At 41.3% G+C, this 234584-nt stretch overlaps 14 protein-coding genes across 27 annotated transcripts in view; 12 read left to right on the forward strand and 2 right to left on the reverse strand.

The window, feature by feature from the left end:
* The first annotated feature begins 4458 nt into the window (after window positions 1–4458).
* On the forward strand, window positions 4459–52699 carry sdc3 (syndecan 3). Its single transcript, XM_055017842.1, has 5 exons — window positions 4459–5010; window positions 40485–40578; window positions 44065–44933; window positions 46739–46928; window positions 49777–52699. The coding sequence occupies exons 1-5, from the start codon at window positions 4957–4959 to the stop codon at window positions 49941–49943; spliced, it is 1374 nt and encodes a 457-aa protein (XP_054873817.1). The 5' UTR covers window positions 4459–4956; the 3' UTR covers window positions 49944–52699.
* Window positions 52700–59134: 6435 nt separating this feature from the next.
* On the forward strand, window positions 59135–72713 carry LOC111567760 (uncharacterized). Its single transcript, XM_023269058.2, has 9 exons — window positions 59135–59281; window positions 62343–63094; window positions 64685–64847; window positions 64941–65047; window positions 65264–65397; window positions 65491–65624; window positions 67311–67572; window positions 68809–69125; window positions 69751–72713. The coding sequence occupies exons 1-9, from the start codon at window positions 59248–59250 to the stop codon at window positions 70200–70202; spliced, it is 2355 nt and encodes a 784-aa protein (XP_023124826.2). The 5' UTR covers window positions 59135–59247; the 3' UTR covers window positions 70203–72713.
* A 3116-nt stretch (window positions 72714–75829) lies between these two features.
* Window positions 75830–80867, forward strand: matn1 (matrilin 1). Of its 2 annotated transcripts, XM_023269055.3 has the most exons (10): window positions 75831–76062; window positions 77501–77685; window positions 77785–77949; window positions 78048–78270; window positions 79184–79306; window positions 79423–79595; window positions 79686–79917; window positions 80019–80171; window positions 80281–80361; window positions 80472–80867. In XM_023269055.3, exons 1-10 carry the CDS (start codon window positions 75975–75977, stop codon window positions 80519–80521), a joined length of 1473 nt encoding a protein of 490 aa, XP_023124823.1. In that variant the 5' UTR covers window positions 75831–75974; the 3' UTR covers window positions 80522–80867. The 2 variants fall into 2 exon arrangements, with proteins under 2 accessions (XP_054873611.1, XP_023124823.1); XM_055017636.1 differs by lacking the exon at window positions 79184–79306 and having other exon boundaries at window positions 75830–76062.
* Window positions 80868–82054: 1187 nt separating this feature from the next.
* Window positions 82055–92625, forward strand: sesn2 (sestrin 2). 2 transcript variants are annotated; one of them, XM_023269052.3, is made up of 11 exons: window positions 82055–82885; window positions 84200–84265; window positions 85242–85430; window positions 87728–87910; window positions 89263–89481; window positions 89674–89809; window positions 89894–90009; window positions 90119–90202; window positions 91493–91599; window positions 91694–91838; window positions 92083–92625. In XM_023269052.3, the coding sequence occupies exons 1-11, from the start codon at window positions 82559–82561 to the stop codon at window positions 92167–92169; spliced, it is 1659 nt and encodes a 552-aa protein (XP_023124820.2). In that variant the 5' UTR covers window positions 82055–82558; the 3' UTR covers window positions 92170–92625. The 2 variants fall into 2 exon arrangements, with proteins under 2 accessions (XP_023124820.2, XP_023124821.2); XM_023269053.3 differs by lacking the exon at window positions 82055–82885 and adding an exon at window positions 83259–83416.
* Window positions 92626–93677: 1052 nt separating this feature from the next.
* Window positions 93678–117251, forward strand: yrk (Yes-related kinase). Of its 3 annotated transcripts, none has more exons than XM_023269046.3 (13): window positions 93678–94068; window positions 107187–107230; window positions 108184–108435; window positions 108711–108813; window positions 109581–109679; window positions 109866–109969; window positions 110125–110274; window positions 112122–112277; window positions 112980–113159; window positions 114117–114193; window positions 114291–114444; window positions 114602–114733; window positions 115939–117251. In XM_023269046.3, the coding sequence occupies exons 3-13, from the start codon at window positions 108207–108209 to the stop codon at window positions 116145–116147; spliced, it is 1593 nt and encodes a 530-aa protein (XP_023124814.1). In that variant the 5' UTR covers window positions 93678–94068; window positions 107187–107230; window positions 108184–108206; the 3' UTR covers window positions 116148–117251. The 3 variants fall into 3 exon arrangements, with proteins under 3 accessions (XP_023124814.1, XP_023124812.1, XP_023124813.1); XM_023269044.3 differs by lacking the exon at window positions 112122–112277 and adding an exon at window positions 111382–111546 and having other exon boundaries at window positions 93695–94068; XM_023269045.3 differs by lacking the exons at window positions 93678–94068; window positions 112122–112277 and adding exons at window positions 94954–95947; window positions 111382–111546.
* A 1203-nt stretch (window positions 117252–118454) lies between these two features.
* On the forward strand, window positions 118455–137743 carry ahdc1 (AT hook, DNA binding motif, containing 1). 6 transcript variants are annotated; one of them, XM_023269063.3, is made up of 6 exons: window positions 118455–119041; window positions 129006–129200; window positions 130195–131509; window positions 131620–133313; window positions 133755–135501; window positions 136496–137743. In XM_023269063.3, exons 3-5 carry the CDS (start codon window positions 130316–130318, stop codon window positions 135493–135495), a joined length of 4629 nt encoding a protein of 1542 aa, XP_023124831.2. In that variant the 5' UTR covers window positions 118455–119041; window positions 129006–129200; window positions 130195–130315; the 3' UTR covers window positions 135496–135501; window positions 136496–137743. The 6 variants fall into 6 exon arrangements, with proteins under 6 accessions (XP_023124831.2, XP_023124832.2, XP_023124833.2 ...); XM_023269064.3 differs by having other exon boundaries at window positions 129006–129168; XM_023269065.3 differs by having other exon boundaries at window positions 129006–129046.
* A 2488-nt stretch (window positions 137744–140231) lies between these two features.
* On the forward strand, window positions 140232–144976 carry LOC111567763 (probable methyltransferase-like protein 24). Its single transcript, XM_023269062.3, has 5 exons — window positions 140232–140720; window positions 141562–141660; window positions 142902–143038; window positions 143219–143486; window positions 144023–144976. The coding sequence occupies exons 1-5, from the start codon at window positions 140376–140378 to the stop codon at window positions 144326–144328; spliced, it is 1155 nt and encodes a 384-aa protein (XP_023124830.1). The 5' UTR covers window positions 140232–140375; the 3' UTR covers window positions 144329–144976.
* A 2145-nt stretch (window positions 144977–147121) lies between these two features.
* On the forward strand, window positions 147122–157306 carry wasf2 (WASP family member 2). The gene is made up of 9 exons (XM_023269059.3): window positions 147122–147270; window positions 148964–149127; window positions 149344–149478; window positions 149675–149828; window positions 150815–150932; window positions 151047–151168; window positions 152385–152543; window positions 152860–153353; window positions 155834–157306. Exons 2-9 carry the CDS (start codon window positions 148995–148997, stop codon window positions 155989–155991), a joined length of 1473 nt encoding a protein of 490 aa, XP_023124827.2. The 5' UTR covers window positions 147122–147270; window positions 148964–148994; the 3' UTR covers window positions 155992–157306.
* Window positions 157307–157747: 441 nt separating this feature from the next.
* Window positions 157748–160598, reverse strand: gpr3 (G protein-coupled receptor 3). Its single transcript, XM_023269061.3, has 2 exons — window positions 160306–160598; window positions 157748–159401 (listed from the first exon to the last, which is right to left on the reverse strand). The coding sequence occupies exon 2, from the start codon at window positions 159378–159380 to the stop codon at window positions 158388–158390; it is 993 nt and encodes a 330-aa protein (XP_023124829.1). The 5' UTR covers window positions 159381–159401; window positions 160306–160598; the 3' UTR covers window positions 157748–158387.
* Window positions 160599–166308: 5710 nt separating this feature from the next.
* Window positions 166309–172611, forward strand: cd164l2 (CD164 sialomucin-like 2). Its single transcript, XM_035947593.2, has 9 exons — window positions 166309–166626; window positions 167037–167123; window positions 167318–167410; window positions 167520–167549; window positions 170526–170612; window positions 170861–170953; window positions 171041–171085; window positions 171268–171421; window positions 171647–172611. The coding sequence occupies exons 1-9, from the start codon at window positions 166548–166550 to the stop codon at window positions 171651–171653; spliced, it is 675 nt and encodes a 224-aa protein (XP_035803486.1). The 5' UTR covers window positions 166309–166547; the 3' UTR covers window positions 171654–172611.
* Window positions 172612–175029: 2418 nt separating this feature from the next.
* On the forward strand, window positions 175030–187017 carry sytl1 (synaptotagmin-like 1). Its single transcript, XM_023269051.3, has 15 exons — window positions 175030–175202; window positions 177062–177184; window positions 179665–179816; window positions 179926–180040; window positions 180126–180183; window positions 180275–180311; window positions 180392–180432; window positions 181942–182061; window positions 182190–182356; window positions 182458–182560; window positions 182803–182964; window positions 183339–183417; window positions 183517–183616; window positions 184093–184298; window positions 186534–187017. The coding sequence occupies exons 2-15, from the start codon at window positions 177063–177065 to the stop codon at window positions 186674–186676; spliced, it is 1605 nt and encodes a 534-aa protein (XP_023124819.2). The 5' UTR covers window positions 175030–175202; window position 177062; the 3' UTR covers window positions 186677–187017.
* A 3266-nt stretch (window positions 187018–190283) lies between these two features.
* Window positions 190284–200790, forward strand: LOC129347235 (calaxin-like). Of its 3 annotated transcripts, none has more exons than XM_055017801.1 (8): window positions 190284–190435; window positions 190963–191121; window positions 192020–192315; window positions 196793–199117; window positions 199322–199480; window positions 200051–200409; window positions 200530–200634; window positions 200718–200790. In XM_055017801.1, exons 4-8 carry the CDS (start codon window positions 199042–199044, stop codon window positions 200766–200768), a joined length of 750 nt encoding a protein of 249 aa, XP_054873776.1. In that variant the 5' UTR covers window positions 190284–190435; window positions 190963–191121; window positions 192020–192315; window positions 196793–199041; the 3' UTR covers window positions 200769–200790. The 3 variants fall into 3 exon arrangements, with proteins under 3 accessions (XP_054873776.1, XP_054873779.1, XP_054873778.1); XM_055017804.1 differs by having other exon boundaries at window positions 200258–200409; XM_055017803.1 differs by lacking the exons at window positions 190284–190435; window positions 190963–191121; window positions 192020–192315 and having other exon boundaries at window positions 198483–199117; window positions 200051–200155; window positions 200258–200409.
* On the reverse strand, window positions 200789–204016 carry rbm48 (RNA binding motif protein 48). Its single transcript, XM_023269056.3, has 5 exons — window positions 203858–204016; window positions 202317–202507; window positions 202070–202215; window positions 201116–201675; window positions 200789–201017 (listed from the first exon to the last, which is right to left on the reverse strand). Exons 1-5 carry the CDS (start codon window positions 203981–203983, stop codon window positions 200955–200957), a joined length of 1086 nt encoding a protein of 361 aa, XP_023124824.3. The 5' UTR covers window positions 203984–204016; the 3' UTR covers window positions 200789–200954.
* Window positions 204017–210228: 6212 nt separating this feature from the next.
* pex1 (peroxisomal biogenesis factor 1) overlaps window positions 210229–234584 on the forward strand; it is a 174569-nt gene continuing 150213 nt past the window's right edge. The window contains exons 1-24 of one of the 3 annotated variants that reach the window (XM_023269054.3): window positions 210229–210433; window positions 211315–211461; window positions 211634–211717; window positions 211886–212000; window positions 212307–212995; window positions 213121–213240; window positions 213387–213507; window positions 213711–213817; window positions 213993–214078; window positions 214179–214311; window positions 214608–214704; window positions 214803–214973; window positions 215070–215224; window positions 215319–215505; window positions 215707–215873; window positions 216887–217021; window positions 217123–217187; window positions 217341–217483; window positions 218635–218738; window positions 218914–219090; window positions 219487–219726; window positions 220267–220461; window positions 221469–221599; window positions 223077–224611. In XM_023269054.3, the coding sequence (XP_023124822.2) occupies window positions 210326–210433; window positions 211315–211461; window positions 211634–211717; window positions 211886–212000; window positions 212307–212995; window positions 213121–213240; window positions 213387–213507; window positions 213711–213817; window positions 213993–214078; window positions 214179–214311; window positions 214608–214704; window positions 214803–214973; window positions 215070–215224; window positions 215319–215505; window positions 215707–215873; window positions 216887–217021; window positions 217123–217187; window positions 217341–217483; window positions 218635–218738; window positions 218914–219090; window positions 219487–219726; window positions 220267–220461; window positions 221469–221599; window positions 223077–223161 (3762 nt within the window). In that variant the 5' untranslated portion in view covers window positions 210229–210325 and the 3' untranslated portion in view covers window positions 223162–224611. Of the gene's footprint in view, window positions 210434–211314; window positions 211462–211633; window positions 211718–211885; window positions 212001–212306; window positions 212996–213120; window positions 213241–213386; window positions 213508–213710; window positions 213818–213992; window positions 214079–214178; window positions 214312–214607; window positions 214705–214802; window positions 214974–215069; window positions 215225–215318; window positions 215506–215706; window positions 215874–216886; window positions 217022–217122; window positions 217188–217340; window positions 217484–218634; window positions 218739–218913; window positions 219091–219486; window positions 219727–220266; window positions 220462–221468; window positions 221600–223076; window positions 224612–234584 lie in introns of those variants that run through there. The other 2 variants (XR_008604188.1, XM_055018061.1) reach the window with 2 other exon arrangements.

Here is a 234584-nt window from a genome sequence, read left to right on the forward strand (position 1 = left end):
TTAACCCTCCTGTTGTCCTCATTTACGGGCACCAAAAAAATATTGTTTCCTTGTCTCGAAAAAATACAAAAATTCAGCAAAAAGAGTCCCCAAATTTCTGAAAATTTGCAAAAATTCAGGATGAAAATTCCAATAATTCCTTAAAAGTTTCCCTTAAAAGTTTTTTTTTTTTTTTTTAAATTTGGGGAATTAAAAAAAAAAAATCCACAAATTTGGCAAGAAAATTCTTGTGAATATTTTCAAAAAATGAGTAAAAATCTTCCAAAAAATCCTAAAAATATCTAAAATGATTCGATATATATCAGTGAAACTTCTAATATTTTCTTTAAGAACATTCACATAAAAATCAACCAAAATCCAGCGAAATTTGCTGGATTTTGGTTGATTTTTATGTGAATGTTCTGAAGAAACATTTTTAACATTCCTTTTTTTCCACCAAAAATTGTTCAAAGATTTCCCAAAAATGTTAAAAATGTGGACATCAGAAGTTTCGCTGTGAAAATATATATTTTTTCCCACATTTTCAAACTTTAAACCGGGTCAATTTGACCCAAGGGACGACACGAGGATTAATTTGTTGGTAAAGAAGTCAAAAGAGGCACCTCTGCTGTGATCTTTTCGCTTCCTTTAAACGGTGCCATCTAGACAGGACTCTGCTTTTTGACTCATATAAAACTAATTCACAACACTGAAGCCAGTGATCCTGTTGCCCTTATTTGGCTTTAAACAAAATAAGAAATTTCTTTTAAGTCTAATAAGACATCAAAGCCTGTCCTGATGCCCCCTTTTCTACACGTTGCCTCATGATTGCTGGAGAAACCGACCCTCAGTCCCACCTGCTCCTTCTACCGCAGCTCATCATCATCTGATTAATTACAATAAATCCAAAAATAATTACTCCTCACCTCATTAGGCAAATGAGAGGATTTACGTCACCTCAATAAATGATCAAATCATGAGAATATAATTTACAATCAGCGCAAAAATAGCTCTAATGTCATGTGCTTGCAATGGTTTTATAAAACAGCTGCACATATAACACAGACAGTCAATGTAAGGCTTTAAAAATGTTCTTTTAAATGTCTCGCAAGGCATCCTTGATCACGGATGTTGTATATATAACCTGCTAAATCACCTGATGTACAATTATAGATGAAACAGACAGTCATAAGTTCATTGTGCTGGGAAAATAAACACCCCAGTAGATACAAACCATGAGAAACTGTGCATAGTGATATGATAGCGACCTGTCAATCACAACATCCTAAAAGATGTTGCTTTTTTTGTCCGTTTCACTCTAAATGGAACCATAATTGACCAGTTAAACACCATGCTGCATTCAAAAAGTCTTGAAAGTAGACAACAAGATCACCAACTTATTAAGAAAATGCTTACTGAGGTAACAAATGAAGTAAGAAGCAGGCTAGTTTGCTTATAGTCTTATAGGCAGAGGTGTCGCCTCCTGCTGCTATTTTAAAGAATCAACATTTACAGTTCTTTGTGGTAGCTTCACTTTTCATCTGCTATTTTTTTTTTAATATACTGCCTATTGTCTCTTTTAGGTCAGGGTGATAAAATGACATTGTTACGGATTTGCAATAGACATTTCATCAACATGATAAAAACATTGTTTTACAGAATTTTAATAGTTTCTCTTAAATGCAACAGATACAAACTGTCAGGAAAATTCATAACAAAACCCCAAAGTTTGGTTGTATGAACAAATCCCAGGGGTGCTTCCTCCCTGATTCATGAACAGACATCATATTCCTTGATACTGGAGTCCCTTGGGCTCAGCCTTAGAGACAGAGTGAGAAGCGTGGACATCCGGAGGGAGCTCGGAGTAGAGTCGCTGCTCCTTTGTGTCGAAAGGAGTCAGTTGAGGTGATTTGGACACCTGATTCGGATGCCACCAGGGAGACTTCCTCTCGAGGTTTTCCAAGCACATCCGCCTGAAAAAAATGAAAATACATGCAACTTTCTTTCTCTTACTGGAGTGAGTGGTGAGCGATGTGTGGCTATAGTGGAGTGAAATTTGAGATGAGCTTTGACCGGTATCAAGCTGAGCGCCATGGACGGCCTATGACAGCCCTATTCAATTAGCGGCCCGCGGGCCACATGCGGCCCGAAAGCAACCCTCGAGTGGCCCTAAAGCAACTGCCGAGTGATTGGGACTTGGGTCCGAGAAAAACAGAAAAACATCTTTCAGTAACACTGACAAGTTCTTACAAAAATTCCAACATTATTGCAAACATTGAATGCAACACTTACCGTAACCTAGCAACTAACCCACAATGCATTGCGTTGAGGAGACGCGTTTGAAAAGTTAACATTAGCAGTTCTATACAGGCGAAAATAGCAGCATGTCTTTTTCTATCCTGAAACGACAAATCGGCGAGGAAAACCGTCGGTTTAATCCTGCGTGGACTGACAAGTATTTATTTATTTACCACCAAGTCCGAACGCCAAACCAATGCGTTTACTCTGCAACGAGTGCTTTGCAGCGCTGAAAGATTATCATGTCCGAAGACACCACGTTGGAAAAACATGCCGCGTTTCGGACAAACTTTCCCGAGGGATGTCATGAGAGAGCGGCTATAATTCAGAGTTTGACTGCATCTTACAACCGGAGCTGTACTACAATGAAGCGGACCTGCACAGCTCAGGAAAGGGCCACGAAAAAGAGGCCGTTCACAGACTCAGAAACTGTGAAGGACTGCATGTTGGCTGTCGTGGATGAAGTTTTAACGGACGGTAAAGTTAAGACGAGTGTGACATCTGCTATCAAACAGGTCTGACACGTCAAACATTCTCGCCACAGATGTCTTCGAGACATGGTAAGTGCAACAAAGCAGCGTGCTGTAGCAGACACTAAAGGTAGTTTTATGTATTTATGTGACTATTTTCTGTTCACTTATTAGAAGTTTAATATTTAAGAAAGACATTTTGTTTTGACAGTTATTTCACTTAGTTGCACTTTATTACGCACTTTGATGTCAGCTTTACTTCGTTTCAAAGGGATAGTAACTATCACTGTGCCTACTGTTTATTTTTTTGATTATATGCACTGAAGATGCGACTGTCTCAGATGAGACCAAATATGGACAGGGACAAACTCTGTTTTTTATTTCAAAAGAAGAAAAATGTCTCAAGTTCTGAAAAGTTACTGTTAAGCAAGTTACTTTTAATGCACTTTGAGATGTGACCAAAACAAAAGATGGTGTTTCTAATCTACACTTAGTTTTTATGTTCATATGCACCTTAACCTGTGCTTATATTTACCTATCAAAATGTGTTGAAGTTGTGTGTTTGAAATGTAAAATTTAAAGAAGCAGTATTTCAGCACAGGTTTAGACTAAGTACTGCTCTTCTATTGTGTTTATGTCCTGTTGGATGTGGCAATACGTTAATAAACATCCAGTGTGTTTGTTATCTTATCTGTTTGTGTTTATTTTAAATGGTTAACTTTGCTCACTGTCTGCTAAAAACATCCGGCCCAGCTCATGTTCTTAGTCTGAAAATCCGGCCCGTGTCAGTTTTTAATTGAATAGCCCTGGCCTATGAACTCTGACGGCTGATGGACTTCACGTTGAGGTCGAAATGAGGTTTTCCAGCTTGTGTGCAGCAGCTGGTTCTGGATTTGACTTGCTCTTTTTTTAATTGAAATCTTTACTTGTTTGTATTCATGCATGCAAAAGAAACGCAGTTGTTGCCAAGAAGGCTTTCACATATGAGGAAACTGACTTTTTATTTTCACTGCTGTGCTAAAATGTAATAAATAAAGTAGTTAAATTCATAATAAAGTGGCTAAATTCAAATTAAGCCCCTTCTCTGCTAGTCTTCATTAAAACAGCCCATTAAAAAATGATCATAATTATCGATATTGACTGAAATGAACACTTAATCGTGATAAGTTCTGTTCCTCTGCACATTTTGACATTTTGAACAGTGATTATTTTTCCAGCCTGGCTGCTGAGCAGGTAGCTACAGTGCAGGGTTGCTAGGCGACACAAGTAGGCTACAGACCCAGTATGGTGTGACATTACTGTTCTCGTTAGGTAGGCCCAGGTGTGAGGTCACCGTGACCCAGCCAATCACAGCGCAGCGCCGCAGCTGAGCGCTAAAGGTGTGTGTGTGAAGAAATGGCGCGCAGCCAAGCATGAGGCACCTGAGCGCCAAACAAAAGGCAACGCGACCGGAGAGCAGCAGCAGCCGTGACGGCCCGGTGTGTGTCCGTGTGTGTGTGTGTGTGTGTGTGTGTGCGCGTGTGTGCGTAAAGCTGGCTTTGAGGCTGCGGGTGTCTAACCGAGCTGCAGGGGGCATCCTCGCCCTTGCTCGCGTATTGGAGATCTCCCCCCTCCCATCCTAAACCAACCAATCTCTCTCTTTAACACACACATATATTCGCTCTCACACACCCCTCCTCCTGCCAAACTCCCAGGCCAGGCAGCGTCGCCATACGGAACATCCTGCCCTCAGCGGAGAGGGGGAGGAGAGAGAGAGAGAGAGAGAGAGAGAGTCTGAGAGTGTGTACAGAGAGAGAGAGAAGGGGGGAGAGAGCCCGAGAGTGTATTGGGAGCGAGGAGAGAGACGAGGTCTGGCGTCTCCCGGTAGTAAATTATCAGGTTTCGAGCACAAAAACTCGCAGAAAGAGCCAGAGAAGAAGGAGAGGAGGCCTCGTGGAAAGCTCACTGCTCCACTGGTGACCGGGACCAGCAGCAGCAGCAGCGCGTAAAGCCGTGGATTAAAAAAAAAAAAAAAAAACCCGACGAGAAGGACGGATGGTCGCGCAGACGGGCGGCGCGCTCTGAAGTTGGACAGACTACCGAGAGACACCGAGCAGCAGCAGCGGCGGCAGCAGCAGCTTTTGTCCGTCCACTTCCTCCCCCCTCCCAGAACCCTCCCGTTGAAGGCAGCAGCGGCGGCACCGGGAGGCTGTGCCCGCGCACCCCGATCATGAAGCTGCCGTGGCTCCTGGCGCTCACGGCGCTGCTTGCTCACGCCACCACGGTAAGCCTCGGATCCTTTGTTAACGCGCTCGGGTTGTGCGCACGGGGGGACATTTTTTCTTTTCTTTTTTAGCTTTATCTTTAATGGTAGGAAATCCTGCACTCGACCTACATATCAGCCGTTATTGGCCGTCCCCGACTCCCCGTGCACCCCACCCCCCGCCTTTACGCACACACACACCAGCCTTTGTGTCTCAGTGTCGGGGTTTATTGTGGCCTGTGTGTCCCCTCCACTCAGGAGGTGTGTGTGCGTGTGTCTGTGTGTGTCGGTAATTAGCGGGTTATCTCTAATTGAGCTTGATTACGGGTCTGTGGCGTCTGTGTCACCAGCTCACATCCTGCCGTTAATTTGGGGGGTCTCCAGTCATACTGCGGCTTTAACGACTTTATTACCGGGGGTCGGGACGGTGGATGTGAGTGTGAGTGTGTGTGTGTGTGTGTGTGTGTGTGTGAGAGAGAGAGAGAGAGATTGAGAGAAGAGGATGATGGAACCTGTGAGGCTCCTTTAATTGCCAGATAAACGGCGACCTCATTGTCCCGATGCCAGAATCCAACCGGGGGCATCCTCCCGTGTGTGTGCGGGTGCGCAGCGGCGTGTGGCGAGAAGTGGGTGGGGTAACGGGGGGAAGTTTAACGGCGATGCGGTGCGCGAACGAACGCCAGGATGGAATGATGTCATCGGGAATCGCGAGGAGGGAAGCTGATTGGGAATGCTAGAACCCCCCCCCCCCTCCATTCCACTTCCACCTCCACCTCTCCTCCCTCCGTGGCGCACACACACCTCTCCTCTCCGGAACCGTCCACGCCGAGATTCACGCGCCCCTAACAGCACGCCCACACCTTCCGCTACCGATTAATCCAGATTTATCCTATGAGCAGCAGGAGGAGGAGGTGGTGGTGGAGGAAGAGGAGGAGGGAGGAAGCTCGCTGAATCATTGAGAGAAAAGAGAGGAAGGGAAAAAAAAAATCAAGATGCAGATCTAATTTTGGACGTGAAAGCCCCAGGAGCGACATCTCCGTAGGCTAATATCCCCCCAGAGTGTTTTACTGCAGCTCTGTAGTGAGAGTGGAGTAATTTTTGGAGGGCTGCATATTGTTTTTATTTTGTCTTTATTTTTAATAAACGTTCATTCACGGCTGCATCACTCTGCTAGGGGCCCCTTCTGTCCCCTCATGCCCTCTGTTTAACCCTCATGTCGTCCTGCGGGTCAAAATTGACCCGTTTTAAAGTTTGAAATTGTGGAAAAAATTATATATTTCCACAGTGAAACTTCTGATGTCCACATTTTCAACATTTTTGGGAAATCTTTGAACATTTTTTGGTGGGAAAAAATGTGCAAAATGTTTCTTAAGAACATTCACATAATTTGGATTTTGGTTGATTTTTATGTGAACGTTCTTAAAGAAAATAGAAGTTTTACTGATATATTTGTAATCACTAGATATTTTTAGGATTTTTTGGGAAGATTTTTACTCATTTTTTGAAAATATTTACAAGAATTTTCTTGCCAAATTTGGGGTATTTTTTTAAAATAAAACTTTGAAGGGAAACTTTAAAGGAATTATTGGAATTTTCTTCCTGAAGGTTTTGCAAATTTTCAGAAATTTGGGGAATATTTTTGTGGAATTTTGGGATTTTTTTCAGACAAGGAAACAATATTTTTGTGCCTGTAAATGAGGACAGCAGGAGGGTTAACACACATGGAGGCACCAGGGGCCCATTAGGAGCAGAGCAACCATGGACATGTTCAGACAGAACTTGATGTGTCCCAACAATTTGGGTGCAGTTATCCATCATTCCATATCTGCATGTCTACATTTTTATCTCTACTTTTGTATTTTTCCTCCTCTTGTTCCTTAGTTTTTACGTAGCTGCAGTGATGTGTGAATTTCCCTGGTTTCTCTTATATAATACTCTCTCAGTAGCAGGCTATTTTGTATGCTTAATTAGTTTCCCCGCAAAACAATTCTTAATTTGTGGTACTTTAATTGAGCACAGCTTCATCCGGGCAGAAGTTTTTGAGTAGAACATTAAAGTAAATCTCTTTAAAAAACGCCTTTTATTTGAAAGCAGACATATCACGAGTAAAATAAGCAGTTGGTGCCATGGTGAAACTGCTCTCATAAACATAGGTTCAGACTTCTAGGCTTCCATGTAACAAATCTAAAGAACCGATCCTGTCAGTTGTGCTTGAGCAGAGGTGAGCTGGTGTGACTGAGTTGCAGTGACGTCTAAGGATCAGTGCAGAAAGAGGCCAAACTTCCTGGATCCGCATCCTCTAGAGGAAGTTTAGAGTTCCATCTGAGCCATTTTAAGGCATGAAGGGATTATGTTCACGGAAAAGCTTTTGAATCTGTAACTTTGATGCACAGCTATGAGTTTTTAGGGGTTTAACTAGCTATCAGAGATGGACTTTAAGCTGTTCTTCATTGCTTTTTAATGTGAAAAAAAAGGCTGCCTTTGCTGATACTGCATGTTAGTGTTGCACATCTTTAGCTAAATCACCAAAATCATGTTTGTGGGGCCTGCTGAGCACAGCAGCAACAATTATTCAATTAGTTGTCAACTATTTGTATATCATAAAGAATCAGTTTGAGTACTTTTTTTTAGGGAAAAAAGTCAAAATTCTCTCATTAAAAGCTTCTTAAATGTGAGTATTTTCTGGTTTATCTCCTCCTTTGTGACAGTACACTGAATATTTTTGAGTTGTGGACAAAACCAGAGATTTGTGGATGGCATCTTGGTGGTTTTTGGACACACTGGTTGACATTTTGCACCATTTTGTGACCTTTCATACATCAAACATATTAACTGGTTAGTGGACAGTGGAAATACTCTAGTTTTCGTCGGCATCGGGGACAGTTCAGTGCCTCGGGTTGCTTAATTCCAGCCTTTGCTTTCATTTCTTCACTTGGAAGCAATATTTGTATTGTCAACATCTTGGCATTCCGTTTCGCAGTTTCTGCTCTGATGTTGCACTGCTTTTGCCAGGGGTTGTCAACACTTCACACTCGCGCCGACCCTGATGACACTGATTACTACTGGGTCAGTCGGTTGCAGTCCTTGCCAGAGATCCTTGGCCTCTGACCGACCTAATCCGTCTTTAAGCGTACAGATGGAGACAGGTGTGACACACATATACACACACCTTTAAATATACGCTGAGCTTGCGGCACACAGAGGGATTGCAGGTGCCGCACGAAAGGTGACAGACACACATACGTCAACGGTTTGATAATTACAAGACTCACCTCAAGCAACCCAGCCCTTGAACACACACACAGACACACACACACACACACGACCAATGGCTGCAACCATTTGCTGACAAGATCTTTCTTCAGTTGCCTCTTGGCTTGAAACCAGCTGACTCTGTGTGTGTGTGATCCCTGGTGTTGCGTCTCTATGGGTATTTCCACTTATTGAGGCTGTGACATCATATCCGGGCGACTATAATTTACATGGGAGATTGGTTTTCCCACAGACATCTGCTGTGTCCCACGGATAGCTAGTATGTGTGTGTGTGCATCCGTTTGCCTTCATGAGAGCCCTGACTGTCCATCTGTCTGTGTGGGCTCAAAAATTGTGAATATGCACTGCCAAAAGCTTGTTCTCGCCAACCCTCTCTCTCTCTCTCTCTCCTTGACAAGTGTGTGTTACGGTGTGTGTGTGTGTCGCGGAAAAGCGTTGTGTTCTTGAGGATCATGTTTAACTCGTGGAATGAATCAGTGTTTTGTGCCCAGCAGACAAAGCCCCCTATAGAGAGAGAGACGAAAGAAAGAGAGAAGGATCAAGAAAGAGGAAAAAATAGCCCAAGCGAGGCGGATTGAGGGAGAGTGTGGAATGTGAGAGGCAATTTGACACAGGAAGTGGGTCCTTCTCGCTCTCCTGGAGGACAAAGTCCCCTCACACCCACATGCATGGCAGGTAGAAAACACTGGCAGGATGGTGGAAGTCTTTCAGGTGTGTGTGTGTGTGTGTGTGTGTGTGTGTGTGTGTGTGTGTGTGTGTGTGTGTGTGTGTGTGTGTGTGTGTGTGTGTGTGTGTGTGTGTGTGTGTGTGTGTGTGTGTGTGTGTGTGTGTGTGTGTGTGTGTGTGTGTGTGTGTGAGTGAGTGAGTGAGTGAGTGTGTGAAAGGATGGGTGAGGGTACGGGGGTCACCTTCCAGTCGATAGAGGAAATGAAAAGGATCAGGGTTCATATCCGGAGCTGTGTCTGCAGGTGAGCGTGGACACGGTGAGAGAACAGCCTCTCAGTAGGAAAAATATCTCCCCCCTCTCCCCCTCTTCCCACCCCGTCTCCTCCCTTTTCGGTGTGAACACACACAGCTCGCTCCTATCTGAAAGCAATTTCTTATCACATGGGGATGGACCGGCATTGGCAGATGTGCCGCATTTGACCGAAATTAGTTTTCCTTTCTCATGGAGGGAGTTTTAATGTTTGATTCGGCTCAGAAGGAATGGAATTTCCCATTAAAGTGATAACAGCATGTGGGGACGGAGAGAAACCTGCCTCCACAATACCTGTTATTTGGAGACGTCCTCCTCTGAGCTGAAAGAACAATGCGAGCTGGAAGTCTGCAGCCAAGTCTGGAGTTTTACTTGCTAACTGAATTTGCAAAAGTCGTCAGTTTCACTGAACAAGGACAGCCAGTACCGACACAGAGAGAGCTCCAGATTCCCTGCAGCAATATCCGAGACCTTTAACCTCTAACGTCAGACAGCAGACTAATAATTTAGATGTCACATTTGACCCACGTCTGGATTCATATTGAGAAATTTGTTCTTTTTCCAGTCACAAATACGCTTGTTACTCCAACAAAGGGGACACAGAGAGGCTGGGAGTCCTGAAGCAAAAGAAGAGCAAAGCTTTCACATACAACTAGAACAATTCCATTTCATAAATACTAGGGATGTCTGATAATATGGTCCTGATATCTGCATAAAAATGATAAAATAATGCCTGGATTTCGCCGGCATTTACCGACTCATAGAGGGAGAGTGTGAACTGTTGTTTGAGACAATTAAAAAATATATAAATATGGTATTTTTCCATAACTTAAGTTGAAGTAGTTTTCATATTCTGCACAGACAATGTTTACGTTTGGAAAGCCTTGTTGCATTTGGGAATGCATCCAATGGGGCATCACAATAAAATTAGGCATGATGTGCTAATTCCATGACAGGAGATATATGATGTTGCCTAAAATTAGTTAATACCTCACATATATCGGTATCGGTTGATACTGGAATCAGAAATTGAGAGTTGGACAATATCAGGATATCGATTATTGGCAAAAAAAAAAAGCTAGTATCGGACATCTCTAGTAAATACTAGAATATAGTTAGATTTGCTACTGTACTACTGTGATAACAGTGATACAACAGCCAAAAAAAAAAAAAAAAGTCATTTTTCATTCCTTGGTAAAATGAAAAAAAAAAAAGGATGAAAATCTGTCAGCAAGGGTGCCAAAAAAAACTTTAAATAACTGTGAAATGATATTTTTAGTAGATTTAACTACAGTAAAAATTAGAATCAGTTTATTTTTACATCTAAATGGCTACTTTTTTCTATAATTTAACATAGCAAGAAATACTTGTAAAATAACAGTAAATTGGTCAAAAAATGACAGAAACTCAGGACAAAAATAGTCCTTACTTCACTCATCGCTACTCTTAAAGTTGGGCATAGCAAAATTCTTTTGGTGTCATTTGGCAATGATTCCACACTAACCTTTCATCTAATTATAGTTTAATATGATCTAGTATGTCCCAAGACACAGTTGGTCAAATGTACAATGCAGAAAATGTCCTATGTCCAGTTGAATGTTGCAGCATTGAAGCTAGTGGCCAATCGGACCTTTAAAAGGTTTGGAGCAAATGCTCTCAACTGGGCAGTATGTACCGAGTCTTTGATGTCAGCTGGTTCTGACTGCGTGTCCTGAACTCCAGAGACAAAGAAAGAAACAACTGATGTGGCTTTAATGTTCGCTATGTCACAACTTAATCGAAAAGGGTGTTTCCATCTCCCTTGATGCGCATTAACTTAGACATAGAAGTGAAAAAGCACCTATACTGAGAGTAAAAACTTCTTAGTGAAATAGTTTTCTTTGCCTAAAACCATAACTGCAAATACACATAAAAATATAATATGGAAATATAGTTATTGTAAGTAGAATGTGGAGTCCCACTTCTGAGGTTTAGGACAGAGAAGGCAGAGCTGTATTTTTAAATGCTGTCTTTTCTCTTTTTTCAAATTCCTGCCTACCGCTGCTTTAACACTTAACCGCTTTGTGCTCTTGGTAACAAATGAAGGCGACTCAAATGAGTATTTGAGTTGAAAGTGCTGAGAAATAAATCCAGGCTTTTGTGTCTTCACGGCTAGATTATTGCAATTTATTGTACTCTTAACTCAGCCAGCGAAGCCGCTCGGCAGCTCATCTTCTAACAAAGACAAAATGAAGCCCCTGAGCATATGCCTGAACTGCTGCGCCGGTACAGTATCTTCAAGTCAGTCAGGTCGCTTAACCAGTCACTTGGCATGAAGGGAGACACAGAGCTTGCCATCTTTCCTTGAAGTCATGGATGGGTTAGTCCCTCGCTGTAAAGGCATTTTCTTGCGTTTTCATATTTATGGCCTTTTAGACATGTCACAATAACTTTACAATCGCAACCTTCTTCGAGAGGTTTGGGAAATGGGAGTTTATGTTGCAATGAAGTTCCAAACATACAATAATGTTACACAAATCATTTCGAGCAAGTGGTTCTGCACCTACATCCACACCGATGTAAAAAAGATCGTCATCGAGATGAGCGTTTTCGCACCATTTCAGAAATATTCTCTGTGAATACTAACACGTTTGAAAATGCATATCACATTAAAATTTGCATTCACTGAAGCTTGTGGATGCAAACGTGAAGCCGAGGGAGGTAGAAAATACTACAGAGAAAATAACACCAGAGGTTTCCTTAACTGCACAACAGTTGCCAGCATTGACGAGAAGGACAGCAACGCCTGTAATTCATTATCCGTGTTTAATAACCACGAGCCACCGAGGCTGACTTCTTCGTGTTCTTCTAGAAAAAGGTCACATGAGAAAAGCGTAGCGAATCAGGCAACAACATGTTGTGACAGTGCAGGAAGTAAACATTGGCGTCATCATTTTGTCAAAGTGTGAGAATTTACAATTCCTACATTTTCTGACTCAGCAGAACATCTGACTGAAGACACAAGTCAGGACAAGCAGAGTAGCAGGGTCAGCTGCTACTCATGAGGTCGGTGGTTCGAACTGTCCTTGAGCAAGACACTGAACCAAGTAAAAAGGTGCTATTTAAGTTTGAACCATAGCAGGGTTCCTAAAAGTCTCAGTTTTATGACACTTTTCCAGTAGCACCTACTCAGCTTGACTCTACTCAGTTTGTGAGGTTTTCCATGAGGACGTAGTATCTGGTATCAGGTACTATTTTAGTACCTACTCGGCCGGGATTCCAAGCGAACTGAGTCAAGCCGATAATGTGACGTCTACAGAGTGCAGGCCACTGATTGGACAGGGATGGACGACACACAAGAGCAACTCCTTCACGAAAACCAAACCTGCCATTGTTAAACAGCGACGGTGCTTTCTCTGACTCTCTTCTTTTACTTTGAATCTGACAAAAAAGCCATAGACAGAGCAGCAGGTATACTATCGTCTCGATGTCCTTCATTGTTGTGTTGTGATGGTATCGCACACAAATGACGTTAAGGGACTTTTGGGCCACTGTGTTATGACAACTCCACCCACGATGAGGTGATACTCAATTAGTTGGATTATGTTCACTTTGTAGTTTCTTATTATAGAATAGCATTACTTTTAACTGACAACTCAGTAAGGAAAGTATGGTTTTACCTTGCTGACATGTTTCGACTGCATCTGCGGTCTTCTTCAGAGCGTCATCCGACGTGATGACGTGTCCTTTTTTGTCATGTGACCAATCTGACAGATCTGTCAGATCGGCCACGCCCCCCGCCGTCCGGTGGTCTCTGGAGGATGGAATCCCAGGTATGCGAGAGGATGTTCATGGAACTGCTCAAACACTTCCTGATCTCGATGGCCTCCTTAATCCATCGTTTGGATCTCGCATACCTGGGATTCCATCCTCCTGAGACCACCAGACAGTGAGGGTGTGGCTGATCTGACAGATTCTGACAGATCCGTCAGATCGGCTACGTGATAAAAAAAAAAGGAACATCGTCATCACATGTCGGGTGACGCTCTGAAGAAGACTGCAGATGCAGTTGAATCATGTCAGCAAGGAAAAACCATACTTATTGAGTTGTTGGTTAAAAAATAATGCTATTCTGTGATAGTCAGTTGTAATGAAAACAACATAAGTCGAGTCGAGTCGAGCCGAGTAAGTGCTAGTGGAAAGCGCCTTTAGGATACTGAATCGGCAGAACAGTGTGGATGTAAATGTAGGGGACGTTCTGCCTCAGATTGTAGAGCAGGTTGTCCAAGTTCAAGGCAAATGTATGTACAATCACTGCTTAATGCCTAGCTTGACAATTCAATCCCCGACTCCTCCACATGCCGAAGTGTTCCTGGCAAGACACTGAAGTCAACGTTGCTCCTAATGGCAGGTCTTGCATGGCAGCTTCCCCACCACTGGTGTGTGTGTGTATGAATGGTAAAGCATTGGAGCAGAAAGGTAGAAAATCGGTGTATAAGTGCAGACCATTTATAATTTAAAGTGAAAACATATGGATGGATTCTTAATCTGTGTGGAAATAAACACGGAAAGCAGCCCCCAGCTATGAAAATACCAATATTTTAAGACTTACTTGATTTGTTCTTGTTTATGTTATTTCTTTTGAATCACATTGTGGCGTTATTTACGAAAATGCTGCATTCCACAACTAAATCTTGACTTATACGCAGCCTGATGAGCCACATTGTTGGACTGTTGTTGTATCACTGATATGAATCTCTGCTCGGTCGCAGTTTGGAAAGTAATCATTCGGCCCCACATTGTGCAACACTAAACGTTCCCCAGCGGAATGTGCTCAAGTCGTCCCATGTATTAGAAAGAATGCAGCTATAGCCTGAATTCATCCAGCTGGAAACTTTGGCTTCTCTTTTCGTTTCACGACCGGCGACACACATGCACAAGTGCAGACACGCTTGCTCACATACATGCGCCGATGCACATTAACGTCGATTATCTTATACACACTGCGTTCTCCCAGCGCACACGAATAGTCGTGGCGCCAGCAGTTGTGTTGATTCAGTGAGTCAGAGGGAGACGGAGAACGCTGGAGGTGTTTTAGGTAGGTCAAAACAGGCGAGAAACGCAGCTCATGTAGATCCTAAACACACACACACACACACACACACACACACACACACACAGACTCCCTTTGCAGTAATTGGGCAGCACTGCGCAGCCATATTCACATACATATTCTCTGGAGTGGGGGGTTAGATGAATATAGAGACAAGAGGAAGGGAGAGAGAGAGAGAGTGGAAAAAGGGAGGTGTACAGACCACGAGATAATGAGAAGGAGCGAATGAAGGGAGGGCATAAAATGGAGAGAGGTAAGGATGGAAAAAGAGTTAATGTAATGGCAAGGATGGGGATGTTGGATAGCAGGAGGAAGGAGAAGGGGGGAGAAAAGGGAAACGAATCGAGCGCCGAGCAATCGAAAGAAGATGAGAGTCAGGAAACAGAGGGGAAGTGAAAAGGAGCAGGAGTGGAAAGAAAGAAAGAGTGATGGAGGGAGAGAAAGAAAGAAAGAAGGACACCGAGGAGAGGAAGAATGAGGGCTGGATGAAGATGATGATGTGGAGGGGATGGAGCGAGGCCAGACCGACGGAGGGATGGAGATGGGATGGAGGGATGTCGGCAGAGAGGGTTGGGGGAGGGAGGCGTGTGCTGCTCATTCCCAGGAGACTGTGCTCTACCTGCTCTCCGTGGCCGTCGCCATGACAACCAGCATGGCTGCCGCTGTCACAGCTTTATCGCCCTCCTCTCCTCTCCAATCCGTCCCCTCTGTTCCCTCTTTCTTTTTCTTTCTTTCTTTCTTTCTTTCTTTCTTTCTTTCACTTTCTTCTCCTCCTCCTTCCTTTTCCATCTCCTCCACTACAATGAGTTAAAAACATGGAGATGGCAATTGTGTTTCACCTTTTACTGTGTGTGTGTGTGTGTGTGTGTGTGTGTGTGTGTGTTGCTGCTATTACAGGACTCTAAATTAGAGAGCATGAATGCAGCACCGTCTCCCAAAACCACAAAGCATTCTGGGATCTCTGTGTGTTGGAGCTTTCGCTATAAATAAAACCCCCAGAAACAGGGCGCCTCCTTCCCACTAACAAACCCTTGTGTGTGTGTGTGTGTGTGTGTGTGTGTGTGTGTGTGTGTGTGTGTGTGTGTGTGTGTGTGTGTGTGTGTGTGTGTGTGTGTGTGTGTGTGTGTGAGAATCATAAATGCCTTCCAGCAGCATGTTAACTATACGCTGAGATGGTTATTATCGCTTTTCGTTCTTAATATCTGTGTTTGTTTAGCACCACTCTCTTCCCACTTGCGTTTCCGTAACAACGAGGTAATTGCATTAACGAGTCGGCCGGATGGGTGGGGTCATGCGGGGCTGTCCAATGGAGCAGCTGGAATGTGCATTTCCTGGCAGGCGGCTGATAAGAGCGGGCTGATAAAGTCGGCCTTCACACTCCCGACCGGACCTCGGGTAACGTCTCCCAGAGGTTGGCCTCCGTCTGACCTCCGGCACACGACTCCCTCCATCTCCCTCTCCATCTGTCGGCCTGTTTGTCTGTCGGATGGCCCTTTTTGTCGACAGTTTAAAATTTTACAGCCAGCAAAAACTTCTCTGCAGTTGAGAGGGTTTATATCGGAAAACTTAGTCTGTTGCTGAAACAGTTTGGTGGTTAATTGGCGAAGAGGAATTCATCATTGTTTGACAAAGCGCCTCTTCTTCTGGACCTTTTCGTTGCATCACAAGGTCTTCATGAGTTCATTGCTCGCAGGTCGTGTAGATGAATCTAAACTTTCAAAACACGTCATTCTCAGCGCTGATGGTGATCCAACATCATCCGGTTTTTGCTTTTCTAAAATGAAAATATGATCTAATTGATTATGAAAGTAACCATTAGTTGCAGCCATAGACTGTAATTACCGATAATTTTGATAGATCATTAATTGTTCTAGTCGTTTGTCCAGAAATCAGCCAAACATATGGTTCACCCTGATGTTTGACTATTAAGGCACCAACTCTCGCAATGGGGAGCTTTCCTGCTTGCTGCCTCACTCCCATCATCTCCAGTCATCACTCTGCTGTCTGCTTGCTAATAGTCTGACTCACCGAGGGTAGACTCCAGGTATGAGCTCTCTGCTGCATATCTCACAGGGAGTACTCCTTCCCTTCTGCTACCCGCTGTCAAAATCCCCCCTTTGCTATGGAAACGACACCCTCCGAGCAGAAACTTGCACGCTGAAAATGGCAAGTTTTGAGGAAGATTTGAATCATGCAGTAAGGCAGAACGGGTGTTTTTTTTTTGTTGTTGCTTTAATTAGCCATTTTAATGCTCACCTCCCTGTGTGCTAATGTTCCATAAAAAGCAAATTTGCATCTGACATTATTTTGCAGAGACACCATCACTGTATCCTGGGCTTAGCACCACCCTAGATGATTGTGACTGGTTTAAAGAAATAGAAACAAACTGTAACAAATTACAATGAGGTGTAGCTAGACCATTCTCCAGGGCTTAAACACCATGGCTCTGCAAGTCTAGCTTCTTAATAAAACCATAAAATAACCAAAAAATGTCTTGAAAGTAGTCTAAATCTAATGATAAATGGCTTTTCTCTGATTCACATCTTTTTAAAGTCACATTTCTGTGGATTTTGTGAGACAAAAGTCACTTTAGGCCTCAGATCGATGTGATTTTTTGGATTAACCAATCCTCCACGGACATTGATTTGACTGTAAAATACCACTGCATATGATGACCTGTGCAATTTTACCATCATATACTAAAAAGGCAAATGAAAAAAGCCTTGAAGTGTCGCCTCCAGGCTGTAGCTCTCTCTTGCTTCACTTACTGATGACAGCTGTGTTGTGGTTGAAGAAATTACAGCCTGTCTTTTTCTTGACCGTGACGGAAGACGTCATTATGACTTCAAGGAAAGATGTGAAAGAGAGAATTCATGAGGTCATAGAAAACGATGGCAGATGTTGTTGACGTGGATCTGCTGAGGACAGTCCAGTGTTTCCTTTGCTAGAGGAGATAAAAAGAGGAAGCACCTTTCCTTAGCATTTAGAGGATTCAGACAGCTCTTATCTCCGCTGCCTCGTAAATACTAATAGGTCATTTCACTCAGTTAGGAACCTTTTTACCTGCATTTTAGATCTCATTTAATATGTTGCAAAGACTCTGTTTCCTTGGCTGCATGCTTTTGCTTTTTGACTTCCCCTGACTGGAAATGCTACCACTGCTCCTGTGGGAGTGCGTCTTTGAAAATAGCCACTACGGCCACTCAGATATAAGGTTGTTTGCACCGAATAGCGGTAGAGAGTGCATGTATATGAGGACTCGTTGGAAAATAGAGAACACGTCCTCCCGGGGGAATGTCTTCAAGGCGCTACAGGAAGAGATAAAGATCTCGTAAAATGAGAAAGACGTCAGATACGAATCGAAACGTGAGAGGTCTGTATTTGCATGAAAATTTGAACGACTTGTTGAGAAATACGGCAATTTGTGAAAGTTCTTTACGTTGTCTGACAGCTTTTTTTTATGGAGAGAAAGTGGCTCAGATCCAATGAGAAAAGTACAATGAAACACAGATTTTTCAAGATTCACGAGTGTCGCCCAATTTGTCATCACTTGATTTGTTTTTAATTAGTCAGCGTCACACTTGTTTCATTTCATCTTTTTTCTTTGATCACAAAGAGATTTTGTCAGTTTTAATCTACAGATACTCATTTCTGATCCACCAAATTAATCCCAGCGTTTTATTTTGATTAGTTTTATTAATTCAGTCTCATTCGTATTGATTGGGGGGTTTCTGACAGTCACGTTTCATCACAGCTTCATTAAAATTCATGCTGCAACAGGGATCTACAGATGTTTGCGTTTTAAGCGGCCATGAGGTTACAGCGTGGACACAGGAAGGGAGTATTTATAGATCCGGCCTTCAAGCTCCAAATCAAGAGGGAGCTTCCTGAGTGGTGCACAAAGGGGAGGGTGGGGGGTTTATATAGGTGTGTGTTTTTACGTCTGCGTGTGTGTTTACATGCTTTAAAGAGAGGCAGAGGAGCAGCACAGGGAGGCCGCTTGTGCGAAACGAGACCGAGAAAATACTGTGTGCGAAAGGCATGTGACTGTGTATGTGCGCGTTTGAATAATTCAGCCCAGCGTCCCGACAGAGGAGTGAACGAGGTCAGGAGCTCATCGCTGCAACGTTTTTTTTTTTTACCCCCTTCATCCATCCATCTCTACACCCACCAGCCCCCCATCATCATCCTCCTCCTCCTCCTCTGCTGCAGAGCTCCCTCGTTTATTCCGCCCGTCTCAATAAACAGGAACTTAGTAACAAAAGGCTTCCCACATGTTACTCACGTCCCCTCAATTATCGGCGAGCCATGAGGGAAGAGCATTGATCCAATTAAGCTCCAGCCACTGAAACTTGCTGTTTGTGTGTGTTTGCGTGTATGGACCCTCTGAAGTAAACCTTTGAACCCCTGGTTCTTTAAAAGACTCTTTCAAAGGCGTTTGGAGTTTGAACGAGCCACTGAAGCTAATGAGCTGTGTGTGTGTGTGTGTGTGTGTGCGTGTGCGTGTGCGTGTGCGTGTGCGTGCGGGACGGAAAAACGTGAGTGTGTGCATGCGGTTGGGAGGTTGGGGGATTCTGTAATATCGCTCCTCAGTTGCAGCAGGTTTCTTTCCCATAGGGCCTTTCTATAAACGCCTCCACATGCACAGACACACACACACACACACACACATATGTATTCACACACACACGTTTGCAGAAGCAGCAGCAGGTGATTCATTCTTAATCTTTCATTCCAACAGTTGCGGATTAGCCCTAATCTTAGCCAGCAGAGACTCAGGTCTGAAAGGCTGCCTGACACTGAGAGCAGACGTGCACGCGTGCGAGCATGTTTGTTTGTTTAGCTGCGTGTGACATGATAATTGTTTCCCTTGTCGGACCGAGTGGGGCGTCAGCGTGACAGGACATGATTCGACGGAGGCAGATACAGCAGACAGACTGACAGGTCGCACAACACAGAAACATTATACGCAGCAGGTGGAGGAGGAGAAAGAGGAGGAGGAGGCTCTCGTAGAGGAGGCGCATGACTTCTTCGTGACATTCATTCCCCTTTATGACATTTTTAAAATTAGCCCAGTCACCCCCTGATGTGAGTTGCATTTAGATGTAATTTAAGCCTCCGATGCTCATAAAAAAATGACTGTCACTCGTTCTCTTGTCTATGAAACACCAGTAATCAATGAAACTCAAATACTCAGGGTTAGTTGCAACATAAGAAGAAATTTCAGCTCTGCGAAGCAAAATTAGGTTCATGCATAGGCACAGATTTAAAGGGGGGTGAATCATAGTTTTAAAAAGGTGCATTTTCCCCCCGGTACAAGCATGAAAGAAGGATTTTATTATCAATGTCCCCAACAGCCTTGTTCTAAATGTGTTTTGAATATGAGCCGAAATCTCGCCGAAGCACATTCAAGTAAAGTCCAGGGGTTTATTTATTAATTACAATATATTAATGCACTTTTAAAGCGCTTACCGCCCCCCAAACAAAAGACCCAAAATAGGATAGAGGCGTAAATCCAGCCTATATATGCTTGTTGACTCAGCAGGGATAGTATTAAATGAGAAAAGTTGATCTACAGGACAATAAATATTTAAAAGCAAAGCAGAATGTCTGAGAGTCTTCCTGCTTTCTATTTCATTATATTTTGAATTGTCACCTGATGTTTGGATTTTGTGTTTTCTTTCCCATAAATAAAGACAATTCTGCCATAAACTGATGCAGGAAAGCCACTAATTGGTGGATAAAAAAATCACCAGAATGCACTAATGTGCCCTCCCAGTCTTCAAACAAACCCACACCCACGGGTTTATGTGTACCAGCTGTTGTCCAATCCTTTCTTTGTGTGGAGTTTTGGGAGCTGTGGTGGCTCTGTGGTTAAAAGGCAAACCTTACGATGACTAAAATGTCACCAGTTTCTATTCTTTTCACCCTCTCTGCTCTCATTTCTCGCCACCTTCAGTTGGATTTCCAATACGGAGCTGCGCTACCCAACACTAATTGTGACACAGAACATTTGGCCCAGCTATGACTGGGGATAAATCCGATCTTAACTCATTTAATAACAGATGGGAAATGTTGGCGGTTGAACATGCTGCCAAGGTGTGGCGACAGGAGTGATTAGATATTGTGTTGAGGTGGAGGGAGGGGAGATTTGAAGAAAATGAAAGGGGAATAAGGTCAGAGGCAATCACAGACAAAAGTGATATGAAAGGACAGGGTGGTGGCTTAAAGTGCAGCAGGAGGAGGGTAAAAAAAAAACAGTCGGTGAAGAGAACGAAACGAGGCAAGGGTGAAACTAGACAGAGGATGGAATTGGTTAATATGAAAAAGTGGCACAAAAAGGATATGAGGAGCTCATCAGAAAATAGAAGAAGAAAGAGGAGGGACCGGCTTTAGGTGGAGCGAAACGATAAAAGAGCAGAGAAGCTGACGAGGGAGAAAAACGAGAAAATGAAAAGGGAGATGGATGGGGTGGCTTGGTAGCAGCAAAGGGAGAGAGAGAGAGAGAGAGGGCCTGGTTGTTAACGCAGGCCTGTAAAGAGCTTATAGCAGCTGAGACGGATTGAATGGAGAGAACAACCTGGACAGGATTACAGCGAAGACGGAGGAGAGAGGAGGGCCTCGAGAGCAAGATGGTATCATAACCCATATATTTCCTTGTCCTGCGCTAACACATCTCCTCTGGTTTACACAGCCACTGACCACTTTGCCACTTTGCGAGCGGCACAATCACACTTTAATTAAGTAGGAGCCCACAGTACCGAGCAATTACTGATCACCAATTGTTATACCAAGCACTGCGCAGCTAATCTATGTGTTAGACAATCATTCTCGAGCCATTAGTTACTTAAACCCACCTCTTAATTAATTAGTCAGTGAGCAATGCTGCCTACTGGGAGATGAAGCTATCTTTAACCGCACAGAACAGCCAGAAATAAATGCTCACACCTGGAGCTTAAGATGATATTTATTTTGGATTCAACGAGGAACTCTTACCAGAATAAAGTTGAATACTGTGCTGCATATTTTACCTGTTGATCCTTATTATCTGTTTATTCACAGCTACCTGCAGCATGCATCTGTTAATGCTGTTTAATATGCCATGTCGCAGTGGTCCCCAGTCATTTAGGTCTTTTAAAGGATTAGTTCAACCTCTGGGGAGATACACTCGCTGCTTTGTACTCTGTGCATTAAAGTCTGTGTAAAGCCTTGAAAAATATGTCTTGCGAGTCTGTCGCATCACAGAAACCTATGTTCTTAACCACCCAGCCTACTTTGAATGAGCGAAAAAATCAGCAAGGGGATAAAATTAGGGCTCCAAATCAGACAAATGCTGTGTGCTAGACTGCTGAATGAGCTGGTGGCAACTTTAACACCAGCCCAGAATGTAATCAAACTGACCTGAGTTTGTTTTAACTGAATCAAACAGATTAGATGTGAAGTCTTTTTGTCATTTTGGAGCTATGGACAAAGTGTCCTACTAGAATAAACTAAACACAGAAGGAAACCTAAGCTTGATTTATACCTTTATGCTACATCTATGCTGTTGGGGACCTTCCCAAAAATATAACTGCACTTGATGTGACATGGACTACAACAGCTGTGATTGGTCCATTTGGTTAGATAATGCTTCAAAGGAAAAAAAAAATCGAATATCTACTTGGCTGTAATCGTATCTGATTTGCTCATAATTCAAACACAAAAGTCAGTCTTCTGTCAAAAGTAACTATGCAGTTTGTCTTGTTTTCATAGCTCTACCAATGTGTTCGTAAAGTTCAAAGATCTTCTCTTTTTTTTCTCTGTCATGGTATTTTTGGTAAAGGTAACTGTTGTTCAAGGTTTATTAGCTCAAAACCCAACATGATCTGTTCTGTTTCAGATCGAAACGCCACCGCAAACTAGTGTGTAGGTGGTGTCACTGCAGAGTGATTGCTAAGCCACTGGTGGAGGCTACGGTGAACTGCTTACATAGTATAAACCATGCTTTATACTCAATGGTGTGTATATGCTGCCATTGACAGCACCAGATGTACTCTAGATGAGAGGATGAAGGCCAGAGAGGGAGATGGTCGATCGAACCCCAATCCCCGGTAGTGGATTATCTGTAAAATTAAGTTGTCTCCAATGAAAATGTGTAGAACTCCCTGGTGTGAAATGGTAACAGCAGAGGCATTGGTGGTGATCCTCGGGTCTCCATCCATGTAGGTCTTCACAGAATCAATCAACCTCTCGAACCTGTCATCATTCCTTGGATATTTGAAAAAGGGGGCTTGGCTAGCTAGGATGCTGTAGTGGATGTAGTAGCTCACGATCAAGCAGAAGAACCACTAACTCTAAAATGGACTAGTTTCTGTAATGTTATAGCATTAGTAGGAGTACAGATGCATCAGTGAGCACCCTGAACACAAAAATGATGAACAGTTTTCAGGTAAGAATGTAGCCTAGCTTAGCAGAAAGACTGGGATTAGGAGGAAGCAGCTGGTCTGGCTGTGTCTTATTTACATAATATATCTTTAACTCATACATGTCATGTAAAACAGACAATAGACAATAAAACCTACTCAGTTAAAGTTTATTAAAAAGTGTTAAAAATCCTGAAAAACAATCTAATAAGAACCCCCACACACTGTTCTGCTTGCACAAGTACTACACAGACCCGAACAATGTACTGAGAATATCATGAACGGTCACATGTATGGGATCATATAATCCCTGCACTGATGGATTAAATCCTCTGTTTACACACACACCACGGAACGTAACCCCCTCGTATTTTAATCATTTGAATTGTCCATGAATCTATTTAACAGACTTCAAATTAATAAACTAATTGCTTTGTTTATAAATGGTCCGAAAACGCTAAAAATGCCTCCAGATTACATCTTCAACAATCTAAAACTCAACTATTTGGTACACTTGGTGTCGTTTCAAAACATGAACTCGGTTGTAAAAATGATCCAGGTAGTATTTCATAATGTACAACCCTGACAATAAGATGTCTTTGGTGACGTGTGATAGATAAGGTTGAACATTCAGTGACCCCCGTAGGCAGTAGAACCTGTTAAATACGATCATATCACATGATCCAACATTTAGATCTACTGAGGCAACACAAGAAGCTTTCATTGAAAAAAGAGAATCACGGACAAAGCAGATGTCTTCATCCCCCTGCTGGTGCTTGTTTCGTGGAAGTCTTCTGACATTGATTTGTCAGAGCTAATCAGTATCTCATGATAAATATCTGATTAGGTCACCAGCGTCCGGTCTGTGCGGCTCATTAAGGAGGAGACCATATGTTGGTCTCGCCTTATCTCAACTTCATTCCACCGCCAGACATCACAACCTGCATAATTAGTGTTCGATATCAAGGGCTGATATGATACATGAGGAATCAATCGACTATCTGGCTGCGCTGACAGTCACTTGGCCTGCAGTCGGTGGCTGGACGCCGCTCCGAGGCTCGAGATTGGCTGTCGGCTCGCCAGAGTCAGTCAACCAATGGGAAGGAGCCAGGAGAGCGTAGCAAGGTCAGCTGCTCGGGATGCCCCTGGAGCTGCAATTTGTTTACCTCCTGTGCGTGCGTGTGTGAGCGAAAACGATAGGTTTGGCCATGATAATAATACTCATCACGCCCTCTGTGCACACACACACTTGCACACACTCGCGAAGGTGCATCTTTCCATTCCAGATTGAATTACACAAGGCTGATTGGATTTTTCTCCCCTGCATCAAAGACAAAAACACTCCTCTCTCTGTTCTCCACCTCCTCTGCCTCTGGGTCCGTCCGTCCCATCATTCCTCAATGCTGTTTTTCTCTCCTCGAGTATTCTCAATTTGTGCCTTTCCTCTGTGAAACTCGTGCATCGATTTTTCCTCCTCCTCCCCTTCGTCGTTGCCGTCTCTGAGTTTGTATAGTTGCATGACAGTCATCAGCCTGATTACACAGGCTGCAATTACGTGAACACACACAAGCAGATGCTGCCTCGTGATTCCCATCACCGTACATCGGCAGGAATGTGATTCTCGTCATCGTCGTTTGTGTGTGTGTGTGTGCTGAAGTTTTTCGATTTGGGGCTGAGAAGAGCATTGATTAACGTTTCTGTGTGTACTCTGAGTGCCCTCTTTGCTCGTTCGCTGCTGCACAAAGGCATCATGGTCCGCGGGGCGCTCTCTCTCACGCAGCCACATTTCTGAGCCCTTTTGAAAAGTTCCTTAGAAACACGAGAAAAGTTCCAGCCACAGGCGCCACGCCCTCCCACTGGCCCTGCAGAAATAGGCCCATTGAGCTGGGCTATAATCACACACACACACACACACACACACACACACACACACACACACACACAAATCCGCATTCAGCCTCACTCTCTCTCCGGCACTTCATAGAAGCAGCCACAAAAACGCAGTCATTGACCCACCAGCCAACCAGCAGCATTCACTGCTCCCTGCAATGTTCCTCCAACCAAACATCAATACACTCGATACACTCGCCGAAACACACACACACACACACACACACACACACTCTCATTGGCACTCCCTGAAAAAAAAAACTAACACACACACACCATTGGAAACACAACAAAATACACTATTGTGGAGTGTGGGAGCAGCAGTTGTGTCAGAATCTCAAGGCATTTCTGGCAGCAGGACAGTGACACACACACGCACACACACACACACACACACACACACACACACACACACACACACACACACTCTCACTCGGAGATGCATGTTTCATAAGGTCATATATAATGGAGGAAGATTCCACACAGAGAGGCCTGTGTGTGTGTGTGTGTGTGTGTTAGCCTTGAGATGTGGTCTTTAATCCTGTTGGATTGTCAGATTATTGTAACAGCTGGGTCCTACATACAGTTATACATCTCCCTGCCTCAGAGTGTGTCACCCCTCCTCCCATCCTGCCGCCTCCCCCCTCGTGGATCTGTGCATTAGTGTTGGCCTGTGTGTGTGTGTGTGTGTGACAGTCTCACAGCTCCAGTCCATTACACGGTTACAGGCCAGCTGATGTGTCACCATCCAGTCATGTGACCCGTGCTGAGCCCGTGGCGAGCTTCAGTGTCAGCTGCTACTTTTGTCGGAGAAACTGAGACTTTACAGGTTAAACACACTCGGCCTCTGAGGGACCGAAGAGCTGCCCTTTAGCCCCGATCAGCTGATCAGGTTCAAAGCAGACACAAATAGAATAGCACTGTCCAAAATGCAAAGTATTTTGAAAAAAAGTTTTCTTATTTTTGGTAATTCGACCCCTCAGAATTAATATCAATAATTAAATCAACTTAATAAACTGAATAAATAAAAAAAAATCAAAGTCAAAATTATGATTAATAGTCAATTAATTGTGTCTTTTTAATATTTTTAATTAATTGTTGTTACTTTGTGAAATTTTATTTTTTTTTAAATTCTTGTCAAAAAAGCCAAATTCAATTGACTATGATTCGGTGTTGAAAAGCAATAACTTCCAAAGAGCACTTCCAAGACACCGCATGTTTACTATATATTTCCGACTGCGATATTGATGTTTAAATTGTGCTTCACTCATAAAAAAACTGCCCATGTGGATGAAATGACTTGTTTTCAAAAAGGCTGGACCCGAATATCCAAATATTAATTTTGAGATCCGAATACTCGGATCCATGTGAACAAAACCAGGAGTTCACTCTGTCCTGAAAATGCAGATATGCTGATCTTCCTGGCACATAACATGAAGAGAGTGTAGGTAGGCAACTGACATGTCCATTCTTATAAATATATGCCACTATTTTAAGATAAGATAAACTTTATTGATCCCACAGTGGGGAAAGTTCACCGTTACAGTAGCTCTAAAAGAAAAAGTATAAAGGCAGTAGAAGAATAAATAAGAAAAAACAGTGCAAAAATTGCAGAGAACGTTATATATAAATGATTGTTTTGCACTACTCGTCTTATTTATATGTTACATATATTAATATTGTTAATAAAATTCATTAGGTAAATGTGTCATTTTCCAAATTAGTATTTAATTTGTATTTCAGCTTGTTTAAATACCCTCTACTGGGTTAATAATTAAAGAAATGAATGAAATGAATAATATTCTGTCACTCTCCCCGAATATTTGGATATTTATCATCAGCCCAGAAATTGCTATTTGGACCAGCCCTAGTCTTCAACTTCAACAGCTCATTTCAGTCTTTTTTTTTGATCACATGGCTGTAAGGGCTGCTTGCAGTCACTCAGTGGAGACTAGAAGCTTCTCTGTGTACCATCGGCTAGCTTGCTTGTGAGACGTTTATGGAACATCTTTGGATTGTAGTGTCTACTGATAAGCAGATGTTTTATTTCCATTTTGCCTCTGAATGATGCAAACCTAATTTTCGATCTTGTTTTGACGTGGATTTATACGTTCCAGGGATGTAGCACAACATGGAAGTGAAAGTAGTGCTCTGTTCATTCACATGTGAACGTGTCAAAACAATATTTGGTTTATGTGGGTGTTGGTGGTGGTTAACAGAAAGTCTGGTCTACACACTTTGAAATCTACTTTATCAAAAATACAACAGAAAAGCAACTTGTGTGTTTAAAGAGCAGCCAACCAATCGTTAGTTGTTCCAAAGAACTGAATTGAGCAGTTTTCCACACAACGGGACACAGTGAAACTACTTGGTTACCCTGCTGAGGAGGCCACCTGCAGCTCTTCATCCTACAGCCGGCTCCTTGTTCTGTAACATTTAGAAATTACACTCTAACCCAAAAAAAAAACTATTGTTCAGTTTTGTAGACACATTTGAGCTTTGTTAGCACTCACCTCTTTAAAGAAGTTTCCTGCGACTGTTTAATACAAAAGCCAGCCGGAGATTAAAGCCGAATGTTTTTAATGTTGGTTTTACATTAGCAGTAACATGATCCGACGCTGTGGGAGAGTGAACGGCAAACAGTGGAGCTGATATCAATGAGATGAAGTTACGCAACTCGTGCATCATTTCCTTAGAATCCCTCATGCGCAGTCATCGGAAGCCTGCGTATGAATGGCACAACCTGCCATTAACAATGAAAACTACTGTACAGAGAAAAAACACTGCGCAAAAAAATCTATATGTTGTTGGCAAGAGGTCAGAATGTTTGCTTATGATGGAGATCAGCATCAAAGTTGTGGTGTAGGATTGATGCAGTGCAGCCAGATTGTTTTACTTTTTCTTTAAGTTAATATTTTAATGTGAACCGATGCTTTTCAATTTGAATTCCTCCTCAATCGATCGTATAAAATGGGGGCGGCAGGCCAGGCAGCCTTCCAACTAATGAGGATTAACTGTCAAGCCAACGATGAAAGTGTTTGAACACTGAGGTACACTGAGCGGTACAATAAATTGATTTGGCTCCATTGTTTTGTGACAGATATACGAGATAAATACTAAAAGTCTGCGCATGAAAATGGACTTAAATTGCCACTCAGTGATGCAGATTTATGATTTTTTCCTCCACTGTGCACCTGCTCTGTCCAGTCACTGTACCATATACCATATTTAGCAAATGCATGGCTTTCCATAGGGGGCATTCATCACTTAGATCATCTTTGTCCTTATAGCTCAGTGGAGAAAGATAATATTAGAAGGATAACATTAGCGCTCGGATGCTTTTCAGCTGTGGCTCCGTGCTGCACTGAGACGGCTTTAAGTCCCGAACAAGCTGGAATAACAAACTGGAGCCAATGTAACGCCATCCTCCCTCAGGTTTAGCACGAGGAATGAATACGGCCGCGATCCAGATCAGCCACAGTAGCGCTATCAGGAATTTGATCAGCAGAAAGGACTAAAAATAGTAGAGAGGAAAAGGGAAAAAAGTGTTTGAGTGGTTTCCTGGCTGTTGGACATGTTTATAGTTTTTGCTCTGTGGTTCACATTGATTGGTCACAGCGAGCGCTTGTGTGTGAAAAAACGGAGACAAACATGTAGGAAAAGATCACAAATGTGTTTGGCAAACGAAGGAATGTTTCTGCTTCCCACTCAGCGCTGCAGACAGAATCATGTCTGCAGCGCTTTTTAGATTATTACATATTTAAAACAGCGCTGACAGCTATAAAAGTCAGACTTGATTTTTATTTTCAAATTAGTCGAAATGGTGACATCTAATGTGCTTTCTGTAATAAACCCCATGCTGTCTGATTTTGCACAAGACTTCCCATCTTTTAAATGGCTAATAAGTGTAAAATTGCTCAGTGGGTTCCTTTTCACAAACAAAAAGTGATGCCTGCTCATAACCCCCTGCTGCAGCTGTTACTGTAAAGGATCTCTTGACACTAAATGATAATTTGACTTTTAAATTGGGAGCTGTTTTACTTAGCTTACTGCCAAAAGGACCCTGGGGGAGCACAGATTAGTGATTGTTTTGCAGGCAACATTTGTCACAGACACTAAAGCCACAACAGTAAATGTACATAGCAGCAACATAGTTGGGAAATTACTTTGATTGCAGCTGAATGGCTTCAACCCACAGGGTGAACTTTGCCGAAATCAGGCCTGACAGCACATACTGTGTAAAAACAATCCTGCGTAAAGGCGTGAAATACATTTTTAAAATGTTCCCCAGTAGCTTGTTAGTAGTTTTATTTGACCTGAGATGAAATAGGCTCAATGTTAATGTATTTCTCAACTGGCCTTATACAGTCTATACTCCAAAAGCATGAGCCTTGGTGACCTCAGTGAAAAATTCTGGTCACATTTTGTACATAAATCTTTCATTTCAAATACCACGTCTTATCTTATATTTTTAATTGACATTTTTGTTGTCTTTTCCCCTCATATCTGCACATTGTGTACCAAGTTCAGTAATGTTTGACAGCTGAATTGTCCTGCTTCAGGAAATATAACCTGCGTCAGAAGTTTCATTGATGGTTTGCTGTAATATTCAGGCCTCATCCTCTATAATATGGATATTCTTCTAGACAGATATAAGACAAAAAAGATTACAAAGACCCTAAAAACAATGCTTGATATATGTACATCAACTATGCTAACCATAAACCAGAGAAGACTGTCATTTCTGGCTGGTGTTGTAAACTTGGAACTGCGAGTCCCAAAACATAAAAAAAACTGTGTATATCCTCTATATATACCACTTAAAGATCTGCACTGTAGAAAAATCTCTGTTTGAGTGCCTCAGTTTGCAGGCTATAGCATTTTGTATGGCTTCTGTCGAGACGATTGAGCAGTTTGGATCTTCTTTTTGTAATGCACATTTTCAATTTGTGCCCCCCCCCCCAAAAAAACATGAATGGAAATTATGGAACAAAAAGCACTGCAAAAGTTTGTACTCCCAGCCGAGAGGGAAAAATCGTGTCTGCTGCAAAATGCAACAAAGTGTAATGATAGCATGGCTCACATTAATCATTTGTCAAACTTCCACTAAATAAAGAGCGCTGGCAATTTCTGTGGAATAAAGTAGTCGAAGTAAGACGCAGACAAAACAGGTCAGAGCGAGCTGAGTGCAGTGAGTGAAGAAGGAAAACAAAGAGGTTCTTTTTTACAGTCAAGGTTAGTGTGACACAAGTTATTCGTTGCACTTAGCTGATCACCAAAACAGCATCCTTGAAAACCCTCCTTATGTATCATAGTCTCGTCCTTGCTTGGAAATAGAGTAAATTTGACAGAAACACATTTAAGTGTTAGAGCAGTAAACTGAGGCTCCTTTGGGAAGATCAGTGTTTGTCACAGTTTGGATGTTACTTACATTATATGTGCACTGACGAAGCTTTCTGAACTGATTTTGATGAAAACATCAAGTTTGTATGGACAGATAAGGGGACTGCAGTTAATACGTGAAACAAAACATGATGACCACATTTCCAGTTTTACAGTTTTCCATTTACAGTTTTTGAACAATCCAGTATTCCATTTTTTTAAAGCATTTTTGCTGGTACCCTTGCTGCCAGATTTTCAGTTATTTTATGGATTTTTTGTGACAGTGCAGTGCACTACAGCAGCGCATAAAAATACACATAAATTTGAATTTTCATTTGCAGATTTTCTCAGTCTCTCCATTCAGATGAAAACCTGTCCGGTGGATCTACTTCAACAGGAAGGTCTAAGATGAATGAGACAGCCTTGCTTCATCTCAAGCATGATTAATTTAGTTTTTTCCGGCGCAGAAAGGTTTTCTTTAGCGTTAAAATTAACCTGCGCGACACCACAGAAAAACAGAGAAAAAACAACTGCGAGGAGGTGAGAAAGAGGTCACTTGTGTGTGTCTGTGCCCAGGGGCCTGTTGTGTGTCCGTGAATAAAGGAGCATATTTCAGGGTTTTAAATCACCTCGGTAGACTGAGACAAGATTTCTCTGCCCCCCTTGTCTTGTATCGCGCAGGTGTTAGCTGTTTTAGGTTCACGGGAGTACACCTGACGTCACCGCTACAAGATACTGTCTCGACATCCGACCGTCTGTGTGTCTGTCTGTGTGTGTGTGTTATAAGGTGTCACCAAGTGTGTGGCGAGCAGCATGATTGTGCAGAGGCTTTCTGTGCTAATCTCTGCTGAAGGTGGCAGGTGTCTTAACCAGGCCATCACCTGGTAACCTACTCATACACACTCGCACGCCGCCTGCCCTCTATCTCGCTCGCATCTTCTTGACTGACTCTAAGTGTGTTAGCGTCCACGTTGGCCGCCTGCCCAGCTGGTGGAGAAAGAGGAGGAGGAGGAGGGTGGAGAGTGAGGCGAGGCACAAAAGCAGGAGATGGAGGCAGAGATTAGAGGTCAACGCTGACAGGGTCGGGGATCCACTCCGGAAAGAAAAGATGGGCGTGGAACGATACAAACAGTAAACAGGCTGCAGTTTTTCCTGGAAGTTGTGAGCGGTTTGGAGGGCATGTGCCAAGCAGTTTGACCCCTTCCAGGTAGAGATACGGTCTCGTTCTGTCAGCGAACGGCGTGAGTCGAGCTCCCCGACTCTTATCGGTGCGGGTCAGACCGCTGTGGAGAGCAGGAGACTCGGAGAAGGCCGTGAATCAGCAGCTGCTTTACGAAGCATGGGCTCTCCACCTACAGCGAATTAAACTGCAGGGAGGTTTGAAATGTGGCCCATAACAATCACTTTGCTCCGTTTTTTAGGGCTGATCTGGGTCTCAAATTTCCGCGAGATGATTATTGCTCTTTTTAAAGCCAGACCTGTCATGTTGTGTGCAAGTGCCTGGTTGACAAGTTTGACGTCGTGCACTTGAGTTAAGTCAGGACACTCACATGGAGGTTTAAAACATTCATTGCAAGAATAATGCACATTTAGTTCTCTGCTCATGTAGACAGATATGCTCCTTACAGACTGTCTGGGCCTGAAGTACACATTATTATAAGACTGTATTATTATATAATATTAGGAGTTCCCATATGATTAAATGCAGAAATCAGAAGAGGAGGCTCGGGGTAGGTTGAGGGAGTGAAACTGCTGGAGGTTGCGAGGACACCGAGCCGAATGTTTGTTTGTTAGAGATATGTCATCAGCGTAAATGATTGGATGTTTCACTGAGCATATGATTACCTGAAGAACCACACGGCGCCATGAATCAGGACTGCCTTGTCTGTGTAAATAGGAGGGGCGGCAATATACGTAATGAATCGGGCAAACTGAACAAACATGAAACCCAGAGGCAATTTGTATTCTTTCTTCAGGTTGTTTTTCTACAGTTTTGCTCCTACGATGGAGCTTAATTTTACCTTTACTGATCTCTAACAAGCACGGCTGTCTACATCCGATTTTCTCTACATAAAACAGACTTTATGACTGATATTTTCAGAACATTTATAGAAAATTTAATAAAGTCTAAGTCAAATTCCTCTTTAAACACCTCGTCTGTTATAAAACTATTTTTCAAAAAATCTTGTTAGTCTGTCCATATGGTGTTTTTTATGTGCTAGAAAATGCATGATTCAGACTTCTGTGGTTTCATATGTAATAAAAATAACCAACCGATCCTGTGGACTTGCATCATTATGTTTGTTCAGAATCGGTTTCTAGTTGGAATGTGTACAGTGGAATCACTCCAGTTCTAAAATATTCCAGTAGTTTTGCAGGGTTTTAGCCGAGTTGTAGGTGAGCTGGTGTGCTCGAGTTGTGGGGAGAGTTATATTTCAAGCATTTTGAAGCAAGATGGGGTTATTTTCATGGAAGAACCCTCTAAATATGCAGCTTGGATACAGACAGATGAGTTTGTAGATGACTTGACATGTTTTTTCCTCTTTTTTAGCAAACGAACTACACTCACATCTGTATACTGTGTGTTGCTCCAGCGCTGGAATGTCAACCACATAGTTACTAATGGTGGATTATTTACAGTTATTAACATGGTATCTGAAGTTTGAGCATCTTTCACCTCAGAAATGTCCCATATTTTCCAGAGTATAGTTCCAAATAAATTTTAAACCAGACGTGATGCTTTCTTACAAAACTGAAAGCAACACAAAATCATGCAAAACAGCATTTTCTGCTACAACTGGGATGTATTAGTCAAGTCCTGGTGGGATCTCAGAGTAGAGCTGTTTGGAAATGTGTAAAACATCCGGAGGCAACTCTTTGCCTTGGTACAACAGCGGAGGTTCAGTCTGTAACGGATGTTCACACGAGGAGGCATTCTGTTTTATATCATGCTTAAGATTTCAAATTCAGGGTGATCCGGAATTAACATCGCAGTTCGAAAAGAGGACATGACCTCTGAGTCTTTCAATTGTGTTTCTGTCCCCCTGCTTTGCTTCCACACTGTGGCTGCAGTAAATGGAGGGACAGACTGTCTGTGGGACTCACAGATGGTGCCAGAAAGCAGAGGGAGTATTCAAATTATTCTTCACAGTTTGAGAACTCGGAGATGCTGCAGCAGTCGAGAACATTCGCTCTGATAAAAATCTCGCATATTAAAAAGCACAATTAACGATTATTTCTCCAAAGCAGAAGAGCGGCATTGCGTGTGTTGTATCAGGAGCTTAAAATGCTCGTGTGTGTGTGTGTCTAAGTGTGTGTGTGTGTGTGTGTGCCAGTCATTGCGCGGCAGCAGCAGCCTCTCGGGTTACTGAGGAATGCATTTGAAGTCAATCACAATGAAGCTCTCTATCTGCACAGTTAGCCTGAAGGGGATCTCCAAACCGAGCTGAACTGGACCAGCCGGAAAAACAACCCGGAAAAATCATCTTAGGGTCACAGTTAATCTTCATGTGGATTGTTTGTGCGAATTGGTGCACTTTGCAGCCACTGTAGCCCCATCTCCCATTGTTATCCAACTTCCTGCATCTTGACATCAGCCGAGCGGAGAACACTCATTGTTCCAACAGACAAAACACACAAAAACACACACACCTCAGTCTGTTTCTCCCCCATGTGCTGCCGGTATTAATCGCTCAACCTCCATACATGTTTCTTCTCATTATCAGGTTGCTCAGTTTATATCTGAAACACTTCTAATCTCATTCTTTACACTCCAAATCCGAATTAAAATGTGGAACATGTGGAATATTAATATCTGTGAAACCGCAGCATTGTCAGCTCAGGTTTAAAATCCAGCCTCTGTAGCTGTAAAAGAAGCTGACACACACACGCGCACACACACACACGCACACACACACACACACACACACACACACACACACACACACACACACACACACACACACACACTCTCGCCCGCAGAGAAGCTATAGGATCAGATTTATAGCAGATCAAGTTTCTACCTGAGTCACCGCAAATGTTGCAACACCTAACAGAGGACATACTTGTGTTTGCTTTGTGAAAACATCACATCACCCCCCTTACAAAAAACTGATTCCTTTTTCTGCCTTTCTGGTCTTTCTCTCCCTCAATTTTGGGTTTTTGCCCTTCTTTCTTTTTTCTTTTTCAACTGAAGTATACATAATTATATATTCCAAGCTCCCAGATCGTTTTAAAATGACTCCAACTGGCACCGCACGTCTTACAATGGCAGTGCTTCATACGTTGCCAAAAACCAGGATTGCATTCAGTCGGCGGATCCCGACCGAATGTGGCTGTCATCATACAGCTTCCTTTTAGAACGAATGGGAACAAAATGCAGTGGTGGAAGGAAATTGAGGGCAACATACAGATGATTCTGGCCCCGGGTGATGCGTGCGGTGGAGGAGAGCTCGTTGTGTCTCGTTGTGGTTAGCAAGCTATGTGGTGCAGGCTGAAAGTACAGCTGTTTATAGCTCCTGAAACAGAGGCAAAATGCAGAGCTGGCTCTGTTCGACTCCTCCGAAAATCACGTAAAAAACACACGCAGTCGCTCCCACACCGATGGGTCTGAGGGGCATTTGTGTCTGCATGTACACCGCAAACAAAACCTGTGATTATACCCATGCACACACACACACAGACACACACGCTGTAATTACGCAGAGTGACGCACAACGGCCCACCATACCGTGAATTCACACGTATAATACTGACTCATAAGTTAAACATGTCGAGGCACAGCGGGTGATTATATACTACTGTTGGGACAAACATAGATGATGCGGATTTAACACTCGTGTCGTCCTGCGGGTCAAAATTGACCCGTTTTAAAGTTTGAAATCGTGGGGGGGAAAAAAAATATATTTTCACAGTGAAACTTCTGATGTCCACATTTTCAACATTTTTGGGAAATCTCTGAATTTTTTTTGGCAAAAAAAAAATGTTAAAAATGTTTCTTAAAAACATTCACATAAAAATCAACCAAAATCCAGCGAAATTTGCTGGATTTTGGTTGATTTTTTATGTGAATGTTTTTAAGAGAATATGAGAAGTTTTACTGATATATATGTAATCACTTTAGATATTTTTAGGATTTTTTTTGGAAGATTTTTACTCATTTTTTGAAAATATTTACAAGAAATTTCTTGCCAAATTTGGGGGATTTTTTAAAAATAAAACTTAAGGAATTATTGGAATTTTCTTCCTAAAGGTTTTGCAAATTTTCAGAAATTTTGGGATTTTTTTTTTGCTGAATTTTTGGATTTTTTTTCAGACAAGGGAACAATATTTTTTGGTGCCCGTAAATGAGGACAACAGGAGGGTTAAACACACGCAGACCGACTCAGATGTGCAGATACAGTGAGTCCTGCAGGTTGTTGTTGTGTTGCGTGTCTGCATGCATGTGTGTGTGTGTGTGTGTGTGTGTGTGTGTGTGTGTGTGTGGTGGGGGACTTGTAAATGGGACCCCTGGGGTGGGCCCTCGGGGGTGGGGTGTGTTGATTTAAACATGCATGTGTGTGTTTTTTGGGAGTCACGCTGAATTTGGGGGGGGGGGACTCGAGATAAGAAATGGAGTTTAAGATGAAAGGAAAACAGGGCGAGGACAGGGAGACACTGGCACGGAGTTTGTGGAACCAGAGGGGAGGCGAAGGGAGGAACAGATAGAGAGGAGGGGAGGGTGGGGAGATGGGGGAGAGAGCCGGAGGAGCAGACTGTTTTGATGTTGTTTTTTGGGTTGTTTATTTGACGTTACGTAACACCTTTTGCTTATGTAGTTAGAGCTCTTACATGTGTGTGCGCTGATGGACTTATGGGTGTGTGTGTGTGTTTGGTAGCTTCTCACTGGGAGACGGGAATTTCTGTGGAAGGCAAAGGTTGCCCATAGCAACGGCCTTCATTGTAAAACCGTTCCTTGGAATACAGCACACACACACATACACACCATGCTCGCACTGACACGTCTTTTCAGTATTTTTCGGCACTTTCAGGGTTTTAAAAACGGCAGGCCTTCACACACACACTTTTCTCTCTTGAAGCTCTCTCTCACACACACACACACACACACACACACACACACACACACACACACACTCTCAGGCAAGCCTCCTGCTTTGTGAGGCCCAGTATCCTCGGTACGTTCGGGCTCCAAACAACTTCAAGTCAATTTCATTTTCAGGAGGTACATATAGCGTTTCAGCTCCGCCTCATGCTGTGATGTGATGGACTGAGATGCTCGGGTTTCTAGATTCCATTATGCTTTTATTGGCTTTTAAAGGCATCAGGTTTCCTCTGTCTGGAGCCGGGGAGGAGCTTCTACTTCTGTGTGTGTGGGTTTATGTGTGTGTGTGCCCACAATTAGCATCACACAGGCTAGCAAAAACAGCTCTGCAGGGCCTCGGGATGGGCTTAAGATTGCTGAGGAGATAAGTTTGCTTTGGTCAGATTTGCAGCAGTGAACCGAGTGTTTTCCAATACCTGGAGCAACAATACGACCCTCTATTTTTTGGTTGGCAGTGAAACCTTGCACTGCTTATCATGCACTGAGCTGGATCTGTGCTCAGAATACACAGAACAAAATAGCACTTCAACACGGCATTAAAAGTAAAAGTCCTGCAATCAAAAGTTTACTTGAAAAAGCAGAATCTTCAGCGAAATGTCATTAAAGCTTCTTCGATCATGGACTGACCGACTGCTCAGTAAAGCATTGTAGCACCTTTCAGCTCACTGTTTTGGTTTTCTGACCTCTCACTGCTCTGATTAACTTCACTTTACACTGCATTTTTCACCTGCTCGGATGATAACCACCCCAACATCAAAGACACACAAGTTCGTTAGTGACTTTCTGCCGAACGCAGGGCCGCATTTAGCGGTAGAAATGCCATATAACTCCATTAAAGGGTCGACGGAGATCAAAAACAACGCCACAAGGAGAGCCGGTATTGGCCAGAAAGTCACACTGCTGATGTTGCTTCATGTCTGCTTGATGTGTAAATAAGCAAATGTTTGCTGGCAAGTTGAGCGTGTCGACTTTATAAGGGGATAAAATGTCAGTGTTGTGTTGACTGCTTGTTCAGTTGCTCCCATGTGGCAAAAAATCAAAGCGCTCTTTATGCAGAATAGCTCCCTCTAGTACATACATCGTGCACTATATGTTTAGGGTGGTGGAAAGGGATCGTTTTAAAGCTGAGGAAAAGAACACCACGATCTGAAAATACAGCTCTCCTCCTTTTAGTTCTCCCAAGAAACTTCTACCTGCACAACCCAACCAACATTACAAAACACTTGGACATTACAGGTAATTGAAATGAACAGCTTATCTGCCCAGGAAAATAACAGCAATTTAAGGATGTAGTAGTTAGTAGACGCCAGGTCTGTGCTTCATCAAAACTGACTCATGTTTGTACATTTATTCTTAAACTCTCTTTTAGACTCTCTTCCTCAGTTTTCCTTTTTTTTCTGTTGCGTTGGCAGCTGTTACCAGTGCTGGAATAGTAGCTTTTCTTGCTGGATTTTGTGCCATTAAATCAGGCTTTCCAACATCTGAGCACACACACATCTTCATTTGTAAAGAAGGAAATGGAAACAGCACCCTCTCTGAAAAGATTCCTAAAGCCTGGAGACGGAGCCAAGAGGAGGTGCAGGAGTCTAGTCTCCACTCAAATCACTTGAACAACAATATGATGAAGGTTTTTATAGAAATTTTGTCCAATTAACCTGATCTCCTCTTAGATCAGTCTTTACAATGCTTCATAAACAGAAACACATGAATATTTTCTCTATGTAAAATCTTTATATGCAACGTACCCAGAAACTATTCCCATCAAAGTAAAAGGTACTATGAAATGCAGTTCAGATATAATAAGGTAATCTGAAGTACTTTAGTTAAATACAGTAGTTGGTAAATGTTAGTGCTCAGTCAGTAGTTTTTTTAGTTACTGAATGCCAGTAGCGATAATGACAGAGCATCAATGACTGATATTGAATGCTACAGTTGTGTCTTTGTTGTTTGTTTCCTTTTGCATCTGATAAAATGCAGCAATTTATTAATGATGCCAAGTGAGACTCTAAATTGCCAAACTTAAATAAACATCTGCGTTGTCTCTGATTGCTGAAGTGCTGCTGCACTCTGTCTGCAGGGCATCCATTTGTTGTAAAAATGCATCAGTTCAGTAAACATCTAAAGAAAATCTAATTAATAACTTTGGTTAAAGAAAGCTTTGTGAATGACAGAAAAGTAAAGTTTACTCGTGCACTTAACAACAGCAGTTATCAGCAGATAGCAGCCTCTCCTACTGACATCTCAGGCTGTGGTAACTATTCAGTCAAATCCTGGAGCTAGTCAGGGCCCTGCAGCTTTCCCCTGGTAATCGGCTGGTGCCAATTTTCTCAAAATGGATATTAATCTGCCGGATTAATTTGCCTAATCACTAATAAATGCGCTTAAATACATCCCATCTTTGACAAAGTAGCACAAGATAAATCAGTTAGTGTATTGATTTAAATCAATAAGCAGGACACAGGAGTTCTTTTGTATGTAAAATGACTGCGTACATCTTTGGCTCTCAGTATAATGAATCACAGTGCAGGACGAGCCCTCTTTGAAACCTATCTTCAAGCAAATTGTAACGTCTACTGTAGTTTGAAATTTATCTTTGCTCTGCAGTATGTGTGGTATCTCCTAAGTGCATGCATTCGATAGCTGTATTAGTTGACCCTGCATGATGGGAAAAGCCTCTGAGTGCTAAAGTGTGTGTTTAAACATCGCAGCAATGTGGGATTGGGGTCAAGAGAAAGAGAGGGTGATGAATGAAGAGAGAGGAGGGATCAGCCTCAAAGTGACCGAAGCCTCAGGTCATTCACTTCACAGGTTCAACCCCTGAACGATCCATGACTAATCTCTCCTGCCTGACCCTGACAGAGGTCGGCAAGCTTGCGCTTTTTCTACTCGGAGGCCTTCGTGAAATAGGTGGATTAAAGTGGAGTGATGAGGAGGGAGGATGCTGTGAAACGATCCATGAGAGACAGTTACAGACGTATTACAGACAGGGAGCCTTCAAGGCGCTGCTGGAAAGCTGTAATGTAGCAGTTAGACAGAAGAGATGGTGATATTCTCCACCTCAAAGCCACATGGGGAGTTTAAAATAGTGATAAGTGATTTGCAGACGATTCTCGTCATCAGTTATTCATTCAAGGCATTTATCAAACAGAACATTTGCTCGTTGCGGGTTCCAAAATGGGAGGATTTTGGAGCTTTTTTTCACTTTTACATCTCAGTAGACTGAACACCTCCTTGGCTTTTGGACTGCTGGTCAGTCAAAACAAGCAGTCTGAAGATGTCAGCCTGTGGGAAACTGACAGGCAGTTTTAACCATACCAAGACAGTGAAAGCCATGTTTGTTCTTTGTTAATATGTCCATATGATGTTTTAAATATGTTAGAAGGCACATAATGAGTGAAATAAGCAGTCCACACCATGGTTAAGTATATAAACCTTGAATCTCACACTTGAATATCACAACTTGCCATTGTGTAGAGTAGTTTTATTGTGTTTGTGCAGTTGCAGGTGAGCTGGTGTGCTTGAGATCTCCACACTCTAGAGGAAGCAGCTATGTAGAGTTACATCTAAGCCATTTGAAGGCAGGAAGAAATTATTTTCATGGGGAAAATTTTTAAATATCTGACATGAGTTTTTAGGGGTTTGATCAATGACCAGAGGGACTGTAGGATCACATACATGCTAACTCTAGGCCCTGTACAGCATCATACATATATGCTATAAGGCTTCTACCTTGTTGAATTAGTTGATTGATTAACTGATTGATTACCCGTTTAGCAAAGAAACATGTCTACTCTTCTCTTGCCCCAACGTCTTTAAATTTTTGTGCATTTATTATCATTTAAATTTAATGTCTTTGGATAAAAACAAACAATTTGAAGAAATTTAATTCACTTTGTTAATGTAAAACGGACATTTTCTAGTAATTTTTAGACCAATCAATTAAATAATATTGAAAAACATGATCCTATTAATTCAAAATGGGGAAAAAAAACGTTGAGTTCAATGAGCCTCAGTTCTGAAGCTAATTGCTTTCCTTTACTTTGCTGCTTTACAGTCTGCAGTCATCGCTTCCAGTTGACACATAGGCAGAGACTAAATGAAACCCCCTTCTCTCTTTAAAGGCTTTGATGTTCCTCTATCAAAATCCCAGCTTTAGATCAACTCATTAAATATGCTCCTCCATAGAGTCACAGACTGACAGATGTTACCCTGTCCGGCATAATGCAGGATCCTCTCAGACAGTTGTGTGCGTGTCTCTGTGTGCATGTAATCTGCCAAAGTGGTTTCTCTTTCAAATGAAATGACAAATAGCTCAGTCATTCATGATGAATAACTCTAATCTCTGTCATCTGTATGTCCCTCTCCCCGTGTCTCCTGCAGGCACAGACGTGGTCTCCGTCGATCGACGACGAAGGCTCGACGAGAGATGAGTTCTACGACGATGAGGACCTCTACTCAGGCTCCGGCTCCGGCTGTAAGTGTGTGTGTGTGTGTGTCTCATTGTGTTGTGTGAGGTTACACACTCACGCCCTGGTTCTTTCAAACCCGACAGCTGCTGGATTTCAATTTGCTGACCCTACAGACCCCACCCTCCCACCCTGTCCTCCAGTTATGGTCGCTTTATTCACCAGTCTGCCGTGCACGGAGGCCACGCACGCACTAATCGCACCGAACAAACTTGCCATTTGGCTTGACAGACAAGTTTGGCGCAGATTTATTGAAAGCATCTTGGACACACCCTTGCAAACAAGCACTAACCCAGGCTCGATTCCCCCAGATCTTATTTAGTCTAATCAGATTACAGTCCACACAGATTAGACGATCACACACCAGCACTCGTGTGCACCTATCTGTAGCGTATGTCTGCGTTTGACTGAGCTGCCTGTCTGTGTGGTTAGGAATTACCTACTTAATGTAAATCACATTGGTGTAATTCGGGTTGATTTTCTGATCTGGCTGTTGAAGTTTGAGCGCCGCTCTCCTTATTAAGCATGACTCATTGAGGACTGCCCTCGGTTCAGGCACTGCGCTAGTGGCGAGCACGCTCAAAATAAATTACAATTCAGAGCAGGAGAGTGTAGCAGACGCACCCCCCGTGGTTGAAACAGCAGCCTGGCAAATTGCTTTATCTCAAACGGTGATACGGAGTCGTCCGATGCCAAAGAACGGACTCATTTTTAACAGACAGATGTGCATTTTATGCCGCTGTCGCCTCATAACAAGTCATTTTGTGGCATCTGGTATGTTTAACAGAAGCTGCATTGTTGAAGTCCATATTTCAATATTCTTCCCAGTTCCTCTGTCAGCCTTCATGTCTTTGTGCCTGTAAATTCAATTTGTTTCTCTTTCAAGCCAAGGAGCTTCACTGCTATAACAGAATGAAAGGTGGAATAATACTATTATGAGATTTACAAAGAAAATGAATCACTCAGACCCTCTTCTCTTCTCTTCTCTTCTCTTCTCTTCTCTTCTCTTCTCTTCTCTTCTCTTCTCTTCTCTTCTCTTCAAAATGAAATATATTCAGAGGCCATCTTCCTAAAGATCTCCATCCACACCAAAGGACCACAACAAAAGGAAAATGATTAAACGTCAGAGCCAGCAGACGGGTGGACAAACAGCTCAGCTGCGCTGCCTTTAGTTCTGCATTAAACCTCTGCTCTGTCGCTTTCTGCTCTCCAGGTTTTATTACAGCTAAACTCACATTTCACTGTAGTTGTTCTCATTTACATATTGTTCACTTTCTGTTGTCAGACAGCTAAATGAGCAGAAAATAGAGATTTAATTGTGGCTCTGATTGCTGTGCTAAGTCGTCATTAAATTCAGTACTTTATAAGTAATTTGGGAAAACAAACATAGCTATGCACTGTATGTGTCACTGGGTATACTGACATTTAAAACGTCTGATCCCAGAGAAAATTAGAGCGAACAGACACTTGTTTTCTTAAAGTAGAACGACACATAAATCTCAGTTCGGTTAATGGCCTGTTTATGCAGTTTGCTGTGGTTCTGGAGGAGCTTTGTCAAGTGTTTTCTAAATCAGTTGGTTTTTCGTTTAGTGTATAATAACTCTGAAAACTTAAAAAATGACTGGAAACCATTCAATTAACAAAACAGTTGCCGTTTAGCTGTATATCTGCTAATGGACTAATTAATTATCAGCTAATGGTAGCAGCGGATTTCTTCAGGGTTTGGAGACCTCAAATGTACAACAGAAAGCCTGTGTCACAAACTGGGGCTGTGGAGGTTGAATATGTAGAGATTTTCAGGCAAGGAGTGTCTTACAAAAGGATATGATCAAGTTGTGTTCTAGAAAAGGCAAGATTCAGTGCTACTGGAGCTTGACCCATACTAAAGGCTACAAGTCAGGTTATCTAGGCCTCTATTGCAAAAGGTTTTGTGACAACACCGGGCAGCCATTGTTGGTGGTTTGACCACTTGACCCTTCTGTGTGCCAAAGTGTTTCTGGGCAAGACACTGAACCCCAGTCAAACACCCTGCACGGCAGCTCCATGAATGGTGGCTTTGTAGAACCTAGCTAAGGTTCTAGGTTCTATATCAGTGGAGACCATTTATCATTTAACTTTATATAATAACATGCAATACTTTTATTTTAGTAATACACACTTTCTAAGTAGGTTCTCTAAAAGCTGAGTTTTCCCCATCTAGACTGAAATATCAGCATTTTCAAATGTATCCACTCAGGAGCTCCATTTGGACCATCTCTGTTGAGGCCAGTTTGAATACAGACAGAGACCTTGTATATCCTCATCTCTTTGCCTTCACATGTCTTGTGTGTTTCTCAAAGGGAAGAATTCCCTTCAAATAATCTTCTAATTACTATATTGTTCAACTGTATTATTATATTTTAGTGGGAAATTTATGTGCATATCGTATCACCAAAAATCTGCGCACAAGTTTTGTCAACTGCATTTACACTGCTTCATTGCATGTTAGGAATCCTATAATGTTTGTAACAAAGCAGCAGCGCTGTGAATGACTGAGCAAGACCAGTCAGATTATGTGTTAGAATTCTCCAAGTGCCTGAAATCTCAATCTACTGTTCACAAGGGAATAGACTACTGAATGTGTCGTGAATCAGCCACCCGCAGTCAGTTCTGTTCTGGTCAAGGTTACCAGTGATTTATTGCCTGCAGTCAACAAAGGTCTGCACTGCATTTTTATTCTCCTTGACCTCATCTCAATCTTGAAAGCTGTAGACCACAACGTCTTTGCTGGCATCATGAGGATTGGATCATCTCATATCTGTCTAACCGTTCTTCCTCTGTCAGGATTTGAGATTCTTCCTTTTCTCCTTTCTTCTGAGGGATCCCCCAGGGGTCTATCCTGGGTCTTCTTCTGTTCATCATATGCATGGTTCCTCCAAGGCATATCAATTGTAGACATTGATTTCCATTACTATGTAGATGCCACCCATTTGTATGTCTCGATAAAGCCTGGAGCCACTATTATGCCCTGCATTGTTGAAATTAAAAACTGGATGTACATGCATTTCCTGCAGCTACCACCCTAACTCCAGCTCTAGCAGCATGAACAGTTCTATTCTCGTCGGTCTCCCTTATCAAGTAATGCTCGTAAAGAGGCTCTGCGTTATATCCGAGTCTTTTGATGCTTAAGTGATCAAAGTGGTGCCGTCTTGTTTTGCCCGACTCAGACAGCCAACCGGGTTCAGGTCATTCCTCTGCAGACTTAGAAAAGGTCATCATGCTTTCAGACTTGACTTGTACTGCACTTTATTCTGGTAACAGCAAGTGAAACAACCCAAACACTGCAGTTAATTCAAAATGCTGCTGCCAAGCTTTTAACACACACCGAGGGAAGTGACCATATTACCCCAATCCGGGCCTTTGCTGTTAAGTGTTTGTGTTTTAATTTGTTGAGTTTGACACTGCTTGTTGTCGTATAATTAAGTCATTAATTCTAATTTCTCTCCTCTCTTCAGTTCCTGAGATCAGTTTGAGGCCGACATCGGTGGCCGTATCCTTCACCACGGAGGAGCCCCTCCTCCTGTCCACCACCCAGGCCACAGGCCCCGCCCCCTCTGCCTCACCTGCGGCCGAGCCCAGCCCGAGCCCCGAGGACCCCACCGGCACCCCGCTGCCCACCGAGGTAGACGGAGAGAGCGGTGCATTCTGGGACAGAGACAAGGAGCTGGAGAAGGAGAGAGAAAGAGAGATGGAGAAGGAGCAAGAGAGGCAGAGGGAGCTGGAGAGGGAGAGAGAGAAGGAGAGACAGCTGGAGAGGGAGAGAGAACGAGAGAGGGAGAGGGAGCGGGTGAGGGAGATGGAGAGAGAGAGGGAGAGAGAGAGGGAGAGGGAGCGAGAGAGGGAGCGTGAGAGAGAGCGAGAGAAAGAGCGAGAGAGGCAGAGAGAGCGTGAACTGGAAAGAGAGAGAGAGCTGGAGAGGATCCGAGCCGCCGCCGCCCGGACTACCGCCGCCCCCCGGTCACCTGCTGCCGTTCCCGTGGTGACCACCAACCCGGCAACCAGTCCTTCGGAAAGTGCCGCACCCTCCGCCGGTTCAGATGACCTGAGCACCATAGAAGAAGAAGACGACGTCTACCTGTCACCTGAACCCACCTCGTTTTACCCCGGCTTCGACATGGAGATCACCACAGAAGAAGAGACGTCCACCACAGCAGAGACCACCCCTGAGCCCACGACAGCCGCACCCACCACCACCACCACCACTACAGCTGCCACCACTATCAAGACCAGGTTCCCCTTCAGGCCCAGGGTTCCCATGACGACGGCCACTCAGGCGGCGCCAGCAGAGAGGACGACCCGCCCACAGCAGCCAGCAACAACACAGGTAAGATTCACCTCAAGTGACTCATTCATGCTCTTTATACTGTTGACATTTGGTGTCAGAGTTTGTGCACATCACTCACCACGAAAAACCAGGAAGCTCAGCACCGCAAGGGGAAGGAAGCAATGACACAAACAATAACTTCCCCCTGGAATCCTTCTGAAAATGGCTTTATACAGGCTGTTTTCCTCTGCAGGGTCATTTTAAAGTGCACTGAACTGCTTTCAGGGCTGTTTTTCAGGGAGAAAATAGTACCTTCTCCAGCGTAGGTACACCTCAGCAGCAATCAAAACCTCTGTGTGAGTCTCTGCTGATAGCTGAAACTCTGAGAGGACAATAAGCATCATTTCTCTTCTTGATGTTCATCTTAGACATAAAATTCACCATATAGGCTACCATAACAAAGCATTCATTGTTCTATTTCCTAGATGCTCCTTTGAATTTGAGTTAATTCTACTATGGCAGCAAGTATGGAGCTGTTTACACCGTGTCCTGCCTGTCCTGAGTCTTTCAGTCGGAAAGCCACTTTATGTTGCTGTGTGCTGATAAAGACACGTTCTTTAGTCAGCTTTAGAACCAGTAAAGGTTTTTGTGAGCTTTGAAAAGAACCATGCTAAGTGTTTCCTACTGTTTCCAGTGTTTGTGCTAAGCTAGGTTAATCACCTCTGGACTCCAGGTCGGTGAGTTAAAGTACAAACAGAGTGGTATCAATCTGTTCATCTTATTCTCAGAAACAAAGCATGTATCCTTACATATTAGACTTTAGCAAAAGAAGCCAAATTCCTCCTATGTCATTCCTGCATGTTATTATGACCATTGTGTAACAAACTTGATGTTTTCAGCACTAAATAACTTTTACACTTGTCAATTCATTTACAATGCTATCAGTCTTTAAATGCAGACCATAATTTAATATGATTGTTTTGCCTCCCACAAATACATGTATGTGTTTCTATTTAAAATTGAAAGCTCTGTAATTTCCTAAAACAGCTGAGCACAGTAGTTTTCAGCAGACACTGAACAAAGAGTTTCTTGTGGACTAGTTTCACCGGCAGATTTGTACACATTCGGTGCAATAAGAAATACTTGCAGCAGGACAGAGTATGTGGGACTGACTCTAAGCAAACTGCACTGCCCTTGTCATGAATATGTGGCTTATTTATGTGTGTTTTTGAATGGAGCACACAGAAGAATAAGTGATATTAGGCCACTTGGGCAATACTTGTTAAAATGATCAATGTTTTTACAGTTTTACAGTAATAAAAAGAATATCATCAGCCCTGACATTAACTGTTGTCTCAACACAAGCAGACTTAAATTATAACAAGTAAAATGAAAGAAAACATGATGAAGATAACAAGCCAGACCATGGATTCATATATGAACTGTTTTGATGCTCCAAGTTAATGGACTAATTTCTGTCAGTCCCAATAATGCATTGAGGTTGGATACCCAGCCGTTCTTCTGACCGCCTCGTTAACACTGACAGCTTAATTATTTACAGACCAGAGTCATTTCTCCGATTGTGGTGCTTCTGTTTATCTGCAGCCGCACTGCATTAAAGTGTTTAGATTTGCCCGGTTTTCCACATTGTCATTAAGCTGCCAGATTTTATGAAGTGTGTATATGTGTTGGACAATACACAACTTTCCACCAATCAGAAAACACACAGAGGCTCATTGTTGAAAAGGCCAAGTTGTGCCATGGAAAGTTCTCTGTGTTTAAGTTTCAGTGCTCAGTGGAACAAATGTGATTACATCGAATGTAAATTTCCTGTCGTTAGTCTCACTTTTCTTCCGCTGTCTCAGGAGGCCAACAACGAGGTGGGGGCCGCGGGACCAAGCGGAGATTTCGAGATTCGTGACGATCGCCGCAACGGTCTGGGCCGGGGCGTGATGCCAGTGGACCCGGATCTGATGGGAAACACAGTGGACGGAGGGAGCTCTGCCGCCCAGCTGCCACAGAAGAACATCCTGGAGAGGAAAGAGGTCTTGATAGGTACGAATATGTCCGCAAAGGTCACGCTGATGTGCTCTTGTGCTTATGTCACGTCTGGATTCCTGTCCTGGTCGTTCAGCTCTGTGTCTGTCTGTCTAACTGCATGTTTCTCCGTCTCTCTGCTTTAATAACTGTAATCACCTCTTAGATTGATAGACGGAACGCTTCTCCCCGTTGCCTCCTGTGTTCTTTCCCTGCTTCCAGCGAGCTGCTAAGACAAACCTGGCATTACCTCGCATTCACGTAGAGCGGATTCATCACCATAAGTGAATGTGCTACTTAGCCCAGTTTGACCCATTGAGAACAAGCAATCCTCCTCTTGGGTTATCCAGCCCCTCCTCTATCCCCCCTTTTTTTCTCATCGTTTTCCCTCTGGGTAAATCCAATTTCTTTTCAAGTGCCCCCTTCTCCTCTTCCCAAAGAGCTGCTGTAGAAAGCGAGGGAGCAGCCAACTTGCCTGACCTGACTGGCTCTCTGTCTCTCCTTCAGCTGTTCTGATTGGAGGACTGCTGGCGGTGGTTTTCGCTGATTTCCTGGTCACCGGTAAAGAGCAGGAGGCAACAGATTTTAGACTAGACTGTGTGATAGAACCAAATCACAGCCTGTCTGGCTCACACATTCATAGGTAGTGCTGTAAACACGTAGTCACCTTCCTTATTTTCATCTATTAAAGTAATATAAGACAGAACATGCAGGTATTTACCATCTTGACATTTCAAACTGGTTCAGAAGTCTTAAAAAACAATTGAACAATTATTGAAATATAATCAAAATATGACCAAGTGCAGTATTCAATTTTGATTAAGGTAAAATATATCAGAGCATACCTTTATAAATAAAGCATAGCGGTGCTACAGAGATGCCCCTGCCTATCAATCATATTCTCCAGCTGTAAACAAAAAATCTAAAGTCTTGCTATGATTTCATATTTGCTTCGGTGAAAAAGAAAACCAAAAATTACCATTCCTGCTAAAATTCTGACTCATGTTGCAATCATAATCTGTGAAAGTAATCCAGTGTGATTTATTTATTGATATATTTTGCACATCGTTCAGCTCTATTTGCTTGTCATCAGTGCCAAATAGAAATTCTGTATTTTTTCCTTAAGTTTTGTTGCAAGAAACAATTTTTTTAAAAATGCCATCTGTGCCTGTCAATTCCCATCTGGCTTATTTTTCCTCCTCAGCTACATGTTTATATTATGCTTTAGTCACAGTTGCTTTTCATTAAAAAATCAACCTCAAAATCTATATATTGTTTGACAGCGGTGGCTGAACTAATAAGGGTCTGCAGCTATGGTGGGCTCACAGCGCTGCTTTGAGCTTACCTGATGCAACATGTGTGTGTGTGTTTACAGGGACTGTAGGTCTGAATGGGGTTAATCAGCATGCTAAACACGTCACCATTCTCCTAATGACAAATATTTGCATGCTAAAATGTGTTAATCAGAAATAAATTCTGTGGAAAACAGCCGAGACTGATACTAATGCTTCAGAGATTTTTGGTCAGAAACTGATTTCTGAATTGTTGATGATGCTCAAGGAAAAATAATAAGCTCACCAAAGTCGTTAGAATTCGTCCCGAGGGGAACATTAATATCTGAGCCAGATTTCAAGGCAATCCATCGAACAGTTGCCGAGATATTCAAAATCCTTCATGTTAATGAGGATTTGATATTGTGGATTCACGAACGCGTACAGATGGATGACGAATTAAAGGAAAAACCCAAACCATATAATGAAACATTTCTGCTCCGATGGGAATGGCTTCTTCAAGGATGCCTCCATCCGTAGGACATGAGGGGTCACTGAATGGTTTGTTGAGGATGAAAATGATGTGAATTATATGTTAGGGCCTTCAGTCAGATGTTCTCAAACTGTTTGAACCCCTATGGGAGATTTTGGAGCAAAGTGTTAGACAGCTATCTCCACCACCATCATCAAAACGTTACATTGAGGAAAATATTTAGACAGAATGGTGTAGTAGAGTTCCAGACTCTTGGAGAATCAATCTTAAGGTGAATTTATGCTTTTCTGGCAGCATGTGGAGGCCCAACATGTTACTCAGACACTTTATGCTGGTTTTTCCTTTGATTTGTCACCCATCTGTTTCTCATCATGTCTCAGTGATGAGAACTTCAAATGATAGAGATAATTAATTTCTGAAGTCCAGTATCACAGCTGTCTTCCACGGTGAAATCAGAGCAGGTAAATGGAATTATTCACTGCATGATTGGACCACAACATAACGGTGCACCAAGTCAAATAGCTGAATGCGGTGACAGTGTTATTTTAAATCCCCCTGCAGCAGTGGGATAAACACAGCAAACACGCCCCATACAAAGTGTTCTTTAAGCATTTTGGAAAATAACAGTTTGTTTTCTGCTTTGGCATCAATTCCAAGCACTTTAATGAGGGGGTCTTTAACCATTTTGATAGCCTCACACAGCAAGAGCTCATTAGTGATGTGGGCAGAGGAAGGCGGAAAAATGCAGCTGCTGCCGATTGGTTACACCAGCGCCATCGGGTTAAACTAGTCTGAAGCACTGCAGGGCTGCAATTTAGCTGTTGGCAGCACAGAATGTGTGTTGGCACATTCAGGCTCATCAGTCCTCACTTAGCAGCAAGGTGATAGTGATGCTGTGATAGATTTGCTCTGCTTCCAGTACTAGAAGTGTCTTTAAAAGCAGTGCACGTGTGTCGTGTTGTTAGTCTGCCGCAGGACGCAACAGTGGCTCTAATGGCGTTTTAGTGTTTGTTTATGTGTGTGTGTGTTAGTGAGTGTTTCATAGCAGCTGATTCAAAGCAGATTCTGGACTCACTGATGTTCTGTTTGTGTCTCGCTCCAGCGGTGATAGTGGGAGGCGTGGTGGGCGCCCTGTTCGCCGCCTTCCTGGTGATGCTGCTGGTGTACAGGATGAAGAAGAAGGACGAGGGCAGCTACACGCTGGAGGAACCCAAACAGGCCACCGTCACCTACCAGAAACCAGACAAGCAGGAGGAGTTTTACGCATAACACTAGTACGCCAGAGAGACACACCGCACACCGAGGGAGAGAGAAAGAGCGAGAGAGAAAAGAGAGAAAGATACTCTAAAGCCCTCCCCTCCTCTTCCTCCTCCTCTTCTTCCTCCTCCTCTTCTTCGTCGCTTCCCTCCTCGTCTGCTCGCCTCTCCTCATCCCTCTCTCCTCTCGTCCTCCAAAACACTTGAGAGCGCCTTTCTCTCTGCGGACTTTGGGACTTTCTTTTCAATGAAAATGAGAAAAAAGAGGAGGAAAAAAAGGAAAAAAAAAATCCAAATATATTCAGAAAAAAATAACACATACACACGAGATGTTTTTAAAGTAAATGTTGTTATTAATATTCTACAGATGCTCCTGTTCTGTATGTAATGATATGATTATTTTGTAAAAAAAAAAGGAAAAAAAAGCAAACGAACAAAACAAACTCATAATTTGTGTTTTCCGGCACACACACACAAAAAAGTTCCTCTTCTGTTTTTAAATGAAAAAGCTTACAAGAGAGAGGAGAGGAGAGGGGTGGAGCCGGCTGAGGGGGAATAAAAGAGCGATGGGCTCGACTCTGCCTCCTCAACCCCCTGAACAAAAACCGTCTGGCTGGCCGCACAGAGCCGAAGGGGTCAAGGGTGAGAGGAAAGGTCTCTTTTGTGCCTTCCGTCCCTCTGGTGCTCAAAGCAAACACGCAAACACGCAGCCACAGGATCACACACATGCAAACCGCACACATGCACACACACTGCTCGAAGGTGGCTCTGACCTCGCTCTCTGTGCTCGGCCAACCAGAAGACGGTGCTCGACCCTCGGCGTGTTTCTCAATGTCAAGGAGCCACTGTGGAAACACCGGCTGGTCGCGGCCCCCCCTCTGCTCCTCGAAAGCTGTACAAAGACTAGTTATGGATAGTAATAATAATCAATAATATATCAATGTTTCTGGGCTGGATGGTGAAGAAGAATAATAATAATACCATAATAATAATAATAATAATAATAATACTTAAACAGGAGGATGTGTATTTAGCAGTTTAAAAAAAAAGTTTATATGTAAATATCAGCGTATCCTTTCTGGCGTCACTAACCATCTGCATGATCATAAAGAGTTTTTATTCATCGCATCACTTTTAGATGAGCTGTGCTCCCGTCACACGCACCGACAAACACACACACACACAGCTGCAGACGTGAAAACTTTTGCTGTGCATTTGAACACACCACACAGACTCTAAATATACTGTAAATCATATCATTCAGACACATATCAGTCCCATCGTCATCGTTGTCATCGTCATCATTGTGGTAGTCATCACTTGTGATTGGAGCGCGATCAGGTGGTTTTAGGTATGTTATTGATTAGTTGTGGAATCGGTCGCCGGGTTGGTTTAGAGTTTGGTCTGTTTGTGTAAAAGCACAACTACATGTCCAGTCATTTATGTCCCTCCCAACACACCCCCACCCACACACACACGCCCCCCTTTTTTTGCATGCCTCACTTTCTTTTCCTTCCACCATTGGCTCTCTGTTCGGGGGTGGGCGGGGCCTCTGGGAAGCGTGAGGGGCTTTAATAAAAAAAATGTCCACGCAGGAAGTCGCTCCTCGGGGCACCAATTCGGTCGGAAAATCACATGAGAGGAATTGGCGCTCAAGAGGTCGACTCCAACCTGCCGTCGGACCGTTTTCTGGGGATGGGGAGGGGAACGTGAGGAGACAGGAGGACTGTGCTTCTATCTAAGAGATTGTAACAATAACCACGCCAGTGCGACTGGGCTAGTAGCTTCTATTATACTCAGTACTGTAGAACAAAAATGCATGGGAGTCAAAACTATACTCGTCTGGGTGTGCGCGTGGATGCGTTTTTTTTTTTCCCGTCCGTGAGTTTGAACGCAAAGACGGGGCGAGTTAAAAGTCGGAATGTACTGTGGTCGAGTGTGTGTTTACCTACTCCAGCAGTTCTCACGCTCTTCCACAGACAGGTAACACGCACCTCTTCCACTGCTGTGTGTTTTAGTCACCTGCTCGCCCTCACCGGTGTGAGAAGAGTGTGTGTGTTTGTGTGTGTGAGTCTACACCTCCATCCGAACCTGCCACCTGTGTATGTGTGTGTATGCATGAGTGCTTCACCTTGGTATTTCACAGCAGACTCTTGTGTACACTGACTAGCCTGTCGACGTGTGTGTATGTGTGTCTAAGTGTGTGTCTGAGTGTGTTTAGTCCGTTCACTGCTGAATGTGGGCGGCTTCGTCCCTCAGTGGCTGTCACACACACTTGACTGTGTCTTCTCACCGTCTGTCTGTCTGTCTGTCTGTCTGACTTGTCTACCTGTCTGTCTCCGGACAGACGGACAGACAACACGCCGCTCTCTCACAGGCAGGAATGATCTTAACACGTACTGTCTTTTCTAAAGTGACCGTCAAAAGTGTAAACATGTGCGTTTGTACTCATCTAAGCCTGCGTAGCCAAATAAGACGTGTGTGTGTCTCTGTGTGTGTGTGTGTGTGTGTGTGTGTGTGTGTGAGCGAGAACGAGGGTATATTTGTATGTGTGTGTGCGTGAATCTGAGTATGCATGTGTGTGTGAAGCCCACTGGAGGCTACACTACTCTATGTTTGCTGTTCCCATTCCTGTTTTTATACATTTGCATTTTTTTAAGGCTGAGTTTCTGTCATTGGCTGAGTGAGCGAGAGGAGGCGGATCCTCCACGCCACCGCCCTGTCACTAATCTGCCACTCTGTTCCAAATAAAAAACCTGATTGGGTAAATCTGTCGTCTCTTGTCTTTTTTTTTTGTTTGTTTTTAGAATAAAACAAGTCAATTAAGTCACCTTTAATTATCCATTCTGCACTTTGTCTGATGAAACAAAAGAAAAATTGTGTTTTTTTTTTTAACTCTTCTTTGGACAGTCTCTATATCTGCACTCATTGTCCTCATCAAATCAACCTGTTAAAGACCCCCCTCTGACCACCTTCTGTGCAATGAGCATGTAACCCTACCACCTTCTTGTTCCCATTTAATTTGGTATTTTTGGAAATATTGGCCTTCTTGCCCTAAATAAGATGAGCATGATGCCACTCTCATGTCGGTACAGTGAACATAAAGCCACAGGCAGCCGTTTAGCGCATGACTGGAAATGGGAAAGAAAGTGGCTTTCATTTATTCAAAGTGGAGATGCATGATGATGTCCTTGGTATGATTGGTATTGGCCAATTTAAAGGGAATTTTTTACCCAAACTGAGCATACATAGGGAGATAACTCCTGTGAGGCTTTCCATTATTTCATAATAAATTACCATGTAAGCTGAAGTACTTATTTTGCCCAGTAACTGAGTATATTAAAGCATTCTGTTTTATGTCTGCACCGTCCAGTTGACCTTTACAATAAGAGTAGTCATAGTTATGTTAATTCTGCTATAGAGGAGACTTGTTTTCTGCAATTACATAGAGGAAATATGTGCATATCGGCATATCGCAAATCTGCAAAAGTAATTTGATCTCAAATCCTCAAACAATTTCTGCTCAGCCATCTCTGATTTGCTAGAAAGTGCATAAAGTATTTATATTTTAAAACACATTTGTGAAATCTTCACCTGATGTACCAAATACTTTCTGAGATAGATCTTTTTTTTTTAAATTGTCTTTTGAAGTGCTTTTTATCACATTTTGCACACATTGAAATTTTAAGGCTACGTTTTAACAACAATATCTCAGGAACTATTAATGATAAAAGGCTGAAATTTTCATTCTTATTTCTCATGGTGCCATTGATTCGGAATTTGCAATATTGGGTAAGTTATTTAAATAATCTCTGCTTATGGCTGAGTTGAAATATGAAAAGAAATTTAAGTCAACATGGAAATTCCACCAAAAAAAAAAAAAAATCTATAATGCATTGTGTTCAAGCAAATCAGAAATGGTTAAGTAGAATGCCCCTGATGATTTGAGATGGAATAACCCGATCTGAAGTTCACAGATTACAGTTAAATGTCTTGTTCGTTCAAGACAAACCAAAATGTAGTGGGAAAAATGACAAATTGTGTTTTTACAGGCGATTATGTGCTGAACTATTTTCTTGACCAGGTGGGTCAGCGAGCTTTAGAGCTACAGGTACGTGGATTTTGTTAGCTTTAAATTGAACCAGTTGACCTGTTTCCAGTCTTTATGCAAAGCTAATTGGCTGCTGGCTGTAGCTGCCCTCTTCTAATGTCACTTTCAGCAAGAAATCCGGTTATGTTGAACTCCTTTATTAAACAGTTCACACACCAAACTACACTGCACCGCTTCATTATTTTCCCAGAAAGTCGGGAAACCGACCACTGCTCCTGTCATGCAAGATGATAACATATCCTCGGATATTCTTTTCATACAGGGTTGCCCTGCCAAACGAGGCTAAAACATGAGGCACCAGAGCCACTGCAGCTAATATTGCACTTCAGCTGTGCTAATTCCCTGACAAACGCACCATTAATCAAATCACCAAAACTAATTAACATGCAATGAACCTGGGGTTTTTGGAGCCTCTGGGCATTAAGGTAATCCAGCTTGTTAATGTAATAATGCATCTTTTTCCATATACACACAGCCTTTGTGTACACACCGCAATCAGCAATTCTTTCACTTAATGAAGTATTGTAATTAATGGCTTTCAAATGCGTCTCACTGCAGAAAAGGTCTGGGAGCTGAATCGACTGAGTGGTCGGGGCCATTTCAGTTTGTATGTTCTCCCAGTGACTGTGTGCCTTTCCTCCATGTGTTTGGTTTCCTCTCACAGGCATTTACTTTAGATTACCTTTAGTTGTGTACCACAGTCTTCCTAGCTGTCCAGTGTTTACATCACCTCTAGCTCAGTGTCATCAGGGACAGACTGCCTTCCCTGTGACCCTGCTAGAGGATGAAAGGATGCAGATAGTGGATGAATTCATTTTTATAATGGCAGAAATTACATAATAAATGATTCAACTGTATAAATATTCCATTTTAGAAAGCTTAAAATAAAAATTGGGGAAATCAGGGCAGCATGAGAGAACTGGAAAGGAGGAGCGTGTGTTGATCAAAATATCACCAAATGTACCTGCTGCTTGGAAAAGCCTCCAGAAGATGCACTAATATATATAGAGTTATGGTTTGTAACACAGCTAATCCTGATTCTACAGGGATAATGTTAAACTGTTTTGACTTATTAATAGTGCTCTCTCAACCCCCTAATCGAAGCTGCAGTTTATAATATTTCTACAAGGTTGAATGTGGCCAAAACATACATTCTGACTCCACTCTAGTAGCAGGTAGCCATGTATTTATTATATTTGCAGGTTGAGAGATTTCCATCTCAATCTGAGGTGCCAACAGCGGTTATAAAATACATTTAAAAATACCTCTTTCAAGATATAGTGTCCCGGTTACTCCTCTAATCCAGAGATGAAGCCATCAACATAACTACTACTCTTAGCAGAGAGTCCTCTGGTTCCAGGGAGAACTGCACTCATTGTGGTCTGAGGATTATCCACCAGCACATTGTTGCTGCGAAGACATGCTGCTGTTGAATTATTTAAATGTCTTCTTTTTCAATGCTGTGTGCATTACAAATGAAATTCCATTTGTATCCATTTCACTGCGGTAGAAAATTTCGAAGATGGATATCTGAAAACCTGGAAGCAGAAAGCTAAAACTGTCAGCGTGGCTCGATGAGGTCAGAGAGAAAATATGTTTGTTTTGTAATGTGGGTAAGCTGCTCCTGTATATTCTTGGCCTTCACTGTGGCTCAACTCTGGGTTGCTCAAACTTGAGCTCGTGCTCATGGCTCCACTCAGCAGTGGATTGCCTGAAACAGCAGATAAATATATTTTAGCAACATGCATTCGATAGAACTTGCGTGCAGACTCCAAGTCTCTCTCTGTGTTATCACACACAAGCAGTAGCTTGGCCTACATACCATGTGTGACCCACTGACATTACACGCAGCAGCTCTGGTCTCCTCGCTGCTGCATCTGACAGAGATATTGTATATGTATATGTACGATCACAGCCTCTTAACACTCTATTTACACTTGCTTAACTCCGCAGACCCTCAGGGGAGAAACAGATGTTATAAAAATATACTTCTGCTGTGAAATAATTAGGTAAACTGTCCGCGGGGATTTGTGGAAAAGAATGGATTCTTCTGTTTGTATCCTGAGCACTACACCAGATGAGACCAAGGTCACCTGAAGTGGAGGAGTAGCTGGCTGTCCCTGAATCCGGTCAAGCCAACAAGCTGTCCTGGCCTCGGTAAGTGGGCTGCTGATGTGGAAATGTGCTTCCACACAGAGGCTGAGGGGGGGTTTGTATATGAGCCTCCTCTGGTAGGGAGGGGAACAACCGGAGAGCAAACAGAGAGCTGGGATGGACCGAAGCAGGTTGATGAGCCTGGGGTCCAACCAGCACCCCATCTGGTGGGTGAGAGAGGAACAACTGCAGCAAGACAGACTGACTTTAGAGCCTCATTTTAACCTGCGTTTTCAGTTTTAGCTCCTCAGCCCTGCTTATTCTCACCTCACAGCTCTGTCCCCTCTCAGTCTGGTTGTCTGGATTATCACAATCACAGGATTATTAACTGAAATGAAACAGATAAAATGTGTTTCAGATGCAACATGAAAACTAGTGACGACTGGTTGAAAGTAGGTGTTTACTATATTAAGGGGTCACAACACAAACAATCTCCATACACTTCTGTCACAAAGCCCCTGCCTCAGCCTTCCGTTTCTTTAAAAGGACAGTTTAATGTGTTTGAAGAAACCTCCAATGAGAGAAGAAAGTAAGTACATTTACTAAGTACAATTGTGAGGTATTTCCAATTTAATATATTTTGCATCACTACATTTCAGAGGGAAATACAGCTCCTAACTATTTTGGCAACCTTTGAAGTCGAGCTCACATTTCAGATGTTTCTAATCTATTATAATCTCCCCAAACAATTATTTTTCTCTCAAAACATCTCACATGGTTTCATTTCAATAAATATTCAAATGATCCATTATCTAATCAAAAATCAAAGATTAGAGGAAAGTCCAAAAACTCAAAACACATTTGTGTAACAAAACTTTTTTTCTTCTTTCTCTGCCATTAATCATCTGACGAGCCCTCGGGTTTATCTGATGTCTCCTGTATATAAAACTGTATATAAAGTAGTTCAGAGTAGCTTCACCTACAGTCGCTACATCAATATACTGATATGCTGATAAACTGATGCTTCATTTTTAATAATCCAATAATGGAAAATATAGCACCATATCAATCAGGGGAACCAAACCAGGACTTTTACTTTACTACATTTTGCTACAGATACTTTGCATACTGTACTATACTAAAGCATGATGTTTTTTAATGCAGTGCTTTTACTTGTAATTGACTATTTTAACATCTCTGTATTGGTCATCTCAATAACGATCTTCTTAACGTCTAACTTCACAGCTTCTTCCAACGATGCGAGTCTCCCCCAAAACTGCAATCTCTCTATATGTAGACTAAAATACTTTCATAATAACCCAGCCTTGATACCCTACAACAAATTTGATAGTGGTATGGTTCACAGAAGTGTGCTCATTTATACGATACACTGATTTGTTATTTTAGTCCTCTCTTACACCAGCAACCAAAATGTAATAATCCGGCAGTCAGTTTTATGAAAATGCTACATGCACTAGTTCCAACATCATGAGTGCATATTGTGGAGAAAACAGCTCACATGTTGTTATGACTTTATATTGGAACCAGTAGGTTTTAGGGTTATTTTGCTTGTTCATAAAGCCATGGATGAGCTGGCACCAGTTTACATCCAGAACATCTTGTCCTCTACTCCACCTGCAGGCCTCTTAGATCCTCAGAACAGCTGCTTTTAACTGTTCCATGGTCGAGGCTGGTGGGTTAGCAGGTTCAAGCCCACAAAGATTTGGAATGGCTTCCCTCTTTCGATCAAATGTTCCTCTGTCATTGAAATTTTTAAGCGAAAATATCATGTTTTCACTAGCTGTTGGTTGCTTGCAGTGGTCTTAATGTAATTGTATTTTATATTTATTTTATTTCAAAGGTTGGTCTTACAATTTGTTATCCTGTTTGTCTTCTTTACTTAGTATTTATTGATTTTTCAAGTTTTATCCTCTTTTCAGTCTTGTTTTGTTTGTAAAATGTACACCATTTGGGTCATTTAAAATGTACATTTTTGCTAGAGGGATTGTGATCCATCCACTATCTATACATCGCTTAATCCCCTGTTGGGTCACAGGGGGCTGGAGTCTACCCCAGCTGACTCAGGGTGAAGACGGGACACCCTGGACACGTCAGCAGTCTATCACAGGCAGAGACAAACAATCACACTCGCATTCACATCTACGGACAATTTAGAGTTACCAGTTAACCTCAGCATGTTTTTGGACTGTGAGAGGAAGCCGGAATACCTGGAGAAAACCCACGCATGCACAGGGAGAACATGCAAACTCCATATAGAAAGATCCCAGGCTGGGACACAAACTGGGGATCTTCTACCTCCAATGCAACAGTACTAACCACCGAGCCACTGTGCAGTCCAGGATTGTGATATTACTGCAAAATAAAGATACAATGAAAACCTTATATAGCTGTTTGGAGGGTTCATGGCATTTTGTGTTGACTCACACAGCTTTAGATTAAATTGGCTTTAAATTGATATATATTGACAAGTAAATTGATCATATAAGGCTGTAAAACCAAATTAAATTACAGCCAATTTAGCTCTATCTATCTATCTATCTATCTATCTATCTATCTATCTATCTATCTATCTATCTATCTATCTATCTATCTATCTATCTATCTATCTATCTATCTATCTATCTATCTATCTATCTATCTATCTATCTATCTTTAAAATAAAAATGCACCAAATTAAAACATTATATTGTCATTGCCTTTATAAATATTTAAAAAAATATTTCAGTTAAAAATAATACACAATTTAAAAAGATCATGTAAGACTGAAAATTGCTCATTTAATGGTGAAAAACACAAATTTTCTCATATTTGGTGGCTCCAATCAATACTTTTAAATAAATTATGATACAGTGAGGGTCAGAGGCCCTATGTCAGTTTGTTGTCATCAGGTTTTCCTGCAGGTGTTCTCGTCGCTGATTGGCTGCCTCAGTTTCACTCTTCACGCGATAGTTCTCCGTCACAGTGCTGAGAGGACTAATCAATCAATCAAGCTGATTAACCCGCAGTCCTGCAGCTATTCGCTTCGTGACCCTGCGAGCCTTAATTGATTATTAGCACTAGTTTATTGGATTTATCGGCGGCCTGGGTCGCTATGGACGAAGACGGTGTTTTAGCTGAAGACTTTGGTAAGAACACCGCTGCTGTTTAATTGTTTCATTGGCTCGTTTTCACCTGCCGAGGAGGAGCTTTAGCTCAACTTTCTTTATCACTTTGAAAACTTTAAAAGACTTCAATTTAAAGCTCATAATCTTTCCTGTGAGTGCGGCTCCCGATGGTGCTCGGGTCCGCGGAGACAATTTTAAAACTGGGTTATTAACACCGACGACCCGGCGTTTGGAAGCCGGGGACAGGTTAGCAGGTTTAGCAGCCGCTAGCCGGTCACAGCTAATTAACGGGCAGGTGAGGCGGCGGCGCTGCACAGCTGGGACACTAATTAAGTCACCGGCTCCTCCTGAGGACGTTTATCAGCCTTTACTCAACCCCGGGTCACCACACGACTTAGGAAATGAGAAATAAATAACTCTGCCGGCATTATCAAGTTACTTCTTTCAATATAGGTTCTTCATCTGGTGAAGTAATCAATATTTATGGCCTGCAGGGGCTTCAACTCAAGGTGAAATTCACTGATATAAAGTCACATCACATGGAACAACGTGGAGCCAATCTTATATTGAATCATCAAGGGGTGTGAAAACACTCAGTCTCAAACACATGCCCAGCAGAGTCTCAGAAGTATTTTAATTATTAAGCTTTTGTTGCATTTTGTTCATATATCTAACAGATAAACTACATTTTTATCATTCTTATGTAATTTTTCCTTACATTTAAATGTAACATGATTCACAGTGAAGTAATTAGTTGATTAGTTGGCTGATTCTGTGGGTTGCAGGGTGGGACCGACCAAGATCAGGCTTGTCCTGGCACATCCCACAGATGCTAAATAAGATTTGGATCTGGGGAGTGTGGAACCTGGGCGAACATCGTAGCTCTGTTGTGTTCCCCGGGTCACTCCTGAGCAGTTCTTGCGGTGTGTCGGGGTGCATAGTCCTGCTGAGGGTAGAAACTGGCATCAAGGAGTGCTGTTGCCATGGGGGGTTAAGGGGTTATTTGACCTGCAATGCTTAGGTGTGTGGTACATGTCAAACATCCACAGGAAAGGAATAAATGTTTGTTGCTCCAACTGATTTAAGTTAATCTTAATTAAGTTAATAAGTAATACATGTTGTTATATATGGTTTAAGTTTGATTAATTAGTCTCAAATGAGCTTTGCTGAAACGTAATTTTCGGAAGATGTCAGAAAAGTCAACTAGGAGTTTCCAATTTTTCCAACTTATGTATTTGTTTTGCTTTTGTTTCAAAGCTTACTGTTCTTTCCTTTACAATGCTGCTGCAAGAAAACAGCAGCTGAGTTGCAGCACAAAGTCTTGAAGAAAATACTAAAGAAGCAGTGAACCTCATTTTTGCACTTTCACTGAAATTCAGATAAAAAGGATGATGTGTAAATTCAAGTTTCTGGAGTCCACAAAATTAAATTGCCTTCACCAAAGCAAGAACAAAAATGAGACTCATTTGAAACATTATTTTACTTCTACTATAGCCCAGATACACTTAACACAGTGCAAGGTATCTCTACAGCAGAATGGATACCATGAAGCAACTGCATGCTTTATGCTGGAAATGATAATGTCTTCGGATCATTGGCAGATCTGTGATGCATACAGTTAATAACTTTGTTGATGCTGGCCTATGAAAAACTCTCCAAGTCCTCCTGAAGGCCTCAGCAAAGTTGGTGGACATGTTGGAGGACAGGATCAAGTTGTCAGACACATCCATCCAGAAAATGGGGTGACAGATTGTCTGTTCTACGCTACTGAAACTACTTCTTAAACGACAAATGGTGGACATTCAGCCGAACTGACACGTAGCATCCAGCAGCCAACAGTCTGTTCTCGTCTTTCTCATGTCATCTTTGGCATTGTGTCATTTGAATAAAGCTGAATTTTAGTGTGTTGTTTAATAGTCACTGGTCAAAGGACACTGGTCTAACAGTTGTCCCCAGATGTACACCCTCAAAGTTTTTTTTGTGCAGAATTAGTTGGATTTTACAATTTTCTAACCAAAACAATAGAAATGAGATTTTTTGCTTTTTTCTTTGTGTCAGAAAATAAACCACTTGTATGCTGCATTTACATTTCTTGTTCAGTGTGCAACACAAAAATGAGTTTTATGTAATTCGATGATGGTTAATGAAATATTGTTAGCAGATGAATGTGGAAGAAGAAGTTTAATAGTTGTATGGACGCCCATGTGATAAGTTCTTTGTTCCTGGACAATATGTGTGATCATTTTGAAAAATATCATCCACACAAATACAGATGCTCCCAAGAGCTTTTATAAAAATTACTATGAGGTACTAATTTAATACAAGTTATTGGATGCAGACTATAATTGTCTCTAAAAAGAATAATGACCTTGGCCATGTTTATACAGACTATGGTTGTAAAGGAACTTGGAGGTAAAAAACAACCCAATGCACAACTTTGTCATATACTGTCACTTTAAACTAATAATTGCAGATGTTGAGTTTTGGACAAGTCAGCTTTGGCTATAGGAAATTACAGTGACCTTTTTTGCTGTTTTTGTCACTTTATAGAGCAAGAAGTCAAAAATAGCTTTAGATAATAGGAAAAAAAACATTAATTGCAGCCAGATTCAAAGCCTTCTCACTGCCAACAACAGACTTGTGTTTTTTAAGATACTGAAGCCTACATTTTCTGGTATTTATTTATTTTTTTTTGCCACAAGAATTTAAAAATATTCAACATTCAAAAGAATAAATCAGTTTGGTTTTATGTACATGGTGTGTGTATTTCACATCTTGCATCCTCTAAGGGTACTTTACATAGTAAGGCTTATAGTCAGCTTATGACTAACACACCATATGTTACATGAAAAGACTTTGTTAAATCCAGAATGTATTCTTCTGAAGAAATTATGAGCAATAATAATGTGATATAATTAGAAAAATAAGGTTCTAAAGTAAAACATGTAACTACAGAGACCCCAAAGTCACTGCTTTACAGAGATAAAATAGCATATTTTGTCTTGATGAAAGTGATCCAGGCCTTTCATGATCCGGACTAAAGTAAAGAGAATTTAAAAACTCTCACTTGGCTCTGTTGCAGACTGTCCAAGCCTTCTGTGTGAGGAACTGGAAGATTTGGAGACAAAGAACCACCAGGGGAAGATAAGCAGCAGCAGGAGGAGGAGGGAAAAAGAAGAGGAAGTGTTCAGTCAGAGGGAGGATGAAGAGGCACGAGAGGAGATGGGGCGAGAAGAGGAGGAGGAGGGGGAGGAGAAGAAAGAAAAGAAAGTTGTATCAGAGAAGGAACTGGTGGCGACAGAGGGAGAAGAGGAGGAGCAGGTGAAGGCTGAGAGTAGGCTGAATGCGGAGGAGGCACAAGAGGTGCAGATGGAAAACAAGGAGATTGAGGACGCCAAGGAAACGATGGTTGATAAGCAAGAGAATAAAGTCACCAAAAGTTTAGAGCAGAAAGACGAGCAGAAGAAGAGTAGGAAGAGGCGAGGTAAGAGGCAAAGTGAGCCGGTGAGAAACAGGAGGGGAGCAAAGGGTGATGGTCAGAGGTTTGAGGAGGGAAATAAAAGTCAGATTCAGGAGGTGCCAGCCACGAGCTCAGAGGAGAGCTCGGCTCTGTCGGAGTCGGCCATCGGCCTGATGAACAGCTGTGACTTGTCGGACCCAGTCTACTTGGGTTTTGGGGGGACAGGGCTGTATTGTCCCCCAGTCCCTATCCCCCTGCTGTACCCCTCACAGCCTCCAGTCCAGCCGGCACCTCCTCAACCACCCAGGACAAAAAGGCCTCACAGCCCCCTTCTGCCTCACAGCCTCCCCCAGCAGGGCCCACAGCCTCTCGAGGTGAGAAGAGGCCTTTCACTCGTTCACTAAAGATCTGTGAATGTATGTAGAGAACAACATTGTTCCTGAACCAATTCTCTAGCTTTTTAAAGAATCGTTTCCCTTTATTGTCCTCTTAAAAGAAAGTACTGCAGACTCTTTGAGCTGTATGCTCACACGCTCAAACTGAGTGAAATATTCACACCCAACGCTCTGTGTTCTTTATCATTCCATCTGTTTGGGAATAGCATGTCTGCTGCTCCATTTTAGACACAAAGTTCAGACAGACTTGAGATCTTTGGAAACTTTGGAACGTTTGTGAGACAAAAAATAGAGATGTGTGTTGAAATAATTTTTGGCTGCTGAGCACGAGGTGTCACCTCCAGCCGAACACACACTGCTCTGCATATTTGAGTAAAGCTCAACAGGTTTTTAACAATAGCTCATTTGCTGTGCATAATAATGCCTATGAAATGATGCACACCTACAACCATCTGCATTATTAATGATGCAGCTGTGAAAGTGACATCCTGGATTTGAATATTTGGCTCAGTTTGTGCTGCAGTGTCGTATCAGTAGGTGTCAGAGATTCAATGAAACATTCTAACAAGCACATACAAACTGCGGAAAAATGTTTCATCTAAGTGTAAAGCTTAGTAAGGGGAAATGGCAAAAATCACTATATTATATCCTTATTTGACAGTGACATACTGTACCTGCACCATGAAATGTGATTTTTTCTGTCCACTATCCAGAGTTGTGGATTATCATAGATAAAGTAATGGTATGAAGAACAGCAAAAATTTTTAATTTGCCTGATTTCAGGCTTCAACATTTCTCTTTGTGAAACCAAAATTGAACCAGATCAAATCATGAAAATAATCTGTTTTTTTACCAACTTGGCTGGAGAGTACATCACGTTGGATCAGACAAAGAATACTGACAAGTAAATTGTGAGTATAGTAGAGCTGGTTAATAGCCTGAATGACAGGAGGTTAATTATGATCTATCTTAATAACTAATCAGTTGTTTCAGTCTCTCACAGACAAAAAACAAAACTTTCCGAAAATGTATTTGCTGATGGTAAATTTGATAGTGTTGGATTCAGATCGGCTTCCAGACAAAGCAAGCAGCATTGAGACATTACTTTGGGCCCTGGGAAATTGCAGTGAGCATTTTATTATTTTCTCTGGCATTTAATGGACCAAGCAATTAACAAAAAGTGAGAAAAATCATTACCTGCAGGCTACAGCCCAATAGTATAGACATGTCACTGTCGCACTTTGGGGTTACATAGAGAACACTGGAAATTAATTACAAGGTCCTTGAAGACCTGAACCAGCTTTTAATTTTATTGTATCACTGTTGCATTGCTTTCTGTGGGCTGAAACATTCAGCTGTGCGCTGCTCTGTAAACCTCATTGTTGTTTTGGCAGACACACATCATTGTTGGCTTTGGACGTCCTCCAAATCTGTGTTTGGCTTTAAAGCAGTGTGATTATCAATACAATGAGAAAATCTATGTTTTTAAAGGCACAGCACGGTCAGTATAATAATATTTAACGTGAATTTGACTGAGATAATGAGGTACTGCTGTCTGGTTCATGGCAGATGGAGATAACTCAGGTCTACTCCACCCGGCGCTCCATTCGCTACAGCGCCAGGGGCCGAAGCCGAGCCGTCAGCTTCCCCCTGCTGCCAGGCCTGGAGACGGTGGATAGCTGCCTGCTGCCCCCTGCACCAAAGAAGAAAACTCGGACACTTTACAGTACAGGTGAGGGAACCGTCTGTGTGTGTTGAGATTTGACTGCTATGCTGGTGTTAACCTGTGTTCTGTGTGTGTTTTAACGTGTACACTTGAGTGCAGATCAGTTGGAACATTTAGAGGCCCTGTTCCTGGAGGATCACTATCCTGACGGTGAGAAGAGGAAAGTCATCGCTGCATCAGTCGGTGTCACACCTCAGAGGATTATGGTCAGTCCGTCATCCTCTTCTTTTGATCTTCTGAGGAATTTTACTGAAGACTTTGCTTATATAGTGATGTAATTCTCAGAGTGAAGAATAACCTATTAGCACACAGAAGTTTTCCCTCTATGCCTGTTAGATTTTTCTGTCTTTACTGTTAAGAGTCACCTTCGACTTTCTCATCACTATCTATATTTATTGTGTTGCCATGCTTCTGTGCCCCAGGTCTGGTTTCAGAACCGCAGGGCGAAGTGGAGGAAAGTTCGCTCCATCACAGCAAAGGTTGAAAACAGACAGAGTGGAGCTGATGGCAGCCCCCATCACCAGATCAATCCCACCCTGCCTGCACAGGCACCAAAGTACTACAGTGTTCTCCTGTGTTTTATTCATATTTAGGCTTACTTTGTTGTCGGATATTCTAGTTAATTATGTTTTCTCTCTTTTTTTTCTAGCAAGGGGGCGCCTATCCCTGGACACTATGCTACCAAGCTGCCCCAGCTCGCCCCAGCAGTGCCTTCTTTCCCCACCCTCTCCACTCAGACCCCACCCTCCTACAACAACCTTCTCACCAGCTTTAACAGTCCAGGTGTCCACACACATTCACACATTAGAAAAAAATTGTATGTAATGCATTAGCTTATTTCGCAGTAGTTTTGTTTCAGAGGAATCCTGTTTAAACCCACAGTCAAGATGTCTTTTCAAAAATATACATTTAGCTAGATGATGAACTTGAACTTTTTTTATTATTTCTGTATGATAATGTAGTAAGGAAAGGGCAGCCTCTAAATAGCTAAGGGCTTCACATTTGCGTAGAAGCCTAGCGTTAAGGATAATTTTTATAGTACAAAATTGTGGTGGTATCTGATGAATGTAAGGCTCCAGACCTGTTTGTTGAGTGGTAACACATGATTTGGTTGCCCGTCAACACCCCTTTTTTTTTATATAGTGTTTTTTTTACATATACTTAACCTTGCATGCTCATGCATAGTTGTCTTTCCATACTCTGGTTTTGCATTAATGTAAACACTGGTAATTCTTTAACCAGTCCTCTGCTGGAGGTTTTCTGATATCACTTCTATAAACTGTGCACAAGATAATTTCCAAATTGGCTGAACATCTGCTTATGGACAGACACTACAAGGCTATGGTAGATACTGCTAGGTAGCTGCACACCCCACCCTTACCTTGGAAAGAGTAAAATAAGGTGCTCTAGTGTCAAATTTATCCAAGTTGAAATTAAGTGATTGACATGGATTGTTTTCAAAATGCACAGTCAGACAACAGAGCTCATTTTAAATGTCAGTAACACAGTCAAATGTGTTCATTTCTTTGAGAAGCCAAAATCATGATTGGGAGTAGTTTTCATTTAATTTTGCAGCCCTACTATGGCGTTATCCATTGTGATTGAATGTAATAGTTTTTCTTCTTCACTGAGTCAGTTGGTATCTCCCTGCCTGCACCTGCAGTCCTTATCATCAGGAGTATCTGAGTCGGGACCTTTCCCTCACTATCATCCTCCTCCGCTCTTTTCATTTTATTTTTTAACATAATCAGCTATGGATCGTTTCATCATTGGGACACGCAGCAACTAAATGGATTGTTTCTTGTGCCGGGTAGGAAGACATTATACTTAGCCAGTGAAGTAGAAAAATTATGGATTTCCATGACTGACTAATGCAGCTGCTACTTGCGCTGGCCAGAAGGGCACTAAAACAGCCTAATGATCATCATACAGTCTAACAAAAGCACCCATGTGCAATGTTTATTCGCAAACTTTCAAAAACATGGTCACAGTCTGGAGCCCTGGATGGGCATCCTGTGGTCATGTTCATACTGATAAAACACAGCCCAATGATTCACTTCAGTGAGACCACTGTGTTTGCACAGCAGAGATGTCAGCTCAAAGAGCTTTGGCAAAAAAAAAAAAAACTAAATCAGGTTGTCCAGCGAAAATGTTGCAGTTCGCTCAATTATCTTGCAAAGCAATGAGTTGTCCTCTAAGGTAGTTGCAAGTTTGATCTCATTAAATTGCTAATAATGAAATTAGTGGCTTTATGTCCACATAACTTGCAGTTTGTAGCAGTACACTCCATCTGTCTTTAGTTCATTTTCTACATAAAGGGAGCTTTATCTTGAGGCCAAACAAAGTCATGAATTACTCAGATTCAGGCTCAGCAGACAGTTACCCATTTTGAGACTGTGAAGTCACTTAGAAACAGAACTATAGCTTCTCTCTAATGTCAGTTTGTACTCTGCTTGTTTTATATCCAAGGTCAATGCAGAATGAGAGATGCAGGCCAGCACCAACTTTCATCTCAGGGGGGTTTGACGGAGTATCACCCCCGCCCCATGCACAGCCCTCCCCCGCTGCGTCGAGCCAGCCTCCCCCTTTTTACAACGACGTATAATCCTGCCAACCCCACGCCGCCTCTCCTCAACACCCCGACCCCCACCCCACCTCTCTTCCTGGACGCCCTGGAGGGTGGCTCCACCTTGGCCCATCGTGACACCCAGTCTCTGCAGACTGACACCAGGTCAGCTCAGTTCACAGCAAACTGTGACATGAATACTAGACGACGATTCAGACATGGACGGATACAAGAGCTGACAGGAGGATAGAGAGTAGGCAGAGAGGGATCCTGTGAAATAAATATGATGATAGATCACACAGTGCCTGTAGTAGCGGGGAGTCAGTTTCAGCTGGTGCTCTGAAGTATTTCAGAAATCATGCTGGGAGACATCTCGGTTAGTAATTGCTTTGAACAAAATTGTGTTTGTTTGACTACAGTTATGTATCGCAGCACTACACCCCATCTTACACCCCCAATGCAAGGCAATACAAAAAACAGTGAATATCAAGAAATTTCCCAGTCTGACTGGTAAGAGACTTGGTATCAATCATAGTTTTATTGGAAATGCTTTCTACAAAAGTAATAGTTCCTTTAAAAATGGTCAGCAGTGTGGGAATTATGTGACTTCACTACCTAAAGCACAGTGTTGCGTTTGAATGTTCAGTACTTTGGCACATTTACTGCCACTGCACTGGTATGGCAGCAAACCTGAATAATTGGAGAACCTGAAAATATAACCCAAAATCTACCTGCATGGCTGGATACTAAAAGAAGTAAGACACTGTTTTTATCCATGCTGGCAACATTGCTGCTAGGGTTACTCTCTGGTAGATAAAAATATGTTTGGTCTTTTTGGACTGACAGGCCTTTCACTCCTTTGCTGGCAGGACTGAGCTTCTCATGTTGCTCCTTGCCTGGTCTCTTTGGCTTTGTCTTCCAGTTCCGCTATCTGCATGTTAATGTTTTCAAAGGCAACTTTGCTACAGGAAACAAAAACAACCTCCAAGCAGCCACCTACATGCTGAAAATGGAAAGTTTTGCCAAGGATGAGGGTCTTGTAATAAGGCAGGCTTGTTTGTTGCCATTGTAACAACAGTGCTCATCTCACTTCTCCCATTGGTATTTTGTAGTGGCACCATCGCTGCATCATGGGCTTAGCACCACCCAAAATAACCGTGATTGGTTTAAATAAATACAAACAATCCAAGGTGTTTTTTCCCCCCCCAATAACAGAATGATAATGAGGTGCAGCAGACCATTCTTCATCAGTGACACAGCAGCCTTGCCTTCCTACACTAGATCAGAAATATTGAAGTATCATCTGATTAGATGTTTTTGACCTCAGGGGTAACTCTTTGGGTACACTAAATATCTACTTATGTGCATTTATCACAAAATCTTTCTTTGTATTGTCCTCAGTTCACTATTTGACTTTGCGGAGAAGCTCGACTACCTGACTTCCAACCAGCAGAACAACTCTCTGTCCTACCAGCTCCAGACCTCCTACCACAACAGTCAGCCTCAGCACCAACCACAAGCATCTCTGCCCCACATGACTTACCTTACCCCCTCACCCTACCTCACCCCCAACCCTCCAGTTTCTAACCCCACCTCCTACCTGACCTTTGGCCCTGGAGGAAACTCGACTGGTGTCGTGACCTACTCCACTGAGGGTCACACCTATTTCCAGTCCCAGAGTGCAGGACAAATCCTGTTGCAGTCAGCTGGTCACCAGAGTGAGTCACAGCAATGAAAGCTTTGATCGATTTAGGGATCAAAAAGGACATATACAAAATAGTAAAAATCTGCTTAACTTAATATCTGACACATAATTATATATTTGTCGTTTTGGTTTAATGAATTTATCTGAATATTATTACATCCATGAGCCTTACCCACTATTCAAATGCAGAAGAAGGCAGTCAGATGTGCAAATCAGAGAAGTGGAAAGTTCAAAGACCTTGTAGTTTGTGCTTAGATACTGACCAATTCATGTAACCCTTTGATGCGCAGTGTGAGTCAAGAGATACCCATTTTCCATTGGATTTGGGTCACTTTTGACCCATGTTGCACATCAAAGAGTTAAAGAATTAAGTGGTTTGGCTGAATTTAGTTTAATTCATGGTATAGGTGCAGATCAAGTGTTTGAAATGTAGCAGTACTAGTAGATAAGAATGGTGAAGGTGGATGATGGCTGCAGTGTAAAATGGCTTTGGGAAGGAGCTGCAGTAGCTCATCTGCTCAATGAGAGATGACGTTTTTATGCACATGACAGGAATAGATGTGTTTGAGGTGTAAATTAGCTCTAATAAAGCTCAATTGTGACACGTCTGTTTGGATCTGCATGTATTTTCAATCCAGGTGGGATTGCAGCGTACCAGTCCTACCCCTGGGGTAACATGTACAGTCAGCCAGCCATGCACCAGCGTCCTCAGTGCCCTCCTACATACCCCGCTAGTTTGGGATCTGCTCAAGACCTCCAGACTCCCTCCACCACCAGCCTGCCTCTCCCTTCATTCTTCCCGCGGGGGGACCTTGGGCCTTCATATGCAAACTCCCAACGATCATCAAACATCCAGACAGACACCACCACCACCACCACCACCACCGTCCTCCCACCTGTGTCGACTCTGCGGCCCTCCTGCCTCAGAACGGAAAGCACTCCAACCAAGGTTTCATCCCTGCTGTCTTCTCAGGTCAGCTCTGCTTCTCCTGAAAGCCCTCCAGTGCCCCCTTGTGTCAAAATTGAGCATGACAGCCCCGGAGAGATTCACAGTCACTTCCACTGCGACTTCTCCCCCATACATTTCTGACTCCGTGTTTGAATGAGTCTGAAACTGTGTGCGTGTGTTTAAACTATATCTGTAAATATAATAGGTGTGAATGTTTCTGTACTATATATTTGTATTACTATTAGGATGCCCTCAATAGAAATGTCCATGCTGTCAGTGTTGGTTGGTCTGCACTTAGTTGGGTTGCAATAAATGCTTATTGCTCGCTAAATAATTTATTTTTGCATTTAACTTGCTTTGCTAGTTTTCAAATGAGGGCTTCCTAGCCTATTTTTACTTTGGATTTTTTTTTTACCAAGACAATTTTTGTTAAGGCTGAACATAGTGCAGAATAATTGCTCTCCAAGCTCTGGAAGTACATGCATGGACACTCACAGATTTCCTATGTTTCAGTTCAGAAGCACAAACAACTCTTGGTACTGAGTTAAAAAATGATAAAGAAAGGAAAGAGCGCAAAAGAACGAGAGCAGGCAAGCATAAACATATCTGAAACTTGACTTCATTTGGTTTGTAAAAATGTACGAGGAGCACTCAGCGGTTGGCCTCACATTGGATTTCATGTACTGGTGGTTTCAAGGTGGTTATGGAAAAGCTGCATGCATGTGATCTACTGTTGCTAAAAATCAGTGTGTTGCTGGTGGTCATGATGGGGAGAGATGAGAGAAAATCCAGCACTGACAGGCTGTGATGCATTCAAGGTAGTAATGGCACCAGTGGACTTTAATAGCCTTTGAAGTTATGCAAATATACATATTTGCTCAATCATATGGCTTTGTTGTTGCCTGGCTGCAAATGTTCCAAGGTTCAGTCCCAGTCTGTGGTGCAGTGGTTGAGAGCCTTTGATTTAAATGAGATGTGCATAATGATGTAGTTTTAAAAGTGTGTTAAAGTATTGACAATATAGTAAAACAAAGTTGTTAATAATTGCTGTTGTAACTATTAATACCAGATAGATACCTGGAAACTTTATTTAGTCCGTGACGAGCACTAAATTACAAAAATGAACACAAATAGGTCTCTTAGCAACGCCCAAGCAGTGGCCTAACACAAAGTTTCATTTACTGTTTTATCCTGAAAAATTATGATGGAGATAAACAGTTTATCTTTCATCTGCTGTTGTTGAAAATCAATATATTATAAAGAGTTATGAGATAAAATCTGCACAGACGGACAGTGCTGAGTTTAAAACTGAGTTAGAAATACGCAATAATAGCCAAGTAAGTTTGATGCTGTTATTGGCTACATGGTTATCTTGCAGCCTAGCAGCAACTGTTCCAAGAAACTTTCAGTCCATGCCTTTTGTGTTGGAAAATCTTGATTTAAATGAGAAATTTTGCTACTTCAAGCCTGGCTTTAGCCCACAGGTGGGCACTGCTACTTTGTGTAAGACGACTGCATGCTGAGATCTGTAGTATTAACAGGGTGTTGTTTTTCAGATGTTCCTCCGTTGGGAGGGGGGGTGATATGTGACAGTCTCTAATCCGATAGAGGAGAATAAGAACCGAGTGGTTTCTAGGGTAGAGGTATCCCAGACAATCACTGATACAGCCCAAATCCTTAATCTGTGTTGCCATCTGCTGTGTTCGCACACTTACTGCACTTTCCGCTCTGTTTATTCTTAGTATGCAAGTCAGTTACAGGGGCTTGATGAAACCAAATCCCTATATGAAACTCCGCCTCTGAAAGAGCTGAAGGCATTTTCCTGAGACTGAAAAACGACATTTGGGAGTAGTGTCATTTTCGCTCTTAGTAGTGCAAGTAAAACAAAAAGTTTCTTGTTTTAACTCTAGTTAATATTCCTGATTCGTAGTCCTGCTGTATGTAAAAGTAAAGTTTGAAGTGAAGCTCGGATGACGTGGGAGTAAGAGAAGGAACTGTTTGATGAGAGCGAGGAGGAGGTGGCAGGGACCAAGGGAGTAGATAAAGGAGGGGGGAGACGGAGGAGTGAGGCAGTGTGTTGGTCTGGGAACAAGGGAGGAGAGCTGAGATGAGCTGTTGCTATGGGAGGAGAAGAGGATGATGGGTGGGCTCTGCCAGCAGGCGTGGGAGGGAGAAGAAGATGGGGATGAAGGAGGAGTGTGTTTGTAGCACAGGGGGTTCTGGGATGAACAGAACTGTTGGTTATGTAAGCGCTGTATTTGGGTTTTTAATGAACCTCTCTCTTCCTGCTTACTGGCTACTGAGCTGTTACTGTTGGCAGGAGAAGAGCAGCATAAACACACATGCAAACACACACATACACACAAAAACTTCAGTTGCAGTGGAGAAATTTCTCCAACTCGTGCACAAAGAGACACATACACACTTTCAGTTCAGGAATGAAGAGTGAGTGCTCCATTCAAAGTTGTTTTTTCTCTGGATTTTATTGGTGAAGTTGGACTCTCTGTATGCCTGTTTGCTGTACTGCACGTTCTGGTCTACATGGTTTCAGACTCCTTCATATTTGTGTGTCAGTGAGCTCGCACATGTGACTGAAGAGAGCTTCATTTAGGTTTAACTTTGTAATTAATTTTTCCAGAACTTCCCTCGTGTGAACAGAGACCGCTCAGAGCATAGCTCAAGGGCACGAGTGTGTGTGTGTGTGTGTGTGTGTGTGCGTGCGTGTGTGTGTGTGTGTGTGTGTGCGTGCGTGCGTGTGTGTGTGTGTGTGTGTGTGCGTGTGTGTGTGTCTGTATGCATGAGTGTGCACCTATGTGTTTGAGCACAGGTATGGGATGCTTTTCTCCATCCCGATCCCACCATGTCAATATTTACTCAGTATTCTGAGATTTGAAGAAAGGCAACTTGTTTCAATATTTATGGATGTGGTCAAACGTGAAATCCTCACAGTCTTTCCAAACCATGTGACAGTTTGCACGCACACACACTGGCTGACTGAGGAAAAAAGTAAAAGAAAACCTCACACTGCTTGTTCAAGTCAAGCAATGGAGTTTATTGATGTCAGTGGATAAAGTTTATTGATGTAACAGATTCAGAGTAATGATGTTGGTTGTAACACAAAGCTGAAACACGGTTTGGAGATCTTCCAGTCGTCAGGCTCTCTGGTTCAAATAGTATTAGACTGTTGATTTTAAGCTTGTTTTTAGAAGATATGACAAACAGACTTTGTTGGGATTGGAAGAAGAGGGAACATGAGGGAGTGTGTCTCCGGAAAACATCAAGCTATTGGACCAAATAAATAGATTTGCGTATTCTAATGTTTAAAAATGAACACCTTACCTTGTTGATAGTAAATATTCCACTGAAAGAAGCATTATTTCAGTGTTGCCTTATATAAAAATGCCGAATGGCATGCAGTGTGTGGCTGAGATGGTGGGATTTGTTTGCTTGACACTTCTTTCCATTTACTCTATGGGTCTGGCAGTACTATTGTGATGAAGATTTTTCTAAACTGAGATCCCCAAATTGGTTTTGCTTTTGGCAGAGAAAAGGGGACTTACAGGAACATTTCCCTTTTCAGTAAAAAAGCAAATATGCCATGTCTTCAGATTAGATTTCTATTTTTCTACCTAATGGTAAGTGGACAGAGAAAGAAAAGGAAAGCAGAAAATAACAAGGCAGACTCTGACCTCTTGGAATCATGTCAAATTTGATTGATGTGGTTTGTTAAAGTCACTCAAATGAGCAAGTAGCGATCAAAATCATTGGATTAGTGTTCAAAAAGATATTAATCAGAAATCAGAAACAGTTTTCATTCATCAATTGATGAAGCCCAGGCTTCAAATATTTTTTTTTTTTTAAACGACTGAGTAAGATACCAATGATTTCCTCAAAAAGTTGGCTACTTTTTCCCCCAATAAAATGTCAACAAAAAAGGTTTTGCCACAATTTCCAGTCACAATTTTGTAGTGCCAACAATTTTCAGAATCTTCAGATTGCCAGTTTTCTCCAACCAGCAATCAAAACCAAAAGTTAAAACTAGAAAATATTCACAGTTATGTGTTCAGAGCTGTTTTCGGTTGATGTTCTTTCTATCAAACAAAACAAAGAAGACAACAAATTGTTGGTTCCAACCCTACTTCTCATTGAAATGAACCTTTTTGGGTCATATTAACGTATCAGATGGCAAGCATGTCATAGATAGTTTCATCTGCAATTTTTATTCAATTTAGACACATTTAAATTCTCTTTTAAAGCCCTCTTTTATTTGTACGTGACTATAATCTTATGTTAACATAGCACGATAAGACAGTAAATTTCATGGCTCAGTGAAGCTGATGGATGCAGGTAAGAGCACCTCTAGCTACCTGCTTGTGTTTGTCCGGCCTACCAAGTAGACAAGGTTACATAACCTGTGTGTGTGTGTTTGCACTGTATACTATGTTTGCATAAATATGTGTGTGTGTGTGTGTGTCTTCTCTTATGAGCCAAACAGACCATTCCCAGAGATGACACACTGTCCAGGAATAACATTTCATCTCTTTCATCCCCAACCCATCACCACCACCATAACACATACGCCCCGTTCAGTTGGTTTCGCAGCCTGTTCAGTTGGAAATCTGTCTTGCTGGTTACTGTACAGCACGATCCTCAGCTCCTGTTTCCCTCGCAGACTCTACCCCCTCAATCGTAGCTTGTTCGTGTTGTGTGTGTGGATGGAGGTGTGTGTGGATGGAGGTGTGTGTGGATGAGGAGGAGGAGGAGGAGGAAGGGGGGGGTTGCAGAGGAATGCAGGGTTGAGCAGGTTGGGTGGAGCTGGATGTTGGAGGGAAAAGAGGGTTCTCTGTTTAGTGTGTACGCAGACTCTATAGAGAGATTAAAGATGTGTATGTGAGCATATTGATGAAAGTGTTTTCCTACTGTGTTTACTCCACTGGGCCTCGCCGCCTACCTGACAGCAGAGAGCAGAGTAATGGAGAAGAGGGCAGAAAGGTGAAAAGAGGAAATGCGATTATGTTTTAGTCTTGAATTTTTTTAGCTCTGATATGTTGGTTTGTGTGATATGCTCTATGATTAAAAATGATGTTTTAAAAGCAGGTAAAATGAGAGAAAATGACCAAACGTGAAAGAAAAATACAAAATGTTACAAATAATTTAGTCGCACTGAAGTGAACTCGTGAAGCCAGGAAATGGCTTGTATACTTGAATTTATACAAAAATGCATACACACATCCCGACGTGCAGTGCAGAGCGGCAGGAACACTGTAGACTGTGTACGGTGGCTCTACCTTCACTTCCGCACCATAAATGTGTGTTTGCTATACGAGGGAACACGGGGAGAAAAGAGGAATTCATGTTGGTGTTTATTTGAGCTTTGGCCAAATCCAACCTGGGGCTGCGTTGGCGCGCACTCTGCACCAAACCCCAGCCGCCCCTGTACCCCCAGCCAGACGCACACTTACTGTACACACTCTGGGGCCTGGAGCGCACACACACACACACACACACACACACACACACACACACACACACACACAACACAAATTTACTACTCCCACATACACACTTACCTGCACGTCCCAGCCATATCAAGGTGTGTTTGTCTTTCCCTGCCCACCGTTTCAGGTCCTCCCAGAGCAGGTATTTCCCTCTCTTTCCCACAGACGCACACACACCCACGCACACACACACACTGCAGCGGTGGAGGGGGGGGGGCGTCTGTGGGCTGAGTGTGTGAAGCTCTTGCATTGATAACCTGCAGCTCAGAGTCACTCGGTCTCACTTTGTGGCCGTCCCCATCGCCTGGAACTCCCTTCGCCTTGCTCTGTCTCCTTTCTGCTTCCCACTCTAGGACCGTCTGCGGCCGCGCTCGGACCCCTGCGTTTTAGTCGTCGCCCCCTTGTTGCTGCCACCATGACGCCTGCCCCGCCGTTTTTCCTGCTGCTACTGTGCCTCATAGGAGCTCACGCCGCCGTTGACCTTCGCACGGCCGCTGCCATGGGTAAGAAAGATGACCTTTAACTCCTAAAGCCTGAGCCCAAGTCCAGGTGAGGCTGTTGATGATGTGATGCGTTTTGTGTAACACTGGTTTTTACCCTTAATCTACACAAAACTGACGAATGAACCATAGATTAGCCACTTTTCATAATGACGAACAGGTGAGCAATGTTCCTCTAAAAGTCAATTTGTTTAAATAGCGAATCACCCAAGTTTTAATTCTGGAATTTCTCTTCAGTTTGAGTCCAGTCTTTTTCTTATATCCACAGTGGTGTGGTGTGGTTTTGCACCATGAAGTAGAAAAAACTCAGAGAATTAACAAAACCACAGAGAAAAGGACGTATTGTTGTTGTGGACAACCATGAAATTGGTTTGAATAAATGTTGAGAACACTGTGATGATTCTGTTATTGCAAGAGAATATAACTTCACAGTTTTATGGTTTTTCATATTTTCGTGGGCAGAATTGTAAGTAGCCAATTAGGAGAGATAAGTCATTCAGTGTTGTAGTCAATCATGTTTTTTTGTGTTTTATTTTTAGTGGTTATGAATGGCTAACTGTGGGTAATGTATGTGCACAGTTTGTATGAGTGTTTCAGGATGGAGTGTGGCAGTTGCTGCTGGTGTGTGTTTGTGTACGGGTGTTTCCGAGACTGTGAAGTCCGTAGGAGGGAAATTTGGAGGGAGGGAGAGAGGTGAAGGGTGAGAAGGGAGATCAGTGATCTTAAACAGACACTGAAAGTTTTACTGAGCCGGCAATTAGTGTAACGAGCTCATATATACCTCACTTTACACTGTCCGATCCATCCATTGCTACATTATTATCACAAAATTATGTTTCTTTCGAACATATAAGCAAACACCATTGAGTCTTTTCAGCACAAAGTTTGATCATCAGGAATGTCCACATAGTCATTTATACAAATTAAGCTTATCTCAAAGTTACATTTTTTCTGAGCTTTTTGTGAAATTTTAATCACATCTCATGGGCTTTCTCGGCAGGTTGACTTTGCATAGTTGTCAATCTAAAACACATGACCAATATATTTATGGAAGAGATTATTTCAATATACTTAAAGCAGGTCATTGGATCTTTTTTGTCCTCCACCCTTGTTTTTCAGGTTAAGCCTCTCTCCATCTCTGCAACCACCTTTTCCTTCTCTCCACCCTTGTTGCCTCCTTGCATCCTGTTTTTCTGTTTCCACCCACTTCCTCACATATACCTCTCACCAGCCTCCATCACCTCCACCCCTCCTCTCACTCTCACTACCCCCTTTCTCCCCACGCTCCTCCCACACCTCCCACTTTTCCCACCTCCTGTCAGATTTTTCTTACCTCCATCTAACTGTTTAGAGAAATCTAATAAATATTTAATTAATCTGCACAAATGTTTGAGAGATGAAGATGTGATTACACAATAAACACATTTTTCTCCATGTGTAGCGGCAGGTTTGTGCAAAACCCGACCCACAGACCTCGTCTTCATTATCGATAGCAGTCGGAGTGTTCGCCCTTCTGAGTTTGAGCAAGTTAAAGTCTTCCTGGCAAAGGTCATCGAGGGGCTGGATGTTGGACCCAACGCCACCCGTGTGGGAGTCGTTAACTATGCCAGCCGTGTCAAGAACGAGGTATAGATGTGATTTTATAACTTGCAGAGTTTCCATATATGCTTTCTATCCACTTTATATCACTGATCCTGGACTGATTGTGCTATTATGAAATTGTAGGTGTCTCTGAAGACTCATCGCACCAAAGCCGGGCTGGTGAAGGCTGTGACCAAAATCGAGCCCCTGTCCACTGGAACGATGACCGGTCTGGCCATCCAGTTCGCCTTGAATGTGGCTTTCAGTGAAGGCGAGGGCGCTCGTGTCAAGTCCCCCGACATCAGCAAGGTCCGACGCTCTTCTAGATGCTCTCACGCACACCGTTCACCTCATTCCATCAACCTGATAGTCCCTGTGTATGATTTTCTCAACCTCTGCTGTCACAGGTTGCCATTATTGTGACAGACGGGCGTCCCCAGGACAATGTGAAGGAAGTGGCTCAGCGTGCACGAGACGCCGGCATCGAAATCTTTGCCATCGGTGTGGGTCGCGTGGACATGAGCACTCTGAAGCAGATGGCCAGCGATCCTCTGGATGACCATGTGGACTACGTGGAGAGCTACAGCGTCATTGAAAAGCTCACCAAGAAGTTCCAGGAGGCTTTCTGTGGTAAGAGGGGCGGGAGAAGAAAGGGAGGGAAAGATTAGTGCTATTGAGCCATTTCTGTTTACAGTGAGAGGGACAGAGGCAGCAGGGGGGAAGAGGGATTAGTCAAGGCTAGCTGAAAATGAAAAAGTCAGGGTGGGACAATTGTTATTCACGCCTTCATCCCTGCGGAGAGAGCTGTCTGACTGGCCCCCCTATACTGAGGGTAAGGTGTCAGGACTGTCATCCTTTTCATTCCAATTTATTGTTCCTTCCCTTTTGTCCTCTTCTTCTCCTACTATATTCATTCAGTCATTCCAATTCATTTAAAATCCCCAGTGCACGAGGGCATCAGGGCAGAAACAACCTTTTGGAACGAGATTTGCTCCTGTTCTTCAGTCGACTCTCACATAACCGAGAGGCGAGACTGATCTTTCTGTAATTACCGATCCATTAGTGACAATCATTAAACCTCTAATTAGTGATGCCCTTCGGCGCTCCCAGTCTGCGGCAGTTTTGACTGCTGTCTGCTGCTCGCTTTGCAGCAGCCAGTCTCGCTGCAAATGCCTCATCCAAGGGCAGAGCTGCATGATCGCAGTGTTGGATTGTTATTGGACGAGCCTGTGTTTATCACATTCAGACACCGATCAGAAAACAAATCAGATTTTGTTTATTTAAGGCTACTCCAATCTTTTCCACCTGTTTGTTTTAAGGATCCACTGGATTCATGCATCATCCACACATATTATAAATTGCTGAGGTCGCCTGCAGGTCACAGTGGATCATTAAAAATCAGTGCTAGATTTTCCCGTTTTCAAACTGACATAGTTTTTATTTCTCCTCCTAACCCCACCACCCACCCCCTCTTTTTATGTGTGTGTGCGCACCTATGCCACTGTGTGTTCGTGTGTGTTCTGCATGCACGCAACACACACAGTGTCGGACCTGTGTGCCACTGGGGATCATGACTGCGAGCAGGTATGCATCAGCAGTCCAGGATCATACAAGTGTGCCTGCAAAGATGGCTTTACCCTCATGGACGATGGTCGCAGCTGCAGTGGTGAGTGTGTGTGTCTGAAGGTATTTGTCCAAGCGCAGTCATTGTGCCACCACACTGACATGCTCTGGTGTGTGTGTGTGTGTGCGTGCATGCGCCTGTGTGTTTGATATCGCTAGCTTGCAGCAACTCCGCAACGGATGTGGTGTTCCTGATCGATGGCTCCAAGAGTGTTCGCCCTGAGAACTTTGAGTTGGTCAAGAAGTGGATCAACCAGATCATCGACAAACTGGATGTCTCTGACAGCAAGGCTCATGTTGGACTGGTGCAGTACTCCAGCTCAGTCAGACAGGTATGCGTCAGGTTTATCACCTACAGTAACGCCCTAATAAGCCACTTCCTTCCCTCGTTTTTTCAATATCCTGATTTTATCTCCCCACAGGAGTTTCCCCTGGGCCGCTACAACAACAAGAAAGACCTGAAAGATGCCGTGAAGAAGATGGCCTACATGGAGAGAGGAACCATGACAGGCCAGGCTCTTCGTTATCTGTCAGACAACAGCTTCAGCGCTGGTCAGGGTGCCCGGCCCGGAGTCACAAAGGTTGGCATCGTCTTCACTGATGGACGCAGCCAGGACTACATCGGAGATGCTGCCAAGAAGGCCAAAGAAAACGGTAAGAGGGAACACTGTTAATCCACGAGTGTTATAAAAATAGATATATACAAAATACGTATTTATGCCAGTCAGATGAGGAAATACTTGTGTTAATTGCAGGCTTTAAGATGTATGCTGTTGGAGTGGGCAATGCAGTTGAGGATGAGCTGAAAGAGATCGCCTCTGAGCCGACTGGAGAGCACTACTTCTACACCGCCGACTTCAAGACTATGACCCAGATTGCCAAGAAGCTTCAGATTAACATCTGTCAAGGTCAAAAGTTTTACATTAAAGACAAACATAATAATTTCTTGCTTTACTGGTACTTCTGTCACTGTACGCATTGATGTAAAACTTGAACTTGTGCTTTCTGGCCCCACAGAGGAGGACCCTTGTGAATGCGACTCCCTTGTAAAGTTCCAAAAGAAAGTAGAAGATGCCCTACAGGCGCTAACAAAAAAATATATCCTTTATGACGGGTAAAACAGTCTGAGAATATTAAGAGAGAAGGTTTTAATGCTGTTGTCATCTTATTATCTGTCTTCACTGTTTCCGTCCTTGACAAAATCTTACTAGAGAGTATGTCGAAGAGGATCGCCTTGCTGGAGAACAAAATCGTCTGAGGACTCACATCACACTGTCCTCTACATCTGCATACCCACCCACCTACACACAAAAACACACACAAAAAAATGTTTTACTTCCTGTAAAATACTGAAGAGGGACCCGTGTGTGTGTGAACCCGGACCTCTGCTTGTATCCTGAGCTCTCCCAAACCTCCACCTCACCTCTTGTCTCCTCCTCTCTTGGTCTCACCTCTTCTAACCCTGGGTCTCCTGGAAAACGAAGCACCGGTTGCCATGGGGACCATGCCTTTGTTTGTGTGTGTGCGCTCCAAAGGTCATCCTCCAAAGCCAGCCTGTGTGTTTGTTAATAAAGGTCTTCCCTCATAGGGAAACGGTGACGGTACACTGAAGGGTTTTTCTTTGTTGCTGCCACAATGTTTATGTTACCCCAGACGGTCTGTGTTTTGTCATGTCAAACGGAGCAGCACATCACCTGTTTGTCTGTTTATATGTCACTGTCGTCTTTTCCTCTTTTTCCTCTTGTATTCAACTTTATTCTCTTACTTCTACAAAAACATATCTAATATTATATATGATTTATATATAGATATATACAGGTAAATTAATATAAGATATGTCTTATAATGAAGATACACCATTAATGTTTTTTATTTTCCTAAATAAAGGTGATTCAGGAAGTAAACATACAATTGTGAAAGTATTGTATGCCAGATTTAGATTATAGACAGACACCAAGAAGTAGATGAATTAATTTAACTTAAAGGATCATTAAACAAAGAAAAGCTTAATATGCTTAAACATGGGCTACGAGGAGCAAAAGGCCTACATGGATTTATATGACTACCTCAGATTAGTGAAATGGGTTTGTCACGAAGACAAATTGCTAAAGATCTTTCCATAAATAAAAATCAAACGTGGATTTATAATCTAGTGCTGGGTTTCCCTAAAATAAAAAATAAAATAAAAATGGTGTTGGAGTCCAATCGTGAAGTCAGTGTAGTGCTGGAATAGACAAATCATTTAATTGACAGAAAATAAATTAATTTGTCATTTTGATGATTTGCTGTATGTAATTTTTCAGGTAAAAAATAATTGCACTACATTTCATCATCATGCATGCTGACATTTGCTCTGGTCAAAGACTTTTTAAATGAAAAGTTCAAGATATTTTGCACTCTGGTTTGCAAGTTGATACATTATGCAATGGCTGCATACCGGTTTAATGAAAAAATATTTTAAAAAATTGATGGTATATATAGTTCTGTTAAAAAAAACTTAGATCAAAAAATTCAGGTATACAGCTTTTAGCCTGTTTTTAATAGTTGTATTTTATGCAGTATTATTGTAGAACAACTTCTGCTAGAGTAGAATTAAGGGTTTAGATGCAAAGGCCCTTATCAGATTACAAAAACAACAACAAGCTCAAGCCAGAAACCAGCAGCCAATGAATTTGTGGAACATAGACTATAGGGGTTTTAGCTTGAGTTATTTACAGCTGAGGTGTTTACAAACAAACATGCTGCGGCCTGTTGCAGAGCTTATTAGTGGGAAGTTTGGACACGTCACGATGACGCTGCAGAGGAGGACTCAACATCTGAACCGGAGCTGAGCGAAGCTGCGACTGAATCCTCTAAATTCCTCTTGGTGCCTCATTCATTCTGATTTTTAACTTAAGTTAGACTTTGCTGTGTCCAGGGAGTCCACTGTGAACACAACCCACCTGCTCAGGGTGTTTGTATCGGTGAACCGTCGGTAAATACGCTGTTCAAACAGTTTGCAGCATCTGCTAACAGCGGCTAGGCTAGCTTGGCGAGCTAACCGGCTTTCAGGCTGCCTTCAGCTCCGGGACCCGGCTATGAGGAGGAGAAGTTACTTTGAAAGAGGTCCGTCGGTGTTAATGATTTGTGAAGCGGATGATTGCGCAGTGAACTAAGACTGAGGCGACGGACACCTCAAGTGTTTGAAGAAAGCCAATGTTTGCTTCAAGCTATCGGTTAGCCTTCAGTTAATACTTCAGCTAACAGCAGCTCATTAGCGACAGGTAACTCAACCCAGGTGCTCCGACACCGAGACATGGCCAGTAAACCCGTGCCAGACATTAAATGCCAGGCTAACGGAGAAAACACACCGGGAGGAGGGTCCGGTTCTGGTCGGTCAGGTCGCTACCAGTCCGAGTCGGAGTCTGACGGTGGCCCGACGGCGAAGAGCTTAGCGCGGCTGTGCAGCAGGGACGAGGAGGAGCGGACGGCGGCTCTGGAGGAGCTCAGCCAGGAGGTTCTGGTGGGTTTGGGTTTGGCTCGGCTGAGTAAACAGACTCTCCTGCATCTGCTTCGGCTGTCCACGTCCTGTCCTCTGCAGGAGGTCCGGGAGAGAGCGACCGAGCTGCTGCGGACCGCACAGGTAATGTTGGGATGTTACCGACAGTCTCTGATCCATAATGTTTGCAGACTCTGAGCTAAAAAACCTAATGTAACAGCAGTGGGGCACATTTTCCTACAAGAACTCCGTGCACAATACGTAGTTTCCTTTATTTTCACTGTAACTACTTTCACTTTTCATCATGAAATACAAAAAGTTGAATTTGTATTTGAATTATTGATTAGTAGTCATGATCAGGTCTCAGCTGATCATGCCCAGTTATCACTCTATGATGGTTTTCGTTGCCACCACCGTCCTGGATATTTCATCAGACGTTGAACTGAAGGTGATGCAAGACTCTGCCTCGGTGTGCACAAACACGCAGGCCGGACACGCCCCCTCCCGGTGCCCTGAAAAACACCGGACACACCCCCGAGTCCTCTGTCAGCCCACTGTAGTGACCAGAAACACGAAAGTCACACGGGTTTGACGCACTTTCGCTTTATTTACCTTTTATCGGACATAACAAGCGGTTGTCTGTACCGTTCAGCTGCCTTTCTCCCGGTGATGTCGGTGAGTTTAACGCACGGTTTGATTGAAGCTGTTCGGCGTTTTGTCCGCTGCAAATTATGAAACGGGTCTCTCCAATTACAGCACAGCTGCTACAGTCAAAGTCGGTTCATTCGGGTTCAAGGGTGTTTCAGCTGTCTGCACGCTTTCCATTTATCTTAAAATATTCCCTAGCAGATATTATGTAAGTGTCACCTGTAGTCGATGAGGTTTGTGAGTTTAATCGTGGCCTGTCACTTGAGATTGTTTGCTGAAAACATTTGTGAAATAGTTTATTAATCCAGATTCTAGTCATTTTAGTGGGAAGCTACAAGGGTCAGTTGAGAGGCTGAAAAATAATCGAAGGATTTGCTTGTCATGTTTCAGGATAAAATGCCAAACTGATCCTAGTTCCTGCTTCACAGTCATGGAAGTTCGCTGATTTTCTTTATCTTACATAACAATGAATGTTGTTGTTTTGGGCTGTTGGTGAGATAGAAAAAGCAATCTGATGACATTATCCAGAGCTTTACGGTTGGACAAAATTGTGATAATTTCTCACAATGAATTAAGTTTTCGGCTTAGATTTATTAATAAATAACTTGGAATTTCCCTCGGGATTAATGAAGTATCTCTATCTATCTATCTATCTATCTATCTATCTATCTATCTATCTATCTATCTATCTATCTATCTATCTATCTATCTATCTATCTATCTATCTATCTATCTATCTATCTATCTATCTATCTATCTATCTATCATACAGCATGCTATCTTTTAACCGTCGGTCTTTATTGTCACCAGGAACACGGAGTTGAAGTACCGCGGGCCCTGGCCTCAGGTCCAAGTGCCTTTATCCCTGCAAAAGAGGTGTGTATTTGACATATTAAAAAATACTTTGTTTTGCTGATTTTATGAATATTGCATCATGGAAGTGATTCCTTAGCATAATTGATCTCCAAATGAAAAAGAGAAATTCAAATCCTAAATAACGCATGTCTTCACTTGTTAGTGAAATGTTGTGATGGTGTCAAACCAAGTTGATTACTGTATTTTATTTTTGTTGTCAAGCTGAGGCATGTTGATCATCAGCCTCCCTTTTGCCAATAAATGTTTAGACAAAGTCTCCACACATTCAAAGTGTAGTCTCACAAGTTGCTGTCAGGGTGGTTCACAGCTGGCTTCCATGTCTAATCCCAAGATTTTACATGGATAGCTGCAGACTGCTGTCACGATAAACCGACAAATCACTGATTACGTGAAACTGCCAGCTGTTACCTTTTTAATATTCTTTCTTAGAAATATAATTTAATTAAATGTACTTGTGAGAGATGTTAATATTTGCCTGTTACAGTAAAAATATACATCCTCTAAATGTTTCATTTTATTCCACAGTGGCTCAGTCCTGTGTCTTCGCCGATACGTTGGCATCGTCCCTTTTTTACTCTAGGAGTTTTTATTTAATGGAATCTCATAAACGAACATATCTAAGATCTAAGGAGCTAAAGTAGAAGTAGTGCGGCTAAATATTCTGCTGCAATACCACAGCGCCGGTTGCTTCAGCTTTCAAGACATGCAACACTAGAGCTGGGTTGCCAAAATTGATGACTGATGCTCATATCAAATGTGACTCATTTCAAGTTTTCCATTGGAGAAAGTGTTATATCAGCTGTGGACTTATTCTGCCTCATGAGGCTACACTTTTACAACTTTAAGAAAAAGATTTAGATTTTTACATGACTTCAGTCCCACAAGTGTCCATAAGTAAATAAGAAACTTTAGGTTTAATTGACAGCAAATCAGTGGTCAGTTTTTAACATGTTTCTGTCCTGCTCTCCTTGTTTAGATGTTGAAAGAAGGGCCGAACCAGGACGTCCTCATTGAATCTTTTCTTTCACTGGGTCGTGTGGACCATGTCACCATGGTGATGGCGCTGCACCCAGCCTATCTCAGTTGCTTCCTGAGGACCCAGCATGCTTTGTTGGAGCTGGACGGCCCCTTGCCACGTCACTGGAGACACTATATCGCCCTCATGGTAAGAAAAAATCTAAATAACTGATTGTCAAACAGTTCCACCCCACAAAGTGCACTAAGAGCCTTCTGTACACTCCTCAATGTACAGCTTTATCTACATTTTAATCAGACAATCATAGCATGCTTCACATACAGATGCTTAAAATGCAGTTTTTTTGCAATCAGCTGAATGTAAAATGGAGACAGCAGTTTCCAAATGATTAAACCTTGTGTCTGCTGTGACGGACATCAGCCTGAGTTATTTCCATTGCATAACGACTTACTTGGATTTCTTTATTGTCACTGTAATTGTGACTTAAACAACAAAACTAAACTGTAGCACAGTGTAAAACACAGTAATGAAACAACATAAACAATTGTAGAACTCCTATTAAACACATGAAGATGACTGTAGCCATTTAATCACTAACTACAGCAAGATAAGCCGTCCCTTATTTTTTTTATTGATTGACCAAGCTGTGTTAATAAACAACACAATATGCAGTACCTCATGTGAGGCAGATAGTGAGGATTGTTGCACCGGTTAGTGTATTGCACTGGAAAGTAATGGCATGTCTCTTCTATTTCTTTTTTTTTAATCTACTCATGAAATCATTGAAGTTGTAATTAACCATTGATGGAGCAGATGAATAGAAACTAATCAAATTAATATTTGTGCAAGATCGGGTACTATAAGCAGACAAGGTGGTGGTTGTTTAGATTTTTTTTCCATTGTGGCTTGCAAGAGTGTGCTGCTCCAAGCTGTGATGCTTCGGGTTTAATTATAATGTCTAGAAAAGTTCTTATTTTCTTTCTTAATTCATAACGCAGCCTGTATGTAAGGGCGCTTAACAGGTAGGGACCATTTGTGGTGTGTTGTGTTATCTGCGATTATTCTTTCTGTGTTAAATGAGGCAGCATTAACAACAGCTATAAATGCTCTAAAGCTTACAGCTGGTTGTAAAGGGCCGCAGGTACATTGACTCTATTATTGTCTCGCTTGGACTTGGTATTACATAACTAACAGCCTAAACGTTCAGAATAACTCTGCAGCTGTTGTGTTTTGAGTCAAGGGTGTTAAAGTGTTTTTAGGTTTTGTTCCTTTTTGTACATATACTGTATTTAATAATAGTTTCTTTATGGGTGTGTTTCCTGTTTTTATTGGTATAAAGGCACAACAACAGTATCACAGTGTTGCATTTGGCTGAAGTGGCCGTCTTGTGTTTTGTTTTTTTTTCTAACGCAGCCTTTCATTGTACAATATCCACTTGAGCACAGCTGCAGGTAGTAATGGTAGTGGAGTTAAGTCTGATGTAGGTGTGTTGTTTTTATAGCAGCACTGACAACAAAGACTATCATCAGTCATCAATAACCATAATAAAAATTCTTGTTTATGTTACAGTGGAGTCTGAAAAGAGATTGTTGAGATTTAAAGCACAGAGGATATGTTGGAATAGTTTTGTGCAGATTGGTCCAAGTCACTGTTTGTTTTCTGTTCACAGAGTTAGGATGTGTTTTTTTTCAGTGCACACACAGTATAGACTGCTAGTGGACTATGATGGGATACTTACACAATTGGATAAAAACTGTTTAGGATTAGTTTTACTGGCTTTGCCTTTAATTTCCTACAGCTGTGCAAAGGTGAAAAGTTGTTAGAGCTAAGTTACTTCATTTGTATAATTATGATCATCAGCATCCATTAAATAAAGTTACAGATCTGATACCTGGATATATACTGAATATCAGTTGTGCTCCAAATACCTTTAAAAGTTATATATAATCGTCCAAATGATATTTTTGTCAAGTTTAACTGCTGCCAGATGTAATGACTTTCTGAAAAGAATTTGAGAGACTACTACTGTTGAAAAAATCGGCAGACATCCCAGTCAGTGACTGTAAGTAAGTCTAAGAGTAAAAGTACAGAGTTAAAAAAGGACACTGACAGATGACAGTTGTAGAGAAGTCAGGAAATCTAATGTGTCATTTCTTCCCTGAGGGACATCCAACTACTGTATCATAGCGAGTCACTATCAGGTCTGCCAAAGGCTGTTAGCAGCTTTCTACATAAACATTTAATGACTCATCACTCATATATGCATCACATTAGCTCCCCTGTCCCTTCAGAAATGCCGTGTTTAAGACTCTTACTGATCCAAGTGTACAAGTGCTTTAACCTCTGAGCGCTGGATATTTACATAACTGGACAGTTCTTGTGCATTACACAGTTTTGCCTGACCATTAATCAAGCTTTGTTTTTAATGGAAGGGGTATCGTGTTTGTTTCCTCGTCCTAACTGGGGCTTTTCCTGGCATTTGACAGGCTGCAGCTCGACACCATTGTTCGTACCTGGTGCAGCAGCACAGCACGGGCTTCCTGGAGGCCGGAGGGGAGGAGAGCTGGCTCAGCGGCCTCGAGCACGCTCCCACCAAACTGCACAGCCTGCAAACACTCAACAAGCTGCTGGCACACAGACCCTGGCTCATTACCCAGCAGCACATCCAGGTCAGACGCATCGCCCACTCGCCTACCCACTCCCCTGTGTCTCACTCCAGCTCCTCTGTTTTGCTCACACTCTGTCATATAATCGTAATATAATTTAATACATTACATTTCTGACTTGCATCCAACATCACTCTCTCACTGACTCACCCACTATTCCCTGTGCGGTAGACAATTAGTAATTTTGCTTGTAATGAGCAACAAATTAGTATTCCAGACACTTAACATCACTCACAAGTGCAGTTTTGCCCTGTTAAATGTGATTCAAAGGACTGTGGGTGGGAAGTAGAGTGCATTCTGTGGACACTTGCTTTTTTATGCCATTTTGGGACATTTTCAGGAAACTACATAGAACATACATGTCACTCACAATACCAGCATTCAGATTAAATGGCAAATAGTAAATATAGTGCCAAAGAAGTGATTTCAGACACTGGCTGTTGCTATGCAAATAAACATTTATCAGTCCTATAATTTCACTTGGAAGCTAAGTTAACAAAAGAACTTGGCAACTCTGTAGCAAGGTGATTGTTTACTCCCACAATAAGGTAGATGCAGGTGTATGCAATAGTTTGGACACACTTTGGCAATTTGCATATTTTACAGATTTTTGAAGTGAAAAGAAGTAAATACAAACTGTAAGCTTTTTTCTTGAACTTGGAAAACAACAGATAACGGTGATTGTGGCAAGAAGCCATCTACTTGTAAAGTCTTTAACTCATTAGGCTGTAATTAACTCCTTGGGTTTGTAATGCAGGGCAGGAATGGTCATTAGGAATTGTCAGCTGAGGACAACTCTTGTGATAACACTCAACAACCGTGACCTCCTCCAAGTATCTGAGTATCTAAAATGAAGCTAATTGATGCTTATTAACCAGGAGGTGGCTATAACAAGGTATCAAAGTGCTTGCAGATTGCAATTTCCGCTGTCTGAAATGCCCTTAAGAGCTGGCAGTTAAGGAGAAGTGGGGAAGTCAAAACGAATTCTGGAAGACAAGGAAATCGCTCAGGTAAAACAGCACATCTGCTGATCAGACAGGCAAAGCAAAAACCCCTGTATGACTGCAAAAGAGCAGCAGGACAGGTTAGCTGACAGGAGTGGTGGTTCACTGCTTTCTTGTTTGTATTTTGTCAGAAAAACAAAGTATTGGACACATTTTGACAGCTTTAGGTAAAAAGTCAGAGGGGAGCACCAAAATCATTACAGGTCATCCTGAGGGAGAATAACAACAGTCCCTCTGAAAAGTGTTGAGACATCTCATCGTGGTCCAAACCCAACCAAATGACCAATGTTACCATCCAGCAAACCTTTTCTGAAACTATTCTTACCCAGCATCGGCCTCTCTGCCCTACAGGAGCTGGTGTGTCCTGGAGCAGACCCTCGCTGGTCGCTGGCTGAACTCATTCATGCGGTCGTCCTGATGGCCCACGCTCACTCGCTCTCCTCCTTCGTATGGGGCTGCGGTTTAAACCCCGAACCCGACCACATCGGTGGTTACACCTTCCAGCCACCATCACCCAGTCACCTTCCTCGTAGCCCTCATAGTCCCGCTCATGAGGATGGCAGGCAAGAGGTGAGCCAAGCTTTCATTTCGATCACAAGTCTAATAGGTCTTCAGTGTCAACAAGACAGGAGCGTGGAAATTGAATTAATTCAAGCATTGTTTCACCGGATAAACTGGTTTAGTAACGACATAAGAGATGACTCACTTCACCTCGTTGATTTAAACAACAAGTACTTTAAGCTCTCTGATCATCTCATCCAGCTGGTGGACGGAGCGATGGAGGTGGAGGTTTTGATGAAGAGGATGGTGGAGCTGCAGCAGCAGCAGGAGGAGGAGTGCACACAGGAGGAGATGGTTACTCGGTTTGAACGGGAGAGGAGCGAGAGCATACCAACAGGTACGTATAGGTCTGTGTACCCCTGCATCACTCTGTTGGACTGCATTGGTTGACCCGAATTTGTGTTTGTTGTGTTTTGTTTAGCGGTGGTGCGGGGAGCTCCACCTGACCTGGTGCTGTGTCTGGTGGAGGAACCAGAGTTCAGATACGAGGACTTTGCCCCCAGAGGAGAGCAGGCACCACCCACCATGAGAGCACAGGTAGTTTGGAGCATTTTTTTTGTATGACATGTTAAACTTTATTTCTTCGTACTTTTCATAGTGTTCAGTGCTGTCGATTGGTGTCTGAAAGTTCATATCTTATGTGCAGGATTATTCGTGGGAGGATCACGGCTTCTCTCTAGTGAACAGACTACTGCCAGACATGGGCCAGCTCCTGGATGAGAAATTCCAGGTACTGTCACGTTTCACCACTGAGCTGTTTTATAACTGTGCAACCCTGATATGTGGATAACGCAACTGGTATTTCTGCTTCAGGCAGTGTGAGTAAAACACGGTGCGATCTTGCTGAAACTAAGATTTAATGGAGATCACGTGGGCCAGATTTTTTTTTTGAAAACAAGTGTGGCGACTACATAGGTTTTGTAGAGTAGTGTTTCCCATTGCATGCTTTGATCTAATCTTTGTTTTTGTTTGAAATACTGGACTTCAAAAATCTTTGGAATGAAACAATCTCAGAAGGGAAAATCACTTTTTCTGTTAAAAATGCTATGAAGGTAACATTGATTTGCACTGAGGGTCCACAAACAGAAGTCTTTCATTGGTCTGAAAATTTGTGGCCAAATTCAGAACCACCCGTAAATGTGCTGCCTGGAACTGAACCAGACTTGTTTATTACTTGATACAGACACAAGCAGAGCTGAGAAATACCGGACCTGAACTGAGCCAAAAGGCACAGACACCAATTTCACAACTGATTGCTATTAACAACTGAACGTTAATTTACAAGTTGTCAAAACAAAACATTACCTTGTCCAGCCCTCTCCCTTGTGCCTAACCGTATATAATCCATCCTCCTTGCCAAGAAAGTTAGTAAAACACTTCCAGGTTTTCTGTTATTCCTCTCTTGCTGATTGAACCAGCGTGACTAATCCACTTGTTATTTCAGCTTAAAAGTCCACTTGCTGTCACGGTGACAGATGATGAGCGCGACTTGTTCAGAATCAGCTTTGTAGTTTCGTTTCATCAAGCATAATAATGATAACTTTGACGGTTTACCCTTTTGAACTATAATAATGATTGCTTGTTCACTGCATTGCTGATTTTCCATCATTTGCGCTTTTCGAGATCTTTTCTATGTTCTACAAGAGATCAGAGTCTGACCTTTGCTCTCTACACACTTAGCCCGTTCATTATCATCAGTTCTATTTGATCAAAGCCGAGTGTTCTTGGGTGCTTTATGTAATGTTAAACAGACCAACGGTATTAGTACGGGACCTGATCCGGACCTGAATGGCCATATAAAACAAGAATCTGAACCCATATAGAGCTCCCTGTGACCCCTAGTCACAAGCATAAATGTGAATAGTTGAAATAGAAATAAAATTGATTCGAGTAAGGTGAAAAAAAAGATTTAAAGTAGGTGTCCTGTAATCATTTCTTGGCATTGTTGTTTAACTGCAGAGCCTAAGTTGATTTGCAAATACAAAACAGGTGAATCAAGCAGTTTAAAATGTGACTACAGGTTGTGAGCAACTTGACCTACCACAGGATGGCCATGCATGAAGGTGTGGATACTCACACGCTGAGAAAAGCTCTGTGGAACTACATCCACTGCCTCTACGGGATACGGTCAGTATAACACTTGTCATCTCAACGTGTGTACGGCTATATATACACTTCCTCTGCTCTGTCACTGACCTTTTTTGTCACTCCGCGTACGCAGCTATGATGATTATGACTACGGCAGCGTGAATGTGTTGTTGGAGCGCTCTCTGAAGGTGTATGTCAAAACCATGGCCTGTCACCCCGAGCAGACCACGGCGCGCGTATATCACGCCTTCTGGAGACACTTCAGACACTCAGAAAAGGTACGAACGAGTTAAAACGTGCACTTGACCCGGCCTCTTCAGTCACAAATCATTTGACATTTTAACACGTCGGATCTCTTTGGTACCTTCTCAACAAGAAGAGAATCATTTGGCATTTCAGTGTGTCCTTCTTTTCCTACCTTTTTAAATGTCATCAGAGAGGGAAGCGTCACAGACAGGACTTGAAAGTGTGTCACCTAGTTATCTGAAGGTAATGACATGATTCTTTTTTTTTCTTGTGCAGGTTCATGCAAATCTAATAGTGATGGAAGCCCGGCTACAGGCAGCCCTTCTTTATACCTTGCGAGCCATTACACACTACATGAGATGACGCGCCCAATCACGTTTTTGCTAATGCTGAGCCAGCTGTGACGTACCACAGTCTAGACAGTCTTGCACACACTACTGCGAATGTTTGCATATCATATATGTCAGTGTTCATTTTTATTTCATGCTGCTTTGTGGTTATGTTTAACATTTGTTACCTCTTTTGCACTGAAGTGTATCAGGCTTCATGTTCCCCATTTGAGCCTCGAGTGTTGTTCTGAATATCTTGCACACGTTTCTGTCGCGCAGACATATCGACATGCCAATGATATTAGGTCTGACACAACTCATCATCATGATTCAAGTGTTTCCTTTGCTGTATTTTCTGTTGTGCATTTCACAAATCAAGCACATCATTGCTACTCATGCCGCAGTCCACTCTGTCTGCAGGGCACTGAGGTAAAATGACAAAATGTCTTGTATTTTTTTAAACAATAAAAATTACGTTATTGAAATTGAACCAAGCAAATAGTGTGAAGTTGTCTGGATTGTATCTACATGTTAGTTTGTATTTAACCCTCGCGTTGTCCCGTGGGTCAAAATTGACCTGGTTTAAAGTTTGAAAATGTGGGGGGAAAAAAAATTTCATAGCGAAACTTCCAATGTCCACATTTTCAACATTTTTGGGAAATCTTTGAAAATTTTTTTGGTGGAAAAAAATGTTAAAAACGTTTGAGCATTCACAAAAAATCAACCAAAATCCAGCAAATTTTGCTGGATTTTGATTGATTTTTATGTGAATGTTCTTCAAGAAAATATTAGAAGTTTTACTGATATGTATGTACTCACTTGAGATATTTTTAGAATTTTTTTGGAAGATTTTTACTCATTTTTTGAAAGTATTTACAATTTTTTTTTTTTTTTTTTTAAACATAAAACTTTTAAGGGAAACTTTTAACGAATTATTGGAATTTTCTTCCTGGAGGTTTTGCAAATTTTCAGAAATTTGGGGATTTTTTTTTCCTGAATTTTTTTCAGACACGGAAACAATATTTTTTTTGGTGCCCGTCAATGAGGACAACAGGAGGGTTAAGGCGGTGTTGTTTTACTGGCAGGAAAAAACACTGAGCCAACAGTGAAAATCATTGGAAAGTCGAAGCAAAAGTTCCATTGACAAACCACAAGATGGCGACACAGACTTTATAATTGGATGAGCCACCAGTCTGTGTGAACTGTACAATCATAGTGTAGTTTTCTAGAGTTACAGCTGAAACATGCCTCAGAATATCTACATACTAGGACAGGTTCAGCCCCTCACCTTTTGGTGATTACTGCCCGGTTGTATATTTGCTTGTACGCGGATATCACACATCTCATTTAGCCTTCCTGTCATTCTCAGAAGTGAGTGAATGTGTCGCATCCCACCTTGCAACTGCACACCATGCAGACACCGAGAGCTCAGATCGCACTACAGTCGGGCTTCAGATAGCACAGATCCACATTACCACGTAGTCGGTGCTTTTTTTTTACGCACTAGAAAAAGGACTTCTGTGCCAAAATCAGTGGCATGTGAACTCCTATTCCTTAATCAGTGCGAATAATAAACAGATTTCTTGTTGTTAAATCTGGCCTGAGATTACAGACAACGCGTAGTCTCTGACAAAATAATTCTCAAGGGTAGAATTTTGCTATTTTGATGGGTGAAAATGATTGTTTATTAAGGATAACGTCTAATTAATGTTTCTGTTGAATTTAGGTTAGAGCGATCTCATGTCCGCGCGCCTTCCTCTGGGTTGGACCTCACTGTGCGCGTGCGAGTCTTCCGGCCGTCTCACGCGCGCTCACTTTTTTTTCTTTTTTCACTTTTGAGCAGCGCGCTCCTTTTCTCCGTGCGCCCCTCGAGCTACCGGACAGCGCAGCCGCTCACGACTCCCAGGACTCCCGGTAATAACTTCTGTGTCAGGTACGTTCACCGTTTTTATACCTGAAAACAGCCTGAAACTCATCTGCCTCACGGTATTTTAATTTAAATTACTTGTTTTGCCGAGACCTGCCCGTTTCCCCATTAAAACTACCGGAATGTCGCGTACAAGTAACATTTAAAGGTACTTTTCCTCCAATAGCTGGGTTAATAGATACATTTCACCTCTAAACTTTTACTGTTTTGCTCGGTATGTATGTTACAATTTAACCCAGGCAGGTAAAGAGGCCTTGAAAAGCATCATTATCTTGTTTAATTAAATAGCCAGATCGGTGCTGATTTCAGTTTTTGCGAAAATTGGGTAACTTTGGAGTTTTCTGTTAAATAAAAGGAAGTTTGGCTAGCTGCCTGTGAGAAGTTATTCAAGTGTTCCTGTACCACAACTTCCACTCTTCACGCTGGAGGGGTTCCATAGAGGATGGTATTTAGAAAATCAAACAGCCAATACTGCGATATTGAAAGAGTTGAATTCACCAGATAAGTTAGTCAGCTACTCTGAAGTGGGATCTTTTGCCAGCAAAGATTTAAGGCTTGTCAGTTGCAAGGCTGTACTAATGGAAAATGTAGCTTTTAATCAAGGTAAAAGGGTAAAAACAGAACTTATTATTGTAGCTGGATAATGTTGAATTAAATGGATGTTTTTATCACACACAACTCAACAAGCAACAGTTTAATCTGAACTTTTATTTATCTGTTTAAGGTATATTACAGTGCTCTTACAAGTACACTATTTACATAGGTTTATATGTATGTGTGGAAGTTAAGAGAGGAATATTTTAATTGTTTTGGGTTGTGTATTTTTTCTTTTACTATCATATCTGTAGTTGTACAGAGCTGTGAAGATTCACAACTGCTCAAGGCATATTTCCCTTTGGAGACAGTAAAGTACATCTTATCTTACATTCGTGATAGATAAATTGTCAAATTGTTATTTAGGCTCAAGGCCTCATGCCTGTGAGACTGTGTTAAATATTCCTTCAGTCAATGCGACTGATTTATTTGGAGCAGCTACAGGAAGCCACCTTGAGGAAAAGGCCGGGCGGCCTGTTTCCTCAACATCCATCCATCTGAGGCGTTTTTGTGGCTTGAGCATGTTCTGATTGGTGTTTGTTCTGTCTTTGTGATGGCAGGTTACATAATCACACATTTAATTTCCACGTATCAAAATAAATGTTTGATTCAAAGCATTAAAAAGTTTATTGTATGGCTGTGAAGGAATTGTCCTGGAATTTTGAAGCTTAGATGGGAAAAACGCGATTAGACCATCGGAGGCCGGACTTCATCAGTTCCTGTCTTTAGCCTCGGTCCTACTCAGGAAGGAAGGGGGCGTGGACATGTTTTTAGGGTTAGAAATGGACTTCATCACTCAGTTTTCCCAAGATTCATCTGAGGGTAGAGGCAGGTGACCTCTCATTTAAGCTTAGCTCCAGAGCTTGATGTGTCGACGAGGAGTTCTGCATGTTTTCAGCCAGAAAATGACTTAAGGAAGTCACTTTTTCTCCTTGTTGGTCCCACAGAAATAGACCTTGAACCCTTAACGCAACTATTTAACCTCTGCAAATGCTCATGTACGGCATCCAACCAGTTAGCTCAGTGCTCTCTATCTAGAGGAAATGATGACATCATGTGGAAACAGGACATCCCGATGACCGAGGCACCTTACTTTTCCACTGCTCCCCTTCAGCCTTTCTGTTAGAGTGCATACGCGCTCTATGAGTGTGCGCTCTGAGGGTTCGGTGACAGCTTGCTTCCCATTGTCCTATCATTCCTGCCCCACTCACACTCTGCATCCTGTGGAGTTTCCTGCTGGTGAGGGAGCACATCAGGGAGAAACAGAGGGGTGAGAGGCGAGAAAGAAAAGGTAAGAAAAGACCCTGATGATGAGGAGTAAAGTGGAGAAAGTCTTCGCTCAGCACAAAACAAGAGTAAAGTCCTGAAACACCACAGATTTGAAGAAGTGTGTGTGTGTGTGTGTGTGTGTGTTGCTGCAGCGAGTGTTCCCGCTGGGAGCAGCTTATCTGCGGTCCACTGTGCAGGAAAGGGTGTGTCATTTGGATTTGGATGTTTGTGAGTGTGACGACGGTGATGGAGGGTGATGTTATTGTGATTTTGTGAGAATGCACTGAATGCGTGCAAGTGGCTTTTAGGTCAGAATTTATATGCGTCCTTATATTGTTCAGAGTAGGCAAAAGCTGTAGAAAGTGTAGTCTTTGTGCTGAGTATTTCCATGTTGTACCTATACTTCACTGCTATATTAAACCATTGTTTTTCCGATTAATATTTTACAAACAGAATATTCTGATCAGTTTATGAGATCAAATAAATTGACCAAGTTTAAACCACCCAACCATATATGAAGAAGCGAAATTTATCTCCTACTCAGTCAACCGCAACATTATTGTACTGCTTAGCTTCATGTTGATCCATCCATAATAGTGCCAGATAATATACAAATATTTCACTGACTAGATATTTTTGCATACAGCACATTCAGAAAGTATTCTGACACCTTCTCTTGTTGCACACTTTGTTGTGTGATTTACTTTTAAGTGGGTAAAATTGACATTATTGTAGATTCTCTGGTCTGATGTGGCAAAAAATGTTCCTTTTTGAGCAGAACTTAAAGTATTATATCTGGTGGACACCAGGCACTACTGAGCTCCAAGGTGAAGCACAATATCCAAGTGTTTCTTAGTAAGACTGGCCAGAATGGAGGGAAGGGTGAATGCAGCCAAATACAGAGAGTCATTGAAGAAACAACCTGAGCCACACCTTTCACCACAACAATGATCTGAGGCCAGGACTTTACTGGGGCGAGTATCATTGTATGTCCCATCCAGACCTCCTCATAATCCCCACAGAACATCTGTGGAGAGCTGAACATGTCAGTTGACAGATACTTCACATCCACTATGATAGAACTTGGCAGGATCTCCCAAGTTAATGGGATAAACTGTCCAAATTAAGATGTGCAAAGCTTGTAGATAATTAACTAAGAAGACTACAAACTATAACTTGTCGACCTCAGTATTTTTGTCAATGAGACTTTTTTTGGCAAGAATTTCTAAAAACATGTTTTCACTTTGTCATTAGGAGATATATGAATGTGCATTTATGGAGGAAAATTACAATTTCACCCATTTAAGATTAAAACAAAGAGTACAAAAAGTATTTTCTAAACCTCTGTTCTGGGCTGATCTGATCTGCTGACGTCTGACGTTACGGTGAGCGTATTGCGTCACTTCCTGTTGTAGCGCTGTGTTGTGTTCTGTGACTGTTGTAGCTTATCCACTCCATCTAATTTGATATTCATTAAATCTGTGTGTAGCGGTAATATTTGAATCGTAACATACACTCGTTTTCTTCACGCACCCTCTCAGTACTTAATTCTAAGTTAATCTGTTATCTCTGTCCGCTAGCCTAGCACTTAGCAGTTAGCATGGCTTCTCCCTCTTCCTCTCCTTCTCTTTCCTGCTCAGTGTGTCACATGTTTAGTTACTCCTCTGCCTCCTTTAGTGATAACGATACCTGTAATAAATGCAGTCTGTTTGTAGCTTTGGAGGCGAGGCTCTCTGAATTGGAAGCGCGGCTCCGCACCATGGAAAACACCCCGCTAGCTGTTAGCCAGGCTCCCTTAGCCGGTGCGGACCGCAATAGCATAGCTGCTAGTGTAGCTTCTGCTAGCCGTCCCCTAGCAGCTCCCGAGCAGCCGGGAAGTCAGGGTAGCTGGGTGACAGTTCGTAGGAAACGTAGTCCTAAGTTCAAGCCCGCTGTCCCGGCACACCACAAACCGCTTCACGTTTCTAATCGTTTTTCCCCACTCAATGACACACCCGCTGAGAAACCAACTCTGATCATTGGCAGCTCCGTAGTCAGAAACGTGAAGCTAGCGACACCAGCGACCGTAGTAAAATGCCTCCCAGGAGCCAGAGCGGGCGACATAGAAGCAAATTTGAAACTGCTGGCTAAAGATAATCGTAAATACAGTAAGATTGTTATTCATGTCGGCGGTAATGACACCCGGTTACGCCAATCGGAGGTCACCAAAGTTAGTGTGGCATCGGTGTGTAACTTTGCCAAAACCATGTCGGACTCCGTAGTTTTCTCTGGACCCCTGCCTGATCTGACAAGCGATGACATGTTTAGCCGTATGGCATCGTTTCGCCGCTGGTCGTCTACGTGGTGTACTGCAAACGACGTTGGCTTTATAGACAATTGGAGCTCTTTCTGGGGAAAACCTGGTCTGATTAGGAGAGACGGCATCCATCCCACTTTGGCTGGTGCAGCTCTCATTTCTAGAAATATGGCTGATTTTATTAGAACTCCTAAAGCATGACAACCCAGAGTTCAGACCAGGATGCAGAGTTGTAGTCTTCCACACCTCTCTGCAGTTTCCTCTCAGCTGTCACCCTCCAGTAATTCAGTTAGCTTTATTGAGACTGTGTCTGTCCCCCGACCACCAAAATTCAATAAATTAAGCAAATCAAAAATAAACAAAAGACATAGTAACCATAAAAATCTAATTAAAATTAATACCACTATTTCAACTGAGCGAAGAAACAGGACAATTAAATGTGGTCTGTTAAATATTAGATCTCTCTCGTCTAAATCTCTGTTAGTAAATGATTTGATAACTGATAACCAGATTGATTTGTTCTGTTTGACTGAAACCTGGTTGCAGCAGGAAGAATATGTTAGTCTAAATGAATCAACTCCTACTAGTCATACTAACTGTCATGTTCCTCGAATCACAGGCAGAGGAGGAGGAGTGGCAGCAATTTACCTCTCTAGCTTAAAAATGAACCAGAGACCTAAACCTAGTTACAGTTCATTTGAAAATCTTACTCTCAGTCTCTCTCATCCAGATTTAAAAGCTCAGAAACCAGTTTTATTTGTTGTTGTATATCGTCCTCCTGCTCCTTACTCTGAGTTTTTATCTCAATTCTCAGACTTTTTATCTGATTTAGTGCTCAGCTCAGATAAAGTCATTATTGTGGGTGACTTCAACATTCATGTTGACGTGGACAGTGACAGCCTTACGACTGCTTTTAATTCAATATTAGACTCAATTGGGTTTTCTCAACATGTAAATAAACCAACTCATAGTTTTAATCATACCCTTGACCTCGTTCTGACTTATGGCATAGAAATCAAACAGTTAACAGTATTTCCCCGGAACCCTCTTCTTTCTGACCATTTTATGATAACATTTCAATTTACAACAATAGATTGTATAGGAGTTAAGAATAAATATCATTACAGTAGATGTCTGTCTCACAATTCGGTGACTAAATTTAAGGAAATAATACCCTCTCTATTTAGTCCAGCACCACTTACTGATATAATGGAAGGGAAATATTATAATTTTACCCCCACAGAAGTGGATTATATTGTTAATAATGCTGCAGCCTCACTGCGTACAACACTTGATAGTGTTGCACCTGTAAAAAAGAAAGTTCTATCTCAGAGAGGACCTGCTCCTTGGTATAATTCCCAGCTGCGGACTTTAAAGCAGGCATCCCGAAAGCTGGAAAGGAAGTGGTATTCCACTAATTTAGAGGAAGTTTATGTAGCTTGGAAAAATAGTCTAGTAATTTATAAAAAAGCTCTTCGTAATGCCAGGACAACATATTATTCATCTTTAATAGAGGAAAACAAGAACAACCCCAGGTTTCTTTTCAGCACTGTAGCCAGGCTGACAAAGAGTCAGAGCTCTGTTGAACCTTGTATTCCTTTAGCTTTGAGCAGTAACAACTTCATGAGCTTCTTTACAAATAAAATTATTACGATTAGAGAAAAAATTAATCTGGCCCTTCCTGCAAATGTCACAGATGTATCATCGAGTACAGATACTTTAGAATTGGCTGTAAGACCAGATGGATATTTAGAATTTTTCACCCCCATACATCTCTCTGGACTCATTTCAATAGTTTCTACATCCAAACCATCAACATGTCTTTTAGATCCTATCCCAACTAGACTGTTCAAGGAGGCTTTACCTTTAATTAATTCCTCAATGTTAGATCTGATTAATCTCTCTCTAGTAACAGGTTATGTACCACAGGCTTTTAAGGTTGCTGTAATCAAACCTTTACTTAAAAAGCCCACTCTAGATCCAGATGTTTTAGCCAACTATAGACCAATTTCCAACCTCCCATTTCTCTCCAAAATTCTGGAAAGAACAGTTGCAAATCAATTATGTGAACATTTACAAAGGAATAGCTTGTTTGAAGAGTTTCAGTCAGGCTTCAGAGTGCATCATAGCACAGAAACAGCTCTGGTGAAAGTTACTAATGACCTTCTCATAGCGTCAGATAATGGACTGGTCTCTATACTTATTTTATTGGACCTTAGTGCAGCATTCGATACAATCGACCACAAACTTTTATTACAGCGACTAGAACATTCTATTGGCATTAAAGGGACAGCACTGGACTGGTTTAAATCCTACTTATCAGACAGGTTCCAGTTTGTGCATGTCAACAATGACTCTTCTGAGCATACTAGGGTTAATCATGGAGTTCCTCAGGGTTCTGTCTTAGGACCAATACTGTTCACACTATACATGCTTCCCTTAGGCAACATTATTAGGAAGCACTGTATTAATTTCCATTGTTATGCTGACGACACTCAATTGTATTTATCTATGAAGCCAAATGAAACTAATCAGCTAGCTAGACTGCAAGATTGTCTTAAGGACATAAAGACCTGGATGACCTATAATTTCTTACTACTAAATTCAGACAAGACTGAAGTCATTGTATTTGGCCCCAAACATCTTAGAGAATTGCTTTCAAAGCATATAGTTACTCTGGATGACATTACATTGGCCTCCAGTACTACTGTGAGGAACCTCGGCGTTATCTTTGACCAGGACATGTCCTTTAACTCGCACATAAAACAAATCTGTAGGACTTCCTTTTTCCACCTGAGAAATATTGTGAAAATCAGGAACATCCTGTCTCAGAGTGATGCAGAAAAACTAGTCCATGCATTTGTTACTTCTAGGCTTGACTACTGTAATTCCTTATTATCACGTTGTCCCAATAGCTCTCTGAAATATCTACAGCTGATCCAAAACGCTGCAGCCAGAGTACTGACGGGAGTTAGCAAGAGAGATCATATTTCTCCTATATTGGATTCTCTTCATTGGCTTCCTGTTAAATCTAGAATAGAATTCAAAATCCTTCTTCTGACATATAAAGCTCTTAACAACCAATCTCCATCATATCTTAAAGACCTGATAGTACCATATTATCCTAGCAGAACTCTTCGCTCTCAAACTGCAGGCTTACTTGTTGTTCCTAGAATCTCTAAAAGTAGAATGGGAGGCAGAGCCTTCAGTTATCAGGCACCTCTCCTGTGGAACCAGCTCCCAGTTTGGGTTCGGGAGGCGGACACCCTCTCTATTTTTAAGACCAGGCTTAAAACCTTCCTTTTCGACAAAGCTTATAGTTAGGGCTGACTGGGGGACCCTGACGGGGTATGCTGGTGTTTTCATTTGCACAACTGACTTCCCCTCTTGACGTCCCTTTAGTTTGCCCCTAGTTATGCTGCTATAGGCCTAGGCTGCTGGGGAACCTCTCTTGATGCACTGAGCCCTTCTCTAACTACCTATGTATTTACTATATATACCATTATTGCATTACATTCACTCTGTTTCTTTCTGTGTCCTTTCTCCGAGTGTCCCTGGTCCCAGAGCTGGATGCTGGATGCTTCAGATGTGTGGCTGTGTTTTATGGTCCTTGTGTCCCACCCCCCCACCTCTCTATCTCTACCCCTCTATCTGTATCCCTCTATCTCTACCTCTCTACCTATACCCCTCTACTTCTATCCCTCTATCTCTACCTTTCTACCTCTTCTGTCCCTCTCAACCCGCCCGGCCAGCAGGCAGATGGGTCCCCCCACATTAGAGCCGGGTTCTGCTCGAGGTTTTTTTCCCTGTTAAAAGGGTGTTTTCCTTGCCACTGTCGCCTTTTGGCTTGCTCTGGGGGTCAGGCATATGGGTTCTGTAAAGCGTCTCGAGACAATTTGACTGTAATTGGCGCTATATAAATAAAATTGAATTGAATTGAATTACTAAGTTTTTTACTTTAGAAACTTTAGGCACATTTCGTTGATGATTATAACTACTTTTAATTAATCGAATCTTGAATACATACCTTGGATAATATTTAAAGTATAGTATGGCTACTGTTAAATTACCAGAATATTTTCTCCTGCTGTTGTGTAGTTCTGTTATAGGTTTTACTTAAAGAGCTGGGTCACTAAATCACTAAAAAAACATGCAGCAGTGCAGTTTTTGAGAGTCTGATATCCAAGATTTATGCCTCCTTGCCAGTCCAATGGAGATGAATTGAAATTAATCTGGGGTGCTCATTAGGGGTTTGTTAAAAAATTCAGCAGTGACACCTTTTTCCGAGATCTCACAGTTGACAATTTTTTGGGCACGGTTTCTTTGGCAGCAAGTAAAATCTGTAAATTGTGAAACTGTATGTCTTCAAATGACGAGGGGCACGTACTGGCATTAAGGTGAAACATGACATGAAAAATATCAACTGTCAAAGGGATAAATGCTCTAAAAAACTACCTAATAATCTGATGCAAAAGGATCTGATGTTGCAGAGAGACTTATCAGACATAAACACCACAATTCTCCCCACCAGAGGAAGCAGCTTCTCTTTCACAGCGTATTATAATTATTCCTTCTGTGTGTTCGCGTGATGCTATAAAAATCTACCATGACATTCAGCAGCCAGTCAGTGACATGAAGTTTAATTTTGACATAGCAACAAGACAATTCTGCGGAAAGAGTGTGACTGAAAAGTCATTGTATTCTTGGTATATTGTGGCAAGAAGCAACCTTTAATCGCAGTTGTGTTATGAAGAAATAATGTTTAGTTGTTGCATCATATAGTAGCAGGACAACGTATTTTAGATAACGTTTAAGGCGTTGTGTGTTTGTCATTGAAGGGCCTTTTAATGGAACATTCATTTTATTCTTATTTACACAGTTGTATCTTAAATGCTTAATAACTTTAAACTTGCATCATTCCACCTAGGAGTAATTCCTTTCAATGTATATCATTTTTGCTATTTAGTTTCAAGAGGCAAAGAGGAACTCAGACTGCACTTTACTTGTGCTGGTGTTTGGCACTTTTTCTGATTGTTTTTCCTCAAACACTGAAAAAGCAGCAACAAGTATGCAGTGTACCAGTTTGACTATACAGAGCTCACTTTACCACTCATCACCAGTCTCATCACCCGCCCACACTCTCACACTTTATACTTGTATCTCTAAACTTTGTGACAGATTGAAACATAAACCCAAATTGTTATTACGAAGTACAGGCAAGGGTGAGGAGATAGACACGTGTGGTTCAGTTTTTAACTCTGCACCTTGACACATTCGGTATCAGCATGTAGGTGCACAGTGTTGTTCTTCTTACATTTCTGTGAATTGCGCTTCATTGTGTAAGACTTTAGGGCTGAATTGTGTTTTTGTTTTCATGAAGGTGTTTTTTTTAATGTATGTACACCTCAGGTCATCTGATTTATTGTCTGCTTTTTGAGTTATCACAGCTTCTGTGTGCAGAGAGGAAGACAGACAAGAGCAAGAATATCTGGTCAACAGGAACCCAGTTGAGAACAATGGCTGCCCTGCAAACACTCCCCGGTGTTTCTGTGTGTGTGTGAATACATATCTGTTATTGTATCAGTCTTGTCTGTGGTCATCTGCCAATCCCAGAGAAGCAGGAGAAAAAAAAGAGGCGAGCAAAAGGGCAGAAGAGAGATAAGGATGAAAGGGAAGAAGCTTCTTTTACGCCTTCTGTCACTTCTCCTTTATGTGGTTTATCAGAATGAGAAAGAAGTCAGCAGCTGATGGGTGGATAGAGAGAGAATATGGAAGGTTGTTGTTCGAGGGGTGTGGGCGCCGAGTAGAGAACAGCAGCAATAGTGAGGGAAATGTGTTGAGGGAGTTTGTGGCACTGCAGCTGCTTCGAGTGTGTCCATTTGTGTGTGTGTGGATGGACCCTGTCCTCAGTTTCCAGGAAAAGGGGGGAGCCATCAGAAGGGTGGACAGGAAACTCTAACAGGGCTAACTTCCTGCAGCTCTCATGATGGCCAGTCTGATAGTGAACAAGTGTGTGTGTGTGTGTGTGTGTGTGTGTGTGTGTGTGTGTGTGTGTGTGTGTGTGTGTGTGTGTGTGTGTGTGTGTGTGTGTGTGTGTGTGTGTGTGTGTGTGTGTGTGTGTGTGTGTGTGCGTGCGTGTGCAGATTCTGCACATGTAAAGCTTTTGCGTATTTTGCACCGAGTGAGCAACAGATTGTTCTGGATGTAGCCCATAATAGCTTTTGTTGCTTTAAAGATTGTGAGGAATTTCTAGGAATTCGAAAGCTGACGCTGTTCACTGGGACCTCTGCTGTTTTTTTCATGACGAAACCGATTTTTTTTTTTGTCCTTCGCTGCCATAACTTGTATTGTTCTTCCTCTGTGTGACTTCCCCCACATTCCTCAGTAGGTGGGGTGGCTGTATCCAGGAGTTAGGTCAGTTTTAAAGGTTGTCAGTTTGAATCCCACGGTCGCTCTACACTTAGTTGTCAGTTTATCAGACACATCTGACTGAAACTATTCCAGGACATTATAAGAACTCGTCAGTAAATCCAACCTTTACAAGGATTATAGATGATTCAAAAATTTTATGGCTATTTGGGTGGTAGCTGTTTGTGGTCCTATTTAGTTGTATTGACTTACATTACCACGTTTTTCTAATATTTTGTTCACAAACTACATATTAAAAACTGCAACCTCAAACACATACAGTGTATGTACAAGATGGATGTAGCCTAATCTCTTTAAAGCCAACAGGGAAGTGACTTGAACTTGCATTCTTTCTAACAACCAGCAGGAGGCGACTCCTTTGGTTGCAAAAAGAAGTCAGATTGTATAGAAGTCTATGAGAAAATAACCCTGCTTCTCACTTGATCCTTCAACATTTTGCTAATGAGTTTATGGTCTCAAATGATAGTTTCAACTCTCTGTCAAAACAGCATGATGCTTATTTTGTAAATTGTGGTCCCATTTAGTGAATATAGACGGTAGAGCAGTTCATACTTTGGAGTGGGACTCCCTTGTGATTGACAAATTGCTCAGGCTCTGAGTCAGATCCACTCTGCAATCATCACATATGGTTTTAAAACATCAAGATGACCATGACTTAATTCCAAACTTGAGGTTTCACAACTGTAGTCCACAAACCACTGGGGGATGTCACAGTAGCTACATCCATCTTTTATATACAACCTATGCACCAGTGTGACTGTTGTCTTGATTCTCAGACTGCAGCTGATGTTTGTTTTCACTATTGGTTCCTCTGCCAATTATTTTCTTGGTTAAAATGTCTAAATTGCTTTTCTTCATCTATTTTATCTTTATATCCTTTTAGTACTTAAATTTATATTGGGGGCTGCACAGTGGTTCTGTGGTTAGCACTGTTGCGTCACAGCTAGAAGATCCCCGGTTTGCGTCCTCGCCTGGGCCTGGGATCTTTCTGTGCGGAGTTGGCATGTTTTCCTGCGTGGGTTTTCTCCGGGTTCTCCGGCTTCCTCCCACAGTCCAAAAACATGCTGAGGTTAATTCTAAATTGTCCGTAGGTTTGAATGTGAGAATGCTTGTTGGTCTCTATGTGTAGCCCTGTGATAGACTGGTGACCTGTCCAGGTGTCCCTGCCTTCACTGTAAGTCAGCTGGGATAGACTCCAGCCCCCCCTTGACCCTAATGGGGATTAAGTGGTCTATAGGTGATGGATGGATGCATTTATACTGTTTGGCATTCACTGTGGATAGCAAAGGAAGAATTTAATAGTACGGGGAAACATGCTTCTTTACTGTGCATATGACAAACGCTTTGAATCTTGAATCTAAAAAATATCAGCAAAACATTTTTTTTAAAGCCCCCCCCCACAGTTTACTAATACTCAACATGACATCATGTCATTACTCATCTTGTTTGAACAACTTTCTAAAAAATATGAAGTTTTCTGTAACGTGACAGAAAAGCAACAAATCATCACGTCGAAGTTGGACGAGATATTTTTTGCCTTTTTTGCTGTCACCAAAATAGTTTCTTGAACTGTGTAACAGTTTCAGCCAATAGTGAACATTATTATCTTCACAATGGGAGGGGGGATTTACTGCAACATGGTTGTATCATAACTGTAATAATTAAAAGGATCACAGACAAGCAAACAAGATCTGTGTTAATTTGTGACATTTAGATTTCATTTGATTGTGTTGACCTTGGACAGAGCCAGTGTAGCAAGACTCTTACGAGTATGTATTTAGGTTCTGCTGAGGAAATAATGTTGAAAAGAAAACCATGTTGATCAGGGAAGTTCATGTTGATAACTGTACACTCGCCTCTGCACGCAATTAAAATGTTTTACTGTCTGTTGTTTCCTCTAGTTGTGCGCTCCAGCTTTTGCTTTGTCAACACACATTCTATTGAAACAATGTGGATTGCTTAAAACTGGAAGTCCAAATTGCGTACATGAGCGCACTACAACACAATGATCTTTGTGAAACCCATTTCACATTGCTACCGACAGTCACTTTGTGTCAGTTACCCCTTTCTAATGATGACATTTACAGAGTCATTTCACCACAAACCCCCACACCCACACATACACGCAGGCACATTCACAGACATACACACACACACAGGCATGTTCACACACACACACACACACACACACACACACACACACACACACACACACACACACACACACACACGCACAGCTGTTGACCAGAGAGAGTGACTGAGTACCCTCTCGAAACAGCAAAGCAAAAAGGGAAGTGGCTAACCTCACATCTCTCTCTGTCTTTCCTTATCTGAAGCTGTCTCCATTTTTTTTCTAACTTCTCTGTCTCCTCGCGTCTGCCTTCACGCTTCTCTTTATTCACGCTTTACCGCTCTTGAGCCTTACTCTCACATTCTCCACCACCTTTTCCCTCTCCGGTTCTCTGCCACTCATCCTCTCTTTGCCCTGCTCTCTCATTCCAGCCCTTGTCACTCACTTCTTCCGTCTTTTTTCCAGTGGCGATGGTGATTGACAGATGATCTGACAGAGGAAGACATCAGGTGAGAAAAAGTTAACTTCTCTTTCCCGCCCTTCCTCCACCCCCTCTTCTTCTTCCTCCTCCTCCTCCTCCTGCTCGAGGGAAGTTAAGTTTTTTTATTTAAAGTTAGTTACTTCTCTCTTCACAGTTCTCTATACTTTTTTTTCACTCACTAGATGTTGTTAACCTGTGTTGCTTTCACTTTCAGCAAGCTTGTGTTTGAAGTCTCAGTCTGCATTGACAGGCTTTAGGGGATTACCTACAGTAATACTGACATTGATATAATTCTTATTTGTTACTGTTATTTTTTATTGTGTCTGTAGATTGTGATCCAGCAGTTAATGAAGTAGGAAAGTTGTTACTATGATTGAACACATGAAGTTTATCAATGATGATGTTGGGAGATTTTGCAAAGTTTGACGGAAAAAAAACCCCCAACATTATCTGTATCATAGGCAGCCTGGACTACAGTGTTAGAATGTGTTTTTCAATATATTATCAATTTGCATGATGGGAAATGTAGGATCTGTTCTTTTTTCCCCCTGACACATACTCTGGACTACAAATCGGACTGTTTCAGCTTGTGCAGCTTAAATATACACACTTCTTTCTCTAACACATTGTCCATAGTCATAATAAAGAACTGTATCTAGTTAAAATGGTGCTTTACTATATTGTCATTGATTTCCTATTTATACTCCAGCATCCACTTATAGATACGCCACAGGAGGAGTTACACCCTAACACATCACTACAACACACTTCTGCCTACATCTATATTAGCATGTGTTAATTATGACTGCGTGTGAATATGCACAGTCTTACCATTATGCATACTTCAGGTACTAAAAGCCTTCTGTACTCTGTGCACAGCTTGAGATCCTATTAAATAGGCGCAAGCAGCAACAAAGAGAAGAAAAATTGACTTTTAATGTTAGTTGTGGCACGTTACTGTAACTCTGCTTGCTTTCGCAGACGCCGTCTCCGTGCTGGTTATTATGGGGTGTGCCTGTTGTAAGCAGAAAAAGTCTGCCAAAGCAGTAGCAGCAACATCAGCAGCAGTAGACATTACAGATCTGTCTCCTAGCAACGCAGATGGAGGGTCGTCCGCGGCCATGACTCAGGGCCGTTACTGTCCTGACCCCACTGTGACAATCCCAGACTTCAACACACCCTTCCCCTCCAGCACCATCTTCTCCAACTCCAGCTCACACCAGCGGCCTGGAGGTTGGCAAAAATGTCTGTTATATTACATTACCTAAGCGCTAGGGGGTAAAAATCAATGTACTAATTAACAAGTACAGTTTTTCATAATTTAGCAACAGATCAAATCCAACCTCTCGAGCACTTCTTCAGTGATCATTGTTTCTGTCATAGAGTTTGTGTTTACAGTCCAACTTGTTTCCATCTCCAGACTCAAATATCTGAGCTCTTCTAAGACAGCAAAACAACCCTCGTGTATAACTGGAAGCTGATAATTATCTCGTTTAATGCAAATACAGGTGGTGGAGTCACTCTCTTCATAGCTTTGTACGACTATGACGCTCGTACTGAAGATGACCTCACTTTCCAAAAAGGAGAGAAATTCCAAATCATCAACAACACGTGAGTACAAATGCACAAAAGTCACTGTATTTGTATTTGTTTACAGATGTTGACATTTTTAATAGAAAAAAAATCCCTATTACGATTGAAGTAACAAATGAAAATATATTTGTCATTCAGATTCCTGACAATACGCATCAGGAGCTGATAAACGAATTTTAATGTGATCTGTTAAATGTGTTAAATTAGATCAGTTATGACTTCCAAAAGGTAATTAATTTTGTTTGCATACATTAAATTCCACAGGCTGCAATTAAATGGCACCCATTAACACTGCAAACTGTCAGAGGTCTCAGTAGCTGCTGGCAATGTTGACAAGCTTGTGTTCTTTAAAAACATTTAGTATTTTTCCAGAAATCTGAAATGAATTTATATGATGATGTTTCTGTTTATATTCGAAAGCGAAACAGAGGTGTTTGGAAGTGGGGGTTTTTTTGTTGTTTTTTGTACACCAACCAAGTTTGAAGTTGTGTTCCTTATTTTCTTTCTGATCTTGGCTTCTTTAAGTCTTCTTAGTTTTATGAAGATCAGATTACTAGAAAAAGATGCAATATTTCCCATAAGAGTTTATATTTTCTGTACTTTTTTTTTAAATGTATGTAACTTTGTTAGAAGTTGTAAACTTGAAGCATTTTTTACACTATTGTATCATACTGAACTGTGAGCTGACCGCACCATCTGTCACCAACTAACCACTGCTGTTCCATATGTATGTGATGTTTTGCATCTGTACAAGTAAAAAAAACATTTTGTGTGTGATTTTGTAGAGAGGGCGACTGGTGGGAAGCTCGCTCTTTGGACACTGGAAACTCAGGTTACATCCCCTCCAACTACGTAGCTCCTGTGGACTCCATACAAGCCGAGGAGTGAGTGTGCACACAAACACACACACCAGCACACAAACACATTAGTGACACTGAGTTTGACGGAGTATAAGGACTGATAGTTTACGTTGTAAGATTGTCTCAGTGATTGACATTTAGTCTGAAGGCAGAGGTCAAGCGAGGTGTTCTGTTGCTGCAGTGACCCAATGAGTGTTGTTATGGTGACAGGTGGTATTTTGGGAAGATGGGGAGGAAGGATGCGGAGAGACAGCTGCTGGGTCATGGCAACCAGAGGGGAACTTTCCTCATACGTGAGAGCGAGACCACCAAGGGTAAGGAAACCACACATTCAAACATGCACTCTTTCTCTCAAAAGATTAACTCCTCTGAATGTGTAAAATCTTTCTGTCTATAACTTCAACCCACTTCGTGCTTTTTGTCCTTGCTTTCCCTTCCCTGTTCCCCTACTTTCCCGATCTCTTTGCAGGTGCTTACTCGCTGTCCATCCGTGACTGGGACGACAACAAGGGAGAACACGTCAAACATTATAAGATTCGTAAACTAGACAACGGTGGCTACTACATCACCACCAGATCACAGTTTGACACTGTGCAGCAGCTTGTAGAGCACTACACAGGTAACGCACATCAACACAAGGACGCAAATTCTTCCATTTCTTTTCTGCCTTTCCTTCAGAGTGAAGTATCCTCATGCTGCAAAGCTCCTGTTTCCATGGCTTCAGTCCTAAATTTTCTTTGATTCTTCACATATTCATTCACCAAATAATTTAAATCTCTTTCTGTTTGCACTTGTATTCATAATTACACTATTATCAGTGCTACAAAGTAAGCACATATACTGAAGTGCTTTACATGTAAAGCAGTGTGATGTTCATACTTACTTACTTGAGTATCTGTATTTAATCGTGGCTTAGACTTTTATTTTTCTGCATATTAGAGGAAAAATTTCCTTTTTTAGCTTGGCAGATTCAGATTTTACATTTAAATGAATGCTTATAAAATATCACCAAATGTAAAAAAGTACCCAGCAGTATGTCATAAAGCAATTAAAATGAGTTCCACTTCAACCAGCTGTAACACTGAAAGTCTGCTTACATGCATCAAAAAATAGTGACCTACTTATGTAATATATATGAAATACAAAACTCTAAGCAAGTATAGATGTAGCCTAATTAGTACTTTTTTGATACTTAAAATACAGTTTGATAATAACAGGCTGGCCACATTTCCGTTCTTACATAAGTTGGACTTGAAATGCATCATCTTTAGATTGTGGTAAAATGGTGAAGGGGTTTGAAAACTTCTTTAACAACTGACCATTAGTAACTTTTTAAGCTTAATTTAGAAGTTTGTGTGAGAAGGGTTCACACCCTCTACTTCCTCTGTTCTCTGTCAATGTTAATCTGCCCCCTAGTGGCTGATACTGATATCAAATTCTGCAGTGTGGGATCATGAACCTGAGAGATCTAGCAGCATGTATCCTATCAGTTCTCTTAATAATTGTAGAATTGTTTTATTGCCTTTTTTTGTATTCGCTCAGACTGTGTGTTTCTGTCTGCTGTGCTGAAGTTTCCTTGTGTGTTTGGTCTTCAGTTTTTGGTTAGCTTGTCAATTGCATAAGCACATAAGCAGCCTGTCTTGTCCTTTCTTTATCTCTGCACTTGCTCTGTTTTCTTTTCTTCTTGTTTCCTCTTTTTGCCTGTCTGTTTGCATCTCTCTCTCAGAGAGAGCGGCAGGACTATGCTGCCGTTTGATTGGCAGCTGTAAGCGGGGCATGCCTAAGCTGGCCGACTTATCAGTGAAGACCAAGGATATGTGGGAGATTCCCCGTGAATCTCTCCAGCTGATTAAGAAACTGGGAAACGGCCAGTTCGGAGAAGTCTGGATGGGTAGGACCAATGGGGCTGTGTTGAAGAGGGAGGAGGGGAGGTAACAGCTGAAGCACACCTGAATAAAACAATATTTAGGCAGCAGCAGCAGCAGGTACATATAATACGTTTGAGCGTTGTTTGAGTTTGAAGAACATCAGTAAACATTTCTGGTGTGAAGACCTTACAAAAACTGTAAAGCCCTGTGATCTGTCTTTGTTGTCTGCCTATGCTTGCAACAAATACACCTTGGGATCCAACCACACAGACGCAGAAAATAAAGAAGTACTCTGCACCAGATTCTCAAAAAAAAAGAAAGAAATGTATGTGAGAAAAATCCCACAGAGGCCGTGGTAATTAATAAAAATGGGATTTTATTTTTTATCCAGGTGTGCAGAGCTACTCCCTTCGCCCCCCATGATTGCATGTGCATGTTTCATCATCTCACTGCACCTCTTTGTCACCCCCCCACCCATCTTTCTTCCATCTTTCCACCCATCACTGCACCTCTTTTCTCCCATTCTCAACCACCTACTCCTCTCCTCCCTAACCTTCATCTCAACCCTCTTTTTTCAACTACCTCCTCCCCCTCTCAGGCTCTAATGATGGGCTGTGTTATTACCTGACAAAACCGTGTCCCACCTCCACCCCGCTCACCATGGGTCTTGGGCGGGATGCCTGGGAGGTCTCGAGAGAAACGCTGTCCATGCAAAGGAAGCTTGGACAGGGCTGCTTTGGGGACGTGTGGATGGGTGAGACTGATACCGCCAACCCCTGACACCTTCTACAGGCTTAGAGGGAAAACTGTCTGTCTAGCATTGTCCTCTGCTGCGTCCGCTACTGTCCTGTGGCAAAGATTGTTGGAAAAGCTCAGTGTCTGGCTGTGGATGGCCATTTGTGTCAGTTTATGTAAGCAAATCTTTTCACATATTAGCTGGTATTTCCCACAGGATGTTTTTTGCAATTACACCTATGACCAATTTCTGTCAAAGCTGTCATACAATTTCCCTGACTGAATCCGAGTGTGTTGGGTTTGTGAGCTGTGCAGAGTTTCTCCCTGAGGCCAGCCGTGCTCTGTGCCTGTCCATGTAACTCAGGTGCTGCTGGTGTTGATGTAAGACCAGAAACCTCCCTCCCACCCTCCTAACCTCACCCTGTCATGTCGTGCATGCTCTCCAAACTAACAATCATATGCATCCACCAGAAATGTGACCACGTGTGTCCGTTTGTTACAGCCTGCATGTTGTGCAGTACTCTGTATGTGTGCGTGTTTCCATCGACGTAGTATGTATGCTGTGCGTGTATGCAGCCATCACTATGACAGAAAAGGTTTGCATGCTTGTGCAGTATCTCTATGTGTGTGTATCTGTGTGTGTATGTTTGTGTGTGTGTGTGTGTGTGTGTGTGTGTTCATGCTCTGTGCGTGCATTAACATCCGCTTGTCTGTATGCCAGGCATGTGGAACGGCACCACCAAGGTAGCGGTGAAGACTCTGAAGCCAGGAACCATGTCCCCTGAGGCCTTCCTGGAGGAGGCTCAGATCATGAAGAGACTCCGTCATGACAAGTTGGTGCAGCTCTACGCCGTTGTGTCTGAGGAGCCCATTTACATTATTACTGAGTTCATGAGCCAAGGTATCAGGCTGAATAAACTGTCACGACTCTGACGTACTGTAGATATGAACTGCTGCCCTTACAGGGGGAGTTGGAAGCCTCACTGATGCTAAGCTTCTGAACTGAATGCTGCAGAAATTGAAAAAAACTGAAAAGCATTCATTCACCATATAGGATACACAAATTCTCAATTTGCTATAGTAATACATTAATAGAACAAAAATAACAACAGTACAATAGAAATATTGAAAATAACTATGTTTTTTTAAAAACAATAAAAACAATATTTTATAAAATCTTCACTTGCAATACATTGAAATATGAATTATGACAATCAGTGGACACATAGTAGATTTCTTTAATTTATGTGAGTGCAGTAGTTCATAAGAAAATAGTAGGGTGCTTCTGAAAATGCTCTATTCTCAGAAACACCCTAACTTGTAAAGAAACCTTTCGAATAAATAAATAAATCATGTGTCTGGGTCTGCACCAAACACATTCACTTTTAATTGCCCACTGTCCTGACTCTCATCCATCTTATGAAATGACATTTTTGAGGTATCCTTCTCAGCATGCACCTAACTAACAAACAGGAGTAAAACATAAACTGTCAACACTGAAGACATTTACTCAACACATTAAAAATTTGGCAGAAGGGTGGTGATCGGGAGACGTTTTGTAATGTGGAAGACTCTTTGGTTCTCTGAGCATGACATTTGACTTACCTGTGGAGATGGCTTGGGGGCAGGCAAAATATTACTTCAACATTCACTGAAAACTATAAAGACTGAGGCAAAAGTTGAAACTGAAATGTGTTTGTGCAGAGGAGTTTACTAAAATGTATCACAGTGTGAATTTACTTGCACCTAGCGTGATGTTTGCTTCACAATGTATAGTTTTGAACACGACAGAAGATGTGTTGGAAACAGTAGGCATAAGGGACTGTCATGATCATACTTGTCCCTCTTTCTTTTTCAGGAAGCTTGTTGGACTTCTTGAAAGATGGAGAGGGGCAGAGCCTGAAGCTGCCTCAGCTGGTGGACATGGCTGCACAGGCGAGTTAAAGACCGACACAAACACACTGTGACAAACTAGAAGAAGCTTATATTTCCACTGCAGATCTGAACACTTTCTATCTCTGTGGGTGTGCAGATTGCAGCTGGAATGGCGTACATTGAACGCATGAACTACATCCATCGTGACCTGCGAGCAGCCAACATCCTTGTTGGAGACAATCTGGTGTGCAAGATCGCTGACTTTGGCCTGGCTCGGCTCATTGAGGACAACGAGTACACAGCCAGACAAGGTAGGAGGATGTCATGTTAAGTGTGTGTATGAGGAGTGCTATGCTTGCACAGTGCTATGATTAAAGGTGTCTACTTCTGCTTCCATGCCTATATTTTTATACCTAACCTGTCATAATTATATGATTATGCATCGTTACTGTGTTGCCATGGTTTCAGGAGCAAAGTTTCCCATTAAGTGGACGGCTCCAGAAGCCGCACTATACGGACGCTTTACCATCAAGTCTGATGTCTGGAGCTTTGGCATCCTACTAACTGAACTCATCACTAAAGGACGTGTGCCATATCCAGGTACTAAATGATACTCTGCTCGTTCAGTACATTTTAATTTCACAGCTTTAATATCAACGACGGTGAAAATTCTCTGCACATTTTCAGCTAGAGTCTTATGTAGCAACTACCTGGAGAAATAGTTGCATATGAGAGAGGCTTGGGGGGTTGGCTTACATTTTCACAGCAAACAAACCTCATTACGGTGCTGTTGGTCACTGAACAGCTCCACTGGAGACTTCATGGCTTAAGCACCTTGCTCAATAGAGCATTACGTGTGAATGGAGAAAGAGGGGTGACTCTTTCTTAAGCACCTGCCACCCTGCTGTGTTAATTAGCATGCAGATCATGCCGTTTCCTGGTTTTACTGCACTGTATGTCCTTTAGCACTTATTTCAATGGGTGCAATAAATTACAAATTTCTTTCACTTCCACATTATTATTGATAAATTTGCAAAATTGCTGCTTTAACCGAATATATTGATTGAAAAATAGAAATGGTAATTTTGAGTTTTCTGTGGCACTTATGTTGTATTGTTCTTTTACTTCAGACATTTTACATTTTGAACTATTGACAATCTCGCTGGGATTAAAAATCGCTTTTACAAGGGAGTCACGGCCAATTTAACTGCACCGTTTTGTTATAGCACTTTTTATACAGATTTATTATGAATTAAATCAAATATGAAGAGACTAATCAATGATCAGAACTCACAGATGGTCGGAAGAATAACGTGAAACTGGTGAAATAATAGCAATATCTGAACTGTAATGAACAGTATATAAACAGGGATGCAGTGATTTAAAGGGTTTAAGGATAAATACAGAAGATTGCATATGATGCGCAGCCCCGTGTAAGACCAGTTGCCAGTTTTTAGCTGTTTTATAGTTTGCTGAAGCCATGTGTGCTCTATGTGCCTGTAATTTATTTAAACTCGTTAAATTTACTCACAGTTGTTTTGATATTCTTTCAAGCTTAAAGCCCTTTATAATGCAGTTAATGAATATATCACATATAATGGTTTATTAGAGTTACTTACATGTTTAGTCCAGATTCCCATGCTGTAATTTTAAGTAAACATAATACTGAAAGTGATGCAATCAGCTCAAATATTCTCACCACTACTGTTTTATTCTTATCATCTTTGCCTCTATAACCACAGTGTCTTTAATCAAACCTTTTGTCTCCCACATCCGCATCCTCCCTCCCTCCTCCATCCCTTTAGGCATGAACAACCGTGAGGTGCTGGAGCAGGTGGAGAGGGGCTATCGGATGCCCTGTGCCCCGGGCTGCCCCGCCTCGCTCCATGAACTGATGGTGCAGTGCTGGAGGCGGGAGGCCGATGAGAGGCACACCTTTGAGTACCTCCAGTCCTTCCTTGAGGATTACTTCACTGCCACGGAGCCGCAGTACCAACCCGGAGAGAACCTGTGACCACACTAGCGTAGGACAGACGGGGAGCAATAAATGGACAGAGACGGAGATAGACACATGCATACAAATACACTGACAGGCATGTCGTAGTACATATACATGCGTTCAGTGTATTTGTTGCACAGATATTAAGAAACATATCATTCCCTTGTTTAAATGTTTTTAAAGACTCTTTGATCATTGATCGCTGCAGCCCGTTCAGGACAGATCAGTTAACCACGTTGAAGAGCAGATTCTGAGCTCTTCTGGTCGGGCCTCGCAGTAATGTTGCTTTACTCTGTAACCATGACAACAAGGAACTGAAAGAAGATGTAGATGGTTGTGTTGGGGTGGGGGGAAGTCGAGTGGGTACATGATCTGTTCAGCTGCCATATATGTTCAGGTCCTTTGATTTCTCTTTCTCAGAAGAGCATTTTAGTGGATCGACTGTTTGCCGGAGATAAATGCGACGATACAGAGAGGTTCACAGGTGCGACAGGTTATCAGACGACATTTTAAATACAGTCTTTAAAAACTGTCAGTGAACCCCGTGGACCTGTGTGGTAACTGACTAGATTATGTACAGACACAGACACTGCTATTTCAGGTTTAAGAAGATTGACACTTCTGCAATAACTGAACAGAGGTCTGGTTTCTTCTTTTCCATGTTGTTCAGAAAAAAATGCTCCATCCATGTCTGTCTCCTCGAACTGGTTTCCATGTTTCCACCAACATGTGCCTTAATGTGGTCAAATTTAAGGCTGTTTTAGATTAAGTGCCTTTATTAATGTGTTAGGAAAGTCTGAGGGGAGGGATGGTAAGGAATTCCTTTTATTTGTTTGATATTTTGTATGACAATTTTGTATGAATTGTCTCGTTTGTTGTTTTAATTTAAGTCAGATATATCTGTGCATCACAAAGCATTCCATACCTAGTTAACATGTATGCAGTTTTCATCCATTGGGAGGGCAGCATGAAATGTTACACATAAAGGGGAAAGATAAGTATCAGAGGCCTGTGGAAAAATAGTGTTTTAAATGATTTTTCTTGACAAGAATGTAACCTTCATGTTGCGATTCCCCTGTCATGTCATTGTAATAAAGATCAGATATCTTTTCCAGGGTATGGGACGTCTCTTATTATATGTGCATTTGGGCTTTAACACTGTCACAGCATAGATTTTGATGTTTTGTTAAATGCAGTGGTGGAATATAACTTAGTAGAGGTAATTAGTTGCACAGCCAGCAGTTAATACAAATGAGTTCTTAAATCTATTGTTCCTGCATCTCAGCAGATTATATCTTTGACTAGATGGAAGCAACCTCAACTCGCTAAACAATGGGTGACTTCTCTTTGCGAGTCTGTGGGTCATTTAGATTTGTGCCTGCAATTTTTTCTGCACATTCTAACAATTACTTCTAACCTGCTCCTGTTTTTCAAAGAAAGTGCCCCTAACCAGCAAATAAAAGAGAAGGTTAAAACAGGCTTAATAAAACAAGAAAAAAAAATCATTCTCATAAAAATCATGTTGACCTTGAAACTTCTGAGCTTCCCATAAAAGCATAAGCGCTGATGGGCCTTTGCACGAGCTGCACTGGTACTGGCTTCAGAGGTTTACTTATCATTGACATACATGTATTTATGGCAAAAGAACAAACAATGGAAGCTTTTCTCCTGAATCAATGATCATTTCTCATGTTGATTCATTAAAGTGCTGTACTGAAGTGCAATTTTGATGGACCTGAGTATTTTGCTCATACATGTCAGAAAAAAATACCACATTAGTCTAATAGCTATTTGCAGAGTCATAATAAAAACTAATCAAATGTAATACATTTTTTAAAAAACATGATGTACCACTATAAAACTAAGAGGGAACATGTATTTGAGTTAATTTCACTTATGGGGTTAGTTTTACTTAAAAGGGATTTTGAAGTCAAGGCAAAAAAAATATGTTTTCTTTTATCTGAATACTAGATTGATTTGAAATGTATGCATGTATAAATCTACATGAATTTCTTTTTTTTACTAGTTCCACCGTTGAATATACCAAAGTCATGTTGTCATAGGAAAAAGAGAGATATTAACTAATTGAATACTTTTTTTTAGCAGACAGGACGGATTTTTATTCTGCTGTGTTGTTTTTCAGGATGATAAAACGTCTTTGTATATTTGTTAGCGTTGTGGGCGATTCCCGGTAATTATTTTCTGCCCTTCCACTCGCTCTCCGTCTGAATTCACGAGCTCTCTTTCTGTCTTTAGCAAACTACCACTCCCATAATTCCAGAGGTGGAAAGTGGAGCCAGCTACGGGTGCCCGGATGGCTTTGACAGTCAGGCACGTTGGAGAGGCACAACGGAGACTGGGGCGCACGAGAGACGGAGAGCTGGAATTGCAGAGGCAGAGACGCACGGGCGCACGGTCGATTTTCGCCTCCCGCATACTGGGGAGTCCCGCGCCTGTCACCAAAACCGGAGCACCGGGCTCGAGTGCGGTTGTGTCAGCGCCTTAACTGGGAAGAAAACTGTGAAGCAACGTCCCTGCTCCTTATTTTTGAAAGCTTTTCCCTTTTTTGCTCTTTTGCTTTCCCATCTTTTGTGGGTGCAGATATCGATGTGAGCCAGAGGAGCGGTTTTCTCCGTTGACGGTGGCGCGCGACGGCGGGAGGAGACAGCGCTTGAACATTGATGTGGGAGGACTGTCTCCCTCCGACGCGGGGAGCGCAGATGACGGGGGAATGCTGCTCGCGGACGGCCGCAGCCGCCGAGGCAACCGCTCCGTGACCCGGGCGAGAAGAGGAGCGAGCCCCCGCCACCGACAGCCGCGCGAGCCGCCAGCCCCGCCAGCCCCGCCAGCCAGCGTCAACTCCGCAGCAGCAGGCAGCGCGAGCCCCTAGACTCCGTCTCTCTCCACCGGTGAGTGCGCGTGCAGCGTCTTATGTACCAAACATTTGCTTACTGTCCACTCAGCCAGCTGTGCTGCGCACCTCTGGTTGAGTTTTTTTTTTTTTCTCTTACATTAACCACGTCGGTACCGGACGGAGCTCTGCATGCGTACTGCTCGTGCTGCTGGGTCATCTGGGCTTTACTGTGGGCACGCAGCGTGTGTGGTGAGATCCTAAATGATGATGTCCACACACACACACACACACACACACACACACACACACACACACACACACACAGCCTACTCACGCAGTGTGGTTGAATGTGCGCGCAATGAACCCTGTGTACCCCCACCTGTTTTTCTGATAATTTACAATATTCCCACCTATTAACATCATTATCACTGAATATATATACAGTGTAGGCAGGGCAGCAGTGTACAGTACCTCCCCAGGTACTGTCACGCTGCTGGCACACACAGCCTCTCTCTTGTTTGTTTTCTCCATAGATTTTTTATTTATTTATTTTTTTTATTTACCTGTGGGTGAGTTTGTTGGGACTTTTCTCATGATAAATTTAGTGACACATACCACTGGCTTGACTGTCAGCCCAACTCCTCCTGCTGATGGACAGATGTTTGCTTCACATATAAACAGGAGAGTCCCAGTGAGAGCCCCCCCCTCCCTCCCCTCTGGGTTTCCTTCTCTCTCCCCTGCACCCCGCCACCCCACCCCCTATTGAGCTGTCAGGGCAGTTAGGCAGGACACAGCAGCAGCAGCAGCAGCAACAGCAGCAGCAGCAGCAGCAGCACATCCTGCAGTGGCAACAGAGCCGGTGAGCTGGAGGCACGGCATACTCATGGTGGTGATTATCAGCTCTTGTCTGTGGTTTAGTTGGGGGGAGGAGGAGGAGGAGGTGGTGGTGTTGGTCGTGGTGGAGGGTGGAGATAAAGGAAAAAGAAAGAGTGCAGAGAAACTGAAAGAGAGGAGAGAGGATGAGAGAAGTCAATGTCAGTGTCTGGGCAGTGACAGTTCGTTATTTAAGGGCCCATCAGAGACGTGCACAGGCTGCCCTAGTGCAGGTGCTGTTAGTATGCAGAGTGATGCTCTGTCTGTCTGCCTGTCTGTCTGTCTGTCTGTCTCACACTCGCCCAGTCTCACTCCCTCAGTCGCTGGTTGAAGAGTGAGTTCTCTTATTGGCAGGTCCACTTGGACATAATGAATAATTTCAGCCCTGTGAATGCTGGAATGAAAAGGAAATGGCCTTACCTTGGCATTCTGCCGCTGTCTGTCAGTCTTGTCTTGAGTGCATGGCCGTGTGTGTGTGTGTGTGTGTGCGCGCGCGCGTATGTGTGCGTGTGCGTGTGTGACAAACAGAGAATGTGAACATATAACAGCTTAGGCCTATTGTGCTTCCTACCTGTGTGAGCGGGGCTAGTTGTCATAGCAACGGCCTTGTAGCTCCGTTGATGTTCCTCCTGTCCTCATTGGCAGGGTCAGCGCACCTAACACACCACATCTCGTCTCAAATCTGTGTGTGTGTATGTGTATGCATGCACATGTGTACTTCCAAGTGTGTGTTTGTGCTCTGGAAGTACCTTTTGTTTGCGCCTTGCTGCAGTTCGTAGGCGTGTAGGGTGATGGCACAGACAAGTCAGAGTGTGTGTTTGTGTGTGTGTGTGTGTGTGTGTTGCAGTGTCACAAAGATACACCCTGCTGATATGACAGCCGACAGCTCAACCAATCACCTGTTTTCTCTCTCTGCCTATCAGCATGTGAGGTTGCCGTAGTCAGACGTCCTCTTGATATGGAGGTCGTCATGGAGATGGAGAAGACAGAGTGGACACACATAATCATGTATACACACGCACAAACGCACACAGACACATGAAACGCTGAATGGTACAGTACATCTATTGACTTCCGCTGATTTCCCGGCGTTAGGGGAAGTTTTGAGTCATATTCAGGATGGTGCAACCTGTTGAATGGAGGGTTTGAAGAGATGATGCATCAGTTCTGAACATGAAGTAGGTTCACTTCAGAGAAAATGTCATTATGTAAAACTGTTTGTGGTTGTGTGAATAATCTTTTATCTCAAGTTCGAGTGACACAGAAAAAATGCCATCAGACAGAGCTTCAGAAGTTAAAATCTGAAACGACGTCCAACCAGAATTTGAATCTGTTCAAATATCGATCCTCTGTACGATTATGATGCAGGAGTTTGGCTTCTACAGGATTTGTCAAATACAACAAATAGATTTATTTTTTTCATTTACAGATGTTTTGTGAGCATCAGCTGACACTCCTGTTTGAACTCTTCACAAGAGTTACAGAAAACGGAAATTTACATCACAGAAGTGAATGACTCAAGATTTTTAACTCGGTACTTGAAACGCCTCATAAATTATGTGAGAAATTGATTTTAGGGCACAACTTCACATAAACAGTTCACATCGCTTTACAGTGACGGAATTTGGTTGAATAGAGCATTTAGATCCATCTCTTGACAGCTCTAAGTGTAAACTGAACATTGAGATGCAAATTATATCAGTGTTTTTATCGCTGTTGTTTCCAAATCAGAGCTGTTTTTCTGTATACTGCCTGTTGGTGAAAAAAACAACTAACTATATATAATGTAAGACGTCGAATTTTCATGCAAAGTAACAGAACATTTTTTGGAATAATTTCCAACTTTTGCCGTTTTTATAATGCAACAAGCTTCTACTACTGGCGAAAAAATAATTAGCCATTACTTTGTCCTTGGGGTAAAGGGTCCTGTCTTTTATGACTCCTATTAATCTAATCGTCACCTGAAGTGAAATAGCTTTTGCCACAGGCAGGTAAAAACGCGGTTCAACTCCCACACACACACAGGCAAGCGCACACAAATGCACCCACACACACAGCAACCATTTAGCATTAGTGTAAGCAGTGTTTGTATGCTCCATTCTGTCACCTCCCACACGATACATTCATAAAACGGCTCCTCCGCGCCAAAGGCAGTGACTCAAAAGAAGACATCTCCCAATCTCTTTTCTCTCGCCTCCTTCCCTCTTTTTCACCCCTCTGCCCCCCACATATACCTGTCCTTTAGCCAGTCCCATCTCATTCTCCTCCTGCTTCTTTTTCTTCCTCTCCTTTCCTATATGTCCTTCCTCACCTACCTCCTCATTCTCCTCGTCTCCCTCACACCATTCCTCCCTCCCTCCCTCCCCCCCCACAGGGCTGGTTGCAGCCGGTTTGAGTCTGACGGTGGAGAGGAAGCTTCGACCTCTCACCTCCGGAGGATGGAGGGAGGGAAGGAGAGGAGAGGGATGATGGAGGGCAGCGAGGTGGAGTAGAGAGGAGGCGGGGGAGGAGGAGGGTGAAACTGCAAGAGGCGAGGGAGAGGTCAAAGAACAGGAGGGATTTGCAAAGAAGGAGGGAGAGGAGAGCTTGGGGGGGCGGGAGGGACAGCGGGGTGGGAGGGAGAGAGAGAGGGAGAGAGGACAGAGGGGTCAGGAAGGGAAAGGGGTTGATAAATGAAGGGAGAGCGGCAAGATGGAAGGACAAGGAGAGAAAGATGAGAAGGAGAGAAAGACAGAGTGTGAAGCTGCTGTGTACCTCCCTAACAAGCTGGACAGAATCAGCTCAATTATTAAAGAGGAGCGAGAGATGGGGAAAACACGCAGACACACACACACACACACACACACACACACACACACACACACACACACACACAAAAGCATCTCTATGTGTCTGGCACTCAACACAAACTCGAAACACACACACACACACCTATCGTCATACTCACACATGTACAGTATGGCTGATTTCTATGTTTCTCAACGCTTGTGTGTCAGTGTGTTATCTTTGTTTTTAGCGGCGTGAGTGCGCGTATACATGTGTCTGGGTATGTGTGTTTAAAAACAGTGAGTCAGAGGATAAGCAGAGACTTGTTAGTGATTCTCCTCAACACCCCCCCCCGCCTCCCACCCCCCCCACAACCCAATTTGGCTTCAGCGCCGTCTCAACGTTCCACCGGCGTGGCTTCAATGTCGTCCCATCAATATGAACAGATAATCAGAGCACTAAGGGGTCTGTCTATAAATCCCTGCTGTGAATATAGTTTTCACCCTCTTCGCCTCCTTTCTTCTCTCCTCTTCCTCTCCTCCTCCTCTCCTCCTCCTCCTGCTCTTCCTCTCTTGCCCGTTCCACCCTTGTTTCTAGTTCTCTTTCTTCTTTCCCTTTCCCCCTCTTTCTCTGAGGAAGTGTATGCCCCCGAGGGACGAAAAGATTCGCTACCTTCCAGGAGAGAAAGAGATTGTGTGTGTCTCTTTCTGTGTGCGAATGTGTGTCCTCCACATGTGTGCGTGCCAGGATGATAGTGTGTGTGTGCCTGAGAGTGAGAACACACACTTCCTGAGACGGAAAGGGAGAGAGAGGCAGGGGATGAGCGAGTGAAGAGAGAGGGAGAGAGAGAGAGAAAGCAGGAGGCTGTGGAGGGGGAGGAGAGAGAAAGAGATAAGAGAGAAAGACAGAGAGTAGTCGGGGAGAAGGGGGAAGATGGATGAATGCACTGCGCACTGTGTGTGCATGTGTGTGAGTGTGAGAGAGAGATGGTAAAGAGATGCAGGTAGACAGAGAGGGACGGAAGGGTTTCTTATCCTCTCAGCAGAAGTCATAATTTCTTAGAGCGTGCACAGATGTGTGTGTGTGCATGTGGCTCATTGTGTTTGTGTCTGAACGTGTTACCTCGCGCAGGCTCGAGGCCAAGAACCAGAGAGGTACAGTGGTGGTGTAGCATCGGTGTGCAGCGTGAGCGGTGCGTGTGTGCGTTTTTGAGAGGTGTGTATGTTGAGGCTGTGGCTGATGAGCTGTCAGTACCTACAGTTGGAATGTTCACAAGGCGGCCATTGTTGTTCAAACAGCCAGCAGCCTTCTCCTTGGCAACGGGCGCTGCAGCAGCGTCTCCCACAGCAACTGTGGAACAGGAGTATGGAGGGAGGAGGTGGAGTCAGGAAGTCAGGGCCGCAGCACAGAGGCCCCTCTCCAAAACACTGGCCTCAAGGTCTGAGTGTGCGTCGGGGTCCAAGCATCTGGTTTGTGTGTCCTCTGTGTGTGAGTGAGTTAGATATGCGTGACTACATTTAAGCGTGTTGGTATGTGTGGTTTTTAAGTGAGTCTGTGGGCTCTCATCAGCAGGACTACGTGGAGTGTGAGCGTGCATCTCTGCTCGCGCTTTTTTGTGTGTTCATGCCAACTTTGTGTGTGTGTGCACCTGTGTGAACTCTAAGTGGGAGTGTTTCTGTGTGTGCACCTAAGTGGCTGGTTTCATCTCCTTGCATTTGCATGTGTGTCTCCACACACATCCCTGCCTGCGTCCTTGTTTGTATGTTTTTGCATGCACACGTGTGCGCACTCCTCGCTGTTCCCCAGCTGGCGTGGTTGGTCACATGACCCGACTGAGGGACGGCCATCAGCAGCGCCAGGAAACTGCCTGCAGGAGAGTGAGAGTGAGGAGAGAGAGAGTGTCAGGCTGAGTTGAAGATGAGGGAGGGGTGTTGGGGAGTGGGAGCGTGTGGTGTGGGAGAGAAACTGGGGGTGGGAGGTGTGTGGCGGGGGGGTGCTAGAGAGATGAGAGAAGGAACAGTGTGGAAGAGAAGTGAGGAGGGGGTGAGGAAGGAAGAGGAAGGGGTAATACAGTCCTCCTCATCTTAAAATAACTACAGCATGTAGGTTCCTGCAGAAACAACAGGAGCGAGACAGGCAGATAGTGAGACAGTCAGATGGGGGTGGGGGGTCCTGGTTTTGTGTTGTCTAGTGTTTTGAGCTACTTCTCCAGTCCCCTGTGTGCATCCTTGGCTGAGCTGCCACTGTATCTGGTCTGTGTGAAGTCTGTTTATGTTAGATGTGTGTCTGTCTGTCTGAACGTCTGTCTGCCTTTTTGTTTGTCTGCACATATGGTTTATGTGTTGGTCTCTGTTCATTTATACGCTTTGTGTGCGTGTATGGTGTTGTATGGTGTGTGCGTGCACGTGCTTGCTCTTGGCAGGAGATACAGCGTGCACACTGATGATGGAGATCATTAGGAATTTCCTGCAGCTGGGGAGGAGGTGGTGGTGGGCTTTTTTTGGATGGGGGAGTGGAGGTGAGGCAGCAGGACGGGTGGGATGTGAGTGGGTGAGAAAGAGAGGAGAGGTCAGAGTGAAGGAGAGTGTGAGGGTCTGGTTATGAGTGAGTTAGCTGGACTGTCTCTGTTTGACTGACGTGTGTGCATGAAGCTGCTGCCCACCAAAGCCCAAAGTTCAGCTCAGTTGTGAAGGGTTGTTGGTGGTAAATTGTGTGCAGGCATGTTGGCCCCGGTGCTGTGATTTGTGTGTATTACATTCCTCCCCCTCTTTGGCACTCTTAGCACCTCAAGCTCAGACAATCCAGGTCTGTTGATTAGAAGAGTTTGGATGTGCTGAAATTGTTGCTCACTCTAAAGGCCTGTTGGGCTACAGCGCACTGCAGTCAAGGCAGGACCTTCAAACTTAAATTTTACTGTTTTGTTAATTTAACGGAATTAAAAGTTTGAAGAGATTGGCTCAACTTTGTACAGTACGAAGAGCAAATATTGAAAACTTCTCTCCCACCATGGGAAGAAAAGTAACGCCTTCAAATCCAGTATGTAAGCCTATTAGCTTAAGATGACGTTTAGGTTCTGCTCATGTTAAATGGGGTTATTTTAGTGTGTTCTGTGATGCAGCTCAAGATAAATAAAGTTTGTTTCTTTTAACATCAAACTGATGTAACAATATGCTTTACAAATATGTTCCTAATTATATTGTTCTTCACTCAGAGACATATAATTTATGGTCAAGTGCTTGATTTGATTACTACACAGTGAGTGTTTACAGTTAGTCGGCCACTTTGAAGTGATGCTGGGTAACATCATGTTACATGCAATGTTTCACTGCCAAACTCGGTCACATTTCCCATCTGGAATACAACCTGCCGCACTTCTTTCTCCACCTTTACACTCTGAAGGTGCACAGATGATTTGAAAACAGATAGGCGCCAAATTGTTTTATCAACTGTCTTTTGCATTGTTTTCTTTTTTGTCGACAGATTCCATTGTTGTACGTAGGCTGGAGGCTGTTAGCGCTGCAGGTTGAGGTTGCATCAGGGCTGAGGTGATGTGGAGGAACAAGAGACTGATGGTAGCTGAGTTTCTACAAGGTGTCACTCAGTCTCTGTGGACCCCCTGACCCACTTCCTCCTCCCAACCTCTCCTCTTCTCTCCTGGCCTCACATACACTTTCTCCCTCTCGCTCCCTCTCTCTGTTTTATCCCCCCTTCCTTCTTATCTGTCTAAACCTCTCGGTGGAGCTCCCCCCTCCTCCCCCTCACCTCTTCTCTCTCACTACCTCTCTCTCTCTCTCTCTTTCTCTCTCTCTCCTGTGTCCCCCTCCCTTACACCCCCCATGCTGTTTCGGTGCTGCTGCCTGTCTCTTAGCAACAACTGCACACCCGTTAGAGCTCAGTGAGTGCTTTTACAAACACACCCAGGAAGACACACTCGTACGCGTGCACACTCACAGGCACACACACGCACACACACATGCGAGTGTGCACAAACACTCGCACACTCATACACACAGGGTCTAGTTCCTCATTGAGGGTTTCTGCTGGCAGGCCTGTGAGTCTGCAAGCCTTTGTGGCAGTGAGATAGATGGGAAGAGAATAGATATGCTGTACAGCTACCATGTACAGAGTCATCAGACTATGCACAACAGGGCAGTTGCCCAGACTGGAAATTGACAAGCTCTAGCCCCTGATTTCACACTGGCACGTGCACACATACACTCTGTGGCATGTTGCGTTGTTGTTGCCGCTCCTGCATGCACAGAATAACACCGCAAACTTTTAGAAGAGGATAAAAAACACGTACAAGATCAAAACAGTTCAAACAATGTCATTCATATGAGAGCTGCTCTTTGTGAAACAGATTCAACAGATCATCATGTGGGTACAGCGCACACCATCGGCTGTTTTCACAGAGACAATACTACGCCACTGTGTGTTCCAAAGCCCCAGAGCCATTCACAGTAAAATGCACCAAAACGCATTTGCTACGTATGACGGTGATTATATTAGAATGGCGGCTGATGGATGCCAGGAGTGTTTGCTTGAACAATGAATCATAGTGGGAGTGTTTGATTGGCTGGCATCTCAACCCTGTCAGAATGCCCCCCGCAGAGCACAGTAGAGGGATATTTGTGTGTCTTTGTTTTGTGTGTGATCGTGCATGAGTACATATGTGTGCGTGATACGTCTGTCTTTATGTGTAAATCGATGTGCGAGTGTGTGGGAGGATGAAGCTGTGGGGGCACATTAGCATGTGAGTTTGTGTGTTGGTATGTGCGCCCACGTGTCTGTGACAGCGTGTGCCTGTATGTGTAAGCACATGTGACGCAATGTTTAATTAAAGTATGTGTTCTTCTTCCCTCACAAACTGGTCAGATGAAGCCTTAATTAATGAGTGCTGTTAATTAGACCGGAGAGAAAGTGAGAATGAGAATGGTAGAGAAGGGAGGGAAGGAGGGAGACAGGAGCGGCCATGGGAGGGAGTGGGTAAGGGGGTTAAAGAAATTATGTGTATCACACATAATTGTGTGCGTGTGATTGTGTGTTCATCTCCATGTTTCTGTCCCAGTTGTGTCATTCCTCAGAGCAGCAGAACATTGAGGTTGCTCCGCTCCATGTGTGCAGCCCAAAACTCTGCTACAGCAAAACTCTCCCATTCCTCCTCCTCTTCATCCTCCACTGCTTTGTCCTCTTCTGCTCCCTCCACCTCCCCAACCAGCTTTTTCTCCCTCATTTTTCTAAAATTGCTCAAATCTGTTTTTTCGTCCATCCTTACTTTCGCCTCCCTGTACTTCCTCCGTCTCTCACCCTTTCATACTTTCCCACTCATTCTAATGTCTTTCACTCCCTCCCTTCCACATCCCCTTCTTTCTCTCTCACTCTCTATCCTTCTCCCTCCCTCGTAATCAGAGCCATATGTTGGAAAGAGAGGCAGAGATCAGACGATGGACATAATTGTGTTGAATGTGGACTGTGTGTGGTACGGTGTTGGAGCCAGCCGTGTGCATATATGCCTGCAAATGTTGCACGCGTGCTTGTATTAGTATTACTGTTTGAATGTGTGAATGCACGTAGTGACATGCGAGCCTGACAGCACATGTGGTCCAGATTTCCAAATACTTCTCTGCGTTCTGGATGTTTGTACTTGTGCTCTACTCTGGGTTCCTATAATCCCTGCACCGTTCCTGTCTTTCTGTCACCTTCATCTCTCCATCCTCTTAACACCTCTCTATTCATCACCTCTCTGCTTCCCCCTGGTGGCTGTGATTATTCACACATTCTCATTCTTGTTGCACCCTCCAAGTCTAGTGCTTTGTAATGCATTTGAATAGTTTTGGCGAAATGTGGTGTGCAGTGTGAATTCGTGTGTGCGTCTTTGTGTGTGTGATTATAATGTTGGGTTGTTTTTTATTCTTTCTCACTCAAATATCGTAAGATTTATACATGGAAAAATGCACTCAATCCCAAAGACAATACACAATCCTGTGAGTCTGGTCATCGTCATGGAGTGATGATCAACAGTATGTGTGGAAATCCAGTTTCTGGCTTATATGTGCTTCTGGAACACATCAAAATGTAACACTAGCCACAATTAGACTTTGAAAATATATACTGCAAGTCATCTCTCCAAAATAATTGCGTCTGATGTGAGATGGTGCAGCCCTCACCAAAATACTGATTCTAGTCTGGTCTGATGCATGCTGTGACATCATGTACTAATCTCTTATTCTCTTTTTCTTTTTGCTCCACCCTCCGCCACACTCCTTTCTTTTTCCCGACTCTCTGTTTCTCCCACCTTCTTCAACTCTCTGTCCCTCCCTCTGTCTGTCTGTCTCTCTGTCTTTATGTCCTTCTTTCTTTCTTTCTTTCTTTCACACTAGCAACCATGGACAAAAGACAGGAGCAGAGGGGAGAGAGAGAAGTATGTGAGCTCTCCACTGCAGTATTGATGACCCAATGATCCCCTGCAGAACAGAGCCAGTCAGGCAGACAGAGTGAGGCTCAACTCAGAATCAAAATCAGAATCAGCCCCACGACCATTCGGTAAAAGCAACCAATTGAGCAGGATATGAATGGTAAATGTAATCTAATGTTGTAATGCTGCTGTGTGGGTGGCACAGTTAATAGAAGAGAGTGCATTACAGATTAAGTTTGTGGCCTGTTGCCAAAATGTTGACGATTCTATCACACAATCACAATTCTGATCTGTAAATGTTGGATTTTTAAGACTCCGCACCGGCGCTGGTTGTGTCTGGAGTGTTATGTTTTTCGGTTGTCGTATTTGTTCATGCGTACGTACGGACATTTGTTCACCTTCTATTTGTCTCAATCTTAATCACAATATCTCTTGAACCCCTTAAAGAAATTTCTTCAGATTTGACACAAATGTTCAATTGGGCTGAAGGATGAACTGATTGCATTTTTGTGGTCAAAGGTCAAGGTCACTGTGACCTCACAAAAGATGTTTTGGCCATAAATCAAGACTAAATAAAGTAATTCTGAAAAAGATTCACACACATGTCTAGCAAGATAAAATGGTGAGGTGATGCTATGGTATATCCTGAAGGTCAAAGGTCAGCTTCAATGTGACATGATAATGTTGTGACAAAAGCCCTTTTCAATGCCGTAACTCACAAACAGAAAGGGAGATTCTGACCATATTTCACATTTGGTCAGTTACTGAATTGGTGACACACATTCTGGATGCCCACTTGAAACTGTGTCGATTGCATAGATACTCTCTCTCTGGTTGAGGATCCAAGTTTTAAAATTTGTATCTCCTTTGAAGCAACATCTGTTTTTGAGGCATCCTCTACTGTCACAGCTTCAACTTTGTCTTCATTAAATATGTTGAACGAGTCCTGACAAACATGGATGTAAACTGCAACCTATCTGGTTGGCATTAAGTTGCAAAGAAATAATTCTAGTCATTTGTACAGCATGTGTGACGTCTTGCAATAACCAGTGTACTGAGAGTTTAGGCATATGAATCAAATGTCCTAAATGAATCAAGGAAATATCAAAGTGCTCATGGACTTCCCATCCAATTGTTTTTATTTCTGTTTTTAGGTGTTTGAATCTTCTTGCCAGCTGTTAGAGGAGGACAGCAACAAAGAAGAGATACTCATTTGCATACAGTTGAAAACATCCTTCTTTTTCCTGCCTCAGTACCAGCAAAACTGTGCACTGAATGAGTGGCTTGTCGGATCACCTACACACAGGCCAAACTGGGGCTCCAGTGGGCTGTGGTGAATCTCAGGCAGAGGAGAAAGGGTGCATCGCTGACCTGGAGGGGCTGGAGGGGCTGGAGGGGCCCGAGTTCTGGACCAGGGAGCTCGGGCTCCAGGGGGTGTTCCAGGACCCTTCTCAAGATGGACTGGCACTGGTGACCTCCGACCACATCCCCCCCTCCTCTCCCTCCGCCCTGGCCAACGGCCTCCATCTACAGAGAAGGCTGGGCCACAGCACCTGCCGGCGGAGGCAGACAGAGACTCACACCACCGAGACACACACATTTGCAGAGACACTTAGAAACATGCAAACACACATAGACCCAAATGTGCATGCACACTCCTTTTCACACGCACATATGGATATCAACACACATACAGGTTCTGTAGGGCCAGAACTCTCTAAAACTCTCACATCAGAAGCCATGCACACAGCTTCACCTCAGCCCTTGTCTTTGGCACTTGGCAATCACTCTGCCTCCACCAATCAGCTAGCAGCCCCAGTCCGGACTACAGAGACAGACACGCCCTCCCCCTTTTGTCCAGTCCCTGCTGTCCCAAACCCAAACGCAGACTCCTCTCCTCTTCCTGTGGAGACAGAAAAGAAGTATGCACTGCGCAGCTCTGGACGTCCCCGCTTTCCTTGTCACCTGCGCAAATCCTCTCGCCTCCGCCGAAGCATAGAGGATGGAGAGAAAAGAGCAGGGAGGGAAAAGGGAGAGGAGGATGACGAAGTATTAGAGGAGAAGATCTTCACTGTTAAAGAGGAGGAGGTGGCTGTTGGAGATAAAGAAGAGCATTCCACTGTGGAAGCTGTTCTCCCCACACCCACCTGCCATACAGACATTCCTCTTGCTCTAACTGTACCTAAACCTGTTCCTAAAGCTATTCCTAAACCTGGGCCCAGACTTGGGCATAGACCTGGACCGAAATCCAGGTCTAGGCCCGGACCCAAATCTGTCCATAAAGCAGGTCCTAAAAGTGTGATGAAACAGCGCCAGGCAGCCCAGGCCCTCCAACAACGTGCTACCAGTCATCTGCCTTTTGTGAATACATCCACCATCCCTGCACCTCTGCTAACTATGAAGGAGGAACCTGTTGCAGAGTTGGGGTTATGTCCTCCCAGTAACCGCAGACGTGGTCGCTTTGTTGGCGTAAGTTGATTTAAAGTTACTCTAGTTTCTTCTTGACATTACATACAATTCCAGAAGATGTTGAGACAATTTGCAGTTGCACATGTTTTATGTTGGTCTCTGCTTTTCAGGTGAGGAGGATTGTGGTCAAAGTGGCTCGCATTCCTGTCAGCCTTAGTCGCCGACAGAAAAGCTACAAAATTTCTAATTTGGAGACAGTCACGGGGACAGAGAAAGTTAATGATGGCAGTGTGGAGGGCTCAGAGGCAGTTCGAGAGCCAACTGCACTTCTCCGCATGAAAAACAATGGGAAAAGTGTGATGGTGATGTTCCCTCCGGGAGAGCTCCCTGTTATTCTCAAACGCAGACGTGGACGACCTCCTAAACAGCCTCTGCCAGGAATACAGGGGGAGCCTCAGAATGCTGTGAACCCTGGTGGTAACGGAGACCAGCCCAAAAAGCCCCGGAGGCGCCGTCGGACTAAACTCCCTTTTCCTTATCCGTCCTATGTTAATGACACAAATGATGTGAAAACAGAATATGGGGATGTTCTCTCCAAACTGGCCTTTTTAAACCGACAGCCTCCTGCCACTGGCCGCTGTTCTCCCCCTCGCTGCTGGACACCTAGTGAGCCAGAAAGCTTTCACACGCCTTTGGAAAACCCTGGCATATCCACCCTGCTCCACCGGCTCACGGGGTTTAGACGCCCCCGGGGTGGCAGAGGAGGGGGCGTTGGAAGAGGTGGAGGAGCAGCAGGGGGCATTGGGGGCACTGAGTGCAATAAGAGCACCTTCAGTGACTTCTTTGAATCCATTGGAAAAAAGCGGAAACTGAGCCCCCTGTCTGAGCATGGATTACCTAGGAAAAGGGGGAAGGGTGCGGGTGGAGTTGGTAGGGGAGGAGGTATGGTAGGAACAGAGCCTGGGGGTGAGAAAGTCAGGAAGAAACGTATCAGAAAAAATGGTGCTTTTAAAGGGGGCGGGATGTCCATGGGGCAGGACTGGCCTAATGGGGCAGGTGGCTGGGGGGAGGAGGGGGCTATGAACAAGGAGAAAGGTTTTGGTGGGTATCAACTCTGTGGATCTCCGAGGGGGGGTTTTTCCTCCTGTGAGATGGGGAGAGGGGGCGCCTACAGCAGTTCAGGAGGAAATAGAAGGGTGGGGCCAGCTGGCGAAGACTCACAAGGCCTATTTGCTGGTTATTTTCGATCACTGCTCGACTCTGATGATTCATCAGACCTGTTGGACATCTCCTCCCAGTCAGACCACCGCAAAGCTTCATCCACTCCTGGTTATGAGTCATCCAGCCCAGCTACCAGTCACAGCTGGTCTCCTGCATTCCCTAAGTGGAGCTCTAAAGGTGGAAGCTCTGGTGTGGAGGGCCCAGCCCAGACGCATGGCTCCTCCACCAGGCCTCCATACAGCTACGGTAGCCTGGCCCAAACATCTCCCACCACTTCTGCCTATCCTAAATCCACTCCTCCATCTCTCTCACACTCTCCCAGCTCCCCACACCCTGCCTCTTATGGCCACTACTCCTCTGGCTACTCCTGCTCTTCTCCTGCAGTGCCACAGAGATCCTCAGACTGCAGCTTTGCCTATGGGTCTGGTCACAGCAGTGGAAAGGCCACCCCTGTTGGTCAGATGGGCTATTCTAGCTATCAGGCGTCAGCCAAGCGGGCCTTCAGTGGATATCCTGGAGCAAGGGGGGAGTCAACAGGACCCACATCACCGGGAGGCGGGTATATGTCTGTGGCCAAAAGTAGCCCCTTCAGTTCCTCCTCCTCAGAGGGTTACAAACAGTTCTCCAGTCAGTGGAACTTCAGGTAAGTCATTTGTGTGTCATAAAAATATACCCAACAAACAAATACAATTAATTCAAGTAAGGTCTGACTTTGTTTGAGACCGAAATGAATATGTAACTAAATATTTTCTTACGCTAGAAAAGAAAAGTGTAATTGAATAAAAGTCTGATCGTAGCAGGATCAAAGAGATATGAATTACTCAATATAAATGTTTCACTCCAGCACATAGTTTTCAATTTTACAACATTCACCATGTAATTAACAGTTGGCTAAATGTGCATGGTGCTTACACATCGTATCAATCCGTAGTTAGAATCTGCATTCAGAGTTTTCTTTGTCAGTGTTGATTGGTGAAACTGCAAAAAGAACAGTGAAAACTGAAACACTCAAGAGGAGAAATGTTGCTCAAGTGCTATTTGTGTGTTAAATAATATGTGTTGGTATGTTTCTTTTTTTTTCCAGACATGGTTATGGCGGCTGGTCAGCAGAAGGCTTTGGGCCTCAGTATCATGGCTATGGTGAATACGGCTCCAATGAGTCCAAAGACATCTTGGATATCTCAAACTACACCCCCCAGAAGGCCAAGCGACAGCCATTTCCTGAAAGCTTATCAGAATCCTCTTCTGACTCTTCACATCTTGGCTCTGCAGCTCCTGGTTGTGGTCCTGGCTCCACAGGTGGCATATACAAACAGAATGAGACTGTATCTGCCACTGGGGAGGGGGGTCAATCAAGTCTGTCCAGCCTGGAGAAACTGATGATGGATTGGCATGAGAGTGCATCAGGACCTTCATATAACTGGAGCCAGAACGTCCTGTTCCAGGGAGGGGGAACCAGCAAACCCGGCCGTGGTCGCAGGAAACGGACTGAACCACATTCTGATAAAGATGGGGGTTCTGGTTTACATTCTGATTCCCCATCCAGTCCTTCCCCAACACCTACTCCTGGGCCAAAGCGGGGAGGGGTTGGAGGGCGGGGCAGAGGGTCTAGAGGGGGCAGAGGAGGTCTGTCTCCCTGTCAGAGAGAGCGTCCATCGGGGCCTAAAGGCAGAGGCAAAGCTGCATCAGTAGTGGGACATGTGTCTGCTGGAGGTCCAGACGGGTCTGGGCTGTTCCAGGAGGGGCTGGATTATTACAGCGGAGACAGTAGCAGCCTCTCTCCCCTGGCCACACCTAATCCTGCACCGCCTTCCAGCTACCTCCAGGACCCCTGTGAGTACCCCTCCCCTTATTCTGCCCACCCGTCCACACCTTCTTCAGAGGAGCGATATCCAGCCTTATACCCTGGAGAGTCCTCCTCTTCCCTCTCACCCAGTGTCTCATCTCCCCCTTACCCCCCTAAGCCCACCCCTCCACCGCCCCAGTCGTACCACCTCGCCCCCTCTAGGACCTTCTCCCCCTCTTGCTCCCCATCACCACGGTTAACACCCCACTGCGGCACTGCACTGAGTCCCTCGCACCGTCCTCCTCCAAAAGACCCACAGTTTTCACAGTACGACTCCCCCAGCTACTGCAGCTCCCCCTACTGGTACGGACAGACGTCGCACAGCGGCAGCCCCAGCCCGCACTCGCACAGCACGCACTCAAACACAGCCATGCACGCGCACAGCAACCCGCACACAAGCCCTCATGGAAATTCGCATGGGAATTCACTCACTAGCCCCAATGCAAATACACACATGACCCCAGCTCCCCTCGACACACATCCTCATAACACGCAGCCCCACGCAAACCTGAGCTCACACACCACCACACATCCCACCTCACACCTCCAGAGCAACCCCCTCTCCCACTCAAACCCCCACACCAACAATCAGCCCCACCACAATGCACACACCAACCTTAACGCCCACCTCCCTTCCCACACGCACTCCAACCCCAGCCCCAGCCTCCTCTCCCACTCAACGCCTGTGCTTTACGAGGAACGCAGCCCTCCCTCCGCCATGACCCACCACAAGCGGGATCTGACCCCCCACACCATGAGCACAGGCCTCCGCCAGGGCCCCTTGCCTCACTCCCCTTACCCCAAACCTCCCCTGGACTCCTCGCCCCATCAGGAGGACACTAGTGGCTACTCCCTGCCCCAGCAATCCTACCAGGGCATGGGACTCCGCTACCCATCCCAGGCGGCTCAGGCTAGTGGGGTGCTGTGCCAGCTCCTGGACCCAGCCAATGAAGACAGCTTCAGTGTCACCAGCCTGTAACAGCAGGTGAGTTTATTTAACATTCATATCAACGATACGCCCAAAATCAGACCGAGGACCACCACTGGAACTGGTGTGTTTGATTACTAGCAGACAATTTACTCACTGATAGATAGAAAACCTTGTCAAATGTTTTCAGAGCACTACATTTGTGGAAATTTAATTGGATTATTAAAATGAGGGGAAAAACATCACAAAACAATGATTAAGCACTATTATTATTATTATTAGTAGTAGAAATCCCATTAAACATAACCTTAGCAATTGTAATATGCAATTACAGTCTAAAAGACAAGATGCTGATGAAATTTCTTACAAAAGCAACAGTTGTACCAGTGTTTTCATTCAACCATAAACGGAGCAGGTCACTTTTTATTGATAACAAATCAAATACAATTTAAGTCTTGCAGTACAACACAAATCAATTGTGTTGCCAAAAAAAATTCTGGCAATCCAAGCTATTTTAAATCTGTTAGCAAGTCAAGGGGAAAATGGCATCTGTCCTGTGATGCAATAATAATAAACAGAATTATAAATCCTTTTTTTTCAAGATATATAATATCCTAAAAAAAATACACAGAGAATGTTTAGGACACCAAATTTGTTAAACAGTTTTTCTTTAATTCTCCAGTAAACAATGCTGAAATAAATGAAACATGCTAGAACCTTACTGTTTGAGTCCTGCTCTACATACATCAAAATCACATTTTTTGGCCAATTAAATAAAAATTATAGATTAATTTGAATGTATGTTTTGGTACCTCGTATTTCAAAAGAAACATATCAAGTACACATACATAAGTCTATAAGAATGGACTGCAACACAGCAACCACAGTGCTATGCTATTTACTACATTACTTTTATTGCCAAATCAGTGGAAATATGGATTCACTTACAGCACAGTCATTTTATCACTGTCAAAAATATATTTGTCTCATTCTTCTCCCTTTGTCTCTTTTCATCTCTTTGTCTCTCCTTGTCTCTCTCTGTTTCTTTCAGGTGCATTCAATCCAAGCTTTTACAGATTTGCAAACATTTCTTTTTTTCTTTTCTAAGGGGACTTCTTTGTGAGAGACTGTGAATTGAAGGGTGAGAATTTAGCTGCCAGCTTTGGACAGTAAAGCTTTAATTCTCCAGCATTGACAATCAAGATCAATCGCAACTTACATACCCGAGCATGCACATACACAAATGCGCACACACACAAAAACAGACACGCATGTGCAGATAAGTCCACTACCTAAACACAAACACATAAAACCATACATGTGCACACTCACTCACACTCTGCGCTGGAACGAGGGAATGGCCAAGAGGAGCTGACAGATGAATACCAGACGCTCACGGACAGAGACAAACCTATTTCCTCATCCCTTTGAGTCCCGCTGTGATACATCTCGCCAAATCTTTCCGGCTCTGTTCTGTACATCTGCAATATAGAAAAACTAGGATCACACGCCTCTCTCTCTCTCTCTCTTTGTTTATTTTCTCTGTTTACCCCAACCTTCCTTTCCTCTGCTAAACCAGCAACCGTGATCCGCACTGAACTCACTAACCTGGCATTTCTGTCTTGTGCCCTAACATGAACCGCATCTGAGCCCAAATCAACTTTTTAAATACCATGAGCCTAGCAAAATGTCCCGCTCTGTGCACTCCTTGTGTTGTGTCCCATAAGAGAAAAAGTGGACTAAATCAGTTTCTGCTCTTGAAATACCAGCATCTGTACATATGACTCCAGCTCCAAGCCAGGGGGCCTCTCTTCTCTCCGAAGGCCCGTCATCGACTTGCCCTCCTCTGCGTTCTGCCATGGTTTCTCTGCTCTGGGGTGGGGGGGGACTGCAGCATGGAGACTCAACATCCTGTGTTTTGCTGTTTTAACTACAAGGGAAAGAGACATTGAAATTACACAATGGCCCCAAAGAGACTCTTGTTTTCTGTGTGCGAGTGTGAGACAGAGGGTGCATTCGCGTGACAGCAGTAATGCATGTATTTGTGTGTACGTGTGCATATATGTGTGCATATGAGTGTGTGTGCGTGCCTGTGGGGTCAAAAGGAGTGAAGCTCCCCAGACACAAAAGTCTTGGCGGGGCCTCATTCTTTCTTTCACTCTCTCCCTTCTTTTTCTGTGGTCTTGTGTTGTTTGGTGGTTTTTGTGATGAAAAAAATTGTATATCTGTCTGTTACATATCATGTATGTATCTGAGGTGCAAAATATTTAAATACACATTCTGTTCTTGCCATTGGTAATCGTGTCTTTAGCGTACAGCTTCTTTAACGGATTAAGGGAGGTGTGGGCATATTTGTGCGTGCATGCGTGTGTTTTAGAGCCTCCCCGAGTATTGGGCTTTGCCCAGGCTGTCTGGGACTGTGAGCGAGTGAGTTCAGTCAAGGACACAATTCGACAGGGAGTGAAAGGGAGGGGAGGAGAGGAATGGATGGCGGGGAGAGCATGGGAGGATGTGTTGGAGGGAAAAGAAAGAAACCAGACTGAGGAAATCAGAAAAGGGTGTCGAAGAGGTTTTAAAGCCACTGAAACAAAATGCACAAAACTGCAGCTTCAGAATTCCTCATCCAAATAAGGAATTGTATTAAAGCACAAAGTAAAAGCTTTTGTTACCAGGGAGCTGAGAGGGAAGGACCCAGTGCTCACTTCGTGTCCTCACAGGGAAACTTGCTATTGTACAGCAAATATTGTACATCTGCAGCTTGTGTGTACGCATGTTTGTGCCAGAAAACCAGAAAGAATGAGAGAGAGGGGAAAGCAGATGGGGGAAGTTTACTGGCTGCATATTGTGTACAGTTTGTCAACAGGCTGACTAAATAGACTCAGACATGGCTGGAGGAAATGTGTTTGCTGTGACATTCCACTGTATGGTGGAAGGGGACACGTACTGTCAACAACACGACATGACAGACAGAGAGGGGGAGGGTGCAGAGCAACAGTTCTGTCAGGTTTTTTCTTTGTACTGTATATAATACACTGCCGTTTCATTGGCATCCAAATGTTTATTTTCTACAGCCAACTTTAACCTATGCTGTAAGCAAGTTTACCAACTCTTAACTGTCATCATCTGTAACATTATGTCTCAACTACAAGTATGGTGTAAGTCGAGGCAACACATTAAATCCTCCAATTTAGCAGATATGAGAACATTTTAAGTATTTAATAATTTACTTGTCAACTATTTCTCATATTAAATACAAATACCACCATTTCAGAATACTCCACTATAAAGTATTGAAGTATTATCATCAATATGTGCTGATATACATATGCAGAAATGTGTGATATACATATTCATGGAACTGCTGAAGGAGGAGATCATTTTAACAAGTTCATGCAGTGTTGGGTTTTATAACATAAGTACGTATAATCTTTTATGAATAATCTTTCTGATGGAAGAGACCACTCCCATTAGGATAGAAATCCTTCATCACAGGATAAAGGTTATCACTCTGAACAACGTGGTATTGATTTGTAGTAACACATTCCTCTCAGGGGGAGAGGTGAGCCAACAAAATGCCAACCGCAGAATAACAGTCACCAGATCTCCTCACTGTAGAAGTCATCCAGGTTCTCCTTTCAATTTGTCATTTTTCTATATGTAGTGGAGCATAAGTAGCATAAAATGTAAAATTAAAGTGGCTTAAACATATAGTTAACAATACACTGTAAAAAAATAAAAAAAACATAACAAAGCCAAACAAAATTGTAATACTGAGGCAGTATACTGTGAAATAGCCATCTAATAGAAATATAGTAATTTCCATATTTTTAATCAAATTTATTTAAAATTATGGATAATAATGATAGATATAGATTTAGATATTATACACTGATGAAAACACATTAATTTCTAGTGAAAACCTATGTGATTTACAAGATGTCTCTCATTTAACAAACATATCTATGAAAAACTATAAAACCAATGCTTCCTTTTCTGTTTATTGTCACTAATCTAGTCTAATTTTACACATTTAGTTACACTATTAACCTTGAATGTACAACTTCATCTATAAAGGGAAATATTATGTCAACAGGCTGACTAAATAGACTCAGTCATCCTTCTTATGTTAAAAAAAAGTCTTGTAAAATAAACTGGAAATATTATGTATATTTAATATTATTATATTAGACATGGATATTTGCAAATACACAAAACACATTGAGATAAAAAGCCAAAAAAATATTTTTTTTACAGTGTAATCTAGTTAAGCCAATGTAGGGCAGTTCAACATGAACATTTATCATTAATTCCAATATAAAAATATGTGTTTTTATATATATATATATGTGTGTGTGTGTGTTTGTGTGTGTGTGTGTGTGTGTGTGTGTGTGTGTGTGTGTGTGTGTATATATATATATATATGTCAGTGAAATTACAGTCACCACTCATATTAGTTTGGTGGAACAATAGCAGTCACTGTTAACTATAAAATAACCTTTTTATGCTTAACTTTTTACATTGACATGGCAGTTTTATACTATATAGTGCAATATAAGGCTATAGGTCATCATTTTGCCTGACAAACTTAAAAGCCTTTCTGTTCTTTAACGTGTGAGTTCATAGCCTCACTATAAGACACACAAGTCATTTTTATATCCAACCTTTACTTGTGACTAAGTTCTGGCCTAAATAAAACAGCAGTCAGTGTGTCAACAAGACCACCGCTGACCGAGGAATGCGCCTCGTCATCACAACTTTCCCCCTGAGGGTAACGAGGAGGAGGAGGAAGGAAGGAAGGAGGAGGGGAGCTCTCAGCTGGGACTTTCCTCGCTGCCCTCCAGAGAGGAAAGAAAAAAAAAAGAAAACTTTAATCACATGCAGGGCACCGCGCCGGAGATGATCCCCGGTGCCGCCGCTGCCACCAAGGAGGTATGCGGACCCGTGCGCGGTGGTGGGGCCGCGGGGGTCTCTCCGTGCGCTCGGGAATCTTGCTCCTCTTGATCCCGCCGCTTCTCCTCGCTCTCCAGCTGCTCGTCGTCGGGTCACGGCTACCTGAAGCCGCTCGGGTGTGGGTTGGGGGGCAGGAGCCGGACGGAACGGTGGCGTTTTCCGTGATCAGCATCGAGCCGGAGGGGAGGACGCGCCGCGGGGGAAGCCAGTCCAGGCGGCCGGGAGCGGAGACGGAAGAGGAGGAAGAGGAGGTGGAGGTGGACGATGGAGAAAGGAAGGAGGGGGGACGCGCGTATGAGGATGAGAACGAGATGCAGTCACGCCAGGTTGGTAGTAAAGTTTAACCCAAGTGTTTCTGACCGCTTGCATCACATACTATTGATATCAACATCTGTAGATTTGGAGGGGGAAAATGCTAATTCCATGCCATATTGCTCAGTTTACGCACAGAGAGATCTTAAATCGGCTGATAGAGCGATAACAGCATCCAGATCATGCATGTTTAGCTCAGGAATGCAGATTATACAGAGTGTCCACTTTATTCGTGATGCTGGGGCCAGTTTGGGCACAGCTCTGAATTACTCCAGACATGATGGAACAGGTGAGGGCAGGAGGTGAGCAGCACTGACCCCCAGATCAGAGAGAGATGACAGCTGTTCTGCTCTGCTCTCTCTGCCCTTCACTTTCACAGCCTCCATCTGTATCTGTGTGGAGGTGCATGTGCCCCCTCATCACCCCTCCAGCCCCTTCCCTCTCACTCTTCATACCCTCTCTCTCTCTTTGGTGCTCCTTCTCTGTCACTGTCTCTTTATCTGCCCAAGGCTAAAACTCTGACTCATTCTCGTGAATCATGCCCCCCCCCTCCTCACAGAGGTTACCATGGTGAGCACAGAGTTCATTCTGAGTTAGGGGAGCGGGGAGGGGGTTTTGTACGAGTGTGCGCGCGCTTGCATGCTACAGCGCCTCTGGCAAATATATGTTAAACCAGCAGGACCAAGGTCAGCGCCTGTGACCTGCCTCCTCAGCACTCCTACCTGGGGCTCTCACACACATTGCTGCCATTCCGATGCATTATTCAGCCACTTTCCCAGACTCTCTTGGATCTGTCGGTACTCCTTGCGCTGTAGTATCTACAGTATGTGTTGATGTATGCACACGTGTTCCCAGGGGGGGCCCAGAGCGTTGGAGGTGCAGCGGTGGGCGGCAGAGAAGCCATCCTTCACAGCAGAGCTCAATCGTATCGTCACCTACATCACAAGGCCACAGGTAGGCTGCACTGAAACACCGTAGTGATGTCAAGTAAAAATACCTCACATAAATAGACACTGAAACAGCACAACTCACTGAAATGTGTGAAATGTATGAAGGCACATTAAAAGTCTCCGTTATCATAAATATGACCTAAAAGAAACTGCTTATGTTTATTTACTGTTTTGGCACAGTGCAGCCAAGAAATTGTAGTATACTTACAATGGGAATAAGATGAACAGTGAGGGACGCCACAATAAATATTCACAACTGGTACAGTATTACATATAAAGTCTCATATGATAGTCCCCAAACTTTTTAGCTTGTGACTCCTTCTCACAGGATGAAAATTCCCTGCCATTTGAATCATTTTTAGATGGTAGAAAAGCCAAAAACTGTGCTGTATTTATTAGGGAAGCTACTAAAATTAGAGAAAAGTCAGAAGGAAAAAAGGCAAATCTTGAGTAGTGATTTATTTTTCTTCTCTGTTTTTGTAATGATGCCCTGTGACTCCTCAGTTTTACCCTGTAACCCCTTGAGGAGGTCCCGACCCTTACACTGGAAACCGCTGGTTTTCAATATATATACAGCACCCTCGATGATGGTCTCAAGGCTGCATTCCAGCTCATATGGGACTTCAAACTTCTGTAGCCAGGAGTTGGATCCTGCCAAGCCTTAACAGCAATCAATAAAAAAAACTTCACTTTTTCAACAACTCCACTTTTACGACTGCAGAGTAGCGTGGGGGTTAACATAGCAGTAATATGATCAGTCAGGCGCTGTCAATGTGCTGGCAGCAGAATTCTGCCAAATCTGGAGCCAGTAAGGACGTTCAGTTCCAGACTGGAAACTCCCGAGCAAGAGTTAAGACTTACGCAACACCGAGAGCTGGGAACTGGGAGGGAAGCTTACATGTCTACAAAACCTACTATACTGTACTGATGCTTGGTCGATATTCCTTTAATTATTAAATTTCTGCCTTGAATTTAAGTCGGTCAGATGTATTCTTGTTGAACAGCTCCCCAAAAAATGACTGACACATTCAGAAATTCACCAGGGAATAATTTGGTTTACTTAGAGTCACTCGGAGACATCACTTGCTGTCTGAAATGTTCTCACAGATTTCACAAGACAAGCCTTCAAACCACTTCTTCTTCTTCTTCTTCTTTAACTTCCTCTCTTCTTACTCGAAGGCTAATTCTGCATCAGACTTCTGCCCAACCCATCTAACGTGACTCTCTTCGACTGTCCATCCCCAGCTGAACTGCTCCAGGGTTTTATCCCCGGGGCAGACTGAGGCAGCGCAGCCCCCTGCAGCTTCAGCCCACTGGTCGCTGTGTGCTGAAGACTGGCTCCTTCCAGCTGCAGATGGATCGTGTGTTGCATACTCCTTCAGGTGTGTAACCATGCGCTTATGTCAGTGCATGTGCTAAGATGCTTGAGCATTCATATCGCTGGCGGAGTTGGAATAAACAATGCCAATGCATATTTAATCATGCATGCAATAATCTTCAATCCACCTCTGTGCTCCCCTGCCTCTCTGTCTGTCTTTTCATGTTTGTCTTTGTCTCTCTAGTATGGATGGGGGGGATGCAGACTTTCTGAAGACTGTGTCGGGGTTAGGATGCAAAGTCCACACTTTCGATCCCACCAACTCCATTGCATCTGGTGGTCACCTTGGCAACAGTTTGGCGAGTAACCGTGGCGACGGAGGCGTGGTCAGCCAGCACAAGATGTGGTTGGAGTGGCGAGCTCCGAAGAAGCGCAGGCACAAGACGAGAGGCAACCTGGGCAGTGTTTCTCAAACACTGGCAGATATCATGGCAGCTCTGGGACACCACACAGTGAGACACGCACTCACACACACACAGGCAGAAATTTAGAGAAACAGTGCCAAGCAAACATACCTTAGAGTCTTTTCACCCCAACATACCCAGAAAGCTCTTTTACTTGGACGTTCCCATAGCAACAGGGCTCTGCGCCATCCCTGGCTGCCATGGCAACAATTTAAGTGAGTGAATCACACAATGGCCCAGTTACATCCTGCAGCCACAAGAGGGAACTACAGACCTGCAGTCTGAGCTTGTGTTGGCTGGCAGAGTAAGAAGTGCTCCAAGATCCATTTATGAGATTTAAGAATGATTTTAATTTGATTTCCAGATATTTGGCAATAGTGTTTGGTGATTGCCTGACAAAACTTTCAATTCTCGTCAGCTCTGACAAACTTTTTCTCCTGCAGTAATAGAATAAAATAGCTGTTCTCTGATTTGGATACTTGCAAAGCAAATTGCAATATTTCTTTTCATTTATATATGACAGTAATTGTGCAGATCCAGACCAGAGAATTGAATTTACATTTTCTTTTCTGTATTCTCTTTAGGTTCACTTCCTCTATGCTGACCTGCTAAGTGCTGAGTGGCGAGTTTTCCAGAACTGGATCGAGGCGGGATCTCTACAGAATGTCCATCATCTGGTTGCCACGGTGCACCTGCAGTGGGCAGGGTTTGAGGTGGGCGGGACGGATGAGGAAGTGCTGCGCTATTGGTTCAGCATCCTTCAGGGTCTCCAGGCTTCTGGACTCAAGCTGGTCCACAGCTCTGCAGGAGAGGGTCACAGCGTCCTGAAGAAGACAGTAGCCAACGCTCACAGCTCCTACACCCTCAGCTGGGTCAACACACGACACTGACACTCACACATGAACGGACACACATGATCTGAGTTTATGGATGTCGTCAAACAAGGAGGAGAAGCTCAGAATCAGAACAGTGGGTGAAGTTTCTTTGAATAAGGAACTTTTTTCCCTGAGATTTCAGACATCCACGGTTCTTCATCTGACATCTCCCTCTAGTGGACTTGAATGAATTTGCCTTTATACAATTATGCCATCAGAGGTTGTGTTAATACTAAAAAATGTGACCAAATATGAAGCAGAAGGAAGGCTTATTGATTTAAATGGGCAAGAGCACAATCAAATAATTATATATAAAGATTTGTATCACTTGCAATGTTAAAACGCAGCACACATCACATCACAACACATCACACAGTGCGACTGATTTCACATGAACCTTCATCCAGCTGTAGCATGAATGTAGATTCAACAGATTATTTATTTCTGTACAGCCCTAAATGCTTTTTTATGTGCAATAAATCTTTACATTGAAGACAAGCTTAATTTATATTTAGACTATTTGTGCCTACTGTGAAATATAGAGAAATTCTTCCATTATACTGAGCATTCTTGCTCTTTACTGTGTACTGTATTACAAAGAGGAAAACAATGAAACCATAATGTGCATTAATATCACAATAAATACAACATAACACCAAAGAATGGACACTTTTTTGTTTGTCTTTGAAAAATCCTGTCATTCCTGCTTCAGATCTTCTCTTTGGGTATATACAGCTTCGGAAATAACTACTGCACCACTGTGACCACTGTTTTCTTCCTCTTCCTTTGCGGTTCTTGGTGGAGCTGTGCTGTGTTTTCCTCTTAAAGCTGTAATGGACAGCTGTGTGGCTGATTCTAAGTAATGACTCCCTCACTGAATTGCTCTTTGTTAAGCTCAAAGATTGACGTCATTTCTTCATCTCAAACTGGGTTATAATTTAGCTTGGATAATTGATTGACTTTACATAAAGAGTTAAAGCACAAAATAATGGTGACTCAAAAAATGTTTTAACTGTCCAGGGTGAATTTAGATTTTTTGTTTTAATACATATTGAATATTATTTCAATATTACTGCATAAAATTTTTAAACATAATTACCACTTGTAGTGAATTCTAAGACTTTTTGGTGTGTTTTAGTATATGTGTAATTGTTTAACCACTATGTGAAATTAAATGTTTATTTACATAGCATTTTATTGAACAAAGAGGCACTTTACAGGCAAATGAAAAAAAATAGTAAAATGATAAACGTAATAAAAATTCAAGATTGAAGATTCAAGACCTTTATTCATCACAAACACAATTACACATAGTATAATGCACAGTGAAATGCATTGAGCACCTGTTCCAGATCGAAACGATATGAATAATAAAAATAAAAACACAAGAAATACACACACACACACACACACACACACACATATAGATAGATAGATAGATAGATAGATAGATAGATAGATAGATAGATAGATAGATAGATAGATAGATAGATAGATAGATAGATAGATAGATAGATAGATAGATAGATAGATAGATAGATAGATAGATAGATAGAAATAAGCAAAATAAATATAGAAATCAATGTGTCATCAAATAGTGTCATATAGTACAGATAATATACACACACACACACACACACACACACACACACACACAAGGTGAAGAGTAAACAAGATATTAAACAGGATTTGAGGTTGAGTCTGTTGAGTCTATTGTTTCAGGTTCAGCAAATTAAAAAATAAATTGAAATAAATCAAAAGCAGCACAGACGAGTTTGACAGAGTGCACACAGATTCATAGAATAATTAAAACTGATTGATTAAACCACCTAAAAAAAGATGAGATTAGACAAATAAAAATGTTTCTTAGATAAATTACACAAAATAGTATGTAAAATTCAAATAAAATGATCCATACTGAAAGCCTGTGTAGAATTTGTACAGAAAACAGCAGATCGTGTAATAATTGCTTCCAAATATGTACAGCAGATATCCATTACTTTTGCATTTGTGGTATTTGGAAGACTTTATAATGTACACTATATTTATATGTTGATATTCTATGAAGTATGGTAGCTTATTGAATTAAAATAAATCAAGTAAATAATTACTGGCCACTTATCCTTTACATACACATTGAATTCACATGAATTTAAAATTAGACATACAGTAAATTGTGTTTTTCCTATAAATATACTGTATATGGGCATGATTCCTGAAGCAAAACAACATAGGTGGCTCCAGCAGTGACCTAAATGATTAAGATTTATGTAATTCTTGCTCACACAAACAAAATAGTGGATGGTGAGTATGCACTGGATTAATGAACAAAAAAACACCATACATGTCTGTAACAGTGGCTTAAATGATTAAGATGATGACACCCTGTTGCAAAACACAAACAAAATGTGTCTCAATGTTATTTTCCACAAGGTCATTAGGTCTTAAACCACCAAAGACAGGATTTAATCTTCAGTGGATGCATACTTTATTCCTCTTCCTTACAGCTTAAGCACTTGTAGTTTGCAGGATGCACTTACGGGACAGTTATTTGTCTGCATAAGTGCTTCCCTCCACAGTAACACATTCAGAAAGCCCAATGCCAGTCATTCCTCGGACGCGTTCCAACTCGCTGGAGCGCACGCTGGAATGTGACGCTGCCTCCACCCTCCGTTACGCAAATTGCGCACAGACGTTTCCCCTTAGTTTGGGTGGAGTTGCGCTTTTTACGTTCAAACTTCCACATCCTGCTCTCCGCCACAGCGAGCGACGGGCGACGTAGCCAATCAACTTCGAGGAACTCGGCCGCTTGACCAATCAGAAGTTCAGAATCCCGGGAGCTGCGCGATCTGTTTTGCTCGTCCGCGTACTGTACCGCTCAACATTTCTTGAGAAAATCTTGAGACAGGACAACTAGAAGGCTGAATAAGGCGAGTCCACCGTTGCCAGGCTTTACGGTAAGTAAAGTACGTTTAGTTAGTGTAGTTTTTATAAAGTAGAGGACGTAAATGCACTTTTGTTTGGCTGTTTCTTCGCGATAAGAGGCGCCTACAAGTTACTTCCTGCTCTTCTGACAAGGCCGAGATCCCAAGTTACATTTAGCCTGTTTAAGCTAATGTTGTGCGACCCGCTTTTAGCTACATTTCAACGAGAAAGTTCTGAATTTAGGTAAAATATTCAACTTTTAAGCAATAAACCTCACTAATTTCAGCTTGTTAAAGACAGAGCATTTGGCTGTCAGTGCCGAACGTATTACAGAAAATACAGTACGGAGTTATAATGGATGCAGCTGTTTTCTCTTGAAGAAATTAATAAACTTCACAGTCTGTTCTGTTCCAGCATAACAAACGTGCTTGTCATGCCAAAAAGAAAAGTGTAGACACTTTTTTAAACACACACTTCTATGAGCAACACTCATACCATGACTTCACCACTTTCTGAAGCCTCAAATGTTAACATGAAAAACTTATAATTAGGTAACCAGAATGGGCAATAGGAAGCACAACAGGCTATACTTACAGTCAGCCAAATTCAGCTTGGTTGCAGGGAGAGTCTGTAGTAAACCTCTGAGCGCCTAATGGGAGTTATTTTCTCAACTTGTTCCATATGGCACTATGGAGTCAAAGCTTTGTGTGTGTGAGCTGACATTAGGACCCCCTTGTGTGATCTGTTCAATATAATTTCATATATTTACACTTCTGTGCACAAAGTATTGCCCCATAAAGGTCTTATCCCTTTAGTTTTGCACAGAGGCTGGTGGGTGTTTGCTTAGCAGAGCAAAACTTTAGTTTTGCTTCTGCTTTAGCTCTGTCTGGCTCCTTTATTTTTGGGTTTGTCTCATCAGCATGTGACTTATTTAAGAATAGAAACAAACCTTAACTGGTTTTCAGTGTCAAATAATGGAATTGGTCAAGTCTTGATTAAGTGTTAGGCCCATGATGTGTCATAAACCAGTTAATAGCGCCCAGGTGACGTCTTTTAAAATCTTGTTTTATGCAACAAACACTTCAAAACTCAAAGATATTCAATTTGCTGAAATATAAAACAGAAAAGCAATGAATCCTCTCATCAGGTGAGCTCGGACCAGTCGAGGATTTGCACTTTTTGCTAGAAAAAATACATCTGTCAGTTCCTTACCATAATGGTTGCAGATTATGTGCCAGTTAGACACATTGTACTCTCAGCTATTTCAACACTGGATTAGGGCTCAACGATGAATAGATTTCAGACCAAAATTGCAAAATCGAACAATGCAATTTGCAAATCACAAAACCTGCAATTTCAGATATATGTTATGCAGCACATCTGACGTAGGATTTCAACTGTTGTGTCTCTGCTCTTACAAATTCATGCCATCCTCATTGTTTGACCGTTCTGCTTTTAATGAGAAGTCTTGTCGTAATTCTCCATCACGTTTTAAAAATATTGCATAGTGAGAAGTTGAGCTTTTAATTGCAAATCAAACCACAGTTGCAACCTTTGTCAGAATAAACACAGTTTGATGCTTTCCTCAAATTGTTCAGTGAAACACTGGACTCATTAGTGTCATGGGTGAAAGTTATACATAGTAATGCATCTCAGTGCTGCAATTAAGTGCGATTACATTTGTATGTCTTAGTCTCAAATGACTCACCTCTTCTTCTCCATCAGGGTTCGGCCACCCTACCCACGACACCCCACCATGCCTTTGGTGACGAGGAATATAGAGCCGCGGCATGTGTGTCGCCAGACCATCCCTTCCAGCATTCGCAGTGAACTGGAATGTGTCACCAATATCAGCCTGGCTAACATCATCCGCCAGCTCGGCAGCCTCAGTGAGTGACAACTATGAGTGATTAGGTCTCAATATGTCACTACAATATGGTGCGAGCTGGCAATGACATGTGACAAATATGTGTGACACGTGCTTTCGAAGGTTTATGCAAGGTTTTATTTTCACGTGGTTGTGAATTTGTATTTATTGTGTACATGTGAGACGAATCTTTTAACCAGTGTAGATTATAAACTTCAGTGTGTTTGTGTGTGTGTAGGCAAATATGCAGAGGATGTGTTTGGGGAGCTTTTTGTCCAGGCTGGAGAATTTGCCGTCAGAGTGCACACACTGGGAGAGAGAGTGGATCGTCTGCAGGTTAAAGTCACCCAGCTGGACCCCAAAGAAGAAGAGGGTAAGTATTGCCACATGTTATTATTACTATGTATGTAGTATGCAGTCCATTAGTTTGAAATTGCTTCTGCTGATGGACACTCAATCCATTTAAAATTTAAAAACTAATATGACTTTCCTTAATAAAGCAGCCGTTACTTACTTCAGCACGATAAATATTTAAAAGCATTGCCTGTCTGTCTGGCTGCTTCTGTCAGTTTCTCTGCAGGCCATCACCACCCGTAAGGCTTTCCGCAGCAGTCTGACCCAGGACCAGCAGCTGTTCACCAGGCCGTCTCTGCCAATGCCTGTACAAGACACCTACACGACGTGTGATCCGCCTCCACCGCTCAACCATCTCAGCCAATACCGGTACGACACATCCAGGGCTCATATTCATTCATGGCAGGAGAACATGCAAGGAATAATGAAAGCATGCTTGAGCACATGTGCACACTTGGAATTGCACGAGTGATTTATTTTTGTACTGGCGGTATATTATTTAAGCCCACCTCTGATGCACATGCTGTCAGTCCTCGCTAAGGAGTGGGTCTCAAGTGGTGAATGGATTAATTGTGACTCAGTTGACAAATGGAGATAGGAAAATGAATGCATATGGTTGCTGTCGTTTATGATTAGTGTGTAGTCTATTTCTGCTCTGGTATACTTTGTTTCTGTGCTAAAATGTTTTACAATCTGCACTTACCCATTTGTACTGATTTGAAGAATAAACACACTTAGAGCCAAAAAACTGGATAATCAAAATAAATCTAAATGGCTTCACTTCTGAGTAACTCACTGAAGATAAGGCGGGAAAAAGCAGAATCATATATGTCACCATTGTGACTGTAAAGAGTTTAGCTGACGCACATCAGTGAGATCTTCAATCTAAATTATGCCCGGGGCTTGACATGTCATCAGAAGTATGATTAATGAGGAACCAGAAAAGAGAGAGTGTGGCTGCTAGAGGATGAAGTCTGTATGATCAGCAGTTGCGTCAATGATGAACAGAGTGGGAGTCCTACGCTTCTACAGTTACATTATAACTATATATATATGCTTACTGTGACAGGTGTAAATGTCAGTGTGTTAATGTGATTTTGACTGTTTTTCTAGATGACGGTACGTTAGCTCGCTTTTATGTAAGCTGAATGTGACAAAAGACTGCAGTGTGTTGTACTGAAAGCTTCTATTTGTGCTTATAAGGGAAGTGTATGGCTGGTTAGTATGTTGACACATAAGGCAGATAAAAATCTCTCAGCACACATTTAGCATTATTTATGTCTGTGCACATACAATAACAAGAAGTTTGACCAAGTCCAGATGTAATTATAATGGCTATAAATGGCTATCTACAGGGATGATGGAAAGGAGGCCCTGAAGTTTTACACTGATCCTTCCTACTTCTTTGACTTGTGGAAGGAGAAGATGCTGCAGGACACCAAGGACATCATGAAAGAGAAACGCAAACACAGAGTGAGACACACAAACATGAGTCACAGAGTTACAAGTCAATATCAGACAGGTCAAATAAAAGCTGTTTGATGTAAAGGCCATCTTACTCTTTTTCACTGTCTTCTTCCTGAGTAGAAGGAGAAGAAAGACCATCTGAACCAACGGACTCTGAATCCTCGAAAGATCAAGACCAGGAGGGAAGAATGGGAACGGCGTAAGATGGGAGAGGAGTTTGTCGTACCAAAGAATGAACTGATGTAAGTTGACGTAAAATCACTGCAGGTTAATCGAGCATCTGTCCAGAGCTTTTTTCAACAGTGGCCTTTATACATTCTGTTGTTACCACAGTAGAAGTTCAGATCAGGGACTCTCATGGCAAATTCCATCCTTGCTTTTCTTATCACCAATCTGTACACAGTGAAATGGGTGGTATGTCCTGTCAGAAAATGTTCTCAGGGGGTTGGGTGTAGAGCTGGCCCTGCTGTCACTGGAAAACTGCAGTAAACAAATGTGTAAGTCATAGTAGGTTTCGACTTGTTTATATCTCTATCATAGCGTTTGACACACGGTGCTCACAGTTAAGTTTAAACTATTTTTAAAAAAGCAATATCAGAGGGAAAAAAAGTAATTAGAGCAACACTGGCACTCAGTGGTATTCATAACAATGATAACAGGTAAAAAAGAGAAAACATTAAACTCCATCTTCTGTTACTGATGTAGAGGATGTAAATATATTTTGTATGCTATTGATGAACACATAAAACTCATCTCTGTGTATCAAAAATTATATATGCAGAAGTTTTTTCCATGAAAGGAATCTCCTTCTGCCTTAAAATGGCTTAGATGTAGCTATGCTATTTCTGCCTTTACAATGTGTCTATTAAGTCTTTTTTCTCTGCTCACCCCTCTGCTGCTCACTGCAGCTCACTCACAACTCTGCTCAAACACTTCAGAACTACTTTATGCTACACAATGGCATAATTCAGTCATACATGTTCGAACCAGAAATCAATTCTAAGACCCCACAAGTGCTTTTTAGACTCTCATTAGTAAAATGCAGTCTCAAGGTGGAAATGCTCAGCCTCTGCTTATTTCAGTCATTATGTGTTTTGTAGCACCTAAAAAACACTATATGAAGAAGATAAAAAAAAAGCTAATTTCCATCAGAGGCCTATTTTCTGATGACCAGTCTTTCACCTCTCTGTTAGGTTACAGCTCTTTACGTGCTTTTTAGCTTTCACAACTGTATGAAGCAGTCACAAGTTTCAATGTAACTATTTGTGTCCGTTGCTGTAAATGTATTATTGAAACTTCCTCTTAAATGATTAATTATAAATTCTCATAAACAGACACCACATGAGCACTAATTACATGTGCTATTTATCTCAATTCATTTCTATGACCAGAATTCAGAAATTATGTGTTAAGTATTTTATTTTGGCCTGATATTGATGTATTTAATTTTGCTTAAAGGAATTCCTCTGAGGGTCTGAATGGCAGTATTGGGTCTGGGGAGGGCTTCACTTCTGATTGCCTTGACCAGAGTACAGGCTCGTATGCTTACGATCCCGGCTCCCCTCTGCCTCCGCCTGGTCCCGATGATTTCCTGCCTCCTCCACCTCCAGACATGGCGTGAGTACTCTAGCATCATGCATACAAGCCCACACATGCCGGGAGCACAATCCCGCCTCCGTATGCATGTCGTGAAAGTACAGCCTCACATGTACTGTACAGCTGCCTGTAATTCCTGACACATCCTCTTGAGATTGTGGGGTTCAGACGTAGCTAAGTGGATTATACAGTCACTGTTGCCTTTCAGCTTGTGATTCTGTAATGGATATGGGCTGCTGTGTAGCAGCTGCAGTGGAATTGAAGGTTAATGGAGGGAAGTAAAGGCTGCGTAATGCTGCTTAATTTATCCTTTTTTCTTCCACTCTATCACTTACAGGTACAATGATGGACAGTACGGAGCACCAGCTCAGAAGCGTGTCAGCGTGCTGAGTCCGAACCACCCACCTCCGGCTCCCCCCATGGCTTCTCCTCCGCCCAACTCCCGCCCGAATCTTGCCCCTCCCCCTGCACCTCCTCCCCCTCCTCCACCCGGTGGTTTTGGGGTTCCCCCACCTCCCCCAGGCTTCGACACCCCACCTTCTCCTCCTCCGCCGTCCTCTTCTCCCACTGCCTATCCCTCCCCGCCTGCCCCCCCTCCTCCACCCTCTATGTCCGCTGTTGCTCCTCCACCACCACCTATGCCCGCAGGTGGTGGTCCACCACCTCCTCCTCCTCCTCCACCGCCCCCTGGTCCTCCTCCACCATCTTTTAATAATTCTGCTCCTCCTCCCGCCGGTGGTGGGTCGGCACCGAGCTCTGGTCCTAAACCTGCACCTGCCCCAGAGCCTGCCGGTGATGCTCGCAGTGACCTGCTGCAGGCTATCCGACAAGGTAAGACACTAAACACACAGGTCACCATGAACTGCATAATTATTACTTACTTCTCATTGGTTTGATAAAAATCACAAACAAGGAAAATACACAGTATATTTTACCAGTAATTGCAGTATGCTTAGTAGTGGCCTAACTATTAATTGCATTTATGATTGAATGTAAGAATTATGTTAAGCTTTTTAAATACTTAAGTGTGATAATAATTCCAACTTGTTGGTACAATATAGTAAAAACACAAGACAGACTGAAATTCAAAGTAATACACTATGTTGGTGATGGTTTAGGTGCAGTGTATGAAAATAATCAAATATGCTTGCTTTCATAATATTCTTAAATAAAGTTGTTATGGTTCTTGTGCTTTAAATGAATGAAACATTTAAAGTACAAGTATTGTTACTGCTATAGTGACTTTACAAAACAACAAAATCAACAAATTAAAGTACCTAACCGTATTAAAAAACTATGTAAACTAACGCCTACTTTGCGTATGTTTTCTTGTGAACAAAGTATCTAATTAATGTTTGTGACCAAAAAGCGTTTGCCTATCCTTCAGGCCTGTCATTTCTTCAGGGCATTTCATTTCTCACAAAACATTTGCCCTTTTAAAATCCTGTCTTTTTCATGTTGTCTTCTGTACTTTTGGAGTTCATATATTTCTTTTCAGATTGCTACTGACAGCTGACAAATAGAGATATGACATGAATGCTTTGGACAAGAATGTACATGTAGGATTGCCTAATTTTCATGCGTACAGGACAAAAATTAGTTATGTCTAATGTATATCTTTGGTTGATGTTACAAACAATACAATGAAATGATTGTTGTTGTAAGATGGCTGCAGATAAGATACACCACTCTGTTGTGTGGGGTGAAGTGGAGAGTTTTTTTTTTTGCTATACTTTAAAGTTTTGCAAAAGTGTAGGGCTCCTCACACAGGCACACACACACACACACACACACACACACACACACACACACACACACACACACACACACACACACACACACACACACACACACAGTAGAGGACAGAGTGAAATACACTTGAGGTTACCTTACTTGACAATTCTTTTTGCCCCTGATGAGCAATTTCTCAAACACCCGTTAAACAAGCAGAATTTAAACTTGCAGAAATGTGACTTTTTTTCGCATTTGGCCTTTATTTAAAGAGTAGAAACAGACAGGAAATCTGGAGGGAGAGTAGAGGGGAGTGACATGCAGTAAAGGAGAATTGTCATATAAGATTGTTATAGATGAACTACAAATGAATGCTAATTAAACAACAATGTTGTGGTTACGGTGAAGAGACTGCTGGTTAGCATGTAGTCTTACTGAGCTGCATTTTAGTCTCCATTTCATATTGTCTGACAACAGAAATGGAAAAATATGTACATAAGAACAGCTTTATTGGGAATTTGGTAGTATTAGTATGTCGTATATGTGAGCACATAGGACAGGAGAGAAGCAAACAGATGTAAACACTGAGTTTAGGCTGCACAGCTGGCGACATGAAAACACACGGACCCACCCAGTCTTTGTTTATTGTTTTTTATTCAGTCAGTAGGTGTTTGTTATCTCTGTATATCCTGTATAGATTTTAAGGCAGCTTAAGGAATGAGAAACGTCTGTGTTTTTATATCTTAACAGCTTTTATTTATACCTCCAAGTTTTTAACAATCACAAAACACAATTCAGATGGATTATCACCATATAGGACCTTTAAGACTGATACTGGCCAGCCCCTCTGAACCAGCAGTACCTGTAGAGCAGTATGCTTCTGCATTATGAACGGTACAGGGAGAGGACAGAGGAGAAAATGATTGATATCACAGCTGTAATTTATTAGATCGAGGGCTATGGGTGATAATTATTTGTCCAACAGTATGTAATGTTACTGGTTATGGTTTTTGTACTTAAGGAGATACCATCTGGTCCATTAAATCAATATATAATAGTAAGATTACTAAAACTGGTCATGCTAAAAATATAAAGGTATTTTCTTCTTCGCATTTCTTAATTTGTAAGATTAGTATCATTAGTCATTGTGTCAGCATCGACCACAAGGGGTTTATTGGTTTGTCCTTACTGGCCTGAAAACCATTGCTACATCGTGCTAATAGTGGCTAAAACTCTTGCTTGTAGTCAAGGACTTTTTGCAAGCTGATACTACTTAAGTTATACCTAAATATAAAGTATCTGAATGCTTTCTCTGCCACTTCTACTGGATTTATTTATTTTTAATCAAACTGGTAATCATGTGTTAGAAATAAAACAGAAAAACAGAGGAGAAATCCTCCCACCTGCTGTTTTCCTGGTTACCACGAGATGTTTCAGTGATCACTAATGAAAACACTTTTGTATGAATGACCTTTTGTATATTGATTTTTCACACTGTGTCTACAACTGTACTGACAGAAGGCTGTTTGCAAAAGATTATGTACACACTCATTCTAATCATTAAACTAACTCCCTGTTAGGTTTCAACCTGCGGAAGGTGGAGGCACAGCGGGAGCAGGAGAAGAGGGATCACTTTGGCAACGATGTGGCTGCCATCCTGTCACGTCGTATTGCTGTAGAGTGCAGCGACAGCGAGGATGACTCTTCAGAGTTTGATGATGACGAGTGGTCCGATTGATCGCCATCCCTTTTCACCTTCACTACCACCCTTGTGTCTTTCCTCAGCCCTAAACGACGTCTGTGTATTTCCATTCAGATTACATTCTTCAAGTACAGATAGACCAGAGGTCAGTGTGTTTTTGTGTGTAAGTCGGTCAGTTTTAGTGTGCGTGCACACATATGCGCTTGTGACCTATTTCAGTTCACATTCCTTGACCCATTTATTTGAATTTAACCAAAATTATCCATATCAGAGGTGCAAAAAATACAAAGAGTGTGAGTGTATCTGGTTGTGTCCCAGTTTGCCAATGCTTTCACTGGATGACACACCACTGTTAGTGATGCAAGAGTGTTATGTGATGTGAAGCACGTCTCTCTGCTGAGTGTGTTCACCTAAACGCATCTCCTCTTTCTCTTAGTGTCTGTTAGAATCAGGTCTCCTTCGCTGCAGACTAAGAGCCTGATTTTATCTGCTGTAGTGCATAATGTCAGTGGATAATAGAGAGGAAATTTGCGCACACATAAATCCAACCTCTTCTGCTCACAGTGCTTGTATGTATTTAGTTGAAAGACACAAGGTGTTAACTGTAAAACATTCTTGTTCATCCATAGATTATGTGATATAGATGTAAAGTTTAAGTTGCATTTTGAATTATATCTACTGAAGATAATGCAATCACTTTAAATCCCTTTTACAGCACAGTTTTTATCACATTTTTTCTCCCTTTTTGTATTCAGTCCTCTATTTTTTCTATGGTTGTCATGGGAACAATCAACTTGTTGTAGCTTATAAACAAACTCATGAATTAATTAAACAGTGTGATAGGGGAGATGTATGAGCTCAGACACCGAGGGTGTTTGACGAGGTTGCCATACTAAACATGCAGATGTTTAACACAAATATTATGATTTATTTTGTAACGTATTTTAGATTTGTTATGTGTTTCTTCCTGCAATTGTACTTCAAACTTTGCTGGGGTTGAACTAAATCTGTTGCTTGAGTCACTGTGTTCTGGACAGAATCATGCTGCTTTTTGCATTTTCCTACTTCTTCATAAGTGCCTTTTTTATACTACATTTCAGTGTCTGTGCAGTAATTTGGTTGGTCACACTGGTCACTAGTCCAAAAATATTAACAGCTGTGATCGATAAGTCAAACGTCGAACTGAATGATGTTTAGTGTGGACCAAATATTGTCAAGTGCCTTCTTTTGTTTTAAGTCTGCCTGTGTTGACGCACACACAGCATGCTTAGCCAAAGTTCTGCTTCTCCTGCTTTAAACTTCCAAATGATTATAGTTATTATTTCAATAAAGATACTGAAATTGAAATTCAGTGATTGTTGAGATTCCCATGAGGCTGTCGGAACAGCGTGTACGCTGCGATGTCCTAAATACCACGATCCCTGGTGTGTGAAGCCTTGGCTCATGCTTTATCCATGACTCATCCTCTTTATGTCAGTGGTGGACACCTTTTCACAGTGTCTGCTGCTGACTGTGTAGGGAGTGTGAAAATGAATTGACTGGAGAAAAGTTCAAAAAAATGAGTAGGAGGAGAGAAAAAAAAAACCTTTTGCATAATCACTGCATCCTCACACCATGGCTGCTTTGTAGATTTCCAAATGATGCAGGTTGGCTGTAATAACGTTCCAGATTGTTTTAACCACCAAATAATTTAGGATACGGGAAAAGCGGCAGCAGTCTGTCTGACTAAGTTAAAGAGACAAACACTAAAAGCTCCGGCAGCAGTGAAGAGAAGAGTGCTGACATCACGCAGTAGAAAAAAAAGCATATTTATTATTCATCGGTATAAAATATTCATTAATTTCAAAAAGGTTGTGCAACACGAACATATGGTCAGTACCTTTCAAAGTGCCTTTAACAGTGTGTGCAAAATATATTCTCAAAGATCTAGAACATTGTGTTTATCTAGACATTCAAGTAAATAAAATTGGGCTTTGGGTCACATGTTATTACACTGCGATAGGCTTCTTTTTAAAACCCATGTCTTCCTCTTGTCATAAAGTGCCAATACTCATTAATTTCACTTTTGATTGACGTCCCTGTTATTGTTGTATTCTTCCATTGGAGCTACAATTGACTGATGATGAGGCACAAAGTACACGCAGGACAGTACGTTAAATCTTCAGTCTCAAGATCGCAGCCAGTCTGGACAGTTCAGTACATTCTGATTTGCAGAAGGACTTCATCTCTGAAAAGTTCTGCGTGTGAGTGTGTAGGTGTGTGTGTGTGTGTGTGTGTGTGTGTGTGTGGGAGGGAGTATGCATTGTGTTTGAGACTTGGTGTTCTGGATCGGGATATCAGTCAGTGCAGCTATGTGTGGATCTTGGCACACAAACAGTGATATGTCTGGCATAGTTTTCTGTGTTGGTTCAAGTCTGCGGAGGTTTGGCAGTCTACACATCAACAGGGTAGTGTATGTGTGTGCTGTGAGAGTATCTGTGTGGGCAGCAGGCGTTGAGCAGCACCTTGCGAATGTCTTTGTTTCTCAGACTGTAGAGTATGGGGTTCAGCAGGGAACTGCCTGCTGCTGGCACCAAGGTGGCATAGGTGTACAGAGGAGGGCTGGACGCATCTCCCAGCAGCCCCCACAGCGAGAAAGGCATCCAGCAGCCCACAAACACGCTGAGGACCAGGATCAAGCGAGAGAAGCCCCTCCCGCTGCTGTGTTTGCTTGCATATGGCTGGTTGGAGGGGAGGAAGTGCCTCTGGGTGGCGATGGCGTGGGCATGCCGCCTCGCCACGCGGCAGATACCGGCGTACAATTGCAGGGTTACCACGACAACCACGAGGAAGCCACCACACAGCAGCGACAGATAGGTCCGAGTCAGAGGTCGTGCTACAGAGCAGGAGTTTGGCTCCTCCAGACAGTGCCATCCCATCGCCGGTCCCGCCCCGATGACCCCGGCGCCCAACCAGACCAGCAGCAGGAGGATGGCGGCTCTGCGACGCGATTGGCCAGAGCCGTAGGTGAGGGCGTGGCTCAGGGACAGGTATCTGTCCAGGGCGACACCCATGAGGCTACAGAGCGAGGCGGTCAGCGAGGTCACCAGCAGTCCCGAGGTCAGCAGCTCCGACCAATCATTGGGCTCCACGCAGAACAGGAAGAGGAAGTGCAGGATGAGGGCCACACCTGCCAGGAGGTCAGCCAGTCCGAGGCTGGCGAGCAGCAAGAAGACCGGGGCGCGAAGAGACGGGGTGGCCAGGATGGTGGTGACGACGATGGCGTTCTCAGCGGCGATGAGGGTTCCTGAAACACAGAGGGCCACTCCCCACACCGTGAGAGGAGGGACTTCATATGGAGGTGGGCTGTCCAGCTGGTCCGCTGGGAACAAGGGTTCAGCACCTGAGGACTCATCCCAGCCCAGGTCTGAGGCGTTCAGGATCATGGCTGGTCACACAAACACAATCTAGAAGAAAGAGAGAGAGAGAAAAAAGAGAACTATGTTAGCATTATCTCTGATGACTCATTTCCAGCTCTCAATTAAACAGCCTACTTTACCAGAAGCTGTGGTTTTGAGGCAGCTGGATGCCGGATGTGGCATCAAGAAGAGAAGAAGAGTACTTGATCTAATCAATTTAATGTAACTGAGCTATAAAAAATCTCCATCAGAGCATCAAGTAGTGTTAGTGATGCTCTGTGGTTTCTTGCTCTTTTTATTTGTGATATTAAATTACACCATAATAGAGTAGAGAAACAGGAGTCCTTGTATAATCATGTTTCCTACAGTAACCCTGCTGTTTCTGAGGTGTGAGTGACAACACAACCCGGAGTCTTGCTGGAAGTTACGCACATTACAGTCTCAATCGATACTTAGGCTCAATACAATTTGTTAGAAAGAGTTATGGCATTGACGTAAAACACTTTTAGATCCACCCTGCCAGCTACTACCTGAAGTTTCCTTCTTGTTAATGTCAGAATGTGTGCAAACCTCCACAGTTTCTACTGCACAGCTGCACATCTTAGGCTGCAGTTTTTTGATGTCTATTTAAGGAATTCCCCTCGGATGCTTGTGCTCTCTGGTATGTTATCTGCTTGTTTTTGGTCAGAATGTGAGCTACTGCATGTCCTGCAATGAAATCCAGTCATAAATTAATGCTTTTATTTTTGCTTTATTTGCTCATTCTGGAGGAGTCTTTCATCCCCCCTCCCTCTCCAGTCCAGAGTGAGGAGGTATATCCCACCCCCTGGTGCGGTGGACCCTGTTGTATAACACAATTGCGGGTTCACTGCACCACAGAGGATGTCCCCAAAACACGCGCGCACACACGCGCACCGCACATTCATCCATACAGCCGAATAAGTCCGCTTACCTTATCGTTAATACGATATCAATCCTTGGTGAGAGTTGAGCAGATTCGTGGTGTTTTATTATAAGATCCAGGAGATGATGGAGATGAGGTGATGTTGTCCGCTGTTTGGTTTGGCATCGGTTTAAATAAGCACAGATCCTGGATGAGGCTCCGCTCCGCTCTTCATCAAAGTTGCGCCAAACTCTCACTTGGCATCTCTTGCACCTCTTCTCCTTCTTATTCTTCTCCTCCTTCAATCTCTCCGGAGCGCTTATGGGAAGCAGAATGGATGCTCTTGCGCGCGGACTCGTCCACAAGAGAGGCTGTCTGACGTCAGCGACTGGGAGGCTCGACCAATCGGGAGCCGGCGTTGATGGATGCGGGGAGAACAAGGGGAGGAGGATGTACGGGGAGTAATTTCATTCAGAAAAATGCGGCATCTCGGTAGCCCCTCCCACTGCGGTTCACTCCGGCTCTCATTTCTCGTAAATAATCATCGATGGCCCTCTCCAACGTACACACACCTCCTCAATCAGAGCAGAGGGCCCTGGCTGAATGAGGGGACGGATGGGAGGATGGATGGGAGGGTGTAGTTCAGTCCTGGGCACGGCTCACTGTTCTCAGCTGTGGGGACAGAAGAGCTGGAGGCTGCCGCTGTCCGAGGTGCTGAAGCGCATCAGGATGACTCATGGGGAGACGTCCTGCAGAGCGACACAAATCTGGGTGAAACAGATGCTCTAAGTGGAAAGGATCCACCCAAATTAACAGACAAGGAACATTTTAAAATTAATTTCCCCTCACTTTTCCCCTTTTTCATTCTTAACACTAGGCTATGTATATATATATCATTATTGTTATTAATAATGGTAGTTGTAGTCTACTTTTAGTGGTAGTAACTAATAATATAGAATATAAAACAAATAATTCAACCCACCCAAAAACATTACACACATCATTTTTAATAACATTTTTTTAAACAATGCTTGCTCATATGGAATCCATTTGATTCGTAATCTCCATCGTTCATAAAACTGTATAGTCTTAGATCTACTATTTAAATTAGTCTCAGAATCAATATTACAGTATTTTTGTAGGATTTTAATCATGAGTATTTATATTAGTTAGGGTAATCTTTATTTTTAGTAATATTTGTTGTTATTAAAGGTAATATTTATGATCAGGAAAAGTTGTTTTCTTCCGAATGTTACATCATTTTTGTAGAGTTTTCGTCATCAGTATTTAAATTTATTAGAGTAGTCTTCATAATTAATAACTCTTTAATATTAATATTAAAATGAATATCCATTATAGTCAGATCAATTTTTATTTTATGGCATTTATATCATTTTTGTAGGGTTTTAATCCCCAATATTTAAATTAATTAGATAAATTCACACTATAGACTGCACTGTAGAGTGTTAAACTAAATATTTAAACTTGTTACGTTAATTAATTCATATTTCTCTACTGTAAAACATTTTGGCACAGGGGCTGTTGTTTTAAATGTGTGTCAGTATACAATAATATATTTGATTTGAATCGACCAGAGCTGCTAACACATGGCTGGACAAAATAAGAAAAGCATTACGTAATTAAACACTACCGCCACGATTGCAGTTTTACGCTCACATTAAAGCTCAGTATGAGCCTCACGCAGCCCTAAAATCATATCACATCTTACAGGATCGTGCATGTATGGGTGCGTCGCAGGCGGGTGTGTGTGGTGAGGGCTTCCCTGTGACTGAACATACAGTCCATTCAGCCTGTTATCTAATGCAGGTATCGGTTTGTCTCTTTGATTGAACCAGCAGCTCGTTGGAACACACTCCCCTGCCCTCTCACACTCTGGGAATTCATGGCTTTCCCCGCTTTGAAAGCAATCGAGGGAAGCAGCGTGGGCGCTGCAGGAGGCTGAGCGGAGCTGCGTGGACGCGCATGGCGATGCGTTCAGGGAGGAGGGGGGGGATTCTCGTCCTGGCTCGAACCATATTAGGACACACTTCCTGTCGATAAACCCCTCCTACGTCACTGGGATGATCAGAAGTGAAACAGTTGTCACCTTCAGATTTGTCGCCTCTATTAAGGAGATTCTCCACATTTCTGCACAATTAGAGCTGATTAATTGTCCAGTTTTTCATGACAGGTCTGACACTGAAGCTGACAGTAGATGCCAATGTATGCAAAGCACACATTTTGTGGCAATTTGTACAAATATCAGAAGAAAAAAGACATTTTTAAAAAAAATGTCATCCATGTATTTCATTCATTTAATCCATCCTTGGGTTGTAAATTCCAGCATTATTCACCTATTTGTAGCTGGTGGATCAATTTCTGCCAGCAGTAGGAGCAGCACTGGAGGAGGAAATCGTGTTTGACAGGACTGCGGAATATCCCTTTGTGTGTGCATGTGGTTTTTTTTAAACACAAAGAGCCAAGCACAGGTTTTTTTTTTCCCTTCCAGACAATGTGTGATGGAGCATATGAGATGTGGGAGTGGAGGAGCCGTTGGTGTGAGTGAAGGAAGGAGGGGGTGGTGATGGAGCATGCAGCTGAAAAGTGTGTCGTGATTCTCAACTAAGTGCCCCTAGTTTTTGAGGGGCCTGGTCATGGAGCTGTGACTCAGTGCATCTGCATCACAAAGCAACACTCTGAAGGTCAGAACACTTGTACCAGACAACGTGTGCTGCTGGATTTGCATGTTTCTGTACAAGGGCAGAGCTGGAAGTTACAGAGCCTTTTCTGAGTAGAACCACCTTTTGCTGTCAGCCTTTTCCACATAACTACAATCCACCCAGTGCTTCGTGTAGTTATAATAATCTATGTTTAGACCCAGTGTCTTGCTCTGTATATCCAGATTACACTCTAATGCATGTATGCTGGTGAGAATGTATCATTTAACTGCAGCTATTTTGTTAATCTTACAAAAATATGTATTTGGGCTTGGCTATACAGCTAGTGAAGAGTATCAGGAAGGTAATTGGTATCTTTTTAAGGATGGAGATTTAGCTTATTTATTTGCACACATAAAACACAGATAACTGCTGTCCTGCTGTCCCCACCCCAACCCCTTCTGCTATCCCCCTCCCTCCTCATCCCCACCCTCACCCCAACCGGTTGAGGCAGATTGCTGCCTTTCCTGAGCCTGGTTTTGTCGATTCTGTCGTTTATTTATTTTTTGTTCTTTCCCACCATCGATGACTACTACTTTGGGTTGTCGAGTTCTTTGTTTAAAACTAGATAGGTTTGTACCTTACTATGTTAAGTGCTGTGAGATGACATATGTTGTGAATTGGCGCTATATAAACTAGAAAAGCACTCAGAGTGCACAGTACTCTGCCAAAGCTGCTCCGTCATATCATTTCCGACGGCTGAAATCTTGAAAAAATTTGTGGCAGAAATCAAGGCACTATAGAATGTGGACATTTAATATAGATGTATCCACAAGCACAACGGCCTTGCGCTGAGCACAGGTGTGTGTTCTGCATGTGTACGTTATGTACGGATACCGAATCGCGTGACCTAAATATGTTGCGGCGGTGGGAATTGATTGGACTCGGAAACATCCCCACAATTTAATCAGTTGTTCCTCGTATCATTTCCGACGGATAAGTCTCAATAAGTCCACAACGGTTGATTTGTAGCAGGATCGCAATCATGTGATCGTCAGCAGGCAGCTGACCTAGTGTTCACTTGTTGTCATAGTTACAGTGATGCTGTGTTGCTATCTCACAATGATACAGAAATCTGTACCAATCCATGGATCCAGACTATAAGCCACATCACTGCCAAAATCTAATCACTTGGCCCTTGTGTCATTTCTGACCTTCCCTGAAAATTTCATCCAAATCTGTTGGTCCGTTTTTGACCAATGTTGCCAACAGACAGACAGACGGACAGACAAACATACGCAGATCATCACATAACTCTGCCGAGGCTTTGCCACCTTGGCAGAGTTTTAAAATGAAATTGAACTGAATTGAAAACTGGATGTGTCAAATGAGTGATGAAAAGATGTGCAAGTTAGTTGCCAAAAAAGCAAAACAATATAACACAAAAACAAGTTAATCATCCCACAGTGGAACGTACGGATGATAACAGAAAAAAAACAAAATGGAAAAGATGTGGCTTTAAAATTCATTCAGAGATACCAGGAGCCAGACTTCTCCTACTACTTTCTGTATGCATTCATGTTCTGATCAAATCAACCTCTCACACAAACAACACTGTGTGCTTTAAAAGCATTAACAACTACCCAGATTAAGGCTGTGTAATCACCAGAGACATGCACTATATATCAGACACATCCCTGATTAAAATGAGTGCACAGACAATGCTGTTACAATTAATCAGACATTTTTCCAGTCGATGCCTGTGAAATATTTGTGTTTCTTTGTTGTCTGGATGTTCACAAGGTGCACAAAGCCTAATTGATTCCTGTCAGGTTGAGACTCTATCTAGAACAATGGTTGCCAACTTTTAATTGGCTTGTGGCTGCTGAAAGTGAAGCTTTTTGAAATCTCATGTCACAGGTTGTGGACTCGGAGAGAACACGAGTTTTGATTAGTCTGACTAAAGAGTGTTTTTCTGTCCTCAAAGTTTTTGATTTTAATGATTCTTTGGGGCAAGAAAAAGGTCAGAAGAAATATCATGGAACAGGAATATTTTTGTTAATCATGGTGGCAGTGTGATTCTGAGGTTGGCAGTTTGGTTGGTCCCCTAATTTAACACTAAATTAAATATCTCAACAGTTATTGGGCAGTTTGAATTGAACTTTCCCCACTGTTGGATCAATTCAGTTTATCTTATCTTATCTTATCTTATCTTATCTTATCTTATCTTATCTTATCTTATCTTATCTTATCTTATCTTATCTTATCTTATCTTATCTTATCTTATCTTATCTTATCTTATCTTATCTTATCTTATCTTATCTTATCTTATCTTATCTTATCTTATCTTATCTTATCTTATCTTATCTTATCTTATCTTTATCAGAATGGAATTTGGTAGAATCCTAATGACGAAATTTTTGCATTTATTTAATTCAGTGGGAGAGAAAATTATAAAATCATCATTTATTCTAGCACACATATTGTCAAAATTATCTGTAATTAGGGAACCAGGTGCAGTTTATTCCCATTTGTCCAACTATTCAAGTTATTCAAAATGCTTTGCAGGCAAAAAAAAGTAAAATAAATAAATACATACTGTTAGGAAATATGCAGACACATTTATATACATATTAATACATTTATGCTTTATTAACATGAAATTTTATTTTAGTCTGAATCTGTTGAACTGTGTGATAGTTGCTGTTGTGACCTTTATACTGACTAAAGAGTGAAGTGTTTGAGATGTATCCGCTAAGCTAGCATTCCAGAGATAAAGAGGACCTTGGAGTGAAAGTGGAGATGACCGAGACTGTGCTTCCCCGGCGATCAAAAGGAGAGAGTTGAGGAGTGTAGGCGAGGGACATTTCTTGTATATGTATTCGTGAAGACACTGAGACTGCCTCAGTGCAGGTGTAACCCATTGCCTGTACTCCTTGCTGCAAATAAACAATTAGAAGGATTTTAAAGCCTTATTGAGTTTTGATTTTGTGTTGGGAAATTTTGTGGTACGAACTAACAGCGAAAATACAGTCTTTGTCTTACAGAAATAATTTCCTGACAAATACATAAATAAATTTTAAAAAATATGTCAACAAAATTAAATGAATAAATCAAATCGATCAAAAATGGTACAGATAAGTTGGATAAAGTGTACACAGATTTATAGAATAATTGAAATAGAAAAAAAACAGCTGAAACAACAAGAGATGAGAAAATGAAAGATAAAATTGTACAATAGAATAGAAAAGAAATTGATTAAAAACTTAGAGTAAAACTGCAGACAACTTTACTTGGAACAGTGGATTAAAGGAGCAGTCCACTACTGCTGATGGTTTTAATAAGGACATATACAGGTGTGTGAGTTCACGTGCCTCCTGTTGAGGTAAGCAGGTGTCAGTCCGTTCAAACTGGTGTGTGTTTCAGGAGGCTTGAGGCGGACCAATTGGTTGCCAGGCAACCGAGTTTGGTCTCGCTCATGTTACACAGATCTTCTGTCCATCTCTCCTTCTCTCTGCGTCCTGGCTGGGAACCCTTTAAAGGACTCACTGGAGATATTTCCACTTAAAACTTATTTTTCTGATACTAATTCCACTCCAGGCTCCAAAGTTCGCGGTTGCCAGTTGCAGGTGTTGCTGCTCTGTGGCTGGTAGGATGCAGCAATTGGCCATGAAGGTCCTTTGTTCCACTTTGATCCTTCTGTTGGTGGTTCCATCTGTGTATTCACAGTCAGGTATGGGTTCATTCACATGTTTTGCTATTATTTCCCCAATGCATGACCATCTCAGCGTATTTTGGTGTTGTCAGAAACCCGTTGGTGAGGCTTTGTACGTTTGGCATTTGACGTCAACTTTCCTTGACCTCTTGTCTGATCTGATCTGCATCTTTTGTCTTCCTCTTCATTTTCGTTTAAGGGTGTTTTTTTCTCTTAAACTGTCGAGAAGCAAAAGGTTAAATCCGACACCATCTTTTCTTTGTCATTGCACTCTTTTACTTTTTTTCCCCACTGTCCAAACTGTTAGGATGTCTTGCAGTAATGCAGCTGTTACAGTGTTTCTGTGGAGGAGGATGATTGTGCATCGACCAATCAATTGGGTTTGATTGACAATAACCAATTAACTGCCACTTTGGTCCCTCCTACAGATTGTTCTCAGGCCCAGTCATGTGACCAGTGCGTCGGAGACTTATTTATCAACGTGACAAGCTGCGTCTGGAGGCTTTGTCCAAATGGTGACACATGCATATGCATACACACACACATACACACATGCACACACACACACACACCAATGACCTCTGATAGTAATCCAATCATCACAGCTGCTGTAACTTTAGCTCCCCTGTTTGTACAAGATAACTGAATTATTTAGTTTGCCAGGACACACTCAAACACACACTAAAAATGCCTGATCTTTATGTTTCAGGTAATGATACAGGCACATGTATGACTGATCAGGGAGATGCAGCAGACAGCGGTACGGGCTGCGGCTGGACCAGGATTTCTGAACTGTGCCCACGTAAGAAACAATACATACACACACATACACACACATACACACACACAGAAAATGGCCATGAAATCTTCCTCGGCCAACTCAGTAACCCAATGACATGTTCCCTTTCCAGTTGTCGAGGCTGCTGGTAAAAGTGACTCAGGTAAATAAAAACATCTACGTCTCAGCATCCACTTTCACCGCCTCCCTCTCCCTCTCACTTGCGTCAGCGTTTAGTATTCCCACAACAGCTGACTAAAATCTTACACATCAATCTGTCTCAGTGAGGTGTTAGGTCAGTGTGAACCTGTAGTTTCTCTGCTCTCTGCATGCGTTACATAAACCACTTCACTGGAGGGATCATTTCTCCAAAAAATATCGCTTTATTTGGTGTTTTCTTGGGGGCGGTCAGGAGTTGAAATGTTGATCACTCAAGATATCTTGTGTTTCCTATAAGGAATAGAATAGAATAGAATAGAATAGAATAGAATAGAATAGAATAGAATAGAATAGAATAGAATAGAATAGAATAGAATAGAATAGAATAGAATAGAATAGAATAGAATAGAATAGAATAGAATAGAATAGAATAGAATAGAATAGAATAGAATAGAATAGAATAGAATAGAATAGAATAGAATAGAATAGAATAGAATAGAATAGAATAGAATAGAATAGAATAGAATAGAATAGAATAGAATAGAATAGAATAGAATAGAATAGAATAGAATAGAATAGAATAGAATAGAATAGAATAGAATAGAATAGAATAGAATAGAATAGAATAGAATAGAATAGAATAGAATAGAATAGAATAGAATAGAATAGAATAGAATAGAATAGAATAGAATAGAATAGAATAGAATAGCTTTAATGTAATCATACATGGGGGCATGATGAAAATATAAGTAGCTGCCACTGGACGGTGCATTGAAACAAGCTAAATTAACAACAGTAAATAAGAAAATTGAATGTACATATAAACAAAACTATATTAAGAATTCCAACATATGCAAAAGAGGCAAGATATATACAGTACAGTGCAGAAGTAATGAGGTCAAATAAAAACCAATAAAATTGAATAAATATGGGCAGCAGATTGCAAGATAAGTTACATGTCAGAAAGCATGGTAGGATGTTAACTGCTTCACTGTAACAAAACACATGGAGTCTATATGTCTTTCATACACATTTATTTAGGGGTTTCTTCTAATCTGTCTCTTTTCTAATTGCGGGACTTTTTGTAACATAGTTGACAGATATCATAGTTGACATTTTTGCTGTTTTCACAACGAAAATCAACATGTGCACCTAGAACCAAACACCACATGGCATTTTTAGAGAAAGATTTTTCTAAATATTATATATACAATTGAGTAAAATTTAAATTGAAAGTGATTTATAAAGATACTGTAGTAAACTTGTTGACATGCAATAAATCCACACTTGATTCACACACTACTTTATATTAAATAACTCAGAAAGCCTTGGAGTCTTGCCAGTCTTTTCTTTAGCAGGAAATGACATCATGTGGAGCAGGTCATGTGATCTGGAATTAACACACTTCCTTGAGAGGTGTTTTTGTAATGGGGAATTTCTTGGACACAGATACAATTATTTTCCATATAAAATTTGATATATTAGCAAAAAGAAATATCTGTCATGATTATCTCAACTTAATAAAAAGAACACAATCAAAACAATTTTTGAATAAGCTCATTTTATTATTGTTCAGCTAATTAGAAGGTGATTGTTATTAAATTTGGACAATTATTTAGTTGACATTTTACTGATATCCAGTCTTTTTTTTTTAATTAATAAATGATTGTTTCCATAATAAATAATTATGGAATTTGTAAAGACGATCATAATGAACATAAAAACAGATTTTTTTGAAAAAAATCTTTTAATAAAAATGTATGCAAGACATATCCCATGGACTGCAAAAGTCCATCATTTATATATTGTCCTTTAGGCTGAAAACATTGAGTAGTTATCTTCTGACCTCCAAAATGTCACTGTTCTGTTTGTATTGCTTGCTCTCCATCTGCTATCCTGCCATCCCCACCCCCCTCATTCCTGCTCTCACCCCAACTGGTCGAGGCAGATGGCTGCTTTCCCTGAACCTGGTTCTGTCTGAGGGCTTTTTCCCATCCCTATTCTCTGTTTTTTTCTTTTGTTTCTTCCCACCGTCGCTCATTGGGAATCCAAAGGCAACTTTGTATTACTGGGATCTCTGTTCTCCCTTTAAAACTGGGTCTGTACTTTACTATGTTAAGCACTTTGAGATGACACATCTTTTGAATTTGCGCTACACAAAAAAATTGAATTGAATTGTTTGAAGCTTTGGCAAATTCAGAGAATCAGGAAGTTTGTTAACAAAAAAAAAAAGGAAGTCTTTGGCTTTACTTGTGTGAGCTTTAGTTCAACTGCTAGAATTATTTCTGCCTGCAGAAGAACTGCTGTATCTGAGAAACTCAGATGCAGTACAGACACTGCTGAGTAGCTGTAATAGTTTTTATTATCACTTCTTTTTCTCAGTTTTCTTTCAGGATAAATCAGTAATTGCTTGTTACACAATCATGTTCATTTCCTCCGGCCCACAGAAATGTTTCTCAAATGTTCAGCTCACTGTCACCTCGGTCAGACAAGTCATTCTCACAAAGGAAGCTCAAACTATGAAATCTTTGCTTGAAAAATGACTTTTTTGGATTATTGTACATAATTACATGAACATTATTTATTTTGTTGAGAAAAGGTGACATCTTCAAATTGTTTGCATTTATCTGACCAATAGTCCAAAACTCAAAGATATTAAATTTACAGTGATGTAGAAATTAAATAAAAAGGAGGATATCCTGACATTTGAGTGTCTGGCAGTTTCCTTTCATTATTTGATTATAACTTGGCTTCTTATCGGCACTGCAGCATCCTCTTCTGACTCACTGTGAAGGTGGCTACTAATCCAATAGCATCTTTTCTTTGTCATTACAGTCTTTTGCCGTTTTTTTTCTCCACTGTCCAAGCTGGTAGGGCGTCTTGTAATGCAGCTTTTACAGTGTTTCTGTGGGAGGATAATTGTGCGCTGGTGAATAAATTGGGTTTGACTGACACTAACCAGTTAGCTGCCCTCCTACAGATTGTGCTCAAGCCCAGTCATGTGACCTGTGTGTCGGAGACCCCATGCTCAACCCGACAGGCTGCGTCTGGAGGCTTTGTCCAAATGGTGACACACACACACACACACACACACACACACACACACACACACACACACACACACACACACACACACACACACACACACACACACACACACACACACACACACACACCAATGACCTCTGATAGTAATCCAATCATCACAGCTGCTGTAACTTTACCTCCCTTGGTTTGTACAAGATAACTGAATTATTTAGTTTGCCGGCACACACTCAAACACACACTAAAAATGCCTGATCTATCCTGTTTCAGGTAACGATACAGGCGTGTGTGTGACTGATAAGGGCGACGTAGCAGACAGCAGCAACGACTGCAGCTGGACCAGAGATTCTGGTCTTTGCCCACGTAAGAAACAACACACATACAAAAAAAAAAGCCATAAAGTCCTTTCTCTGTCAACTCAGAGACTCTATTGTCTATTTCTTTTTCCAGTTGTCGAGACTGTTGCTGTTGTTGGAGTAGATAAAGGTGACTCAGGTAAATTGGATTGTTTCTGCTTCAGCATCCTCCTCTCCCCCCTCCCATCTTTTGCGTCAGACATTTAGTATTACCTCTACAGCTCAGTACAATCTTCCCCCAAAGGCACTCAAGCCATTTTCGCCAGTAAAAAAAAAAAAAAATCCCTGCCAGCACTAAACTCTGTCCTTTTCCCCTTCAAGGTGATGGACAAAATCCACGCCCTCAGCTCTCCCAGGCCAAGTTCAGCATGCCCAGCTTCATAGGAGGCATCGTGCTTGTTCTGATCGTGCAGGCAGGCGTCCTCATCGCCATGCGCTTCCTGAAGTCCAAAGAGAAGACCAACTATGACCCCATGTGAGTTTGTTGCATGTGGGTGTTGAAGGGAGCAGAGAATGTTGCATGCTTGTGTCGGGGGGGGGGATGATGTGTTGGTGCAACAGCAGTCTCTGGTGGCAGGAATGATTAACAACACATGCACTGTGCAGCACAAAGCAAATCGGCAGCACAAGCTTAGATCGTGTTGAGATTCTGATCACACATCCCACCTGTCCATTCACTTTTCTGTCTGTCTTCACACAGAGAGTAGCCACATACACGAAGGACAAACTGACAAGGCTGGACGACAGCAGAGCGGTGACTCATCCAGTTGTGACGGCAAGTTTTTTTTTTTGTCATTTTTGGTTTGGTCCTCATATGCTACCCTTGGGGATGGGTGTAATTATAAGAGGATATTTTTCTTAAAATACTGCATTATGTAAGAGTGTTTGTGCATGCATTCACTGCTGTCCTTGCAAACGGCAATCAGAGAAACAAAAAGACTCTGATCGTGACCAAACCCACAATAAATCTCCATTGGCAGTAATCTAAATGTTTGTCCTTTTGCAAACAGATCAATTGAGCTTTTTTCAACTGTGTCCTTTTCATAGTGCAGTGCAGTTATGAGAAAATAGTGATCTAATCCCATGTAGACCTTTGGGTCAGACAAGGTTATGGCAAGCATTTAGAATTTTTTTAAGAGCCCTAAAATAGATCAAAAATGAGACACTGGAGCTGTCCATCACCTAATAGTACTTCTATATTTAATGTGCAGATTAAAAACTTCATAGTGTTTTCTTGAAACCAGAAGTTTAAATATTTATGCAGCTAATACATTTATTTCTTATGCTAACTTATAGTGAGTGCAATAAATTAATAAAGGCTCCAAAGAGGCCTCCTTTAAGACTCTTTGTCTCTTGGAAAAAAAATTCTAACATCTGAGGCCTCCAGTATGGCTCTACTGTTACTCTACTTTAATTTGGGTGTTCTTGTTTTGAAGTGTCAGTAGCTTAGAGTCTCTCTTTTTTCACATAAATGTGTTGTCATAGAGGAGAATTGTGTTTCCATTCCTCACATTTATAACATATAGATATTAGATTTAAACATTTAATACAGGTTAAATAGTTCAAAGAGATGTGATCGTGTTAATGCTGGTTAGATAGTTGTTTAATATCAATAAATTTGATTTGTGATACCATTAGATTGCCTGAATAAATTGTGAATGAACACCTGTTTTTCTCAGTGTGTATTTGTGTTGTGTCTTGGATTTTGTTGCATGTAGAGCCAAGATAAGATAAAAGAAAACTTTATTATTCCTAAATGAAATTCTTTTGCCAGATATTGTGGAGAAAATAAAATGACATAAAATGAGAATAGATGCAGTGCCTAGTAGAAAAGCAATAAGATACAAGTAGGATGCATTACTGAAAATATAAGCAAGCAAGCTAAAATACGGCAGTAGGAAATACTGGCAATTATCTAAAATAGTAAAGACGTTTTACACATAATGATGATAGAAAATTTGAATATTTACCTGGAAAATGAAATGCTGCGCTGGAAATTTAGATAATGTGCATGAAAATAAAATATTACTCATGATAAAGAATCATTGCAAATGATTTTAAAATACCTGAAACTGAAGTATTGTAACTGAAAAATTAAATGTTGCACATGGAAATGAAATATTAGCCATTATACTGAAACTGATGCTGCACACACTGTTGAGAAAAGTAACACTGCAAATGGTGATGATATTGTTCAGATGTTTAAGCTGTCATTCCTGCAGAATAAGGAGGAGTAACAGAATTTTTTGATGGGAAAGACCTCCTCAGTGGTCTCAGTCTATGCCCGAAGCTGCCATGTACTGCCATAGTACTGAGCCAAGAGCGATGGAATCAAGCTATGGAGTACCACGAGTACCATAATAAAAAATAAATCTGTTAAAAAAATAAGGACATAAATGTGTAAATATAAAGAGAAATAAATAAAAGAATAAAAAAAATAAATCTGTGAAAAAATAAGGAAATAAATGTGCAAATGTAAAGAGGAATAAATAAAAGAATAAAGAAAGAAATACATCTGTTAAAAAATAAAGAAATAACTGTAAATACAAAGAGGAAAAAATAAAAGAATAAATAAATAAATCTGCTAAAAAATAAGGAAATAAATGTGTAAATGTAAAGAGGAATAAATAAAAGATTAAATAAAGAAATAAATCTGTTAAAAAATAAAGAAATAACTAAATATGAAGAGGAAAAAATGAAAGAATAAATAAATAAATATGTGAAAAAGTAAGGAAATAACTGTGTAAATATAAAGAGAAATAAATAAAAAAATTAATTAAAAAATATGGAAATAGAAAGGTAAATTTTGGCTTTGCTTTTGCCTTTGTTCTTTCCTTTTGTTCTTCCATTTTGCCATTGCTTTTTCCTTTTTGCCTTTGCTTTTAGTTGATGGCCTGAGCTGTCAATCAAATGGCTTAGGGCGGGGCTTTCTGTCCATGGTGAGTAGTCAATAAAAAAACAAACAAAAAAAAAACCTGGAAAAAACAAAAAAAGGAAAAAACAAAAGGAAAGGGAAAAGCAAAGACAAAATTTAACTTTATATTCCCATGTTTTAAATTTTCTTTTTAAAAAATGTATTCCTCTTTATATTTACACATTTATTTCTTTATTTTTTGACAGTTTCATTTTTTAATTTATTCTTTTATGTATTCCTCTTTATATTTACACATCTGTTTCCTTATTTTTTTGAACAGATTTTTAAAAATGTATTCCTCTTTCTACCTACACATTTATTTCCTTATTTTTTAAAAAACAGATTTACCTTTTATTATGGCACTCCTGTGATTCCATAAAGATCTCCTCTCTGATCCCTCCACCACTAAAGACTCCTGTGTATCCAGATCATGCAGTATGTGCTGACTTCTATATTTGCCCATACCAGCAGTGGGAGTGAACTGATTCAGCTGCGTCTGCTGATAAGAATCACCGTCCTCTCATAAATATCTGGCAGTTGGTGTGAACCCCAGTGTGCAGCTCTGACAGAGCTCTGATGGAGGCCTTTAGGGGAGCAGCAGGACAGCTGGTTGGACGCCCCACTCTCCATCTGAGCCAGGGACCTACAGGCCTGAATAAGCCCACACAAAAAAAGGTTTCCCCAACTGAGCAGACAGTGGCTGTCATCCAAGTGTGTTGACAAAGGACAGGACTGAAAACGGGCCTTTTTTCCCACTCTGAATGCACCCTCCCCCTCAACACATTTCCACTGAGTGAAAGGGAAGTCCAGCACACACACATATTACCACAATCCCACATTAAAGCTGGTTCCTTGCTGCTGACTATTTTTTTCTTCAGCTTTAAAGCAAGCAGAGAACTCTGCTGTGTGTGAGTGTGTACATCAGAGTAGGTGTAACCTCAGTGTTTGAGGCCAGGTGTGTGTTTAGCAGGTGTGGACTGCTACAAGGAGGAAAGTTAAATCCCACCTCCAACCTGCCATTTGCTGAAACATCCGTGTGTGTGTGAGTCATAATCACACAGTCTGACAAATATATTATATCAGTATGACACCCTACAGCACACACACTCTCCCTCCCTGTATGTGTGTGTGTGTGTGTGTGTGTGTGTGTGTGTGTGTGTGTGTGTGTGTTGTGTTTGCTCGTCTGTGCTCCCAGCTGACTGCAGTCCTGATGAGGGCGTGTTCACTGCGTTTACTCGGTACACAAACGTCGACGCACAGAGACGCAGACGCACACAAACACACGGGGAAACTTTTCACCAAACTTTTCGCAGATGGAACCGGCAGAGGCTGTCATGTAAAGGTAACACGACTTCTTTTTGATTTATGTTTCCTTGCGCGTATTTCTGGGGGTAAATCGGACAGAAGTGAGTTTGTAACCTGTGGTCCAGAAGGAAAAAGTTGTTGGCGACAGGTGTCCTGTCTCTCGCGGTGTTTCATGATGAGGAAAGTGCCTGTTTTGACCTAAATTACAACTTCCATGCAGATAAACAAGACGAAAATGTTCGGTAATCTGTCAGATTTTTTTTTTTTTATTAAATATTATAGTGTTTGCAAAAACAGTTTAATCAAAATTTGAGCTTACATCAGAGCAAAAGTTACCACAGGAACATTTTATGAGAGTAAAATATCACATACTCAGTATCATGCAATATAAACGCAACATGTGATTGCTTTAGTGTGAGTTTAGATGTGATAGATTGTGAAAACTGTGGTGCACCCATTGCATGATATCCTGTTTGTTGAACTAACAAGCTTGCACAGACAGTAGCTTTGCGCATGCGTTAGTTTCAGAGGCAGCCTCAAGGCTCCCAGACAAAAAATATTTTATTTTTGTGATTGTTGTGGAGGCAAATGACAGCTTATCTATAATATGAAGTGACAGTTTTTTTATCTTATACATTCTTGACCTAATCACTAATTGCGCATTTCAAAAACAAAACAGCTTCCTAGAGACATAAAGGCGTTCCTCTAAATCCCAGAGCCTACTCTACATTCCATAAGTCGACCAAGGAGCCTCTTTAGACTTAAACTTCATACCTAAGAGGGCCTCAAGTCCCTATTTCTGATCCTAGTTCTCTAACACTATCAAATCACTAAGCAGCAGTCAGCCTGTAACTCTGTACACATGATGTGACAGCAGATTAACAGATCATTACAATTTAACAAGGAGCTAACAGTTGAGTTTGCTTTCACGTGGTGCAGCAGGTTGTACATTATAATCGTTGTTAACATCCTCAGTATCAAATCAGGAAATATCAACTGAAATAGCATCATTGACCTTTTTGTGGAAGGTGTTTTGTAGTTCTTCAAGGCCGTCCGCAGAAGAGTATTTGGAGCAGGAAGTGGTGAGAGTGGTGGAAACAGCTTGAAAGTGTGCAGTGGTTTCCGTCATGGGGGTCGGCAACCGTCCAAAGATGAACTTGATGTGACTTGAGATTCAAATGATTCAAGAGCTTTGTCATATGCAACCATAAACAAGTTATCAGTGCAATGGAATTCTAAGCTCGCTGTGTCTCTACCTTGTTAACCTGAATGCACTCAATCAAAAACATTTATCACTTACTTTTAGACATACAAACTGAGGTAGTATTGAATATAGCATGTATCATATTTATGGTGTAAAGGGTCAAAGTGTGGAAAAAATATACCGCAGTGCTTTATTGCATGATGTCTTTTGGTCAGTGATGTTTGGAGAGGGCGGGTAGGGATGAGGCAGTAGCTTGGAAGTTTTAAAATGATTTATAGATAAAACTGAAGACAAAATATACCAATTCTGCATGTAATACTGCGTGTATTTGTGTATCATGAAACACTGGATGATTTCGCTACTTCAGGCATTTAAAATTATTCAGATGAAACACTCTGTGCCAGTAGACTGTGTTTCATTATGAGACCTTATGGGGCAATAATGTTTTGGAAATACTGGTTTGCAGCCAAAATGTTGCTCCAAAACTTCCAACAACAGGAGCAACCTTGCACTAGACCTGGTTTAGATTTCAGAACTTTTTAAAGTGAATACAATAAAAGGTGAATATATTGTATGTTTATTTTCTACTCTGGCACAGCATTAAAAAACGGTGACAGTACACTGATTAATTAGAGATTACCAGGTATGCTGTATTTGTTTAAGCATGATGTTCACACACACTTCTCTCTCAGGATGGAGGAGCGGCTTGACTCATCTCTGGACCTGAGCCACCTGACGGAGGAGGAGCAGTCCTCCATCCTGGAGGTTTTACAACGTGACTTGGAGTTACGTCATCGTGATGAAGGCCGCGTAAGGTCAGAGGTGACTGTTTAATCTCTTGAGGAGGCAGTTTGGTGCCATTCATTAACACTAACATACTAGCCTTGCATAGCCAGACCATTCTGTGCTTCAGAATGGTCTGGCTGCTCCTCAGTATCATTCTGATCTGGCTTCATTGTGTTTCACAATTGTACTGGGCAATGTGAAGCCCAGGATGCAACAACAGTGTCCCTTCTAAACAATGCTTGGAGATTTGTTTTGGTGGAACATTTGCACACAAGAAGGGCGAACATTATCCTTAAAATGGCATAAACCAAAAAAAAAATAGCAAGGCTGCCTTACTGCATCATCCAAGTCCTCGGCAGGACTTCAGATTTTCAGTGTGGTAGGTTGGAGCCTGGAGGCAGCTCTTTAGTAAAGGGAATTTTGAAACGCCACGTGAAATGTGCAGCCACTGGCAGGTTTATACCCGCAATCTACATCCAGTGAGTCAGACTGCAAACATAGAGACGGGAGATAAATAAAATGGAAAACCAACATAAAATGTCTCTGTGAGGTTGGGCCAGTGCGAACCTTCAGCTCCTCTGCTCCTTGCCATGCATTACACACATCTCTGTAACTCCACCAGAGGAATGAATCATTCCTCCAAGAGATGTTCCTTCATCTGGTGTTCTGATGGTGGTGTTGGAAGGCACTGCTGGTGCTGAATCTCCTGTATGTGTTAAGTTGAGATCAGGTGAAGACTGTAGTGTATGCTTCTTACCATTTTTATCAAATCTTTTTTTGAGCTCCTGTGAATTGGGAATTGAATTGTTATTCTGGAAGATAGGATGAAGGTGATCATTCACAATAACTTGTGTCCCACTAAAGCAGGGGTGTCAAACAAAAGGCCCGTGAGCCAAAACTGGCCCACCAGAGGGTCCAATCTGGCCCACAGGATGACTTTACAAAGTGTAAAAATTACTGAGGTGAAAATGAATACTTCCTGTGAAAATATTTAAAGACATTGAACATTGTGCAATATAATGTGAGTCAGCAGCTTTGTATGCCAGAGTTTGGTTTGGTTGAACCCTACTGTTGATGCACTTCTACAACTGTTATGCATTTTTGTGTATAAATTTTCAACATTTACCAGGCAGGGGGACAGCTTAACCTTCTTCCTTAATAGTTCCCACTTTAGTTTGTGTGGTGTGGTGTCAGGATTACTACACAGATGTGGAAATTAATGGGAATTTAATATAATTTCTAGATCATGGCAAGTTGTAAAATACTATATTGTTCAGTTCCAGATTTCTGCAACTAAATGTTTTGTGCCTTTGTAAACACTGTAATCTGTAAGTTGTGATACACAAATGATAAACCGAGGCTTAATATTGTCGAAATTTCGCTTTTTTTGCTTAATAAATTTCAGGTTGTTCATAATGTTTTGTAAAAAGATAGTTCATTAAATGTGTACTTTGCCAGAATGTACTTTTTTGCACTAAAACAAAGAGAAAAATTTGGAGTTGAGATCAAATTGGGCTGAATGTGGCCCCTGAACTAAAATGAGTTTGACACCTCAGCTCTAAAGGGACAAGTCACATGTCTGAGAACATTGTATTATATATAATATTGATTGCCTAATTGCATCATGTAGTACACTTCTAAAATTAGTGCATTTTATGTTGTAACCAGCAAAGTCAAATTCTCTTTGCCTGACACACTTCAGTTTTAACGCAACTACTTAAATGATTTCTGCCTACAGAAGAGCTTCTGTATCTGAGAAACACTCATGCAGTGTAGATAGCTGCAACCAACTATAGTCCTCATATCAATGAATTTTCTCAGTATCCTTTCTAATTTATCAACTGATTGTTTGTTCTATAAAAATGTCCATTGTCATTTCCAGAGATATGTCTTTGAAATATCTGTTTTGTGCAGTCTAAAACTGAAAAGAAAGACAAACAGGGCATTCTCACAACAGATGCTAAAACTATGAAAAATTTGAAATCTTTGTTTAAAAATGACTGAAGCATTTTAATCTCTCAATTCTTAGATATTATTATCTGAGTATTGTTGTTTTTTTCTCATTGATTGTCTGATCTGTCATTTATTTTTTTTAAAACACAGAAAATTGGCCTGAAGGTGACATCTTACAAATACAAAGTTACTCAATTTACAGTGACATGAAAGGAGTTGGAGCAGCACAACCTGACATTTGAGTGTCTGGCAATTTTCCTTCATTATTTGGTGAAATAATTAATCAGACATGGCAATTTTCCATAGTGCAATTGCTTCATTTATTGACACGTCATTTGAATATCAGGTGCATCAAGGAAAAAACGTCATGCTGTTTATGTAAACGGAACCTGGCAGGTCACGCTTTTTTGTAATAGCAGAGCTGACGCATGTGTTTGTCTTTTAACCTGCAGAAGTGACAACGGCGAGTGTTTCTGACGTACGCTGTCATCAGCTGTGTTTTGCAGACAAGAGGTTGTGATTGTTTTCTGAACTTGGCCTCCTGTCAACGCTGCAGGATCCTCGAGCAGACGGAGACAGATCCGGCACGGCTGCGCTTCCTCTCGGGCGCATGGTTCAGCGAGGAGCGCAGCAAACGCCACCGCAGTCAATCTTCGGGCTGCGACCTGGTCTGCGCCACAATACGCCACAGAAAGACCAAGAGCAGAGGTCAGTTTTCCGTTAATGCAGCGCTTTCATCGTTGGCCAGTGTGGCTGTTTTCCCCACCGCTATGGGGATATCCCAGTGATGGTTCTGTGGTTGTTGCTATGGTAACAGATTTGCCCCTAAATGAACTGTTCAACGGAGAGCGAGAGGAAACCACCAACAACAGCAACACGTCTCCCGAGGCAGAAGAAAGACTGAAGGACAGCAAAGAAGATGAGATTGAAGGGTTAGTGAGGGCGTCTGTCAGAGTAAATCCCTGCCTGTAACTTTTGTGCATAGCTGCATTTCCAATTTCTTATTTGTGTTTTCAGGATTGAAGGAAATTTGAAGTCTATCCCTGCACCCAGAACAAACATTCCTCTAGTTCAGGTCTGTGTGTTCGTTCATGTTTTCCCTTCATATCTTTTAAAATGCATTCTAAATAGTCATCTAAATCCCAATAAATCATCTTAAATTACAGGATGACCAGAATAGAAATGGTTCCGCGTCACCCAAAGGTATGAAAGTTTCTCTTCCACTGCCACTATGCCTCTTTAGCACACTCTGTACCATCATTAACTCATCGTTCTGTTCACAGAATGCGAAAGGAGAAGTAATGGCCACTCAGAGGAGCCTGAGGTGATTATACCACACCCACACACCCAGATTACCATGAATAATGGCCGGGGTAAACACTGTTTAGATGGCCTCTATTCCACCTCCTATTCACAGCAGACACTGTTATAAATAGTTCTGATGTGTGGCTCTGTCAAACATGTTGCCTTGTTTATTCCATAGAGTAGTTTAAGAATAATATGCATACAGTGGCACCATACAGTATTTAGACAACTTTTTATGCACTTTCTGTTGATTATTTCATTTTAAATTGATATTTTTCACCTTTGTTCGCCTTTGTTCTCATCAATCTACTGTCAATAACTCACAGTGACAAAGAGAAAACATTTTCTTTTCAAATTTATTATAATCGAAAACTGAAATCCCTCATTTATGAAGTCTTTCAGACCCTTTGCCATTGTATTCCTGATGTTGGTCAGATGCATCCTGTTTACTCTCAAGTCCCTCTCTGTTGCATAAACCTCGAAAACCACATCTCTGTGTATCAAACATTCATATATATGTTTATGAATAGAAAAAGTAAAAGTAATGTCTTCATGCCTTTAAATTGCTTAGATGTAATTCTACACTGTTTCTTCTACAATATGCAGATCTATGAAATCCCACCTTTTTCTCCTCCCACCGCTTCAATTTTTGTTGCAGCTTGAGAACACCAGCTCACCTCAGACTCTGCTCAAATGCTGCAAAACTTCTCTATGCTATACAAGTTGTTATATTGGAGTAATTCAGTCATGCACGCTTTGAAGAAAGGTAATGACACAACACAAAATCTCAATTAGTGCCTCTGAGATCGCCATCAGTACACTGCAATTCAACCATAATGAGACCAAAGTGTAAGATTCACTGCACTCCAAACACCAATTCTGTTGAACACCAGGCATTGCATAATCTCCTGCCTGATACCATCTTTTAGTAAAGCATGGTGGTGGCAGCATCATGCTATAGGGGTTCATCACAGGCGCAGGGAAACCGGTCAGACATGAAGGGACTATGAATGCAGCCAAACACAGAAATTATTCAAGAAGCGACACAAATAACACACCCAAGAGAACAATGGAATGGCTTCAGGACAAAACTCCTATCTGTCCTTGAGTTGCTTTGGGAAAGTTAGACTTAAACCCTAGAGAACATCTGCAGAGGGAATGGCAGATGCTTCCTGTCGTCTGATAGAGCTTTAGGGGGATAAACTGCTCAAATACAGATGTGCAAAGCTTGCAGAGACTTAACCGAGGAGAATCCAAACTGTAATTGCTCCCAAGGGGGCTACTACAATGTGTTGACTTATGCTTCTGAATACAGTTTGAAAATCATGTTTTCACTTTGTCATTATTAGTCTTCAGAGTGTATTGATGAATATGAATATGTGCTAAAAGTGAAGGAGTCGGAATACTTTCTGAAGTGACTGTATATACTAGTTAATGAAATGACAGATGTGACTAAGTATGACGCTGTGTGTGTGTGTGTGTGTGTGTGTGTGTGTATGTGTGTATGTGTGTGTGTGTGTGTGTTCAGGATGACTTGACTGACGGTCACAGTGGAGACAGTGACTCTCTGAGCAGCAGCCTGACAGAACCAGATCCAGCGTCTCTGAAAACAAGCAGCTCCACCAGCAGCCTTCACTCGGCCTATACGGTGCACACTCACGCACACACTCACATTTGATTAATTGACTATCCGGCGACGCAAGATGACTCAGCTTGGGACGGTGACGTAAAGGCTGTTCTTTGTTTTACGTGCGCGCGTGTGTGTGTGTGTTATAGCTCAGTGGAAGCATGATGAGTCTGTTCAGCTCGGGGGATTTCGGAGTGGTGGAGGTGAGGGGCCGCATCCAGTACTCATTGGTTTACGACACCCAGAAGGAGGAGCTGCAAGTCAGAGTGTATCGCTGCGAGGACATTGCTTCAGCACGCAAGAATCGTTCCGACCCGTAAGTGACGGCGTGTGCGTGCGCGTGCATGCGAATGTGCATAATGAATCATTAGTGTCATGCACTGAATCTATCACTGTATGTGTGTGTGTTTTCCACAGATATGTAAAAATCTATCTCTTGCCAGACAAGTCAAATCACAGTAAGAAGAAGACTGCAGTGAAGAAGAAGACACTAAACCCAGTCTACGATCAGACACTCCGAGTGAGACTCTCTCTCATTTACATATTACATAAAGTAGCAGCAATCAAATCCCCCATCTGCCATTTGTCCCGTGGCTCTTCTCCATGCGGCCTGCAACATGCACCGCAGCCATTTAACATACTGTATGATGACAGAACACACTTATGATGTGTTTCTTTGTCACAGAATGCAAGATCCTGCAATGCTTTGTCCTGCACTTGCTCTCTTTATCCTGTTATGTACTAACTGTCTGATTCTTTCAGTATAAAGTGCGGATCGGCGAGCTGCGCAGCAGGACTTTGAACCTCTCCGTGTGGCATGCCGAGCCCCTGGGGAGGAACGTGTTTCTGGGGGAGGTGGAGGTTTCTCTGGGGCTCTGGGACTGGACCTGCATGCAGCCGCTGTGGCAGGACCTGCAGCCGCGGGTAGGACAGACCTGACGCCAGTGCGTGCATGCAAATGCGTAGTCACATTAAATTAGCATGCACGTTTGAATATCCCCAGATAAATATTTACCAAAACACTGTGATGCCAGCGTGTACGTTTGTTTAGTGTCTGGGTGTCTGTGTGAGCAGCAGTTTTGGCAGCTTTGTTGGAAACACAGAATATGGGGAGGAGTGTCTCTTGTGTCTGGGAGAGCTGAAGGGAGAGGAAGACATGCTGTGAATTTCAACTAAGGTTTTATGTAACCTTAATCTTTCCTAGCTTCCACACGTCTGCCTCTCTTCCCACTTACTTTGTTGTCTTTTCCTATGACTTAATCTTTTTTTTTTGTACTTTTTGTACTCTCTGTTCACAGGTTTATCTGAGCCCAGACTCCATTAACAGTCGAGGGAACATCATGCTCTCTATTAAATTCATCCCAGATGGATTCGAGGGTGAGCAGAAACCATACTGTACATGCATCGTGGATATGCACTTTATGTTCGACTCCTATAGCACAGTCACCTGAGTCTCGTACGCTCTGTGTGTTTAAGGTGGCGGTCTGCCTCTGACAGGAGAGCTCCACATCTGGCTTCGGGAGGCTCAAGGTCTCCTGTCCAACAAAGGAGGCGCTGTAGACTCCTTTGTGAGAAGGTGTGTCAGCTCTGCGACACACTGCCTCACATTGTGTCTTCACTAATCCATCCTGGTATCATTTGTAGTGCACGACCTGTAATCCGGATGCTATATTTTCAGCAATAATTAATCTCAATTCTCTATATTCACATATACATTTGGGATTATTTATGATGTTTTTCTGAATTTTACTTATGATATTTATTTGAATGCTATTTCAAATTGTAATTGTTTTAGGATTCATCATTCCTGTATTTTCACATGCACATCCATGTATCTGGAATTAAGAGTTCATTGTATTATAATTGTATTATTTGCTTCATATGAGATCACTTGTCCTATAAGATCATCTTTTACATTTGGATCTTATTTTGTTTAGAGACATGGCTCATTTTCAGGAGTTAAATCTGCCCTGTTTTATATGAGTTTTGCTCTTTCGCCTACATTTTTCTTTACTCTTAAAATCACACTGTTCCTTCTCTGCACCCCGCAAGCTACATACTCCCAGACGCCAGTCGACAGAGCGGTCAGAAGACGCGGGTGGTGAAGCGCTCCATCAGCCCGACCTATAACCACACCATGGTGTACGACGGCTTCCAGACCAGCGACCTGAGAGAGGCCTGCGCTGAGCTTACCGTCTGGCACCGCGAAGGGTTAAAGACACATATCTTAGGAGGGATCCGTCTGAGCTGTGGAAGCGGTGAGAATCTCTGCTGCTCTGTGCATTTTGATAGTATTATTTACATTTGCGTTACGAAAGAGCAGCTGTTTCCAATACAAAAGGGACGAATGCAAAGACAAATTCACGTTCAGCAAGACTTCATATAATTTTGCACTGAAATAACACACAGTTGTAATAATGTGACATTCTCGAATGGTAAATGTTTTGCACTTTTTACCTTCCCATTCACACATACAGTAATGGCAGCACAGCAGGGTGCTTGCCTGACGTCAAAATCACTGTCTTGCCCAACGACATTTTGGATTGGGAGGGATTGAGCCACCAATCATGTGATTACTTCACCAGCTGAGTCACTGTCACTCTTGATATTTGTTTTTTTGTTTTCAGTATAGGGTGCTGTTTCTTGTTTGTGTTTCAAATGCTTCCATAAGTACAGTCACTTCCCATACAGTTTAATATTTTTTGAGTACTAACCTTGAAATACCACAATTTGAATATCATGATTACTATAAACTTTCTCTGAAATACGTTAGTTTCAAACAGTAGACCATGGATAGCAGAAGTAAGCAGATTTTTAATCATGGATCTTTGCTTTAAACACCCTTACTAAACACTGAAGCTTTTATCCGTATCTTTTCTTGTGTTTTTCTAGGTTTATTGTGAATATATTCTGTGATGGGCAATATTTTAGTCGACAGTAAGGCGTGGAGTTAATGCTGTAAGAGTCACAAGCGACTAGGGACAGCATTTTTTTTCTCCTGTGCTGCAGTGCTTGTGGATACCAGCCTGTTTTATGCAGCAGATCTTATCTCTTATCTAACATGTCTCAACCCTCTCGCTACTTTTAAAATAGCTCCCTTATGCTTGCTTTGTTCGTCTATTTAAGTCAGTAGTTGACTGGAGACTTGACCTGTTTAAATTCAGCTTTGACAACATTTTCTTTTTGTGTTTTTTTTGCCCCGTTTTTGTATAAAGCTGTGATTTGAGATTCAGTGTTGTCTCATTTGACATTTTGCAGGTTTGCAGCACTTTCTGTATCCAGAGATGTGACATTAAAGGAGCTGCTGCATGGTTGGTTTATTGTGAGGTCAGCTTTGTAGACGGTGTCATGCATACAGCATCAGGTTTCCTCTGCCGTGGTGTTTAGGAGCGGCGTGTGATAATATTTCAGTCCAGTATTTCCTGTTGGGCTGAATTTTGTCCCGCTGGCATTCCAGGCATTTCAGATGGTCGTGTCACCAGAGCGAGGTCATCACTGTGTCTCAGTGTCACTGTGCATCGCTAAGTATCCCTTAATGAGTTGGTTGCTTTTGAAATCTGCCACACAGACTGCAAGATTTGCTGAAATTGGTGTTGCCAGCGAACTTACATTCGTGTGCATAGAGGAAAACAGTTATATCAGATAATCTATTAGTCATAAGGTTGTTTGCGGCAGTACTGATAATGTTGTTTTGCTCATGGTTATTGTGGTTGACATTTGCTGAAATTGGTGTTACCAGTGAACTTATATTTGTGTGCATAATGGAAAACAGTTATATCAGATAATCATATATATATATATATATATATATACACATACATACATATATATATATATATATATATATATATATATATATACACATACATACATATATATATATATATATATATATATATATATATATACACATACATACATATATATATATCAGATAATCTAGTAGTCATAAGGTTGTTTGCATCAGTACTGACAGTGTTGTTTTGCTCATGGTTGGTGTTATTGTGGTTGACATGGAGTGAGTAGTGCTTAAGATCAAATCACTGACAGCTGAGCTCCATCTTCTGTCTGACTGTGATCAAGATTTTGTCAGTATTGTGGTAGGAAGTGACAACTTTGAGGGTTTCCTTCTTGTAAACAAATTTTTCAGCATAAAGTTGTAGTATTCAGAACGCAGGACTGTAGACTATTGAGATTGTTTATAATTCTGATTTCTTAGTTTCTGTAAGGTATTGTCTCTATTTGTAGTCTACCGATGAAATCATTTACTTTTCAAGGCAAGCCTGCACTGACAGCAAACCACTAATAGCAGTGTGGTTTGCACAAGTAGCACAAGGAAATGCAGCATATGTGCACGTTTGTACAGGAAGAGTGGTCAGTTTTTGGAACTACTTCTTCAGTAAGAAAAGCTGCGTGTGCTCGCAGCTAATGACTCACTGGTAGTACCCGCAGCATCAGTATTAAACAGTTGTGTGGGCTGTTTTTAATGGCAGGTCAGAGTTACGGTGAGGCTGTCAGCTGGATGGACTCCACAGAAGAGGAAGTTACTGTGTGGACCTCCATGATCGAAAACCCAAACCACTGGATCGACACAACACTGCCAATCAGAACTAACCTCACACATCGGTCCGAGTGACTCAGACATGTCCTGCACACACACACACACGCACTTTCATATGTTGGTTCATATGATGTTCGGACTGAAAGGCCACCCTCTTCACGTGGGCACATTTAACTGTCACAATGACACACACACATAGACTGTTTGTTTCTGTTTTTCATAAAACACACAAAGAAAGCAGTAGCGGTGCAATATTGTGACTTCATGGTGTAGATTAGAAATGTTTAGCTTTAAAATCAAACCTGTCTGCATTTCATATGTTTTTACTTGCATCTTTTAGTTCAATCTGTGTATAATATGATGAAGACATGTGTAATGCATTGTAGGTAATTAATTAAATATCAACTGATGAATCATGCAGTGTTCTGGTTTACTTACTGAGATTACATAAAGGAGATGATGCTTTTTAGAAGTGAATAACCACAGAGAGACTAATTTACAGTAATGGTGTCATTGCTATTATTTCACTCTAAAAGAAGATACGGTCAGATTCTTCAGATACTTGTAATTATTAGATTTCTAGTTAATATAAGAAAAGGCATTAACCATTCTTTTTGAATGGCTTGGCTGACTGCCACCCTGTGGTCAGACTGTATACTTATTCTCTAAACAGGGAAATCACAGAGGGAACAGCAAAGAAGTTCATGAGCACAAGAGAAACAGGGTGCTCTTTTTTTCACTTCAAAACAAACTTTTTTTCAGCTATTTATTTATCTCCTATATATCAGGAAAAGACAGTGGAGTAACGGCTTCCTCATGAGTCAGACGTCATCTCCAGCAGATGGCAATGTTAACGTTCTGCCTCAAGATAGAGCTGAAGTGAAGCAACATATAAAGTCTCCACTACAAGGCTGTATGTGTTTTAAATCTTGTTTATGCATCTCACATCAGATGGTCACATTAGTTGCACTTATTTTGTTTACACTAGATTCTACAACTCCAGTATTTTTGCCATTGCTGTGCTTATTTTATCCAATACCTATTCTTCTGTTAGACACAGTATAATGTGAATATCTTTTTATGAGTCATTGGTCATTTTGTCAAGATCTTTATGTTTGAGCACTGAGTGCCACAAGGGCAATAATGAATATACTGGTTCTCCATAATAAGCCATTTAAGAGGGACTCTTCAGTTATGTGGTTATAGTTATATATCACTATAGCTGTATCCTAATAATCTAATGTCAATCACCATTCTGACTGAAGGCTGCTTCACTGTGGGATTTGTCTGCTTAACCACCTGCTCCTTTAAGTTTTCTTCCCTGTACAACAACTAGAGGTTTCTATCTTCTTCTCCTGGACTAATTTTATATGTTGCTGTTTTACTATCCCTTTTAGGACTAACTTAACATCTGGCTAGATGAAAATTACAATTAACACAAATCATCACCCAACTTTTTCATGTTAAAGTAATAACAGATTTCTAGAAAGCAATGTTAATTTAAAATACAAAATAAGACATTGCGTAAGTATTCACCCCCTGAAAGTCAGTACTTAGTAGATGTACCTTTGGCTGTAATTACAGCATTGAGCCTGTGTGCATAGATCTTAGTCAGACTTGCACGTCTGGACACTACAAATTTACCACATTCTTCTTGCTGAACTGCTTAAGCTCTGTCAGGTTAGACAGGGATTGACAGCTGTTTTTAAATCCAGCCACAAATGTGCAGATGGATTGAGATCTGGGCTCTCATTTGGCCACTCCAGACTTTCAGTTCGTTCTCTTTAAACCATTTCTGTGTAGTTTTGGCTGTATGCTTCGAGTCATTGGAAGACAAATCTTCTGTCAAATTATCATTCTCTTGTAGACTGCATCAGATTGCCCTCCAGGATCTCTCCCAATGTTTTGCTACATTCATTTTACCCTCTGCCTTTACAAGCCCTTCAGGGACTACGGTTACTTGTCTCTTTCTTGCACTGTCATTCAGTTTCTGGGGATGACCTGCACTTAGCAGATTTACACATGTGCCATTTATTTTTTTGGTTTCCTAATGAGGGAATTACCTGTACTCCAGTGATATTCAGTGACTTGTAAACTTCCTTGTATGCTTGCCCTAACTTGTGCTTTTAAATGACCATTCCATGGAGTTGCTTGGCATGTTCTTTGATCTTCATGGTGTAGTTATAGACAGGAGTATTGATTCGCCAGTGACTAGACCTTCCAGATACAGGTGTCTTTATACTACAATCACTTATGACACATTCACTACAATCAGATGATCTCCATTTCACTAACTGTGTGACTTCTAGCACCAAATTGGGTTCACTTGTGCTGAATCAGGTGAGCCATTTTAAAATGCGTGAATAGTTGTGCAATCACTTATCTTAGCTTTAATATTTCTAATTGGGACAATATATGATTGCGGGACTTTTTGTAACGTAGTCGACAGGTATCATAGTTGACAGTTTTGCTGTTTTCTGGCCTAAAATTAACTGTCCGCCTACAACCAAACACCACATAGCATTTTTACAGAAAGATTCTTTTAAATATTATATATACAACTGAGTAAAATTGAAATTGAAAGTTATTGATAAAGATATTGTAGTAAACCTGTTGACATGCAACAAATCCACACTTGACTCACACACTACTTTATATTGAATAAGTAAGAAAGCCTTGGAGTCTTGCCAGTCTTTTCTTTAGGAGGAAATGACATGTGGAGCAGGTCATGTGATTTGGAATTAACACACTTCCTTGAGAGGTGTTTTTGTAAGGGGTAACGTAGTTGAAAGTGATTTCTCGGACACAGATACAATTTGTTATATTCCATATAATTTATTTTCCATATAAATGGCAAAAAGGAAATATCTGTCATGGTTATCTCAATTAAAAGAATACAATCAAAACAATTTTTGAATAAGCTCATTTTATTATTGTTAAGCTACTTAGAAGGTGGTTGTTATTAAATTTAGACGATTATTTAGTTGACATTTTAGTGATATCCAATCTTTTTTTTTATTAATAAGTGCTTGTTTCCATAATAAATGATTATGGAATTTGTAAAGACATGATCATAATAAAAAAAGATTAGTTTTGTTTTTTTTTTTTACTTTGAAAAAATGTGTGCAAGATATTTCCCATGGACTTCAAAAGTCCCTCGATAATATATTGACCCAATTAACTGACATTACTTTGTAGACATTTGTTTTCCCTTTGACGTGGAAGAGCCTTTTATGAAATTCTAGTCAAAAGAGCCGAATTAAAATGAACACGATTCAGAGGTGCAAGGCGATGAAAGGGGAAAACTTCCAAGAGGGTGAATACTTTTTGTAGACACAACCACTGTTCCTTCTAAGCTGCGCGAGTGCGCAATTGCGCACTGCTGACACGGTCTCCGCGCACAGAAAATCTGCGCTGCACAAAAAAAGGTCCAACCTAAATTGTAAATAAAATAAACACGTAACAATTCATTCTGTGCTATTTTTCAGTGTGAGTCAGTGAGTGACCGGTGACTGGCTGCTGCAGCCAATGATGCGATTCACATACGTATTTACCATAGACTGTACATAATGGTATTTACGCAGCTAATCGACGTCAGGCGTCCTTATGTGCAGCTACCGTTGTTGTCATAGATATGAATGAGTAGATAAGACACGCCCCTTTGAGCTGCGTGCTACAGCGAGGCTAAGCTAGTGGGAGCAAAGTTTCAGTGCATTCCGTTGATGTAGACGGCGTGAAAACGGAAACAACAAGTATGCCGTCTCACTGTGCTGCATACAATTACACACTGCGTCGTACGATTGACACAAGGAAACTTGGAATGACTTTTCATAGGTAAGAATAGTTTTTGGCTCTTTTTCCAGTATTAAATCTTGTTGAGAGCTTCCAGTCTATGAGAGCTAACTAGTTAGCCACTAGCAAAACGTTAAGGCGAGCTAGCAGCTGGACAACCAAATACCAGACGATTAATAGTAGCTGTAGTATAGTTGTACAAGCAGTAGTAGTAATACTAAAAGTACAAGCAGCAGTAGTAGTATAAACAGCTGTTAGAGCCGTAGAACTAGTATCAGCATTTGTAATAGTACAGTAGTTATAAAGCCTAACTCATGTATATCCAGATTACCATCTATGTTCTTCCTCCAAACCCATTTTATGATTGGGATTACAGGCAGTTCTTTAGGACTGCTCTCAAATAATTGAAATGTTACTAAACAAGGTTATACTTATCAAATTAAATAGCTCTGGTCTCCAGTATATTGGCGAATTCGGTTCTTTGTAGTTAATTTATTAGCATGATTTCTTTTTAATATGTTGTGTACAGACTTACTTACTTCTCTGTCTACTTTTCTTACTCCATGTAGGTTTCCCAGAGACTATGGGTTGAGGAGGAAGTGAAAGTTTGTCGGCTTAGACCTGGTGCCATTCCGTCAGTGTTAAACTTCCTGGCTCATCTTGGAAGAGTACGTGCCAGAAAGACCACGACCAAGCAGCCTTGAGATCTTAGGCAGCGTCTCCCTGAGGTGGGTGTCAACAGTGTTCACAGTCAGGTCTGTGGTAATCCCGTCAAAAAACAAAACAGAAAAAAATCTAGATTATAAATCAACATGTAACTAAAGCACTCTGTGTATAACGCCATAGTATAGGATGTAGTTCAGAAAATGTCAAAGTATAGTATGCTTTACTCAAGAATAACATAGTATGGCCTGTAGTTCATAGTACAGCATGTTGGCAAGAAAAACAAAACAAAACATAGATTATTATGTGGTTCAAAAAGTGCAAAATGATAGGATGTTGCCTAAAATTGTCATGTATGATATGTGGTTCAAAAAATGTCATAGTGCAGTATATTGTCAAAATAGTATGTAATTCAAGAAAACATCAGAGTATAATATGTTGTCTAAAAAATGCCATAGAATAATAATTTCAATGCACAAGTAAAAGTATAGTAACTTTTAAAACTGTTCGAATTCTTATATGTTGCTAAAAAAAACTAAAACAAAAAAATGTCACAGTAATATGTCAATTAAAAAAGCCTATATTATAGCATGACGCTTTAAAAACGTCACAGTATAGCCTTTAGTCCACAGCTGTCAGTAGGTGAGGAGCAACACAAAAACAGTCCAAACGCTGGTTTCCAGAGGATTAGACGAGAATTTATTTGAAAGAGTAAGTTTACAACAACACAACATGTGAGGGGGTTAAAAACAAATGGGTGTTAGTAAAATAAAAATCAACAGAATTTAAAGTGAACTTCATGTTGACATTGATGGGCATTCCAACCAGGAACAAAGTAAAAGATAATCAATACGAAAAAAAACTCTTCCTGTTCACCTCTTCAAGCCCAAAAACACACCGCAGTAGCACCCTAAACTAAAACTACCAATGGGTTCTCTGTTTTCCTTTGTGAACAATTCAAAGGTCCCTCTCTATCTCCCCACACATCCACCAACCACTGGTGCACATCTCCAAAGTTCTGCCGGGCCAGCTCAGCTTCCCTTCAGAAGAAGTTCCACCAGATGAAGGAGCCTTTTGAGAGGCAGCTGGCATCGTGATTGGACTGTACTTTGGTCTGTTCCAATCCAGCTTCAGCCCCAGAGACGGCAGGCGGGACGAGTCAACGGAAGCCGGGTGGACGAAGGCATGCAGCTGAGTACAATCCAGAAAACAACAGAGGAGGAGTGCAGTGGCCCAGGACCAGAACAAACAGTAGCATGGTATGTCTCTTAGAAAACATCATAGTATAGCCTTTGGTATGAAAAAACGCCATCATATACATCGTATATTGTGCAAATAAGTCAAAGCAAAGAGACATACATTGTAGAATTGTAGTAATTGTGGGCTGACTGATTTACTGATTATCAGTATTTTATTTTTTACTGATTTACGGTAATAAATACATTTAAAAATGGTGCTACTTTGGCTCTGAACCTTTATTACCTTTGGTCGCTCTGTCCTCTAGAGTGATTTGATTGGTTATACGTAACGAATAAAACTCCTTTAACTTAACATCTGTAAACAAAACAAAAACGTATCAACAAAGGTTTCTGTTAGAGTTTGTGTTCTTCTAAGTTTAACTCGATTTTAAATACTTTCATTTACTGCAAATGAATGTCTACTCCAAATGTCTCACTAATAATCATTATCAGCCTTAAAACCCCACAAAACACCCCTCTGTACTCGACCACACTTAGTACAGTCTGGTTCCCCCTTCTATATATCTGCTTGGAATCTTCCACTTCCTGTTTGTCAAAGTGGCCTTCTACCTGGACAGGTTTTGTTGGAGCTCATGCAACAAACATTTTGGGTAACTGCACTTTAATATGGATGGATGACACTGAATTAGAGTCTGTTTTCATGAGACTGAGTTAAGATGTGTAGCTCTGTCATTGAATAGGAAATTATTTCTCAGTATTCACAGAGAAAAATCTGAAATGTTTGCTAGGTTAGCATCCCACATGTTCTTTGGCTCAGCTAAAGCTAACTCTCGCCAACTTCTGGATCTCTTGAGTTGCTTGTTAAATGATCTTGCTAGAGGTGCTGAAGCTCAGAAAGTCTGAGATGTTTGTTCAGAATAAGCTCATTCTCAAGTCTTATCTGAACTGTCCTCTTTTGTTTGAACTTTCCCTAAACTTAGCAGTTAATGACAGAGCAGCACATCCAGACTCAGTCTCATTTATGTAGAGATTAAACTTCAGTGTCATTCATTGATGTTAAAGTGCAGTTTTTCAAATGTTTGTTGCACATGCTCCCGACCAAACCAGTCCAGGTGGAAGACGATGTGAAGAGAAAGCTCCAGAGGATGAATATCACACATTTACGTTGGAAATAAATGTCCTTTAATTAGACATTGTCATGCAAAAGTTGGATTTCCCTTTAATGATGTTCAAATCTTTGTTGAGTGTTTTGTTGATGTTTGGTTTCTAAATGTTTTTTGACATTCTGCCCCAAAGATTAAAACCTTCTACGGCTCACAAGCTGCAACAATTCACACATCATCAACTATCTTTCTGACTAAACTAAGATAAAAAGCGAAAAACTGCCTGATTCCTGCATCATGAATGTAAATCTTTTTGGTTTTTCTGACAGTAAACTGAATATATTTGGGTTTGACATTTTATAAACCAAAACAAGAAATGAATTACTGGAGAAAACGACAGATTAATGGACAAATAAAATGTGTTTTCCAACATATATGGCTGAAATACTCCAACATTACAAGATACATACAATTTAAATTCTATTTTATTCATATAACGCCAGTTACAGGTCAAATTGTCTCAAGACACTTTATTTTTATATTTTTTTGTCATACTTAAAATATGACAAAATAAGAAATTTAAAGCTCTTGACTCACCCAATTTATTATTTGGTTTTTAAGAGATTAATCGACAATTAAAATAAGTTTGTCCACTAAAACTAATAAACATGAGGTCAAATAGAAGGAAGAGTTTTAAATACTGCAGTCCCACGACGACAAGAATAAAGTTTGTCAACAAAAAGTAAATCTGCTGGTGGATTCCATTAAAGTCCTAATAATTGATAATAAAGTGTGATACTAAAGGTTTGTGGTGCTAAAAATGTCAAAGTAAAGATATGAAGTTGAACATGTGGATGGAGGTTGGTAAAAGTTGACCTCCCTTCATTTCTCTGGAGCGACTCCATGGATTTTATGGATGGTGGTTAAAGACCTGCTCTTCTAGTGGTCTTCCTTCTACTCGCTGTAAAAAGTCAGTCCATCCTGGCCGACTTCAACACCTCTTCATGACAACTTGTTGTGCCTCGGACCTGGTGGAAACTCCAGAAACTCGGGAAAACCCGTGGAGACTCGAAGAACTTGTGGAGACTCGAAGAACTCGTGGAGACTCGAAAAACTCGTCGGGCGGGGGAAGGTGTGGTGGGCGGTGGGGGGAGGTGGGGGAGTAGAGGGAGGAGGCCGCCGCCCAACCTCCCCACCCACTCTCCGCCCTGACTCCACCCAGACTCCGCCTTGGCTCCGCCCATGTGGTCACATCAGGAACTACGATGCCAAAGGGACGACGAAATTATTTCTTTTCATCTGATCTGTAGCTCAGTGAGTTAAGGATTTGCCTATGGAGCTGCAGGTCGCTGGTTCAAGACCAGACCCTTCTTAAATTTTCTCAATATTCTGACAAAGACAAAGAAAGAAAAAGGCCGGTGGCGGGTCTTGAACCTGCGACCCTCCGCTTGGGAGTCTGTCTTCTTATCCTCCTGAGCTACTCGCTCAGATACTAATTCTTCGTTTTTTTGCGTATTTGTCATCTATTTTTTGTCGTTTTCGAGTTTTTTTTTTTAACTCGAGTCTCGACTCGACCGTTTTTCTCAGGAGGTTGGACTTCAGCCTTTGTGCTGGAGGGTTGAACCCTCAGTTCCAAGACTTTCCAAGCCTCCACACCTCCCGAGTCCTCAGGACCTGAGCCTTCACAGAGTCTGAGGGCTGAAATTTTCGAAGTCCCACAGTAGTTCTCTGTTAGTTTGAACCTTCAGACAGTCCAAGGACTGATATCTTCTAAGTTCCTGAGTAGTTCTCTGTTAGTTTGAACCTTCAGACAGTCTGAGGACTGAAATGTTAAAAGTTTCTCAGTACTTCTCTGTTAGTTTGAACCTTCAGACACTCTGAGGACTGAAGTTTTAAAAGTTTCTCAGTACTTCTCTGTTAGTTTGAACTTTCTGGTGAACAGAAGCCTTAAAACTTGTGACCATGAATCTTGATTTCACATTTAGACCATCCATCTGAGTTCTTCTCAAACCTTCACCTGTGGGTTTTTTAGAAATCCTCAACAAACTTTGATTCTCTTCACTGAACAGTAAAGTTTGTGGAGATCAGAAGGTAACATTAGTTTGATCTATGCCTTCAACTACTAGTAGACTTTATCTGGAAAGCAGTTTTCTGAAATGAGTTATTAGTAAATCTGTCCACAATCAAACCAAGAACATAGAAAGAGGAAATGTTTGAAGAAACAACTTGATGTTTTCATTTCAGACTAGAAAACACTTTAAGAACTTTATCTCTTCTTGCTCTTTTTGATCGTTTTATTGTCTCTTCTGTTTAATTTGATCTTCTAAAGTCTAACTGGTGTCTTTTCAAATGTTTTGTCTTTAGTTTGATTCTTCTTAAATGTTTAGTTTTGCTCTTTTCTCACCTTTTATTCTTTTCTAATGTCTGATTTCGAAATGTTTTGTCTTTTTAATGTTTAATTGTTGTTTTTTCAAATGTTTTATTGGCTTGTTTGAAAAATTTCCTTTTCTTTCCCAATGTTTAATTTTTTGATTAAATCTTTAAGGATTTTCTTTTTAAATGTTTTACCACCTTTTAATGTTTCATTTTCTTTTTAAATGCTTCATTGTATTTTCTGTTTAATTCCTATTTGTCTTTAAGATTTAATTTTCTAATTAAACATTTAATTTTTTAATTAAATGTTTTGTCTTTTTAAAGGTTTAATAATCTAATTAAATGTTTTTATTTTTAAAAAATGTTTAATATTCTTTTTGTTTAATTGTATTTTTTAAATGTTTAATGATCTAAAATATTTCATCTTTAATGTTTAATATTTTTGTTTAAAAACATTTCTTTAATTTCATAATTACGTTTTGTATCTTCCATTTAATTATCTAATTAAATATTTTGTCTCTTTAATACAATTTAATTGTATTTAATGTTTAATTTTTTTGTTTAAAGTTTTATTGTATTAAATGTTTTTTCCTTTGATTTAATTGCTTTTTAAAATGCAATTTATTTCTTTAATTTTAATTTGTCAAGATTTTAACCCCAACCTTAAAAATGAAATAAACCCTTAAATCACAACGAAAATACTTCTGTTGTCACAATCATGAGTTAGTCAATTATTCAGTTTATCAATTCAACTTTATTTGTTTAGCACCTTTCACACAGATGACAAAACTAAACAAGCAAAGAGAAAAAACTATGCTAAAACTACGATTAAAACTCAAAAACATATTTAAAAAAAAAAAAAAAAAAGGATTTAACATGGTAAAAAAAATATGTTGTGTCCAGGAGATGGAGGGAGTTTATTGAAGTCTTCTTGGGCTCACATGGTAAATCATTTAAAATATAAACTTGATATTCAGTCTAAGGAAACTGCAGAGCGACAGAAGAACCAACAATATCTCCTGTTTTCTCCTTTAATGAGTCGACTCTTCTTGTGCTTTCAGACCAAAGAACTACAGACTCTTCACAACCTGCTCAAACTCTTGGTACAGGACCTCACCACACGGTCAAGAAGGTTTCCTTCTCCTCATTTCTACTCTGAAGCTCACCTTCTCCTGCTCAAACTGCTGACAAATGTTTCTGCTGCTCTAAAGTCTGGTCTCCAGAACTTCCTAAAAACTCTCCAAGTGTCTTCTGCTGCAGGTTGCTATGTAGAACTGTTGCAGAAAACCTCACTAAACCACATGGAGGGGCCTCAAGATAGTCGTCCAAATGAAACTGTACAAAAACCAAACTAGCACAACCCAAACACTAAAGTCTCCTGCAGCCTACCAGAGAACCTCTGAAAACAGAGAATCAGGACAGGAACTCTTACCTTCTGGACAACCAACGCTGGTTCTCAAACAAGAATACAGAATGTGTCTGACCAAAAACCTCTGAAGACTCACTACAGCCAAGATAAAGACACAGCTGCACCAAATCCACTAATCACTGCACACATTAGCACCATGTGCTAACTGTGGCTAAAGAACCTCATTTACCAAGACAACTATCCAGTACAAAGCCCGAAAACACACCAAGAAACACATTAAAGCCGATTTTACTGCTGGAAGCTGCAAGCCAACGCCTAAAGAACTAACTAAAGCAACAGAGCCAAACCCAGTTCAGTGGTGAAGAGAAGCAGAGGAAATGTTTGTCTGCAGCTAAATAAAGCAGGAAGACACTGAGCTGCTCAGGTGTTCCTGATAACACCAAGCTGCTCAGGTGTTCCTGATAACACCAAGCAGCCACCTGGACAGCCAATAGGAACACAGCTTCCTGGAAGTCCAGAGGGCTGGCTTAGTGAAGGAAATTTAATTTAAAGTTGAAGCAGAAAGTTAATAAAGAAAGTTGAAAACCACCTTCTGATTCCTGAAATCTCTGAGTTTTTACACAAAGAACACCTGAACATGTCAAACTGGTTCCATAGTAGAACCATCATTGTAAAAATGTCATAGTATGGTGTGTTGCTCAAAAAACATTAGGACCTGGCTGTCAGGGGACAAACATGTAAGAAACATGAGAACAGAGAGAACCCAACCAGTAGGTCACAGTTTATCATCCCCCAGTCATCTCCTGAAGTCCATATGGTGAGAGACATCAGTATCTGGTTGTTAATTTACTAGAGGATGCTTATAATCATGCTGATGTGGTCTGTACTCTACAGTATTTTAGTGACTCAATAAATGCCTAAGTTGTTTTTTTAAAAATGCTTTTTAGTTTTTAATGAACATTTAATAGCCTATATGTAATCAATAAATGGCCTTTGCCTCTATTAAGAAAAATTCACTCAGAACTCTGATATGTTAACAGTACTAAATAAATCAATAAATACATGCATACACACATAAATAAGTTAATACATTAACTGTGTTAAGATTTAGATTTTAAAAAAAGTTGTTTATGTTTTTGCAGAATCCTGTATTGCTCACTGGTTGGTCATTACATTTTGTTCGTTTGATTTCACTGTTTAAAATGATGCCACCTCTTTTCAGACAGAACCTGTGATAATAAAACAATACAAAATTTTTAGGTCCGTGTTAATAAAGCACTTAAAGCTTTAAGTATGGCTAAATGCTTTTTTCAAAATTAAATATATCACTCCTTAGGTGGTAGTGGCCCCAAGTTCAGTAAAGCTGGAAAGATATTCACAGATTCACACTTCCAGCATCAATAACTCGTTAGATATAGGTTGTCAAAACATAAACGGTGCCTCTTTCCCATTGTTGCAAGGCAGACAATGTGCTACAAGCCCAGTTTTATCAAAAGTAGCTGTCTTTCAAGCTACAGGAATAAGATTGGTGTCTATGGAGTGAACAGGGTCCTTCTGCAATTTGCAAAACCGCTGCAACAGTAAAGAGAGACAAATATTCAATAACTTCACTCTTATACATTGTAGTGTCACTAAAATCACTGCAGCCTTCAACTGGCTCCTGTTGACAAAGTGTTTTAACAGAAATGTAAATGCTGTAATTTGATTCTTTTAATGAACCATGTAACTTGAATGGATGTGATGCTGGTGTGACCACAGTGCACACATCTGATGTTGCTCACAGTGGTCCAAGGAACTGCTCAGGGAGTTTGTGTGTTTGCTCAGACTCATGAAAAATTAGAGGGAACATTGGACACAAGTAGCGTTGAATGCTACGCGGTTGCCATGGCGACGACATGTAAACATCTCCCCTCAGCCAGTCCGACGTCCTGCTTCTAAAAAATGTCGAAAATGTCTGCTATGAACAGAAAAGTGATACAAACTCTCGCTGAAACGATCTCCAAACAAGTGGAGCACTGTGAGTATCGCAGTTTAACTTCTTCTTTCTAATTATCCCGTGCTAAGCTAAGTTAGTAGTTATAGTAGCTAGCAGTAGTGAGGCGCGCTTTCCTCTATACAGGTTACATTTCATTCATAAATTAGCACCTACCGACAGTAATGAAAGTAAAATAAGCTACGTCTTAGAATGTGATTTTTAAAATTTTTTTTTTACATTTTGTAGTCAATAAAACGGAAGCTGAGTGCCTTATCCGAGAGTTTAACCTCCTGCTGGGGGAGCCCACCAACAATGGGAGAACAGTCCAGGGCCTGGACAGAGCGAGGTTCAGGAGCATTCTGCACCATACGTTTGACCTGACCGACGACATAATAATGGACGGAGGTAAGCATTTACTTTCCAGAATCAGAGCCTGTTTTACTGTTCTCACATACAAGGAATTCGACATGGTGTTTTCGTGCATAACATTACACACTGACAAGTAGTACATTTTCAAAGAAGCACAAAAAGATGTTTAATAAAGTCAACAGACAGTTTTACAAGTTAAATGAAAACATCAAATGTAGCAAATGCAGGGGATTATAAGTGATAAAAATGTTTACTGTGTGCAGAAATTTGCAATTATTCACATGATAATGTGCAAAACTACATAGTAAGTATATGGTTTCAAAATCTTGACATGTGTAAAAGATAATTATAGTCCTTTATAAAAAGCTGTGCACTCGTGCAATGAACTGAGTCAATGTTGTGTTTGATATTTGACATAAATCTTGACCGAATCTATACTGTATGCCAGAATGACAGACATTCTTTGGAAGCCTCTAAACATTCAAAGAGTCACAAATAATTAGCAACTATTAGATAACTGCAAATTGTAGCCATTGCCTGACTGAATGTGCAGAATGTTTGCTAACCTAGACATGTTCTGAATGTAACGGAGTGTCTGTCCTGTAGCCTTCAGGGCGTTTGACAAAGACAATGATGGCATTGTCAGTTTGAAAGAGTGGATCGAGGGACTGTCTGTTCTTCTTCGGGGGACCTTGAATGAAAAAATAAAATGTAACTTTTCAACCTTACTTTCTGTGTTGAAGTGCTCTCTCTTTTTCATACAAAGTTACAAGCTTATCCAGCTAACAACCCTTCTCTTATTCTGTGGCTCAGACTGCTTTCACGTGTATGACTTGAATGGTGACGGCTTCATCACCAGGGAGGAGATGTTTCGCTTGCTGAAAAACAGCCTCGTCAGACAGCCAACTGAAGAGGACCCCGATGAAGGAGTCAAAGACCTGGTGGAGATCACACTCAAGAAGATGGTGAGATGTTGGTACTATTAAATGATTAGCTTTTAATTTGAATGTTTTCAGCAGGTAAAAAATAGCTATCTGGTCTGTAGATAGTTTGTCAACACCTGCCCATGTCATATCTTCACATAGGACCATGATCACGATGGCAAACTGTCTTTTGATGACTTTGAGAAGGCAGTGCGAGAGGAGAACCTATTGCTTGAAGCATTTGGAACCTGTCTTCCTGACTCCACGGTAATTACAAATTAAAAGCTGTAATTGCTTAAATTTCCATGTCAGAAATCTTAATCTTACAATTTGTTTTTCTTGCTTTTCAGAGTGTTGAGGCATTTGAGCAATATGTATTTCAAGAACAGCTGGAACAATAAAGAAAGAAACCATATTAATGCACATTTTCGACCTCACTGTCTTTATTAAAAAACATTATAGTTAGAATTTTTGTGCAAAGTTTGTAAATGAAAAGAAGCTCTTAGGAGACACTGTTCAAAAGGTCATTTTCTAAAATAGTACAACAAGTCTGCAAAAAAACTCCACCATCAAGACGGCTTGCTTGATCAAATCCGACGTCGTGGTTTGACCTGTTTCTCCACCGGCTTCAGGTCAGAAACTGTTCCCACCTAAGAAAGACGACAGATTTTTACTGACATGCATAAAAATTATTCCCATTATAGTGAAGAATTAGTTTCATTCTTAGTTAGTATCAGATTATGGGTACCTGCTTCATTGTGTTCCTGATCAGGCCAACAGTTGTGTTTAGCGATTCATCCTCCATGTCCAGTTTGGATGGTTCTGGTAGTTTTGGTCCAATCAAAGGCTCATTTTGTCCAGGAACAGTCACTGAGTGCTCGCCAGTCACTTCCATTTTGCGTTTTCTGTTCTGCAAGTGTGTGGTCCTAGGGACAAATCTGACTGCAGGAGCCTGATTTGAGTTCGGTCTGTGTTCTGTGCCTTGGTTTCTGTTGTAGTAGGTCTGGTTGGAGCCTGAATTCTGCTCTTGTTGCTGCTTTGTGTCAGGGACAACATTATGTAAAGTGCCCATTTTGTCCTCTGTTGGTATCATCGCTGGTTGATTTTTATGTCCATAGAAATGATGCTCTTGGGGAGGTAACAGCAGTGGAGGAAAGCTTGAATAATGGCTGATGTTCAAAGTCTCTCCTGCATTGCTATTATCAGAGGTTTGATTGTGTCTGTTGATGATCTGGTCTGATGTAGTGGTTGTTTCTGATGATGATGTGGGCTCCTCATGTATTGCCTCTTTCTGTTCCCTTTCTCTTGCTTTGTAACAATATAAAGAGAGAGAACACAATTTCAACAATGGTTTGTCATTACAACTTACAAAATACAGCTGAGACTAAATTATGTTTCTCCAGCAGTAGGGTTTAAATGTTGAAAAAATATAAATAATGTATGGGTACACACAAAACTTAGAAAGATCTGAACCACATACACATACAAAGAAGCAATAAACTGATGTAAGGCTTAGCATGTGAGATTATTTACACTGAGGATTCACTGCTGCATGGCTGTAAGATGTTCAGCAGTCCAAGAAAAAAAGTTGCTTGTTTTGGCAGTGCTGGATTTTGTACTTTGGTATCTATCCACCTAAAACGACTGCATCAGCACAGCGGCATTTTCTTTAAGCATAAATAAATTAGATGTAAAATTCTACCTCTATACTGAGCAGCCCTTCGTACGTAGCCCCTCCGGTCCTGCAGCTTTAGCCTGGTGTCTTCCACAGTCTCATATTCTGGGACGTAGCACACATGTAGCGCGCCACCATAGAAACTCTTCTCATCCATGTGCCGCTTTGCTGCTCTGAAAGACATGTTTTTAAGCAAAAAAAACCCCAATAATTTAGCAGATCTTTTAAACTTTGCCAATAAGACATGATGAACCAGGTAAGTTGCATCCTGTACCTGGCACTTGTGAGTTTCTGGAACTTCACCAGGTACACTTCAGTGAACTCCTCAGCAGGATACTCGTCCAGGGGTCTGTACTCCTCCACAACCCCGTACAGAGCACACAGCTGGATCAGCTCTGTCATCACCCCAATGGCTGGGACCCCTTGGACCATCAGGTAACGGGACTCTAAATTGATGGTGTACACCTGATAATACATAAAACAAACGTGGTCCATCATGTTAGTGCAGTGGTTCTCAAATTTTTTCTGTCGGGCCCCCCTTTGGAGGACAAAAAACTTTCGTGCCCCCTCAATAACTTTGTGTGTGTGTGTGTGTGTGTGTGTGTGTGTGTGTGTGTGTGTGTGTATATATATATATATATATGAAACTGTGAAAACATGAATATGCAGGGCTGTGTTATTTTATCTGATTCCATTTTGTTGTTTTTCACAGTAAAGATCAGGGGTGTCAAACTCATTTTAGTCCAGGGACCACATAAACCCAATCTGATCTCCAGTGGGCCCCACCAGTAAAATCACAGCATAATAACCTATAAATAACCACAGCTCCAACTTTTCCCCTTTGTTTTAATTCAAAAAAAGTACATTCTGAAAATATTCACATTTAATGAACTATCTTTTTACAAAATATTATGAACCTGAAATTTCTTAAGGAAAACAAGTTCAATTTCAACAGTAGCCTATTATGCCTCAGTTCATCATTTACACATGCATTGTAACTGCCAGATAACAGTTTATCTACAAAAACACAAAACATTCAGTCACAGGTATCTGCAACTGAACAATCTAGTATTTTAGTTCATGATCAGAACAACTTGTCAAGTTCTAGAAACTATTTTAAATTTACAGCTTTACAAATTTACAGTTAATGTTGTTGTAATTTTTATCATTTGTAAAGTCGTCCCGCGGGCCGAAATGGACCGTCTGGTGGGCCGGTTTTGGCCCACAGGCCGTATGTTTGACACTGCTGGTAAAAATAATCGGAGGAGATGAGCCGAGTACGTGACGTGATCAAGTACGCTGGTGTTCCGACTGCACATTAACGATGCGTTCTCCCGTTCTCAGGAGTCTGTACTTCGGAGTCTGAACGGCCAGTGCATATACCATAGATATATACAGAAGATCATTATTATTATTATTATTTTTATCTATGGCATATACAGTCTATGGGGCCAGCACAATTTCAGTATTGTTGTACGCCGCGAAAAACAGGCCGACGTTAAAACAATAGTTCAGCTAATTAGTTCCGTGTTGAAGGACCTTTTCCTCCCAGTCGCCCGCGCCCCCCTTGACATGCCTCTGCGCCCCCCCAGGGGGGCGCGCCCCACTATTTTAGAAACACTGTGTTAGTGTAACACTTGGCTAAGGTATGTTGAATGCTAATGACAAGGTTTATGCAGAACCATCATGTGAAATCTGCAAATATAGGCTATTTGTACTGCTTATGTACCTTTTAAGTAATGTTTACCACCTAGCTAGGAGCCGCAGTGTATCAACCTAAGCTCCATTCTGTACAGATAGAAGCCTTTTTCTTACCTTAACCGCTTTATCTTTCCTTCCCTCCCTGTATTTTGGTCGAGAAATGCATACTTTCCGCTGTTCGTGGTGTTTGTAAACCTCCGGGACTCTCCAACAGTCGTTTTTGTTGACAGGAGTCGCCATTAGTGATGATCCTCTGATACCCGAGGCTTCGACACATGCGCTGTAGCTCATGAAGCAAACGTATCGAGCCACTGTGCCGAGGCGTGGTTTGGTCACGTGACTCGTGACGTTTGAATCACTTCAGTGACGTTTGAAGCACTCAACTGCTTCGAATCACCTCATTGGTTCGGTTTGTTATGTGAATCACTCAGCGGGATCGAGTGTTCCGGGATAGGAGATCCCTATTTAGTGTTGTTCATTTGAATTGTTTTTCGCAGAATAGATTGGTTATTTTGCTGTTGTTTTTGCTTTGAGAGTTAGTAGTATGTCAGATTTCGTATTTCATAGAGAATAGATAGATAGATAGATAGATAGATAGATTTTATTTATTTTTTATTTATTTATTTTTATATATATATATATATATATATATATATATATATATATATATATATATATATATATATATATATATATATACATATATATATTCCCAACTCACCACCCCCATGCCACAACACCTGGCACAGAACCTTGTCAGGTGCTTAGCTGACAGACTACAGTAGTTCACTGACTGTATATACTGTATATATATATATATATGTATATATATATGTATATATATATATATATATATATATGTATATATATATATATATATATATATATATATACATATATATATTCCCAACTCACCACCCCCATGCCACAACACCTGGCACAGAACCTTGTCAGGTGCTTAGCTGACAGACTACAGTAGTTCACTGACTGTTGCTACACTTGTGGCTCTGCAGTTCAAAACTTTTGGATTCACCAATCAGAGTGGCAGCCAGTGTGAAAGAACGTTTAATAACAGAATGCACAACAATTAACATAAAGAATACCAAGCAGCAGTCATCTACGTCACAAGCACCACCACAGCCTCGTCCTCCACCACCAGCAGCACCTTCCACAGGTATTCTTTTTCTCTTCTGAATAGGGAATGACTGACATTTCTGGTGATGATGATGATGATCTTCAATATTTTTCAGTTCAACTGTGGAGCCTATTAGACGAAGACGCAAGTAGAGCCTGGCAAATGCAAAGCGCCATAGCGAATGCAATTGTAGAAAGAACGGCAGACCCACTGGCTTACTGGGCAACCCACAAAACTGTTTACCCAAACTTGTACAATGGAGCCAAACATTTCCTGTGTACCTCAGCCTCATCTGTGCCGTGTGAACAGGTTTTTTTTTCTAAGGCTGGGGAGATAGTGAGTAAAAGAAGGAACTGCTTGAGTCCCAAACAATGTTCCCTGTAATTTTTCATGAGTCTGAGCAAACACACAAACTCCCTGAGCGTCCCTTGGACCACTGTGAGCAACATCAGACGTGTGCACTGTGGTCACACCAGCATCGCATCCATTCAAGTTACATGGTTCATTAAAAGAATCAAATTATAGCATTTACATTTCTGTTAAAACACTTTGTCAACAGGAGCCAGTTGAAGGCTGCAGTGATTTTAGTGACACTACAATGTATAAAAGTGAAGTTATTGAATATTTGTCTCTCTTTACTGTTGCAGCAGTTTTGCAAATTGCAGACGGACCCTGTTCGCTCCATAGACACCAATCTTATTCCTGTAGCTTGAAAGACAGCTACTTTTGATAAAACTGGGCTTGTAGCACATTGTCTGCCTTGCAACAATGGGAAAGAGGCACCGTTTATGTTTTGACAACCTATATCTAACGAGTTATTGATGCTGGAAGTCCGAATCTGTGAATATCTTTCCAACTTTACTGAACTTGGGGCCACTACCACCTAAGGAGTGATATATTTAATTTTGAAAAAAGCATTTAGCCATACTTAAAGCTTTAAGTGCTTTATTAACACGGAACTAAAAATTTTGTATTGTTTTATTATCACAGGTTCTGTCTGAAAAGAGGTGGCATCATTTTAAACAGTGAAATCAAACTAATAAAATATAATGACCAACCAGTGAGTAATACTGGATTCTGCAAAAACATAAACAACTTTTAAAAAAAAAAAAATCTAAATCTTATCTTAACACAGTTAATGTATTAACTTATTTTTGTGTGTATGCATGTATTTATTGATTTATTTAGTACTGTTAACATATCAGAGTTCTGAGTGAATTTTTCTTAAGATAGGCAAAGGCCATTTATTGATTACATATAGGCTATTAAAGAAATGTTTATTAAAAACTAAAAAGCATTTTAGAAAAACAACTTAGGCATTTATTGAGTCACTAAAATACTGTAGAGTACAGACCACATCAGCATGATTATAAGCATCCTCTGGTAAATTAACAACCAGATACTGATGTCTCTCACCATATGGACTTCAGGAGATGACTGGGGGATGATAAACTGTGACCTACTGGTTGGGTTCTCTCTGTTCTCATGTTTCTTACATGTTTGTCCCCTGACAGCCGGGTCCTAATGTTTTTTGAGCAACACACCATACTATGACATTTTTACAATGATGGTTCTACTATGGAACCAGTTTGACATGTTCAGGTATTCTTTGTGTGAAAACTCAGAGATTTCAGGAATCAGAAGGTGGTTTTCAACTTTATTAACTTTCTGCTTCAACTTTAAACTACATTTACTTGACTAAGCCAGCCCTCTGGACTTCCAGGAAGCTGTGTTCCTATTGGCTGTCCAGGTGGCTGCTTGGTGTTATCAGGAACACCTGAGCAGCTTGGTGTTATCAGGAACACCTGAGCAGCTCAGTCTCTTCCTGCTTTATTTAGCTGCAGACAAACATTTCCTCTGCTTCCTTCACCACAGAACCGGTTTTGGCTCCATTCGTTTAGTTAGTTCTTTAGGTGTTGGCTTGCAGCTTCCAGCAGTAAAATAGACTTTAATGTGTTTCTTGGTGTGTTTTAGGGCTTTGTACTGGATAGTTGTCTTGGTAAATGAGGTTCTTTAGCCACAGTTAGCACATGGTGCTAATGTGTGCAGTGATTAGTGGATTTGGTCCAGCTGAGTTGTGTCTTTATCTTGGCTGTAGTGAGTCTTCAGAGGTTTTTGGTCAGACACATTCTGTATTTTTGTGAACCAATGCTGGTTGTCTAGAAGGTAAGAGTTCCTGTCCTGATTCTCTGTTCTCAGAGGTTCTCTGGTAGGCTGCAGGAGACTTTAGCGTTTGGGTTGTACTAGTTAGGTTTTTGTACAGTTTCATTTGGACGACTATCTTGAGGCCCCTCCATGTGGTTTAGTGAGGTTTTCTGCAACAGTTCTACAAAGCAACCTGCAGCAGAAGAGACTTTGAGAGTTTTTAGGAAGTTCTGGAGACCAGACTTTAGAGCAGCAGAAACATTTGTCAGCAGTTTGAGCAGGAGAAGGTGAGCTTCAGAGTAGAAATGAGACAGAAACCTTCTTGACCCGTGTGGTGAGGTCCTGTACCAAGAGTTTGAGCAGGTTGTGAAGAATCTGTAGTTCTTTGGTCTGAAAGCACAAGAAGAGACGACTCATTAAAGGAGAAAACAGGAGATATTGTTGGTTCTTCTGTCGCTCTGCAGTTTCCTTAGACTGAATATCAAGTTTATATTTTAAATGATTTCCCATGTGAGCCCAAGAAGACTTCAATAAACTCCCTCCATCCCCTGGACACAACATATTTTATTACCATGTTAATTTTTTTTTTTTTTTTTAATGTTTTTGAGTTTTAATCATAGTTTTTTGTCTTTGCTTGTTTAGTTTTGTCATCTGTGTAAAAGGTGCTAAACAAATAAAGTTGAATTGATAAACTGAATAATTGACTAACTCATGATTGTGACAACAGAAGTATTTTCATTGTGATTTAAGAGTTTATTTCATTTTTAAGGTTGGGGTTAAAATCTTGACAGAAAAAGAAGATTAAAGAAATAAACTACATAACAAAAAGCAATTAAATCAAACAAAAAAAAAACAATAAAACTTTTTAAAAAATTTATTGTTAAAAAGATTTAAGAAATTTAAGATGTAATTTTCTAATTAAACATTTAATTTTTTAATTAAATGTTTTGTCTTTTTAAAGGTTTAATAATCTAATTAAATGTTTTGCATTTTTTAAATGTTTAATATTCTTGTTTAATTTTATTTTTTAAATGTTTAATTATGGAAAATATTTTATCTGTAATTTTTAATATTTGTATTTTAAAAAATTTTGTTTAATTTCATAATGACATGTATTGTATGTTGTTTAATTATCTAATTCAATATTTTGTCTGTTTAATAGAGTTAAACATTAAATACAATTAAATTATATGTACATATACCACCTTTTAATGTTTTCTTTTTAAATGCTTCATTGTATTTTCTGTTTAATTCCTATTTGAAGTTTTATTGTCTTTATGATGTAATTTTCTATTTTTTTTAATTTAATTTTTTTTTAATTTTAATTTTAATTTTTTAATTAAATGTTTTGTCTTTTTAAGGGTTTAATAATCTGATTAAATGTTTTGCATTTTTAAAAATGTTTAACATTCTTCTTGTTTAATTGTATTGTATTGTATTGTAAATGTTTAATGATGGGAAATACTTTATCTGTAATTTCTAATATTTGTATTTTAAAAATTTTGTTTAATTTCATAATGACATGTATTGTATCGTGTTGAATTATCTCATTCCATATTTTGTCTGTTTAATAGAGTTAAACATTAAATTACATTAAATTATATTAAACAGACAAAATATGGAATGAGATAATTCAACACGATACAATACATGTCATTATGAAATTAAACAAAATTTTTAAAATACAAATATTAGAAATTACAGATAAAGTATTTCCCATCATTAAACATTTACAATACAATACAATACAATTAAACAAGAAGAATGTTAAACATTTTTAAAAATGCAAAACATTTAATCAGATTATTAAACCCTTAAAAAGACGAAACAGGGGCAGACATATAGCTCAACGGGTTAAGCGGGTGACCCATGTACAGGGGCTGGTCCCCGACGCATTGTCCCTGGTTCGAGTCCCGCTAGTGGCCCTTTGCTGCAAGTCTTCCCCCGACTCTTCTTTCCTGTTTTCTGTCTGTCTCTCACTACACCTATCCAATAAAAAGCCAACAAAGACAAAACATTTAATTAAAAAATTAAATGTTTAATTAGAAAATTATATCTTAAAGACTATAAAAGTTCAAATAGGAATTACACTGAAAATACAATGAAGGATTTAAAAAGAAAATTAAACATTAAAAGGTGGTAAACATTAACAGACTGTCTGAAGGTTCAAACTAACAGAGAAGTACTCAGGAACTTAGAAGATATCAGTCCTTGGACTGTCTGGAAGTTCAATCTAACAGAGAACTACTGTGGGACTTAGAAAATTTCAGCCCTCAGACTGTGTGAAAGCTCAGGTCCTGAGGACTGGGGAGGTCTGGAGGCTTTGAAAGTCTTGGAACTGAGGGTTCAACCCTCCAGCACAAAGGCTAAAGTCCAACCTCCTGAGAAAAACGGTCGAGTCGAGACTCAAGTTAAAAAAAACTCGAAAATGGCAAAAAAAAAAAAAAAGATGATAAATGCGTAAAAAAAAAAAAAAAAAGTATCGCGCGCAGCTTGGAGGGAACAGTGGTCCCAAAACTGTTGATAAATTATTTCTCAATAAAACCTCATAACCAGTTACATAAGCACACCCTCTTTACTGACCTCTTTACCAATAAACCCCAAGACATACTTTGCCAAAATCCATAATAATCCATAAAATCTTTATTTGCACCAGCCCCATGTGAAAATGACATCAGTCTGTATTTGTAGAGCATCTCATGAATGTAGCAGCACCGTTTAAATGTTTCATAACACAGAATATAAGCAAAGAGTATATAGGGATACAGACAAACATGGGAAATAAGAAACGTGCTCTTCAATAGTTATTGTCATTATTATTACTAGTAATATTATTTTTGTGTCCACTACAACCCATACAATCATCTCGTGTAGTCAAACGGGAATGTGTGCATGGCGAATCAAATCCAAAACAATCCATGAACCAACGACCACGTCTTGATTGCACTTCATATTATTGACCACTAGATGTCCTACTCGAGCACTGTGTGTCATTGAGGCCTCGAGTAATGAACCATGTTTTGAATGAAGTGTCGAAGCTTCAACAAAGCCTCGATCAGCCATCACTAGTCCCCATGCTTGTGGAAATGAAGTTCCGACGCACGAATTTCAAAATAAGAGCTCGGTCTATGTTGAAAGCTGTTGCGTTTACATTGAATGCGTCTTATTTTGAAAAGTAGTTGAGTCGACTGTCAGCTACTTTGGTCTGGTTGGTCGCTGTCTGAACACATCGATGTGTTTGTTGCACATTGCCGAAGCAGTCTGTCTGACATGTACAGAGCAAAGAAAGCTATGTGAAAATTATGTTCAGCAGTCAGGGCATTCAACCCGTAAGTGTTGTTTTTAACAACACAAAAAACTGCTTTCTTCACCTCCCCTCGAAGTTGATATCGCATCTTTCCCTGAACGAGGTAAGCTAGCTGAGCTAACTGTCCACCTAGCAGTAGTGAGGCAGTTCGATGACCTGTTTACTTCAACTACGTTTCGTGTGTTTTTGTTTGTTGCCCCTTACTTGTATTTATATACTGAATTAACATTGCTGTTAACTAGTTCATGAGACGTTTTTTGTCAAAGTTACCTCCCGTTGCTGACAACACCAAATGACTCTACACTAAATTAAGTTCATCATGTAAGCATGCTCACTAGCATTGACAAAAAGGAATTTTTAATGAATCTCCACAGGTTCCATTACACGCACAACAGGAAACGTTTGTAGAGACCTGGCAAGGATTCAGTATGCAGTTAATCCGAATTATTCAGAAAAAAACATCCTTTAATATAAGGGGACTGACAAAAGTTGGTAATTAGCAGTGGCAATTTGTATATTCACTGTTGGTTTCCATCTTGGTTTCGCTATTTTTATAGTAGTTCCTTTAGAGTCTCACTTGGTGGTGACAAAGGGCCGCATTAGATATGAAGCAGGAGACGAAGTACTGCATTATTCGAAATTACTGCACTGCCTTGTATCCCCATTCACTATAGTCCATTAACATTCCTGCATATCTACAATGAACACTATGTCAAATAGTATCTTTGATGACGATTTTGTGACATTTCTCCTTTTTTGTTGTCTCAGTTGTTCTTCTCTCCACTCTGACATCTTTACACAGAAATCAGAACTGGGTTAGTGCTGTCATTAGTAGTCTAAGCTGTGTAAAATGGCTTATATGTAGAGAACCTGTTCGCTGGAAGAACAATTAGTATAGTTCTGATACAGACATTTCACTGGTAAAGTCCTAGGGCAAACAAGAAGTACAACACAATATATATCCCTTTTTTCTGTCTGTTTCAGAACCAAGCTTTGGAGTTGTCCTGGGGCCATGGATCCCCAGTGTTCCTCAGCTGGACTCAAAACAGAACCTCCTCCAGCCTGGACAACCACAATGTGGAGTTGTGTCGGCAACTGGGAGAGAAGCTGGGGCTAAAAGATGGAGAGCAGGTAGAACCTCTCGGAGAATAGATTGTTCTTTGCTTCATTTTGCTGCATGAATAGTTAATTTTCTCTGTGTGACACAAAGTAGAACATTTTTGCCAGGTTACAGTATTTATCAGTTGCTGTCTCACCTAACTAGGTGTTGGAATTGACCGACTTGCTGTTTGGTTTCCCTTAGGGCTTCTTAAGACCATGTCATCAGGTCTCATCATTGCATCAGGTGTTTGTGGAGCCTCTGTCACCTGATGACTGGGAGATCTTGGTGGGTAACATTATTACTTACAGTAATGTATAACTTGTCCTCATACATTTTTTAAAAAAATACACTAGCTGATTACTACAAGCCGGCTCATCCAGACATGATGATGACCTAACGCCACATTTTGAAAGCATTAGTTTATCATCTGTTTCTTGTTTCTGACACCCCTAGGAGCTCCACAGTTCTGCACTGGAGCAGCAACTTCTGGACCAGATCAGAGTGGTTTATCAAGATGCCGTGTTCCCTGTGTGGGTGGACAACCACACCGTCATCTACATCCAAATAGGTTGGTCTCAGTGTGATTTTTCCATTATATTGTATAGTCTTGTTGTCAAATGATCAAACAGTATGGCAATTCAACATCATACTGTCCAAAACTTTAATACTCATAGTAACAAATCAAACATGGCTTCTGATTACTTTGCATCACAAAATCTAATGTTTTAATGTTTAATTGCCCTCAGATATGTACTTTCAGCAAGTTAAGTCTACAAATGAAAGCATTTTTTTCAGCTCCTGTAAAATTTTCTAATTTGGATATATTCATAAACAGTATTAATGAACAGTATGATCTGTTTTGAACTCTACACAGCTTCACTCTCCCCATCTGTGCCCTACGGTCGCCTGGAGCAGTTCACAGAACTCGTGGTGTCTCCGAAGATACGTACTGGAATTGGCAACCTCAGTGTTTCTCAAGGGCGATCCAGCCAGAATCAGGATTCTAACAGACAGCAAGACATGGATTTCTCCTCCCCCTCAGGACTAACACCAGAAAGTACCACCCCTCTTCCTCACAGCCACCAGTGGGGTGGCATAGCCGACCTGAGGAGCCTGTTTCGCCATGTGATAAAGGGCACTTATGACCCTGTCAAAGAGCATCCACCTGTGCCCGACATTCCTGCCCTCTTTACTGACTCTATCTACAGAGTGTGCAGTGCACCTCCTGACTCCCTTTGCACCATAAGCCATGTTGCAACAAGTGTTATTCACTTATTTCCTTGGAGCCACAATTTGAGTGCAAGGCGGCTGAGTGGAGTTCACTCTCCAGTCACTTATGGCCTTCTCTCCAAAGTTCCATCCCCTAAAGAAGCGAGGGACAGAACAAAGCAGGCAGTGGAGAAAAAGAAGAATGTAGGAGCTACTAAGGATACAGCTGAAGGAGGAGAGGAGGTGAAGGAAGAGGAAGCCATGGTGGTCAGGACAGTCTGCCATGGTACTGGAGTGTTAGCAGGCAAGGAGAGAAGTCAAAGCAAGGGAGAGATCCATAGGGGAAGAGTATGGGTGAGTGTGATATCTAGCAGAGAATCATATGATACAGTTATTCACACTAAGTTCAGATTGATTTGTAGCTTAGTGTCCTGTCTCTTTATATGCTATTATATCTGATGCAAAAGTATTTTTTTCAGATCCCACATTCGTTAGCCAGCAGATTAAAGATCTTGCCACATTCAACAGTCAGAATTAAGCCAGTGAAACCAGCGATTAAAGTAGCTTCTACTATTCGCCTACAACCACTAAAGCCACTGGTGAGTGCTGGAGTAGGACACCCATGGTTACAATGTGTGTTGTAAATTTTAAAAAAAGTAATAACATTTGGTTTGTTTAAAGCTGAATTAGATTTAATCCGCTGCTTTCCTTTATGTCTATCTGATCTTTGGCATTTTCTTCTCAGCCTGAGGAGGATGACGAGGAGATTCAGACAGCTTTTCTTGGTTGGCTGCACACGCAGAGTCATGAACCTTTAGCCTGTCTGACAGCACGGTCTGGCACTGTCCTCCTACATGGAACCGATGGTGATTCATTTCTACACTTCTGTTACAAGCTTGAGCAGTGTATTTATAAATCATATACAGACAAATCTGCTCATAGCTATGTAATAAAGCATCCAAAATTTTTATATTCAAAGAGGCTAAATTTGTAATACATACATTAATGTCACAGTTCTTTCACCTACAGTGAAATAGCAATGTCTTCTTACTTTTTGTCCTTTTTATAGCAAAGTTAGAGTTTGCTTTAACTGTGCTGAAACCTGAACCACTGAACGATCCTCCAGACCAGCTGTTTCTACTAGCACCCACTGTTATCCAAAAGGAACACATACAGGTATTGCCATGCATGTAAACTGCAACATTCTACGTCAATTTTCTTAAACAATACCAATGAAAATGAGTTGCTCCATACAGTTTTATAATTCCATGCAAATGATGAACAGAATGGTCTTTTTTTTGTTAATGTCTCTGAGGTATTCTTTACAGTTGTCACTTTGTGTCAACATCAGGTCGACAGAGAACCTGTAGCTGAGCCAGTTGTGAAGACTGTAGCTGAAACACCCAAACCAGAGCTTCCCTCTCTCAGTATTCTTGGGTAGGTTTTTGCTATTCCAGCGCCTGTGCATGGTTTACACAAGGATCTTTTTCAGCATTTATTTCACTCCATATTTGGCATTTTAACTTTCTTTTCTCAGCGCGGTCGATGAGTTTGCTAGGAGTGGATTTGAGTTTATCTCCCACAGCCTTCTGGGTAGTCCCCTCTCACAAGAACTTGGCACTACTGGGCGGGGACTCCAAGGTGGAGCACTACTCATCACTGGTGCAAAGGTATCTCTTCATACACACACACACACACACACACACACACACACACACACACACACACACACACACACACACACACACACACACACACACACACTGTAGCTAATTACTATTGTTCATGAGGCAGATATTTCTCCGCTTCACAAAGCATAAGGGATTTTGAAAAACTGACAACAGTACTGGCAGTGCTGATTTTGTCAGCCCAAGCTCACCAGGAAACATAGGAGTCAAGTAACTCACTACATTTTATCTTAATGCATATCATTTTGTAAAGTGTATAACTTTATTTCTTCTCACAGGGGAGTGGGAAGAGCACTCTGTCCCGAGCTCTCTGCAGGAAAGCCAGAGAAGATCTGGATGCACATGTGGAGGTGGTGGACTGCAAAAAGCTACAAGGTCAGAAAAGACTCCATGAACATACACCGTATCAAAGAAAGAATGTTTAAATTAAATTTATTTATCTACAAATTTGTGTCTGTGTTTTTTTTTTTCAGGAAAAAGGGCAGAAACTGTGAGACAGATTCTGCAAGACATTTTTGAGCATGCAGAATGGAAGCAGCCTTCAGTTGTTCTACTTGATGACCTGGATCATTTGACACGGGCGCCAACCTCACCTGAACATGAGCACGGCCCTGAAGCGCTGCTTCACCAGCACATTGCACAGAGTAAATCAGAAAGTATTTTCTTATGTGTGTGGGAATGGGGGCAAATGATGTTTTAAGGCCTTGATGCTGATTCATTTTGTCTGTTCATGGCGGAAGGTCTTCAGGACGTGGTGGATGAGGTGGTGGTTCACTCCAGCCTGGTGTGCGTCGTTATCACCAGTCAGAGTGAACAGTCCCTCCAGCCCTGCCTGACTGAGGTGCAGGGCTCCCACTTCATCCAGGGGTTTATAAACATCCAGCCACCAGACCAGGTCAGCACTCGAACACATACCAACACGTGTGCACACACGCTGAGAAAGGCCAAAAGTGGAAAAAAAAAACAACAGCTTGTGTTATTGTTTGCAGATCCAGAGAGCTGAGATCCTGCACCATCTGATCCTCGGGAAGTCCTGCTTATCTGAAGAGACCTTACAGACTCTAGACCTGGGGACTGTTGCCAAGGAGACAGAGGGATACACGCCACAAGATCTAGCAGTGCTGTTGGAGCGGGCTGTCCACACTAGCACTGCACAAAGAGGACATAGTGACCGAGGTACTAAAGACTTTGGCTGCACTAACCTAGAATGGTGAAATTCTTAATTCCATGTTATTTATTCAAAGCTAACTATCAGTCGTCCTTTGACTTTTTCATGTTTTATGTCACCAGTTAAGCTACTGCTGATTTATTGATATATTACTTTTACTGTTATTGTTCATTATTTCACATTATTGGTTTGTGCTCGATATCTATCAGGTGTGTGTCTGTCATGGAGGGACTTTTCGCAGGCTCTGAAGGGATTCATCCCACCCTCACTGTGGGGTGTAGACCTCCACACCCCGAGTGGAGTTGGGCTGGAGAGAGTAGGAGGGCTAAAGGAGGTGCGACAGGAGCTAATGGACACCATACTGCTCCCTGCTAAGGTCAGTTGGCCTCTGCTAATTACAAGATGACAGAGTGTGTTTTAGTCACATGAAAGTGGCCACTGTGCTGTATAGGTGGGGTAGAAGTACTAAAATTAAAAGTGTATGCAGTGACACTGTAATTATCATTTCAACACTATAATTACTATTGATTGTTGTAAACATGAGCTCTTAAAGTCTTCAACAAAAGTAGCACCTGAGGATTGATTTTAATTAATCAAAGTCAAATTCACCAGCACCTTCAGCACTCTCATTTTGTTTACTCATAATTTTAAAGCCTCTGATATAATCAGTTTTATTTCTACCATTCCATTTTATCCAGACTGATAAATGTGTGCATTCCTCGTTCGTATGGTAGGAGGCTATAAATAATGAAAATGTCTTTGTTTTTAATAAATTCAATTCTGTCTTTGGATTCAGCAAACCACTTACCAATTTATCGCCTAGTGTTTGAGGTTCGGTATAATTTCAGTGTTTGATTTAATTTTTAATACTTCTGTTTCACATGTGATTCATAATAGTACTTCTAGTTGATTAAAAAATGAATCAGGCTGCCTTGGGATTAGTGGGGTTGATTTGATCTATTTTTATCGTTTAATTTTTGATGCTGCTAGTCCCGAGTCTGTGCTGCTGCTGTTTTTTTCCCCCCAAACCTGTTCTATGAGCCAGTTCCCAAAAATGTAGGTCTTTGAGGGAGAAAACACAACAATTACAGTTGCATCCATGTTTTAAAAGACTTCTGGTTGTAACTCTTGTAAGAACAAAATGTGCTTCCAAGACAACCCAAAGTAAGTGATGACATTTTATGTATGTTAAGTGTGGTGTCCTTCAAAACACCGTATGTGTTTTAGAAGGAATAGCAGTGAAGAGCTGACTTTTCTGTTTACATTATTTTACGTTGAACATTAAATGTGAGGACCTTCCCATAAGGTTGTCAGACGACATTACTAACACATTAAACTGAAGACATCTCATTGGACAGTAATTGATGGTAGGTATTTGCTGTGTTCCAGTATCCCATCCTGTTCTCCAATCTTCCCATCCGCCATCGCTCTGGAATTCTGCTGTATGGAGCTCCTGGTACAGGGAAGACACTGCTGGCCAGAGCTGTAGCCAAAGACAGCGGAATGAACTTCATCAGCATCAAGGTAAGCTGGGCTTTGGCTCAGACAGTCAAAAAGAAGATCGTGCCCTTCTGTATGAAAGCAAAGTGTACTTTCACTGACCCATGATTTTTACTGCTCCCCAGGGACCTGAACTTCTGAGTAAGTACATAGGAGCCAGTGAGCAGGGAGTCCGTGATGTCTTCCAGAGGTTAGTAAACTTTGAAACTCTTCCCAACACCACGTTGCCACTCTGTTATACTTTTGTGGCAAGTTTAATGAGAATCATCAAATATTAATTGTAATATAAGTGGAGTCATTTCCTTTCCTTTCATTTGATCGGCCCTTCATCTGTCTGTTCCAGGGCACAAGCTGCCAAACCGTGCATCCTGTTCTTCGATGAGTTTGACTCTCTGGCTCCCAGGAGGGGCCACGACAGCACGGGTGTAACAGACCGTGTGGTCAACCAGCTCCTCACCCAGCTGGACGGGGTGGAAGGACTGCAGGGTAGGATCACACATCCCTATACTATATACAGCATCAAGCACACTTTATGATGACTATCTATTTTAACAGTTACCAAGTTTGTTGACATATTTAAGTGATAAATTGTGGTTATGTTTGTGTAGAGGAAATGTGAAAATAGCTGTCTTATTGGAGTTCCATGCTGCACCGTTTCTTGGCCAGACACAGTGACTTCCAGGAGTCAGGCTGATTGCTTTGCTACCTCATAGTGACAACAGAACTCCAGGAAGAGATTGTACCAGGCTAAGAAACAGACTGTGTCCAAAACCAGCCTATTGTTCACTCACTGGCTTCTGGCTATGTAACAGATACTGACTAGTGAGCTTAAATTGAAAATACTTCCAAATATTTATCATTTTCTGTCATTACTGACAGCTGTTAAACAATGGTAGGTTTCACTTCTATAATTTAAATTGTGCGCTTGTTAGCAGAAAGTAGGATCATAGACACATAGCTATATAATGAACACATTAACACACCCATAATTTAAACATGACAAAGGGCCAGCAGTAAATGTGCTAAAAGAGGAGTGATTTGGAAATAGCCATAGTTTGGCATATAACTCTCTTTTAAAACTTCAGTATTTGTATGCATAAACAAATAAATACATAGAATATTAATTAGTGAGCCTTAGAGATGCTTATAAGTGCATTATTTTTATTGTCAGACAGAACCTGGCTAGGCATTCCTCTTCATTTGCAGACTTTACTCCACATCAAGAATGCGTTTTGTTCCTTTTTACTGCACAAAATATTGCATGTTCACAGTTGGACACTCAGAGGCTGAAACTGAAATGGAAAAATTTTTCTATGTTCACCTGCAAACCTACACTGCACTAACAGAATAAAAAGGGTCTTTCAGTGATGGAGGGCCTTATACCAAGAAATTAAACTTTGGAAATGAAAAATAATTTACATATTCATGGATTCTACTTTTTCAGTAAGGGAGGAGGTGTATATGTACGGTAGTTTTAAGAATTTCTTTCAAGGTAATTTAACTTTTTCTGGAAAACAAAGAATACGAGTCACAAATAATTATTCAAACAAGAGCATTTCAATATATATTTAAACATGCCTGGAAGGGATCTTTCATTCGATTTAATTTAAATAAACAATTCTGAACTGTGTTTGTAGGTGTGTATGTGCTTGCAGCCACCAGCCGCCCAGATCTAATTGACCCGGCCCTGCTGAGACCTGGACGACTGGACAAGTCCCTCTACTGTCCCCCTCCTGACTTGGTCTGTTGATTTAATCATTAACATTATTAATGATTATTATTTATAACCAAATACTAATGAACTCTGCAAATGTCCTTAAAAGAAACTGAATTAATGTTGACTTGTGATTCAAGACAGGTTCTTGGTTTAGAATGAAACTCCTGACAAACTGTTTCCCTTCATGTCACATTTCCAGGAGGCTCGTGTGGAGATCCTGAGGGCTCTGAGTGCAGGCGTCTCTCTGGCTGCTGATGTTGACCTGGAGCAGCTGGCAGTAGCGACCGAGCAGTTCACCGGGGCAGACCTGAAAGCGCTGGTCTACAACGCACAGCTGGAGGCTGTCCACAACAGCTTGGGCACCAACACACCACATGTAAGTCTATTGCTCTTATTGTCATAGGTTGCCTTGGGCTTATAAAACAGGAACTGTTGGTCGGACCATTTATAAATTATTTATAGTTCTTTGACACAAGCAGCCCTGGAGGCTAATTAAATGAGGTGTTTTGTATGCTTTTCAGCAAGTGACTTACTCTACTCGTGAATACATCATCAGTTTACAGCATAATTCAAATTATCTTCAACCATGGTGACATGAATATGATTGAATAACCTAAATAGCACGAGTTACTTTAGGCAGAGTGAGCTTAAACAAAATCTAGACAGAGCTGTAGTAACACAATTAAGCCCCTTTGCTTGTTCATGTGTTTTTTGGACACTACAAATCCTTGTATATGTAATCTCTGGGCCTGTGTTCTTGTGTGACCATCAGGATTTGACTTGTGGCTCAGACAGCGACATGAGTCTGTCCTCCATGATCTTCCCAAACAACTGCAGCGCCTCCGATGATTCAATGGGAGAGGGAGAGGCAGGGGTGGGGCTGGACCAGTCCATGGTGCTGCTGGAGCACAGTGATCTTCGAGTAGAAGAACAACAACGTCCAAACGTCTGGAGGCTGTACTTTGGAAGTTCCTACGAGTCAGAGTTTGGAAATTCACCTTTTTCAGGACTGGTGAGCATTACTGGCAAAATAACAGAAATAGCTTTGCCAGTATTTTATTTACATTCAGGTATAGTCAGTCAACTAAAAAACAACAAAAACAGACATAAATCATTTGAAAACCTCTGAATCATTTCACCTCATCAGAAATGTAGATTATGTGTTTATGGCATTACCAAGCATTGAGATAAGATTACATTGTTTTATCGTTTTTTTCAGATGTCTCTTCCTTACTTCATCATTAACAGAAAGGAATATAAAAAATAATAAAATAACATTTTTTTTAAAAATGCTTGGATTAAGATGAAAAGATGGATATCAATCCTGAGTCTCTCATTTGTTCAACTGCACAAGAAATAATTGTAGCATGCAACTCAACCAAAAATTACAAATAGTCATATTTGTTATACCTTCTTCTCTCTCCACATTTTGTCTTTATATTTAATGCAACTAATAAATAGAGGCAAAATTACATGAAATATTTTGAGAACGAGTTATATCTCACAAAAGTTTTTTTTTGTCTGTTCACTTTCTTCCGTCCTCCTTGAACAGAACTCCCAGTGCGCCTCTCGACCAAACTCCATGACCCATGACTTTACAGGTGGATCTGTTCGTGACCCCGTCAGCTCAGTCCCTCCTGCTTACATGTCCTCCCTCCAGAGTGGATACGAAGAGCTCGGTCCAGAGCAGCTGGAGCGCCTGCAACAAGACGTTAATAACATCAAGAACAACTACAGGAGAGCCAATGTAAGTGACAATAAAAAGAAAACCGTACCCACTGAACATTAGACTAGGATTCAACATTGCAGCTATATTATAGTTCTCATACAGACCACTTATAATTAAATACATCATTTAAGATATAGGTATAGATATAGCCCAGTTTAGTAGCATAGTTAGCCACAGAAATTCTGGTATAGATAAGCGCTAACTATAGCCCTCTTTAAATAATGAATTGTATATTGTTGTCTTTAAAAACACATTTAAAAAGAAAATATACAATGTGTACTTTTGATATCAACATAGACTACCTATAGCCTAAGCAGTTTATTTCTTTTTTTATATTTACGTAATCACACAAACAGCTGTACAACTGAAGTCGATGTAATGTGGTAAAATACTTTGAATTGCCATTATGGCCATTACCTAGCACACATTTTTAAATATACAAAACACATTTATGCTGCTAATTTACACCAACATGCTAAATACATTCCTGTCTGTTCCTAGCTTAGATGCTAATTATAGCCCACTTGTAGAACATAATAATGAACTGACTGGTTTAGAAGTGGGTTATAGATAGCAGCAGAGATTAGTTGTGGCTATAGAATTGTTGTAGTTTTGATTTCTGCTCAGGTCTATAGTTACCTTTTGCCTCACCTTGCAATGAAAAACAAAAGTAATGTACTTATGGTTACATTATGCATTTTCAACTTTATATTTAAATATACAGCTGTTGAAATGATATTGAAACATGGCCATGATCTAGATGTCTACTATTCTTTCACTATTGAACCAAATTTACCCAAATTTAGCATAGATGGCTATGTACCATATTAGAGTATGTTAAAATGTTATTTAACAGATATTTAAAGTATGCTCCATGACCTTTTTTGAAGAAAATACATGTCATGAGTAGCTTATTCCACTCTTCCCTACTTTACCCATGGGCCACTGCAGAACCAGGTCTTGTTACACTGCTTTTTTGAGCAATTGTCTGTATGATTACTAACTTACTGTGTTTGTGTGTATAGGAAGAGTGTGTCTGGGCACGTTCAACCTCCAGTCAGCCAGGCCTGGTGCTGTGTCAGGCTCATGTGAATGCCGCCTTGGCTGCGACCAGACCGTCCATCAGCCAAGCCGACTGGAACAGATACACAAAACTGTGAGTATTGGGACATGTGACTGGACCAGCATGTCACAACAATACAAATTCCACTGGTGTAGGTTGATTAAATCGCTGTTAAATGACTGATTAATTTCAATATGAATTTCAGTGTATTAAGTATATAATTTATAGCCCCACCTACAGGAAAACATTAACATTTGTTACTCCGCCAAGGAACGACGGAGTTATGTGACAATCGTTGTACGTTTGTCTATGAATCTGTCTGTGTGTGAAACATTACTCAAAAACGGACTAACAGATTTGGATGAAATTTTCAGGGAGGTCAGAAATGACACAAGGATCACCTCATTAAATTTTCACAGCTGATGCGGCTTATAGTTTGGATCCACGGCTTTGTTAAGGATATCCCATTGTGAGATATAGCTGCCGGCACAGCATCGCTGTAACCATGATGTGAACACTGTGTCAATTACCTGCTGACGATCACATGATTGCGATCCTACTACAAAATGACCATGATTTATCTGTTGGAAATCATACAAGGAACAGTTGATTAAACCGTGGGGTGTTTCTGAGTCCCATCAATTGTTGCTGCCCGCTACATATTTAGGTCACGCAATGTAGGAAATACCAGCCAAACAATGGTGAAACTCCTGATGTTTCAAAAAGCCTATATTTATATTTACATTCAGCCGTCAGCCTTATTTTGAACACAAATTCACCTTTCTGTCCTTCACTCCTTTCTTCAGGAAACACCGTAAGTGCTTGTCCCCATTCCAGCTAGGTGTTTCTAAGTTTATACACATCCTTTGCTAGACAGCAACAGCTTGGAACCGTTATCTTTCATCTTTACGTCAATTTTCGGACTTTTCAGCAGCGTCTTCGTCATGTCAAGAAACCGCTTCTTAGATAAAGAGTTAGTGTGCCGCTGGAATGGTTACAAAATAAAAGCCCGTAGCATTAAAAATACGCCTTCAAAATAAAAGCCTGGAGGGAAAGGTTGTTTTAACACTAGCAAAACAAAGGCTTGCTGATGAACTGATCAACAGACCTGTATAAGAGTAATTTACACGTAATTCGGTATCCATACATAGCGTGCACATGCATAACATATGCCTGTGCTCAGCACAAGGTCATTTTTTATTGAAGATTTCATCCGTCGGAAATGATACATCAACTGAGCAGCCTTGGCGGAGTACTGCGCTCTCTTGAGTGCTTTTCATGTTTTAAAAATGTTTCAAAGCTGCTGCCAAGTAGCAGCGATTATGGAATAAGAATCAATATTCAGCATTTTTAGTTGTAAGTTACTTTGTTGTGTTTTTTTTTTAAGCTCAAAAGAGTGAAATCTGTAATGGAGCCGAGAAATCACACAGCCAGCTGTATATAGATGCTGACTCATTTGTTAGGTGTTAAGTGAATGAACAGTCCGCAATATATGGTCAATAAATTAGATTTTTGATTTAAACAGTGTTTTAATATAAATATTTTCTTTTCTTTTTTTTGTGTTTTTTAGATATGAAGGCTTTGGTGGTTGTGGAGACAGAAGATCTCTGAATTCTGTCGCATTTAAACCTGGACAACGTGTGACTTTAGCTTGATTACTCACCTAATTAATTATTTTCCTGTTTAAAAATCTCAAAGATTGATGTCGGTTTAAAATTAATACAGTGTTTAGAGAAATAATGTTTTCTACTGATTTAGTGAATGAGACATTAAACTCCCTGTGAATGTGAATAAGAATATAATTACTGTAAATATGTATAATGTCAGATTATAAATTGCATTATTCATAAATTGTTTAAATTAAAAATGGACGTATTTCTGCAAATTATGTCCTCATTATTTTATGATATGATTCTGAAGTCCAGGAGCCATGCTGAAAAAAAATTTTGTACAGACGTGTGGACTCTCTGCAGCAAGAAAACGACAGATTAACATTAATATTGACATCGTTCCATTAAGTTTGCTGTAGTGTAATAATTTTTGGTCCAAAGTGTGACAAAAACGTCATAGTTTAGTATGTCGTCCAAAATGGGGTAAAACCCTCATAGTTTAGTATGTCGTCTAAAATATCACTAAAACGTCATAGGTTAGTATGTCGTCCAAAATGTGGAAAAAATGTCATAGTTTAGTATGTCGTCCAAAATGTCACAAAAATGTCATGGTATAGTATGTCGCTCTAATAACGTCATAGAAAAGCCTTTAGTCCACAAAACGTTACGTCCCGGCTATCTGAAGTAGGTGAGGAGTAACACAAAAACAGTCCAAACGCTGGTTTGCAGAGGGTTAGATGAGTATTTATTTGAGAGCAAGTTTACAACAACACAACATGTGAGGGGCTTAAAAGCAAATGGTAAAATAAAAATAAATCAACAGAACTAAAAGTGAACTTTATGTTGACATTGATGGGCATTCCAACCAGGAACCAAGTAAAAGATAATCAATACGAAAAAAACTCTTCCTGTTCACCTCTTTAAACCCAAAAACACACCGCAGTAACACCCTAAACTAAAACTACCAATGGGTTTCCTGTTTTCCTTTCTGAACAATTCAAAGGTCCCTCTCTATCTCCCTACACATCCACCAACCACTGGAACACATCTCCAAAGTTCTGCCAGGCCAGCTCAGCTTCCCCTCAGAAGAAGTTCCGCCACCTGCCAGATGAAGGAGCCTTTTGAGAGGCAGCTGGCATCGTGATTGGACTGTACTTTGGTCTGTTCCAATCCAGCTTCAGCTCCAGAGACGGCAGGCAGGACGAGTCAACGGAGGCCGGGTGGACGAAGGCATGCAGCTGAGTACAATCCAGAAAACAACAGAGGAGGAGTGCAGGACCAGAACAAACAGAGTAGCATGGTATGTCTCTTAGAAAACATCATAGTATAGCCTTTGGTATGAAAAAACACCATCATTTACGTCGTAGATTGTACAAATAAGTCAAAGGAAAGAGACATACATTGTAGAACTGTAGTAATTGTGGGCTGACTGATTTACTGATTATCAGTATTTTATTTTTTACTGATTTACGGTAATAAATACATTTAAAAATGGCGCTACTTTGGCTGTGAACTTTTATCTACCTGTGATTGCTCAGTTTTCTGGAGTGATTTGATTGGTTATACGTCACGAATAAAACTCCTTTAACTTAACATCTGTAAACAAAACAAAAGCGTATCAACAAAGTTTTCTGTTAGAGTTTGTGTTCTTCTAAGTTTAACTCCAAGGTTTTAAATCCTTTCATTTACTGCAAATGAATATCTACTCCAAATGTCTCACTAATAATCATTATCAGCCTTAAAAACCCACAAAACACCCCTCTATACTGGACCACACTTAGTATAGTCTGGTTCCCCCTTCTATAAATCTGCTTGGAATCGTCCACTTCCTGTTTGTCAAAGTGGCCTTCTACCTGGACAGATTTTGTTGGAGCTCATGCAACAAACATTTTGGGTAACTGCACATTAATATGGATGGATGACACTGAATTAGAGTCTGTTTTCATGAGACTGAGTTAAGATGTGTAGCTCTATCATTAAATAGGAAATTATTTCTCAGAATTCACAGAGAAAAGTCTGAAATGTTTGCTAGGTTAGCGTCCCACATGTTCTTTGGCTCAGCTAAAGCTAACTCTCTCCAACTTCTGGATCTCTTGAGTTGCTTGTTAAATTATCTTGCTAGAGGTGCTGAAGCTCAGAAAGTCTGAGATGTTTGTTCAAAATAAGCTCATTCTCAAGTCTTATCTGAACTGTCCTCTTTTGTTTGAACTTTCCCTAAACTTAGCAGTTAATGACAGAGCAGCACATCCAGACTCTGTCTCATTTATGTAGAGATTAAACTTCAGTGTCATTCATTGATGTTAAACTGCAGTTTTTCAAATGTTTGTTGCACATGCTCCCGACCAAACCAGTCCAGGTGGAAGACGATGTGAAGAGAAAGCTCCAGAGGATGAATATCACACATTTATGTTGGAAATAAATGTCCTTTAATTAGACATCTTCATGCAAAAGTTGGATTTCCCTTTAATGATGTTCAAATCTTTGTTGAGTGTTTTGTTGATGTTGGTTTCTAAATGTTTTCTGACACTCGGCCCCAAAGATTAAAACCTTCTACGGCTCACAAGCTGCAACAATTCACACATTATCAACTATCTTTCTGACTAAACTAAGATAAAAAGTGAAAAACTGCCTGATTCCTGCATCATGAATGTAAATCTTTTTGGTTTTTCTGACAGTAAACTGAAAATATTTGGGTTTGACATTTTACAAACCAAAACAAGAAATGAATTAGTGGAGAAAACAATGAACAGATTAATGGACAAAGAAAATGTGTTTTCCAACATTACAAGATACATACAGTTTTAATTCAATTTTATTTATATAATACCAATTACAGGTCAAATTGTCTCAAGACACTTTATTTTGATATTTTTTTGTCATATTTAAAATATGACAAAGTAAGAAATTTAAACCTCTTGACTAATCCAATTTATTATTTGGTTTTTAAGAGACTAATCGACAATTAAAATAAGTTTGTCCACTAAAACTAATAAACATGAGGTCAAATAGAAGGAAGAGTTTTAAATACTGCAGTCCCACGACGACAAGAATAAAGTTTGACTACAAAAAGTAAATCTGCTGGTGGATTCCATTAAAGTCCTAATAATTGATAATAAAGTGTGATACTAAAGGTATAAGTAAAGATATCAAGTTGAACATCTGGATGGAGGTTGATAAAAGTTGACCTCCCTTCATTTCTGTGGAGCGACTCCATGGATTTCATGGATGGTGGTTAAAGACCTGCTCTTCTAGTGGTCTTCCTTCTAGTCGCTGTAAAAAGTCAGTCCATCCTGGCCGACTTCAACACCTCTTCATGACAACTTGTTGTGCCTCCGACCTGGTGGAAACTCCAGAAACTGGGGAAAACCTGTCAAGACTCGAAGAACTCGTGGAGACTCGAAGAACTCGTGAGGCGGGGGAAGGTGTGGTGGGTGGTGGGGGGAGGTGGGGGAGTAGGGGGGGAGGCCGCCACCCACCTCCCCGCCCACTCTCCGCCCTGACTCCACCCAGACTCCGCCTTGGCTCTGCCCATGTGGTCACTTCAGGAACGACGATGTCAAAGGGACGACGAAATTATTTCTTTTCATCTGATCTGTAGCTCAGTGAGTTAAGGATTTGCCTATGGAGCTGCAGGTCGCTGGTTCAAGACCAGACCCTTCTTAAATTTTCTCAATATTCTGACAAAGACAAACAAAGAAAAAGGCCGGTGGCGGGTCTTGAACCTGCGACCCTCCGCTTGGGAGTCTGTCTTCTTATCCTCCTGAGCTACTCGCTCAGATACTAATTCTTCTTGTTTTTGCGTATTTGTCATCTATTTTTTGTCGTTTTCGAGTTTTTTTTTTAACTCGGGTCTCGACTCGACCATTTTTCTCAGGAGGTTGGACTTCAGCCTTTGTGCTGGAGGGTTGAACCCTCAGTTCCAAGACTTTCCAAGCCTCCACACCTCCCGAGTCCTCAGGACCTGAGCTTTCACACAGTCTGAGGGCTAAATTTTCTAAGTCCCACAGTAGATCTCTGTTAGATTTCACTTTCAGACAGTCCAAGGACTGATATCTTCGAAGTTTCTGAGTGCTTCTCTGTTAATTTGAACCTTTCCACAGTCTGAGGACTGAAATCCTACAAGTTCTTGAGTAGTTCTCTGTTAGTTTGAACCTTCAGACAGTGTGAGGACTGAAATTTTCAAAGTTTCTCAGTACTTCTCTGTTAGTTTGAACCTTTCGACAGTCTGAGGACTGAAATCCTACAAGTTCTTGAGTAGTTCTCTGTTAGTTTGAACCTTCAGACAGTGTGAGGACTGAAATTTTCAAAGTTTCTCAGTACTTCTCTGTTAGTTTGAACCTTTCGACAGTCTGAGGACTGAAATCCTACAAGTTCTTGAGTAGTTCTCTGTTAGTTTGAACCTTCAGACAGTCTGAGGACTGAAATCTTAAAAGTTTCTCAGTACTTCTTTGTTAGTTTGAACTTTCTGGTTAACAGAAGCCTTAAAACTTGTGACCATGAGCCTTGATTTCATATTTAGACCATCCATCTGAGTTCTTCTCAGACCTTCACCTGTGGGTTTTTTAGAAATCCTCAACAAACTTTGATTCTCTTCACTGAACAGTAAAGTTTATGGAGATCAGAAGGTAACATTAGTTTGATCAATGCCTTCAACTACTAGTAGACTTTATCTGGAAAGCAATTTTCTGAAATGAGTTCTTAGTAAATCTGTCCACAATCAAACCAAGAACATAGAAAGAGGAAATTTTTGAAGAAACAACTTGATGTTTTCATTTCAGACTAGAAAACGCTTTAGGATTTTTATCTGTTTTTGTTCTTTTTGATCGTTTTATTGTCTCTTCTGTTTAATTTGATCTTCTAAAGTCTAACTGGTGTCTTTTCAAATGTTTTGTCTTTAGTTTGATTCTTCTTAAATGTTTAGTTTTGCTCTTTTCTCACCTTTTATTCTTTTCTAATGTCTGATTTGATTTCGAAATATTTTGTCTTTTTAATGTTTAACTGTTTTTTCAAATGTTTTATTGGCTTGTTTGAAAAACTTTCCTTTTCTTTCCCCGTGTTTAATTTTTCGATTAAATCTTTAAGGTTTTTCTTTTTAAATGTTTTACCACCTTTTAATGTTTAATTTTCTTTTTAAATGCTTCATTGTATTTTCTCTTTAATTCCTATTTAAAGTTTTATTGTCTTTAAGATTTAATTTTCTAATTAAACATTTAATTTTTTAGTTAAATGTTTTGTCTTTTCAAAGGTTTAATAATCTAATTAAATGTTTTGTATTTTTTTCAATGTTTAATGTTCTTGTTTAATTGTATTTTTAAATGTTTAATTATCTAAAATATTTCATCTTTAATGTTTAATATTTTTGTTTTAAAATTTTGTTTATTTTCATAATTACATGTTTTGTATCTTCTGTTTAATTATCTAATTCAATATTCTGTCTGTTTAATATCATTTAATGGTATTTAATGTTTAATTTTTAAAGATTTTATTGTATTAAATGCTTTTTTCCTTTGATTGCTTTTTTTTAATATAGTTTATTTCTTTAATCTTTTCTTTTCTGTCAAGATTTTAACCCCAACCTTAAAAATGAAACAAACCTTTAAATCACAATTAAAATACTTCTGTTGTCACAATCATGAGTTAGTCAATTATTAACTTTATCAATTCAACTTTATTTGTTTAGCACCTTTCACACAGATGACAAAATTAAACAAGCAAAGAGAAAAAACAATGATTAAAACTAGGATTAAAACTCAAAAATATATTTATAAAGAGAGATTTAACATGGTAATATGTTGTGTCCACGGGATGGAGGGAGTTTATTGAAGTCTTCTTGGGCTCACATGGGAAATCATTTAAAATATAAACTTGATATTCACTCTAAGGAAACTGCAGAGTGACAGAAGAACCAACAATATCTCCTGTTTTCACCTTTAATGAGTTTACTCTTCTTGTGCTTTTAGACCAAAGAACTACAGATTCTTCACAACCTGCTCAAACTCTTGGTACAGGACCTCACCACATGGGTCAAGAAGGTTTCCATCTCATTTCTACTCTGAAGCTCACCTTCTCCTGCTCAAACTGCTGACAAATGTTTCTGCTGCTCTAAAGTCTGGTCTCCAGAACTTCCTAAAAACTCTCAAAGTCTCTTCTGCTGCAGGTTGCTTTGTAGAACTGTTCCAGAAAACCTCACTAAACCACATGGAGGGGCCTCAAGATAGTCGTCCAAATGAAACCATACAAAAACCAAACTAGTACAACCCAAACGCTAAAGTCTCCTGCAGCCTACCAGAGAACCTCTGAGAACAGAGAATCAGGACAGGAACTCTTACCTTCTGGACAACCAAGGTTGGTTCTCAAACAAGAATACAGAATGTGTCTGACCAAAAACCTCTGAAGGCTCACTACAGCCAAGATAAAGACACAACTCAGCTGGACCAAATCCACTAATCACTGCACACATTAGCACCATGTGCTAACTGTGGCTAAAGAACCACATTTACCAAGACAACTATCCAGTACAAAGCCCTAAAACACACCAAGAAACACATTAAAGCCTGTTTTACTGCTGTAAGCTGCAAGCCAACACCTAAAGAACAAAATAAGCAACAGAGCCAAACCCGGTTCGGTGGTGAAGAGAAGCAGAGGAAATGTTTGCTGCAGCTAAATAAAGCAGGAAGACACTGAGCTGCTCAGGTGTTCCTGTTAACACCAAGCTGCTCAGGTGTTCCTGATAATACCAAGCAGCCACCTGGACAGCCAATAGGAACACAGCTTACCGGAAGTCCAGAGGGCTGGGTTAGTGAAGGAAATTTAATTTAAAGTTGAAGCAGAAAGTTAACAAAGAAAGTTGAAAACCACCTTCTGATACCTGAAATCTCTGAGTTTTCACACAAAGAACGCCTGAACATGTCAAAGTGGTTCCATAGTAGAACCATCATTGTAAAAACGTCATAGTATGGTGTGTTGCTCAACAAACATTAGGACCCGGCTGTCTGGGGTCGCCGAGGAGCAACACAAAAACAGGACAACCGCTGGTTTCCAGGGGGTTAGGCAGCTATTTATTTGAAAGAGTAAGTTTACAACAACACAACATGTGAGCAGAAAAATCACAAAGTCTGTCTTTAGTTCAGCTGAAAATATTAGTTTTTGTCTTTTTTCTTTTCTTACAGTTACAGAAATGGTTTGATTGCAGTGATTGCCTCAAAAGGTTGTGCAATAAAATATGAAGTTAAGGGTACCATCATTGTTGTCCAGGTCTGTTTCATGAGTTTATTTTTTAAAATAATTCTGTTGAACCACGGTTCAAAAGCAATGTCTGATTTTCATTGGGTAATTTTCATAGAATTTTTATTTATTATTACTTTTGTCAGATTAAAATTATTTCTGTGACCATTGTGGGTTTTTCTTTCATTAACCGAGGGGTACCAAAAGTTTTGTCCACGTATGTATACCAGTAAAACTTCACTGATTTTTATGTGAATGTTCTTAAAGAATATTTTAGAGATGAATAATCACAGATGAGGGGATATCCTTTCCTGAAGATGACTAAAATTTGACTGAAACGTCATAGTTTAGTATGTCCTCCAAAATGTCACTAAAACGTCACAGTTCAGTATGTAGTCCGAAATGTGGACAAAATGTCATAGTTTAGTATGTCGTACAAAATATGGAAAAAAAGCGTCATGGTTTAGTATGTCGGCCAAAATGTGGAAAAAAACGTCATGGTTTAGTATGTCGTCCAAAATGTGACAAAAATGTCATAGTTTAGTATGTCATCCAAAATGTGACAAAAATGTCATAGGTTAGTATGTCGTCCAAAATGTGACAAAAATGTCATAGTTTAGTATGTCGTCCAAAATGTGACAAAAATGTCATAGGTTAGTATGTCGTCCAAAATGTGACAAAAATGTCATAGTTTAGTATGTCGTCCAAAATGTGACAAAAATGTCATAGTTTAGTATGTCGTCCAAAATGTGGAAAAAAACGTCATAGTTTAGTATGTCGTCCAAAATGTGACAAAAATGTCATAGTTTAGTATGTCGTCCAAAATGTGACAAAAACGTCATAGTTTAGTATGTCGTCCAAAATGTGACAAAAACGTCATATGTTAGTATGTCGTCCAAAATGTGACAAAAATGTCTTAGGTTAGTATGACATCCAAAATGTCACAAAAACGTCATAGTTTAGTATGTCGTCCAAAATGTCACAAAAACATCATAGTTTAGTATGTCGCCCAAAATGTGGCAAAATTCATGATGATTTTTTTTTTTCAAAGAAAACCTTTCCAGAGTGTTTTTCACGGCCTCCTTTACAGGATTTCATCATATGGCACGTTTTTACGACATGTTTGAAAAATCGCATTTTTTTTGACATAGTATAGTAAGGCGTTTTTTTTGCGCCAAAATTCATGATGATTTTTTTTCACAGAAAACCTCTCTGGAGTGTTTTCCACGGCCTCCTTTACATGATTTCATCATATGGCACGTTTTTACAACATGTTTGAAAAATCGCATTTTTTTTTCGACATAGTATAGTAAGGCGTTTTTTTGCGCCAAAATTCATGATGATTTTTTTTCACAGAAAACCTTTCTGGAGTGTTTTTCATGGCCTCCTTTACATTATTTCATCATATGGGACGTTTTTACGACATGTTTGAAAAATCACAATTTTTTTTCGACATAGTATAGTAAGGCGTTTCTTTGCTCCAAAATTCATGATGATTTTTTTTTCAAAGAAAACCTTTCTGGAGTGTTTTTCACGGCCTCCTTCACATTATTTCATCATATGGCACGTTTTTACAACATGTTGTGATGTGGCGCAAAAAAACGCCTTACTATACTATGTCGAAAAAAAATGCGATTTTTCAAACATGTTGTAAAAACGTGCCATATGATGAAATAATGTAAAGGAGGCCGTGAAAAACACTCCAGAAAGGTTTTCTTTGAAAAAAAAAATCATCATGAATTTTGGCGCAAAAAAACGCCTTACTATACTATGTCGAAAAAAAATGCGATTTTTCAAACATGTGTAAAAACGTGCCATATGATGAAATAATGTAAAGGAGGCCGTGAAAAACACTCCAGAAAGGTTTTCTTTGAAAAAAAAAATCATCATGAATTTTGGCGCAAAAAAACGCCTTACTATACTATGTCGAAAAAAAATGCGATTTTTCAAACATGTGTAAAAACGTGCCATATGATGAAATAATGTAAAGGAGGCCGTGAAAAACACTCCAGAAAGGTTTTCTTTGAAAAAAAAATCATCATGAATTTTGGCGCAAAAAAACGCCTTACTATACTATGTCGAAAAAAAATGAGATTTTTCAAACATGTCGTAAAAACGTGCCATATGATGAAATAATGTAAAGGAGGCCGTGAAAAACACTCCAGAAAGGTTTTCTTTGAAAAAAAAATCATCATGAATTTTGGCGCAAAAAAACGCCTTACTATACTATGTCGAAAAAAAATGCAGATTTTTCAAACATGTCGTAAAAACGTGCCATATGATGAAATAATGTAAAGGAGACCGTGAAAAACACTCCAGAAAGGTTTTCTTTGAAAAAAAAACATCATCATGAATTTTGGCGCAAAAAAACGCCTTACTATACTATGTCGAAAAAAAATGCGATTTTTCAAACATGTCGTAAAAACGTGCCATATGATGAAATAATGTAAAGGAGGCCGTGAAAAACACTCCAGAAAGGTTTTCTTTGAAAAAAAAATCATCATGAATTTTGGCGCAAAAAAACGCCTTACTATACTATGTCGAAAAAAAATGAGATTTTTCAAACATGTCGTAAAAACGTGCCATATGATGAAATAATGTAAAGGAGGCCGTGAAAAACACTCCAGAAAGGTTTTCTTTGAAAAAAAAACATCATCATGAATTTTGGCGCAAAAAAACGCCTTACTATACTATGTCGAAAAAAAATGCGATTTTTCAAACATGTCGTAAAAACGTGCCATATGATGAAATAATGTAAAGGAGGCCGTGAAAAACACTCCAGAAAGGTTTTCTTTGAAAAAAAAATCATCATGAATTTTGGCGCAAAAAAACGCCTTACTATACTATGTCGAAAAAAAATGCGATTTTTCAAACATGTCGTAAAAACGTGCCATATGATGAAATAATGTAAAGGAGGCCGTGAAAAACACTCCAGAAAGGTTTTCTTTGAAAAAAAAATCATCATGAATTTTGGCGCAAAAAAAAGCCTTACTATACTATGTCGAAAAAAAATGAGATTTTTCAAACATGTCGTAAAAACGTGCCATATGATGAAATAATGTAAAGGAGGCCGTGAAAAACACTCCAGAAAGGTTTTCTTTGAAAAAAAAAATCATCATGAATTTTGGCGCAAAAAAACGCCTTACTATACTATGTCGAAAAAAAATGAGATTTTTCAAACATGTCGTAAAAACGTGCCATATGATGAAATAATGTAAAGGAGGCCGTGAAAAACACTCTAGAAAGGTTTTCTTTGAAAAAAAAATCATCATGAATTTTGGCGCAAAAAAACACCTTACTATACTATGTCGAAAAAAAATGAGATTTTTCAAACATGTCGTGAAAACGTGCCATATGATGAAATAATGTAAAGGAGACCGTGAAAAACACTCCAGAAAGGTTTTCTTTGAAAAAAAAACATCATCATGAATTTTGGCGCAAAAAACGCCTTACTATACTATGTCGAAAAAAATGAGATTTTTCAAACATGTCGTAAAAATGTGCCATATGATGAAATAATGTAAAGGAGGCCGTGAAAAACACTCCAGAAAGGTTTTCTTTGAAAAAAAAATCATCATGAATTTTGGCGCAAAAAAAACGCCTTACTATACTATGTCGAAAGAAAATGTGATTTTTCAAACATGTCGTAAAAACGTGCCATATGATGAAATAATGTAAAGGAGGCCGTGAAAAACACTCCAGAAAGGTTTTCTTTGAAAAAAAAATCATCATGAATTTTGGCGCCAAAAAAACGCCTTACTATACTATGTCGAAAAAAAATGCGATTTTTCAAACATGTCGTAAAAACGTGCCATATGATGAAATAATGTAAAGGAGGCCGTGAAAAACACTCCAGAAAGGTTTTCTTTGAAAAAAAAATCATCATGAATTTTGGCGCAAAAAAACGCCTTACTATACTATGTCGAAAAAAAATGAGATTTTTCAAACATGTCGTAAAAACGTGCCATATGATGAAATAATGTAAAGGAGGCCGTGAAAAACACTCCAGAAAGGTTTTCTTTGAAAAAAAAACATCATCATGAATTTTGGCGCAAAAAAACGCCTTACTATACTATGTCGAAAAAAAATGCGATTTTTCAAACATGTCGTAAAAACGTGCCATATGATGAAATAATGTAAAGGAGGCCGTGAAAAACACTCCAGAAAGGTTTTCTTTGAAAAAAAAATCATCATGAATTTTGGCGCAAAAAAAACGCCTTACTATACTATGTCGAAAAAAAATG

This window comes from Amphiprion ocellaris, chromosome 15 (assembly GCF_022539595.1).
Source record: "Amphiprion ocellaris isolate individual 3 ecotype Okinawa chromosome 15, ASM2253959v1, whole genome shotgun sequence".
Taxonomy (NCBI): domain Eukaryota; kingdom Metazoa; phylum Chordata; class Actinopteri; family Pomacentridae; genus Amphiprion; species Amphiprion ocellaris.

Coding starts and splice junctions, on each gene's coding strand:
- wasf2 (XM_023269059.3), top strand. CDS start 148,995: ATGCCTTTGGTGACGAGGAATATAGAGCCGCGGCATGTGTGTCGCCAG. Junction 151,169..152,384: donor GTACCAAAGAATGAACTGAT/GTAAGTTGACGT, acceptor TTTTGCTTAAAG/GAATTCCTCTGAGGGTCTGA. Junction 153,354..155,833: donor GCTGCAGGCTATCCGACAAG/GTAAGACACTAA, acceptor ACTCCCTGTTAG/GTTTCAACCTGCGGAAGGTG.
- rbm48 (XM_023269056.3), bottom strand. CDS start 203,983: ATGGCGACTCCTGTCAACAAAAACGACTGTTGGAGAGTCCCGGAGGTT. Junction 201,676..202,069: donor AAGGGCTGCTCAGTATAGAG/GTAGAATTTTAC, acceptor ATTGTTACAAAG/CAAGAGAAAGGGAACAGAAA. Junction 201,018..201,115: donor TCAGGAACACAATGAAGCAG/GTACCCATAATC, acceptor CGTCTTTCTTAG/GTGGGAACAGTTTCTGACCT.
- sytl1 (XM_023269051.3), top strand. CDS start 177,063: ATGGAGGAGCGGCTTGACTCATCTCTGGACCTGAGCCACCTGACGGAG. Junction 180,041..180,125: donor AAAGAAGATGAGATTGAAGG/GTTAGTGAGGGC, acceptor TTGTGTTTTCAG/GATTGAAGGAAATTTGAAGT. Junction 182,062..182,189: donor GCCTTCACTCGGCCTATACG/GTGCACACTCAC, acceptor TGTGTGTTATAG/CTCAGTGGAAGCATGATGAG.
- sdc3 (XM_055017842.1), top strand. CDS start 4,957: ATGAAGCTGCCGTGGCTCCTGGCGCTCACGGCGCTGCTTGCTCACGCC. Junction 44,934..46,738: donor AGCAGCCAGCAACAACACAG/GTAAGATTCACC, acceptor CCGCTGTCTCAG/GAGGCCAACAACGAGGTGGG. Junction 46,929..49,776: donor GAGGAAAGAGGTCTTGATAG/GTACGAATATGT, acceptor GTCTCGCTCCAG/CGGTGATAGTGGGAGGCGTG.
- LOC129347235 (XM_055017801.1), top strand. CDS start 199,042: ATGTCGAAAATGTCTGCTATGAACAGAAAAGTGATACAAACTCTCGCT. Junction 199,118..199,321: donor CTCCAAACAAGTGGAGCACT/GTGAGTATCGCA, acceptor TACATTTTGTAG/TCAATAAAACGGAAGCTGAG. Junction 199,481..200,050: donor CGACATAATAATGGACGGAG/GTAAGCATTTAC, acceptor TCTGTCCTGTAG/CCTTCAGGGCGTTTGACAAA.
- yrk (XM_023269044.3), top strand. CDS start 108,207: ATGGGGTGTGCCTGTTGTAAGCAGAAAAAGTCTGCCAAAGCAGTAGCA. Junction 109,680..109,865: donor GACTCCATACAAGCCGAGGA/GTGAGTGTGCAC, acceptor TTATGGTGACAG/GTGGTATTTTGGGAAGATGG. Junction 111,547..112,979: donor GTTCGGAGAAGTCTGGATGG/GTAGGACCAATG, acceptor TCTGTATGCCAG/GCATGTGGAACGGCACCACC.
- ahdc1 (XM_023269063.3), top strand. CDS start 130,316: ATGAGTGGCTTGTCGGATCACCTACACACAGGCCAAACTGGGGCTCCA. Junction 131,510..131,619: donor GACGTGGTCGCTTTGTTGGC/GTAAGTTGATTT, acceptor TCTGCTTTTCAG/GTGAGGAGGATTGTGGTCAA. Junction 133,314..133,754: donor TCCAGTCAGTGGAACTTCAG/GTAAGTCATTTG, acceptor TTTTTTTTCCAG/ACATGGTTATGGCGGCTGGT.
- cd164l2 (XM_035947593.2), top strand. CDS start 166,548: ATGCAGCAATTGGCCATGAAGGTCCTTTGTTCCACTTTGATCCTTCTG. Junction 170,954..171,040: donor AGATTCTGGTCTTTGCCCAC/GTAAGAAACAAC, acceptor TTCTTTTTCCAG/TTGTCGAGACTGTTGCTGTT. Junction 171,086..171,267: donor AGTAGATAAAGGTGACTCAG/GTAAATTGGATT, acceptor TTCCCCTTCAAG/GTGATGGACAAAATCCACGC.
- LOC111567760 (XM_023269058.2), top strand. CDS start 59,248: ATGGACGAAGACGGTGTTTTAGCTGAAGACTTTG. Junction 63,095..64,684: donor AGGGCCCACAGCCTCTCGAG/GTGAGAAGAGGC, acceptor GGTTCATGGCAG/ATGGAGATAACTCAGGTCTA. Junction 65,398..65,490: donor CTGCCTGCACAGGCACCAAA/GTACTACAGTGT, acceptor TTTTTTTTCTAG/CAAGGGGGCGCCTATCCCTG.
- LOC111567763 (XM_023269062.3), top strand. CDS start 140,376: ATGCGGACCCGTGCGCGGTGGTGGGGCCGCGGGGGTCTCTCCGTGCGC. Junction 140,721..141,561: donor ACGAGATGCAGTCACGCCAG/GTTGGTAGTAAA, acceptor ACGTGTTCCCAG/GGGGGGCCCAGAGCGTTGGA. Junction 141,661..142,901: donor CCTACATCACAAGGCCACAG/GTAGGCTGCACT, acceptor GTCCATCCCCAG/CTGAACTGCTCCAGGGTTTT.
- matn1 (XM_023269055.3), top strand. CDS start 75,975: ATGACGCCTGCCCCGCCGTTTTTCCTGCTGCTACTGTGCCTCATAGGA. Junction 78,271..79,183: donor GTTCCAGGAGGCTTTCTGTG/GTAAGAGGGGCG, acceptor CAACACACACAG/TGTCGGACCTGTGTGCCACT. Junction 79,307..79,422: donor CGATGGTCGCAGCTGCAGTG/GTGAGTGTGTGT, acceptor TGATATCGCTAG/CTTGCAGCAACTCCGCAACG.
- gpr3 (XM_023269061.3), bottom strand. CDS start 159,380: ATGATCCTGAACGCCTCAGACCTGGGCTGGGATGAGTCCTCAGGTGCT.
- sesn2 (XM_023269052.3), top strand. CDS start 82,559: ATGGCCAGTAAACCCGTGCCAGACATTAAATGCCAGGCTAACGGAGAA. Junction 85,431..87,727: donor GACACTATATCGCCCTCATG/GTAAGAAAAAAT, acceptor GGCATTTGACAG/GCTGCAGCTCGACACCATTG. Junction 90,010..90,118: donor CACCCACCATGAGAGCACAG/GTAGTTTGGAGC, acceptor TCTTATGTGCAG/GATTATTCGTGGGAGGATCA.